A 288,358-nucleotide genomic window follows, 5' to 3' on the forward strand; every position below is an offset into this window, starting at 1 on the left:
CTCAAATAAGAAATGGAAGAATTGGCCAGGCACGGTGGCTCACGCCTGTAATCCTAACCCTTTGGGAGTCTGAGACTGGGGGATCACTTGAGGTCAGGAGTTTGAAACCAGCCCCTGGCCAACATGATGAAACCCCATCTCTACTAAAAATACAAAAAAAAAAAAAAAAAAAAAAAGGCCAGGCGTTGTGGTGGGCGCCTGTAATCCCAGCTACTTGGGAGGCTGAGGCAGGAGAATCGCTTGAACCCGGGAGTCGGAGGTTGCAGTGAGCCGAGATCGCGCCACTACACTCCAGCCTGGGTGACAGAGTGAGACTTCATCTCAAAAATAAAAATAAAAATAAAATAAAAAGGAGATGGTGCCTTCTGGCCTGGGGTTAAAAAAATTAAAAAATTAAATTAAAAAGAGATGGATCTATTTGTAGAACATGGAAAGACCTCTAAGACATATTTTTGCATGAAAAAAGTAAGATTCAGTACCCTAATAAATTATATAAAAATGATATCTATTTCTAGAGTTTTACATACACTATGAAAGGATGGAATTTTACTGACTCGCCCTATGGAAGGATTCTACATCCCCACCCAACATAAGTCAGGCATAGCCATATGATTTGCTTTGGCCAAGGAATTTGAGTGGAAGTGACATGTGAGACATCCAAGCAGAAGCTTTAAGAGGCTCCCCCATTCTCTCTTTTCCTTCTTCCATGAGATCAGCATATTCCAGCTGCTTCGTCCAACTGTGTCCAGAGATACAGCTGAATTCAACCCATCACAAACATGCAATTAAGATATAAATTTTTAGGCTGGGCGCAGTGGCTCACGCCTGTAATCCCAGCACTCTGGGAGGCTGAGGCAGATGGATTGCTTGAGCTGGGGAGTTCGAGACCAGCCTAAGCAACATGGTAAAACCCCATCTCCACAAAAACCACAAAAAATTAGCTGGGCCTTGTGGCACACATCTGTAGTCCCAGCTACTTGGGAGGCTGAGATGGGAGGATCACCTGAACCCAGGAGGTCGAGGCTATGGTGAGCCATGATCATGCCATTGCACTACAGCCTGGGAGACAGAGTGAGACCCTGTCTCAACAAAAAAACAAACAAGCAAAAGACATAAACTTTTATTATTATAAGACACTGAGACTTTGAGGATGTTATTATTGCAGCATAACCTAACCTACCATCACTGATAATACATGTTGCTATATATAACTGATATGTGGTTACTTTTGGGGAGGAGAAATGGCACTGGAAGGTGGTGATCATAGGGAATTTTAGTTTTAAATCTTTAATATTTTAGTTTTCTTACAACAAAAATATATCCATGCATTACTATGTAATAAATATACATTATTTAAAAATGAATACAGCAGGTATTTCCCTACTTAAAATTAAAATGCCAAAAAATATCTTTTTGTTTGTTTGTTTGTTTAGACCGAGTCTCGCTGGAGTGCAATGGCACAATCTCGGCCCACTGCAACCTCCGCCTCCCGGGTTCAAGCCATTCTCCTGCCTCAGCCTCCCGACTAGCTGGGATTACAGGCGCCGGCCACCATGCCCAGCTAATTTTTGTATTTTTAGTAGAGACGGGGTTTCACCATGTTGGCCAGGCTGATCTCAAACTCCTGACCTCAGATGATCCACCCACCTCGGCCTCCCAAAGCGCTGGGATTACAGGCGTGAGCCACTGAGGAGCTCTACTTCTGATTAAACCTATAGACCTCTCTGAGTTAGGATCTCAGCCCTTGTCCCATTAAAATGAAAAGCCAAAATTGGTTGGATGTATAGCAAAGAACTTGAAATATCATAGACTGCCTTGCAATTTCAACTTCCCATTCAAGCCAAACAACAGCCCTCTTTATCTTTGAACTTTACTTTTGAGCAAAATCAAAGTGGCTAGACTCCCTGATCCATTGCCTAGTCCCCAGCTTCATGTGTGTCAGATAGTTACAATGACCAGAGCAAGAGTAGCAGCAGCACCTCTGGCCTCTCAATCACATCTATGGTGACTTTGAAACAAAAGCCTCCTGGACTTCTGCAACTCCTGCTCTTCTCATGAATTTGTAACCACTTAATTCCCTATAGTCAATCCCTTTCTGCCTACGATACCTAGAGTGGTTTCTGTTCCTATCTCCTGCACAGAAGCATGACTTACTACAGGTTGGAAGATAATATTCAGAAAAGAGACACAAAGACAAAAAGATGAAAAATTGGAAAGAAAAAGAAAAAAAAAACAGTAAAATTAGAAAGCCATTCCAAGAGGTCAAACACCTGAAAAATTAGAGTTCTGGAAAGTGAAGATATAGAAAATGGGGAGAGGAAGGAAGAAAATATTCAAAGAAATAATTCATGAAAACTATTCCAGAACTGAAGAAAATATATTTTCAGATTGGGAGAGATCACTGAGGAACAATTAGACGTTATGTGCCTCCTGAGATGACGCCATAGAAAATACAAGTCCTGTCTATAAAATATGATTGCCAAAAACTGAACTGAAATCTAATCAGGCCTCTAGATTGAACTACCAGTTTACAGGACATCGGAGGGATGGTGTCACATTTTAAAACATCATGAAGGGCCGTGCGCGGTGGCTCACGTCTGTAATCCTAGCACTTTGGGAGGCCAAGGCAGGCAGATTATCTGACCTCGGGAGTTCGAGACCAGCCTGGGCAACGTGGCAAAACCCTGTCTCTACTAAAAGTACAAAAATTAGCTGGGTGTGGTGGCACATGCCTATAGTCCCATCTACCCAGGAGGCTGAGGCAGGAGAATCACTTGAGCCCAGGAGGTGGAGGTTGCAGTAAGCTGAGATCGCTGCACTGCACTCCAGCCTAGGCAACAGAGCAAAACTCCATCACAAAAAAAAAAAAAGAAAAAGAAAAAAAGAAAAAGAAAAGAAAAGAAAGAAACGAAATCTAAGCAATAACTTCCCTGAGCTTGAAGGTGGATTCAGCTCCATGACCTCCAGAAAGGAATGCAGCCTAGCTGACACCTTAATTTTTGCTTTGTGAGACTCTAAGTGGAGGATCCCAGCAGACACCCACTATACTCAGTCTTCTTACCTACAGAATTGTGAGATAAGAAGTGGGTTCTGTTTAAGCTACTAGATTTGTAGTAATTTGTTACAGCAGCAATAGAGAGCAATCATTAGCAACGAGAATATAGAAAATGGCAAACAAACAAGAAACAAAAACTTTGTTAATATTAGGGAAAACAAAAAGTTGTATAATAAAGGGAAAGCCATCATGGAATACAGCTGGGCAAGGCTGACAATAGTGTATTTGTGGTCACAAAACTGTAAACACTGAATACAAATTTAACTAAAACTATGATATAATCATTCTGAAATGATGCATGGGGGCCGGGCATGATGCAGCCAGGCACAGTGGCTCACACCTGTAATCCCAGCACTTTGGGAGGCCGAGGTGGGCAGATCACCTGAGGTCAGGAGTTTGAGACCAGTCTGACCAACATGGAGAAACCCCGTCTCTACTAAAAATACAAAATTAGCCAGGCATGATGGCGGGTGCCTGCAATCCCAGCTACTCAGGAGGCTGAGGCAGAAGAATCACTTGAACCCGGGAGACAGAGGTTGCAGTGAGCCAAGATCACGCCATCGCACTCCAGCCTGGGCAACAAGAGCAAAACTCCGTCAGGAAAAAAAAAAAAAAAAGAGAGACTTTTAAAACACACACATATAGCAGGTCTTGAAGAACTATTTTCCTCTATCAACTATTCAACTATGTGCAGGTTTAGTCTTAAGTAAGAATAAAATCTAATTTTAAAGCAATTGTTAACTCCAGGGGAAAAAAATTCCAAGTAATATATAAACAAATTGAAAGAATGCTGTAGTGGTATATGTGTAAAGTGATTTTAGAGAGCAAAATCGATTAGTCCACAGTAGGAAGTCAATAGAAACTTATCAAAAATTGAGAATTTAAGAAGGAATTGTGGTGTTTTTTTTCTTTTTTTTTTTTTTTGAGACAGAGTTTTGCTCTTGTGGCCCAGGCTAGAGTGCCATGGCATGACCTTGGCTCACAGCAACCTCTGCCTCCTGGGTTCAAGCAGTTCTCCTGCCTCAGCCTCCTGTAGTCCCAATTGTCTTTTTTTTTTAAGAAATAAACAAACAAACAGCTGTTTATGTTATTTAGAAATATGGAGACACACAGCAGAAGGAACAGCTAAATGAGTTGAAATCACCACCTCTTGGGAGAGGTTAGCGAAAGGATGATGTGTGGGGGAGTGCCCTTTTTCATAATGAAAACAAAATTATCTGGCTTTTGAAATTATGCATAGTGTTACCTAGACACAAATAAGAATTTACATTGCATTGCTCTGAGACGTTCTTGATTTTATAAGATGTTTTATATATACATATATATATATATAGTTTCATGTATTTCTAAGGATGTGGGTGGGAGGAGGGATGCTGCCAATTAAACCATGACATGCCACTGATGGTAAAACACATGATTCCTGATATGTCAAAATATCAGAATATGCATATCTTTGAATCGGTGAAATACAGTACTTTTTTAAAATAGATTTTTTTTTTTTTTTTGAGGCGAGGTCTTGGTCTGTCACCCAGGCTAGAGTGCAGTGGCATGATCCATAGCCCACTGCAACCTCGAACTCTTGGGCTCAAGTGATCCTCAGAAAATTGAGGTCATAGGGTACACTGCCAGCCTGAAAACCAGACACACAGGAGAATACACAGAATCACAGTTTACCAGGAGCAGAAGCAGCTGGAAACAATAACTGGTGGGAACATTTAAACAGTAATTATGAATTGCTGGAGGATGAGTGTGGACTAGCTTGAGGGTTTAAAAAACCCAGGTGCCCGTTCTTGGGAGTCTAGGGGGCGGAGGTACATTTTTGTGAGTTTGGCCTCCCAGAGTCCCACCAGTTTCTCACAGTGAAGATCCGAACAAAATCCCCTCACATTTCGGACAGGAGTAGGGTAAATAAACCATGTGGAAATAAGCCCAGAGTGCTCTGTTCTCTGTAGCAAAGGCCTGCCCTCAATGGATACTACTTTACCAGCATCTTACTAGCCTAGAGGAAGGGCAATTAGACAACTACAGCCCCCTTTAGCTTTCCCATCTCATGTAGAGGGAGAAAAAAAAACAGCTAAGAAATTCTTTTGGAGGTTATAGCCCAGGGACTCGGGCCCGTTAAAAAAAAAACCAAAAGCCGGGAGTGGTGGCTCACGCCTGTAATCCCAACACTTTGGGAGGACAAGGCAGGCAGATCACAAGGTCAAGAGATCGAGACCATCCTGGCCAACATGGTGAAACGCCGTCTCTACTAAAAATACAAAAATTAGCTGGACATGGTGGTGTGTGCCTATAGTCCCAGCTAGTCGGGAGGCTGAGGCAGGAGAATCACTTGAACCCGGGAGGTGGAAGTTGCAGTGAGCTGAGATTGTGCCACTGCACTCCAGCCTGGCAACAAAGCAAGACTCCGTCTCAAAAAAAAATAAATAAATAAAAATAAATAAATAAAAAACCAAAAATGGAGATTTAATTATTAGATTAAGCTTTCCCCTCACCAATAGCTCACCACCACAGCAACAGAGCTCCATGTAAAAACAGTGGATTACAACTGAAAGAGCTGCAAGACACAAACCGGAATTGCCAAGTTTCCAGAGAAACTGCAAGACAACAAGGGAGACAAAAACAAGAACATTTGAGGAAATTGAAGTCTCTGACACTTACAGCTACAGCAAACAGTAAACACAGTCTAACTCCTAGACAGACAAACAAAAAAACCACTAAAGCCCAATTCACCTCTGTTACTATTACCTGATACATCATGCCTGACTGTCAACAAAATTCATGAAACGTTAACAGCAAGAAAAAACACAGTATGAAGAGACAAAGCCAGTGGCAGAAATTTTGGAATTATTGGATCAGAAATTTAAAATTACTGTGATTAGTGTGCTAAGGTCTCTAATGGAAAAAGTAGACAACAGGCTGGGTGCGGTGGCTCACACCTGTAATCCCAGCACTTTGAGAGGCTGAGGCGTGTGGATCACCTGAAGTCAGGAGTTTGAGACCAGCTTGGCCTACGTGGTGAAACCCCATCTCTACTAAAAATACAAAATTAGCTGGGCGTAGCTCTATTAATTTTAGCCAAAGCGGACTTCAGAATAAGGGAAATGTCAGGGATAAAGATGAGCATTATATAATGATTAAGGGTGAGATCTCCATGAAGACCCAACAATCCTTAATGTGTATGTGCCTTACAACAACAGACCATCAAAATATGTCAGGCAAAACATATAGAAGTGCAAGGAGAAATAGGAAAATCCATTATTATTATTTTTTTTTTTTTGAGACAGAGTCTCGCTCTGTCGCCCAGGCTGGAGTGCAGTGGCGCGAACTTGGCTCACTGCAAGCTCCGCCTCCCCAGGTTCATGCCATTCTCCTGTCTCAGCCTCCAGAGTAGCTGGGACTACAGGTGCCCGCCACCACGCTAATTTTTGTATTTTTGGTAGAGATGGGGTTTCACTGTGTTAGCCAGGATGGTCTCGATCTCCTGACCTTGTGATCCACCGGCCTCGGCCTCCCAAAGTGCCGGGATTACAGGCATGAGCCACTGCACCCGGCCAGGCAAATCCATTATTATAGTTGAAGACTTCAACATACCTCTATCACTAATTGACAAATCTAGTAGGCAGAAAAAATTAGTGAGAATGTAGATGTGCAGTACCATCAATCAACTGGATCTAATTGACATTTATAGACTACTTTATCCCCAAACAGCAGAATACACATTCTTCTCAAGCTCCTATGAAACATTAACCAAGATAGACTACATTTTGGACCATAAAACATGTCTTAACAAATTTAAAAGACTAGCAATCATACAAAGTATAACACCAGAGAATTAAACTAGAAATAAGAGAAAGCTGGAAAATCCTAAAATTTTGGAAATGAAACACTAGTAAATAACACATGGGTCACAGAAGTCTCAAGAGAAGTTAAAAAATGTTTTGAATTAAATGAAAATCAAAATTTGGGGGATGCAAGGAAAGCAGTTCTTAGACGCAAATGTATTGCAATGAATGTGTGTATTAAAAAAGAAGAAAGACCTAATATCATTCATCTAAACTTCCACCTTAGGAACCCAAGAAAGGAGAGCAGTATAAACCTAAAGCAAGCAGAAGAAAAGGAATAAAAATTCAAACAGAAATCAGTGAAATTAAAAACAAGAAAATAATAGGAAAAATTGAGAAGACCACAAGCTGGTTCTTTGAAAGATCAGTGAAGTTGATAAATCTTTGGCCAGGCTAATGAAGAAATAAGGAAAGAAGATATAAATTAATAATATAAATAAAAGAAAGGCCAAGGCTGGGCGCAGTAGCTCATGCCTGTAATCCCAGAACTTTGGGAGGCCGAGGCAGGTGGATCACGAGGTCAGGAGATCAAGACCATCCTGGCCAACATGGTGAAACCACGTCTCTACTAAAAATACAAAAATTAGCCAGGTGTGGTGGTGCATGCTTGTAGTCCCAGCTACTTGGGAGGCTGAGGCAGGAGAATTGCTTGAACCTGGGAGGCGAAGGTTGCAGTGAGCCAAGATTGTGCCACTGCACTCCAGCCTGGCGACAGAGTGAGACTCCATCTAAAAACAAAAAAAAAAAAAAAAAAAAAGCCATCACTACGGATCTCATGAACATTAAGAAGATAAAAAAGAAACAGAAATAATTCTGTGGCCACAAATTTAACACCATGGATAAAATGGATCAATTCCTTGAAAGATACAAATTACCAAAATTCACAAGAGGAGAAAAACATAATCTGAATAGACCTAGACCTATTTAAAAAAGTGAATCAATATGCAATAAACTTTCACAATAGAGAGTGCCAGACCAAGATGGTTTCACTGGGCGAATTATACAAAATTTTTAAGAAATAAATGATACCAATTATCTGAAGATAAAAGCAGAGTGAATATTTTCTATCTCACTTCAGGAAACTAGCATTACTCTGATACCAAATCTATACAAAGACATTACAAGAAAGGAAAATTAGAGACCAGTTTCTCTCATGAACGCAGATACAAAAATCCTCAACAAATTATTGGCAAATCAGATCCAAGAATGTATAAAATAAATTGTGCACCATGATGAAGTGGGATTTGTTCTAGGTATAAAAAGGCTAGTTTAATATTTCAAAATCAACGAGTATAATCTATCACAACAAGATACCCAAGGAAAAAAATCATGTGATCACATCAACAAATGCAGAACAAGCATTTGACAAAATCTAACACCCATAAAAACTCTCAGCAAACTAGGAATAGAAAGATAACTTTTTAAACTTCATAAAGAATATCTACAAAAACACTGCAATGAACAGCATTCTCAATGGTAAGAAATTAGATGCTTTCCCCTAAGATCTAGAACAAGACAAGCCCGTCCCTTTTCACCATTCCAATTCAATATTGTACAAAAGTCCTAGCTAATATAATAAGAAAATAAAATAAAAGGTATACAGATTCAGAAGGAAGAAACAAAACTGTCTTTGTTCACAGACATGATTATCTATATGAAAAATCCCCAAAAATTGGCAAAAACTCCTGGAACTAGTAAGAAATAATTGCAAGGTTGCAGGATAAAAGGTTATTATACAAAGTGAATTGCTTTCCTACATACCAGCAATTAACTTGTGGGATTTGAAATTTAAAACACAATGCCATTTACATTAGCACAAAAATAAGTATAAATCTAACAAAATATGTACAAGTCTATGTGAGCAAAACTATCAAACTCTGGTGGAAGAAACTAAAGAAAACCTAAATAAATGGATAGATATTCCATGTTCATGGATAAAAGACTCAATACTGTTAATATATCAGTTCTTCCCTATTTAATCTATAGATTCAACACGATCCCAATAAAAATCCCTATGAGTAATTTTGTGGATGTCGACACATTTATTCTAAAATTTATACAGAAATGCAAAAGAACCAGAACAACCAACACAATGCTGAGGAAGAACAAAGTTGGAGGACTGACACCACCTCACTTCAAGACTTACAACAAAACTGTAGTAATCAAGGCAGTGTGGTCTCGGCAAAAGAACAGACAAATAAATCAATGGAACAGAATAGAGAATTTAGAAATAGACCCACACAAATAGTGAACTGATCTTTAAAAAGAAGCAAAAGCAATGCAATGGAGAAAGGATAGCCTTTTCAACAAATGGTGGTGGAACAACTGGACGTCCGCACACACAAAAATGAATGTAGATACTTATAACTTTCACAAAATTTAACTCAAAAAGGCAAAACTACAAAACTTCTAAATGATAACATAGAAGAAAATTTAGGTGACCTTGGGTTTGGCAATGAATGTTTAGATATGAGAAAGAAAAGACTCTTTTTATCTGAAGAATGTGAGCCCCTTTATCAGGCCCAGAGAGGCATTGAAATGTGACAGCACTCATGTCTCCTCCCACCTGGAGGTAAGTAACCATTTCAAAGATGCCTGTTAAATGAATTATAGACTGACTATTGCCACCAAGAGCTATGAATTAACCTAAAACACCCCATGCTGAACACCATAATGCACGCTCTATAGTTCAACAATGTATATAGCCAATCACTGATCAATGTTATCTCTGTAAACCAATGACAATTCATTAAAAACAACTTTTGTAATCACCCTCTCTCCCTTTTTTTTTTTTTTTTTTTTTTTTTTTGGAGACAGAGTCTTACTCTGTCGCCCAGGCTGGAGTGCAGTGGCGCGATCTCGGCTCACTGCAACCTCCGCCTCCTGGGTTCAAGTGATTCTCCTGCCTCAGCCTCCCAAGGAGCTGGGATTATAGGTGCACGCCACCACACCCGTCTAATTTTTGTATTTTTAGTAGAGATGGGGTTTCACCATGTTGGCCAGGCTGGTCTCGAACTCCTGACCTCAGGTGATCTGCCCTCCTTGGCCTCCCAAAGTACTGGGATTACAGGCGTGAGCCACTGTGCCTGGCTGCATCATGCTCTCTCCTAATTTGTTCTTTTTTCTTTAAAAACTTGAGCCTCTCTTTTGTTCTGTGGGGCACTTCCTAGTGCTTCCCTGGCTGCAGTCCTCAACTTTGGTCCAAATAAACTCTATATTAATTTTGCCTGAATTTCTTTCTTTAGCTCAACAGATATAAAAAACATGATCCATGAAAGAAAAATTGGTAAGTCAGACTTCATTAAAATTAGTGCAAAGTCACTGTTAAGAGGATAAAAGACAAGCTACAGACAAGAAAAAAAAATCTTTGCAAAGCATATATCACATAAAGGACTAGTATGCAAAATATACAAAGAATTCTTAAAATTCAGTGATAAAAAAGCAAATAATCCAATTAAAATGAGTGAAAAAATCTGAACATACACCTAACCAAGGAAAATATACAGGTGGCAAATAAGCACATGAAAAGATGGTCAACATTGTATGTCATGAGGGAATTGCAAACTAGAACAATGAGATACCATTACACACCTATTCAACTGGTTAAATTCAGAAAAACAAAAACAAAAACAACAAAAAACTCTCACTATATCAGATGCTGGCATGAATATGGAGCGACCAGAGCTGTTGTTGGTGGTGGAAATACGAAATAGTACAGCCCCTTCGGAAAACAATTTGGTAGTTTCTTTATTTTTCATTTATTTATTTATTTATTTATTTATTTATTCATTCATTTATGAGTAGAGTCTCACTCTGTTGCCCAGGCTGGAGTGCAGTGGCACGATCTTGGCTCACTGTAACCTTTGCCTCCCAGGTTCAAGCAATTCTCCTGCCTCAGACTGCCAAATAGCTGGGATTACAGGCACCTGCCACCAAGCCTGGCTAATTTTTGTATTTTTTGGGGTTTTTGTTTGTTTGTTTCTTTGTTTTTTTAGTAGAGACAGGGTTTCATTCACTATGTTGGCCAGGCTTATCTTGAACTCCTGATTTCACTGATCTCGGCCTCCCGAAGTGCTGGGATTACAGGCATGAGCCACTGCACCTGGCCTTTTTTTTTTTTTTTTTTTTTTTCCTGAGATGGAGTCTCACTCTGTCGCCAGGCTGGAGTGCAGTGATGCATTCTCAGCTCACTTCAACCTCTGCCTCCCGGGTTCAAGTCAATTCTCTTGCCTCAGCCCCCCAAGTAGTTGGGACTACAGGCATGTGCCACCACACCCAGCAAATTTTTGTATTTTTAGTAGAGATGGGTTTTCACCATGTTGGCCAGGATGTTCTCCATCTTTTGACCTCGTGATCCACCTGCCTCCGCCTCCCAAAGTGCTGGGATTACAGGCGTGAGCCACTGTGCCCGGCAGCCTATTTTTATTTTTAATGTTTTTTTTAGAGATGGGGTCTTGCTGTGTTGCCCAGGCTGGAGTACAGTGGCTATTCACAGGCACCATCCCACTACTGATCAGCATGGGAGTTTTGACCTGCTCTGTTTCCAATCTTGGCCAGTTTACCCTTCTTAGGCAATCTGGTGGTCCCCTGCTCCCGGGAGGTCATCATATTGATGCTGAACTTAGTGCAGACGCCCAGGCAACATAGTGCACTGCAGCCCAGAACTCCTGGCCTCAAGTGATCCTCCTGCCTCAGCCTCCTGAGTAGCTGGGACTACAGGCATGCGCCACCACACCTGGCCAGTTTACTAGTTTCTAACAAAGCTAAATATTATCTTCACATATAATCTAACAGTCATACCCCTAGGTATTTACTCAAACAAGTTGAAAACTTATGCCTGCACAAAAACCTGCACACAGATGTTTATCATGGTTTTCTTCATAATTGTCAACAGCTGGATCAAGATATCTCTCAGTAGGTCTATTAGTTCCCTAAGCCTGCCATAACAAAGGGCCACAAACTGGGTGGCTTAAAACCACAAAAACATATTCTCTCACAATTCTGGAGACTAGAAGTCAAAATCAGTGTGACAGCAGAGTCATGCTCCCTTTGAGACTCTGGGTAGAATCCTGCCATGCCTCTTCCTGGCTTCTGGTGCTGCCCAGCAATCCTTAGTGTTCCCTGGCTCGCAGCTCATCACTCCAGTCTTGGCCTCCACTGTCATGTGTTGTTCCCCATGTGTGTCCTGTCTTCAGATGGCATTTTCCTCCTTCTTTAGGGCACCAGCCACGTTGGATTAGGACCCACTCGAATGACCTCATTTTAATTGACTATACTGCAAAAGCCCTTTTCCAAATAAGGTCACATACACAGATTCCAAGGGTGAAAGCTCCACATATCTTTCTGGAGGATACAAGTCAATCCTTAAGAATAGGTTAATGGGCCAGGTGTGGTGGCTTACACCTGTAATCCCAGCACTTTGGGAAGCTGAGATGGGCGGATCGCCTAAGGTCAGGAGTTCGAGACCAGCCTGGCCAACATGGCAAAACCCCGTCTCTATTAAAAATACAAAAATTAGCTAGGCATGGTGGCACGCACCTATAATCTCAGCTACTTGAGAGGCTGAGGCAAGACTCGCTTGAACCTGGGAGGCGGAGGTTGCAGTGAGCCGAGATCATGCCACTGCACTCCAGCCTGAGCAACAGAGTGAGACTCTGTCTGGAAAAAAAAAGAATAGGTTCATGGATAAACACACTATGGTAGATTCATACAAGGGGATATTTTTAAGCAATCGAAAGAAATAAGCTATCAAATCATAAAAAGACATGAAGGAAACTTAAATCACATTACTTAATAAAACAATCCAGTCAGAAAAGGCTACATATGGGCTGGGTACAATGTCTCACACTTTATTACCCAGCACTTTGGGAGGCCAAGGCAAGAGGATTGCTTGAGCCTGGTGTTCAAGACCAGCCTGGGCAACATGGCAAAACCCCATCTCTATAAAAAATACAAAAATTAGCTGGGCGTGGTGGCACATGCCTGTAGTCCCAGCTACTAGGGAGGCTGAGGTGGGAGAATCACTTGAACCCAGGAGGTTGAGGCTGCAGTGAGCCGTGATTGCACTACTGCACTCCAGCCTGGGCGACAGAGTGAGACCCTGCCAAAAAAAAAAAAAAAAAAAAAAAAAAAAGAAGGAAGGAAGGAAAGAAAGAAAGAAGGAAAGAAAGAGCAACATATTGTATGATGCAACTATATGACGTTCTAGAAAAGGTAAAACTATAGTGTAAGAGGTCTGTGGTTGCCAAAGGTTGGGGTGAGGGGAGGGAGTGAGGGATGAAGAGTTGAAGCAAAGATTTTTAGGACAGTAAAACTTTTATTTATATACATGACATTATACATGTGTCAAAACCTATAGTACTATGTATGACATAAAGAATGAACCCCAATGTAAACTATTGACTTTAGTTAATAATGATGTATTAATACTGGCTCATCAATTGCAACAAATGTACCATTCTAATACAAGATGTTAATAATAGGGGAAATTGTGTGGAGGAGGGAAAGGGAATGTGGGAACTCTAATATCTGGTCAATTTTTCTGTAAACCTAAAACTGTTCTAAAAAATTAAGTCTATTGGCCAGGCACAGTGGCTCACACCTGTAATCCCAGCACTTTGGGAGGCCATGGCAGGAGGATCACTTGAGGCCAGGAGTTTGAGCCCAGCCTGGGCAACATAATGAGACCCTGTCTCTACAAAAACATTTTTAAAAATTAAGTCTATAATTTGAAAAAAGATTCATTGCAATATATAACGCTCAAGTATCACTTCTTTAAGGAAATCTTTCCTGCTCTTCCATCATAGTCCCAAGATGGGTTAGGTGCTCTTCTCCCAAGCTCCCATAATACCCTGCACATATATTTATTTCTATGGTTGCACCTACCACATTGTATTTTAACATTTCTCTGCATTGCTGTCAGTTCACAGCTGTGGTTTGCTGACCCTTGGCCTACAATGCAGAGATGGTGAAATAAGCTAATCCATGCAACCCTTTAACAGGCACCTAGGAATGCCTGACAAAGGGCACTTCTGTTCCCTCAATGCACTGTTGATGTCATTTGTGACATAATCATTATTCGCCCTCTGGTCCATTAGGCTATTTTCTGGATGATGGCATAAGGCACAGTCACGTGACATTAAAGGTTACTTAGCCTGAGTAGTCTCTAGATTACTGGCCTAGGGTCTGCTAAAGATGATCCTCATGGGGAAGTTTTTGCAGTAACCTCTCCAGGATTCAAATCCAATGGTTTTGACCCAAAACCATGCTGTTTACATTACACAACACGTTCTCAATCTTGTTCAACTTAAAAGGTGGCACAGTACAGGGGTCACTGGCACACATGCCTACATGACAGATAACATAAGTGACGAAAGCAGACTCAGGCCAAGAAGGGTCCCTGGCATTTGGGAAAGTCCATGCCCAGTCTAGAATAGGCAGCCACTCCTTGGCTTCAGCCAATTGTTGCCACACAGAAATGTGGACACAGTGTTACCAGACAAGGCAGAGAGGCAGATTTCTGTTCACACAGAAACTTTTCAGTTTAAAAAAGTGTTGGCAACTAAGTCAAACTGCTTAGAAATACTGGAGATGGCATATTGGGAGGGTAAGGAATCATCCAATTGAATTGGGGTATTTACGATAGGGGAGAAATAGCAGCTAAAGGATAAGGGCAGCTTTTGGAGAACTCTGATTGTCACACTCAAGGAACTTATATATTGTCATCTAGGTCTGAGTGCACACTAAATAATTTAAGCAAGAACAGGACACGATTAGAATGGTATTTTTAAAAGATCATTTGGCAGTTGACAGGCGAGGCTGAGAGCAAAACGGTGAATTAGAAGTCTGTCATTTAGCTAAGTAAGGGTAAAGGCAAGATGGCAAAGGCCTATTTACTTGGCTCTTTCTCCTACCCGACTGCAAACTCCAAGACAGCAGGGCCCCATCTGCCTTGTTCGTTGCTGTGTTTCCAGCACTAAGCAAAAAGCCTGTTCAACATTTGTTGAAAGAATAAATGAACAGGAGAGAGGGAAGGCGAGAGGCATTTTGAAGGACTCAGTTTAAAAATCAACTACCTTGAAGCTGGGCGAGGTGGCTCATGTCTGTAATCCCAGCACTTTGGGAGGCTGAGGTGGGTGGATCACCTGAGATCAGGAGTTTGAGACCAGCCTGGCCAATATGGCGAAGCCCCGTGTCCACTAAAAATACAAAAACTAGCCGGGAGTGGTGGCATGCACCTGTTATCCCAGCTACTCAGGAGGCTGAGGCAGGAGAATTGCTTGAACCTGGGAGGCAGATTGCAGTGAGCCAAGATTGTGACACTGCCTGGGCGACAGAGAGAGACTCAGTCTCTCAAAAACAGAAAACAAAACAAAACAAAATCAACTACCCTGAGAGGAGTAGAATGTTGGTAATTGTGAGTCATGGAGGGGAGGGGAGCCATGGAGGCCTGTTTCCTTCCCTGAACTTCCTCAAGGAGGGGGCATCTTAAAGAAGAAATCATGTACACAGATTTTTGTGGGTTTTTTTTGGAGACAGGGTCTCACTCTGTCTCCCAGGTTGGAGTGCAGTGGCATGACCATAGTTCAGTGCAGCCTACAACTCCTGGTCTCAAGCAATCCTCTCACCTCAGCTTCCCAAAGTGCTGAGATTACAGGCGCGAACCACCGCACTCGGCCCTACACAGGTTTTTAAAAAAGACGTTTGTGCGTTGGATTCCTGGCACTTCACGTGGCCTCTTCAGTCTACCAAAGAAGGAAAAAGTAAGTACCCTGAAAGACTGAAAAGATTAAGTGAACATTGAGGGATGAGCAATTTCTGTTCTTCCCTGGCTCCAGTATTCCCAAAGCACACACCAAGAGGACTGACATCGGCCTCCGACCCAGTGAGGATTACTTTCGGGGTGGAGGGAGAACTGGTAAACCTCGAGTCTCCGGGCCTGGCCCTGGCGCGTTTCCAGTCTCAGCAGAAAGGGCAAACCCCATCCAGACCACACTCCTACTCCTCCCCAGCTCCGCCCTCTCTCCGCCCACCTCCTTTTCACGCTCCCCCGCCCCATTTCCTTCTTCTCCGCCCACCTCCTCCTTGGTCCCTCCCCCGGCCATCCGCCCTGCCCCGGCCCCTGCAACCCTGCCCTTCGCCCTTCTTCCTCCTCCCTTCCGTCTGCGCCCCTCCCGTGGGGCCGCGGCAACCCCGTGCCTCGCTTGCCCAATGAGAACACGGTTTGGGGCGGGGCGCGGCCAGGACCGGAGCGGAAGTGGTGATCGGAGCGGAAGTGGAGCTGCCGCCACCGCCGCCGCCGATTCCGGAGCCGGGGTAGCCGCCGCCGCCGCCGCCGCTGCAGCCACTGCAGGCACCGCTGCCGCCGCCTGAGGAGTGGGCTTGGGAAGGAAGAGGTCATCTCGCTCGGAGCTTCGCTCGGAAGGGTCTTTGTTCCCTGCAGCCCTCCCACGGTGAGTGCGGCGCGGGGTCCGACCGGGGCCCCCGGGGGCCCAAACTCGAAGCCCCTCTCTGGCTGCTGTGACGACGGCGGCCCAGCGGGTGGGCCCCGGGGGGTAGCGGCGTGCTGCCTCTTTCGCTCCGCGCGGTCGCCGGCGGCGAGGCCAGACCTCGCAGCGGCCCCTCCCTGTTTCCGGGGCCGGGCCCTTTACCTCTTGGAGAGGCCGGGGCCGCCTGAGGTCCTGCCGGCCGGGCGGGGTGCAAGTCTGTACTGCGCCGTAAGGGACAGCGGAGCCGGGGATCCCGGACCCTCCCTCACTATCTGCTTCGGTCCCCACGCGACCCCTCCCTGCGTCTTGGTCGGCAAGAACTGTCCCCTTCAGCCCTGTCACCTCTGCTCCGTGCTTTCTGGTTTCCAGAAATTAAAATTTAATCAAACGCGGGTGAGTTTTCTAGCCCCAATCTCCGCGTTTGACTCCTCTTGGATGAGTAAGGGGTTTAACCTTGGCAGACAGCAGTGGGGGAACCCCCTCCCATTTTGCAGTAAAACCATTTCATCATCCTTCACTGGTTATGGAGCCTGGCAGGACCCAAGATTCCCTAGGAAGGGAATTGGGTTTGAATCAAGAAAATGTGTTTGTTGGAGCCGGTTACTGAGTCAGGCGGGATCCCCAGGAAAAAATATCAGGGGATGACAATCGGAGTATTTTCCCACAGTATTTACCGTCATTTAATGCCAGATTCTTTTGTGTCTTTACCCCAAGTTCCCCCATATTGTGTGTTAGCACGTTTTTCGGTGTGAAATTTGCCCGGTGGCTTCCTGGTCGGGGGGTGGGGAGTGGAGGGAAGAAGAGGTGGGAAGGTGAGTGCATCTTTGCCGCAAATGGAGAACTCCCATATAATGGGGTTTTCAGAGGTGGCAGCCTTGGTAAGCAATTTGCCAACCTTTCTGTAAAATACATGTTTCTTGTCGTTGCCTTCATTGCATTTCTCTCTGGTAAGGCTAGATAGCATCAGGTCCTGATTTTGCTTGCCCTGTGTGGGAGATGGAATTTGGCAAGATGATGCTATGAACATAAAATCAGCCTCCCTGGGAACCAAAAGAGAAAGGTGAAGCACTTATAGGAATATGAAAATTGTCTGCATTTCTCGTTCTGTCAGTTGATGTGAAGCCAGACACAGATGCAGTTTGTAGACCTGAACACTGCAGCTTTTGCATTTTCATGTTGGAAATGTATATAAGTATTTGTTCTTAGTGAATTTCTTCTTGACTGCTTCCAGTGTACCCTATTTCTTACTTAGGGATATCTCATTTGTTTGAGCCCTCATTTTTCTTGGATCCCTGTCCTTGGCAACACACAGTATGTGAGTGTAAAACCTGTCAATCTTATTGGACCTAAGTTAGAAATTTAAGTGTGGCTTTCAAAATGGAAGGCTAATAATCCTGTAGCAACTGCAGAATTATTTTCCTGGCCTGTCCGTCCAATGAGATAAGAAACCATTCACCTGTCTTGCAGATGAAGTCTTTATGAGAACTGAGGTGATTTGGCCTAGACTGTACACCTAGTTTTTTTCAAATTGAATATCCTCATTCATCAGTAGCAAATATTTATGGATTGCCAGCCCCTGGAGTATGACTCCTACCCTGTAATCTTTTGTACATTTCACATCTTGCAGTGCTTGTTATATTGAAGCCATTTTAGAATTGGAGCGCTTTAGATCAGGGAGGCAGCCTCTATAAAACCAGGCTGAGCAAATTCCCATGATGCTGGTTCTCTAGGCAGAGTCTCCAGAGATTTGGGCCGCTACAAAAAGTGCATTTTGCCCATTTGGCTGTGGATAGAGAAGCAGGAAGAGCACTGGACTTGGAGTCAGGTAAATTTGATTGAAATCTTGCCTGCAATATTTTCTAGCTTTCTGAATCTTCAGCATGTTAATCTCTGGTTCTTGGTTTTCTTATTTCCAGGGTTATCATTAAGCCTTTTTTATAAACTGTGAATTGTTAAATATAAGCTTTTGGTTTGTTTTTTAATCAGAGTTCACTATTAATGGCTTTTTCTCTCCAGTTAACATCCGATGACACTGAACCCTGCTTTGTACACATGTTGCTTTCAAAAAATGGTATGTTATTATAGGACTTTATTTTGCATATAGGCAAATCCAGTCTTTCTGAATCATTTTCTCGTCTATATAGCACAAATGGTAATGCAGCTTTTGATATATTTTTGTTGTGACAAGCTCAATAATGAAAATAAGCATCTGGGATATAGTTGGGGTTCAATAGATGTTATTTGACCATCTGCATGCATATACACGTGTATAGATTAGACATAGCATATATGCTATTCAAGGATATTTATATAGAATCCATCCATTTATGATTTATTCACCAACTGATGAGGTGGTATCAGACAATTAGTCTGTAATAATAGTTACCACTTCTAGTTCTTACTGTGTGCTAAGCTTTCTTTTAAGCACTTTAACCATATTAGTTCAGTCTTCATAACAACCAATGAAAGGTAAGATTGTTAGCCCCATTTGACAGATGAGGAAACTAAGGCACTGAGAAGAAGAATTTTCCCGAGGTCTCAGAGGCAGCGCAAGGTAAGTGCCAGAAGCAGGAATGAAACCAGGTGATCTGGTTCTGAGGAATGATACTATAGATTTCTACATGTAGAGACAGCACATGTATATGTTTTATGTGAACACCATTTAGTCCTTAATTTTTCTTTACACCAGTCCTAATAAAGTAAACGTTTGAATGGGAATATTAGCTATTTTTGAAGATAGATACAGGACAATTTATTGTGGAGCATATACGCATTCTGGCCTGTAGGGATGATAATTGCTAGCATGCATCAGGAAGCAAGCTTGTGAACAATCCAGTTTTTCTAGTACTTGCTTCGTACTAGGGAGAAAGTCATCAGTTACTTTGGCATAGAATTTTAGGTTCTTCATCTAATAGAATTTGATTGTGACCATTAATTTTTGTTTATCTTACTACTTCATCAGTAGATGTTCAGATTTTTCTCATTTTGTTGGCAGGGAGGAAATGAGGAACTATATCTACGTAAATAGAGAGAAACTTCTAAATTAAAACATCCTGTTGTGCTACCTGCTCTTTTGGTGTCAACAAACTGAGTTTTCCTTTAAATGCTGGTACCTTAGAGAATGAACTAAAATTTCCTTGTAAAGATACTTTTAAGTTCCTTGTTTCTACATTTTTCTAGGGAAAGACGACAATTCACTAGTTAAGGGGCAAGAAATTATGGTTATATAATAGCAACCTTTAAGCTTTAGAATCCTTTTGATCTCTGTGAATATGATCTTAGCAGTCATCTGTATGTCATGATGGAGAAACTAACGGTTGGAGCTGGATTCTGAGGGAATTTTTCTAAGGGGAATACTTGAGGAAACAGACTAAAAATGCTTTCTGTCTCATGATATGTGTGCTTGAAGGCCAATCATCTTACTGCTTTCTCTACTAAAAGATTTTCTAATAGAGGTATGGTTATATGTATCTAATACTCGTAATGAGATGTAAATGATCAGTGGCCTCAAGTCATTCCTAGCAGATTGTAGGTTAGTTGACTTTTTTTTTTTTTTTAATTCTGGCCAGTTCTTTATTATGTAAGTTTTTCACCTACCGGTTAGTTTATTTTATTGTTTTCCCTAAGAGAATCAACAGGAAGTTATTTCCGAATGGCCTTGACCAGGACAAGAAGATTGAAGGCTACAATAAAGTAGATATGAGTCCTGTCTATTATTATTATTTGCCCTCAGCTAAGAGCTTTCCTTTAAAATTTGTTTGACATTTTGGTGAGTCTTTGGCATGTTTTTATGCTGTTTTTAACTCCTTGATTTTGTTTGTATTTTTAAAGCTAGATACATTAGCTCAATAGGCCAGTTTTAAAATTTCACTGTAACAACTTTGTATAGTTCTTTTAAAAATGGACAGTTCTCTCTTTTCCTTAAGTGAGCATTGGAGATCATAATTGATCTTTAGGAGATAGGGTTACATAAAGGAAAGAGCATTAATTTTAAAATTAATGTTGGTTTAGATCCCAGATTTGCCATATATAGCTGTGTGAGCCTGAATAAGTTAACTCTTTGCATTTATAAAAGGGGACAGTGTCACCTGCCTCATAGGATACTTAGGATCAAATGCGTTTCTAGGAATCCCTGAGTGCTTTGCAGGCCATAAATGATGGATGGATATTTTTGTTATTTACTAAACGAGTTAGCTGGTTTGGGTTTTTGTATAGTGAACTTTTTGTATAGCAAACTGATTGGACTTCTGAATGGAGGAGATGGACAGAAAGTAATCCAAAGGCTTGTTGAAAGTCAGTTTGAATCTATAAATACAATGCTTGGTAGCTGAAAAATATTAGTCAAAATGTATAGTGTTGCCTCCTGATGAGAGCTGGCTGGCTTTTTTCAAAAAGTAGTCTAAGACTATAAAAACAGTCTGTATTTTATAGGTCAGATGTGTGCTACCTTCCTCTGTCCACGTAGGAAATAATTGCTTTTTCACTTTTTAAGAATGCATCAGTTGATCAAGTAGTCACTCAGTGTGCTAGGCCTTGTGCTCCACATTGGGTGTCCAAAGATACAAGTCTGGATTCCTACCTTTTTTTTTTTTTTTTGTGAGATGGAGTCTCACTCTGTCGCCCAGGCTGGAGTGCAGTGGCATGATCTTGGCTCACTGCAACCTCTGAAGCCCGGGTTCAAGCAATTCTCCTGCCTCAGCCTCCTGAGTAGCTGGGATTACAGGCGCCTGCCACTGCACCCAGCTAATTTTTGTATTTTTAGTAGAGACAGGGTTTCACCATCTTGGCCAGGCTGGATTTGAACTCCTGACCTTGTGATCCACCTGCTTCGGCCTCCCAAAGTGCTGGGATTACAGACGTGAGCCACCACGCCTGGCCGGATTCCTACCTTAAGCTCACAATCCGTTGTGGGAGCCAGCAGAGACACTTGCATTGCAGTAAACTGTGATAAGGGCCATTTTAGAAATAAGCATAGGGAAATTGTTATGTGCCTTTCTTTTAAAAGTCTTTAAAGAAAGCAGAGTATGTGTAAAATAAATGAGGTACATAGTAAGTTTCCCTACACTGGCTGACCATTTGTTTTTTAAGTTTTGTGTGGAATGTACTGTGGTTGCCATTTATTTGAGTGCTTATTGTTTTGCATCATAAACAGGTTTACTCCTTACAGGAACCCTAGTAAGTAGATTTGCCTGTCTTTTTTTTTTTTTCTTCACAGTCTTGCTCTCTCGCCTAGGCTGGAGTGCAGTGGCGTGATCTCAGCTCACTGCAGCCTCCGCCTTCAGGCTGCCTCAGCCTCCCAAGTAGCTGGGATTACAGGCGCCTGCCACTATACCTGGCTAATTTTTTTTATGTTTTTAGTAGAGACGGGGTTTCACCATGTTGGCCAGGCTGGTCTTGAACTCCTGACCTCAAGTGATCACCCTCCTCGGCCTCCCAGAGTGCTGGGATTACAGGTGTGAGCCACCACTCCCAGCCCAGATTTGCCTGTATTATGGATGAGAAAACAAATTCATGGAGGTCACATAGCCTGTGGACTCGGTGTGCGGTACTGGTAAATCAGACTGATTGGCTTCATTATGTCAGTGGGCCCCAAACTGTAGAAATTATTCATAAGGTCAACCAATTGGGCTGTCTTTATGGATCAGAATTAACATAGTGTCTTTTGGATTGATTACTTAAAGCCAAGAAGTCAATTTATTGTCATATCTACCATTAAGTCACATGTGTAACCTTGCGCCTGTCACTTAACACCCTCAGTAAGTTTAATCATGGCTAATTGGACATAATTAGCAATGATATGCAACAACTGATGTGAAAGAGGGAAGAGATTTTGAAATAATAGAAATGCAGTTTCTCTCCAAATTCAGTGTTCACTGGACATGGTGCTAATGACTTTGTATTACAGATATGCTGTGTTTTGTTTCCTAACAAAGAACCTGCAAATGTTTGAATGGAATTAAATTTATTACAGGACTCTAAATTTTATATGTAGAATGGCACACAGACAGTTTTATAGTGGGTGTTTTTTAGTGAGTAGTTTTCTCTGAGAGCCAAGAGTGTTTAACTTTTTCTGGGTAACACCCACTAACCACCTGGTCCCACTGACTTTCTCAGTCCCTCCTGCAGTAGCTTGGCATCTGATTTTTCTTCAGCAGAGAGACTCTAGAACTAAAACTTCTGCTTTACAGTGCTGTGGATGCTCTATCTGGAATGGTACATCTGTGAATGCTGTTCAGAATATGTGATCAGTTCCTTACCTCATTGAAACATTTGAGCCTAGATTTTTCAGATTTTCTTGTCAGTTTTCTTCCTTGTTCTCATTTCTTTATCTGCTTTGGCTTTTGATTTTTATTTCATCTAGAAAAACATACATGCACTTTATTAATAACATCTCTTTTTAAGTCACGACCTGGCTACCTTTAAACCTGTTTCCTCTAATTCTATCTGGTTGGTTTTCTAAGGAGAGGCATTGTAACCCTTAAACATGTGCTGTGTTTTTTTTTTTTAATTGATGTGTAATAGATATACATGTGCTCTTGTCTTGTGTTTCTACCAGTAGAGTTTAAGCTCTCTAAGGGGAGGACTACACTGCTTTCTTTTAAATTCCTCTCAATGAATAATCCAAAGAGTTCTTAGAAATTTGGTAGTTTTTCATTTTGTAGTTATTTCAACACACATTGGATTATATGTGTTATATTTTTGTGAGGTAGCTTAAGAATAAAAAATAAGAATGGCTTATGAGCCTTTACTCTAACCAGCACTATATGGGCATTTTATGTTCATTATCTTATTTAATAGCTATTAATGTCTCCTTTTAACACTGAGAAAACAGATTCAGATAAGTTGTAATGTGGAAATGTAGAAAAATCACCTACTTTCTCTTTAGAAGCTCAGATGTGTATGTAAGGCTTGCTAAAAGCAGACCCCACCATATATTTCGTATGTATAGAGCTTGGGTAATTCCTGACATATAATAATGGAGTCCTCATCTGAAATTTCTAACAAATTATTAAACTCAAAGCTTATTATTTTAGAATCGAGCATGTTCTTTTCCTTGAAAACAAAACATAGCTGAAAGCCAGTGCTTCTAAAGGCCACAACTGTCATTTTCAACTCTGTCTTTGCACTGCCTTTATTTAAAAAAAAAAAAAAAAAATGGATTAGCAATAGGTAGTCTTCTTTTTCTTTTCTTTCTTTCTTTTTTGATTCTTATCCTAGGATATCTGCTCTAGCCACTGGGAAATAACTTCTCAGTCTTTTGACCCTGACTAGAAAGATGTCCCTTGGGGAAGGAATTGAGATGGGGGACTAGGCTGTTTCCTAGATCCTCTATTTTCAGCATTTATTATCTGATTTAGAATTTTGTTTCTTTGAAGAAAATCCTATTTTGTGAGTACCTTTAGAATTATTTTTCATAGCTGTTTATCTGCACTAGTGGTTTCTCTTTAAACAGAAAAACACTTTTTTTCTTAAAAAAAGAAATAGAACCCAATTTTTAAAAAAGTAATACATACTTGAAGAAAATTTAAAAAGATAAGAAAATGAGGATATAATAATGTTATTACCCAGAGACAGAACCAGTGTTAACCACTTGGTGTAACCTTTCTGTTCCGGTTTGTTTGTTCTTTAGGGGATATTTTACAGAAATAAAATATTGTGCAGCTTCCTTCCCCCAGCCCCCATTGCTCTTAAATAAATGTTTTCATGACATTAAATCTCTTCTTTTGATGGCCACGTAATCTTATACCATCTATCTCCTTCCCTCCCCTGCCCTTTTTTTTTTTTGAGACGGAGTTTCGCTCTTGTCGCCCAGGCTGGAGTGTAGTGGCGCAATCTCGGCTCACTGCAAACTCCACCTCCTGGGTTCAAGTGATTCTCCTGCCTCAGCCTCTCGAGTAGCTGGGATTACAGTCATACACCACCCCGGCTAATTTTTTTTGTATTTTTAAGTAGAGACGGGGTTTCGCCACATTGGCCGGGCTGGTCTCGAACTCCTGTCTTCAGGTGATCTGCCTGCCTTGGCCTTCCAAAGTGCTGGGATTACACGCGTAAGCCGGTGCACCTGGCCAGTCTCCTTATTTTTTAAACCATTCCCATATTGCTGGATATTTAGATTTGCTTCCATTTTTTCACTAAGCAATCTCTGTGTTTATCAACAAATGCTTCCCAGTCCTGACTTGTTGCGTCCAGTGGCTTAGAACAGATTGACAGCCATCATCATCATATAGGTGTGCTGGAGAGCTCCTGTTCTCAAGCATGTCAGTCTCTTCCTGAAATATGCCCAGCACAAGGAAAATCTCTTGGCTTACTGCAGGGTTGGGCCCTTTGTGGCCTCTAATGAGTTTGCCTGCGCCACTATCTTGATGCTTCTGCAGTGGTGCCAGGCCTGATGATGAGACTATAGTCTTTCAAAAACTTTTTAGGAGACAAATAAAGAGTATCTTGCTGACTTTTTTTTAGAGGGAACCTCATTCAAAGTCTTGGAACAACAGTAGGTCTTGATTAAAAACCATCATGGCGTATCACTAGAAAATTCAATTAGAAACTAATGGATAAACTTCAGTTACATTTAACATATGTGTCCATTTTAACATATTAACTATCTGTACAAGATTAATCTAGACTTTTGCTTTTCCTTCTCACAAAATTGTATATTTGAAAAGAAAATTCAAGCTTATGGTTTTATGGGCTACTACAGTGTAATAGTCGTGGAGAAGAATAATAGTACTTCAGTTTGATTTTGCACTATGCATTTTTCAAGGAAGATTTCCGCATTTAGTATTCGTTAATTCCCTGCCCCTCATCTTCACAGCAACTCTCCTGAGGTAGATACCATCTTCATTTTCTGGATTGGAAGGCTGAGATTTAACATGCTCACATGGCAGTATAGTGGCACATGCGCTGTGACACACAGTCCTGCTGCCTTCTGACTATACTACATATAGGTACTGTGTGTTCCTTGTGCTCTCCCAATAATGATTTGTAGAAAAACTTGATATTCATTTGCATATGAGTTTTGTGCTTAGCACAGTTATAAGCATTAAATGTGAAACAAACGTGAAGCTTTCCTTTGAGGGCACACACGTGAAGCTGTAAATGGTACAGTACTCATCTGTATCACAGAATGGCATAAAGAAGTCCTGGACCATGTAATAGGCCACAATAGATTTAGAGTCATAGGCAAGGTAAATCAGTGAGGGCTAGGGCAGTCAGGGAAGGGTTTGTAGCCCTAGAATGGATGAGGTTCAGATAGGCAGGCAGTAAATGGGAGAGCACTCTAGATGAAGGGAACTACAAAAGCAGTTTCAGACACGTTTGAGCATGGTGTTTATAGGGCATGCGGTGCTGGCCAGCCTGAGAGAAAGGTACATGTTGGAGAACAGTGGATGAGAAAGCCAAACAAGTAAAGAGGAGACAATTTATCAGGAATTTGAAAGCCAGGTAGAGCTTAAATTTGATGGAGTAGCCAAAAGGGAGTCATTGGCTACTTTGTAAGTAGCCAGTTGTCCTTACTGAGTAAGGACAAAGGCAAGACTAGAGGTAATTTAGGAAGAGTAATTTTTTGTTTGTTTTGAGACAGGGTGTCTGTCACCCAGGCTGGAGTGCAGTGATGCAGTCATGGCTCACTGCATCCCTGGCCTCCTAGCCTCAAGCGATCCTCCCATCTCAGCCTCCCAAGTAGCTGGGACAGCAGGCATGAGCCACCACACCTGGCTAGTATTTTATTTTTTGTAAAGACAAGGTCTTACTATGTTGCCCAGGCTGGTCTTGAACTCCTGGTCTCAAGCGATGCTCCAGCTTTGGCCTCCAAAAGCACTGGGATTATAGATTGATCCGCCATGCCTGACTGGAAGAGTAAATTACTCTTTGAATTTCAGAGGGCACAGAAATCCAAGAAACTAGGTACAAATGTAATGAAGATTTAATATGCTTGTGAGGCTAATAGGTGCTTTGAATTATTTGAGAAAAGGGAGAACTCTACCAACTCTGCAGTTTTATGCTCACATTTCAGGATCAGTTTGTTCACTCAGCAGATATTTGTTCCTACCAATTATGTACAGGATGCTGTGGGAGATATGCCCAAAGGAGCTTATGGTGTAGGAAGGGAAATAGGAGATACTATGTAAGTAATTTTAGTACTGAAGAAACGTGATAAGACATTGACAGGTATCAGCGAAATGCTTTGTGAGAATATATTCATCTTAGAGCAATGCTGTCCCGTAGGAATAGAATGTAAGCCACATGTAATTTAAATTTTTCTGGTAGCTGCATTTAAAAATTTTTTTAAAGTGAAATTGATTCTATTTGTTTTTACTTAACCCATTATGAACAAAATATGATTTCAATATGTGGCAGTAGCCACATTTTAAGTGAATAGCCACATGTGGCTATGGCTATGGCTTAAACAGCTTAAGAAAGGCTTCATGGAAGGGATGATATCTGAGCCACGCTGTGAAGAATCCTGTATGCAGAGTAAATTTGGGAAAAGCCATTCCAGGTAGAGGGAGTGGCTTAGTGAGCAAAGATAGAAAAGCATACTTTGTATGTAAGAAAACCATTTTGGCAGAAGCACATATGATGTGGAAGGCATGATGTGGGGGTCTGGAAGATAGGTTGGCAAGCTTTCACTGATAGGGGAGGAAATCTGACTCTACTTTTGGCATCAGGGAACTTTAAAGAATTTTGAGCAGGAAGTGACTTGATCAGAGTTATAGGAAAATGGGTCTTACAGCAAAGGCATGGAGGGGGCTGTAGATAATGAGTGACTGAAAGCAGTGCCACTAGGGCAAGATTTTGGATGGGAGATTTATTGTAGATGTAGAAATAGGAACAATTTCATTTCTCCTTTGTTTGCTGCCTTCCTCCAAACTGCTGGGTGTTGTGTAACCCATTTCCTGTTGAAATTGGTCTAGTTGCTTCAAAATCCATGTTATATAAGTCAAAAGTTGTGTAAGCAGTAGCCATCAGGACCTTTAGCTATGGATTTTGTTTGTTGTAAGTTCTTTCTGTATGTGTATAATTAAAAATATTTAAAACAGATAAATGGATACAGATTTTAAAAAGGTGTGCATTCAGTCTTTATCTTGCCATGATGGTTCTCAATCTCTAAGAAATCTTGCAGTAATTTCAGAGAAGCTTAAAATAGCTGACCCCAAAAAGAAGGGGTACATTTTATTTTGGGAAATAGGAAAGGCATATTTGGGAGGTCCCATTGAATAGTCCAGATTCTTTAGAGTAGTATGATTTAACTTTTAATCCTTGAGAAGAAGAGAAGTAAAAGGGGGGTAGCTTAATTTTGGGGCCTAGTAGAGCTGAAGAGGTTGATGGCATTATTTAGCAATGGCAATCCTTTATTACTCCATTATGATACCACATGGGATGGCTTAGCTCTGAATTGGCTTTTGGCCAGTACTTTATGATTTGGAGTCATCCACGGGTAGAGTTGCGTAGGTACTGTTCTATGAACTTTGAAGTGGGCCTCTAAGTGACTTCTAACTTTGAATTAGTCTACAGACTGGAAATTTTCTAAAGGTTGTTGGGTCATTGAAAGTTGGCTTCTTTCTGGTGTACCTGGCACTTTTAGGAACCATGAAGTAGGGTTATTTAATGATGAAGATATTTATTGTCCTGATCTCAAAGACCTTATGGTCAAGAAAGTTAGACATATTAAGACAGTGGTCATCCTTTGGTATCCAGGGGGGTGTTGGTTCCAAGACACCTGGGGATACCAAAATCTGAAGATACTTGTTTATTTTGTGTTTTTTTCCTTCTTTATTTTCCACCACGGTTGGTTGAATCTGTGTATCTGGAACCTGCAGATATGGAGGGCCGACTATATGTAATTTTAAGATGGTAGAGTATTTTTGATGTACTTGTATTAGAGTAGAACAGGTTATCTTGTGGTAACCAACAGCTCCAGCATCTCAATGTTTTAACCCAGCAAAAGTTTCTTTTGTTTTCACCCTGTGTGTCCAATGAAGGTCTGCAGGAGTCTTGCACTATACAGTCACCCGGGGACTCAGGCTGACAAAAACTCTACAGTTGCATGACGGTACCACCTAGAATACATGGCCTTCTCAGTGGCTGCTGTGAGGGAAGAGAGCCTGGGGAGCCACACGTAGGATATTCACAGTGTTAACCTGGAAGTAGCATCATTTCTACTTATCTTTCATTGGACAGAACTACCACGTGGCCTCTTCTAACTGCTGTGGGGGTTCTGGGAAATAGAAGGGAACAAATGGAATGTTTCTTGAGGATTACTCTCTGCCTTAGTTTTATTCTAGTGTTGTGAGTGAAGATGTCAGATGGATCAAAGTGAGACTTGCCTCACTGAGTGTAAGCTTACAATTAGTGAGCCTTATATAAGACACAGCTCTGCATGTGATTTAGATAATAAGCAGTAGGAAGAAAAATTATAGTTATGAACTGGAGAATCAATTCTTTCTGAATCACCTAGATTTTGAGTGTATCTTGTTGTGCTCCCTAAAACATTTTTAGGTGATAAGGCCCTGTGTGTAGAATTTCTCTCTTGAAAATACAGAAATGACTTTTGAGGCAAAACCATTTTGTGAGTGGAGGTCATACTTTCTTGTTTTTTTTTTCCTCTTTTTTTTTTTTTTTTTTTTTTTGAGATGGAATCTTGCTCTGTTGCCCAGGCTGAAGTGCAGTGGCACGATCTCTGCTCACTGCAACCTCCATCTTCCGGGTTCAAGCGATTCTCTTGCCTCAGCCTCCCCAGTAGCTGGGACTATAGGCACGTGCCACCGTGCCCAGCTGATTTTTTGTTTTTTTAGTAGAGATGGGGTTTCACCGTGTTAGCCAGGATGGTCTCAATCTTCTGACCTCGTGATTCACCTGCCTCGGCCTCCCAAAGTGCTGGGATTACAGGCGTGAGCCACTGCACCCAGCAGAAAATGATTAATTTAAAAATAGCAAAGAGGCCAGGCACGGTGGCTCACATCTGTAATCCCAGCACTTTGGGAGGCCGAGGCAGGTAGATCACCTGAGGTCAGGCGTTCAACATAGTGAACGACATAGTGAAACCCCACGTCTACTAAAAATACAAAATCAGCCGAGTGTGGTGGCGCATGCCTGCAGTCCCAGCTACTCAGGTGGCTGAGGAGAATCACTTGAACCCAGGAGGCGGAGGTTGCAGTGAGCTGAGGTTGCGTCACTGCACTCCAGCCTGGGTGACAGAATGAGACTGTCTCCAAACAAATAATCATTTTCAGAGCTTTAAATTGTGATACCATGTATGTAGTAATGAAAGAATTTTTTTAAAAGACACTGACATTGGCTAGGCACAGTGGGTCACACGTGTAAGTCCCAGCACTTTGGGAGGCCAAGGCGGGCAGATCACCTGAGGTTAGGAGTTCAAGACCAGCCTGGCCAAAAATGGTGAAATCCCATCTCTACTAAAAATACAAAAGTTAGCTGTGCATGGTGGCACGCACCTGTAATCCCAGCTACCCGGGAGGCTAAGGCAGGAGAATCACTTGAACCCTGGAGGTGGAGGTTGCAGTGAACTGAGATTGCACCACTGTACTTCAGCCTGGGTGACAGAGTGAGACTCTCTCAAACAAACAAACAAACAAACAAAGCACACAAAAAAAACCTGACACTACTACTGTTTAAAGTAGCATTTCATGTTTTTATAGCTCAAGATATTAGCGTATTTTTATACTGTGTGGCACAGATTGATATATCAATATTTAAACCAACAGTACGTAAAATTAACTCTTCTTGTCTAGTAAATAACTTTTCAATTATTTTATCCAAAAATTACTTATTAAAATTACCGCACTCAGTAAATGGTGATTATTGCAGTGGGGAATTGACTGTGGTGAGTTGATAAGAGGTATTCACTGATTGGCGTATGGATTTGATAAATTGATAAACTGAAGTCACTAGGTTTTTTGTCTATTTCAGAAAAACTTTAAATGAACTCAGTTATGGTTCAGATGAATTCAGTTACGGTTTCAAGTTATGTTGCTGTACATCTTGTTATACAACCCTTTCTCTTGCAACCTATACCATATACAAAATTAGTGCCTGATATTTTTATATAATGCTTTATACTTTTTAAGGTGCCTTCACATGTATCAGGTCTTTTGTTCCTCATAACAGGCCCACTAAAAGAGTTGGTAGTGTTCTTTCTTTTTTTTTAGAGACAGGGGTCTCACTTGGTTGCCCAGGCTGGAGTGTAATGGCACAGTCACGGCTCACTGCATCCTGGAACTCTGGGCTCAAGGGATCCTCCCACCTCAGCCTCCTGAGTAGCTGGGACTACAGGTGCACACCACCACACCAGCCAATTTTTTCTTCTTTTGTAGAGATGAGGTCTTACTATGTTAGAGACTGATTTGCCAGGATAATCTTGAACTCTTGGGATCCCAGGCGTGAGTCACCACATCCAGCCCTGGGTAGTGTTCTTATTGCCCAGTAAAGAAACTGAAGCTCTCAGGTTAAGTGATTTAACCAAGGTCATGCCACTTGTAACTAAGTAGCAGAGCTAGTGCTAGATAGAGCCCAAGTCTGACTGCCCTTAGTTTATGTTCTTCCTGTGCAGTGTGTCCTAGTAACAAAGTTAGCAGATTACAGAAGATACGATAATAATCTTTCCCATCTTTCAGGTATCTATTGCTTGATGGGTGCACCCAAATAGATCATTTAAAATCATATCTTTTGCTTCAGGATTGGTTGAAACAATCATCATACTTACTCTTTCCTGTACTATGGAAAAAACAGGTTTAGTCAAAACCAGAGTTTCTTACAGGATAGTGAAGAGAGGACTTCCTGTATTACAAAATACAGTTGGATTAAGGTCATTAAAACAAACAAACCAGACAATTACTGAGAGAAGTCAAGGACATATATAGAGTAAGCATAAACTTTTTTTTTGAGGTGGAGTCTCACTCTGTCGCCCAGGCTGGAGTCCAGTGGTGTGATCTCGGCCCACTGCAACCTCTGCCTTCTGGTTTCAAGTGATCCTCCTGCCTCAGCCTCCCAAGTAGCTGGGATTACAGATGCCTGCCACCACGCCTGGCTAATTTTTGTATTTTTGGTAGAGATGGGGTTTTACCGTATTGGTCAGGCTGGTCTCGAACTTCTAACCTTGTGATTTGCCCGCCTCAGCCTCCCAGAGTGCTGGGATTACAGGTGTTAGCTACTGCACCCGGCTAGTAAGCATAAACTTCTAAAGAAATAGTTATTAAGCAGTCTCTACGTGCCAGGCAGGTGAATTAGGCTAATGGAAGAAAACAAAAGCTCTAGAGCCAGTTAGAGGTGAGCTGGAGTTCTGGCTCTCTACCATCTATTTGCATGTTGCTCTGGGCATATCACTTGCCTTCCCTGACCCTCCATTTCTTCACCCATATGAAGGGGAAAGAAGTTGTTATGAACATACCTACTCTGGGACTGTTGGGAAGATTACTTGACCAAAATAATATAAAGGCCTTAGCAAAGTACTTAACCCTAGAGGTGTTTGATATATGATCAGTATTGTTGATGGCATTTGGAATGAGATGTTTCACATTTAGTATGCTGCTTTCTAGATGGGTTGGAAGAAGATTCACACACATGTTTCCTAGGCCCCAAAACCTGACATTTGCTCTTTCTTTTTCTCTTGCTCTTGTTCTAGGGAATGACAATGGATAAAAGTGAGCTGGTACAGAAAGCCAAACTCGCTGAGCAGGCTGAGCGCTATGATGATATGGCTGCAGCCATGAAGGCAGTCACAGAACAGGGGCATGAACTTTCCAATGAAGAGAGAAATCTGCTCTCTGTTGCCTACAAGAATGTGGTAGGCGCCCGCCGCTCTTCCTGGCGTGTCATCTCCAGCATTGAGCAGAAAACAGAGAGGAACGAGAAGAAGCAGCAGATGGGCAAAGAGTACCGTGAGAAGATAGAGGCAGAACTGCAGGACATCTGCAATGACGTTCTGGTAAGAGGCCAGTGCTTCTGTTTTGAACAGTGGTTTCTAAATAGTATTAATTTAATGTATAAATGCAGACTCTCAAAACAGCTTATGAGAGAGAGGTGTCTGAATATACTGGAAAGCTGCCAGCCATTTACAACTAATATTTAAGCATATGATATAATTTGTGTCACCTATTGCCTGATCAGAGGTTGTACATCACTTCTGAGATATTTTCCTCTCCTATCAAAAAGACCTGTGAAAAACAGTGACATTTATTCAGCCTCTGTCCATCTTTTAAAATTGAGGCCAGATAGACAGGATTTTAATAGATAACAGCTACAGATAGGCTATTGTGTATATTAGTCAGAGTAGTGATGTCATCGCCAGTAGGGGAGGGAGATGAAAAAGCTGAGCTGCCTTTCAGCCTCTCCCCAGTCATGCCTTCACACTGTAAAGTCCTGCTTTGGTCTGAAAGTTAGGCACATCCATCAAGTTCGGCATGCATTCCAGAGCCAAATTCAAAGTGTTTTGGGCATTCTCCTCTCCTTCCTGTATTTTACGTAAGCCCTTAGTCAGATGATTGATTCCCTCTGGCTGCCACTTGGGATTGAATGGGAGGGGTATGTACTCTAAAACAAATCATCATCATATTGTCTTTCCCCCACATCCTGAGCCCATTGGGAACTTTCTTTTTCTTCCAGGTGAAATCAGGTAAAAATGAACTCAGTGAGGGCTGCTTTGAAGGGAAAAGGAATTCACACTTGGGGACCTACCACCTTCCCTGCTGGCTGCCTTTCCGAATTACTGCCTATGACTCCTTTCTTTTGAAAACCAGTACAAAGCTTGTCAGCCATCAGGCAGCACCCCTTATCCCTAACCCATTAGGAGTTACACACTGACTGTCTACAAAGAATATTAAAACGACTACCACCCCCTGCATCTTCTCATTTTGGTTGATTAAATCCCCTTATAACTAAGCTTTGCATTGAGCTTCTCTTTTTATTAGACTCATGGCGTAAGAGTGTCATGACTAAATTTGTTGCCTGTTGGTAATTTGGGGGTTTGTTAATGGTGCACTAATTCCTGAATGTTAGGTACATCTGGTATTCAGATGAAGTATGTCATGCATTCCAAAGGCAAGAAAGTTCCATAATTCATGAAATGTAGACCAACTTTTAAGAGCATCTGAAAGAATGTGAAGAAGAGCTTGGTACTTACTGCCTCTTAACCAGTTTTTCAGGATGCCACATTCTAAAACAACTCTTCGAAAATATTGCTCTGTATACGAAGCTTGGACTCCTTCAGAACTACTTTTGTTGTAAGCATAAATGTTTAAAGGAATTTATTATTAATAGTATTAGCTACTCTTTGAGTGCTTACTACGTGCCAGGCAACGTGTTAAGCGCTTTATGTATGTCAACTTATTTATCATTATAACTACCCTAGAAGATGGCTATACCCTAGAAGATGACCCTTCGTATAGCTGAGGAAACTGAGGCTCAAAGTGATTAGGTAATTTGTCCAGAGTCATACAGATACAGATAATAAGTGGCAGAAGAGGGATTTCTACCCAGGTCAGATTGACTTTAAACTTAGTTCTTGGCAGTTTTGCTCTATTATCGCCTTTTTCCTCCTAAGGAAAGATGTTTTTTTCCCCTTTAATTATAGAAGTAATACCAGTTTGTGGGTTTAAAAAGGGTGGGGGGAACAAGTCAGAAGAATATAAATAAGAAAGTAAAAATCACTTCTAATCTTACCACCCAGAGAACCATTATTAACATACTCCTTCCAGGCTTTTCCGTTATGTATTTGTGAGCATGTACACATATGTATCTTAATGTTAAAATAGGATTCTTGTGGTATTTATAATCTGCTTTTTTTCACCCAGATTTCTTTTGAGAGCCTTTCCATTATCTGTGTAGCTCTGCATCATTTTAAAGGCCTACAAAGCATTTCATTGTATGGCTATACTTTAATTATCCCCTATGGATGGTCAAAGTGATTTTTAACAGAAGCATACAGGCATCTGCTGTTATGACCTGGGCTAAACAACATTTAGTAGCTTGGATGAAAAATTGGTGTTTTTTTAATCTTCCAAAAAATTATTTAGAAGCAGTAGTGTATATCTTGAATCTCAAACATAGTTTTAGCATCTTGTGAATAATTCTAAATTCTTAACAATGTTCATTTTTTAGGAGCTGTTGGACAAATATCTTATTCCCAATGCTACACAACCAGAAAGTAAGGTGTTCTACTTGAAAATGAAAGGAGATTATTTTAGGTATCTTTCTGAAGTGGCATCTGGAGACAACAAACAAAGTAAGTAATATCTGTAAAAAGAAATTTGACCAGTAATGCAGCCAGTCTTCTTTCACAGGGACTTTTAACGATTTTTGCTTTGTCTGTTTGCCATAGACACCAACGTCACAGTACTAAGAATTTAAAAGACCACAGCATTGTGATGAACGGGGTCATGGGTGGGCAAATAAAAATTTATCTGACAGGGAAATATAGAGGGCATTAAAAATCTGGTGCGCAGTATATTTAAAAAGATCTTTATCTTGAGTATTATTTGTTAGCTCTCTTTTTATTGGTGAACTTTTTATACTTGGTGGTATGAAACTACCCTAGTGATGCATTGCTTTTATCACATGTATTACTGTGATGGTGATAATCTTAACCACACTTTATTAAGTGCCTATGTGCCAAGTACTTCCGAGTCTCACTTACTCTTCACACAACCCTACGAGTTAGGTGGCAGGCTGCCCATTTTTCAGATAAACTGAGGTTTATGGAGGTTTCTACTTGCCCCAAGCCGCAGACCTAGGGAGTAAGAGTTGGGAATTAAAGTTTGGATCTATCAACTCTAAAGCCTGTGATCTTTGCACTAGAACCTATGGTTTTTCACATTCTGTATTGTTAAAGGTTATAGCTGTATTTAACTGCTTTAGTAGACTTTGTCATAATTATTTTCCCCCAAAGTATTTAATGTACAACTTGGTTTAGAATAAATATCTAACAAATGTATAATTGAATGGCAGAGACACTGACACCTCATTTGATAGGTCATTGCTCCTGCCCAATTTGGGACTGAGAAAATAATTTGATAGTTGGTCCAGTGTGTGATACCTATGAAAGATATGAGCCTTTAATATTTTCATCTTTATGTTACAGCCACTGTGTCGAACTCCCAGCAGGCTTACCAGGAAGCATTTGAAATTAGTAAGAAAGAAATGCAACCTACACACCCAATTCGACTTGGTCTGGCACTTAATTTCTCAGTCTTTTACTATGAGATTCTAAACTCTCCTGAAAAGGCCTGTAGCCTGGCAAAAACGGTGAGAAAGACCCTTTGTGATATCTAACCATAGCAAAACAGTGCTTGTGTTATTAACTTCTTTTTATTCCTGAACATACTCATTGTCTTGGACTTTTTTTGAAAGATTTTCTGGGGGCGGGAGTGTATCTTTTATGAGATAAATACAGATCTGTTACTTTTTTAATTCATTCTCAATACCTTCTGCTGACTTTGTTTGATTACTGTTTTTTGTGGGTTGGTTGTAGAAAGTTCCAGGTGAATGTAGTTAGTTGTTTCTTACCAAGCTTTGAGCCTTGGTTATACATTGTCATTCTCGTGCCAAGATTTGAGGTTATAGTTGTATAAAAGAAATATACAGCACATTGTTGTTGTGTGTTGGATTACCTTCCATATTCTTCCTTTGGCCTTTTCTACGTATTTTTTGTAGTCCCTCAACCTGCACACAACTTTTTAAAAAAAATTTTATTCGGGAAAGGTGCCTTAGAGTTCCATCACTTAAATCAGATTTAGTGATGTGAGTTTCACTTTATCACTTGTATCCAGACCTTTTGAGTTTTAGTTTAAATAAATAAATAAATAAATAAATAAATAATTTTAAACAGAAGATTGCTAGAAATGTCTTTGGTAATTAAAAAGTCCCACGCGTTTGCCCAGAATGACTGTGCTAGGGTTAGCTTAGTTATTAGGTACAGCAAAGTTCTTATCTCGGAGTTTCTGTCATTGTTGGTTGGTGCTTTGTAAATATGCCTTATACTTCTGCTGGAAACAGCTAACAGACAGGGTAATAATAGCCTAGGTTCCCCCAAAGTACTGTACAAGAAGATAAATTATATTCACTTAGCAGAAAAAAAAGTGGGCTAAACTAGCTCCAGAGAACTTGTGAATTCTTTGCTAAAGGCTCTTTGTTTTAGGCATTTGATGAAGCAATTGCTGAATTGGATACACTGAATGAAGAGTCTTATAAAGACAGCACTCTGATCATGCAGTTACTTAGGGACAATCTCACTGTAAGTACTAATTCCACAGGGTTTATACTCTCTTTCCTATTCACCTACTTAATAATTCACTGTTATCTTCAAGAGGGGATTTGTACCCTGTTAAATGTAGTTACAGTTTTAAGTTGTTAAATTTGTTAGAAATGACTGCTGAAGTTTTGACCTTTGCAGTCATCCCTGTCTGCAGTGACACAGGAATAATTTTAAACTGTTGAGTGAGATAAGATTATACATACTGGGCCACCTACCTAGGGAACTTTTAGTAGCCTTGCTTTAATTATACTTTCTTTCTCTTGCAGCTGTGGACATCGGAAAACCAGGGAGACGAAGGAGACGCTGGGGAGGGAGAGAACTAATGTTTCTCGTGCTTTGTGATCTGTTCAGTGTCACTCTGTACCCTCCACATATATCCCTTGTGCGATAAAAAAAAAAAAAAAAAAAAAAAAAAGTACGTCGACTTTCAATTTTTCACAGCCTCAGCCTAGGAAAAATGGTTCATGGGATAAACAGCTGGTAGTTGTATCTAAAACTCAGATTGGTCACATAAATGCCACGGCGTTCCGAAGTTTTGATTTTGATTAACATTGACAGGATTACTGTGTGTTTAATTTTTTAAAAACTGAACACTGTGATTATGGGGTTTTGTAATTTAGCAGAACTCTTACTGGTAGAAAAAATAGACCTGAATTATGTGTAACTTTTTGGAAAGTTTAATCAGATATCAAAATAATCATTGAAATACAATTCCATTGTAAAGTTGTACAGAAAGTTATAGAGATTATATTGTGATGCTGGAACTTGGAGTGAGACACACATCATTTGACATTTGAGTTTAATGGTAATTCACAGTAATGCTGCCGTTGTTCGGGACTTAAAGACACTTGACCTGTTTGGGCTGTTGCCACTTAAAAGTTCATGACCACAAATGTCCACAGTATCTTCCTCTGAGGAAACTCGAATCCTGAAATGGAAATTCTTTGTGGCAGATAACTGGCTTATGACACCTTGAAAAGTTCAAGTGCTCATATAACACACCAGACTGAACCCCCTTTCCTTCAGCAATATGTTCACTATGTTACCAATTTGCAGCTTGTGCTTCAATAGTGGAATCTATTTTCATTGTTAACACTGAGCTAAAGAAAAAAGCCGTGTGTTTTATGAATGACCTTATCTGTTTCCTGGATAATACCTTTAAGAATAATGTCCTGAGTCAGGCGTGGTGGTGCGTGCATCTAGTCCCAACTATTTGGGAGGCTGAGGCAGGAGGATCGCTTGAGCCCAGGAGTTTTAAGGCTGTAGTGCCCTATGGTTGCACCTGTGAATAACTGCACTCCAGCCTGGGCAACATAGCGAGACCTCGTCTCCAAAAAAGGAAACAGAAAACAAAAAAAGGAATGATGTTCTGTAGAGATGGCCTTTCAGTTGAGGAGTACTCAGTTTTCAGGTTCTTCCTAGCTCGGGGCTTTTAAATTTTGAAATATAAACATTCTTTCCCACCATCCTTTTTTGACTGTTGACCTTGGTTTTCTCTTCTAAGTTTCTGTCCCTCTGCTTCCTTTTTTTCCTTTTTGAATTCTATCTTTATCTGTCTTTTGTTCACTTTTTAATGCTATATATGGGCAGGGGTGAGAGACATTACTGAGCACCTTGGTGAGCAAGCCTGGCTTTAAAGAGTTGAGAAGAGCTTCTGGCACCAGAAAGAACCCTGTCTTCCTCCAGTTCTCAACATGGTGTTGCTCTTCAGTCATACCAGGATCTGAATCAAAAAAGTATTTTTAAATATCCATGATTTCTCCCTGTATTGAGGCTAGCCCTGATCATGCTTTTTGTGCCTGTCACCAGGTCTCCCAAGTGCACTCATCCAGCTCAGCGCTCAGATGTGTTTAAGGAGACCCTATATTCAGGGAAGTTGCGTGGACACTGCAGTGGAGAGAATTGAGAATAGTCAGGCCTATCAGTCTCACAGAATCACCCCTCTACCTTTAATATTCCTCTTAGCTGTAGAGTCCATCTGTTTGTCCATCTGCTGAAATGAGAAAAGAAAAATTTATGCACTGATTTAAAACAAACCAAAAAAAAAGAAAAAAACAAAAAAAAAAATCCCTCCTTTCTAGCTGAACAAAAATGTGCAGTTAATACTTGGCGCTTGAAAATGCAGTAGTGAATGTGGAACCAAGCCTGTCTGTATATCTGGTAGCTCTTTTCTTGCTTTGTTTTTTCTTACCAGTATTCTGCCTAATGTTTGCTTCTGTGATGGTTATATTGCCTAGCAAGCACACCCGTGGTTGTGAAAATAGTATAGCAAAAAAAGAAAAATCCCCGGTTATTGATGTACTAGATTTGTGTATGTCTTTTAAACAGTTCTAGTTTCACCTTACATGGAATAATCAGGAAAAGTGTAAAAATTCAAAAGTGAAATAAAAATTTTATCAGTTAGTTGCCTGTGAATTGATGTGTCACCACCATCTCTGTTGCTACCAGTCCTAGCTAACTATTCTGATCACACTTATTTTTAACTCTGTTTTCTTTAAAAATAGGCAAACAGTTTTATTTCATTATTTAGGACCAGAAGTCAAGGTGTTATCCAGGGGAAGAAATTACCATTAATTAAACAGCCTCTTTCCACCCGTTACTTGATACCTCTCTACCTTCCACAACAAACCATGCAGGTATTAGGTCCTCTTTAGTGACTTCTAAGATTTGGTATGGACAGTTATTTTGCATTGTATTCAAGCCCCCCATCCCTTCCCCATTTTTTAACCCTGAGATACAACCAAGCCAGTGAAACAGGTAACCTATGGTTGCGTAAGGCTTGGTCATCACCAAGCTGGCTTCTCACCTGTCCTCACACTGTATGGTGGCCTGCAGAGCTGGTTCCTCACAGGATTTGCCCCTTCTGAAAACATCCACATTACCACAAGAAGAGAAAAAAATCAGGATAGAGGGGTCTTTTTTAGCCCAAGATTAGAATTAGTGCTTCCTTGCTACTCTGAGGCTGGACAGCCAGATGAGCACCTTCTGTCCCTAGTTTGGGAGCTGTTTCACCTGTTGAAGCCACACTCAACCAAAAGTCAGTGGGGGCGTACCTGCTCTGTTGGATCAGTGAGACCAGGAAAGTCCTATCAGAGGAAAAGTGAAGTATTGGTGCTCAGTGGAGTAGTAGTTTTGTTTTTGTGTTGTTTTTAATGTCCCTATACCACAGATAGATTGACGCTGCAAGCTCAGATTGACAGTCTTGCTCTGTTTAGGTCTTGCTCTGCTATTAGTTCCCAACTGTCCGCATTTAGGCTGAGCCACAAGTAACTCAGTGAACCTCGCTGGTGTAATGGATGTGTAATGGCTTAGCAGAGGGACAGGGAATATCCCAGGAAAAGGGGTCTTGGTAATATGAGCCAGTACCAAGAAAGGCCTTAGTGGTCTCCAGTTCTCACGTCTCAAAGCCATTTCCATCCTTGGTGCGAAACGGTGGGACTGGATCAGGCTCTCTGGAGGAAGACGTCTTCAGTGGAGCAGGGTAAAATTCTCTACACAAGCTTTGAAACAGTGGCCTGTTCGGAATTCCGCTTGTGTGTGAAACGCAAAAAGCGCGGTCTGGGTCTCCTTTCATTCTTGTCAAGAGGGAGTCATTACCATTTTACAGAGAAGGGAAACGGATTCAGAAAGATGATGATCTATTCTGTCCCAGTCCTCGGCCCTTTCAAAAGAGCTGGGGGTTTTGAGAGCACTCAAGTCCCCGCAGCCCTGCTCAAGGCCAGGTTGAAGGCTTTTTCCGCCTCCCAGGGCGGGGTCAGAGGTGTCCCCACCTGTAGCTTTTAGATCCCCCAAGTGCTCGCAGGTGGGGTGTGGGCCCAGGAGGGATCCCGGGGAGGGGCGTCCGAGCGCGCCCACGATTGGTGCGCAGGGACCCGGGGGCGGTAAAGGGAAGGGGCGGGCCCGCGCCCAGGAAGGAGAGCTCTCGCCCGGGTGAGCGCGGGGCCGCTGGGTGACCCGGCTCCTGCTTGCCCCGCAGCCCCGGCCCCCTGCCCACCATGAACGCCAGCGGCTCTGGCTACCCGCTTGCCTCGCTTTACGTGGGCGATCTGCACCCCGACGTGACCGAGGCCATGCTCTATGAGAAGTTCTCTCCCGCCGGCCCCATCCTGTCCATCCGCGTGTGCCGCGATGTGGCCACCCGGCGCTCGCTGGGCTATGCCTACATCAACTTCCAGCAGCCCGCGGACGGTGAGCCCCGGGGATGGGGCGGGAGGGGAAGGACCGACGGACAAGCAGGCGGACAGCCAGAAGCCGGAACTGGGCCGCTTGCGCTTTCATCTTACACTTTGCAGCCGGGGAAACTGAGGCTCAAAGATAACAGGGCGTGGGCAGAGGCCTGGCCCCTGAGACGGGAATTGGTAATTAGTGTGGTTTACTGCTATTCCTCTACAGAGGAGAGAGATTAGGGTCGAGTGAAAACAGATATAGGCTTTGTGGCGGGGCGGGGGGCGGGGGTGGGGGTCAGGCGGACCAGGGATAGAAGCCCAGCAGCTGTGTGACTCTGGGCAAGTTACTCGACCATTCTGAGCTTCAGATGCCTGTCTGGAAAATGGGGGTCCTAGCTGCCTTATAGAGTGCTTGTGAGGATGAGAGATTCAAAGCACCTGGTGAGGAAGATGCCCAAGGCGACACAGCTGGTGAGCGGGGAGGCAGGAGAACCCAGGCTTGGGCTCAGGCCTTTCCCAGCGCGACGTGAGATCCACACTGGGCACCTCTACCTGCACAGGCTCTGAAAAACCGCTGCCTCCAGGCCGCAAGGCCGCTTTCTCAGAGCTGATAGCATTGATTAGAGTTTGTCCGATGAGTTTGCCTGCACTTCTGTTGATAGTGGAGAGGATGAAGATAAGAGCACCGGGTTTCAAGGGCGTTCTGCCACTAGGGTGTGAGCTTGGGCAAGCCTTCACCCTCTGCACCTTTTCATCTGCAAAATGGGGCTAAGGCTTATTCTCCGATAGCATAAAGAATGGAGAACTGGTGTCTATGATGAAGTTCTCTCTTGTATCACTTGTTACCTCGTAAACGCTCTTAAGTGATAACCTAAAATAAATAAATAAATAAGGCCGGGCGCGGTGGCTCACGCCTGTAATCCCAGCACCTTAGGAGGCCGAGGTGGGCAGATCACTTGAGGTCAGGAGTTCGAGACCAGCCTGGCCAACACAGCGAAACCCTGTCTCTACTAAAAATACAAAAAATAGCTGGGCATGATGGCGGACGCCTGTAATCCCAACTGCTGGGGAGGCTGAGGCACGAGAATCGCTTGAATCCGGGAGACAGAGGTTGCAGTGAGCCGAGACTGCGCCATTGCACTCCAGCCCGGGCGACAGAGCGAGGCTCCATCTCAAAAAAAAAAAAAAAACCAAACAACAACAAAAATAGTGGCTTTAACATTCTGACGTAAGACTCCAGAAACTCACTCAAAAAATGCTCGGGATCCACTAGAGGGATCCCTTGCGCCAGGTCGCCTGGGTGGACCGGGTGGTTCCCTAAGTGGGTGGTTTGCTAGGGAAGGGGTTGTTCCGCGGGGCCTGTTCCCCGCCCCTTACTGAGCTGGATTCCTGGGCACTTTTCTCTTTGTTCTGCTTTGCTCCACCTCCTGCTTCTTCCCGTCTTCCTCCAAGCCCTGTGAACGAAGTGGGACTCGGCCTTTTTGCCCCACCTCATAGATGGAAACCGTGCTGCAGAGAGAAGGGTTTTGCCCCAGGTATTTATGGTAAGACTAGGTGGAGAAGCCCGGCTTCCTGAAACTTGCTCCACTGTGTTGTTCCCCACAGCCCCCTTCCTTGTCTGCACTAGCAGACTCCCTGAAACAGGTCACATGTATGACCTGGGAGGGACACAGGCTGCAGCAGTGGCGGGAGGCTGGGCATGGGCTGCTGTTTTGAGACATTATTTTGTGTCAGGCACAAAGTTACAAACAAGGCCCCTTGCATACCTTCTTTGTTTTTCAGTCCCTCCAACAACCTGGTAGTTGGTAGTATCTCCCTTTGTTAGGTGTGGAAAAGTAGGTAATATTATCATCATTCCCCCTTTACAGGTGAGGAACAGGCTCAGAGAGGTAATGTCCGCTTTCCCCAGAGCCCGACTGCTTGAGATCTAACCTCAGCTCTGCCCTGCAGCACCTCTGAGTTTTAATTTCCTCAAAGTGCTGCCACCCCTTGTCATATGGACATTCTTTTCCACTCAGTGTACTTTAGAAGCCAGAATAGACCTGACACTGCCACAGACCTTTCATGTTTCTTAGTCTCAGTTTTCCCACCTGTAAAATGGGGGGCAGGAATCCATGCTCATGTGGCTGCAGGGAGTTGAATGAGATCATAACTGGAAGGTTGGGGGAGCACCATACACACTAATTCTTAGCTTATCCTTCCTGAGCCTTTGGGCTTTTATCTCGGTTATTTGGGCTCTTATCTTGGCTTATTGTCTGGGACCCAGACAATGACTTTCTGTTTATTGGCTCCCAGTTAAGCACCTCGAGGGGTGGGTGATCAAGGTAAGAAAATTCCCTTAACTTGCTAATTTCTCTCCTCTTCCTTCTGTCCAGCGGAGCGGGCACTGGACACAATGAACTTTGAGATGCTCAAAGGCCAGCCTATTCGCATCATGTGGTCCCAGCGAGACCCAGGACTTCGCAAGTCAGGTGTGGGCAACATCTTCATCAAGAACCTGGAGGACTCCATTGACAACAAGGCTTTATATGATACCTTCTCCACCTTTGGGAACATCCTCTCTTGCAAGGTAGAGGATGAAGGGTATACGTCTTTGGGTGGATCGGTGTCAACTACCTGCCTGGTAGAGGGATGACAAGCAACACCTCTCTTTACAGTTTACAAGGTCCTTTCAGTCAAGTTTCAGGTACAGCAAGCACCTGAATGATAGCCGTTCTTTCAGTTTCATCTTCCATGAATGATCAGACATTACCTGTGTATCAGTCAGCTCTTGCTGTGTAACCACCTTCAAATTTAGTGGCTATCAACAACATTTATTTAGCTCATAATGCCACAGTTGGCAATGGGCAAAGTTCAGCTGGGCAGTTCTTCTGGTCTTGGCTGGGTTCCCTTCTATGCCCACTGAAAGCTGAGTGGGAGCTCTTGCTGGGTGTATGAGGGGGTGATTGGCTGTCAGCTGGAACATCTCGGCTTTCCTCCCTATGGCCTTTTGTCCTCCAGTAGGCTAGTCCAGGCTATTCTCATGGTATTCTCATGGCAATGGCAGGGGCTCAGAAGACAAGAGTGGAAGCACACCGGGCCTCTTGAGAACTAAATGCAGAACTGGAACCATCACTTCCACTACATTTTTTTTTTAATTGAGATGCAGTCTCACTCTGTTGCCTAAGCTGGAGTACAGTGGCGTGATCTCAGTTTACTGCAGCCTCCTGGGTTCAAGCCTCCTGAGTTCAAACGATTCTCCTGCCTCAGCCTCCCGAGTAGCTGGGATTACAGGTGCGAGCCACCATGCCCAGATAATTTTTGTATTTTTAGTGGAGACAGGGTGGGTTTCACCCTGTTGGCCAGGCTGGTCTCGAACTCCTGACCTCCCAAAGTGCTGGGATTACAGCCATGAGCCACTACACCTGGCCACTTTCACTACATTCTATTGACCAAAGCAAGTCACAAGACCAGCCCACATTCAGAGTGAGAGCGGAGTAGAAATTATAGGATGAAGGGTGTGGCTATAGGAAGGCCATTAATTGGGGCCATCAAGGCAATTAAGTTATTAAATCTTGTTTTTAAGATTGTCTTACATTAGATGTAAGTTCTATCAGTGATCTTGTTCTTAGTCATTATTGTATCCTAATACTTAGAATAAGATGTGACACATATTAGGTGCTCAATAAATATCTGTTGAGCCAATGGATGTATATCATTTGAGAAGGATTCTGATTATTTCTCTGACTTTCTATATGAGGATGTTGAGGATCAGCGGCCATATAGCAGGTCAGTATGTCCGGAACAGAGTGCTTAAACCTGGGTGTTCTGCCTCTAGATTTTATGAGGATGGTTCATCGGCTACCCTGTAGCCTTTGGAGTGTCTGCTATTCTAGGGAGGATGGGGACAGTTTTTGTAGCCTATGTGTCAGAACTTTTTTTTTTTTTTTTTTTTTTTTTGAGATGGAGTCTCTGTCACCCAGGCTGGAGTGCAGTGGCGCGATCTCGGCTCACTGCAACCTCCTCCTCCCAGGTTCACGCCATTCTCCTGCCTCAGCCTCCTGAGTAGCTGGGACTACATGTGCCCGCCACCACTCCCAGCTAATTTTTTTGTATTTTTAGTAGAGATGGGGTTTCACCATGTTAGCCAGGATGGTCTCGATCTCCTTACCTTGTGATCCGCCCACCTCAGCCTCCCGAAGTGCTGGGATTACAGGAGTGAGCCACCGCACCTGGCACGTCAGAACTTTTATCAAGTGCTACTGTGTGCCAAGCATAATCCTTAAATTCTCAATGAGGGCTCTCAAATTCCCGGTCAATAAGAGGCTATCCCTGTGGCTCAGAGGAGCAGGTAGACTTGAGGAGATGTAGTAATGCACTAAGGGTTATCTGTGACAGAGAGATGGGGCTGTTTCCTGCCTTTGAGGATCAAAGGAAGAAAGAGACTCTTAACTGTGTATTAAGTTCTTCACAATAATAATGGCAGATTTATCACGTATTTTCTGTGTGTTAGGTTTTCTGCATACATGTATACTCCTTAAAAGGGTACCTGGCACACTGTTAAGCTTCTAAGTGATAACTGTAACAATCAAAGAATTACTTCTGTTGGCTGACCTTGGACAAGTCATTTATTCTCATTTTCCCTCTGGGGCTCAGAGGTTAAGAAATGCCTGGAAGGATTCTCGTGGCATAGATAACAAGGGAAGTATGTAATGCCCTTCGCAGGTTCTTGATCCACAGTGGGGACCCAGTCAATGTGGTTAAATCCGAATGGCCGAGCTGAGGCTTGAGTTGAAAGTGGAAGGACCCTGTTTTAGGATGAGAGGTGGAGGGGTATGCGCAAGGCATGGGTTTGGAAGCAAGATCTGTTATGCAGCACCCATTGGGGAGCCTCAAATGCCAAGCTGATATAGTACTGTGGATAGAAGCTACTAGAGATTGAAGGGATGTGGTCAGAATTACATTTTAGAAAGAGCATCCCAGTGGTAGTGTGCAAGCTAGGCTGGGAGGCGGTGCTTGTCATCCAGGCAGACAGTGCCACTAGCTGAGCTGAGCCCAGGATGAGTGGAGTCACAGTCGCCTTGAAGTGGGAGTTAGTGGTCTTTCTGCGAGTGCAACAAGAGGGTGGGGACTATGTGAACTAGAAGGTCTTTCCCTGTTCTCAAGTTCTGTCCTGCTGGCCTGAGTCAGGAGGGTTACAGAATGGGAATAGGATATTGTGCATCTTTAAAAAAAATTGAGGCTGGGTGCAGTGGCTCATGCTCCTAATCCCAGCACTTTGGGAGGCCAAGGTGGGTGGATCACCTGAGGTCAGGAGTCCAGGACCAGCCTAACCAACATGGTGAAACTCCATCTCTACTAAAAATACAAAAAACTAGCCAGGCATGGTGACATGCACCTGTATTCTCAGCTACTCGGGAGGCTGAGGCAGGAGAATCGCTTGAACTGGGGAGGCAGGGGTTGCATGGAGCCAAGATTGCGCCATTGCACTCCAGCCTGGGCAACAAGAGTGAAACTCCATCTCAAAAAAAAAAAAAAAATTGAAATGAGTTTGTTGTTGCAGTAATTCATGAATTGGCAAAGTTTAAACAATGTGGAAGGGAAGAAAGTGAAAAAGAAGGCTCCATTTCTTTCAGCCCTAGTCCCCAAAAGTAATATGAAAACAACTTATGTGTCTTTTTCAAAATTTCCAATGTGTAGATGCCTGCTTTAGCCTGAATGGATTTTTTTTTCACTTAACAAGACTGTCAGCCATGTAGCCTACCACATTCTCTTCAACTGTGCACATACAGTAGACTGGTGTACCATCGAGGCTCCCCCTTGATGAATATCCAGGTTGTTTCTAGTTTGTTGATAGAAACAAGGATGCAGATATGGGGGTTTGAATCTAACCCTTTTGCCCATTGCCTTAGGAAGAAAATTAAAAGCCAGTATGCAGTATAGATGAAACCTGTGTTCATTTCGTTCTCCCTCTTAAATCTGTTTTTTCTTTTCTGTTTTTATTTTTTTGACACAGAGCCTCACTCTATCACCCAGGATGGAGTTCAGTGGTGCAATATCAGCTCACTGCAACCTCCACCTCCTGGGTTCAAGCAATTCCCCTGCCTCAGCCTCCTGAGTAGCTGGGATTACAGGCACCCGCCACCACATCCGGCTAATTTTTTGTATTTTTAATAGAGACAGGGTTTCACCATGTTGTCCAGGCTGGTCTCGAACTCCTGACCTCAAGTGATATGCCCACCTCGGCCTCCCAAAGTGCTGGGATTACAGGCATGAGCCACTGCAGCCAGCCTTCCTTAATCCGTTAACTTGAGTGGTGGCACTCTCTGAGCTTCCATATCCCATCCCTAACATGCAGGATTGCCTTTTCCATGCACACAGCAGGCATGCAGAGACTGGTCATGATCACCTTTGCCATTCCTTTCTACCTGAACCCTCTGTCAGTACTCTTCCTGTCCTTCCTCCCTGCGGCCCAGGTGGCGTGTGACGAGCATGGCTCCCGGGGTTTCGGCTTTGTCCATTTTGAGACCCATGAGGCCGCACAGCAGGCCATCAACACCATGAATGGGATGCTGCTGAATGACCGCAAAGTGTGAGTGGCTGGGCCCGAGGGAGGGGCGGAGGCTGCAGGGACAGAAGCATGGCACCACCGACTAGCAATCGATGCTACCCTCAAGCTGCTAATGGGCACCAGGCACTTGAGCGGCAGGCAGCCCTCCTAGAAGTGTGACCTCGGAGCAGCTGCTCAACATCTCAGGGACTCTTTCCTCACATAAAGATGGAGCTGATGATCTGCATTAGAGTATGGTAAAGGAAGTGGTGATTTTAAAACTCTAGAGGGACTGGCTAATGGTCATATCATCAATGGACTCAGTGTTTTCATCTGTTTTCCAGCCTTCTCAGTATGGGGTGTATGTACGTGTGATAGGGTCTTGCTATGTAGCCCAGGCTGGAGTGCAGTGGCACGAACACAGCTCACTGCAGCCTTGACCTCCTTGGCTCAAGTAATCCTTCTGTCTCAGCCTCCTTTGTAGCTGGGACCACAGGTGACCACATGCCACCATACCTGGCTAATTTTTTGATTTTTTTTTTTTTTCTGTAGAGATGGGGTCTCACTTTGTTGCCCAGGCTGGTCTTGAACTCTTGGGTTCAAGTGATCATCCTGCCTCAGCCTCCTAAAGTGTTAAAATGCTGGGATTACAGGCATGAGCTACCACGTCTGGCTTTTTCTTTAAACCTTTTGTGTTTCATGAGATTTTGGCAGAAAGAAAAGTAGGAATATGCTTAGCCTGCCCTCATCATACTGTTAACTTTGATATCATCCCCACTACACAGATGGGAAAACTGAGAGGCAGATAATAGAGAGAATCTGCCTCTAGCTGTTCCCTGCCCAGAATTTTGATTTTGCTCATCTGAGGGGCCAACCCCCATGGTGAGGGCCATGGAGAGAAGGTGGCTTTGAGCTGGGGGATGCACTGAGAGTCATTTTGTCCAGGGTTACTCAGGGGAGGGTCCAGTCCACCTGTCAAACAAATCTTAGTGGGCTTTTCCCAGTTCTCAGAAGAATGCTCTTCGTTAGCTCCAATTTACTCAAGTTCACCTTTGCCACTCAGTTTTCTTCAAATTTTGATGCCTGGTACAACTTTGTTTGTGCTAAACGTGCTATAGATACCATCAGAATTTATTTTTATTTTTAAAATCTGGGGTACTTTCCTAGATGTGTTTACATGAACTTGGAAATGAACTTTTAAAATTAATCTTGTGACTGGGTGTGGTGGCTCACACCTGTAACCCCAGCGCTTTGGGAGGCAGAGGTGGGCGAATCACCTGAGGTCAGGAGTTCGAGACTAGCCTGGCCAACATGGTGAAACTCCATCTCTACCAAAAATACAAAAATTAGCCATGTGTGGTGGCACATGCCTGTAATCCCAGCTACTTGGGAGGCTGAGTGAGGCAGGAGAATCACTTGAACCCAGGAGGCGGAGCTTGCAGTGAGCTGAGATCGCACCACTGCACTCCAGCCTGGGCGATAGAGCGAAACTGAGTGTCAAAAACATAATAAATAAAAATAAAATTAATCTTGTATTTAAGTGATTTTAGTCAATGCCCCCCATAGCAACACTAGCATTGACTGCGTCTAATTCACTTACCCCTGCTTCCCCAGTGCACCCAATACATGTTAATAAGCAAAGCCCCATGATGAGAATTTGAGTCCCAATTTTACAACAATGAACTCTGAGGCTCAGAGAGGTTAAGTAGCTTGCCCAGGGTCACACAGCTAGGCACCTGCAGAGCGAGGATTCAAGCCCTTGTCTGTCTGACTCCCAGGCTCATTCTTCTGTGCTCTCAGCTGCCTGGTATATAATAGTAGTTATGTGTGCATTTGTCGCAAGAATGAAATCTTCTTAACCTTCTGCTGGGGACAAGCTCTGGAACATAATATAATATCTTGGCTGTTGGAGGTAGCCAACAATACTAAGGAGTATTGTCCTGCCCAGTTTCCTGATGAGGGATATGTAAGCCTGGAGAAGGGCAGCAGTTGAGCGGGAGTTGGCCTGGGAGTGGCTGATGGCTGGTAGCTGTCCACAGCCATCAGCCAGTGTGGTGTGTCTACAGCTTTGTGGGCCACTTCAAGTCTCGACGGGAGCGGGAGGCGGAGATGGGGGCGCGGGCCCTGGAGTTCACCAACATCTACGTGAAGAACCTCCCGGTGGATGTGGACGAGCAAGGCCTGCAGGACCTCTTCTCCCAGTTTGGTGGGTGTGTCCCCAAGGGAGCGGGGGTATCGCTGTTTTTCCTCTTCCCTTCCAAAGTCTGGTAGGGAGGAGGGGCTCTCCTGGGGTTTCCTGAGGACTTCCCAGACTCCCCTTTAAGCCAGGTTGGTCCTTTGCAGGGAAAATGCTGAGTGTGAAGGTGATGAGGGACAACAGCGGCCACTCGCGGTGCTTTGGCTTTGTCAACTTTGAGAAGCATGAGGAAGCCCAGAAGGTAGGAGCCTCCCCATGGCTCTGTTCCGCAGCAGGCGGACCAAGCTGGGACTAAGAAGAGGGTCCCAGCTGCCTGTGGAGGGGAAGAAAATCCCCCCCCGGCCTAAGCCAAAAGGGTGGGAGAGTCCTGTGTGCAGACAGAGCCCTACCTTCCTGTGGTCAAAGGCCAAGGGCTTCATTCTTTGGTCACTTCTAAGCCCTGATGGCTGCAGAACTGAATATTTAGGTAGGGATGCAAAAGTCATTATTATATAAAAATATTTACTCATGAACTGACCACTTAAATCAGTTTCCACCAGGTGTGGTGGTGTGCACCTGTAGTCTCAGCCTACATGGGAGGCTGAGGCAGGAGGACCTCTTGAGCCCAGTGGTTTGAGTCCAGCCTGGGCAACATAGCAAGACCCTGTCTCTAATTTTTTAAAAACCCTCCAGATGTGATGGCTCATGCTTGTAATCCCAGCACTTGGGGAGGCTGGGTGGGAAGACTGCTTGAGTTCAGGAGTTCGAGACCAGCGGGGCAAAACAGCGAGATGCCATTTTCACACACAAAAAGCCTCTCACAGTTAGCAAAGAGGATTATTTTGTGCCGTGAAATCCAACTCAAAGTAAGGATGTTGATGATGCTGTCATGCCATTATGAGAGAATTATGCTTGCTACTTTGTTCAAATTATCCATGTGTAGTTGCAGTTAGAACCTAAATTTTTTTAAGTTCTTTTTTTTAAGTTCTTTTTTTGGTGTAGTTTTAGGTTCAGAGCAATGTTTAGTGGAAGGTATGGAGGTTTTCTGTATACCCCATTCCCCGACACAAGAACAGCCTCTGCCATTGTCAATGTCCTGCTCCCAAGGGTTACATCTGTTACAGGTGATTCACTTACTTTGACACATCATTAATACACACAGTCCCAAGTTTACATTAGGATTTACTTTTGGTGTAGAGTCTAGGGGTTTGGACAAATGCATAATGACATGTATCCACTATTATGGTATCATGCAGGCTACTTTCAGTGCCCTAAACATCCCCTGGGCTCCATCTGTTCATTCCTCTATGCCCCTTAACCCCTGGCAACCAATGATCTTTTTACTGGCTCCATAGTTTTGCCTTTTCTGGGACAGAGACTATGTCACCTAGACTGGCTTCTTTCACTTAGTAATACAAATTTAAAATATGGGAATATATAAATATTTACATTTTATTTTATTTTTATCTATTTATTTTTGAGACGGAGTCTCACTCTGTCACCCAGGATGGAAGGCAGTGACGTGATCTCGGCTCATTGCAACCTCTGACTCCTGGGTTCAAGTGATTCTCCTGCCTCAGCCTCCCGAGTAGCTGGGACTACAGGCGCCCGCCACCATGCCCGGCTAATTTTTGTGTTTTTAGTAGAGAAGGGGTTTCACCATGTTGGCCAGGCTGGTATCGAACTCCTGACCTCAAGTGATCCACCCGCCTCGGCCTCCCAAAGTGCTAGGATTACAGGCGTGAGCCATCGTGCCCGGCCATATTTACATTTTAAATATGGGAAACTTTGCAAATCTCAATTTTATTTTTATTTTATTAAGATGGAGTCTCACTCTGTCACCCAGGCTGTAGTGCAGTGGCATGATCTCAGCTCACTGCAACCTCCACCTCCCAGTTTCAAGGGATTCTCCCACCTCAGCCTCCTAAGTAGCTGGGATTACAGGCACCTGCCACCATGCCTGGCTAATTTTTGTATTTTTAGTAGAGACGGGGTTTCTCCATGTTGGTCAGGCTGGTCTCGAACTCCTGACCTCAGATGATGCGTCCCCCTCGGCCTCCCAAAGTGCTGGGATTACAGGCGTGAGCCAAAGTGGGTATACTTAAATGGCCTTTGTCCTGGTACTGATTATTCTCGGCTAGTGTGGCCAGCTTTGTTTGCAAGTGGCCCCTCTAGATCCAGAAGATGAGCCTGGGCCAGGGCCACATCTGAGTGATTACCAAGCATGTTCCCTCCTCCTCTCCCCAGGCTGTGGTCCATATGAACGGGAAGGAGGTGAGCGGGCGGCTGCTGTACGCAGGCCGGGCCCAAAAGCGCGTGGAGCGGCAGAATGAACTGAAGCGCAGGTTTGAGCAGATGAAGCAGGACCGGCTGAGGCGTTACCAGGTGAGGTCAGGCTTCCTGGTGGCAGCCACTTCTGTGTGAGAGCAGCTGTGTGTCAGGGGCCCTGAGTGGTGACTGTTTGCTCTAGTTAACCTACTTCTGGGCACTTGGCTCAAGACGGGAATCGAATGAGCATGGGATGGCCCCCGCTGCCTGATGTATAACAGTGAGAAACTGCGCACAACCCAACTGTCCAACCATGATAGGGGTTAGTAGGGGTGCTGGGGACCTTTTGGTTAGAATAATCCTTCACGTGGGACTGGTTAGCATCCCACCCAGCCCACTCAATCCCAGTTGCATCCTCTAGTCTCAGACAACCAAAGTATCCCACATATTGCCAGATGCCCCTAGAGGAAATCCTACTCCTGGTTGAGAATAATCAGGCCAAATCTGTGACATCCAAAAGTTAGAATGTTGGACAGCCTTTGAATTATATGGAGTTAATAATTAAAGTGAATATTGTAGGCTGGGCATGGTGGCTCACGCCTGTAATCCCAACACTTTGGGAGGCTGAGACGAGCGGATCACCAGGTCAGGAGATCGAGACCATCCTGGCTAACACAGTGAAACCCTGTCTCTACTAAAAATACAAAAAATTAGCCGGGCATGGTGGTGGGCGCCTGTAGTCCCAGCTACTTGGGAGGCTGAGGCAGGAGAATGGCGTGAACCCAGGAGGTGGAGCTTGCAGTGAGCCGAGATAGCACCACTGTACTCCAGCCTGGGCGACTGAGCAAGACTCTGTCTCCAAAAAAAAAAAAAGTGAATATTGTAAATATATTGTAGATCAGTGCAATTTAAAACTTCATTGGGAAGTGAACCCGTCTAAGGTTTTTTTTTTTTGAGACAGAGTATTGCTCTTGTCACCCAGGCTGGAGTGTAGTGGCACGATCTTGGTTCACTGCAACCTCTGACTCCTGGGTTCAAGAAAGTCTCCTGTCTCAGCCTCCCAAGTAGCTGGGATTACAGGTGCGTGCCACCATGCCTGGCTAATTTTTATATTTTTAGTAGAGATGGGGTTTCACCATGTTGCCCAGGCTGGTCTCGAACTCCTGACCTTGTGATCCGCCCGCCTCAGCCTCCCAAAGTGCTGGGATTACAGGTGTGAGCCACCGTGCCTGGCCTCATTTTTGTATTTTTAATAGAGATGGAGTTCATCATGTTGGCCAGGCTGGTCTCAAACTCCTGACCTCAGATGATCTGCCCGCTTCGGCCTCCCAAAGTTCTGGGATTACAGGCATGAGCCACCGTGCCTGGCCCCCCTCTAAGATTTTTCACAATAGTTCTAGATCCTTCATGGAGAGGGGCATATAAATATATACATCCACACAAAAACACGAACACATACTCAGTAGTTCTCAGTGAGGAGCAGTTTTTCCTCCTGGGGGACATTTGGCAATGTCTAGAATTTTCATTGTCATGTGGGTGGTGGGGTGCTACTGTCATCCATGGGGTAGAGGCCAGGGATGCTGGCAGACATCCTACAGTGCCCAGGACAATGCCACAGCAAGGAACTATCTGGCACAAAATGTCACTAGGTCTGAGGCTGAGAAACACATACATCCTCTTATGTACATACAGCTGAGAAACACATACATCCTCTTATGTACATACAGCGTGTCCAGGGGCTTTCAGACCCGCAGAACAAAATACACGTCACGTAATCTGCGAGAGCAGGATGCTATGCTGTACAATTGTGTGGTCTCTGTTCTCTTGTATGTTCATACACTTTTGTGTTTGGGAGGTCTGGAAGGAGAAAAGTCAAGGTGCTAGAGGCAGCTGTCACTCAATAGTGAGGTGCACAGACTCTGAAGTTAGTCTGCCTGGGTTGTCCTGTCTCTGCCACTTAGCTACTGTATGATCTGGGGCAACTTATTTAGCCTCTTTGTGTTTCCGTTTTGTCTGTAAAATAAGGGTAAAAGTTTCCTTCACGCAGGGTTGTTGTGAAGATTAAAAATCAAAATGTGGCCTGGCGTGGTGGCTCGCGCCTGTAATCCCAGCACTTTGGGAGGCCGAGGCGGGCAGATCACCTGAGGTCAGGAGTTCTAGACTGGCCTGACCAACATGGAGAAAGGAGAAACCCATCTCTACTAAAAAATACAAAATTAGCTGGGCCTGGTTGCACATGCCTGTAATCCCAGCTACTTGGGAGGCTGAGGCAGGAGAATCACTTGAACCCAGGAGGCAGAGGTTGCACTGAGCCAAGATTGCACCATTGCACTCCAGCCTACGCAACAAGAGCAAAAATCCATCTCAAAAAAAAAAAAAAAAGTCTTAAAAAAAAATCAAAATGTATGGGAAAGCTTAGAGTGGCACCTGACACCAACATGAGTAAGTGCCCGAGGTTCCTGGGCTGGCAGGGGATGGAGGGGCAGCTCGCCTGTGTTAGGGTTCTGGTCATGGGCCGGCCTGCAAGGAGCTCTGCTTCCTGCTGCCCGACGTCCACCATCTGGAGAGCTTGGCTTGGGCATGCTCTGTACCTCAGCCTGCCATGGGACCTGGGACATCCTCATGGGCCCCATCTGTGAAATGGGGAATAGCTGTGGTGAGGCTGGGACCAGTGCAGATGTGTGAGAACTGCAGGGGAATTCGGGATGTAGGTGCTACAGCTTGCATGTGACAGGCACACTGAGGGATGGGGGTACCTGGGTGCTGAGGGAGACGGGGAGCAGGAGGCTGGGCTGGTGGGGCTCCCCATGCCCCTTGTGCCTGTGTCAGCCCCCTGCTCTCCCCAAGGCAGTTGGGGCTTGGAGGGGAAGGAGCCATCCAGCAGTTTCTCTTCCCTCCCAGGGTGTGAACTTGTACGTGAAGAACCTGGATGACTCCATTGATGACGACAAACTGAGGAAGGAGTTCTCTCCCTATGGAGTAATTACCAGTGCGAAGGTGAGGACTGGGGGCACCTCCAGGGGACAGCGTTCCCCTCCATCCTCTCACCACCATCCCCCCACAACCCCACCCCTCTGTCCTCTCACCCAGCAGCCTCCAGGGGGTTGGTGCGGGCTACCCCTTCTGGGGCTCTGCTGACCCCGTTGGAGCTTGTAGCCCATCTGCAGCCTTGTCTGGGCTGGAGGGGAAGACGGTAGAAATATAGTCCCAGTCGCACAGCTGGACTTGGGGCTCACTGTAACCTTGGCATTTATTGAGTGCCTACTGTATGCCAGATTCCAGAAATTCACATCTTAGTATTTCCATTGACTTTTGTTGTCTGGCCTCTGCCAGTGACATCACCCTCCTGGGCCTCCGTTTTCCCATCTGGAAAGTGAGAGGGCTGGACTTCGTCATTCTTCATTTGTTCTTCCCTATTTCTGGAGCACCAATTGTGTGCCCAACCCTGTTAGGCCCCTGAGATGTGGCAACTGGCCCATCAGCAGCTCTATGAGCTTTAGCAGATGTTGCCTTATAGATAAGGACACTGGGCTCACTGGATGGCTTTCCGACCCTGGCTTCTCATTTCAACCCCCTCGGCAATTCTTAAATACACACACCTGAGTCAGACATAGACTGTGGATCCCCGGGGTGTAGGGCCTGGGCTTTTTATTTTTTTTAAAAAGCTCCCAGAGGCTGGGCGATGTGGCTCATGCCTGTAATCCCAGCACTTTGGGAGGCCGAGGCAGGCGAATCACGAGGTCAGGAGATCAAGACCATCCTGGCTAACACGGTGAAACTCCGTCTCTACTAAAAATACAAAAAATTAGCCGGGCATGGTGGCAGGCGCCTGTAGTCCCAGCTATTCCGGAGGCTGAGGCAGAAGAATGGCGTGAACCCAGGAGCCAGAGCTTGCAGTGAGCCGAGATCGCGCCACTGCACTCTAGCCTGGGCGACAGCGAGACTCTGTCTCAAAAAAAAAAAAAAAAAAAGCGCCCAGATGGTTTTTAAGATGATCCAGTGTTTATTCATTCTATACTTAAATACCTGCTGTTTTACCAGCCTCTGTGGGAAACAGGAGCAAATCAGATGTGATCCTTGCTTTCAAGTAGCTTGTAGTCTAGTGAGGAAGTCAGCCCATCACTAACTCAAGTGGATTATAAGATGGGGGACAGTATGGGAGGCAGAGCTACAGGAGCTCAGTGGAACAGAAGGGAAGGCTGCCTGGAAGAAGTGGCAGTAGCAGTAGTGTTTGACTTGGCTGTGAGGAGGTAGGGAGCTGGAGTGGGAATGAGGAATTTTCCAAAGAGATCAGTGTGAGTAACAGGATGGGGGGACCCGCCTGAATGATGTGATGTTGGGTTCTGAGGAAGTGGTCTAGAAGTTCTCTTTTGGCTATTGAGTCCAATTGTAAACATACTTCAGGAAGCCTTGTGTTTGGAGGAAAAAAGGGTGTCTTTTAGGTTAAGATCCTTTTGAAAAATGCGAGAGAAGGCTGTGGCACATGTAAATTAGACATCAGTAAATTTGATTACACATCATAAAAAGCTATAGGTCCTTCTTTCCAAGCAAATGCATACACATTTGATGTGGTAACATGGTTGAAAGCTAGAATTTTAAAGTTAATCAGGTTTAAATGTAAACCCCAGTCCTACCATTACCTAGCTGTAGAATCTGAGGCAAGTGGCTTTGCTTTTCGGACCTTGTTTACTCTTATAAAGTGGGAGCAACATTTCTCACCTCTCCAGGTATCCTGAGAACTACTAAAGAGGCTGCATGTACAGTGTCTGTGTTTGATAAGTAGTGAAATAGTGATTGTTGTAATTATTCATTATACACCTTGCATACAGCTTCAGGAGATGGACCTTCTTGAGGACTCCTAGAACAAAGGAAATGTATAAATTTGGATTGCTTAGAGTTAAGGCACACCTGGGGTGACCATCTTTTTAACAGGACAAACGGTATAAAATGGGGATTATAAATATATATATATTTTTTTTTTCTTTTTTTTTTTTTGTGATGGAGTCTAGCTCTGTCGCCCAGGCTAGAGTGCAGTGGCGCCATCTCGGCTCATTACAACCTCCACCTCCCGGTTTCAAGCGATTCTTCTGCCTCAGCCTCCTGAGTAGCTGGGATTACAGGCACCTGCCACCACGCCCAGCTAATTTTTGTATTTTTAGTAGAGACGGGGTTTCACTGTGTTGGCCAGGCTGGTCTCAAACTCCTGACCTTGTGATCTGCCCGCTTCAGCCTCCCAAAGTGCTGGGATTACAAGCGTGAGCCACCACACCCAGCCTACATATATATATATATATATATCTTATACAATTATTTATTTATTTATTTTTTTGAGGTAGAGTTTCCTTCTTGTCGCCCAGGCTGGAGTGCAATGGCGCGATCTTGGCTCACTGCGACTTCTGCCTCCCAGGTTCAAGCAATTCTCCTGCCTCAGGCTTCTGAGTAGCTGAGATTACAGGCGCCCGCCATCAAGCCCTACTAATGTTTGTATTTTTAGTAAAGACGAGGTTTCACCATGTTAGCCAGGCTGGTCTTGAACTCTTGACCTCAGGTGATCTGCTCGCCTTGGCCTCCCAAAGTGCTGAGATTATAGGCGTGAACCACCGCGTCTGGCCTATCTTATGCAATTTTATATATTTTGGTTTATTATTATTTTTTATTAGAGACAGGTTCTTATTTTGTTGCCCAGGCTGGAGGACTGTGATGTGATCATGGCACGCTGCAGCCTCAACCTCCTGGGCTCAAGTGATCCTCCCACCTGAGCCTCCTAAGTAGCCGGAACCACAGGCATGTGCCACCGTGCCCAGCTGATTTTTTAAAAAAAATTTTTGGTAGAAATGGAGAGTCTTGCTGTGTTGTCCAGGCTTGTCTTGAACTTCTGGGCTCAAGCAGTCCTCCTACCTCAGCCTCCCAAAGTGCTGGGATTATAGGCATGAGCCACTGCATCTGGCCTATATTTTGTTTTATATACAAATAATTATGAAAATTAAAGGAATTAATGGATATAAATACTTATACCACTATCAAGTTCATGGTAAAGGCTGCATAAGTGTTAGCTTTGCTAAATTTTATCATTATTAACTACTGACTGACAGAAGTTCTTAACTATATATATATATATATTTTGAGATGGAGTTTTGCTCTTGTTGCCCAGGCTGGAGTGCAATGGTGCAATCTTAGCTCACTGTAACCTTCACCTCCTGGGTTCAAGTGATTCTCCTGCTTCAGCCTCCTGAGTAGCTGGGATTATAGGCACCTGCCACTATGCCTAGCTAATTTTTCGTATTTTTAGTAGAGACGGGGTTTCACTATTTTGGCCAGGCTGGTCTCAAACTCCTGACCTCAGGTGATCCACCTGCCTCAGCCTCCCAAACTGCTTGGATTACAGGCGTGAGCCACTGCGTCCAGCCCTTTGGCTATCTGATGAAGCCTGTGGACCCCTTCTAAGAATATTTTTTAAAAACTTTTTTGAGACAGAGTCTCGCTTTATCGCCCAGGCTGGAATGCAGTGGTGCCATCACAGCTCACTGCAGCCTCCAACTCCTGGCCTCAAGTGATCCCCTGTCTCAGCCTCCCAAGTAGCTGAGACTATAGGAGCACCACTATGCCTGGCTAATTATTTTTTGTATTGCCCAGGCTGGTCTCAAACCCCTGGGCTCAAGCAATTCTTCCGCCTCAGCTTCCCAAAAATAGGCGTGAGCCACCAAACCTGGCCCTAAGAATATTTTTAAATGCATAAAATAAGATTCTTAGGTGTACAAAAAAATTATATTGAAAAAATATAATGGCCAAAATACTGAAGTAAGAGCAGTATGTGCTTCTTTTATTATTTTTATTTTTATTTTTTTGAGACGAAGTCCCACTCTGTCGCCCAGACTGGAGTACAGTGGCATGATCTCGGCTCACTACAACCTCTGCCTCTCAGGTTCAAGAACCTGGGTTCTGCCTCAACCTCCTGGGAAGCTGAGATTACAGGCACCCACCACCATAACCAGCTGATTTTTGTATATTTTTAGTAGAGATGGGGTTTCACCATGTTGGCCAGGCTGGTCTCGAACTCCTGACCTCAGGCAATCTGCCCACCTTGGCCTCCCAAAGTGCTGGGATTACAGGCATAAGCCATTGCGTTCGGCCGAGATTAGCAATAATTAATGTGATATGAAAATATTTTCTTTTTCTTCATGACAAATTCATGGCTAATACTGCCAGGGTTTTTTTGTTGTTGCCCATATTCATAATAGAAGGAAACGCTAATGTGAAAATAAAGATGTCACTTTTTCCCCAATCCAGATTCACAGACTCCCTAAACTGTATCCATGAGCTCCCTGAGGGGGATCCATGGACTGTCAGGTTAAGGTTAAGACCCCTATACTGAAGGGTAGCAGAGTACAGTTTCAACAATTACTGATTAAGAGCATGGGCTCTCCAGGAGTTCAAGCCCAGCCTGGGCAACAGGATGAAACCTCATCTTTATAGAAAATGAACAAAATTAGGCATGGTGGTGCTTGCCTGCAGTCCCAGCTGCTTGGGAGACTGAGGTGAGAGGATCACTTGAGTCTGGGAGGTTGAGGCTGCAGTTGAGCTGAGATTGCACCGTCACACTCCAGCCTGAGTGGCAGAGTGAGATCCTGACTCAAAAAAAGAAGATTTCAAAAATAACTCTAGTCCTTCTGGGATGTGTGAGCCAGGCCAGTGTCTTGACCCTAAAAATGGTTGAAAACCCAGGGCCAGGTGTGGTGGCTCCTGCCTGTAATCCCTGCACCTTGGGAGACCTAGGCAGGAGAATCTCTTGAGACCAGCCTGGGCAACATAGTGATTGCCGATCTCTACAAACTTTAAAAAAAAAAAAATTAGCTGGGTGTGGTGGCATGTACCTATAGCCCTAACTACTTGGGAGGCTGAGGCAGGAGGACCCCTGGAGCCCAGGAGTTTGAGGCTGCAGTGAGCTATGATCATACCACTGTACTCCAGCCTGGATGACAGAGTGAGACCCCATCTCTTTAAAAAAAAAAAAAAAGATATATAGCAACCCTCTGTACTATTTTTGTAACTTTTTCTGTAAATCTAAAGTTACTCCAAAGTAAAAAGGTTATTTTAACAAAAAGGCTAAGAACCTCTTTCCCAAATTCCTAAAGAACTTGGCTTGGTACTTAGCAGAGGCAATAGAAGCTTACCAGAACTGTTGGGTTGAGTCCTGGCTAACATGAACCACTGGCTGAGTGACCCCAGACAAGTCACTCTTTCAAGTCTCTCTTATCCCAGCTGTAAAGTGGAAGCCTCGATGCCTCCCGCATTGGGAGGTTGTACATGTGAGGTGTGAAGACATGTAAAGTATCTGGCATGCAGCAGGCCTCATAGATGGGGTGTGCATCCCTCAAACAGCTCAGTAAATGGGGTGCATGCTACATCCCTCCATCACTCCTCAGTAAATGGGGGTGCATGCTACATCCCTCAATCACAGCTCAGTAAATGGGGGTACACGCTACATCCCTCCATCACAGCTCAGTAAATGGGGGTACACGCTATATCCCTCCATCACAGCTCAGTAAACGGGGGTACATGCTACATCCCTCCATCACAGCTCAGTAAATGGGGGTGCACACTACATCCCTCAAACACAGCTCACTAAACAGGGGTGCACGCTACATCCCTCCATCACAGCTTTCTCGCAGGCCTGCCCAGTGCTGGGCTTGGCCCGTGGGGAGGAGGGAGGCAGCGCAGCCCCAGCAGCCTTCCTTCCCCACCCCAGCAGCTCTTGTCTTGTCTTGCTTTTAGGTGATGACAGAGGGTGGCCACAGCAAGGGGTTTGGCTTTGTGTGTTTTTCCTCCCCAGAAGAGGCGACAAAGGCCGTGACAGAGATGAACGGGCGCATCGTGGGCACCAAGCCACTCTACGTGGCACTGGCCCAGCGCAAAGAGGAGCGGAAGGCCATTTTGACCAACCAGTACATGCAGCGCCTCTCCACCATGCGGACCTTGAGCAACCCCCTCCTGGGCTCCTTTCAGCAGCCCTCCAGCTACTTCCTGCCTGCCGTGCCCCAGGTGACGGCCTGCCCACAACTCCCACCACAGCCTTCCCCCCTGCCCCAGCCAGGCAGAGCATGAAGACTAGAGTTCTAGGGAAATGGAGGTTTCTAACTTGCTTCTGCTGAGGACTCATTAGGAAGTCTTTGTTTCCCTCTCTATAAAAGGGAGAGATAGTGTTAGTCAAATGACATTTCCCAGTGAGAGAAGCTCGTGAATATTGTGCTGAGAAAGGCTCTCAATGATCCAGCAAGTTTGGGAAATGTTGCGTTAAGCAAAATAAACCTACATTTTTCCTTCCTTCCTTCCTTCCTTCCTTCCTTCCTTCCTTCCTTCCTTCCCTCCCTCCCTCCCTCCCTCCCTCCCTCCCCCCTCCCTCCCTCCCTCCCTCCCTCCCTCCCTTCCTTCGCGGGGTCTCCGTGTCACCCAGGCTGGAGAGCAATGGCGTGATTATGGCTCACTGCAGCCTTGAATTCCTGGGCTTGAGTGATCCTCCCACTGTAGCCTCCTGAGTAGGTGGGACTACAGGTGCGTGCCACCATGCCCAGCTAATTTTTTTGTTTATTTTAAAGAAGGGGTCTCGCCATGTTGCCCAGGCTGGTCTCAAACTCCTGGGCTCAAGCAATCTTCCTGCCTTGGCCTCCCAAAGTGCTGGCATTACAGGAGTGAGCCACCGTCCCCCGCCCTACATTTTTAAAAAAATTAAATTAAATTTTTTTTTTTTTTGGAGACAGAGTCTTGCTCTGTTGCCCAGAATGGAGTGCAGTGACACCATCTCGGCTCGCCGCAAACTCTGCCTCCTGGGTTCAAGCGATTCTTGTGCCTCAGCCTCCCAGGTAGCTGGGATTACAGGTGCGTGCCACCACACTCGGCTAATTTTTTGTGTTTTTAGCAGAGACGGGGTTTCACCATGTTGGCCAGGGTGGTCTTGAACTCCTGACCTCAAGTGATCTGCTCTCCTTGACCTCCCAAAGTGCTGGGATTACAGGCATGAGCCACCATGATCGGCCCTAAATTTCTTTACTGTCTACACTCTTCTACCCTAAGATGCTAATATCTACTGAGACTCTCCAAAACAGGCACAGATTATCCAGCATTTCCCCAGCTTAGATGGTCATTTTTTGTGGGATGCCTGTTAACATCTCCACTGGATGTTAATGTTCTGAGGAGCATGGTTTGGGAAAGGACCTCGTGGGACTTAGAGGAAGTAGAAAGATGTCACCCATTAAAGGCCACCAGGGTGAGAACATTCCTCTCCTTTTAGCAGTTGCTTAAGCTGGCACAAGTTGGAGTAAGATGTCACCCTTTTTATCCAGGTCATTGGGCTAGCTGACAAGGAGCCAAGAGTGAAATCTAAGATCTTTGCCCTGGAGGATTCAGGGCTAATGGACATCCTGAGATGGGAGGAAGGAGCTTTCATTTCAGCCTTGTGGGTCTTGACTCACCAGTCCCTGCAGAAGCCAGTGGAGTTCCTGCCATGGTGTCCCTGAGGAGGTGTAGCTTGTCACCTACCCTACCGCCAAGCCCCTCAGTCTGGGTCTTCTTTTCCCATGCAGCCTCCAGCCCAGGCTGCATACTATGGCTGTGGCCCAGTGACACCCACCCAGCCTGCCCCCAGGTGGACGTCCCAGCCACCTAGACCTTCCTGTGAGTGACCCAGCCCCTTCCACTCTCAGACTGGCCTACTGGTGTGGGCCCCGTGAGGCAGTCATAACACAGGGATGAAACCTGACTCTGCCACTTCACAAGGTGGTTGACTTCACTTCTCTGAGCCTCAGTTTCCTCTTCTGAGCATGGGCCTGAATGAGATGTGTGTAAAGTACCAAGTGCAGTGGTGAGCCAATGAAAGACACGCAGCTAGCTACCAGCAGTCATCACCAAAGATGCCTCCGATTTGTGACTCTGAAAATTCTTGCAAAGCTGAGAAGGTGAAATTCCTCTGGCTATATTGTTGACCAAAGGCCCTCCTCTGTAAGAGTGAAATGCATGCTCACTTGAAACTGTCTTGAGGGACTAAGGTGTATGATCCTGGTGCTTATGCAGTTTGGGGCTCTAGGTAGACACGAGCTGGCTTTGAAATTGTAGATTCCTATACTCCCCCTTTCTGGAGTTCTGGGTCTAAGTGAATTGACTCCTATTTCTGTTGTGAATGTTGTAGTTTCACCTCCCATTCTCTTGGCGGCCCTGGAAGCTTCTAGGCACAGTGTGCCACCCTGATTATTCCCACCGCTCCATCCAACTTTTCTCTCTCTGTGGTGTCTGCACCACAAGCTGCTTACCCTCCAGGTGCCTCAGTGGTCCGGCCACCAGTTGTGCCTCGGCGCCCCCCGGCCCACATCAGCAGTGTCAGGCAGGCCTCCACCCAGGTGCCACACACGGTGCCTCATACCCAGAGAGTAGGTGAGTGTGGGTAGGGCCAAGGGGAATGGGGGTGGGGCAAAGTTGGCACTAGGAGTCAGGACCAGACTCCATGGGGACCTTGCCACATGCCCTCTCAGTGAGCAAAGCCGACTTTGGAGACTGTAGTGTGGTAGTTAGCTTGGCCTCCAGTTCCTGGGACCAACTGACTCTGAGGCCCTTGCTGACTACTATATCTGATCACCTAATCTTTAAAATGGGGACAAAAATAGTACCCCCATTTTATTGTAGAGAATTTAAATTTTTTTTTTTTTTCTTTTTGAGGCAGTTTCATTCTTGTTGCCCAGGCTGGAGTGCAATGGCATGATCTCTGCTCACTGCAACCTCCGCCTCCCAGGTTCAAGTGATTCTCCTGACTCAGCTTCCCAAGTAGCTGGGATTGTAGGCATGTGCTACCATGCCTGGGTAATTTTGTGTTTTTAGTAGAGACAGGGTTTCTCCATGTTGGTCAGGTTGGTCTTGAACTCCCGATCTCAGGTGATCCGCCCACCTCAGCCTCCCAAAGTGCTGGGATTATAGGCATGAGCCACTGTGCCCAGCCTTAATTTTTTTTTTTTTTTTTTTTTTTTGAGATCGAGTCTCACTCTGTCGCCCAGGCTGGAGTGTAATGGTGTGATCTCGGCTCACTGCAACCTCTGCCTCCTGGATTCTAAGCGATTCTCCTGCCTCAGCCTCCCGAGTAGCTGGGATTACAGGCATGCGCCACCATACTTGGCTAATTTTTGTATTTTTAGTAGAGACAGGGTTTCACCATGATGGCCAGGCTGGTCTCGAACTCCTGACCTTAGGTGATCCACCAGCCTCGGCCTCCCAAAGTGCTGGGATTACAGGCATGAGCCACCATGCCCGGCTTGTTGTTGACGATCAATGAGATCATGCATGAAAGGGCTTAGCACTGGGCCTAAAGCCTGGTAAGTATTGCAGTGACTATAAACAAGGGTGTAGATTTTGGCTGTACAGCAAGCGCATCTGTTCTTTCGTTCTGCAAATGTTCTTACATCCACAGTGTGCTGGGGCCCCAAGCTCAGCACTGGAGGTTCTGCATGAACGAGGCATACTCAGTCCCTGGCCTTAGGTTGCTGCCAGGCCCTGACACCCCTGCTTATTCCTTTTTATTGTGGTAAAATACACATAACAAAATTTACCACTTAACTATTTTTCAGTGTACAGATCAATGGCATGAAGCATATTCACACTGTTGTGCACTATCACCACCATCCACTCTCCAGAACTCTGTTCATCTTGCAGAGCTGAAATTCTGTACCCATCAAAACATAACTTCTCGTTCCTCCTCCCCCTAGCCCTTGGCAACTGCCATTCTACTTTGTCTCTGTGAATTTGACTGTTCTTGGTACCTCATATAAGTAGAATCATAGAGTATTTGTCTTTTTGTGGCTAGTTTTTTTACTTTACATGTCTCAAGATGTATCTATGTTGTAGCGTGTGTCAGAATCTCCTTATTAAGGCTAAATAATATTCCATTGTATGTATAGACCTCATTTTTACTTATTCATTCATCTATCAATGGATGCTTTTCTACCCTTTGGGTATTGTGAATAATGCTGCTGTGAAAATGGTTGTACAGGCTGGGCGTGGTGGCTCACGCCAATCCCAGCACTTTGGGAGGCCGAGGCGGCTGGGTCATGAGGTCAGGAGTTCGAAACCAGCCTGACCAACATGGTGAAACCCTGTCTCTACTAAAAATACAAAAATTAGCCGGACGTAGTGGCATGTGCTTGTAATCCCAGCTACTTGGCAGGCTGAGACAAGAGAACTGATTGAACCCAGGATGGGGAGGTTGCAGTGAGCCGAGATCACACCACTGCACTATAGCCTGGGTGACAGAGCAAGACTCCGTCTCAGAAAAAAAAAAAAAAGAAAACATTTGTACAAACAGCTCTTTGAAACCCTGCTTTCAATTCTTTTGGGTGTATACCCAGAGGTAAAATTGCTGGATGATATGGTGATTCTGTTTAACTTTTGAGGAAGCCCTATACTGTTTTTCTGTAGTGGCTACATCATTTTACATTCCTACCAACAGTGCACAGTGTTCTAGTTTCTTTACATTCTTGTCAACGCTGGTTATTTTCTGTTTTGGTTTTGTTTTGTTTTGTTTTTGGATAGCAGCTATTTGAACTCTACTTTTTTCGTTTTGTTTTGTTTTGTTTTGTTTTGCAGCCAACATTGGTACTCAGACCACAGGACCCAGTGGGGTAGGATGCTGTACACCAGGCCGGCCTCTCCTGCCGTACAAATGTTCCTCAGCAGCACATAGCACCTATCGGGTAAGGCCAGCCCAGCTGCCTGCTCTTAGCCTGGGCTCCTGGCCGCCTGGCTCAGAACCTTAGCTAAGGTGTTGGGCCTTGGCTTTTTTTCTTTTCTTGACTTGTAAAGTTTCTTTTATTAATGTGTACAATCAATGAGAGATCACCCTTACTGCGAGAAGGGGAAAGAGGGCCAGCATTACGTTTTATTTACAATTTGTTTTGCCTCGGTTATTACCAAAATTAATTTGGATGTCCTTAGTATTTGTGATGAACACCAAGGAAAGGTATTCTGAGAATATGCTGATTATTGAAGGGATGTACTTAATCTTCAAAACAGAAAATACCTACTGTAATCAAAGACTGTGTGTTTATCTCCCTCCCCTAAAAAAAGGTCTAAAATTCAGCATTATCATATCCTGTGTAGAATTTCAATGTGTCTTTTTTGAACTATTTCTTGCAAAATGAACGAGAATAGTCTTTAAACAGCAAAAATGTCTTTTTTTTTTTTTTGGACAGGGTCTTTTTTTTTTTTGACAGCACCCAGATTAGAGTGCGGTGGTGTGATCACAGCTCACTGCAGCCTTGAACTCCTAGACTCAAGTGATCCTCCCACCTCAGCCTCCAAGTACGGGCATGTGACACCATGCCTGGCTAATTTTGTGTATTTTTTGTAGAGACAGGAGTCTCATTATGTTGCCAAGGCTGATCTTAAACTCTTGGCCTCAAGCGATCCTCCCACTTTGGCTTTCCAAAGTTCTAGGATTATAGGTGTGAACCACCACACCTGGCCAAAAATGTTTTAAAATTACCAAGATGTGAAAGGGTGAGAGGTGTGCTGGGGTCGTGTCCATAAATCTGCTTGATAAAAAGTGCTTTATTTGGCACAAAGTTATTGGTAACACAGGGCTTTCCTTTATCAATGTTCATCAGGGACCTTTATAAGTTCATAGCACTACAAGAAACGTCTAAGCTAGAAGCATGACTTCGTCTTCTAATCCACTTTGCCCTCGTTGGGGACTCTCCACCCGACCTGATCATCCAGACCTTGCCCTCTGTTCCCCTCCTCCAGTGCCTCCCTGGCCTTCTGTTCACTTGCCAGGGTAAGTGTTTTGAGGACATGCCTGTCCATGGTGATTGAGGGATGTGTCCCCGGCACCATGCAGGTCCAGGAGCCGGCTGTGCACATCCCTGGACAGGAGCCCCTGACCGCGTCCATGCTGGCTGCGGCACCCCTGCATGAGCAAAAGCAGATGATTGGTGAGTGGCTGGTTCTCCTACTCTGGAGCAAGAAGAGGAGGGCTGCGAGCTGGCTAGCCTGCTGGGAAACACCCTGAGTGGTGGTCCAACGTGAGGTCAAAGTCCAGCTTTGTCACCGACCCCCCTACTGGGTGACCGTGGCCAAGCTGGCTCTATTCTCTAGGCACCTATTCTCTTGTCTTAAAACCCTGGTCAGACTGGATGGTCCTGAGGTTTCTTCCACTGCTGCTGTCCTATGACTTTGAGGTTGGGAGACACTCCAGATGTGGGGAGATCAGGGGACAAAGGGAGGAGTAGGGGTACGGTCTTGGGTTTCTGCCGAGAAATGGCCTGTAGGTGGGGGTTAAAGTTCCTCACACCTCTCCTGAACGGGAGGAAGCTGCTGTTCACCAGTTTCCAGTGCTCAATGCAGGCCGGTGGGGAATCTGTGTGTTTGGTAAATACATGATGTTTCCCATAGATTCTGGATTCCTTGTGCAATTCATCTCCACCCCTAGTGTCCATGGCAGGTCCTGATAAAAATTCCACTATGTGAACACAAGCTTGTTCCTGGTTGGCAGGTTCTTTACTGCATGGCCACCAAGACCTCCAGACCCTTCACTGAAGGCCCCCATTACCACTGCCCCATTGTTTCCTCAGCTTACTTAGGGTTTTGCCACATTACCCCTTCCCCTCACCCCGAAATTTTTTTTTTTTTCCTGAGATGGAATCTTGCTCTGCTGCCCAGGCTGGAGTGCAGTGGCACGATTTCGGCTCACTGCAACCTCCACCTCCCGGATTCAAGTGATTTTCCTGCCTCAGCCTTCTGAGTAGCTGGGTTTACAGGCACATGCCACCATGACCAGCTAAGTTTTGTATTTTTAGTAGAGATGGGGTTTTACCATGTTGGCCAGGCTGGTCTCAAACTCCTGATCTCAGGTGATCCGCCCACCTCAGCCTCCCAAAGTACTGTGATTACAGGTGTGAGCCACCATGCTTGGCCTCACCCAGAAACATTTTAAATGAGCTTAATGGAAGTAGAAGGCTTTGTTAGTAGTTCTCTGTAAACATCTTCACTTTCTTCATGGGAAGACCCTTTCCGCCCCCACTTAAGGCACCCAGTCCTGGGTGGGCCCTGGACACATTGCTGAGATGGGCTGACCACCAATACCAGGCCCGGTCATTAAAAGTACCTGATGTTAGAAGATCAAGTGTTAAATGTCATAGCCTAGAAGGAGCAGTTCTGGGAGAAGAACCCAGATGTCCTCAGTGCTCCACTCCATATGAGCCCTGGGATGCTGGGGTGTGAGCTAGGCAGTGCACAAGCCATTAGAGGGTGTTCCACACAGGGGAGCGTCTCTACCCCCTTATCCATGATGTCCACACCCAGCTGGCCGGCAAGATCACGGGCATGCTGCTGGAGATTGACAACTCGGAGCTGTTGCTCATGCTGGAGTCTCCAGAATCACTCCATGCCAAGGTAAGCAGGAGCCTGGGCAGCAGGGAGGCCGAGGGGGCGGGAGGAGAGCTAACGACAAGGGCTGTCCTAGTGGAGCCAATGGGCAGCTGTTTGGCCAGATAAAGTGTTTCTTCTTGCTGATACCTGAAGGCCTGTTGAATCTTAGAGTGGAAGCGGCCTTAGGTAAGGGTTTGCTACTTCAGCCCTTCCATAGACTAATTCTGTGTTGTTCTGTAGGTAGGTCTTTTGGTACAAGGAAGTGTGTTGTGACTCAGTGTAAGGGTTAAGATTTTTCCAGCTGTCCAGCAATGTACCTCTGTGTCAAAGGTGACAGACAGGGCCATGGGATCTTGCAAGCAGTGGTGGATGGGAGGGTTCCACAGAAACCCTGTGGATGGAGGAGGATCCTGTATCCAGGATGCTGAGCCAGGGGGAGGTCAAGGCTCTTCTGTGACCTGCTAAGACAGCTGCACTAAGCCCCCATCACCACTCATGTCTCACAGATAGACGAGGCAGTGGCCGTGCTGCAGGCACACCAGGCTATGGAGCAGCCGAAGGCGTACGTGCACTGAAACCAGGTGGGTGGAATGGTGACAGGAGCAGCTGAGCCTGGGAGAAGCTGTAAGGAAATAAGCAGGGACTGACTTTCACAAACACTGAGAATTGTGCTGTGTCCCTGGCTTTCTCTGAAGCACCAGGGAGTTTGGAGGAAGTCGTGAGAATCAGAGGAGATGATTAACTGTGATCGGAATGGGGGGTGGTGGAGTGAAGGAGGTGCCCTCTTGCCAGCTGCCCTGCCTGGCTTCATGCAGAATAGTTTGGGCTTTCCCGGGGCCCTGCCTGGCTCCATTCTGCCTGCCTGAAGACCTGGCCAGGATGTAACCACCTTCTTTATTGAAGACTGGGTGTCCGCCATACTTTAAAAACACTTATTTTTACCTTTTTATCCTCAGAAAAGGAAATCCTTGCTTCCATGGCTGCCAAAAGGACAGTGTTTCTGGCTCTCAGCCCTAAGGCCCTGCAAACTCTAACTTATTTCCCCATTAGTCTGTATCTATACTTGGGCTCTGTGTGTGAATGAAGGTTGGTCACCCATCCAGCCTATTACCTTTTGCTTTGTGTATTAAAAGTGCTGCAAAATCTGCCTTGCCTCCCAGGAGGCCCTTTTGTGTCTGAGGGAGGTGGGGACAGAGCAAAGGGTAGACATGACTGGGGTGGGGCTCAGGGTCTAAGAAACAGAAACCCTAAAGGAGTGCTGAAGTACACAGAGGGCATATACACAAGAGCAGAAGAAGTGTCAGGAACTGACCCATCAACAGTACAGTGGATGATGACACGGATATCACACAATGGACCAGAGCTACAGGGGCCCCCATCTGATGTGCATGCAGCCCCTGGCTTGGGCACCCTGCAGGGCAAACACCCAGCTGCTTCTCGGCTGGCTGAGGGGTTGTGTGACATAATCAACCCTTGTAGGAACGCTTTAGGGTACCTTCCCAGGTCAGGATTGTCCTCCCCTGCAGGGAATGGGGAAGTCTCTCGAAAAGCTTCTTTGTGTCAGTTAGGGCTCACCTCCCATCAGGGACGTACAGTCCAGGTCTTTGCCCTCTCCTGTACCCGAGCGGCCAAATGAAAGTGGCTACTATGACCCAAGCAGACTGGGTTCTGCTAAAAATTCACCAGCAACAAATCTGACTGAGTCCTCAAGGCTGCTCTGCCACTCTCAGCTCCTCACTCTTCCTGTTCTCCACTCCACAGACCTCCAACGTGTCTTCGCCATGCCCTGCCCACTTCTCTGGCTGCTTTTAATCTGTTCCCTGTGCAGCTCCATCGTCTTCTCCCCAAATCCTGACTGCTGGCATTTCTTTAATCTCAGTCCTGGGCTCTCTCCTTTTCTCATGCCATGTTCTCCTGAGCTATCTAATTTACAAGCACATCTTCAATTTGTACCCAGTCTAGGATGACTCCGTTTTTTTCTTCAGCCCAGTCAACTCTTAAGAGCACCTGAGTCACCTCTCTCACATTCCACCGCCTACCTGCCATCAGCTCCTGGTTATCTTGGTAATACTCATGTCTAAAATCAAGCTTATGATTTAACTAAGTTCTCTTTCTTTTTCATTCCTTGATTCTTTTTTTTTTTCTCTGAGACGCAGTCTCACTCTGTCACCCAGGCTGGAGTGCAGTGACGTGATCTCTGCTCACTGCAACCTCCACCTCCTGGGTTCAAGCAATTCTTCTGCCTCAGCCTCCAGAGTAGCTGGGACTACAGGTGCCCACCACACCCAGCTAATTTTTGTATTTTTAGTAGAGATGAGGTTTCACCATATTGGTCAGGCTGATCTCGAACTCCTGACCTCAGCTGATCCACCCGCCTCGAGTGGGGTTTACAGGCATAAGCCACCATGCCCGGCCTTATTTCTGATTCTCTCTTCCAGTGTTCTGTCTCCATAAATGGCCCCACCATTCTGTTGCAAAAGCGAAAATCAGAGGGTTTCCCCAGCCCTGCTGCCACACCACTTTCTCTCCTCCCATCTTCCAGAGAAAATCCACCAACATGACCTCCTACCAGATCCAAATCCACTACCACTACCTAGTGGAATAAATCCACTAATTTGAGCTAAGCTCAACCGCTGCACTCACTGCCTTCTGCCAGTTAACTGCGTCTACCCTGGCCCTCCGGCGGTCTGTCCTCCACCATGCAGTCCTAAGGCTTCTTTCAAAATGCCTCTCTAATGCCTCATCCTTGCATAAATCCTGCGGTAGCTTCCCATCATTAGAATAAGGACGAGACCCTACATGATCTGCTCTCTGCCCTGTCATTCCCACGTAACGGTGTTTTACCTTCTCTGGGAGTCGGCGTAGAATTCCATCACGACCATTAAGACAGTCACATTGATAGCTGTGTGTCCCTCTCCTAGAAACATTAACCTATGGGAAGCAGAAGTTTTATTCCTCAAAGCATCTCTGGAAAAGACTGAATGATGTTAAGTTTCAAAGATGAGTGATGGGGATGAGGAAGCTTATGTCGTGTTCTTCAGACATTTTTGAAGTACAAAATGAGTAGTCTCTTCGGGTTGTGCCGGCCCCACCCTCTATGTCTTCACTAGCAAATCAAGTTGCTTGCCTTCTAGAGCTCAGAATGATGTAAATCAGTTGTGACTGGATGTCACGAAACCTGCCTCACATCAGTCCTGCCTGCTTATGAGGCAATAAAAGGGATACGGTGCCCCACTTTGAAACTGTCCCTTGACTGTGCCGATGGGGTTTGTCTGACTCTCACTCTGCTTCAGCCTGGATGTCTGTGACAGCTCAGACAACAGACTCATCCTTAAGAGAGCTCAGAGGTGGTGTGCTTAACGCCGAGTGCTGCTTAGCACTATGTGATGGGACCCAAGGGATGCTCAGACCACTTTGTCTACTCTGCTCTGTGGAATCCTAAAACTCTACTTCCATAAGGTGAAAACCAGCCCAGGAAAGGGAGGCAGCCCTTGATTCTAGCTAGATCCTAGAGCACTCTCCAGCCTCACCCCATACCATGTTTTGTGAATTTCATCAGCCCTTTTAAGTCCCTGTACTCACCGGCCGTGCTCCCAGTGAGGGCCTTACACACGCTGTTCTGTCCACGGTGCTTTCCCTCCCCTCTTCACTAGTTAACCTCCCCGTTTGGAACTCAATTCAAGCTTTACTTACTCAGGGACCCCCTTCCCTCCACTGCATCAAATTTCCCCTTTTGGGCAGGGAAATCACTGACGACTGCTTCACAACACTCAGGCAAGCTGCAATTTTACATGTGTGTGGTTGTCTGATTAACTTCTTGCCTTCCCACTGGACTACCAGCCCTCTGAGAGCAGGGGCTGTGTCTATTCACTGCTAGCTCCCTAGCACTATTCACAGTGCCTGGCCCATGCAGACATGTCAATAAATTTGTTCAACAAATGAATGAATGCCCAATAAGCAAAAACTTTTATTATTACCACAGAGTTCCAGGTGCAAAGCTGAAAAGGCATAAATGAAAGCACAGCAGATACTGATGTAGAAGAAAGCTTTTTAATGCAACAGCTTAAACACACAGTTCAACAAAATCAGTTCAAATTAACTTCAACATATTACAAAGAACTATGAAGCCCGGAGAAGGCCACTGTTGGAACAAAAAGCCAAGTCCCTGCCCAGAAAGCATGGACACTGACCAAGGCCTCTCGCCCCCTCCCACCTCTAGGAGGAGCGGCCACAATCACTGGGCTCTTTAAATAGCTTAGGTGCCTCTCTGCAGAAGGCAGCAGCACAGAGTCAAGGACAGCCATCCAAGGGTCAGGGCTCTGCCTTCCCACCAAAGGAGGGCCCGAACAGAAGGCACTGGGGCTCAGACACAGGAGACTGTGCAAGGACAGGACAGGACAGGGCAGGGCAGGGACAGCAGCTGTACACCTGGAGAGACTGCAGCACTGGAGAACCAGCTCAACAGGCTGCTTTGGATCAGGGCCTTAGGTTTATCCCCCTCCTTCCACCCCTGCCCAGGAGCTCAGGTTGTTCAGATGAACTGCAGTGAGGTGGGGTCTGGGGAAACTACAAGGGCAGCACTCAGTCTGCGGCACACTTGGGCAGGACAAAGCCAAATGCTTTGCTGATGACGATCTGTTGGTGTGATCAGCTAGCTGGGCCAGGGGGAATAGGGACAGAGCTTCAGCTTCACGCTTAGCTCTAGTGGGGACCTTTCTGGTACAACAACCACGTCTGTGTTTGACTACGCTGAGCTTAATATGAACAAGCAAAGCCTCTTACAGGGTGGGAGGCCATCAAGGGGCTGAGGAGGGGGCTTCAGAGCTCACTTGGGGCATGCTGGGTTTCAGGAGCGGGCTCTGAGCAGGTGGCCCATGGCTTCTCTGGGTAAGGTCAGGCAGGGGTTCCAGCTGCCCTGTTAGGTTTTTAGTGTAGGTTCTGCTTCACTTCCTGCCGCAACTTCTGTGCAGGACCATTCCTAGGCTCGATCTGTAGGAGGTTGCTGATGTCTGCAAAGCTGGATTTATAGTCCTAATAGAAGAAAAGACAGGAGTTTTGGGGAAGGTTTCCCAGACTGGGGTAGGGATAGCTGCTGAGGCAGCAAAGTGTTTTCAAACCCCAGCCCACAGGCCTGCTCTGAGTTATCCTGGGCCCAGGATGAGAAGGAAAAGCTGCAGATATTGTCTCAGTTTGGCTACACCCTGTAAATGGTGACACTGGCATAAATCTCTAGCTATGTTGGGACCTTTTGGCCAGGATTTTTTTTTTTTTTACCTTGAGTGCTTTGTGGGCTTGAGCCCGTCTGTAGAACGCCTTCACGTTCTTTCCATCCAGCTTGAGGGCTTCTGTGCAGTCCTTCACTGCTTCTGTGTACTGCTTCAGGACCAAATAGCAGAGCGCTCTGAAGGGGAAAGACCATTTCAGAGGTTTCAGTCACTTCTTATGGGCCACCCACATGCCACGCAGTAGTTTGAGAAGTGATCTCCAATTTGCTGAACACCTACTCTGTGCTGGCTACTTTATGTCTTCTTAAATCCTCACAACAATCCTAGCCCTTTTCATGGATGAAACGTGCTGGCCCAGAACGGTAAAGGAACTTGGGCCAGGTACCGCCAGTACTGAGGGGCAGACCCAGGATTCAAATAGGCGGGGGGTTCATTCGTCAGACTCCAGATCCTGATCTCATCTAGTTCTATCATGCTGTACTGCACTCTCCTATACTGAGCTCTTTCAAGCAAAGAAAAGTTTTCCTGAAACCTTTCCCTTGACAGATTAAAAAATTATCTACTTTAAGGGGGAAAAAAAAAACAACAACTACTCAACTCTAATAATATAATGCTGACATGGGGTGAAATGTAAAGATGTTTGCAATTTACTTTGAAGTGCATCAAAGACAATAATATAGACCAACAGATGGCTAAATAGTGATAAGGCAATGTAATAATACTAATTGTAGAATTTAGATGGTAGGTATATGGGTGTTCAATGTACAAATCTTTCAACTTTCCTATATTTTGAACATTTTCATAATAAAATGTTGGAAAAAAGTCATGTGCATCCACACAATATATTCTGCATCTGCGGGTTCAAAAAAGTGCATGTGTGTATATATCTTCCTCATTCAGATCTAGTCCTTCTCTCCAAGGACAGTCACTAAAAACAAAACAGTCAGATGTCTGGGCGCTCATTACATAAGTTCATCCATTCCACCTCACTGTTTTCAGTGGGTGCAGGGTATTCACTAAGTTGGATGTAGCATAATTTATTTTACCAATTTCCTATCGAGGGGTATTTTTCATTGTTTCCAGTTTGTAAATAAGTGATGCCATGATGAACATCCTTGTGCAAGGGACTGCTGTATCCAAAGATACATACTTTTTTTATTATTATTATTATTATTATTATTATTATACTTTAGGCTCTATGGTACATGTGTGCAACGTGCAGGTAAGTTACATATGTATACATGTGCCATGCTGGTGCGCTGCACCCACCAACTCGTCATCTAGCATTAGGTATATCTCCCAATGCTATCCCTCCCCCCTCCCCCCACCCCACAACAGTCCCCGAAGTGTGATGTTCCCCTTCCTGTGTCCATGTGTTCTCATTGTTCAATTCCCACCTATGAGTGAGAATATGCGGTGTTTGGTTTTTTGTTCTTGCGATAGTTTACTGAGAATGATGATTTCCAGTTTCATCCATGTCCCTACAAAGGACGTGAAGTCATCATTTTTTATGGCTGCATAGTATTCCATGGTGTATATGTGCCACATTTTCTTAATCCAGTCTATCATTGTTGGACATTTGGGTTGGTTCCAAGTCTTTGCTATTGTGAATAATGCCGCAATAAACATACGTGTGCATGTGTCTTTATAGCAGCATGATTTATACTCCTTTGGGTATATACCCAGTAATGGGATGGCTGGGTCAAATGGAATTTCTAGTTCTAGATCCCTGAGGAATCGCCACACTGACTTCCACAAGGGTTGAACTAGTTTACAGTCCCACCAACAGTGTAAAAGTGTTCCTATTTCTCCACATCCTCTCCAGCACCTGTTGTTTCCTGACTTTTTAATGATTGCCATTCTAACTGGTGTGAGATGGTATCTCATTGTGGTTTTGATTTGCATTTCTCTGATGGCCAGTGATGATGAGCATTTTTTCATGTGTTTTTTGGCTGCATAAATGTCTTCTTTTGAGAAGTGTCTGTTCATGTCCTTCGCCCACTTTTTGATGGGGTTGTTTGTTTTTTTCTTGTAAATTTGTTGGAGTTCATTGTAGATTCTGGATATTAGCCCTTTGTCAGATGAGTAGGTTGCAAAAATTTTCTCCCATTTTGTAGGTTGCCTGTTCACTCTGATGGTAGTTTCCTTTGCTGTGCAGAAGCTCTTGAGTTTAATTAGATCCCATTTGTCAATTTTGGCTTTTGTTGCCATTGCTTTTGGAGTTTTAGACATGAAGTCCTTGCCCATGCCTATGTCCTGAATGGTATTGCCTAGGTTTTCTTCTAGGGTTTTTATGGTTTTAGGTCTAACATGTAAGTCTTTAATCCATCTTGAATTAATTTTTGTATAAGGTGTAAGGAAGGGATCCAGTTTCAGCTTTCTACATATGGCTAGCCAGTTTTCCCAGCACCATTTATTAAATAGGGAATCCTTTCCCCATTTCTTGTTTTTGTCAGGTTTGTCAAAGATCAGATAGTTGTAGATATGTGGCGTTATTTCTGAGGGCTCTGTTCTGTTCCATTGATCTATATCTCTGTTTTGGTACCAGTACCATGCTGTTTTGGTTACTGTAGCCTTGTAGTATAGTTTGAAGTCAGGTAGCGTGATGCCTCCAGCTTTGTTCTTTTGGCTTAGGATTGACTTGGTGATGCGGGCTCTTTTTTGGTTCCATATGAACTTTAAAGTAGTTTTTTCCAATTCTGTGAAGAAAGTCATTGGTAACTTGATGGGGATGGCATTGAATCTGTAAATTACCTTGGGAAGGATGGCCATTTTCATGATATTGATTCTTCCTACCCAGGAGCATGGAATGTTCTTCCATTTGTTTGTATCCTCTTTTATTTCCTTGAGCAGTAGTTTGTAGTTCTCCTTGAAGAGGTCCTTCACATCCCTTGTAAGTTGGATTCCTAGGTATTTTATTCTCTTTGAAGCAATTGTGAATGGGAGTTCACTCATGATTTGGCTCTCTGTTTGTCTGTTATTGATGTATAAGAATGCTTGTGATTTCTGTACATTGATTTTGTATCCTGAGACTTTGCTGAAGTTGCTTATCAGCTTAAGGAGATTTTGGGCTGAGACAATGGGGTTTTCTAGATATACTATCATGTCATCTGCAAACAGGGACAATTTGACTTCCTCTTTTCCTAATTGAATACCCTTGATTTCCTTCTCTTGCCTAATTGCCCTGGCCAGAACTTCCAACACTGTTGAATAGAAGTGGTGAGAGAGGGCATCCCTGTCTTGTGCCAGTAGATACATGCATTTTAAAACCTGATTGGCCAGGTGCAGTGGCTCCTGCTTATAATCCCAGCACTTTGGGAGGCCAAGGTGGGAAGGTCACTTGAGCTCAGGAGTTTGAGACCAGCCTGGGCAATATAGGGAGACCCCATCTCTTAAACAAAACAAAAAAGGAAATAAAATCTGATTGTTACTGCCAAAATGCTTTCCAAAAAAGCTGAATAGTTATTGACAGAGCCTATTCTCCTACAACTGTACCAACTTTGGGTCTTAAATTTTAATGTATGCCAATATGGAAGAAAACAGTATCTCACTGTCTTAGTTGCTTAGTTGTGGGTAAAGCTGAACATCTTTAATAAGGGTTTTTAATCTTTTGAAATCAAACTTCTCTAACTTTTCCTTTAACGACTTCTGTAACATTTTTTTCCCTTCACATAAGAATACCTTCCCCACTGCAAGATAGTTAATCCATGTGTTCTTCTAGAACTTTCGCTTTTTACATTCCTGTGATCCACTTAGAACTTACTTTAAAATAAGAAGGTAGGATTCAAGTTTAACTCTAACGTGGCCAACCTAACACCTCTTATTAAATAATCTCTCTTTGCCCCAGACTTTATTATATACCAGATTCTTTCATGTCATTGTTCTCATTTTTTTCTAACAAACTTACCATGAATTTAAAGAAGAAAATTCTACTAGTCCTTTGTGATTGCATGGAATTCATAAATTAACGGAGAAAAACCTTCTCCTTGTAACAACTTAAAAGACAGGCACAAATTCTTTGGCAATCCTCCCACTGAGAGGAGGTGTATCTGCTCTCTCTCTTTGAATTCAGGCAGGCTCTGTGACTGCTCTGACCAACAGAGGACAGGGGAAGGGACACGATGTGACTTCCAAGGTTAGGTCATAATAGGCCTTGCAGCTTCTACCTTGGTCTCTGGAAACACTCGCTCTTGGAGCCTTGAACTGACAGAGAAGAAGCCAACTACTCTGAGGCCACCACGCTCTCAGGAAGCTCACGCCAGCACACATGAAAAGGCTGCTAAGAAAGTGGAAAGAGGTGCCAGCTTGCTCTAGCAGTTCCATTGCCCAGTCATTTGAGTCAGGCAGCCCGGCAGCCAGACATTCGAGGAAGAAGGCTTTAGAGGATTCCAGCCCCAGCTACCATCTTGCTGACCCTGCATGAGAGACCCCAAATGAGAACTGCCTTTCCCTAATTCCTGACTCACAAATTACAAGCAAAATAAAATGGTTGTTGTAAACCACCAAGTTTTAGAATAGTAGCCCCTGTTTTAAACTTTGAACACAGAAGAATTCCTTTTTTTTTTTTTTGGAGACAGGGTCTCACTCTGTTGCCCAGGCTGGAGTGCAGTGGCATGATCACAGTTCACTGCAACCTCCGCCTCCTGGGTTCAAGCGATTCTCCCACTTCAGCCTCCCGAGTAGCTGGGATTACAGGTGCATGCCACCATGCCCAGCTAACTTTTGTATTTTTTGGTAGAGACGGGGTTTCACCATGTTGACCAGCCTGGTCTCAAACTCCCGACCTCAAGCAATCTGCCCACCTCGGCTTCCCAAAGTGCTGGGATTACAGGCATGAGCCACCGTGCCTGGCCTGAACATAGAGGAATTCTAAGGAAACTAAAGTTTCCTCCCAATGGGCTTGGCAATTTAAAGAAATAGCCAAGTGTCTGGGAAGTAGAGGAATCACAGTGTATCGTGACTTCAGAATAGAAATGTGGTGATTAATAGGGTCATGTGACACTTCTAAAGACTATATTTAAGATGAACAAAATGCATAACTTCAGGCAATAAAATAAACCCCCTTGACTTCTGGTAAATGAACTGACTCTATATCCAGTCAGAAGGGTTTTAATTACAAAGGGGTTGGGAAATAACACAAGTGAGTGAAAGGGAAATAAGCTTTGGAGTTACAAAGATCTGGCTTAAATCTCAGCCACCATGTACTAGTTGTTTAACTTTATGGTCATTAATTCATCTTTCTGAGCCTGATTAGGTAACACAGGACAATGACTTAAGCTGAAGAACTGTTGTGAGTACAAATGAGATTCTTATGACAGCTGTTTCAGGGCTGGCAAGTTGTAGGTGCTATGCACTCAGATGTCACCTGCACAAAGGGAGCCAAAGTAAGCCAAAGCCTGGGCACTGTGTCATTCAGATGGGCGTACATGAGGTGGAGCATTAGACTATGTCCAAGATGTTCCAGGACATGGTAAAATGTTAGCCACAATGGCTAAAAATTCAGTTTTGTCATTAGTCCTCTAGATTAAATTATAAATCCAATGCAATCACAACCAAAAGCTGTCCAACAAGACATTTTTTGGAGTTTGCCAAAATGAACCAAAGGTTTAGCTAGAAGAACAAACATGGGAAAATACTAGGAATGCTCTGATTAAGAAGAATGAAGAAAACACCAGCCCTATAAGATATTATAAAGCAAAAGTAATTAAAACAGTGTGGCACAGACACCTTCATGAAGAACAGTATCTAAACAAGACAAAACACAGCTCCAAATGTGGTAATGATCCAGAAAAATGAGTTAATGGAGGTGTCCAGCAGCATAAGGTAAGCAAGGTGAAAGAGGGCCCAGAGATAGAGGAGTTAGAAGATGCCGCACAAATATGGAACAAATAGGCTGCAGGCTTCTTTTTCAAATTAGTCTGGCAGATTGAGGCCCCTCTGGTCCAATCAGCAATAAAACCACATAAAACCACAGGTGCAAAATTCCAAAATATAAGCTTTAAAACTACAAGTTCTCTTTCCAACTCATTGGGCAGCAAAACCCGATCTGAACTGACATGAAGCTATTTAGTTTCTCTATTCCACCCCATGTGAACATGGAATTTTCAAGTTTCACTGGCAGAAATACTAATAATTAACTTCTGCAAGCTGCCCCAGACGCTGCTGGGGTGTTACATAATTCAGACCATATTACCTAACTAAAATGGGAAACACTTCTTTTTTTTTGTGACAGAGTCTCGCTCTGTCACCCAGACTGGAGTGCAGTGGCACAATCTTGGCTCACTGTAACCTCTGCCTCCTGGGTTCAAGTGATTCTCCTGCCTCAGCCTCCTGAGTAGCTGGGATCACAGGCATGTGCCACGGCGCCCAGCTGATTTTTTGTATTTTTAGTAGAGATGGGGTTTTGCCGTGTTGGCCAGGCTGGTCTCAAACTTCTGACCTCAAGTGATCCTCCCGGAGCCTCAGCCTCCCGAAGTGTTGGGATTACAGGCATTGAGCCACCGTGGCTGGAAAACACATTTTATCTCAAGAGTTTGGAATAAGGAACAATGTGTCTATATTAGATCCAAGATTTTTAAACTAGAGAGTGATATGTGTATGCTGGTAGGGAAGGATAAACAGATTTCTAACATTTTATAATAAATGTTTTATACTAAGCATTTGGTTTTGATGTGGTCTCTTGCTGAATGTTTCAAGCTTCTGAGAGTAAAAGTAACAGGAAGATCTTGTTGAAGTCAGATTCCAATTCTGGTGCCAACATTTACTGGCTGGCTGAGTTTAAGGCAAAACCCTTCCTTCTCTGAGCCTCAATTTTCTCAACACTAAAACAGAAAGACCACCTATAACTCCGAGCATTGTTGCAGAACAATCACTCCTACACAGTGAAGGGACCGCACCCTGGCTCCCAGGTTCTCAGTCAGTGGTCACTGACGGCAGCTCCTGGTGCAGGGCTTTCTACAGGCCCACAAGTCTAACCTTTCAGGCTAGAATGTACCCGTCCTTCCTGCTCTCATGCCAGGCAATGGTTACTTCACACTTTGGCTTCTGGGCCAGTGCTCTCAGACAGAAATGGTGCCAAAATTTATAACAGGAGGGTCTTGGAGAAGGGTAGGGAGCAGCGTGGTGGGGTGGACAGGCTAAGAGACTTGTGTTAGGGTTGTGTTTGCAGAGCAGGCACACTGCTTTTAGTTACATTGTATGCTTATGAAAATTCTGGGGACAGGGGCCAACAAAGCCCAGGCTACCATTTAGCATCCCTCAGTTTCTACCCTTTTGAGAGAATGAATGCCACTGGCCATGTCTAGCTCACAACATGGATGCATGTTTTCAGCCATAACATACTTGACTAAATGCTAGGGATGAAGGGCCCATTGCAGTCCAAGAGAAGACTATGGAACAAATGTCCTGAAATGCCCCAGGCCAGCAGCTGTATAGGAGATACCTGTTGCTGTACGTGGCAGATTCCAGGTTACTACACAAGAGGCTTTCACTGTACTTCTCAATAGCTTTCTTATGGTTTCCCTTCTTTACAAGCTCATTGCCTTCTTCCTTCAGAACTTTGGCTTTCTCCACATCCCCAGCAGAAGGCACTAGATACAAATTCAGAAGAGGAAAAAAACCATGGAGCAGCACCCAACTGAGATCAGTGAGGTCTCTTCAGCATCGTCCCTTCCAAACTGACTACAATCCTCTCCCCCAGAGATTTCCTCCCCTGTTGTAAATCATCCTTCCTGATTAATGGCTTCCCCCAATTAATAACTTCTGGGCAATTCAACAGTTTTTCGTCTAGAAGTTGGGGACTCCTGATATAAAAACATTTTTGCATGCACATAAAAATATATAAATGATAAAAAGCAACTCAGGTTCTAGCCTTGGCACTGCCTCTTGGTAGGTGGAAGATCTTGTGTGACCTACCTAACTTTTGGACCTCAATTTCCTCACCAATAAAATAGGGCAATACTAATTCCACAGATGGCTATTTTCAGGGTCAAATCTGAGAGTATGTAAGAAAGTACAGAACACACTATAAACTTAAAGCAGGACAATAAGTAAATAAATATTAATAAATAAACATCTGGTAAAGAAAAGGTATAGCTTCTGGGCTATGAGGAAAGGGGAGAAGAGCCCGCTATTCCTCATTTCTGGTTTGGGCTGAGCCTGTGAGTATCCTCCCTCATCTAACACATGCAGCTCTGCTCCAGCCTTCAAGGAGAGGAAGCAGAGAGAACAAGGTGAAATCCAAGCTGCTCAACTTGGTGTTCAGGCCCTTCACTGCTTGGCCCCAATTAATTATTCAAGCCTCGGCTCCATATCATCTGCTTTTCAAATTTTTTAAAACTATCTTTATAAAATACTAAATATTTATGACCAGGGTAAGATGATAGGTTTACACCATGAATTCATCGCCCGGTTTAAGAAAAAGAACATAACTAGAACCTTTGAAGTCCTGGGGGACCTTCCTCAATTCAATCCTCGAAACTATTATCCCCAGTTCTGTGCTTCTTCCCCACCTTTTTAAACAGTATAACTATATACAACAGTACCCACAGACCATTTGCTGTTTACTTTGTTTTTGAACTTCATACAGAAGAATAAGTCTGTGTATTCTTTTATGACTTGGTTTTTCTTTTTCCCCTTAATGTTATATTTCTGAGATTCATCTGTGTTGATGCACAGACCTGCAGCTCCTTCATTTTCATTGCTGCCATACCAAAGCTGAATTGTCCATTCTCCCATTTATGGAGATCTGGGTTATCTCCAGTTGTTTTTGCTATTACAGTCTTCTACGAACATTTGTGTGTACGTCTCCCTGTGCACGTGCACACAGGTTTCTCTCGAAGTAGGGCTTCAGCTTCACTGGCACCCTGCAACACACCACTCTGCAGTCATCCTTACTCCTACTGTTCCCCCCATGCACTTTCATTCTCCAGCTCTCTCCACTGTCTCTGCCAAGAATTCTCCTTCCTTCCCATCTGATGACCTTCTTCAAGGTCCAGCTCAAGGCTCCACCTCCACTGCCACCCCTTCTGAGTCTCTCCCCGACTCCCTCACGCACTTAAGTCAGTTTCTATCCTGAAATCCTCAAACACTAAGACTCTAAAAGCACATGTTCCTCCTCCTTGTGTTTTAAGACACTGTTTACATGTCTCAGTCCCTCAACTGAGGGAGAGGTCCCTGAGGGCCAAGACTACCTGTCGTCTGTGTCACACTGCTTAGCATACACATGGCTTGGAACACATGGCTCAGTGACCCTGAAAGAATGAAATCAATGGTAGGTGCACTGATTGAAAGAATGAAATCAATGGTAGGTGCACTGATGCCATCAGGTTCATTAGCACCCCACATTTTCATCCTAGAGAAGAGTGGGGAACACTTACCAGGCTCCCACAAACCAGAGTGAATGCTACCCATGACCAGAGAGGCGTTCTTCTGTAGAAGGTGAGTAACTCTTGTCCTCCCCTAACACCTAAAGGTCACTTACACATGGCAGGGCTCCATCTCTGATCCCTTCTGCACCTCTAGCCTGAATCCTTAGCTTGCTGGGCTGGGACCATTCCCCTGGAACATTAAAAGAGCTTCCTAGTGCCTGACAAATGGCTTCTTCATTTCATATAGTTGAGGTGAGGAGTCTCCTGTTTTTGGCTGCCCAGCTTGGATCTCCTTTCTCTTCTTCATGCTTCTCCAGGGATTCACACAGTGTACATGCTCCTGGGAAGCATCACCCTCTAGCTCTGGAGGTGGGGCAGGTGCCTCAGGGGTGACCTAATCACAAAATCTCATCCCCCGGTTATGGTGTGTACTTCAGGGAATGGCCTGTGACCATGAAGACCAGAATCGATTGAGAAAATATGTGAGCTAGAGTTTTTAGGGGAAAAAAAATCCTATCTTTTCCTAGTGAGCTATCAGAGGAAGACTTTCTTTCTCTGGGTCATGAGGCATGGGCTATGGATGTGAGGCCGGGAACTGCTATAGCTATTTTGCTACTAGGAGGGAAGCTTGCCAAAGACAAAGCTGACACACAACAGAAAATAAAGTTGAGATAAGTACAGAAAAATGGAGTTAGTCTGTTAATACACTGAGCTGCTGGAGCAAACTTTGCCTGAATTCTCTCTGGATTTTTCAGTTTTATGAGCCAATAAATTCCCTATACTATTTTTACCATGTTGAGCTTTCTGTTTTTGCAACCAAAAACATCCTAAGTACTACATCCCAAGTGCTACCAGAGGAAAGAGAAGGGAACTCACACTGCATGCCTATGTGCCAGGCTGGGAGTTTTATGTGTCTTATGTCATTCAGTCCCCATGGTTGTGAGGAAGACTTTATCATCACCCTCACTATACAGCTGAGAAAACAATCTCTAAGAGGTGAAGACTTCTATTTTGTTTTATACTTTGTTCCTAAGATTATTTTTATAACTCAGCTAAACAATGCCAATTTTTGCAGGACTACTCTAAAGAAAAGAGATAGCGGGAGATTGCGAGACTCTGGGCAGTGAGTCACAGCTTACCTCTGTTCTTTGTAGCTGTGGTTTCTTTGGATTTGCTTTTAGCCATCTCTTTGTGGTTCTCCGAAGGCAAGGAATTCCACCTCTTCTGAGCTGAAACAGGCACCAAAGGGATAGAGGGCAGCTTCAGGCGCCACTCAGGCCCAAGCGAGTCCATGAGAGCTCTGGTCATTCTGGAAAAGAAGGCAGGATTGCAGGGAGGATTCCAGCTGGGTCAAGAAGATACTTCTCCTTTCACACACCCGTGGGAGGTAGGCCTTTTCAGAAGAGCCAGAGCTGCCACCCTCCCCCTGGTCGGAACCACCTCTTTAGCTCCTCCAACATGTGCAATACAGGAGCAGGAGTCTGCCACCCATAAACGCCATCTCAGATCAGTCCCCATGACATTCCTTGAGCTTGGTCAAACTATGTTATCTTTAAAGTGGTGATCTGTTGCTTGTTAAGGATACTTAAACCATGATCAAAAAAACTATAGTTTCTCCAAGAAAGAATTGTACGTTTTGTTTCATATTTTATCAATGAATCAAGTACACAACCATGCAAGCACCTGACATTTGTTTAATGCTCAGGCTTTTTAAAAAACACAAAGCTTACATCATTCTCAGATCTTACAACTCCTCAGGGGTTCCCAATTCCCTAGGCTAATGTGGCATGTGAGATCTGGTCCCCACCCTTTCTTGTCCCCCCTTCACTGTGAGCCACATTCCCTTCTGATCCTTCTGTTCAAGACTTTGCACATGCTTTTTCCTCTACCCAGAACAACCATTTCCATTTTGGAAAAAGATTGCCACCTTCCAGGCCCGGCTAACTCCAACTTATTCTTTAGATTTCAGCTTAAAATGCCACCCAGGGACCAAGTTCATTCTGTCAACTGATCTCCAGCACCTGGTATGTCACCTAGCAACCACCAAGGCCCAATCAGTTATGTGTTGAATGAGTGAATAATGCTAACTGTATACTTTTTCTGCTCCTACAACCATGTTTCCTATATTACAAGAATAAAAACCACAGACTATATCACTACAAATTCCAAGATGTCTCTGGCTAGGCTGTTTTCCTGGCAGCCAAGCTATTTCAAACCTCTGCTCTCCTCAAACCTGTTCCCTGGCCCTTCCCCTTTTTTAGAGCAAACTTCCTCATACCCCAAATACAAACCTATCTGCCTGGGTGCCCAATCCTTCCTATTTCTCTCCTGTCACAACAGAAGAGACAATGGGACCAATCCACTCACTTAAGCTCTGGATCCCATCTCCTCTTGCCTCTTTCAGGGACCACACCCAGGCAGCACCTCCCTCTCCCACATCTTCATCCTTCCTCTCTACTAACTCCAACCATTAGCATTTAAATCCCTTTAACTCTTTCCTCACCTAATAAAACCATACTGGACACCCCTTGCCATCACAGGTATACTCCCCGGCTTCCCTTCAAGCCTGACTTTCTGAAAGCATTGCCCTCTGGCTCCCGATCCCACTGACCAGCTTCCATCAGAGCCACCCGTGACTTCATTGCTAAACCTTTAATGTAAGCTCCTTGGAACACCTGACACTAATGATGTCTCCATCCTTCTTGAAATACTCCTTCCCTTGGGACATAAATGCCCTGTTTCCTCCCACCTCTCCAGCTGCTGTTCCTCTGTAAGTCCCTCAAATGCTGGAGTTTCTCAAAGCTCCATCCTCTTCACACTTGCTGTGATGTTCTTTTTCTCTCTCACAGCCCTAATCCACCTCTACGCTGATGACCCTCAAATCCGTATGTCTGGCCTGTATTTTCTTCCTTTGCTCCATGTAAATACCCAACCGTCTTACTTAGAATCTCTAGTCTTATGTCCCACAGTCACCTCCGACTGAATGTCAACAATCTGAGTGTCTTCTTCTATTCCTCCCTTCTCACTACCCCGCAACCACTAAAGCTTGTTGATATACTTCCTACATGTCCCCTGACTGGTCCCATTGTTTTCTCTCCACCCTCTCCCCTGGATTGCTGCATGGCTCCTTTCTAACCTGTTGACCTTCACATCATCCCTCAACATGGCAGCAAAGAGCTTTTCTCTAAAATACGTATCTGCTCATGTTGCTCCACTGCTAAAGACCTTTTCATAAAGCCTGACTTGCTCAGGATTAAATCCAAGCCCTGAACACCGAGTCTCGTGTGACTTGGCCTCACCAATCTGTCCCAAGCTGAGCTCCTGCCTGCAGCACCATGTGAAACCGACTTCTTACAATTCCTGTGATCTGTCACACTTGCTCACCCTTGCACACACTGCTCTGTCTTCTGGCTAACCCCCTACCCCATATCTCTCAGTCTTAGCTCACCTCCTCTGAAAAGCTCTCTCTGGCCTCCCCCTCTCCCTCTCAGCTAGCTAGGTGGCTCCTTTCTGGCCTCAGAGCCCCCTGTGCTGCCTCCTACCATGGCGCTTATCATGTTGTATTGTGCTTGCCTATTACTGACTGGTGTCCTCCTTGAGACCGGGACCTCTATGAGGGCAGGAAGAGGTATGTCTCAGTCATCAGCCCAGGTCCTAGAGCGAAGTCTGTCACAGAATTGGTAGATTTTGTGGAATCAGATAAAAAGGAGGCAAAGAGAAAACAAAGAATGCTGGCAGACAAGTCAAGCCAGAAATAAAGCACTAAATACATACCATGAAGTCCTGTTAAGGGTTTGCTATTAGTGTAGTGTTTGGCTTTTTAGCCGCACACACAGAGGGGAAACATGATCAGTTATACAAATGACAATATCCATGAGATAAAAGCCAATAACTGCTCAGAGACCAGAAAGGAATTGCACCTGGGGAACCTCTGGAGGGGTCACAGTGCAATATACTGAACCATGTCCACAAACCATATCCTTTTAGGCTTGTCATAGCTGCTTGGGCTTGTGTCTTATTCTTCCAATTAGTGTTAGCGCTTTGAAGGTAAGTGGGGTCTGTATCTCTTTCTCATTTTGGTATCCCCCACTGAACCGGGCACAACACCTTAAACAGTGCACAATAAATATTACTGTGAGGCACATGTAGGCAAGTATCGATCAATCAATCTTAGTAATTATGACTCCCTGAAAACCTGCTAAATACAAAAGCAGATTTTCCTTTCACACCTTCCCCTACATACCCATCGGGAGTTTTCTAAGTGTAGCCAAAGGGATCCCCTCACAAGACAGACAAGGCAATGGCCCGCAGCCAGTCAAGGACAGGGAGTTGCCGTGGAGACCACCTGCTGGGAATGGAGCTCACCTGTTGATGCCTTCTAGGGCTGACGTCACACTATCATCAATCTGCAGCACAGTCTTATAGTCAACATAGGCCATAGGGTACTTCTCCAGAGCCTCATAAGCAGATGCTCGTCGCAGCAGGGGCTTAATGCTGAAGGGAACCAAGGCCAGTGCTCTAGAATAGGAGGCAAAAATGTCAACTGGCTGGCTGCTGAGCCACCAGGGTTTCCCTACAGTTTCTTCCAGGCAGGGTTATCTGGGGCACTCAGCATACAGGAAGTAATTTCCAGCTGAGAGACATGGCTAAAAACGCCAAACCTCAGAACAGGGATTTTTCAACTTAGAGTGAAGTGAGGAGGGGAAAGAGGGCGGAGAAACATGAATTTTGTTAAATGTGTGTGCACATGCATCAATTTTCATAGTTTCAGTTCCCCCAAAATCAAGAACAAAAGCCTCATGGTTTTCATGCTACTATGTTTTTTTACAGTTGTGGTCTAGTGGGAATAACAAATAAGCTTTGGAGTCAGATGGGGTGGTGTCTGAATTCCACCTCTGCTGCTAACTATGTGACCCAAGTAAATCACTTTACTGCCCCAACCCTCAGCAACTAAGTTCTGGCCTGGGACACATGGTAACCGTACCCCGCAGATTGGTTGTGAACACTCAAAGAGGGAAATCTAGCACAGGGCATGGCACAAATTAATTCAGCACAGGCTCTGTGAGTATGCTCACACCCCTCCTGCTCTCCTGGCTATCACCAGGGCATGAATCTAAAGCAATGTCAGAGGACATCAGATCTGAGAACACATTTCAGGTAAATGTGAGAGTTTAATGATGATAAAAGAATATTAGACTGCTTGAAGAAAAAGAGGTATGAAACATTGTTCAGTGTCCTCTAAAACTGGTCATTCATGAATACCATTTTTTTCCTTTCTCCTTCTGAGACAATCTATTAACCTCTATCCTCCTTCCTTCCTTCACTCCCTTCCCCTCACATACTCCCATCCCAGAAAAACACCTGGGCAAGCCAGTTACTGGTCTGCCACTCCACCTCATTCCCAGGTTTCAAATTGCACAAAGACTTTAAGGCCTGCTTCTAACTGCCCATCCCACTCCTTTTTCGGCAGCAGAGCCAAGACTCCAAAGATGCAAGTCAGGGGCCGTAAGGACCAAATAGAGTCTCCCATTCTCAGTGACCTGGTGAAACTCAGTGACACTTTCTTAATATCTGTCCCAGATGTAATTGATGGGATCCTTCCAAAGAAGAAACAAGCCAGATTAGCCTAGCCTCCTCTTCTGAGACCCTCAAGCATCCCAAAATTACCCTTGGCCACTTACGAAGTGCAATCTTTGATGCAGTCTCTGCAGTTTCCATCCTTCAAGTGACATGCTGCTCGGTTGGAGTAGAGAACACTTTCTTCTTCTGGGTCTGAAGAACCTACCCAGGTAGAGTGGGAAGATGATCAGTTTGGGAAATGGATGCCTCAGGGCATTAGGATACATTTCATACTCAGAGCTCTTTGGGCTTTGTGTTAAGGCAGTAGAGATAACCATAACCTGTTCAGGCTTGTTGGTCTGCTAGGCTGGCGTGTTTGTCATTCTTATGTGACAGCAAGGACATTGAGCTTTCTGCCATTCAAAGGGAACCAAGTATTTCCTCATTCACTCATTCCAGCACTGAACTTGATAACAGACAAAAGATAAACATGAAATAGCTAGCTTCTGCCTCAAAGAAATCCATGCTGTAACTACTTGGGTTTGGGTGGGTAGGTGGATGGATAGGTGTGTATTTTATTACAAAAAGCATTTAAATCCAAGAAAGAAAGAAAAAAAAGAAAAGAAAGGAAGGGAGGGAGGGAACAAGATGATAAACGCATGATAAATGGATTGACCAAAAGTTGCAGGGGCACAAAAGACCCATGAAAGACATGAGACTAGTTTTACCTGGTCAAACCAGAGAGGACTTTGTCAGGGAAATGATAATTGAGCTGGGTGTGATGGGAGTACAGAGAACTTAATCAGGAAAAAGCCTTAAGCTACCCCATGGGGAGAATTATTAGACATTTTTCTAAGGCAGTCCTTACCCTCAGGAATCGCAGAGGCTCAAGTCCTTCACTGTGGCCACAATGATCTTTATTTATGTATTTTTTTTTTTGAGACAGAGTCCTGCTCTGTTGCCCAGGCTGGAGTGCAGTGGAGCGATCTCCGCTCACTGCAACTCCACCTCCTGGGTTCAAGCAACTCTCCTGCCTCAGCCTCCTGAGTAGCTGGGATTACAGGCACTCGCCACCACGCCTGGTAGAGACAGGGTTTCACCATGTTGGCCAAGCTGGTCTTGAACTCCTGACCTCAGGCAATCTGCCTGCCTCGGCCTCCCAAAGTACTGGGATTACAGACGTGAGCTACCGTGGCCAACCAACAATGATTTTTATTTTTAAAGATAATTTTCAACCACTTCATACCCACTAGTGTGGGCCATAATTTTAAAAAGAATTGAAAACAGGGTCTCTTTTTGAAAATTTTGAAACATACAGAAAACCATTATCTCAGAATCCACCCCTAGATTTAGCACGTTATATTAGTTCCCAACTTTTTTAATTTTGAGAGACAGGGTCTCCCTCTGTTGCCCAGGCTGGAGTGTAGTGGCACAATCATAGCTCACTGCAGCCTCGAACTCTTGGGCTCAAGTGATCTTCCCAGCTCAGCCTACCAAGCAGATAGGACTACAGGTGTGTATCACCATGCCCAGTTAATTTTTAAAGTTTTTGTAGAGGCAGAGTCCCGCTGTGTTGCCCAGGTTGGTCTTGAATGCCTAGTCTCAAGTGATCCTTCTGCTTTGGCCTCCCAAAGTGTTGGGATTATAGGCATAAGCCATGGCACCCAGCCCTTAAAAATTTTTTTGATAAGCTAAAACTCCAGCCATCCCTATCCTTATCCCTGTGCTCCCTCCCCAGACTCACAGAGGCCAGTACAATCCTGAAGTTGGTATGTAACATTTTCAAGCATGTTCTACATTTATATATGTGTGTGTGTGTGTGTGTGTGTGTGTGTGTTAACAGGTAAGATACCATTTTATGTCTATTAAAGCATTTCCTAAGAGGCATCATATTGCCTATCCTTCTGCAACTTACTTTTTCCACTAAGTATCCTGTTGCCATGTTAATATTTGATATCTTTCATTCAATACCAACAATAACAAGCGTTTTCCCCTCTTGTTTTGCCAGGCCCAGAGACGGAAAGTACAAAGACTAGTAAAATACATCCTTGCCCTTAAGGAGCTAAGTATAAGTACCCAAAACCTGTAATCCATCTTGAGTCACCAGAGTACGGTTGCTCAGAAACAGCAGTGGTGCGGTGGAAAGGGCATCAACCCTGCAATCCTGACAAGTCACTCCATCCCTCTGATCATGCGTGCCCACCTACCACATGAGGATACCACTTCATAGACTTGCTGGAAGGGTTCATTGTGTTAGCCTGTTCCCTGAGCTCTCTTCGTGATCAAGACGACTGATCAGAGAAATCAAGAGACTTGCCCAAAATTACCTAGGAAATCTGTAGCAGCAGCAGAACCAAACTCTGGTCCTTGCTAAATCTAGATACCAGGCTAGCTTTTCTATGGACCCAGAATTAACCCATACAAACGTACAAGCGTTTCCAGACCAGCTGGGGTGAGATGAATGAAAATGGCAGCAACATCAATACCTCAGCTTCCTCAGCAACTTCATCAAGGCTGACATGAGGAAGTGGGCCTAAAGGAGAGTTTTCTAGAAAAAAGAAGGGGGCAAAGGACTGGCTTGAAACTGCAAAAAGTGCAGACAAAAAAAAAAAAAAAAAAGAATGAAATCTGGAGAGGATGTGAGGAGAGGTCTAGCAAAATGATTAAAAATTTGGACTTAGCATCAAAATCAAACAGATCCATATTCAAATCGTGGCTCTTCCATGTCTTCACTGTGTAACCCCAAGGGAGCCAATTTAACTCTCTTGGACTCCTCCTTTCTAAGCATTTTATCCACAGATCCATAATAAAGATCAAAGGAGATCGTGTCTAAAATGTCTAGCACACGGTAAAGCACTCAACAGATGCTAGCCAAGAAAAGGAAAAAAAGGAAGGCGGCAAAGGGAAATAGGTACTGAACGGTGACTCACAGAAACCAGGATCCAAGGCTTCTTTCAAAAGTCAAGGCTTTAACCAATGAGGGTTTCTGATTAAGTCACTCCGGAGAAGGGGCTTTGGGCAAAGGTCTGCGGTATGCTGACGAAAGCTGGACGCTGGGAGAACTGGTAAGAATATGCTATTCTCCTGTTTCAAACTCTCCAGTAGCTTCCCATCCAGTAGCTTTCATGCCAAGCTTCCAGTTTGGCATGAAATCCAAACTCCTTAGCACGGTTTAAAACACCTCCACAATAAATAAGGGTCTGCCTTCCTAACTGACCTCATGTCTTCCTATTCCCTGCCCTGGCTCACTATGCTTTGACCCCTGAAACACACCATGTCTATATTGTCTGGGGGGCCTTTCTCATTGCAGTTCCCTTCAGGACCGAAAACCTTGTGCGCTTGGCTTCTCATCATTTAGACATCACCTCAAATATCACCTCTTTAGAGATGTTGCCCTTGATCTCCCACTCCAGTCAACTCTATCACATCACCCTATTTGTCTTCTTCCTAACCCTGATTTTCCCACAGGTCTCGTTTACTTACTGACTCGCTTAAGACTCACGCCCTCCCCACCGCCCCCACAAGAATGCGCTGTCCTTGAGAGAAGCGACTTTTTGTGTCTTGTTACACAGGCGGTATATAACAGCTACTCAACAAATACTAACTGAAAAATGAATTGCTGCGGGGGAGGAGGGTTTAGCTTTCTTCCCAGGGCTCAGAATGAGGCCTAAATAACTTAGGATGGGGGCCAACAGGGCAGTTAACAAGCAGGTGGAAAGAAAGGGCCGAGGAAGTTTCTGGTAGGATGCCGGAGTCAGAAGGGGCTGGAAGGGTGGGAGGGCCGGGCAGGACTGCTGGCCGCTGCGCGAGGCTCGGGCGGTGGTTGCGGGGGTTGGAGGAGCAGGCCCGGAGGTGAGATGGGGGCCGGGGTCGTACCTTGCGCCTGTAGCACCCGCAGCGCGCGACCGTAGAGCGCGGAGGCCTCGGCGTACTGGCCGTTGCGGAAACTCTCATTGCCGGCGGCGCGGAGCTCCTCCACACAGTCTGGGAATTTGGGGGCCATCCCGTGGCCAGGCCAGCGAGTTGGGGGCGCCTTCTGTCCTCCCCCGTGTGGTGCGGAACACCGTCCGGAAGCAAGCGCTGGCGGCGAATATCTCCGCCCCACAGCGAACCCTCGGCGAGGGGGCGGGCCGGGGGCGGGGCCTGCGAGACCTGGAGGCCCGGAGCGTCCCGCCCTCTGCGCGTGCTCTGTTTGGAATTTAGGCTCCCTTGCACGTGGGGCGGCTGCATGCTCTGGGCTCCCTGCGTTGCTAGAACGCCGTGGATGACGCAGGGAAGGAGGCTGGCCCCGCTATCAGGGAGATTATGTCCCAGTGGGGTCCCTACAGGCAATTAACTGATAAGCAAACGAAGACTCTAATTTCATGTGATTAGTGCTGTAAGGAAAACAAAACAGGATAATGCAATGGAAAGTGACCACGTGTGGGCTACTTTAAATAAGGGGATGAAGGAAGGCCTTTCTCAGGGGATAATAATTGAGCTGAGACCAGACAAGATTTAGGGAATGCTGTTACAGCCAGAGGGATGGTAAGTGCAAAGGTTCCAAGGCTAAAGTACCGGGTACCTAGTGCTCTATAGATATTTATTTAATAAATTAATGCACAGGTGGATTGATGGTGTCAAAGTCAACATATAGAGATGAATCTCTAAAGTTTAAATACTTTATTTGGGAATCAAGAATTGCAATTCAGGGCTTACACACAGACCAGGTTGTCTTTGGTATGTCAGAAGAACAAAGAGAAGGTTTGGAGATTTTATAAAACAGAAATGTTACATATTGCTCTTCAAGGAAGTTTACTGGCACAAGTAAAGTGGGAGTTTATCAGCTTTTTGGGGGGCTGGCAAGCTTTGATTGGTAAGTGATAGTGGTGGATAAAACTCAGAATTGTAGCAGGCTGTTTCAGTAGCTATTCGATAAAACTGGTTTTAGGTTACAGCAGGCGGTTTTAGCAGCCAGGCTTGCAAAAAATTACTTTTTTGGAGCCATGTTATATGCCCTGAGTACTTGTTGCCCTGGCTTTTCAGTTCTGTCTTAGTTGAATATGACAAGAATGACCCAATTCGTATGATCAGCTTTCAGAATGGATGAAGATCTTTCACGGAGCGTGACTTCAATTTATCTCCAGCCTCATCTGATGACTCTATGTCCCACGCATTGCTATCTACACACACTAAGTTCTTGCTTCCTAGCCTTTCCTCGTTATCTCCTTCTCCTGGATTTTTTTTTTTCTAAATACTTTTTCTCCTGCCTAATCCTGAATTAACTTATAACATTCCATTTAAACATCATCTTCTCTGAAAGCCTTTCCTGATTCCAGCCCCCTCCCCACCCCCCACTATGCTCCCTTTGCTCCCTATTGGTCTCTAGCTTTATCCCTAACTTTGCATTAGTCACCCTATGATTGCCAGTTTGTAGTTTTCCTTAAACACTGCGAGGTCTTTAATGGCAGGAAGTGAGTCCCTTTTATCTTTGTTATCCAAGACCCTAATAGGGTCTGGCATCCAATAAAAGTCATTGATTGATAAAGATCTAGTCTCTACCTTCAGGAATTCGGTTATAATGATCTGCATACACTTAACTCCACCAGACTATAAGCCTTCTGAGGGCTGGATGGCTGTTCCATCTGAAATGCTTCCCCTTGCCCCCCTGCCCCCACCAAGGATGAACACTGACTGTGGTGGGAAAACCAGATGAGGCCCATGCTGCTGGCTGGCTACTCAGTGACTTCCATCTTTGCTTCCAGGAGCCTGAATTTTGCCTGAGACTCTCCCAGGCTGGGGAAGTGAATCAGGATTGCTCTAAGCCAATTAGAAAAATGTCATTTTCTCTTGCCAGTGATTCATCAAGGGATGCACATGTGATGCTGATCTGGACAATGAGATAAAAGGGAGTCTGAGGCTGGGCACGGTGGCTCACATCCGTAGTCCCAGCATTTTGGGAGGCCGAGGCAGGTGGATCACGAGGCAGGAGATCGAGACCATCCTGGCTAACACAGTGAAACCCCGTCTCTACTAATAATACAAAAATTAGCTGGGGTGGTGGCACGCACCTGTAGTCCCAGCTACTCAGGAGGCTGAGGCAGGAGAATAGCTTGAACCCGGGAGGCGGAGGTTGCAGTGAGCTGAGATTGCACTGCTGCACTCCAGCCTTGGCGACAGAGCAACACTCCATCTCAAAAAAAAAAAAAAAAAAAAAAAGTGAGTCTGCTGGGTGTTTATGGGAAAGGTTTCCCTCCCCATAACAGAGAGGTACTGGGTCAAGTAGCCATTCTTGTTCTTTTTCTGCTTTGGGTAGCGCAGGGTTAAGGATATGATACCTGGAGGTGTGGCAGCCATTTTGCAACTGTGAGGCAATAAACACAAGTATGAAAAGCCAACATGCTGAGTAGGATGGGAGGGGAAAAATGAAATAGATATTGCTGAGTCATTGAATCAACTGCTGACTTATTGGCTTATTAATAAACAATAAAGGCAAGGTGTGGTGGCTCACACCTGTAATCCCAGCTCTTTGGGAGGCCGAGGCAGGTGGATCACTTGAAGTCAGGAGTTCGAGACCAACCTGGTCAACATGGTGAAACCCCATCGCTACTAAAAATACAAACAGTAGCTGGGTGTGGTGGCACGTGCCTGTAATCCCAGCTACTCAGGAGGCTGAGGCAGGAGAATTGCTTGAATCCAGTGAGCCCAGATCATTGGCTGCTGCACTCTATCCTGGGCAATACAGCGAGACTCTGTCTCAAAACAAACAAACAAACAAACAGTAAATGCCATGGTGCTTTAAGCCAACATTTAGATGTTTTCACTTGCTTGCAGCTGAATATTTCCTGAGTGGTTTATTGGATAAGTGTAGCTGTGGCAAATTTTATTTTCCAAAAATGGCCCCAATAATATTTCTGGTTCCCCAAGCTCTTCCAGACCCTTGCCACTGCCGTATGAGGAGGTGGAGTCTACGTCCCTTCTCCTTGAAACTGGGTGGGCCTTTGTGGCCCCCCTCCACAGTGGTTAATGACATTAAGTATCTTCCACTAAAAGGCACTGCAGCGTCCCACTTGGCTCTCCCTCGGGAACATGCTTTAGAACCCAGGCTTTATTTTGTGAGGAAGCTCAAGAAAAGTGGAGACGCCCCTAGCCTTCAGACCCAAGTGAGCTTCCAGCCAACAGCTAGCATCAACCTGTCAGCTGTGTGAAATGCCTTTTGGACAGGGCTGATTGATCCTGATTGACACCATAAGCACAGATGAGCCTTCCTGCTGAGCCATGCTCAAATTGTAGATTTCTGAGAAGAAAAGAAGACTGTTGTTCTATGCCTATAAACTTTGGGGTGGTTTCTTACACAGCAGTCAATACCTGGAAATCCCTTCCTGCAGTGCTTCCTATAAATGCCAGGACTGATAAAAACAGTACTGAAATAATTTGAAGGAGGGACAGATGAGAGGGTCAGGAGAGGGACAAGGGAACAGAGAAGTCTTCTGGGAAGAGGTGTCTTTTTTTGTAAAATAACTTTATTGAGATATAACTCACATATTGAAAGTGTACAATTCAATGCCTTTTAGTATATTCAGAGTTGTATAACCATTACCACAACCAATTTTAGAACATTTTCATCACCCCAAAATGAAATCTCACACCTTTTAATCGTCCCCTCCAATTCACCTATGCTCCCTTCCACCAGGGCCTTAGACAACCACAAATCCACCACAGGCTCTATAGATTTGCCTATTCTGAACATCTCCAAACCTGCCAAAGCTATGCCATTAAAAGGCACTACGGCAAAGAGCATCATGCAACTTGCATCACGCTGGGGGCCTGGCACAGAAGTGGTGGTGGTGGCACCAGGCAGGGCCTGATCCACGGGGTCCAGGGTGACCATGTGGGTCATGCAAATGGCATTACACAAATATGCCATGCTTGGCTAAGTTTTTTGTAGAAAAGGGGTTTCACCATATTTCCCAGGCTGGTCTTGAACTCCTGTTCTGCCTTGGCCTCCAAAAGTGCTGGGATTACAGGTGCAAGCCATCATACCCAGTCCCTTGAATACTGTTATGCAATTGTTCCCCATTTTCCGCCAGGTATTGGTTCCAGGATCTATTAGGATACTAAAATGTGAGTATACTCATGTACTATAGTTGACCCTGCAGAACCTATGGAAATGAAAAGTCAGCCCACCCTATACGCAGGTTTCACATCCCATACCGTATTTTCCAACCATGTTTCATCGTGGATGTGGAACCCTCTGATAGGGAAGGCTGACTGTATTTATTGAAAACAAAACAAAACAAAACAAGGGTTGTATTAGTGGACCCATGCAGTTCAAACCCTTGTTGTTCATGGGTCAACTGTATATCCAGAGCTTATAGGAAAATACCTCTCCCAGTAACCCTGCTCACCATTTCTCTCTTAAGCTATTATTATGATTAGCCACGGTTTGCTATCTAAATTTAAATTTAAATAAAAAGTTGGCCTTTCAGTTATGCTAGCCACATTTAAAGTGCTCAATAGCCATATGTGGCTAATGGTTACTATTTCGGACAGCACATATTTAGAACATTCCCATCATTTCAGAAATTTTCATTGGGAACATTCTGTGGAAAAAAGGGGCCATCATAATGTGAGTCCATCTTCTGGAAAAAATCCTGGGAACGGGACAAAGGAGGGATGTTCGGCATTGTGTAATGGTAATTTGGTATTTAATTTTCAAAAATGTGTACCCAATTCCTATTCATCAGCCAGGTGTGGTGGCTCTTGCCTGTAATCCCAGCACTTTGAGAGGCTGAGGTGGGAAGACTGCTGGAGCCCAGGAGTTTGAGACCAGCCTGGGTAATAATAGGGAGATCCTATTTCTACAAAACACCAAAAACAAAACAACAACTTTGATGCTGTGGAGTCAGGATAGTCCTGGGTTAAAACCTTTGCTCTCCTTAGCTATGTAAACCGTGGGTCTCAGCTTTCTTATCTGTTAACGGTAGGTACTTCTTCCTAGGGCTGTTTTGAGGATTAAGTGAAAGTCCAAGATTGTGTCTGGCACACAGTGGCTTCTCAGCGAATGTTTTCCTCCTATGTCAGGGAATGGCTCCTTTATCCCGTTTTGGGCCTATGGGTGGCCCTGAAGGGTGGGTGCTCAGGTGTTAAGTTCTGTAGATGGCATATCCTTGGGAAAAGCAAGGCAATTAAAAACAGTGAGAGGTTGCTCTGGTTAAGTTTTCTCCCATAACTTTCCCCATGGGTCAATTGGGTAGAATCTGCCATTTTCCTAATACTCACTGATGGTAGTGGCATTCTGAAGCACAATAGCTGAAGCCGGAGCTCTGAGTGGAGAGAAAGGTCTGTCTCTCAGGCCCAAAAAGAGGTTACACATCCATGGCTGTCCAGTTTCGTGGTGCAGGCCCTGAAATCAGACCAACCTGGATTTAAATCACCAAACCTATACTCTAAGCTATGTGACCTTGGGCTAGATACTTCACCTCTCTGGCCTTATGAAGTAGGAATAATAATAATACCGTCTAGGTTGTTAGGAGTATTAAATGAGGTAAAGCACTGAAAACGTGTAGGGACTGTGTTAAACCATTAAATAAATAAAAACAGGGATGATCTTATCGGCTTGACATAGGGGATTAAACGAGATAATATATGAAGACAAGTACACGGCAAATGCTTAATTAATGTTGCTTATTTTTATGTCTGCAAACTGACTTAAGGGGGAGGCCTTTAAGAAAGACAGTGGGGCAATTTGCGCGTTGATGCTCTGTAACATCCTAGGAGAAAATGTGCAGGGGGCCCAGTGGGACCAGAGTTCAACCAGCTAAGCGGCAGAAAACCACAAATACCTCCAGGCGTTCCTGGGGTAGCGCCGCCTCACCAAAATCATGCAAAACTTGGTTTGTTAAGAATCGTCAGCTCTTCTAAAGGAGGCGCTTCACGCATCTCAGTCTGTGAAATGGGGCCCAGGACCCAGGTAGAGGTGCGTTCTCGGTCTGGGGACCAAGTATTTTGTGCGCTCCGGTATCGCAGGAAGACAGCGCCGCTGACACCCTACAGACCAGCGGGCACCACCTGGAGGCGCCTTCACCACTTGGCGGTTCCGGGTCCGCGCCCCACCGCGCCACAAGACTCACGCCCGAACCACGTGATCAGGACCGTGGCTCCGCCCCGCTCCCGCGCCGCGCTCGGCTTCCGGTAGGGGCGGAAAGCGGAAGTGTGGGAGGGTCTGCGGGGCGGGCTTAGGAGGTCCGCGGGAGGATGGAGCAGTGAGCGGGTCTGGGCGGCTGCCGGCAGCGCCATGGAGACGGTACAGCTGAGGAACCCGCCGCGCCGGTGAGGGGCCACTGGCTAAGAGGACGGGCATGGGGTCAGAGGAAGAAAAGGCGGGAACTGGTTGAGGGGAGACACCTGTGTGGGAGTCCCCGGAGCGAAGCGACCCAGCAGATGGGGCACCTGCTGAGTGAAGGGGGGGACTTCTGGTGGGTGAGGGTCCGGCTGAGGGGAGCATATGGTAAGGAGGTTAGACTTGGGACCGGTTAGAGGGAGCACTCACTGTAGTGCGACTCTGCTGAGGAACGTGGGGACAAGTTAGGGAGAGTACCTGCTGAGGCCGGGCCACTCGGGGGCACGCTATCCAAGCAGGGACTCACGGAGGTGGGGGCGAATGCTGAAGCAGGGTGAGAATCTGTGAGGGATCTCTTTAAGGGGGTGGATCGAGAACTGGCCAAGAGGAAGGCCGGGTGGACTTTCTAAGGGTCTGAAGTCCCACTTGAGGGGTGCGGTGTGGGGATCTGTGGGGGGGAAAAGCTTTGCGCCTAAGGCTGAAAGCATGCGAGGAAAGGTTGAGGGTCTGTAAGGGAGGGGATGGTGGAGAGTAGCATTTCAGAGGATGCTGTTGGTGGTGTCCCCACTGTAGGATGGCATCTTTTATTACTGATGTTCAGAGTGTCTTCCTAATGGTCTTCACATCCTCCTCAGCTCTTCAGAACCTGACATTGGGAGGTAGGTAAGGAAATAAGAGGATATTTTCGAGATGGGGAGACTGAGGTCCAGAGTAGTTGGGAAACGTGTTTCCTTCTTTACTCCGGGTCACTGAACCCTGCCAGACTGTGCCCTTTTCAGGCCTCAGTTGTTTTGTGAATATCAGCACCAGATCCTAGTGGTACATGGAATTGCTTTAGGTCAATATCAGGATGGTGGCTGATCCTAGAAAATCTCAACTCCTGGATTTCCCTTGTGGACATCCTGGGTCTTTTGCCACTCTGCCACATCTGGAGAAAAGTAGGGACTAGAGACCGAAGGAGTCATGCTTCTCTGAGGTTCAGTGTGGTTACTTGTATTTCACAGAGACGTCTGACTTCCTGCAGCAGAATGAGCTCTAAAGAAGGAAGTGTTCAGGGTGTGGAAGTGCAGGGCAACCGAGAGGTGAAGAGAAGGGATTGACTGCCTGGGCAGCACTCTTAGGGGTTGTTTGAGCTTGGGGGTGTTTGAGGTGCACAAACATTGCAGAAGGCAAATAGGTGGTTGGGATGGGCTTTGGATTCACCCTAGCGTAGTGTGCTGAGACTGTAATAGTAATGATTATTACACTCATATTGCACTTACCGGGTGCCAGGCACTGTTCTAAGTGCTTTCCATGTCTCCTGCTGAAGCATATGTGAAATTGCTGATATTTGACCATCTTTGAACCATAAAAACAGTAACTTCATATGGTTCAGTTTATTGACTCATTTGAACCTCACAACAATCCTGTGTGGTAGATATCCCTATATGTCTGTTTTACAGATGATAAAACTGAGATACAGACAGGGTAGTGATTTGCTGGGAGAAGTCATAGCAAGTAAGAGACAGAGCTAGGATTTTAATATCCATGGGGTCTGGTCCAAAGTCCATGCTCTTTTTTTTTTTTTTTTTTTTTGAGACGGAGTCTCACTCTGTCGCCCAGTCTGAAGTGCAGTGGCGCAATCTCGGCTCACTGCTACCTCCGCCTTCTAGGTTCAAGCGATTCTCCTGCCTCAGCCTCCCGCATGACTGGGACCACAGGTGCGTGCCACCACACCTGGCTAACTTTTTGTAGTTTTAGAAGAGACGGGGTTTCACCGTGTTAGCCAGGATGGTCTCTATCTCCTGACCTCGTGATCCGCCCACCTCGGCCTCCCAAAGTGCTGGGATTACAGGCGTGAGCCACTGCGCCCGGCCATGCTCTTAACTGCCTCACTCTGATGCCTCTCTAAAAGTACCCCTGTTTCACAGATCTCTGTGTATGTTAGCAGATATTTGCTATAGTACCATAGTGATCCAATTATGAATGCACACTAGTTACGTTTCTTTCTGAACTATGTTCGTTCTTTCTTCTTGGTTTCTTTCTCTGAGGCCTTGGTTTAATTGAAAAGAGGATTAGGAATCTGAGTTTTGTTTCCCCCTTTGCCTTGTGTTACATAATCTTGGGCAAAGGACTAAAGTTTCTTGGCATGCTCATTCCTGTACCTTTTGGGTTTTAAAAAATGTATTAAAAGCACAAGAGAAGAGCATTGCAGGACTGGGTTCTTAAGTGGCTGGTGATTCCCTGCTCATTGTAACTAGTAGATTGCCTAATTTGAAGCAGATCAATTTTATTATCACTTGTATCAGTTTATTAGGACATGACAAAGTGTCATGGAGTGGGTGGTTTAAGCAACATAAATTTATTCTCTCATCGTTCTGAAGGCTAGAGATCTGAAATCAAGGCATTGTCAGAATTGTTTCTTTTGACTCCTTTGCTTGGCTCGTAGATGGCCATCTCCCTGTGTCTCCATGTTCTTCCCTCTGTACCTGTCTGTGTCCTGATCTCCTCTTATAAGGACACCAGTCATACTGGATTAGGGCATGCCCATATGACCTCATTTTATCTTAATTACCTCTTTAAAGGCCTTGTCTCCAAATACAGTCACATTCTTAGGTGGTGGGTATTAGGACTTCAACATATGAATTGGGGTAAGCTGGGGACACAGTTTTATCATGTAAGATTTTGTCCGTTTGTCATGTGTAGTTGTTGTAATCCATATCAAATTCTGTGTGGAAAAAGAAATAGTTACACATAAAATGAACTTTATGGGAGTTCTGAAATGGGAGAAAGCTTTGAGAATTAGCCAAACCTGTAAGTGACTACTTCGTAGACAGCATTACTTGTGTTTGGAAAGATACAGGTGTCTTTTCAGAAATTCAGATGGCATGTGTTTCCAATAACCCCAGTGCAGGAAATGCCCTTTGTGTTCATGAGTTTGACATTTGTGTGTGTGTGATTAAGTGAATGATGACAGACTGGTGTCTCGTATAGGAGTTAATAATTTTAAAAAATGAGTTGCCATTAGATTAATGGTTTAGTGGAAGGTGTAGAGTGCATTCCTGGGATGCTGGCCATCCACATGGCCATCTGACTTAGGAGAGGAGCATCCACCAGTATTTGGTCCATGGATGCTCTGTTGACCAGGCTTGTTCATTTATGAGCAAGTGCTGAAACTGTCTGGAACCTGGGGAAGTCCCAGATAAGAGAACTGCATTATCAGAGTCAGGCTGTTTTGGTAATAGTGTTTTTTTCTGTGAAGAGTCATGGTATAAAATATTATTATGAGTCACTTATCAAAATATTTTTATAGAAATGTTGATAATTCAGTAATACTTTTTAGGTGAAATTCTGTTTTATTGTGATAATTCAAAGATTGCTGATGAAATTCGTGGTTCTCATCATTACATTTGTGAATCCATTTCGCAAATATATTTTGACCACCTCTTGGTTATCAGGCACCAGAGATGTAATAGCGCCTTAAGTCAAGTTGTTTTTAATAGCCCCAGATCAAAAACAAACAAAAAAGCACTTAGATTGTTTCAAAGAAGTATCCGAGCCGTCATATAAAGTTTGTCTGTCAAAGTATTATCAGAGGTTTGCAGCTGTCTCTCTCAAGGCACTGGCAATTTCCTTTGTTATGCTGTGGTCCCTGAAGTAGTTGAAATAGTGACTTTTGCATTTTGTAAACCACAGAGAGTCAACACTTCAAAGAAACATACTTGATCTTCCTTTGTATAAGCTGTTTATACAACTTTGATTATACTTGAGAAATGAGGTATTGTCCAATGTTTATACAATTACAATTCAGGACTTTACCAAAAAAACCCCTCGCATATGAGATGTTCGTTCTGACTTCTGAGTTTATAGAAGTTTCAGTTCTGAAGTTTAAGAGGAGTTTCACTTCATCCCTTTTCATTTTGAAGGTAGGAGTTTTTATGATGTCATTGGTATTTAATTTTTAGGACCTTTTGATTTTCAAAGGTCACTGTGATCATTTTGTTCTGTTGATATCAAGTTAAGGCAGTTTGACTTGGAGCAGTTCTCCATTTCTCTAGTATATAGTCCTTGATATTCATAAACTTCTGTAAGATTGTCCTTTTGAGATCAGTGTTTATTGGTAGATACACTTGATGTGGTCAGGGTTTTTGTTGGTTTGTTTTATTTTTTATCTTCTGATTTTAATCCGTTTTATTTGGGAAGATACACATTTGTGTGTGTGTGTGTGTGTGTGTGTGTGTTTGTGTATGTGTGTGTATTTAAGTCTTTTCTTGTAATAATTGATATTATCCAGCTAGTCTAAACCTTTTTTTTTTTCTACAAAGAAGTCTCCAGTGTGACTACTTCCATATATCCGCATTTCCTCAGCTCTCTATTCTTTGTTGTTCTTTGTAGTTTCAGGAAGCCATTGTGTAGACTACACACACATACACACACACACACACACACACACACACACACATATTCCTTGGCAAGTTCCTTCTTTAAGCTCATTAGTAATTTTCAGAGATCTCAGTTTTAAAAACATGTTAATTTACAACCTCCCATGTTTGTTATGATTGTCTAGCATAGTCAGAAATCCGAATTATCTGGAAATTGTGAGCAGCCAAGTACCTTTGATTTTTGGGACTAGTCAAAGGTATGTATCTACTCATAGGAAGGTCTTTGTGAGAATATCTGAAACTCTCAGCTGCCTAGTGATTTTTCACTTTTGATCATGTCTAAACGTACACTTTCCACTTTCTGTTTCTGTGATACCTATAGAATTTATGTGTTTTGACAAATTTACAAAAGACTTGCTAATGGAAGAGCAAAGGTTTCCTGTGTCTTCCTTAGTCTGCAGTCCAATTCATAGTTATGTTTCAATTCATAGTTACCTTACATTAAACACCTTTTCTGAAGAGATAATTACATCATTTTAATTCATGAAATCTCAAGATTTAAATAGATTTTGAAGGATACATCGAATGCTTGAATCTACGGCATTTCAGCCACATGACTTTTTTTTTTTTTGAGACAGTCTCTCTCTGTCACCCAAGCTTGAGTGTAGTGGCGCAATTTTGGCTCACTGCAAACTCAGCCTCCTGGGTTCACGGCATTCTTATGCTTCAGCGTCCTGAGTAGCTGGGATTATAGGCATGTGTCACCACGCCCAGCTAATTTTTTTGTATTTTTAGTAGAGATGGGGTTTCACCATGTTAGCCAGGATGGTCTTGATCTCCTGATCTCGTGATCCGCCTGCCTTGGCCTCCCAAGAAACCCTGTTTCTTAAAACAGTCTTAACTAGTGAAGACTGTATAGAGAAGTTCCTGAGATGCTAATTATAAAATAAATGATATATTTTATGTTTTAGTTGCTAGCAAATAAAATGTATTTTGTGTTTATATTTCCTTTTTCATAGGCAGCTGAAAAAGTTGGATGAAGATAGTTTAACCAAACAACCAGAAGAAGTATTTGATGTCTTAGAGAAACTTGGAGAAGGGTGAGTGTAAAGAAACTATGGGTAGACCATTGGGTCCCAGTCTTTTTCCTGCCCCAGAAGAAGCAGAAGGATATGAACCTTTCAGCATTGCTCTAGGTGGGGTGGAAGGTAAATTTACAGCTTGTGATGTCCTTCTTCGCTTTACTCCAATCACTATTATAGACAGATTTAGTGATTCCCGGTCTTTTTAACACGAAGAATATCTATTGTTTTCTCTTTTGTAGAATCTGTTTGATTTTATCTACTTAACAGATAGCACTAATTAGATTATAATTCTATAAGAAATTTTTTAATTTGCTGTTCATAATTTCTGATTGGTATGCAATAACTGTTTCAATGAAAATCAATGTAATTTACTATTTTAATATTTGCACCTTTGTGAAATATAGTAAATAAATCAAGCACTATCACCAGCTTCGCAGCTACTTAGGAGATCCACAATCCTGGGTTGGGAGCCAGTGGATTTCCTGAAACACAGATTTGTTAATGCGTTTATAAAATACTGATTAAATGATATTAGTAATGTGCAGTGACCATCATTGACTTTCATGATACAATTACATAATTTTTATACTTTTAAATATCATTTTAATTCAATCCTGTGTATTTATTCCTTCTTCTGTAATGACCAGGAAATTAAAATGTTAATAACACCATTTCTTAAGTTTTTCTTGTTAATTTTTGAATAGGTGATACAATCATATGATTCAAAATTTAAAAAAATATTAAGACGCATACAATTAAAAAAAAAAAAACTGCCTCCTACCTCTCTCTGTCTCTTAGCCACCCAGAATCACCGAGGGTAGTGGCTTGTGTGTCTTTCAGAGACAGGCTATGTGTGCACGGGTGCGCACACATGTGTGTGTGTGTGTCTGTGTGTCTGTGTGTCTGTGTGTGTCTGTATTTTTAATCCCTTGGGAGTATTTCTGGTTCAAGGGAAGACCTGACATACTAACTTGTAAAAACAACTACTGACTGATGACTATATGCTCTTTAAAATTATTTCCTTTATGTCATTAGATTATTTTTTGGGTTTAGTATTTTTTATGTTAGGAGACAGATTTACAATGTTAAACCCAATCCTGGATTACATGAAATGGTTTTTTTATGATTTACCTCCTTGTAAAAAACATTAGTCATCGTCTTTTTGTAAGTTGGAAAAATACCCTTTGGAATCCAGCAAGAAATCAAGCAGAGAAGGGAAGTAAAAATGACACACCAGCTGTGCTGTGAAAAGACAAGTCCAAGATGAATCTGAAGACTGCCAGTTGACTGGCATCATTAAAGGTATGGGGAAATGACAGTCCCTCTACATCTGTTGCCTGCCATTTTCAGCTTCAGCCTGCCATTCTTGCAATTTTCCCTAAGGTAGCAAGGCCATGTCCTTTAATCTAACAATGCTCATAAGTTATACTTAGAATAAGGTCAAGACTGATAGGCATAATTGACTATGTAACTTATTTCTCTCATTTCTAATACAGTTTGCTCTTACTACTATAACTTGAGGCAGACCTGGGTTAAAATCCTTGCTCTACTGTTTATTGGTCATAATAGACAACTGGGCTTAAGCAAATTGCTTACTATTTTGGAGGCTCACAATCCTCATCTGTAAAGTTGGGATAATAATATATCAATTCATAGAGTTATGTTATTACCTGAGGTAATTGGGGTAAAGTATAGTGCTTATCACAATAATAAATGTTCAGTAAGTGGCAACTATTGCTATTCTATTTTAAATGTATCAACTGAAGCATTTTCAAGACCTCATCATGTCAAGTCTTAAAGTATTTTTAGGTGTTCTTATAGGTAGCTCTGTTTGAGCTGATTGAGTTTGTGGAATGTCAAAGGAAGACTATAGACAGAGAATATATCAGGAATATAATGTAGACAAAAAATAAGTGAATTATGATTTTTTAAATTGTATTTTATTTATTTGTTTATTTATTTATTTTTGTAGAGACGAGGTCTCACTGTGTTGCCCAGGCTGGTCTCGAACTCTTGGCTTTAAGTGATCCTCCTGCCTCAGCCTCCCAAAGTGCTAGGATTAGAGATGTGAGCCACTGCACCTGGACAAATTGCGTTTTAGATCTATGGATGTCTTCTGCAAGGAATGTGGAAATTTCCCTATGAAGATATCACCAGGGAGAAAACAAAGCTTCAGATCTTTCTTCCCATACTATCACCTCATTGTTCTTCTAAATAATACCAGATTTCTGGTATTTCTTGGATTTCTGTTATTCTGACTGAATGAACCTAAGCAAGCCTCATTTAACTAGGAATATTTTGAAGGAAGACCTTCACTGCACTTCTTTTCCAAACATGTGACACAGTGCTATTCTTTTTTTTGAGATTAAGTCTTGCTCTGTCACCAGGCTGGAGTGCAATGTCACAATCTCAGCTCACTGCAACCTCCGCCTCCCAGGTTCAAGCGATTCCCCTGCTTCAGCCTTCTGAGTAGCTGGGACTATAGGCATGCACCACCATGCCCGGCTTATTTTTTGTATTTTAGTAGAGATGGGGTTTCACCATGTTGGCCAGGATGGTCTTGATCTCCTGATGTTGTGATCTGCCTGCCTCAGCCTCCCAAAGTGCTGGAATTACAGATGTGAGCCACCACGCCTGGCCAATGCTATTCTTAAATTGTTCCGGAGGATGAATGATTTGTGAACTCTCACTGACTTGTATCTTGTGAAATGAGCTCTGGCTAAAAAAACCATTGGATTCTGGAGGCTGCGATCATTCTGTGTTATGAGGATCATATGGATCTGTGGCAGATTAGAGCCAAAGCTCCAGACCAGGATGAGTGGAGAGCACTTGGGAAGTGTTTTCAAGTGGAGCCTAGCACCTTTTTTCTTCTACTTAAAGTTGTACACATTGACTCATTTAAACTTTTATCATAGAATGATAACAAAAGCATCTTGCCCATGGTTTCATAAAAAATGAGTGCTATTGTTAAGATTTGTATCTGGTTAATTTGGCTTCAGATACTGTAGTATTTCCATTTTTCTACATAGATCCTTGCCTTGCATGGCTTATGTAAAACACCTACTTCTCCATTCTCTGCTGTCAGTTGTAATTCATTGAATCATCTCATTTTGTTGTAGGGAATCAAGTTTTAAGGGACTTGCTTGTGAGTATGATTGCTGAAATCTTCTAACCCCCCCCCAATCCCCGCCTTCAGATTACTGTAAATGCAGTATATGGAATCAAGAATCTTAATTTCATATGAGCTATCGGAGTTTTCCTTGCTATCAGGATGCATAGGGAGGTATGAAGAGTGTTCTGGTCAAGATTGCTGAGTGTGAGTGTATGCGGAGAACTTTCTAATATATAAGAATAATGGGTGAAAATTATTTTAAATATAAGGATATATAGACAGCTATGGACAAGGGATAGGAAAGAAATCTAAATAATCAGCGGAGACTAAAGCATGCCTTATCCTTGTCATGAGATTGCATTTGAGCTTCCTGCATGAAGTTGGGGGCTGGAACTCGGCTCTCCATCTGTGAACTAAAGCTGAAATAAATTTGCCTGACCACAACCAGAAAGTGTCATTTGCCTGTGGCCTAGGGAAAAAATGGATATACTGGTTCGATAATAGGAACTGAGCTTGGATTGTATGGTATCTTGAAGGGCAAAAACCCCAAACTCTGAATATAAGACCTGGTTTAAGTTGTATATCCCAGACGACTGTACTGAGAAAACCATGAAATCATTTGACAGTGAGTGTGGTATAGAGGAAAATCATTCAAGAGAAAATGAAATCCATGCAGGGAAATCTACTGCCATGAGATAATCAGCAGAATGGGAGAATTCACACTGAAGGAAAAAGAAATAATGGAGCAATCTCAAAAAGAATTTAATATGATCACAATTTTAAAAAGATCAAGGAGGAAATAACATTTTTAAAAGAACATCAGATTACTAACATGATTATTAACACATTTGCCCAAAGGCAGATAAAAAGTTGGGAATCTTGACAATGAAAACTACAACAATTGAAGTTTTAAAAGCCCAATAAATTGGATAAACAGTAAACTAGACAAACTGAAAGTGAGAATTTGTGAATTGAAAGATAGAAATGAGACTGATCACAACATGCAGAAATACAGTGTTGGAAACCAGGAAGACAACATAGATTGAGGAGGTCTAATACAGTTTCGGTAGGAATTCTAGAAGAAGATCCTAGAAGTGATAGAGGAAATAATCACATCATAATCCTGAGAGTTTTTCAGTCTTGAGGAAAGACAAGAGCTCTCAGATTGAAGAAGTTTATGAAGTGCCAGATCAACTCCTAGTTATATTACAGTAGAATAGTAGACTGTTAAGGACAAAGGAAACCTTAAAAACTATGGGGAGATTACCCATGGAAAATGATAATCTGATGAAAGCTGACTTCTCAACCACAATCGATGTTGGAGCACTGCAACAACAGTGCTGAGGGAAAGCTGTTGTCAATCCGGTATCCAACCAAACTATCATTCTAGAGTGGAGGTGAAATAAAGACAGTTTCAGACACACAGGAGCTAATTTATCAAGAATGCCTTCGGATGGAAGTAACAATACCCAACAAACAGTGGCTAACCAATAAAGACATTAAGAACTAAATAATACATCTGGGGGTGTGAGATTCAAGAAGCGGTTAATTGGCTTGACAATGGTTTGACATCTGGGTAATTCTCGTAGTCTCAAATGGCTGCATTAGTTTCAAGCATCATCCCTCACATGGCAGTAACCAAAGTAAGAAGGGAAGTGGCAGGTGGAAATGGGCCTTCTTGTGTGCTTGTCTCCTACCAGGGAAGAAAGTCTTTCCCAGAAACCTTTCAGCAGAATTATCTTCAAATTTCAGTGGCCAGAACTGGGTGACATGTTTGCCACTAGTTCAGTCACTGGCAGAAGGGAATAGGAATTCTGTGAGTGGCTTGGACTACCATGGTATATCTCCTGGGACCAAGCACATCACCACTGTAACAAATTAAGAGGTTATTTTAGCAAGGAAGAAGGGACACATGCTCAGCAGTTGGCTGTCTCTGGCAAAAAGTATTTGGTGTAATATTTAAGGATCATTATGCTAGTTTTGCAAGTATGACAGCTTCTAATGGAATGGAAATTTTTTTATGTGCTCTGCATAGACTTAAAAAGTTTTATGTTACTTTCACATTGAAACAGTTCATGAGCATCTATTTGGCAGTTAGAGTATTCTACTTTGACATAGTAGGTGGCACTGTTATTTTGATTTTTTTTTTCACCAAGACAGTGTGAAGATACAGGTGTGTTGGGAAATATGAAAGTTTACTCAGTATTATTTCACTGACAGCTGCCCAGGATTCCAATGAAAATGTTATCTGTATAAAGTGATGATGGTATTTCATTTGACCATCACAAATGAGATACCATCACGTCTTGTAAGGTAGTTTGTATTATTGTCATTTTACAGATGAGAAAATTCAGGTACAACAAGGTTAATAAGGTGTAAATGATAGCTAAATGTAGTGTTGGTAGGACTCAAATCCAGCTTCTTTACTTTCAAAATCTAGTGGACTTGTAGCCTCCAAATTGACTAGATACATAAACTTTATTTTGATATTAAGCTGTTGAGGGAAGATGGAGTAGGAAGCAAAGAGTGTGTGTGCTGTGTTTACCTGATACTAATATTAAACAGGCTTAGATTTTAATTAGTTTCCATAATATTTTAAGTATTTATTGTAAGTAAGAGGAGCAAGGACAGAAAGATCTTGTGGTACTAGAGTGAATGCAATAAAACAAAGACTACCACTTCCATATTGTACCCCAGTTTAGATGTGGAGACAACGTAAGCTTTGTTTTCAGACACACCTGGGTTCAGATCCTGGACTGATAACACAACTGGTTTCAAATCCTGGACTGATAACTTATGTGACCTTGGGCAAATCATAAACCCCTTTGAACCTTTTTACATTTACCTGTAAAATAGGGATAATTATCTCATCTTCATTTTTTGTAGGAATGAATTGAGATGGTGTACAGTCTGTAGCAGATAGCAGGCATGCAGTGCATAGCAGCTACTATATTACCATCTCATAATAATACATTCATTACAGTTTTGAATGTGAAGCTTTCAAGATGCCATTTTGTTGTAGTTCTCTTGACAGTTTTTTCCCCAAAAGTATTTTAGCTATCTTAGTTTTGCAAGTGTATATGTATTAGGCACTTAGGGATATATGTTGGAACTATCAGTTGCTTGTGTTTTACCACTTCTTATATCTTGGCTTGCTTTGACTTTATAAATGTTCTTCTTCTCCCAAATTTATAGGTCCTATGGCAGTGTATACAAAGCTATTCATAAAGAGACCGGTCAGATTGTTGCTATTAAGCAAGTTCCTGTGGAATCAGACCTCCAGGAGATAATCAAAGAAATCTCTATAATGCAGCAATGTGACAGGTAAAGGCATGTGGACTTCCTTTGGGGAGAATGTGGTTTTGAATTAGCTATGATTGTGTAGAGTTTGATACCTAGAGACACATTTACTTAGATATTTTGCAGAAGGGAGAATTCGATGGAATCACTGTGCATTTTCTTTTCAGAAAAAAATATGATGATAATGGTTGTTTTTGTAGCTAAACCTCCATAATTTTTATGCATGGTGTTTTTTTGTTTTTTTTTGTTTTTCTCAATTTTTCTTTTTTTTCTGAGACAAAGTCTCGCTCTGTCACCCAGGCTGGGGTGCAGTGGTGCAATCTCAGCTCATTGCAACCTCCACCTCCCAGGTTCAAGCGATTCTTGTGCCTCAGCCTCCCGAGTAGCTGGGACTACAGCAAGTGCCACTACGCCCAGCTAATATTTTTGTATTTTTAGCAGAGATGGAGTTTCACCATATTGGTCAGGCTGGTCTCAAAATTCCTGACTGTAAATGATCTGCCTGCCTCGGCCAAATCCCAAAGTACTGGGATTACAGGAGTGAGCCACCATGCCTGGCTGCTTTCTTTTCTTCAGTGAGCCCTTTTAGAAACTAGGAAGAAGAGGCAGAAGGTGGTGCTTGCTTTTTTTTTTTTTTGTGATAATGATCTTTTTTACTTCCTATTGAGAAAACATTTCTACAGAGATAGCTAAGAACAGATAATTCAAATGTTTTTTAGTTCTAGAAACCTTAGAATATCAGGTAAATCTATAAAAAAAGAGTAGTTATGTATATACTACTGTTTGTTCCTTCACATTAAAAAAAATTATCCTAGCTGAGAGTACTTAAGTATTTATTTTTGAGGAACTAAGATTTGTCAAATGTTGTAAGCAGGAAGTCAGACCAAAAGACAACCACAGAAAACCACGTGGTTTGCTCTGAAATTCCATGACAACATGGGTTGGTCACTGATAGAGCAGGCTTCCCCAGCACTATTTAGATTAGAGACAAACACAAAGTTAGGGGCAATGCCAGCTCTAGGGAGTTGAAGATGGGTGAGAAATTCTCTCAGTTGAAGCTGCATTCATTCTTCTGAAGGCTTTTTGGTCAACAGATCAACTTAGTACCTGCTGTTTGCAAAACTTCTACATTAGGGTTTAGGTGGGGCTACCTACCAAAAAATTAGTCCAGAAGCCTTTCAGTCTCACAGACTTGGGAATATAGTCCTTTCTTTTTTCTCTCCCTCCCTTTTTTTTCCCTTCTATTTTTGTGATTACTATCTACTAGATAAAATCCCTATTTTTCTTGATTGGATTGACCAGATGAAGGTGGCAGTTTTCCATTTGCTCCTTTTTCAGATACATGTTGGAAGTTCTTTCCATTTGGCAAATTGGGACTTTGTCACTTTCGATAGACTGTGCAGGAGCTGTGTTCCAAACAGAGTATGGAAATGTCTTTAATTAAAGAAGAGATATTTTCAAGAGTCTCCTCTGTGCTAAGCACTGTAAGGAATACAGTGAAATACAGAGCAGAGTCCTTGTGCTCTGGGAGTTTATAGACTAACTGGACAGGCTAAGTATATATATATATATATATATATATATATATATATATATATATGTAGAGGAGAATCTAGCCAACAATGCAAGTCTATAGAGAACATATTCTGGTAGTAAATACTTGATAGTAATGGCCTACAGTATTTAACTCCTGTCAGTACTGTATTACAGGGAGAGTAAATGTGTTGATATTTACCTTAGACACTTTTTTCATTAATATTTAATGTGTGTGTGTGTTTTGCTGTCCTTGTCACTGGCATGTTTCCCAAGGTTTGAAGAGGAAATTCTAAGAGTTCTGAGTTAATGAAGCCAATTTGGTTTTAGCATCAGTTGTTATGAAACTTTATTTGGCCATGATAACAATCTAGCCAGTTAAAGCTGGCAATTCTCAGAGGGCACATTATTTTATTTTAATAGGATATTTGATTTTTCTCTGAAATTTCTTGTTTGGTGTCTCTCTTCCAGCTTGAGACCTAAAATTCCAGGTTTGATCCTGAGCATTTTTTCTTTATAATAGATTTTAGTGTGTGTATGTTTTTATTACAAAGTACATATGACTTCTTAGAAAAATTCAAATGAAAGAAAAGAAAATCACTTTTCCCTTTGGAGAAATCATCATTTTTTTTTTTTTTTGAAACGGAGTCTCCTCGCCCTGTTGCCCAGGCTGGAGTGCAGTGGCGTGATCTCAGCTCACTGCAAGCTCCGGCTCCTGGGTTCATGCCATTCTCCTGCCTCAGCCTCCTGAGTAGTTGGGACTACAGGCGCCCACCACCACGCCAGGCTAATTTTTTGTATTTTTAGTAGAGACAGGGTTTCACCATGTTAGCCAGGATGGTGTCGATCTCCTGACCTCGGGATCCGCTCTCCTTGGCCTCCCAAAGTGCTGGGATTACAGATGTGAGCCACTGCGCCCGGCTGAAATCATCATTCTTAAATACTGCTTATACACATATTCTTCCAAATCACTTTGGAGTTTTACAATAATTACTGTTTTGTAGCCTGCTTTTTTGTGTGTTTGTTTGTTTTTGTAAACACAATATCTTCTCATGTTATCACATACTCCTCTGTAACATTTTTCATGGATTCATGATATTTTATTATATGGCTATAGCATTCTTGGTTTTTTTTTGAGATGGAGTCTTGCTCTGTCGCCCAGGCTGGAGTGCAGTGGCACGATCTTGGCTCACTGCAACCTCCACCTCCTGGGTTCAAACGATTTTCCTGCCTCAGCCTCCCGAGTAGCAGGGACTACAGGTGCACACTGCCACGCCTGGCTAATTTTTTGTATTTTAGTAGAGACAGGGTTTCACCATCTTGTCCAGGCTGGTCGCGAATGCCTGAGCTCAGGCAATCCGCCCGCATCGGCCTCCCAAAGTGTTGGGATTACAGGCATGAGCCACCGCACCTGGCCCTGTATCATTATTTCTTAAATAAACTACCTAATGTTGGATGGACATTTAGATGATATCTAAATTTCCGCTTTTGTCAATAGTGCTATGATGGTAACTGTTACTTTTTGAACATTTATAATTCTTTTTTGAGGATAAATCGTAGACATAGAAATGCTGGTTAAAGGACCCACCAAGTTTTTTATACTTTTGTGATTTATTACCCTCCAGAAAAGCTATACCATTTTGCATTCTTATCAGGAGGTTGCCCATTTTGTCCTTAACTATGAATAATTGATCTTTCCAGATGAGGAATTAATTTGTTATACTTAATAGCATGAATTAAGAGATGTTTGAAGGCCATTTTATTAATTTGTGTTGTCTCTCTCTCTCTAGCCCTCATGTAGTCAAATATTATGGCAGTTATTTTAAGAACACAGACTTATGGATCGTTATGGAGTACTGTGGGGCTGGTTCTGTATCTGATATCATTCGATTACGAAATAAAACGGTAGGTTTACCTTCTAGAACAATGCAACTGTGCTAGTTTCTTATGCCATCTTCTTTTCTCTGCCTCTTTTTCAGGGCATTCTCCTACTAGAGAGACGACTGTCAGATTTCCCCTTTTCCATGGTTATTTTCCGTCTTTATTCTTTTATGTCTCCTAAGTGTGACAGCTTTTTTTTTTTTTTTTTCTTTTTTTTAAGAGACGAGAGTCCCCTGTCACCCAGGCTGGAGTGTAATGGCACAGTCATAGCTCACTACAGTCATAGCTCTACCTCCTGGGCTCCAGTGATCCTCTCACTTCAGGCTACTGAGTAGCTGGGACTACAGGCGTGTACCACCATGCCCAGCTAATGTTTTGTTTTGTTTTTTAATTTTTTTTTTTGTGGAGATGGGATCTCACTATGTTGCCCAGGCTGGTTTCGAACTCCTGGCCTCAAGCAATTTTCCCACCTCGGCCTCCCAAAGTGCTGGGAATACAGGTGTGACCCCCCCATGCCTGGCAATGTGGCAGTTTTGACACCAATTTAGTCCAGTGATTTTTTAGCATGCTTTGGTTATTTCTTACTGGGAAAAAAAATGACTGTTAAATCTTGGTTATAGAATGAATTTTAAATGTTTAAATTTGGATTTGGATTTGGGTTTCTGCTTCTACCTAGCATGTTCACAGATTAACTTCCTCTATTTCCTGTTAATCAGAGAATAATCCCCTTATGAAAGATTATTTGCTGATACTGTGGTTGCCAGTATAAGACCTAGGAGTCATGGGTTCTAGTTCTGGTTTAGTTACTTAATCTCTTTATGTATTCATTCAGTAAATATTTCTTGAACACTGTTTTAGGCCTGAAGGATCTAATAGTAAATAAAACAGATGACAACTCTGCTGTCATGGTAGTGTACTTTGGAATAGGGCAACAAAAGCAAGTTAATGGTAACTATTAACAGAAAAGATATAATAATGATATATACTATGAGGAAAATGAATGAGGATGAAGTGATGTTAAAGTTGTGGAGACTGGTGGGCTATTTTAGAGTAGATAGTTGAGGAAGGTCACTCAGAAGTGGTGATGTTTACAGGAAGACTCAAATGACAAAAAGGAGGTAAGAGTCCTGAAGGAACATTGTAGGTGGGCAGTAACCAATGCAAAGACCTTGAGGCTGGAATGAGTTTGGCATGTCTGAGTGTTAGAAGGGCTACCATGACTAGAAGGGAATAGGCAAAGGAGAAGCTGTAGGAGATGAGGTTTGACAGGTGGGCAGGGCTAGATTGTATTGGATATTGTAGGTCATGGGAATGAGTTTGAATTTTATCCCAGGTACGATAGGAAACCATTGCTGGATTCTAAGCAAGTGAGCGAGCCATCTGATGTATGTTTTAGAAAGATAACTCTGGGACTGGGTGTGGTACCTCATGCCTGTAATCCCAGCACTTGGGGAGGCTGAGGTGGAGGATTGTTCAAGGTCAGCCTGGGCAACATAGTGAGACCTCGTCTCTACAAAAGAAAAAAGAAAAACAAAATTAGTCAAGTGTGGTGTCATGCGCCTGTAGTCCCAGCTAACTTTTGGGGTGTGATGGGGGTTGAAGTGGGAGGATTGCTTGAGCCCAGGAGGTTAAGGCTGCTGTGAGCTGTGATTGCACCACTGCACTGCAGCCTGGGCAGCAGAGCAAGACTCTTTCAAAAAATAAAAAAGATAACTCTGACTTCTGGGTAGATTGTGGGTGGATAAGAGGAGAAGCAGGGAAAATCTTAGCCTGTAGTTTTTTTGTCTTAATAAGAAAAATAAGAATAATAATATCTGTATTACATATTTGCAAAGTTGGGAAAATTAATTTAAATATGTAAAAGTACTTTGTAAATTGTGAGGTGCTACACAAATTATAAGGTGAGGGTGTTTTAAACCTGAGTTATAACTTTTGTATTATTCATATACTATCTTCTTAATTTACATTATTCAGAATTAGTGTGTTTGCTTAATCAAATAGCAAGTTCTTTAGGAATAATATCCCAACATAAGATATATGTAAAGAAGTTCCAAAACTGGAATAATTTATTGAATTAAACATCGGATTTCAGGGCTTCTTATATGCAGCATTAAGTCAATTTATTTCAGGTATTTTAAACTGGTCCAAAATTAATTTTGATGGCAATTTTGGTTTTTTTTTTTTGCCATTGTAATAGTAGGTTATTATATTTATGTAAAATTTTAACTTAATTACTAAGTGCTGGTTTTTTTTTTTTTTTTTTTTTGAGACAGAGTCTCCTCACTCTGTTGCCCAGGCTGGAGTGCAGTGGTATGATCTCGGCTCAATGCAAGCTCCGCCTCCCAGGTTCATGCCATTCTCCTGCCTCAGCCTCCCTAGTAGCTGTAGTCCCTAGTACAGGCGCCTGCCACCACGCCTGGCTAATTTTTTTTGTATTTTTAGTAGAGACGGGTTTTCACCATGTTAGCCAGGATGGTCTCGATTTCCTGACCTCGTGATCTGCCTGCCTCGGCCTCCCAAAGTGCTAGGATTACAGGCGTGAGCCACCGTTCCCGGCCTAAGTGCTGATTTTTAATTACTACGCGTTATTTTGCCAAATGTTATAACTCTGCCCTGTCCACCATGATATCCACTAGCCACATGTGGTTATTAAGGACTTAAAATGTGGCTAGTCTGAACTGAGATATGCTGTAAATATAAATTATACACCAGAGTTTGAAGAATTATTGCCAAAAAAATTGTAAACAAAAATCTTTGATTTTTTCATATTGATGACATGGTGGAGTGATAATATTTTGGATAAATATGGTTAAGTAAAGCAGATTATCAAAATTAATTCTTTCTTTCTTTTTTTTTTTTTTTTTTTTTTTAAAGATAGAATCTTGCTTTGTTGCCCAGGCTAGAGTGCAGTGGTGTGATCATAGGTCACTGTATGTTGGAACTGCTGGGCTCAAGTGATCCTCCTGCCTCAGCCTCCTGAGTAGCTGGGATTACAGCACCAGCCACTGTGTCTGCTTGTTTCCTTTTTCAATGTGGCTACTAGAAAATTAAAAATTATATTTGTGGTTCCCATTATATTTCTATTAGGCAGTGCTACTTCAACTGATTAACTTAACTGGCTAGCATAAAGAGGTGGCAAGTCAAGTCATGAGCTTTGTTCTCTTCCACTGTAGAAGGTACCCCAGACTCTAGCCTACTACCTTGCCAATAGTGTTTGCCTGGACTTTAGTGAAAGCTTTATCATTTCTCTCTGACCTTTGGCATAAATGACTTAACTTGTCTGTGCCTCAGCTTCATTATATATAAAATGATGATGATAATAATAGTTCCTCTACCTCATTTAGTTGTTATAAGGATGAAATGAGATTACAAACATAGTGCTTAGCATAGATTAAACACTTAGTAATGGTTAGCCTTTATTTATTTATTTATTTATTTTTGAGACAGTCTGGCTGTGTCACTCAGGTTGGAGTGCACACGATCTCAGCTCACTGCAACCTCCGCCTCCCAGGTTCAAGTGATTCTCCTGCTTCAGCCTCCTGAGTAGCTGGATTACAGGCACCTGCCACCACGCCCCGCTAATTTTTGTATTTTTAGTAGAGACAGGGTTTTGCCATGTTGGCCAGGCTGGTCTTGAACTCCTGGCCTCAAGTCATCTGTCCGCCTTGGCCTCCCAAAGTGCTGAGATTACAGGCATGTGCCACTGTGCTTGACTTTTTTTCATATTATTAGCATAGTACCTGGTGCATATTAAATATTGATTGATAATATCAAAGGTGTTAAATTATGACATCTTATATTAATTGATTTTCATGACACTCTTAAAGAAAAGTTGTATTCCTATTTTATAGATTGGGAAACAGGCTAAGAGAAGGTCAGTAACTTGCTTAAGTCACATGAAAGTAGAGCCAAGAGTAAAAGCTACATCTTCCTAGTCCCAAATCCTACAGTTTTTGCACCAGAGCACACTCCATTTCACATCTGAGTTGTTTGTCAGAAGGGGAACTGTGTAACAGTTTGTTGATAGATTGAGTTTGTTTAGGACTGGTGTTGGGTCTGCAGAAAGTCTATATTGGACAGATCAGATATTCTACACTAGTTTCTAGCATTCTCACTTTCATTTATTTATCATCGTTCAACAGATATTTTTTTCAGTGCCTACTGTGTGCCAGGTGGCTTTATTGGTATTAGGGAAACAAAAGTAAACAAATCAGACATTTTTAGGAGCTTGTGTTTCTAACAGGGATGATATCACATACATAGATAAATAATGGGTAATATGTCAGATGGTAGTATACTGCAGTGACAAGGTAATTTAAGGGAATAGAGTATGAGCTAGAAATGGAGTAAGAAAGCCCTCTCCATTTTCTGAGGAGGTGATATTTGGGCAGATTACAAACTGAGGAAGCAAACTGGATAGACATCAGGATGAAGAGAATAGGCAGTTGAAAAGTCCCAGAAAGGGGAGTGTGCTTAGAGTGTTTGAGGAACAGCAAGGAAGCAAGCCCTTGCTGAAACAGATTGAGCAAGGTAGAAAGTGGTAGAAGATGAAGTTAAAGAGGTAGCTGGGAGCCAGATCATGTAAAGCCTTGGTAAGGACTGACTTTTATTTTAAGTGAGTTAGGAAGACATTGGTAGGTTTTGACTCTGGCTTACATTTTAATTATAGCTTCTGTGTGGAAAATACATTGTAGAGTGTCAAGAGCAGAAGCAAAGAAGCCAGTCAGGAGATTATGAGAATAGTGCGAGCAGGACACGATGGTGACTTGGACCATGGTGATTACAGAGGGTGTATTTGGATATACAGTATTTTGAAGATAGAGAAAAGTCAAGGATGACTTCAAGGTTTTTGACCAGAGCAACTGAAAGAATAAAGTTTCTTTTTACTGAGAGAGGGAGGACTGTGGGAGAAGCAGAGTAGGTTGGATGGATCAGAGGGAGAGGGGTAAGGTGATAGACATGGAGTTTGATTTTGACATGTTATGCTTATGATGCTGGCTAGGTATTCTAGTTGGAGATACATAAATCTGATTGAGGGGAGATCTGGTATGGAAATATAGCCTTGGGAGTGGTCAGTGTATCTATGGTATAAGCAGTCAAATGCTGTTCACAGGTTGAATAAGATCTGTTTATATTAAAGAAAGGTGTTTGGATCTGATTTTTTCTCCTTTGTCTAATGTGCTGATGTAAACTGATAAAATTTGAACTTCTTATTCTTTTTTCAGTTAACAGAAGATGAAATAGCTACAATATTACAATCAACTCTTAAGGGACTTGAATACCTTCATTTTATGAGAAAAATACACCGAGATATCAAAGCAGGAAATATTTTGCTAAATACAGAAGGACATGCAAAACTTGCAGATTTTGGGGTAGCAGGTCAACTTACAGTAAGTAAAAATATTACTTGTATTGATAATTTTCAGTTCTGTCCTGAGAAGCAGTTCCTTTTATTTACCTATTTTTAAAATATAATACTTGACTTAACTGTATTAGTAAAAAAATCACAGAATCTGCCAATAGGTTACGAAAGAGCTGGTCAGTGGGTTATTTTAGATCTTTTCCTGGGGTTCAGGTCACATAGCTTAACTTTGTTTAACTTTTATAAAGATGAAAAGTAAAACAAGAAATGATAGATTACTCTAGTGCACTACATCAACATATTTATAAAAGGAAGAAAAATTAAGTCCAAACTACCTTCCTTGACTAAGACATAACATCATCTCATTCAACTTCCAGGTAGTACTTGGCAGTTACTGTACTGAAAACACTCTCTTCGTTTGAGTCCAGGATACAGTCTCTTGATTCTTCTCCTGCCTAACTAGTGCATGGAAGTGAAAAAAGAAAAAAAAAAAAAACGTGTTTTCAAAATAGGAAGTCTAGAATTATTTGATTCTATAAAATACATAAGTATATATGAAAGTATATATAGAAAAATAGAAACAGTTCTAGGCAGGTATACTCTAAAATTTGCAAAAATATTACATATCAAGTGGTTTTCTTGGGTTGTAGAATGAATATGTATAGTGTGTGTTTAGAACTGGTGTTATGTACAGTTTTTATTTATTTATTTATTTTTATTATAAGTCTGCCTGGGACATGTTAGGGAGCCTCAGGTATTGTAACAACACAGAAATTGCTTTGATGTTTAAAATAAATCAGAACCTTATTCAGTATTATGATTTGTGGGCTCTCCAAAAGGTTTCGTTGTTAACACACAAGTAAACAGTACCAGACGATATTACTTAAACCACAGTCTTAGTCAGGAAACCAAACTGAAAAAACACACCCTCTGATGGTCTATAAAATAATATAATATTGGCCGGGTGCAGTGGCTCATGCCTGTAATCCCAGCACTTTGGGAGGCTAAGGTGGGAGGATGATTTGAGGTTAGGAGTTCGAGACCAGCCTGGCCAACATGGTGAAACCCCGTCTTCACTAAAAATACAAATATTAACCGGACCTGGTAGCTCACGCCTGTAATCTCAGCTACTTGGGAGGCTGAACCTGGGAGATTGCGCCATTGCACTCTGCACTCCAGCCTGGGCAACAGAGTGAGACTCCATCTCAAAAAAAAAAAAATGTGTATGTATGTATGTGTGTGTATATATATATATATATATATATATATATATATATATATATGAGTATCCATTCCATTTAGTAATAATTTTAGTAATTGATTGATCACCCAATAATGACTTACAGTGTTCTTATTGCTGTAATGCCTGCCTTGGCAGAATTTTTCTCCCCTTTTAATGTGTACAATTCAGTGTTTAATATATTCACAAAATTGTGCAACTATTACCAATGTCTAATTCCAGAACATTTTCATCATCCTCAAAATAAACTGTACCCTTTAGCTGTTAGTCCCCATTCTCCTCCCAGCCCTTGACAACCACTAATCTACTTTCTGTCACTATAGATTCGCCTATTCTGAATATTTCATATAAATAGAATCATACACAATGTGCCCTTTTGTTTCTGGCTTCTTTTGTTTAACATGTTTTCGAGTTCATCCGTTTGTAACACGCATCAATTCTTCATTCCTTTTTATTGCTCAGTAATATTCCATCGTGACTGTAACACATTTTGTTTACTTATTCATTGGTTGAATATTTAGATAATTTCTGCTTTTTGGCTGTTAGGAATAATGCTACTGTGAAATTTGTGTACAGGTGAACTTTTGTTTTCATATGATACACAGAGTTGTTGGGTCGCATGGTAACTCTGTGTTTAATTTTTTAAGGAACTGCCAAACTGTTTTCCAAAGTGGCTCACCATTTTGTGTTCCCTGCTGATGTATGAGAATTCCAACTTCTCTGCATCCTCGCCAACATTTTCTTTTTTGTGTTTTTGATTATAACCATCCTAGTGAGTATGAGGTAGTATCTGTTTGTGGTCTTGATTTGCATTTTACTAATGACTAGTGATGTTGACTGTCATTTTTTCTGCTTACTGGACATTTGTGTGTCTTTGGGAAAATGTCTTTTTAAATCTTTTGCACATTTTTAATTGGGTTATTTACCTTGTTATTGTTGAATTGTAAGAGTTCTTTATATATTTTAGATATAAGTCTCTTATGTACATGATTTGCAAATATTTTCTCTCATTCTGTGGGTTGTCTTGAAGGTGTCCTTTGATATACAAAATTTTTAAATTTTGGTCGTGTCTAGTTTCTTTTTTCTTTTCTTGCTTGTGCTTCTGGTGTCACATCTAAGAAATCATTAGCTAAGGCAGGGTCATAGAGATTTACTCCTATGATTTCTTTGAAGTGTTTAATAGTTCTAGCTCTTATATTTAGACCTGTAATCTGTTTTGAGTTAGTTTTCATGGTGTGAGATAGGCATCCAATTTCATTCTTTTACATGTTGATATGTAGTTGTTCCAACATTTGTTGAAAAGACTGTTTTTTCTTGAAATGTATGAATTTATTTCTGTGCCTTCGGTTCATACAGTTGAAATGTGTGAGTTTATTTCTATGCCTTCAATTCTATTCCATTGACCTACATGTCTGTCCTTGCACCAGTTCTATGCTGTCTTGATTACTGTAAGTTTGAAGGAAGTTTTGAAATTGGTTAAGTGTGAGTGTTCCAACTTTGTCTTTCTATTTCAAGATTGTTTTGGCTATTCTGGGTCCCTTGTATTTCCACATAAATTTTAGAATCAGCTTGTCAATTTCTGCAGAAAAGGCCATTGGGATTTTGGTAGACATTATTTTGAATCTTAAATCAGCTTGAAAATACTGCCATTTTGGCAATATTGTCTTCCGATCTATGAACATAAGCTGTCTTTCCACTTATTTAGATTTTCTTTAATTCTTTTAGCAATGTTTTATAATTTGCAGTGTACAAGTTTTGCATGTATTTGGTTAAATTCATTCCTAAGTAGTTTGTACTTTTTGATGCTATTTTAAATGGATTTGCCTTATTTTCAGATTGTTCATTGCTAGTGTAACATACAATTGATTTTTTATATTATCTTGTGTCCTGGCGCCTTGCTGGACTTGTTTTTTTTGGTTTTTTTTTTTAATTAACTGTGACCATGTATGTTGTTTTGTTAAAAAAAAAAAATGAGATTTTTTTTCCTTCACTAAAATAAACTGAAACTGTAGTATAAGATGATCTGACTCGGCTGTTTGGTTGTGAAACCTCCAGTACTACTAAGTTTAGGCCCCTCTCCAGTCTCTTGTCTAGAGGCTGTAGGCCTTGTTGGCAGCCTTCTGAGAAGTGGTGGCGGTGGTAGCAGTGGGGATTGTTAGCATGTTAATGCTCATTTAATGTTCCTGATTCACAGCACCACCCACACTCTCTATAGTCTAGAGATCCTTGATTTCACTCCCCAGAGAGTACACCTCCAGTCTAATGCCAGGGTGGGGCGAGGGAAGCCTACTAGTTGCTTGATGGGAGAGGAGGGTTTAGGGTGCTTAGCTGCTTCTTAACTCTTTCAACCCAGGCTTCCTATTTGGATGTCCATTTTCGCCCCTCTTTTCTCTACCTGATGCCACCAATTTCTAAGCCTTTTGGAAGGGTTGGTGTTAAAATCAGGTTGTTTCCTAGTTTTCCTGGTGACTGACTGAGGATTCCATCTTATAGTCTGTTCAGTTAGTTACTATTGGGCCATCTGCTCTCCAGCTTTTAAAATTTTGTGGCTGTGGTTGTTTTCCCCTTTGTTTTTTTATTCTTGTAGATTTATTCTTAAAAAAACAATCCTTTTATTATCTTTTTGAGTGAGTTTTGAGAGATAGTGAAAGTAAAATGTATTTGCTCAAACTGTCATCTTTGCTCAAGACTCTGTAATATTATTTCTGGTGGCAACATGGGTATTTCATTGTATGGATATAACATGATTTATTTAACTCTTTCCCTACAGTTGGATGTTGGGTGCCCATTAAGGTTGCTTAGAGTTTTCCCACCACTGTAAACATAAACTCTGTGATTAACATTCTTGCAACTAAATTTTTCAGCATTTCCTTGAGTAAATCCTTAGGATAATTTATTTACATTGGAATCTGGGTCAGAAAATATGTGAATGTATATTGGCAAAGCACTTTTGATGCATAGTGCTGAATTTCTTCTAGAAGTGAACAATTTCAGTTTCCAACTTCAGTATATAAATGTGCTCTTTTCCCCTCATATTTGCTAATGCTGAATGGGCAGTAACTTGTATCTTCCCTGCTATTTCTCAAAGCAGTTCACATATTTTTGCATTTGATTATTGGCCATTTATAACAATTCGTTTGTAAATGTTCATTTTTGTGTGTGTCAGTTTTCCTAATTGAATGTTGTACCTTTTTTTTTTTTGGGAGACAGGGTCTTGCTCTGTCACCCAGCCTGGAATGTAGTGGCACAATCATGGCTCACTGCAGCCTCAACCACCAGGCTCAGGTGATCCCCCCACCTTGGCCTCCTGGGTAGCTGGGACTACAGACGCACACCACCACCCCCAGCTAATTTTTAGTAGTTTTTGTAGAGACATAGTTTCACCATGTTGCCCAGGCTGGTCTCAAACTCCTGAGCTCAAGCAATCTGCCCCGCTTGGCGTGCCAAAGTGCTGGGATTACAGGTTTGAGCCATTGTGCCTGGCTGAGTGTTCCATCTTTTAAATAAATCTGTTAAAAAAGATAAACTAAAAAAATTTATGTTAAAATTGTTACTCCTTTTTTGTATATGCTGAAATATCTTCTAGTTTACTAGTTGTCTTTTAATTTTGATTATGGCTTTTTAAAAAAATACTACATAAGTTTCCAAATTTTATATAGAGAAATCCATCTACCTTTTATCTTATGGTTTCTGCCTTTAATGTCATGCTTAAAAAACCCTTTTCTCCTTAACATTATAGAATGGTTAATCTGTGTTTCTTTATTTTTTATTATTTTATTTTATTTGAGACAAGGTCTTGCCCTGGCACCCAGGCTGGAGTACAGTGGCATGATCATGGCTCATTGTGGTCTCAAACTCCTGGGCTCAAGCAATCCTTTTGCTTCAGGCTCCCAAGTAGCTAGGACTACAGGTGTGTTCCACTTCGCCTAGTTAAAGTTTTAACATTTTTTGTAGAGATAGGCTCTCACTATTTTACCCAGGCTGGTCTGGAACTCCTGCCTCTGCCTCCCAAAGTATTGGGATTAGAGGTATAAGCCAGCACACCTGCTCTGTTGCTCAGGCTGGAGTGCAGTGGCATGATCATAGCTCACTGTAATCTTGAACTTCTGGGCTCAAGTGATCCTCCCACCTTAGCCTCCCAAGTAGCTTGGACTACAGGCGTGTGCCACTATGCCTGGGCTAATGTACTTTTTTTTTTTTTTTTTTTTGAGACAGTCTCGCTCTGTCACCCAGGCTAGAGGACAGTAGCACAGTCTTGGCTCACTGTAACCTTCGCCTCCCGGGTTCAAGTGATTCTCGTGCTTCAGCCTCCCGAGTAGCTGGGATTACAGGTGCCTACTACCACACCCGGCTGATTTTTTGTACTTTTAGTAGAGATGGGATTTCGCTATGTTTCCCAGGCTGGTTTCGAACTCCTGAGCTCAGGCAATCTGCCCACCTCTGCCTCCCAAAGTGCTGGGATTATAGGCATGAGCCACCGTGCCTGGCTGTCTAATGTACTTTTTAAAAGTATTCTTTGGGCTTTGTTTTTTATGTTTAAAATTTCAACTTATTTGAACTTATTTTGGTGAAAGTATAAGGTAGGCATTTAAGTGTAGAGTTCTACAAATGACTAACTAGATTCCCAGTGCTTTTTTTTTTCATAATCTATTCTTTGCTTGCTGATTTTAAATGACATTTTAATCATAAATCATATATATGTGGTATATATAACAGGTTATTATATATATACATGATATATATGTACACACACACACATACATATACACATATGCCATAGTCAACTTCTGGACTTTATATTTTTTATTGCTATGCTATTGTACTAATATAACTTTATAATACAAATCTAAGTGGGGTTAGTGTACACTCATTGCTCTTATTAATTTTCAAAAACTTTCTGGCTATCCAAGTAACCATTTCTAATTGAAAGAATCCAGTGAAAACAATTTTGACTAGCACCATTTGAAAACACCCTTGCAAATTTGAAGTTTCAGAGCTAAGGAAATGACTAAGCAGCAAGTTAGTTCCTGTGTTAGTTTTTTACGTAGGACTGACAATGAGATTGATTTAAATGACCTGTCATTTGCTTCTGACTGGCATAACCTAAATCACAGGCATTTCAGAAGGAATATCAGTGATGATGATCGGAAGTCCTTTTTCGTATTTAGTTCTGTTTAAAAATTCTTCATTTGTTGGGCATTGTGGCTTATGCCTGTAATCCCAGCACTTTGGGAGATCGAGGCAGGTGGATCACCTGAGGTCAGGAGTTCGAGACCAGCCTGGCCAATGTGGCAAGACCTTGTCTCTACTAAAAATACAAAAATTAGTCGGGCATGGTGGTGGGCGCCTGTAATCACAGCTACTTGGGAGGCTGAGTCAGGAGAGTCGCTTGAACCCTGGGGGCAGAGGTTGCAGTGAGCCGAGATTGTGCCTCTTCCAGCCTGGGCAGAAGATCAAAACTCTTTCTCAAAAAAAAAAAAAAAATCCTTCTTTTGCTAAAGCATAGGAACTGTAAGGAGGTTCTCTTTTAGTAGTGCCATGCCATCTTGAGAAAGTATGCAAGTGGTTATTTGCCGTAATGTGTACTCTATCCACATAGTCTTCTTTAGGTCACAAACTAAGATATTTTGTATATTATTTTTTATATATCAAGTTTTAAATTTTTTTATTGCACATGTATGCTCATATAAACCTTCAGAATGTTACAGATGTATACAGGATAGACAGTAAAAATCTTTAGTGGTTCTGCCTACTAGATATAATTAATAGTTTGGTGTGTATTACTCCAGATTTTTTTGTGCTATGATATAACAACATTTCTTATTATTGGTTATTGTTTTATTATTGTTATGATTATTATTATATGTATTTTCCTTTTACAAAAACAGAGCTATATTATATTTACTTGTACAACTTTTTTTTGCTTTGTAATATATGTTGTGCATTTTTTTCATGCTAGGAAAAGGTGTATATCTTCATTTTTTTTCTTTTTAATGTGGTGTTTCAGTATATGGTTATTTATTATATTTAACTTACTATCTTTTGATGATTATTTGAGTTGTTTCCTTTTCCTCTTCATCTCCCCCATTACAGACATTTCTACAATCTTTGTGCATATAGTTTAAGACACTTAAACATAAGATAGATTTCAAGAAAAGATTTGGATCAAAGGATATGAATATTTAAAAGTTGAATAAATATTGCCAACTTATGTATTAAAATGTACCAATTTATACTACAGTAGCATTTTATTTCAGTGCCTGATTTTCTATGCTATTATCAGCATTAATTATTAATTTAAAATTTTTTGTCAATCTTAGTTTGTGTTTTAATAAATGATTGAGAATCTTTTTGTGTTTCTTTGTCATTTGAATTTCTTCTGTGCCTGCTTGATCATGCTCAGAGTATGGTTTTTATATGTATTTCAAGTACAAGGCATTTTTTTATTGTTGGAAAAGCCTCTTTTTTTCAGTAGTTTTTTTTTTCTTCTTTTTTTTTCTATAGACTTCCTCTGTAGACATCTCAGTAGTTGTAAGCTTAGTGTCAGTCTCTCTCCCTTTCTATTTTAGGATACCATGGCCAAGCGGAATACAGTGATAGGAACACCATTTTGGATGGCTCCAGAAGTGATTCAGGAAATTGGATACAACTGTGTAGCAGATATCTGGTCCCTGGGAATAACTGCCATAGAAATGGCTGAAGGAAAGCCCCCTTATGCCGATATCCATCCAATGAGGGTAAGGAAGTGGACAGAAAGCCAGTGGGGTAGTTAGTTACTGATCATCATTAAAAAGTTAAGTTCAAGCCGGGTGTTGTGACTCACACCTGTAATCCCAGCACTTTGGGAGGCTGAGGTGGATGGATCACCAGAGGTCAGGAGTTTGAGACCGGCCTGGCCAACATGGCGAAACCCTATCTCTACTAAAAATACAAAAATTAGCTGGGCATGGTGGCGCGTGCCTGTGATCCCAGCTGCTTGGGAGGCTGAGGCATGAGAATTGCTTGAACTCCAGAGGCAGAGGTTGCAGTGAGCCGAGATCGTGACACTGTACTCTAGCCTAGGAGAGAGAGTGAGACTCCGTCTCAAAAAAAAAAAAAAAAAAGTTTGTTCAATGGCTTACTTGATTAGGTTGCAAAGAATAAATGAATTATGTGTAATTCGTAAGTGTCACTACAGATGATACACCTCTACTGACTCTAGTTGTAGTCATTAATTAATTTAAGTGTGTTCCACACCTCTCCATTCCAGAGGTTGTGTATTGATAGCCCTCTGGCAGGACATAGGCCATAGAAATGTTTAGTTTGATTTGTGCTACTCTCTGTCTCTCTCACATACTCACTTTGAATAGTTTAGACAACCACATTTAAACATGTCAACATTCACTAGAGCTGAGTAGTGGTTGTCTCCTTTATACAGAGTATGAACTTTCTACTTTATCAGTCTCCATGATTCCCTGTTGTGTCACCAAGTATTAGCTGCCACTTATTACAGTATTTCTCTAATGTTTTTCTTATAATAGTGTTAAGAAGAAAGCAAACTGTATTTTTGAACTCATGTCACTGAAACCCAGCCTTGTTCATTTTTTGTCTTTCTTCTGCCTGGCTCCTATAGGTGTTTGAATTTGTAAGTTTTGGTTTGTAGATCCCCACATCCTCTTCATCTGGAGGCCGTGTACTCTCCAGCCTCTATCTCCTTTTAGAATGTTAAGGGCCCATAGAATGCATCTCCAGTGAAGCTCTTCCAGTGCTCACACCCTAAGCAGTTCCCAGGCTTAACTGTCCCAGAACCCTTCATCACAGCACTGTTGTAATACACCCCCCCGCCAACCCTGCCTTCCTCAGGGGCTCTGTGGTCCTCTCCATCCTTCCTTACCCCAGCTCTTCCTTTTCTCTGATTAATTAATTCTCCTATTAAAAGACTTATAAAAATTCATGTTCCCAAGGTAAGTCCTCCCTCTTTTTTGGGAGAAGGAGTGAGGAGATTTACTAGTTACAATTATAGATTTAAAGAATATAATTTAAGCTGCTTATTTGTATAGTGTTTTACTTTTCAAAAAACATGGCTTTTTAAAAATTGGAAATTTAATAAATAATAGTCTTATTTTTGGACATAGTAGAATGTAACTGCAACATAGTGGGCCAATTTTTAATTTTTCCCCCTCACACATACGTTGATTTAGCTTAGTTTGGAAGTTAATGACCCCATTGTGATTTTTGGGACTTCTGGTTGATGACCTTATTGTGTAGTTGCTGCTGACCATTTGGGGGTGGTAATAAGTTTTAAGAGGCAGGGAAACTTAACTGTGGGGCCAAGGTTATCTTTAGGATGTAGGTACTCTTAGGTCTCGCCTTTCTACTTTGAAAGGCAATGTACTGTGGTTACCAAAATAATAATAATAAAAAAGCTTGATTGATGTTGTGAGGTTTAGGGAACAAGACCCATATATGAGAGAGGGAAAAGGAGAGAGGGAGATATATCAGGCCCTTTAACCATCAGATGCTTAGACTTTTGTTGGAATTTGGGTGAGCTTCTCAGTGGATAAGTGAAAAATCATTTACTAAGCTTCAAATGTAATTCCAGATGTATTTTTTATTGGAGCATTACTTTTATTTTACCAGATCTTTTTGTTTGTTTGTTTGTTCTCACCAGGCAATCTTCATGATTCCTACAAATCCTCCTCCCACATTCCGAAAACCAGAGCTATGGTCAGATAACTTTACAGATTTTGTGAAACAGTGTCTTGTAAAGAGCCCTGAGCAGAGAGCCACAGCCACTCAGCTCCTGCAGGTATGAATCACCCTGTGATGCCATCTCGCTCCATTTTATTTACATGCTGATCAAAAGATGCCATGAGGTCACCTACGTGGAGATAGTAAAGAAGTATAAGGCAGGCTGGGTGCAGTGGCTCACGCCTGTAATCTTAGCACTTCGGGAGGCTGAGGCAGGTATATTGCTTGAGCCCAGGAGTTTGAGGCCAGCCAGCATGGTGAAACCATGTCGCTACAAAAAGAATGCAAAAAATTAGCCAGGTGTGGTGGCGCGTGCCTGTAGTTCCAGCTACCTGGAAGGCTGAGGTGGGAGGTGGGAGGATCTCTTGATCCCAGGAGGTTGAGGCCGCAGTGAGGCATGATTGCGCTGCTGCATTCCAGCCTGAGCAACAGAGTGAGACGCTATCTCAAAAAACAAAGTAAAAGAAGTTTAAGACATTCTCCACCTCTAGGGAGGTTTGAATCTATTTGAGTAGAAAAGAATGTTAAATCATCGAACAAGACAATAATGCAAAAAAATACAGGGCAGTATGGGATTAGAGAAAGGGAACTGACATTTAGTGAGTACCTGCTGTGAGCCACATACTTTGCACATGTGCCATTTAATCATCACATAGACCCTGTGAAGGGTGGGTATTATTTCAGTTTTATAGATGAAAAAATGGAAGCTTAGGGAGGTTTACTCATTTCGGGTCACTCAGCTGGTAAATAGCACAGTCAGTATTAGAACTTGAGTCTTTTTTATTCCAAAGCAGGGGTACCATCAAGTCTACCTGAGTCTGACAAAGAATTAAGATCAGTGGTGGGTACTGTTGTAGTTCAGGGTGGGAGAAGGCCTCTTTGGACTGGAGATGCAAAAAGTGTTTTCCTGGAGGATGTAGCTTCTAGGCCTGGTCCTTGAAGGACAGGTGGCATGTGGCAGGCAGTATGCTTAGTGGTAAGGAGCTTGGATCCTGATCAGATTGCCCAGGTTTGAATCCAGGCTCCCAATTTACTAGCTTTGTGATCTTGGGCAAGTAACTTAACCTCTCTGTTCTTTCAGTTTTGTGATCTATGAAATGGATACAGTACCTGCCTCATGTGTTGTGATGATTAAATGATATAATGTGTGTTACTTTGAACAATGTTCACATGTATTGAAGACAGTATGGTATGAATGTGATAAATATCAGCTATTAGAATTGGGCTAGGCAACCATTTACAGCCATTTCAGACCCAGTGCCCCCTTTTTATAACCAATGTATATATTTAAAAACTCTCATTACTTTTCTGGTATGAAACTCACATATAATAAAACCTTTTTATGCCCATAATTTAAAAAGAATCAATATTGTCTATGATGTGATGGAGAAAAATAAAGATAATTTATAATGAAATAATATGGCTTTCAACGTGCAGATACTTCAGCCTGACCCAGTTTGCAGACATAATGAAATAGATACCTGTGCCTGGCATCATGAATGAGTTTAGATTTAAGAGCTGTAAGAAAATCAGAAACTAGCCAGGCGCAGTGGCTCATGCCTGTAATCCCAGCACTTTGGGAGGCTGAGGCAGGCGGATCACTTGAGGTCAGGAGTTCGAGACCAGCCTGGCCAACATGGTGAATCCCCATCTCTACTAAAACAATACAAAAATTAGCTGGGCGTGGTGGTGCATGCCTGTAATCCCAGCAGGAGGCTGAGACAGGAGAAGCACTTGAACCTGGGAGGCAGAGGTTACAGTGAGCTGAGATTGTGCCACTGCACTCCAGCCTGGGCAACAGAGCAAGACTCCATCTCAAAAAAAACAAAGAAAAAAAAAAAAGAAAAGAAAATCAGAAACTACGCCATTTAAGAAATACAGTAAAAAGAATGAGTGGACACTAGCATGAAACTGATGTTAAATAATAACAGGCCAGATTTATTTGTCTCTTATTACAGAAGGTGGGATATGATCTTATAGATTTTCTAGGTGGAAAGAACAAGGCAATATGATATTATTGCAAATGAGCTGGGTCTTATTTCTGAGTGGATTGCCAAATTCTTTTTCTACCTGGATGGGGTAGTGACAAAATGTTGTGGAAATGTATCTCCTGTGTTGCCATCTGACCACATTTTGAGGTATACTCTCCATCTCTGGAGTTCTTACTTGGAACTTGTATCCTTTGATGGGTGATGGAGAACAGAGAATGGATTGCCAAGAAACAATGGGGACAATATTGGAGTAAGTTTGGAAGACAACAGGCAATTCCCCAAAAAGAATTTCCATATGTAACTTTCACAGCATAGATTTCTTACCACGTGCTACAAATACAAACAATAAAAACATATGATGGTATTAGTATTAAAAACTTATAAAGCAATTTTTATTAATGAAATGCAGCAATACTCCTTTGTTTCAAGTATCTTTGGTGATTGAATAATATTTGGGTTAAAATCTGTTACATATATATGATCAGTTTTAGTATGTTTGCAGCAACTGCATTTTTGCACTAAAATCCTTTTTACCTAAATGTGTAGTTGGAAATGCTACCATAGAAAAAACAAGTCAGATGAGTAGATTTTTCAGTGATTTCTAAAGAATTTCTTTATTCCATTAAGCTCCCCTCTCTAAAATCACCTCCCAAATCACTGGCCTTTTTGCATATCTCTTGAAAACATTGTTTTAGTATTATCTACTAAAGTGTTTACACACCCTGAGACATTTGAAAAATGTGCAGAATCTGCCACAGTTCATGGTCGTACAGGACAGTTCTGTACTTTGCAAAATTGCTAGTGTCCCATGCCATTGGTGCTCACCAAACATTGTGACAGCTATAACATGTTCCCAACATGTTTACACAACTTCCTCCAGGAGATGATACTCCCTGTTGAGAATTGCTAGATTTGACAGAGAGAAATGGCATAGGCATTTCAGCCAGGCTGAAAAAGATAGGCAAAGACTGAATTTGCTCTGCTCAGAGTTATAAAGGGAGTGTGATTTAGCTGTTGTCCAAAGCACAAAGACAAAGATCAGATTCACTGATTGATTCAACACATGTTATCCAGTACCTACTGTGTTCCAGGTACTGTCTTGGCACTGTCACCATATAAACTGTCTCCAGTATTTTCTACTTTGTTCTTTAAGCACCCATTTGTCAAGAGTGCCAAAGGAGTGTCAATACTGCGAGACTTAATTAATGAAGCCATGGATGTGAAACTGAAACGCCAGGAATCCCAGCAGCGGGAAGTGGACCAGGACGATGAAGAAAACTCAGTGAGTGGCAGCCATTGCTGTGGGCCTCAGACACTGATGCTTGTTATTTTATGATTGTCAAACCAGGTAAGATGAGTAGGAGGTATTGGATCAACTTGGAGCTGGAGATGCTTCCAGCATAACTATGTCCTAACCTGGACCAACGCATGCTAGAGGGTTGTTGTATCTGTGCTTATTCTTCTCCCAGTGCTTCCTAAAACACTTTTAAATTTTACTCTTTGCCCCCCTATCTTTTACTCAATTTAACTTTTTATTTTAGAGAAAGAATGCTCAGGTGTGGGACTTGGCTTTTCATATCCTTTTGGGGAATCTGGGATCCATACTTAACATGTAGCTTTTACATTTATAGACTTCCTCACAACCCTGAGATTCCAAAGATGTTCACATGAGTTTCTTAGATCTATGTCGCAAAACTCTATTAAGCAGAGTGGAGGAAGAATTCTTTTAGGGTTAGATACACTGCTTATTATCACGTGGATAAATTTGTCTTCTTTGCTTAAATAACAGCGCTTTCATTTCTGGAAGGTGAGTTTAGGACCTGAATAAACGTTAAATCTTGAAATATTTTCACTAAGATAAGTAGTAGTTATTCAGAAAACTCAAAGACTTTTGTCAAATTAGCCCCAATTTGAGATTGTATCCTTTTACAGGAAGAGGATGAAATGGATTCTGGCACGATGGTTCGAGCAGTGGGTGAAGAGATGGGCACTGTCCGAGTAGCCAGCACCATGACTGATGGAGCCAATACTATGATTGAGCATGATGACACGTTGCCATCACAGCTGGGCACCATGGTGATCAATGCAGAGGATGAGGAAGAGGAAGGAACTATGAAAAGTAAGGCTCTGAGTAAATTCACTGACTTCTTAGACCAAGCATACATATTTCAGAGAAGACAGATTCTCATGGTTCATGCAGGCTTAGCTTTGAGTTCTTTCTTTTGTCACAACCAAAGGAGTAGAAAACTTGGAGGTTTGCGATGGGGGCAGGAGGTTTGGGGAGGGGGAAAGCTGGCCTGTGGAGTCAAAGTCAAGAAAGCATCAACAGTGAGAAAGAATTTTGCTTTTGAACCAGAACAGCCATTTTCTCATTGAATGTTGTCATTATTTTCCTTCCTTACCTTGATCTTTGGAGGCAAGCCCATGCATTGTTTTATGCATAATTCCTGTCAAGGTGTAACGACATTCTGAGTTATTTACTGTACCTACATCTTCAGTTTATTTTCATGACAGTTTGGGTCTAACCCAAGTTTACCAACACTGTCAGTCAATGAAAGATGACTGTACAAGTTGAAAAGTTCTATCCAGTTTCTTCTAGTTTAAACTCTTCTCTGCTTCTCTCCATATCTGGCTGATCCTTTTTTGCCTGTGACTAGGCCTAACATCTTGTGTTCAGCTCCTATCTTAAAGTGAAATTCTTGTGTCATTCAGTGCTCGTGGTGCTTTGTGTTTCATCCCCTAAACTCAAGATTAAGGCACTCTAGAAATCCCATGTTTGATGATATACAAATTATCAACTAAATGCCATGTACTAGATTGCCCTTCTCCTCCCCTCCTGTTTTAAAAGTAGCCAGTATGATTTATTAGTGATGTTCATTTTGCAGTAATGAGCTACTGACCTCTAGTTCTTTTCATTGACTCTGAGTACTAAATCGTCTACTTGTCTTAAGGGGTTTAATTATGTAGATGATTATAATCACTGTGTAATACAACTAGGCCAACCTGTTAGCATGTGTTGTACATGCACGTGTTAGGGAAATTGTGCCCATTTTTATTTAAAGAATTAATTTTTTCCCAAATGTGATTTTCATAATTCAAATGCTAATTCAATGAGTTGTTTATTCTTTTCAGTTTCTGAACTTGGATAGTTTTAGCATTTCTAACGAGAAACATGCATCTTTTATTATACTCATGAAGAGAACTGTTTAAAAACCTAAGCAGTCACAGTCTGAGTAACATTAAATACAATTTGTTCACAGGCAGTCTGTTGCAGGTTTTGTAATTCTCCCTTTTGGATTACAGATTTGACAGATTTGCCACTTATTTTGAGATTTTTAAAAATTCCTTATTGTTTTAGGAGTTACTTAAATTTATCATTATGGAAAATTAAAACATACATACAATTACACAGAATAATATAATGACCCCTATAGACCTATATCACTCAGCTTCAGCAATGATCAACTCACTGCCCATCTTATTTCAGCCCCACCTCACCAAAAAGCAAATAGTAAACACTTTGTAAAAGTATTCATTTTTAAGGCCATAAAAAGCAGTGAGAGGAGTAAGGGGAAAAAAAGATTCTTAGGGTAATGCAGGCTTCAAAGTCCTGATTTATAGGACATGCTATGACATCAGTGGTATTTTGGGCAAGATTTTTTTTTTTCTGATAATAACTCTAGAAACTAGTAAAATGAATTAATTCAAAGTAAATCTCAGTCATCATACCATTTCTTTATAATTGATTTTAAGTATTTATTTATTTATTTATTTTTAACAGATAGGGTATTGTTCTTGCCCAGGTTAGCGTACAGTAGGTATGATCGGCTCACTGTAACCTTGATTTCCTGGGCTCAAGCTATCCTCCCACCTCAGTCTCCCAAGTAGCTGGGAGTATGTATAGGTGTGCCCAGCTAATTTTTAAATTTTTTGTAGAGACAGGGTCTTGCTGTGATGCCCAGGCTGGTTTTGGACTCCTGGTCTTAAGTGATCATCCTGCCTTGGCCTTCCAAAGTGCTGGAATTAGAGGTGTGAGCCACCTCTCCTGGCCTGATTTAATATTTAATATTGGACCAGGTACAAGCCTGGGCGCAGATACTGATCTATGTGGTGTTAGATAATTCACTTTCCTCCTATGGGTCTCAGTGCCCTAATCAGTAAAATTAAATAATTACTAACCTTGTTTATTTTCATTGTCCCTTATTCCTCTAATAGTCAACACATTTATAAAAATTGTGTAATTCATGACTTACAGAACTGAAATTTCTAGAGGTTAAAATTTGTGAAAATAGATAGACTTTCATTTAGTTCCTTATTTGAACCTCTATGAAATGTTTGTCCTTGGAAATTAAAATTATAAATGTTAAGGGAGGCTATGCATGTGTGGCAGGGAGTATATGGGATATGGGAACTCTCCTTACCTTCCTCTCAGTTTTGCTGTGAACCTAAAACGTCTCTAAAATTTTTTTTTTTTTGGAGACGGAATCTCACTCTGTAGCCCAGGCTTGGAGTGCAGTGGTGCGATCTTGGCTCACAGCAACGTCCACCTCCTGGGTTCAAGTGATTCTCCTGTCTCAGCCTCCCGAGTAGCTGCAACTACAGGCATGTGCTGCCACACCTGGCTAATTTTTTTGTATTTTTAGTAGAGATGGGGTTTCACCATGTTGGCCAGGCTGGTCTCAAACTCCTGACCTCACATGATCTGCCCACCTCAGCCTCCCAAAGTGTTGGGATTACAGGTTGAGTCACTGTTCCCGGCCTCTAAAAATGTCATTAAAAAAATGATAACTGTTGGTTAGTCCGAGTGCAGTGGTTTACAACTAATTGATCACAACCAGTTTTTTCTTTTTTCTTTTTTTTTTTTGAGACGGAGTCTTCCTCTTTCGCCCAGGCTGGAGTGCAGTGGTGTGATCTTGGCTCACTGCAACCTCTGCCTCCTGAGTTCAAGTGATTCTCCTGCCTCAGCTTCCTGTGTAGCTGGGATTACAGGCGTGTGCCACCATGCCTGGCTAATTTTTGTATTTTTAGTAGAGATGGGGTTTCACCATGTTGGCCAGGCTGGTCTTGAACTCTTGACCTCAAGTGATTCCCCCATCTTGGCCTCCCCAAGTGCTGGGATTAAAAGTCATGAGCCACTGTACCCGGCCACAACCAATTTTTTCTTTGTTTTTCTCCACTCCCACTGTTTCACTTGACTAGCCTTAAAAATAAAAATAAAAAAAAATTAATCTTTTAAGAAATGCCTGTTCATGTCCTTTGCCCAATTTTTCATGGGTTTTTTTTTTCTTGTAAATTTGTTTAAGTTCCTTGTAGATTCTGGATATTAGACCTTTGTCAGATGGGTAGATTGCAAAAGTTTTCTCCCATTATGTAGGTTGTCTGTTCACTCTGATGATAGTTTCTTTCGCTGTGCAGAGACTCTTTAGTTTAATTAGATTCCATTTGTCAATTTTTGCTTTTGTTGCAATTGCTTTTGATATTTTTGTCATGAAATCCTTTTTTTCTCCTTTCTGTTTTTTTCTTTTTTTTTTTGAGACGGAGTCTTGCCCGGTCGCCCAGGCTGGAATGCAGTGGTGCGATCTTGGCTCACTGCAACCTCCGCCTCCCGGGTTCAAGCGATTCTCCTGCCCCAGCCTCCCAAGTAGCTGGGATTACAGGTGCACGCCACTACATCCGGCTAATTTTTTTTGTATTTCTAGTAGAGATGGGGTTTCACTATGTTGGTCAGGCTAGTCTCGAACTCTTGACCTCGTGATCTGCCCGCCTTGGCCTCCCAAAGTGCTGGGATTACAGGCGTGAGCCACCGCGCCCAGCCTCCTTTCTTTCCTTCTGTTGGATTGATTGAGTCCTCACCACCATCACTTCCTTTCCCTTACCTTGATCCCCTCTCCCAGCTCTCTTCTACCAACTGGCAAAGTGTTTGCATAAGTGTATGCTTACTTAAATTTCTACTTTCCTAATAAATTTCAAAGTTAATCGGTATCTCTCTCCTCTTCCTAAATAAGAAAAAGGATTTAAGACACTTTGCCTTTTTTTCAAACTGCCTCTCTCATATTTTGTTATTGTTGTCTATTGCTTTGGTTCACCAGGTTTTTAGAAAACATTAGCAGCTGGGCGCTGTGGCTCACGCCTGTAATCCCAGCACTTTGGGAGGCCGAGGCAGGCGGATCACGAGGTCAGGAGATCGAGACCATCCTGGCTAACACGGTGAAACCCCATCTCCACTAAACAAAATACAAAAAATTAGCCGGGCATGGGGGCGGGCACCTGTAGCCCCAGCTACTCGGGAGGCTGAGGCAGGAGAATGGCGTGAACCTGGGAGGCGGAGGTTGCAGTGAACCGAGATCGCACCACTGCACTCCAGCCTGGGTGACAGAGCAAGACTCCGTCTCAAAAAAAAAAACAAAAAACAAACGTTAGCTACTATAATCATTATTTAGAGTCAATACAATTTATGAACATAGTGAGCTACTAATATGTTTGCTTACCTTTGCTTCTTTAAGCTTATACTTTATCTTATGGGCTCATTTTTCTTCTCCTTTCAGTAGGGTATAATGGGTAGCAAACTTTTATAATTTGTATGGTTAATGAAAGTCTTAATTTTTTTCCTCTTTTTTGAATATAGTTTACTGAGGCATGGATTTCTAAGTTGACTCTTATTTTCTCTTTGTACTTTGAAGAGATCATTTTGATATTTTCTGATATCTGTTGATGGTGATGGAAATTCTGTTGTCAATATTGTTCTTTTGTAGATGATTTACTTTTTTCTCTTTTTTTCATTTTCCTGAATATTTTCTGTTTTAACTTATTGTCTCTATGTTGGATTTTTTTCCCCTTCTAATTCTGCTTCTTCTGGCTCTGTACTTTTCAATCTAAGGACCCAGGACTTTATTCAGTTTTGGAAAATTCTCTTTGGTTTCTCTATTATTATTATTTTTTCTAGGATTTCCTTTTCTCTTTTTTTATTTTATTTTTGTTTCATTTTGTTTCAGATGTATTTATTTATTTATTTATTCCCAGAAATGTGGTCTTGCTATGTTGCCCAGGCAGGTCTTAAACTCCTGGGCTCGTCATCCTCCTACCTCAGTCTCCCAAGCAGCTGGGACTACAGGTGCATACCACTGCTCCGGGCTTGTCTTACAGATTTTTTCTGTTTATCTCTTTGAACGTTTCAATTTCCCTTTAAAAAAAAACTTTCAGATCATGCTATTATTTTGTGTTTTTTGGGTCTGATTTTTCTGTTTATTGTGTTTGTTGTCTCTCATATTGTTACATTTCTTCTTACACTTTGTAAATTTTGTTTTCGAGCTTATGTTTGGTGAGAATTATCTTGCTTGGAGGTCATTTGTATTCCTTGGGTTGTACAGGCATCCCTAGGGCCCTATGGGATATTTCTTTCTAGAGCAGTCTTTAGATTATTTCTCAGTTTCACATTGTACTTGTGGTACAGCCAAGGGAATTGTATTTCTAGAAGTTGATTTTTTCCACCTCTTACCTACCTAAGCAGAAGCCATTTCTAAGTCATCTTCTTAAGCTTCTGGGCAGTATTGTCCTGGCTCCTATCTTTATGCTGGGAATTGAGTTCTGGCTTCCCCCTTTACAGGTATGTCTTGCCTTCTGCCTTATCCTGATTGCTATTTGCACATCAGCCTTAAAGCTAAAGTCCTTGTGATTTGGTTTTCCCAGTAGGCCACTCGGCTCAGTGCTGTGGGTTTCTTTCCTGCTTTTGGCATCTGGAAGTTTTTGTTTTCTGGTTCTGAGCACTATGGGTTGTTTTTTGTTTGTTTGTTTGTTTTTTAAGTCTTGAGTTTCTGTGTGTTTATAACAGGAGGGGAGACCTTAGCACTTCAGCTCATTCCGCTATCTTAACTGTCTACAGAGATGATGTTTCTCCACTTTCTTTATAAAGGAACAGGTTCAGAGATTGTTACTTGTTCATGGTCACATGGCTAGTAAGTGGTGGAGCTGGAAATTGAAAGCACTTCAGAGTTGACCGGGCACAGTAGTTCACGCCTGTAATCCCAGCACTTTGGGAGGCCATGGCGGGTGGATCACAAGGTCAGAAGATCGAGACCAGCCTGGCCAATATGGTGAAACCCCATCTCTACTAAAAATACAAAAATTAGCCGGGCACGGTGGTGGGCGCCTGTAGTCCCAGCTACTCGGAAGGCTGAGGCAGGAGAATAGCTTGAACCCAGGAGGTGGAGGTTGCAGTGAGCTGAAATCGCGCCACTGCACTCCAGCCTGGGTGACAGAGCGAGACTCCGTCCGTCTCAGACAAACAAACAAAAAAAAGAAAGCACTTCAGAGTCTATGCTGTCTTCATTCCACAGAGCTTCTGATTTGTTTTGGTTGCCTATTATATTCATAGGCGTTAGATCCATAATAGAAAACTCATCATAGTTATGGTGATTCTGGTGCTGTCTTTCACTGAGAATCCAGGGATGGCTTTTGTTTGTTCGAAACAATTATTTATTCATTTATTTATTTTAAAAATTTCAACTTTTATTTTACATACGAGGGTACATGTGCAGGCTTGATGCATAAATATATTATACCCAGGTAATGAGTATAGCACCCAGTAGCTAGTTTTTCGACCCATGGTCCCCTTTCTCCCTCTCACCTCTAGTAGTCTGCAGTGTCTGTTATTGTCATGTTTATATCCATGTGTGCTCAGTGTTTAGCTCCCACTAAGTGAACACATGTGGTATTTGGTTTTCTGTTTTTGTGTTAGTTCGCTTGGAATTATGGCCTCCAGCTCCATCCATGTTGCTGCAAAGGACATAATTGCATTTCTTTAACAGAGTCTTGCGCTGTCGCCCAGGCTAGAGTGCGTTGGCGCGACCTCGGCTCACTGCAACCTCTGCCTCCCAGGTTCAAGCAATTCTCCTGTCTCAGCCTCCTGAGTAGCTGGGATTACAGGCGTGTACCACCACACCTGGCTAATTTTTGTATTTTTAGTAGAGACAGGGTTTCACCATGTCGTCCAGGCTGGTCTCAAACTCCTGACCTCAAAGGATCCACCCGCCATGGCCTCCCAAATTGCTGGGATTACAGGCGTTAGCCACTGCGCCTGGCCTAATTGCATTCTTTTTTTATGGCTGCTTACGTGGATGGTTGTGTAGTATTCCATGGCATATATGTATCATATTTTCTTTATCCAGTCCACTATTGATGGGCACCTAGGTTGATTCCATATCTTTGCTATTGTGAATAGTGTGATAGTAAGCTCATCGTATGAGTGCATGTGAATTTTTGGTAGAATGATTTATTTTCTTTTGGGTATATAGCCAGTAATGGGATCGCTGGGTCAAATGGGATTGCTGTTTTAAGTTCTTTGAGAAATTAGCAAACTGCTTTTCACAGTGGCTGAACTAACTTACATTCCTACCAACAGTATATAACCATTCCCATTTCTCCATAGCCTCACAAGCATCTGTTGTTTTCTGACCTTTTTTTTAGTAATAGCCATTCTTACTGGTATAAGATATCTATCTCATTGTGGTTTGGATTTGGATTTCTCTGATGATTAGTGATGCTGAACATTTTTTCATATATTTGTTGGCCGCTTGTATGTCTTCTTTTGAGAAGTGTCTGTTTATGTCCTTTGCCCATTTTTTAGTGGAATTGTTTTTTGCTTGTTGATTTGTGTAAGTTTTTTTTTTTTTTTTTATAGATTCTGGATATTAGACCTTTGTTGAATGTATAGTTTGTGAATATTTTCTCCCTTTCTGTAGGTTGTTTACACGGTTGACAGTTTCTTTTGCTGTTGTGCAGAAGCTCTTTAGTTTAGGTCCCACTTCTCAATTTTTGCTTTTGTTGCAATTGCTTTTGAGGACTTGGCCAAAAACTTTTTGCCAAGGCCAATGTTGTGAAGGGTATCGCCTAGGTTTTCTTTTTGGATTTTTATAGCTTGAGGTCTTACATTTAAATCTTTAATCCATCTTCACTTAATTTTTATATATGGTGAAAGGTAAGGATCCACTTTCAATCTTCTTAATATGGCTAGTCAGTTATCCCAGTACCATTTATTAAACAGGATGTCCTTTACCCATTGCTTGTTTTTGTTGGCCTTGTCGAATATCAGATGGTTGTAGGTGTGCAGCTTTATTTCTGAGTTTCCTATTCTGTTCCATTGGTCTGTGTGTCTGTTGTTGTACCAGTACCAGAACAGCATTCTGGTTACTATAGTCTTATAGTTTGAAGTCGGGTAGTGCACTGCCTCTGGCTTTGTTCTTTTTGCTTAGGATTGCTTTGGCTATTTGGGCTCTTTTTGGTTCCATATAAATTTTAGAATAGTTTTTTCTAGTTCCGTGAAGAATGTCATTGGCAATTTTAAGGAATAGTACGGAATCTGTAAATTGCTTCAGACAGTATACACATTTTAATTATATTGATTCTTCCTATCCATGAGCATACAACGTTTTTCCATTTATTTGTGCTGTCTCTGATTTCTTTCAGCAGTGTTTTGTAGTTCTCGTAGAGATCCTTCGCTTCCTTGGTTACCTGTATTCTTAGGTATTTCATTTTCTTTGTGGCTGTTGTAAGTAGGATTGCGTTCTTGATTTCACTCTCAGCCTGGCCATTGTTTGTGTAGAGAAATGCTACTGATTTTTGTACATTTTTTTATCCTGAAACTTTACTAAAGGTGCTTATCAATTCTAGTAGCCTTTTGACAGAGTCTTTAGGATTTTCTAGGTATAGAATCATATTGTCAGTAAAGAGAGATAGTTTGACTTCTTTTCCTATTTGAGTGCATTTTATTTCTTTCTTTTGCCTGGTTGCGCTGGCTAGGACTTCCCAATTATTTATTTGTTTATTTATTTTTTTCTGAGATGGAGTCTTGCTCTGTTGCCCAGGCTGGAGTGCAGTGGTGCGATCTCAGCTTAGTGCAACCTGTGCCTCCCGGGTTCAAGCGATTCTGCTGCCTCAGCCTCCTGAGGTTGGGATTACAGGTGCATGCCACCACACCCGGCTAATTTTTATGTTTTTAGTAGAGATGGGGTTTCACCATATTGGGCAGGCTGGTCTCGAAATCCTGACCTCGTGATCCGCCTGCCTCTGCCTCCCAAAGTGCTGGGATTACAGGCGTGAGCCACCACGCCCAGCCTCCCAATTATTTATTATATGTAACTTATGTGTTATACTCAATAGGATAGATGTTATAACTGCTAATAATAATTATTAGTGATTAGGCACTTAATATATACCACACACTATGATTTATCCTTTAAGCATTTCACATATTTTGATCATTACAACCTTGCTGTGTGGTAAATGGAACCACTCCCTGTTTAATAGCAGTTGAAACCCAATTGCAGAGATTAAGTAACATGCTTGTGATTGTATAATGAGTAATAGAAAAGCCAAGATTTGAACCCAGATATGTTTGATTTCAGAGGTTATGTTCTGAATCATTAGATTATACTACTTCTAGCAGAGCCCTTTTATCAAGTGTTGGGAGCTGGGACTAAGGCTTATGTTACAGATCATATGTTGGTAAGTCTCAGCTTGTAGTAATGTACTTCTCCTTGCTGGTTGTTTTGATAACCAGTTACTCTACATATGTCCTCAGGATTTCCAGAAGGAAAGGACAGATGGTTTTCAAAGGGGGCATGCCTCTGATAAACTAATGATATTGTTACCTCTGAGGGAATTTGTTTTGGATGTATATATCTGAATCTATAGGAAGGAGTCATCTTGCAGTTGGAGGGAAGGGATTAAGGTGGGATTTGATTGCTTTTAAGTGGCCTCAAGCATACATGTGAGAACGAAAGAGGCAAACCATGGTCCATGTTACTTTGAAAACCTCTGTCTGGATAAAATATTAGATTGGGGATTTTGGAAGGTTTCTTCTATTTGTCTAGATATGTTCTTGTTTTTGTTGTTGTTTTTGTTTTTGAATAAGGGCTCTAGAATAACCTTGTTTACCTCCCCAAACAGCAGGATACATTATTGAGGTGACATGAGAGGGTCTGTCAGTGTTAGGATCATTGTGCATTCTCTGGGCCAGCAGAGGGAGCTCTGTATTAAGTTAATGGGTTATAATTGTGTTCCCATTTGAGTTCACAAATCCCCTTTATATAAAGGTAGGCTTCATGCTAGAACAAGACCACTATTTATTCATTCTTAAGTGTATTTTAAGTAACCACAGTGACACTAGGACAATGTCTTTATTTTATTTAGTTGGGAGACTGGATACCTCATACTTGGCAAAGTTCAAATAAGTCAGCCAAAACATCTCAAAATGGTCACTTTTTCTCTCCCTTCCCAGATTTCTCAGTGGACTTGACACAATTGGTGTTCTTTTTCTGTAGCGTGGTACCATGCATATGGTTTTTAAACTGTAATCAGCTAAAATGGCCTTACTTGAATAACTGAATAAATTTTTTAAAAAACCTAATATTTCTTGTGTAGGACTGACTTGAAAGTTCTTGTGTAGAACATACATATATATATATATTTTTTAAGTCAAGTTGTTGGGAGCCAGGACTAAGGCTTACGTTACAGTAAATTACAGTAAAAGTATATATATTCCTGATATAGATCAGGAATTTGTTTTTGTTTACAATATGGGCTCTAGTAATCTGTTTTATTTTTCCATCTGAAAGACTTGCTTCCTCCCTCTATCCAGGTCTTTGATCCTGTCACCTTCTCAGTCCTTCTTTGACCATTTGTCTACAATAGATTTCCCATCCCCTTATTTTTCTTTTCATCACAGATTACTTCTTGAAATTTATATCACTATTCTCCGACATAATTTTTTTTTTTTTTTTTGAGATGGAGTCTTGCTCTGTCACCAGGCTAGAGTGCAGTGGCACGATCTCAGCTCACTGCAACCTCTGCCCCCTGGGTTCAAGCAATTCCCCTGTCTCAGCTTCCCAAGTAGCTGGGACTACAGGCGCGCACCACCACTCCCGGCTAATGTTTTGTATTTTAGTAGAGATAGGGTTTCACCGTGTTGGCCAGGATAGTCTCGATCTCCTGACCTCGTGATCCGTCTACCTCGGCCTCCCAAAGTGCTGGGATTACAGGCATGAGCCACTGCACCCGGCCTCTCCCATATAAATTTTAGGATCAGTGTATCAAATTTTATAAAATACTACTGGAATTTTGACTTAATTGCATTGGATACACATTAATTAGGCAGAATTGCCATCTCTACGTTAATTCTTTCTATGCATGAACATGGTTTATTTATCTTTCAATCTGTTTGGTCTATCTTTTATATTCTTAGATAATTTTATAATTGTACCCACAAAGATGTTTTAGAGCTTTTTGTTAAATCTATTTTTAGATACTTATTTGTTGCTACAAATGGCATAGTTTAAAAAACTTTTGTTTCTAACATTTTTCTTCTATAGACAACTACTGTAGATATTTATGGACTGTTTTATTCATTGTAACAGGGTTTCTGGAGATTGCCTTTTTAAAAAAATGGAGACAGTCTTATTGTCTATGAATTATGATTATAGTTTTTCCTTTTGATCTTTACATATAATTTTCTTCTTCTTTTTTTTTTTTTTTGAGGCACTGTCTCACTCTGGAATGCAGTGGCACGATCCTAGCTCACTGCAGCCTTGAATTCCTGGGGCCAAGCAATCCTCCTGCCTCAGCCACCTGAGTAGCTGGGACCACAGGCATGTGCCGCCACACCTGTGATTTTTTTTTTTTTTTTGTAGAGATGGGATCTCCCTGTGTTGCCCAGGCTGGTCTGGAACTCTGGGTGCAGCTAATCCTCCTTCCTCAACCTCCCAAAGTAGTGGGATTACAGGTGTGAACCACCAAGCCTGGCCAAGGTTTTTTTTTCTTATTAAGACCTCCAATACAGTGTTGCATAGTAGAGCTGGTAGTGGACATTCTTGTCTTGTTGCTCACTTTAAAGAAAATTCTTGGGATTTTTTACCATTGAGTCTGATTTTGCAGCAGAATTTGGTCAATACCCCTTAACAGGCTAAATAAGTTTTGATCTATTTTTAGTTTAAGAGATTTTATTAAAAAAAATTCTTTAATTGATGTTGTTTTTGTCTTTTTTAGTTAGCGTTTTAATTTTCTTGCTTACTAATACATTTAATCAACATTGTAACTTTTTCTCTTAGTTCTGTTTTAGCTGTATTCCATACATTTTCATGTGTGGTATATTGTAAATATTTTTTTCCAGTGCGTAGTGCTTGTGCTGTACACATTTATTTTTTAACCCATGAGTTATTCAGAAGTGTTTTTTAATAGCAAATGTATGATTTTTAAAAACTGCTTATTTAAAATTTTTAATTTATAGAATTGCAGTTGAAGAGTGTGGCCTGTGTTATATCAATTCTTTGTTATTTTTTGAGACATTGTGGCCTAACGTTATTAATTTTCATTAAATGTGCTTTGTGTGTCTTAAAAATAATGTATTTTCTAATTGTTTGGTGCAGGAATCTATGTAATTAGCAATCAGTTGCTAATTGTCTTTCATTTGTCTATTCTTTACCAATTTTTGATACTTGATCTTCTAAGCTTCTGAAGGAGATTTGTTAAAATTGTTAAATTGTTAAGATTGTCACTGTGTGGTTGTGGGTTTTGTTAATTTTGGTATTACTCACATATGTCATCCAAAGTAATATATTGGTGGCACTGAATACAATTGGTAGTACGTGAAAATGATGGAATTTTTTACATATTTTCTCTGTTTTATATTAAATTATGTATTTTCTCTTTCTTTTATCTTAATATGCAGAAAAATAGTTTCACCATTATCCGTTTTCAAGCAACCATTTTTTTAAAGGAGAGGAATTTCTTCTGTTTTATTTGATCATTATGAAATACGGTGTTAATATTTAGAGCTAAAATGAAAACGGTCCAGGATGTGGTGGCTCATGCCTGTAATCTCAGCACTTTGGGAGACCGAGGTGGGTGGATCACTTGAGGTCAGGAGCTCGAGACCAGCCTGACCAGCATGGCGAAACCCCATCTCTACTAAAAATACAAAAAATCAGTTGGGCGTAGTGGGGCGTGCCTGTAATCCCAGCTACTAAGGAAGCTGAGGCAGGAGAATTTCTTGAACCCGGTAGGCGGAGATTGCAGTGGGCCAAGATCGTACCACTATACACCAGCCTGGGTGGCAGAGCAAGACTCTGTCTCAAAATAAAATAAAATAAAGTAAAATGGAAAGGATTAATTTTATACTTGACGTAGAAAGAATCCAAGCTTTCACAACATTATTAAATATTTAAAAAGTAAATTATACGTTTGAAAGCAAAAAAAATTTTTTTTTTAGAGGCAGAGATAACAAAAACACTTTGGAGCAACTGAAGTAGCTTAATTTGCACAGATTTGTAGTTTAGCAGTTAAATGCTTTTGCCCCTCATGAGGAAATGACAAGCCGAAGGATGGCCACTTGTAATAACATGTACTCATCCACTAAAGATTTGACATGCGACGGTTCTTCCTCTCAGGATTTATTGGCGATAATGTCATGGTTTTCTTGTCCTTACCACGTTCCCAAGAGATGCATAGCCCTGGTCACCCCTCCTCATCTCCAGGCTTAATAGGTCAATGGGAGGCAGAATTTGGACTACTAATTGAAAGAATGTTTCCCCTGACCAAGCCTTCAAATTAGATTCAGTGAGTTGAAGGGAGTGAGATGATGATTCCTCTTTAAAACTTGTACTTAGTGCATAAGATTCTAATTTTTCTCCCAGAGCAACAGCCACATTAATCTCTTTGAAATAGAATTTTAGAGCATAATGACGTAATTAAGTTAGGGCAACTAAGAGACATGTTTTAGTTAAATTACTGAGATAGTATTTTGTGGTAAAAACATTATGTGTTTATAGTTCCTCAGAAAGTCCTAAGTTTCACGAAGGCACCTATTGTTGCTGTGAGTTTCCTCATGTTGAAATCAGGTGAAAGGCTATGCTGTTGTCAAAATGATTTTACTTCCACACCGTCCATCAGATACTGATTTCAGAGCTGCATAAGATAGGAATTCTTGACTCAGAGCCTATTTTCTTTCCATCTGCAGTTTGAAAGGGGTTGTTAGAACATTGTCTCCCTTGTGTGTTATCTGTCTTATTCTCTCTGACTCAGATTATGGCATTTGCAAGTACAGTAATTAGGACATAAAGTACTGCAAGTATTTTAACACTTCTTTTACCACAGTAGCCTTACCGTTCAATTTCTGATCCCTTCAGGATTTAAACATCTATCATCAGAGTATTGTGTTGGTGTATGCTTGCCACTCACAGTCAGCATCATATGAGAGTTTCAGACAGCGTTAGTGCAGTTATGCACCCCAAAACTAAAGCTGAAAACATTTGATTTTGTTGGGACCCTATCTCTGAGTAAGGGCAAGAGAAGGACAAAGGAGTAGTGGAGTGAACATTGATTTTTAGCTTCAGAGTCTTTGGCTTGAAACTTCGCTCAGGGTCTTACAGACTACGTCACCTTGGTCAAGTTCTTTCTTTTTTGAACCTCAGTTTCCTGGTCTGAAAAAATGGGGCACCAAAGTTCCTATTTTGTAGTTTTGTCAAGATGATATGAGATTGTATGTGTAAAATATTTAATGTGTAAATGCTCAAAAATGGAAGGTATTATAATAAGTCTTTTAATGTATGAGAGTGTTTTTTTCATTGGACCTAAACATTTCTTCAACAGTGCTACTTTTCTTCTTCCTAATTCCATTTCTCTTGATGCTAACTTTTTATTAACTTTTAGTTTTTACTCTTGGTATTAATGGTGTTTTGTAAGTGCCACCCCAAGAATGCCTGAGTGCTGGCATGAACATGGTTGAGCTAAGGGATGGTCACTTGTTAGTTTCAGTAACATTTTACCATTGTGCTGAGAAGAGAGAGGGAGGCTCTGTGTGGTGTGTGTCTGTGTGTGTCTGTGTTTTAAATTCCTTGGCAATAAGATGATACATGTTTTGAGAATCTGTTAAATAGCTCAGAATACAAGATGACAGATTTTTAAGAGGGCCAGACTTTAGATACACATGGGCCTTCTTTTGTAAAGTTTCAGCCTCTTATCTTAATACAGTGGAATTTATTACCGACTGGATTTTTTTCCACCCCCGAAAGATAACCCCTGTGGTTCACTGTGCATTTTATCAGTAGCTCCCTCATGGGTGAGATTTACAATAGAAGAGCAGACATCTTGGTACTTAGGTTTTTCTCACAGTTTCAAAAATAATTCAAGATTGTCCTGCCAGAGTGCAGACTAAATCCTAATTGTTTGTGCAGTTTTTCTTATTGTATCCAGATGCTGGGCCCCCTTTTATCTTTGGAAACCATTAGCATTCTTGATTCTTTTGGAATGAGCCAAAAAGCACAGACTCCTGGTGCCTGAAAATTCATTCAGAACACGCTGCCAGACCACATTTTAGGATATGAAAGTACCAGATCTCAGTGTAACTTGGGTGAAGGGCTCAAGGCCTATATATTTTGAAAGATAGCTGCTCCAGTATAGTTATATTGGTAAAAGGAGTGCCAAGAACAGCCATGGGGGAAATACATTTTTCAAGAGAGGGCAGTAGCATAATGGTAATGAAGAACATAGGAAAGTGAATCACAAAAGATATACTTTGGTCCTTAAGCCTAAGAGGCAGATAAATCTTTCTTCATCAGTTAGTGGAATATATTATTTCTCTTTTGTTCTAAGCTTGCTGTTCTGACCTTCTTTTGTTCAGCAAGAAAATGGAGATACATTTTTAAATATCAATTTAAGTGGATCTATAAAGAAAAAGCAGATGATTCTTTTCAAATGTTTGTGCTCTAGAAATATCAATTTGGAATCAGTATTTGTTTATAATGAATATTTAATACCAACCAAGAAGCATTTATTAGATAGTCACTATGTGTCATTAACATGTAGAGTATGAAAACCAAATGAGGCATTCGCTGCTTTCAGTAACTTATATATTAAAAGGGGAAGATGACATTTGTCACTATCATTATCTAATACTTATGGCATGTGTACTGTTCTAATTGTTCTGATTCCTTATGTGTATAGAGCATTACTCTAGGCGCTTCAAATAATAGTATTTGATAATGATGCAACGTAGGAGAAAGGACCTCTACATATGAAGGTAATGATAACTAAGACAAATGCTAGGTAAGTGGTACAGGAAAGCGTTAAAGGATTTGTGAAAAGGAAGGCAATGACTCATATATGCAGGAAGGCTGGGGAAGGATGTTACAGGCAGGTGCAAAGTCAGAAAGGTAGAAGTGTGTTTTCATTATTCAGATTGGCTGAAGCAGATGTGGGTGTTGACTGGATTTTGGAAGACTTTGAATTCGAAAGTAAGGAGTTTGAACCTGATTCTCCTGTTAATAGGGTATCTGAAGACACTTTGACTAGGAAAGTGATAAAATGGAGTGTCAAAAGACTGTAAAAGGTGAGACCAATTAGGAAATTATTGCAAGAACCAAGATGTGGACCATTCTCACCTGTGAACATTTTTTATCTTTTTAGATGTGCTGCCACTATTGCTCTAGTTAGTAACCCTTTGAATTTTGGATTTAGATTCTTTGAATTGATATATTTCAGTTCACCAGAATTAAAACAGCTAGAGCACCATTGCCCAGAAATTAAGTCCATTCATATAGAGGCAATTACTGAAACTGCTTAACTGGAAGAGTTATTCTGGGCTCCAGGGAACCTTATAACTTATGATTCCAGCAATTCTTAGTGGTTTCAAAGGACATTCAAAGGAATATTTATGGCCGTACACAGCTACTTGGATAGTAACCAGTGTAATTAAATGAGCTGATACATGTAAAGCACTTAGGTGCCTGGTAACAAAAACAAAACCCAAAACCACACACTCATAACAAATGTTAGAAAAGAACAAACCCTGTGATAAGAATTGCACAGTAAGGCATATTATTCCAAGCCAGAGGAAAACATTAGCAGGATTACCAGAGTTGTTTTTTTTTTTTTTTTCCTGCAAACATTCATGCATGAAACAGAGAAAAAAAGGCAGACTCTGCCCAGTTCTCTGGTTTGCACAGAATTAATTACGATTTAAGTAGAAAAGAGTCATTGTAGGAATTAAGGAAATAGTAGGTTGACCATTGTGGTTTACTTAGTGACAGTCTGGAAAATGAAGGTGTGAAATTGAAGGTCATGAAGTTTAAGGTCTAGTAGATGGTCATTCCAATGGAACAGTGGGCTTCAGTCTTTGGTCAAGGTCCTTCCCAGTTATGACTACCCAGGCATTATGTTGTAGTTCATATGAATCCAGAAATAAGAGCAAATAGTAAAGGAAAGGTGTCTTGCTGCTTAAAAAAAATTGAGTTACTGACATATAATTTACACACCATACAATTTATTCATTTAAAGTGTACAGTTTAATGGTTTTTAGTTTATTCACAGAGTTGTGCAACCATCACCACAATCTAATTTTTAAAATTCTATCTAATTTTTAAAGTTTCACTTTTTTTTTTTTTTTTTTTTTGTAATTTGGAGACAGGATCTTGGTCTGTTGCCCAGGCTGAAGTGCAGTGGCATGATCATAGCTTACTGCAGTCTTGAGCTGGGCTAAAGTGATCCTTCTGCCTTAGCCTCCTGAGTAGTTGGGACTACAGGTGTGCACCACTATGCCCGGCTAATTTAAAAAAAAATTTTTTTGTAGAGACAGGGTCTCACTATGTTGCTCAGTCTAGTCTCGAACTCGTGGCCTCAAGCCATCCTCCTGCCTTGGCCACCTGAAGTGCTGGGATTACAGGCATGAGCCGCCATGCCTGGCCACTGTTTTTAAATTGAGATATAATTTATATGTCATAAAATTTGCCATTTTAAAGCGTGGAATTCAGTGGTTTTTTAGGATATTAACAAGGTGTTGCAACTTTAAGCACTATTGAATTCAAGACATTTTTATCATCCCCTCAAAAAACTCTAATCCTGTTAGCAGTCACTTCTCATTTGCCTCTCACCCCCAGGCAACCATTAATCTACTTTCTGTCTCTATAGATTTGCCTATTTTGGACATTTTGTGTAAATGGAATCATATAACATGTGGCCTTTTGAGAATGGTGTCTTTCATTTTGCATAATGTTTTTGAGGTTTATCCATGTTATAGCATGTATCACTATTTCTTTTTGTTGCTGAATAATATTCCGCTGTATGAATACACTGCATTTTGTTTATCTGTTCATCAGCTGATAGACATTTGGGTTGTTGCTTCCTTCTGCTTTTACGTAGCATTTTTCAAAGAAAAATAAATGAAAGATACAGTTGCTTATGAATTCATTGCTTTGTCTGTAGGCTTAGACAGATTGTTCATTTAGCTTGACAAATGCTGCTTACAAAGAAAAATAGGCCAGTCTTAGTATAGGAATTCATGCATTTCCGGCATCAGATAAAAGAATCAGAGCAAGATGTGGTATTTTCAAGGCTTGATTTCTCTCTTCAGTCCATTCTTTCTACGGCTTTAGGTTTCTTGTATTATCATTCAGCTGAACATCTTTATTTCTTGGGATATATCTGAAAAAATACACTAGCTCAAGTTAAAACAAAAAACCCACCAGCTAGCTGAAGCCCTGGGGGACAGCATGGCCTTTAATCAGCTTGGAATGATTCTCTTATGCTTTTCAACCTGACAGGCTGCTGTCCAGCACACTTGATCATCTATCTAGCTAACGGGTGCTGAAAGAAAAGTTCAAAGATAAGGTTACTGGGAAAATTACATTTCCCCGCTCTTTCCGCACTTAGTTTAATGGCAGTCCTAACATGTCAAGAATCTTTATTTTGATTTCAGAGACTGTACAATATGAGATGTAGCTCACTAAACTTAAAACCTGACATTTGGCATTCAAGTCCCATCCTTGTTGGTTACTAGCTTAGAAATCTGCAAATTTCTCACTTGTAAAAGGGGCATAATGACACATATCTCAAAAGACTCTTTGAAGATTAAGTGATATAGTACATTTTCTGGCACTTGATAGATGCCTATTAAGTGTAAGGCTTTTCCCCCTCTACTTTATATGGTGGTCATGCAGTTTGGATGTGCAGTTTGGATGAGACCATTATGTGAAAGCACCTAGTAGAAAGCCTGAAATGTAGAAGGTATTTAGTGAATGTTAGTTGAATTTGAACCTAAGTTTCCAAAGAATAGAACTCTTTTTCGAGATTTAGGGGTGTATGTTTATGCGTGTGTGTGTGTATGTTTATGTTTATGTGAGATGGAGATACTGAAACTGTATCAGTTAGCTTTTGCTGCATTATAAACCACCCTAAAATTTAGTGGTTTAAAATAGCCATTTTATTTAACTTGATTCATGATTCCGTAAGTGGGCAGTTAGGTTGGACTCATGTAGGCAGGCAATTCTGGTCTGAGCTGGTTAGCTGTGCTCTGTGGTCAGCTGGTGCAATAACTGCTGGGGATGGCTGATTTATTTGTTGAGACATTTGTTGACTTGGGCCTCTCCATATAGTATTTCACCATCCAGCAGGCTCAATCAGGTTTATTTATATTATAGTAAAATATACAAGACTTTTTTTTTTTTTTTTTTTTTTTTGAAACAGGGTCTTGTTCTGTTACCCAGGCTGGAGTGCAGTTGTGCGATCATAGCTCACTGCAGCCTTGACCTCCTGAGCTCAGGTGATACTCCTGCCTCAGCCTCCCAAATATTTGAGACCACAGGTGCGTGCCACCACACCCAGCTAATTTTTTAAAAAAATTGTTATTTGTAGAGACCGGGTCTTGCTATGTTGCCCAGGCTGGTCTCGAACTCCTGGGCTCAAGCAGTCCTCCCACCTTGGCCTCCAAAGTGGTGGGAATACAAGCATGAGCCACCATGCCCAGCCTACACAAGAATTTTTAAGTCTCTTCTTGCTGTACATTTGCTATTGTCTCAATGACCAAAGCAGGTTAGATAGCCAGGCCCAGAGCCATTGTAAGAGGGAGTAAGGTAAGGATGAAGATACCAAGAGGAAATTGTTGTGACCATTTTTAAAAACAATTTATCTTAGATACTAATTGTGATAGGAATGCAAATCTGTTTACTGAGAATTATTATCAGTCTATAAAATCAGACTTAGAACAGGTGCTGCAATGTAATGACAGTGTTATTCACAATAGGAATGCTGTCTTCTTCATATAAACTTAACATGTCAGTAAAGCACTCTCACACATAAAGAAAGAACCATTATGGTAGAGGCATTTAATTTCTGGAATCACTAAATGCAAGGATCAGCTAATTATTTTTGAGTGTCTGCTGTTTCTTGCCGGTTAAGGTAGCTTCCCTTATCAGTCAGTTCATTCAATTTTTCACTTTAGTTCCATAAAATATTTCATCTGCATCTCTAGACGATATCTTTATTACAGTTTGAGTCACCTCTTCCATCTGTTAAACCACCAACAACAAAAAATCCAAAGAATCAGAGATACTCTTGTCACTAAAATATTTCTTGAGTCTTAACTATTTTTCACTTTGGTCTTTGCTTTATGCCCGTACACATCTAGTTGTAGCATGTTTTAGATTAGAGGCATCCAGTATCATAATCCTACTAGAGATAAGAACTTCTTCTTTTGAATAGTTATTAATAACTGAGCATAAATATGTTTTCATATGCTACTGCCAAGTCATAAAATCACGGAATTTTTCAAAGCTGCAGGGAACATTAGATATAATCCGGCCCTGTGTCTTCTTTTTGCAGATTGGGAAGCTGTGGTTTTACCAAGATCATATAGTCAGAACCAGAATCTAAATCTTTCCACTGCAGGATAGGGATTTACTTTCCATTTTTTTAAATTATGGTAAAATATACATAACATAAAATTTGAGGAGAGGAATTTTTCCATGCTTCTGTCTCTAAAATCAAGTTTAGCTTTTTGGCAATCTGATAAATGTAACATTTTAACTAATCATTTTGCTATAATTAAATTTCTAATACATATGTGCATTTTACTTGCAGCTTATATCTGAATATGTGGTTAGATAAAAAAACTTCTCTTTTTATTTCACTTTAGTTTTTGGAACTTTGAATTCTAATAAATGTCAGGTATAATCAGGTCCCCGGTATTGATATCAGAAGGTAAAAGCAAATACATTTTAGATAGACTTTCTTATTTGTGGATTTTCATTGTTGAAAGAGACAAAGAACAGTTGGTGTTTTAACTCCAAAAATTAGAAATTTTTAAGTGGGTTGATAAGAAAGAAGAACTCAAATATGAGGCAAGCAGATGTTCTCACTTTTTCATCTGAACAGTGACAGAAATTAGACAAATAATTATATTCTCACTTAACAGACATTTCTTTGATTTTTATGACATGGTTTAGAATTAGACCACAGAAATGTTATCTTTAGTGTTTCATCATCCTTGGTTTAAAGATTCAATTTCTTAAGTCCACCTGTATTGCAACTGAAAGTAATTAATGAAGAACCATAGAAATATATTGTTTTGTTGTTGGATATAATAAATTTTACAAAAGAATGACGCCCTTATGGTTTTTGTAAATTCCATTGGAGAAAAAGTTTTAAATTACCTGTTATTTCTGTCCAGAAGTCACCATTTTTATTGATGAACTCAATTTAGTCATTTATCTGTGCATATATAAAGATGAATGGATGGATGGATAAACAGACATGAATGACAGAAATAATGAGATGAGAGAGGTTGGTGCGTGATATATGCAGCGTACTCTCAAATTTTAAGTGTGTATTTCCTGAGAAAGAAGATACCCTCTTTTGTTTGTATTTCCTACAAAGGAGTTGCTCTTTTTTGTTACCACAATAAAGTGGTCAAAGAGTGATTTTTCCTTTTTATTTCTTGAGACCGTGTCTCACTCTGTCTCCCAGGCTGGAGTGCAGTTGCATAATCATGGCTCTAACATCATACCTAGAGCACACAAAACAAAACACCATATACTTGCTGATTGGTCCTAGCAAATAATGTATTTAATTCTTAATTAGTGAGGAGAAAACAGTGTAGTAGGAAACCATTGGCAGTGTGTGGATATGGGCAGATATAGGATTGGCTGCTGTTGATCTTAGCAATGGTGATAGTGAGAAAAATGACAAACGTTCTGAGAGGTAGAGCGGCTGGCCTGAAGGACTAGGAAGTGTCATGAAATAAGTAAGATTGCATAGACCAAGGGTGCCTGGAGAGAAACACTTGCTGTTCTTTATCTTCTAGATACCTTCTCATCTACTTCTTAAGGTGCTGAACCTTCTGGTTGTTTTTCCTGATTACTATGGGAAAGGGCCGTATAAACCCCTATGTTCATGGAAAGCAATGAAAAGTACTTCCTATATTTCCCTATATTAGAATACTAATCACAGGCACAAAGATACTTCAACCTTTGAAACAGGTACATTCAGCTAGCTTGATTTTTAAATCATGCCAGGTAAAATTATTCTTTCTGCTCTTGTTACTAATAACCAATAGCTGCTGTATTCTGCTGTCTTAACGGTTACTGCTGCTATGTAACTGCTGATGCTTTTCTCCAGGATGGTTTGAGGCATCATCTAAGTCCCCTTTTACCAGTCTTCCCTGACCACACAGCATGCAAGAACTGGGCACATATAATTCTTTTAATCAATTCTATTTATTTAATACCTGTTCAATACTAACTTCTTTTTTTTTTTTTTTTTTTTTTTTAGACAGAGTCTCGCTCTGTCACCCAGGCTGGAGTGCAGTGGCGCAATCTCAGCTCACTGCAAGCTCTGCCTCCTGCGTTCACGCCTCAGCCTCCCAAGTAGTTGGGACTACAGGCGCCCGCCACCATGCCGGGCTAATTTTTTGTATTTTTAGTAGAGATGGGGTTTCATCGTATTAGCCAGGATGGTCTCGATCTCCTGGCCTCGTGATCTGCCCACCTCGGCCTCCCAAAGTGCTAGGATTACAGGCGTGAGCCACCGCGCCTGACCCAATACTAACTTCTTTAAAAAATGTTCATGAGAAGTAAATAAAATCACCAATAGTCCTACTACCAGAGATAAACCCTGTTAACATTTTGGGTATTTTCCCCTAGTTTTTTTTTTTTCTCCTATATGTATGATTTTATAGAGTCAAAATCATACTGTATATATAATACTGTATCCTATTTTTTTGTAAGTTTATTGGAAGCCATATGTAGATAGTATTTTTAAAGTTACATAATATTTCATAGAGTGGATGAATTGTGATTTATTTATGTTTTCTTTTTCATGTATATTTTTCTCATTATTCCAGTTAGATGATGAGATTATCAAAGAAAGTCACCCTACTGTATCATCCCCTCTTCCTACTTAAATGCCTGTAGAGAATATTGTATATGATAGATGCTAAATATTTTTGCTTGCTTCTGTTTCATTCTAAATATTACAGGAGCTATTTGCTATAGGAGACTCCAAATGTATTATTTGCAGATTATCAGAATCATTGCATCACCCAAATCTTTCCATTTAGAAAAAGGGACCCCAGGGAAATTTCTGAATGTATTTTAGGGGAAATCTTAACTCCTCTGGAATTCCATGAGAATTTTTTGGGCAAGCATTTGTGCATTTTTTGTAGTTTCACTAGATTCTTGAAGAGTCCTTTGTCTAACAGAAATATCCACTGATCCAGAGATTGTAGCCCATCTGGAGATATGTCTATTTATTAAACTTATCTAAAATTTAGAGTGTTTCTTTTCATTTTTCATTTTTATTGGTTTTCAGGAAGGGATGAGACCATGCAACCTGCAAAACCATCTTTTCTTGAATATTTTGAACAAAAAGAAAAGGAAAACCAGATCAACAGCTTTGGCAAGAGTGTACCTGCTCCACTGAAAAATTCTTCAGATTGGAAAATACCACAGGATGGAGACTACGAGTTTGTAAGTAGTGTTGGAAATAAATGGTTATGTCTTCATGGGAAGTTATTTGAAATGTCACACATTAGTGCCCAAGCATTTTCTTGTGCATTTTGAGTCTCCTAAACCATCCCTGACAGTGTCTACTGAGCTGAAGGACAGTATTTTGATTGATGTTTGAGCAGTTCTCTGGTCCCTGATTAGTGGCATCTTTTTCACTTTCAAAATCTATATTCACTTTTTGTTTTTGTCCAATTTGAAATTGTTCATGGTGAGAGAAGTATTCAATCATCAAATGAAATTGCAACTGTCTTTAATAGTTTATTTGGGGTTTTGATTTTATATTTAAGAATTAGATTGGAGGGCAATTGACACTGTTTTGTGGTGTCCTTGTTGTTTTGCTAACTATTCTCCTAATTTTAACCCTGCTGAAAGGATTATTCTCAATATTTTCAGAGGATGAATGTATAATTTTTCCAGTTTCATATGAAAAACTGGATGTGTTTTCCTTTCTCTACTGTGGAACATTTTCCCTCAACCATAGACACTTATTAATGTTCATAGGCATTTAAGGAGTGGAGCAATAAAAATTTTGGGAAAAAGTAAGCTAAGGAGTCTGCATTTTCTTCTTGACTATTACTAGAAAAGATTTTTCTCTTCAGGAGCTTTTTATTTTTACATTCTAAAATTCTGAAGTTTGATCCTCCATCTGTCATAATTCTGTTGTTTATAAAAAAGCTTAGATTGGGCATTGGGCTTGAACTCTGGTAGGCCTGTCTAGTTCTGGCTTTCCACTATACTACTGACTGGCCTGGGGAAATGATGCCATTCTTCCATAACTTAATTTCTACTTTTATAAAATGGCAGGAATATCATAGTTTATACAACTAATGGTAGAGATCCTTTAAGGACCAGAATAACTCGTCTGAGGTAAATTAACTGATGAGTCACTGAACCCATGATAGAACCCAGGTTCATTTGTTTTATTACCTGTTTGTTCATTTGCTTACTTATCCAGTGTTTTTTTTTTTTTTTTTTGAATGTCATGTGTTTGACACTATTCTAGGGATGGGGTCATTAACAGAACAGCCAAAAACCCATCCCTCATGGAGGTTTCATTCTAGGTGAAGGAAAATAAGTATTTAGTGTGTTAAATGGTAGCAAGTATTGTAAAAAATATAAAGCAAAAGGGAGGTTAGGAGACAAAAAGAGTGTGTGTGTGTGTGTGTGTGTAGTTTTTTAAAAATAGAGTAGTCAAGGAAGTTCTCATTAGTAAGAAGATGAGGATGTGAACTATGTGAATATCCAGAGGAGAGATTTTTAGGCAGTGGGAATAGCAGATGCAAAGATCCTGAGGCAGGGACTTGGCTGGTGTGTTTACAGAACAACGAAGAAACAGTATGTTTTGGAATGGCATCAATAAGATGTGCAGCAGGAAATGATATCAGAGATATAATGGAGAGCGAGATAATGCAGGGCTTTTTGTGTAATAAAGGACTTTAGCTTTTACTCTTGAGTGGAATGAAAGACCATTGGAAGAGATGACTTGACCTTATTTATATTTAAAAGGTATTATTCTAGTTGCTATATTAATACATTATAGGAGAACTGTAGCGTTTCTGAACACAGGTGCAGTGTTTTTATTTACTGTTCAAAGGTGGCAAATTATGGGGCACATCTGCTACTATTCTCCTCTTCTAGGCCTTTGGCACTCATCTGTTCCACTGAATCAGGGTTCAGCTTCAGAATCCTTCTTAACACAGCACACCAGGCTGCCACTGCTAATCAGAGTAGACTTAAGAAATTTGAATTATTGTGCGTCTATTCTATGTTGCCTGTATAGTTGTCTTCAACATGTGTATAAGGACTGATTTCTCAGTTTAGCCAGTCTTCAGGCAAAGATGTTTAACTACTGGGTACCAAATCACATCATTATTGTGATAGAATGCTTGAGAATCCTCAAATCTGTAGTACTTCTAAGCCTAGTTTCCTTGTTTTTAAATGTTTTAGAAGTTAGCGATTTTGGCCAGGCGCGGTGGCTCACGCCTGTAATCCCAGCACTTTGGGAGGCCGAGGCGGGTTGATCACCTTAGGTCAGGAGTTCGAGGCTAGCCTGACCAACACAGAGAAACCCCGTCTCTACTAATAATACAAAAAAATCAGCCAGGTGTGGTGGTGCATGCCTGTAATCCCAGCTACTCGGGAGGCTGAGGCAGGAGAATCGCTTGAACCCAGGAGGTGGAGGTTGTGGTGAGCCGAGATCATGCCATTGCACTCCAGCCTGGGCAACAAGAGTGAAACTCCGTCTCAAAAAAAAAAAAAAAGAAGTTAGCGATTTTGAAAACCCAGTCACTTTAATCCTTTTTAATTTTAAAAATTATTGTTTATGATATTTTTAGGATACATGTAATATTTTAGTACCTGTTCATAATGTGTAGTGATCAAATCAGAGTAATTGGAATATCTATTACCTCAAACTTTTTCTTTGTGTTGGGAACATTATAAATCTTCAGCCATTTTGAAGTATACAATAAATTATTAACTATAATTTTCCTACCATACTATTGAATATTAGAACTTATTCCTTCTCTCTGACTATATTTTTGTACCCCTTAACCAACTTCTCTTCATCCCTTTTTCACCTCTTTCCCAGCCACTGCTAACCGTCATTCTACAGTCTGTCTCCATAGGATCCATTTTTTTAGCTCCCACATGAGTGAGAACATGTGATATTTGTCTTTCTGTCTCTGTCTTATTGTAGATAACATAATGACCTCCAGTAATATCCATGTTGCAATAAAAGAAGCGACAACATTTCTTTCTCTTTTCTGGCGGATAATATTCCATTGTGTGTATACCACATCTTCTTTATTCATTTATCCATTGATGGACACTTAGGTTGATTCCATATCTTGGCTATTGTGAATAGTGTTGCAATAAATAGGAGAGTTTAGATATCTTGTTGATATATTGATTTCCTTTCTTTTGGATATATGCCCAGCAGTGGGATTGCTGGATCATATAGTAGACCTATTTTAATTTTTTAAGGAACCTCTATACTGTTTTTTATAATCGTTTTATTACTTTACATTCCTACCAATGGCGTATGAACATTCCCCTTTCTCCACATCTTCACCAGCATTAGTTATTTCCTGTCTTATTGATAATAGCCATTCTAACTAGGGTGAGATGATATCTTTCTCTCTCTCTTTTTTTTTTTTGTTTAAGAGACAGGGTCTTGCTTATTCTCCCAGGCTGGATGCAGTGGTCCGATCATAGCTCACTACAGCTTCAAACTCCTGGCCTGTAATAATCTTCCCACCTCAGCCTTCTGAGTACCTAGGACTACAGGTATGGACCAACACGCCTGGCTAATTTTTAATTTTTTCTGAAGATGAGGTCTGGAAATGTTGCCCCAGCTCATCTGGAACACCTGGCCTCAAATAATCCTCCTGCCCGGGCCTCCCAGAATGCTAGGTTTACAGATATGAGCCACTGTACCGGCTCTTTGTGGTTTCAATTTGCATTTTCCTAATGATTAGTGATATTGAGCATTTTTTCATATGCCTGTTGCCCATTTGTATGTCTTTTGAGAAATGTCTATTCAGGCCTTTTCCCAACTTTAATTCTAATCATTATTCTTGGATCAGTAGTTTCAATGTGTAAAGAATTTATTTCTCTTTGCCACAGTTTTCTCATACTAAGATCATTGGCAGGAAACTTGTTTTGGTGGGCAAGCTACTTATACAGAGGAGTTTTAGGAGGTCTTTAGAGAGAGTAATTTTTTATTTTAGAAGTAGATGACTTCTAGGGGGAGTGAGCCCGTGGTGCACAGTGACCAGGTTAGCACATTGCATGACTTGTATTACTCCTGAGACTTTCTTCTAAATCTGAGGTCATAAACTGGCAGCAGCCAGCTCACAGACCTTTCTGTGTGTCCTATACGGTGTTTAAATTTTTAATTTTTTAAAATTAGTTGCTTATGTTAAAAACTTAGGAGATTTTACACAAAATGTTGGATCTCCAGCTTATTTTGAAAATGTGAAAGATCTGGCTACAGTAGACCTACATTATTGGTTAATGGTTGTCTGGAGCTGATTGGCAGCTGCCTTCTTTATGTATGACCTCTCTAATTCTTCACACTATTTGACCTACTTCACTCATTTGTATTAACTGTCTGACCTGTCTGACACTTAGAGGCATTTGATATTGGGACTCTTGCATTAAATTGTTTGGATTTATATATGCTTGAGCCAGCCTATTCTGATATATGACATTCTACTCTATTTGTACCTTCAGAATGTTAAGATAATTTACTTAATGAAAATCTCTTACAAAAAAATTTCAAACTAAGCAATAAAAGAAAATAGATATGAGAGATACATGAGCTGCTCTCCCAACAAAGGTCAAATGAAAACTGTCTTTATAGTTGATATTCTTGTTACATAGCTTTTACCTTGATCCTAAAGCAAGCATTTGAAATAATAGTCTAGAACAGTGGTTCTCAAAGTGGTCCCAGAGCAGCAGTGTTAGCATCACCTAGAGACTGTTAGATAGGCAGTTATTCAGGCCTTACCCCAGGCGGACTGAATAGGAATATCTGGGGACAGCACCCATTGGTGTTTTAACCTGTCCTCCTGGGTGACTGTAACCCACTAAAATTGTTCTAAAAGGTTTTTAGAGTAGTATATCTTTATATACATTTCTTGTTTTCTTTTCTATTAGGTACTATAGAAATTCAGAGATAAGGATGTATTTCTATTTTGTTAACATTGTATGATTTTTAAATTTCCTTATTATTCCCCCTTTGGGTCTCTTATACTCTTACCGGAGGTACCAAAGAAGCACATAAAATATGGAAAATGTATGTTTGTAAGTGACATCTGGCAAATAAAGAGCTAGTCCTTTGAGTGAAGAAAGTTCTGAATAATCTCCTGAAAGCTTAAGGAAGGATATGTGTTAGACTTGCTAACATGTTTCTCTCACAATTGCTTTTTTTTTTTTTGAGATGGGGTCTTGCTCTGTTACCCAGGCTGGAGTGCAGTGGCGACATGATCTCAGCTCACTGCAACCTCTGCCTCCCGGGTTCAAGCACTTCTCTGCTTCAGCCTCCTGAGTAGCTGGGATTACAGGTGCCTGCCACCACACCCAGCTGATTTTTGTATTTTTAGTAGAGACAGGGTTTCACCATCTTGGCCAGGCTGATCTTGAACACCTGACCTTGTGATCCACTTGCTTCGGCCTCCCAAAGTGCTGGGATTACAGGCGTGAGCCACCGGGCCCAGCCTCCCTCACAATCTCTTACAGACTTTCTGATTTCTAGGCAGATAGTATTTAATTATGAAAAAAGATAATTCTGTTTCCTCCTATGAAGAGAATTGCTGCTTTCCAATGACCTTTTTGCCCAAAATGGCAAATAGGAAGTAATTTAATCAGGAGTAGCTGAATTTTATACTGACAAAAACTTCATATTTTCATCTGAAACTGAATATTTGTCCCATTTCTAAAAGTGAATTGCCTGTTTGCCAAGTTGAGAAACCCCCCCAAAAATTTCTAATAATGTTTAAGATACATAGTGATTAAAATATAAAAGGTGCTTAAAAATGCAATAGTCTCTAAAATTGATATTTCATATCCTATTAGCAGATCACATTGTTGGAAAAAAATGTAAGATTTTATGAGAATTCAGACCTTCCCATTTTGCCATTCATAAAGCCACAAACAGCTGTAAACTTAAATCCATTTTGGCTCATGAATCTTCCAAAAACACACTGTAATATTTTAGTTTAAGATGACCCGGGCTGGGTGCAATGGCTCATACCTGTAATCCCAGCACTTTGGGAGGCCAAGGTGGAAGTTCGAGGTGGAGTTCGAGACCAGCCTGGCACATAGTGAGACCCCATCTGTATTACAAAAATAAAAAAAAATGGCCCGAGTGCCAACAGTGGTGAACAAAACAGACCAGGCCCATTTTCTCATGGAGTTTACAGTGAAGGAAATAGACATTAAGCCAGTACCCTAGTAGGTATCAGTTCAGGTAATTATAGCGAGTTTTTTTTTTTTTTAAAGCACAGTTAAGAGATATTGTGAGAAAAGGCCTGTGGAGAGACAGGACATTGAGCTGAGACATCAGTGAAGAGGGGAAGCAAGTCACAGGAAGATAGGGGAAACAAGTACAGAGACTGTGAGACAAGACATAGATTGTGTGTAAGGAAGGAAAGGAGTCCATTGTGGCTGGAGCCGAGTGACACGTGGGATAGCAGTTTAAATGTAAATGCATCAGTAATCACAGTAAATGTGACTGCACTAAAATCTCCTATTAGAAGAGAAAGAGTCTGGATAAAAATAACAGTCAAATTCTGGCTAAATGCTGTTTATAAGAGATGCAACGAAAAGAAAATACAACCGAAAAGTTTAAAACAGAGGAATGGAAAAAGATACAGTAGGCAAATACTCACTAAAAGAAAGTAGGTGAAACAATATTGATGTCAAATGAGGCCTAGCATGGTGGCTCATGCCTGTAATCCCAGCACTTTGGGAGGCCAAGGCAGGTGGACCACGTGAGGTCAGGAGTTTGAGACCAGCCTGGTCAACATGGTGAAACCCCATCTCTACTAAAAGTACAAAAAATTAGTTGGACGTGGTGGCAGATGCACCTGTAGTCCCAGCTACTCAGGATGCTGAGGCAGAAGAATTGCTTGAACCCAGGAGGCGGAGGTTGCAGTGAGCCGAGATCGTGCCACTGCACTCCAGCCTGGGTGACAGAGCGAGACTTCATCTCAAAAAAAAAAAAAAAAAAAAATCAGATGAAATAGAATTTAAGACAAAAGAATGTTACCTGGGAAGGATCTGTTTTATACTGTTAAAAGGTATACTTTATCTAGAAGATGTAAGTCATGCACCTATATAAAACATACATATTTATCCCAAACTGATAGAAATACAAGGAGCAATGAGAATACTGCAATTATAGTTTCAACAAGTTAATCAAGAAGACTTAAATATTCTTCTCCCCAAAATTGACATTTCAGTTAGACGAAAAACTAACACAATTAACAACATTGATAAAACAGAAAATGGACAAAATTTCTAATATATATGAAACTTTAAAAACATGGAATATTCATAAAACAACTATGTTTTATTCTTTTTTTACCTTTATTTCAGGTTCAGGGGCACATGTGCAGGTTTGTTACACAGGTGAATTGTGTGTCATGGGGGTTTGGTGTACAGATTATTTCATCACCCATGTAATAAGCATAGTACCCCATAGGTAGTTTTTCGATCCTCACCCTGCTCCCACCCTCTGCCCTCAAGGAAGCCCTGATTTCTGTTGTTCTGTTCTTTGTGTCCATGTGTACTCAGTGTTGAGCTCCTACTTACAAGTGTTGAGCTCCTACTTACAAGTGAGAACGTGCTGTATTTCGTTTTTGTCCTTGTGTTAGTTTGCTTGGGATAATGGCCTCCAGCTCATCCATGTTGCTGCAAAGGACGTGATCTTGCTCATTTCTGTGGCTGTGTAGTATACCATGTCAACATGTACCACATTTTCTTTATCCAGTCTGTCATTGATGGGCATTTAGGTTAATTTCATGTTTTTGCTATTGCGAATAGTGCTGCAGTGAACACAACACATGCATGTGTCTTTATGGTAGAACAATTTCTGTGCCTTTGGGTATATACTCAATAATGGGACTGCTAGGTTGAATGGTAATTCTCTTTTAAGTTCTTTGAGAAATTGACACACTGCTTTCCACCGTGATTGAACTAATTTACATTCCCATCAGCAGTGTATAAGTAATCCCATTTCTCTGCAACCTTGCCAGCATCTGTTATTTTTTGATTTTCTAATAATAGCCATTCTGACTGGTATGAGATAGTATCTCATTGTGGTTTTGATTTGCATTTTTCTAATGGTTAGTGATGTTGAGTATTTTTTTCACATGCTTATTGACCATGTGTATGTCTTCTTTTGAGAAGTGTCTGTTCATGTCCTTTGCCCCATTTTTAATGAGGTTGTTTGCTTTTTACTTGTTAATTTGTTTAAGTTCCTTACAGATTCTGAATATTAGATCTTTCTTGGATGCATAGTTTGCAGAAATTGTCTCCTATTTTGTTGGTTGTCTGTTCACTCTGTTGAAAGTTTATTGTGCTGTTCAGAAGCTCTTTAGTTTAATTAGAACCTATTTGCCAATTTTAATTTCTGTTACAATTGCTTTTGTTGTCTTCATCATGAAATCTTCGCCAGGTCCTATATCCAGAATGGTGTTTTCTAGGTTATCTTCTAGGGTTTTTATAGTTTTAGGTTTTACATTTAAGTCTTCAATTCATCTTGAGTTGATTTTTGTATACGGTTTAAGGAGGGGGGTCCAGTTTCAGTCTTTTGCCTATGGCTAGCCAGTTATCTCAGGATCATTTATTGAATAAGGAGTCCTTTCCGCATTGCTTGTGTTTGTCAACTTTGAGTTACTATGTTTTTTTGTTTTTTGTTTTGAGACAGAGTCTTGCTCTGTTGTCCAGGCTGGAGTAATGCAGTGGCGTGATCTCAACTCACTGCAACCTCTGCCTCCTGGGTTCAAGTGATTCTCCTGCCTCAGCCTTCTGAATAGCTGAGATTACAGGCACCTGCTGCTACGCCTGGCTAATTTTTGTATTTTTAGTAGAGATGGGGTTTCACCATGTTGGCCAGGCTGGTCTCGATCTCCTGACTTTGGGTGATCTACCCGCCTCGGCCTTTCAAAGTGCTGGGATTACAGGTGTGAGCCACCATGCCCAGCCAATGTTTGAAAGGGTTAAAAAAGAAATCAGGCCACATTACCTGACTATAATGCAATGAAATTAGAAATTAACATTAATAAAGTAGTCAAAGCCACTTTATCCCACCTGGAGATATAAAAATATATTCCTAAATCTTACTTTAAAGATAAAATAAAATATAAATTATAAACAATTTAGAAATGAATAATAAGAATTATACCAAATTCAAATCCCTGTAATTCAGAACCTGTGGGAGGCAGTAAACAATGGCACTTAGAAGATTTATAGCCTTAAATGAATTTTGTTTTTAGAATACAAGAAAGATTATAAATAAGTTAAAAATAGGATAAAGATAACAGCAGAATTTAATGAAAATAGAAAACAAACCAAAAAGTTGATTGGTAAAAACCAACAGCAGGATATTTGAAAGGACCTGATATTTGGTAGATTTGATCAAGTTAAAAAGGAAGAGTGTACCAATAAACTGCAGTAGGGGAAAGGCGAGAGACAGTTACTAGAAACAGAATATGGCAGTGTGATCAGAGATTATTATTTATAATTTTATATTATTAAATTTGAAAACTTAGATAAATAGATGTTTAAACGTTATGCCATATTTACTTCCCATGTGGAAATGTAAATGCATAAAAATATGCAAGATACTTTTGAACAAGAAGAACAAGGTTGATCTTATTCTTTCAGAGACCAAAACATACCACAAAACCACAATAATGAAAGCACTGTGATATTGGCATAAGAATAGAACATAGGCCAGGTGTGGTGGTTCACCCTGTAATCCCAGCAGTTTGGGAGGCTAAGGCGGGAGGATCACTTGAACCCAGGAATTTGAGATCAGCTTAAGTATCATAGTGAGATCCCCATCTCTACAAAAAAAAAAAAAAAAAGAAAAAATAATTAGCTCGGCTTGGTGGTACATGCCTATAATCTCAGCTACTTGAGAGGTTGAGGTGGGAGGATCTCTTGAGCCCAGGAGTTCGAGGCTGCAGTGAGCTAGGATTGCACGACTGTATACTACCCTGAGTGACAGAGTGAGACCCCATGTCTTAAAACAACAACAACAACAACAACAAAAGATCAATGTTACAGAGTAGGACTGAGAAACATACCTATGTATGTATATGTGTGTGTGTGTACATAATATAGATAAATTTTTAAAAATATATACACCTTTGTTGGATGCATAGTTTGCATTATATATGAGTGTATTATATAATGATAAAACACAAAATAATGCAAACTGTAAAATTTGTGTAAATTTAATAAAACACAGATCATGCTACCATTTCTATGTATATGCACACATACAGCTGCATAGATAACAAAAGACAGGATCTAAAAATAACTTGAAAGTCATTACCTGTGGACAGAACTTTAGTTTTAGCTGTCTTTACACAGAGAGAGAATATATTACTATATTAATATATTACTTGCTTAGCTTAAAAGAAATAAATAGAGCAAGATACATTTTTAAACTTTCTATTGAGATTTTTACTGGTTTTAGTCTAAATAAAGTTAACCAGGTTATATATATACAGATTAAGAGAACCACAGTACTTTTCAGTCAGTTATCAGCTTTGCAAGTATTGTTGATTATTAGCTTTCAGTATCCTTAGGTTTTAGAGTAAATTTCCTATTTATTCAAATGAAGTTGCTTTCAGATTTCTTATGACTTCTTCTATAAAAAGAGTTGGTAGTAACTGGCCCTCACATATTAATTCAATCTATATTTATTGAGGTTCTCTGTGTGTACTATGTGTGAATAGATAAGACTGTGAGATCTTTTACAGCCTTCACTTTATCTTCCCGTCTTTGTATTCCTAACGCCTAGCAATTGCCCAGCTTAGAGTTAGCACACCATTTCAAATTAAACTCAGACATAGTCTCTGAATTCATTCATTATTTTATTCAACTACTAGTTGAATTAAACTCAAATATAGTCACTACACTTAGAGAGTTTATGATGTAGCAGAAAATAATCAAATGATTTTGATACATTATACTAATGATAGCTTACATTTATTGAAAATTTACTATGTGCCAGGCATTACATATGTTACCTCACTCTCAGAACCATCCCATGAGGTAGGAATGTTGTGATTGCCACTTTAGGGGTAAAAAAACTGAGGCTTAATAGGAAGAATAAGTTCAAGAGATCTATTGTACAACATGGTAACTAGTTAATAAACAATGTATTGTATTTTGAAAATCACTGAGAGTAGATTTTAAGTGTTCTCACCACAAAGAAATTGTAAGTATGTGAGGTAGCGCACATGTAAATTAGCTCGATTGAGCCATTTCACAATGTATGTACATACAGTATATCCTTATGAGGTTCATTTTATGAGGTTTCAGTTACCCACTGCAGTCTGAAAATATTAAATGGAAACTTCTAGAAATAAACAGTTTCTAAGTTTTAAGTAGCATGCCATTCTGAGTAACACGATGAAATCTTGTTCCATTGAGCATCATCCCGCCTGGGACATGATTCATCCCTTTGTCCAGCATATCTGTGCAGTACACGGTACCCACTCCTAGTCACTTAGGAGCCAATTTGGTTATCAGATCACCTTTTGGGGTATAACAGTGCTTGTGTTCAGGGAACCCTTATTTTGCTTAATAATGTCCCCAGAGTGCAAGAGTAGCGATGCTGGCAATTCCAGCTTGCCAAAGAGAAGATGTAAAGTGCTTCTTTTAAGAGAAAAGGTGAAAGTTCTTGACCAAAAATAAGGGGGGAAAAACCATATGCTGAGGTTGCTAAGATCTATGGTAAGAACGAATCATCCATCCATGAAATTGTGAACGAATGTGAATCTTCCATCCGTGAATTGTTGTTGTAATTGTTCTATTTTATTATTAGTTATTGATAAATTCTTAGCTGTAACAACTTTATAAATTAAACTTCATTATAGGTATTTACGCATGGGAAAAAGCTGAATATATAGGGTTCATTACCATCCACAGTTTCAGGCATCCACTAGGGTTTTCAGAATGTATCCCCTGTGGATAAGGGAGAGACTGCTGTATTTCAAAACATCATGTTGTATACAATAAATATGTACAATCTGTATTTGTCAATTAAAAGAAAACCCTGAGACTAAAAGGGAGGTGGTTGACTACAGTAATACAGACAGTTAGTGGCACAATGAGGATTTTAACCAAAGCAGTTTGGCTCCAGAGCCCATCCTCTTAACTATCTGTAATGCGTGGCATTTTTCTAGGCTATTCTGGTAAGTTCTATCCATAAAGTACATAAAGAAGGGGCTGTAGGAGCCCAAAAGAGAAAGCAAGAACCCCAGGGAAGGCACCAATAAGTGTCATTGGAAGTGTGTTTTGAAAGATGAAGTGTGTCTGTGGTGATACTAAGGAGTGTGGCATGGGTCCAGGAAGTACTGAGTAATTGAGCTGGAGCATTAGCAGTGTGGATGTGTGTAAAAGGGGAGGAAGGGAGCGAAGGAGAGAACTTCAGGTGAAGTAAATTAATGCCCAATGTACCCTTTTTTGCTGGAAATATTTAGTACTCTTTTAGATTTTTTCCTTGGTATATCAGAGAAATTAAAAATAGAGTCCTAATGCAGCACAGAGAGCTAATATCCATCTGAAGTTGTGTGATAATGGGTCCATCAGGATATAAAACCACCGAACTGTTAATTCAAAATTAATTTGATAAAAGTAACAAAACCTGAACAAAATTGATTGTTTGGATTCCCTGGATAGTTATAAGCCATTCAGATGGCTTTTTGTGGTAGGGAAGGATAAATTTTAGCCCTGAGTTTTTCCCAGGAGACCGATAACAACCTATGATTCCACGAAACTTTATCTTAACCATTCTCTCCTAGATCAGGGCTCCAAATCTGATTGTAAGTTGAGATTTCTTTGGGTTTTTACAAAGAAGCTTTACTGAATTGTCAGAACATAGTCAGTTACTCATTTATTATTAGGTTGTACTTTTTGCTTTTGGCTGCACATGTTAGAAATCAGACACTTGCTGGGAGGCAAGAATTATTACTACCTTATTTATAATTAGAAATCATGATTGATATGGTAGAAGAGATGCTTTATTTGCCTACGCTTAAGTCAATACTGTCAAGAATGCATCTTGATGTTTCCTGGGAACTCAGTTATCTACAATTTGAAACTTTATCTGTCATTTCATAGAGACAAAAATAACTCTCCCAAAACATTTTGTGAAATTATTGTTCATTTATTTCAAAGTGAGTCTAAAAGTGCATATTCTTAAATTTACCAGCCTTTAATGGTAAGGTAAAATTTAACGTCCCATTACTCAGTTACAACAATCATCAAGTCAACTATTCTTGTTTTATTTAATCCTTCACCTTCACTATTCACCCACACTGCTTGTTTTGAAGCAAATCCCAGGCATATCTCATTTCTAAATATTTCATATGTATTTATAAAATATTAATGACCTTTTAAAAAATATAATACCTTTATCATACTTTTACAAATTAGGAGTAATAAATTTCCTTAATGCCAAAAAAATGCCTTGTTACTGCTTAGTCTCCTGGATTTATATATATTTTTTAGCTTGTTTGAATTAGGATCCAAATGCGATTTATAGGAAGTTGGTTGATATGTCTCTTAAGCCACTTTTAACTTAAAGCCCTTCGTTTCTGCTACCCCTGCTCATGTACTTTGAGATACTGTTGGAGAAACCCAGTTGTTATCCCATATAGTTTCCCTCATTCGGGATATTGCTGATTGCATCTAAGTGGTCTTATTTAATATGTTCCCTGAGTTTCTTATAAATTGGTAGTTTTGTCTAGAACAGAGGTCCTCAGGACCGCTTCATACTTATAAACATTATTGAGGACCCCAGAGGGCTTTCGTTTACGCTAATATTTACTGAATTAGAATTAAAACTCAAAAATTTTTAAAGAATTTATTTACTTAAAAAAAAGCTAATTATACATTAATGTAGTTTTTTTCAATGAAAAATGACCATTTTCCCAAAACAAAAACAAATGAGTAAGAAAAATAACATTGTTTACATTTTTCAAATTTTTTGGCTTGGACAGATAGATGATCCTGTCTGTTTTGCATTCAGTCTGTTGTAATACATTGTTTTGTTTGAAGTATAGGAAGAAAGTCTGGCCTAGCAAAAAGAGGTGTAGTTGAAAAAGACAGAACTATTGGAATAGCTGTTTAAGATAACTGTGGATAGTCTTCTTTGACCCTGTACCAAAACTCAACAAGTAGTGGTTTCTTATAGGTTAGTTGCAATGTAGAATATAAAACTAAATTCATGAAATTTTCTTACTCCGTATATTAAAATTCATTGATGTTTTAAAATTTTGAGTGGAACTTTTACTCACACGTGATTTTGTAACATCACGCATTGGGCATTTGGAAGATGTTGGTTCATTCAGTTACATGGATCTTCTAAATGTTGAAACATTTCATTAAACAATATAAAAAAAAAAACCACATTCCCTGAAGTTATGACCAGTCTCATCAGCAGAGTAGCTAAGTGTAGAGAAGTTGTCAGGCTCACAGTGGTAGATTCAAGTTTTCCAGAATACTAATTTTCATTTGAAGGTTTGAATTTTATCATCAGCTACAACACTCTTAGTTGTTTTCCTTTGAGTGACAGACTCACTTTTTTCATTTCTGAGAAAATGTCTGCCAGATACCCAAGTCCGAATACTCACAATTTGTCATTTTTCATGTAAAATGGTGCTCTGTGGAAAAAGCAGCTGGTTGAGCTTGCAGCTCAATTGCACAAGTGCTTTGCTTCAAAATGACCATTATATTTCAGTTACAACAGAAGTGCTATATGCGGACTTCCCATTTCATCATAGATACTATTAAAAAGACATGAATTTTTTTACTACTTCATCAAGGACATTCTTAAGGGTTTTTAAAAAACTGTAGCCAGTGACTGTAAAGAATGCAATAACTGCTGACACTATTTGGTGCCACTTTTTGATTTATACTGAGGCTAACAGTTTTAGCCCCCACTGCTTTTGTGTAATCAGTACAGATGTCAACACAGTAGAAAAGTCAAAAAGTGTCTTAAGATTAATATGAAAATAGTTTGGTCTTACAGAGTCCCCTAAGAGTGTGTCAGGGATCTTCCAGGAGTCTGCAGGCCAGACTTTGAGAATTGCTGATCTAGAAACTTGATCAGAATCAGGTTCAATTTTTTTTTTTGGCAAGGGTATTTCATAGGTGGTATGTATACTTTCATCAGAAGGTTCATAATATCTGGATATATGGTCATCTCTCTTTTTCTGTTGTTAGAAACCAATGAAGGTCATTGTCTGGATGCCATTTCATTAGAGATTACAAAGTGGTGACATTTGATCATTTCTTCTCCATTTACCAATTGAAGTAAAGAAGCATTTCATTATTTAGATAATCTCAGGTACAATGTATATAGAAAAGACAGACTATGCACTTGATTTTTTAATTTTTATTATAATTTTCAAAATAATGTATTGGTTCCCTAGCATTCTCCAAAGATATAACCAGTGATTTTTTTTTGTATCATAAATTCTTGGATTTAAAAATATTTGATCTGTTTCAATCCTTTCAACTATTTCTTATGTTCAAATGGTTCCATCTTGATATAACCCCAGTAGTTACTTTTAAATGTTTTATTAAATGCTTTATATACTCCCTGGTAGTTTGTGAGAGCATCCTTGCTTTCTAGTATGATGAGATGTGAGATGTTCCAGGCTCATCTTGTCCATGTCTTGCTCCAAACCTGGAAACAGACATTTTTTTTTTAAAGGAACTCAGGTTTTTCAAATGGGAAATGGTAATTAGAGACCACAGTCTGGGTGCAAGTTGTGCTCATTGCAGTTAGGTCATTTTTTTCTAAGCCTTTTCAATGTATGAATCCAGGAAATGTGTTTATTACAAACTCATGCATTCTTATGCTATTTCCAGTGTAGATTGAATACTACTAGTTTTTTTCTTAACCACTTTCATCCCACATCTGTAATCCTTTCCCCCATGCCAAATATCTTCCCAGCAATTCTAATATAATTACTCATTTGTTTTTCAATTCACAATAAATGTCAGCCTCAGAATAATAATACCAGTACTTCTGACAACAATACTGAAAACAGTTAAAGATTTGTGTTGCAGCTTGTTGTCCTTAGGGACATCCCATATAGATGTACAATCAAATTATTATGTGTTAAAGCTACTGGGAATAATTTCTGTGTGGTTATGCCACAAACTCAATTGGCTGATAGGTTTTTTTGTTTCATTTTGTTTTTTGTTTGAGGTATTGCTTTTTATTGTTTTGCTTTATAATTATATAAACTATATGGTTCCAAGGGGCAAGTCTACAAAACAAAGTTGTTCAGATTTAGTTTCTATTCCTATCTCCTCTGTTTCCTCCTTTTTTTATGTTTGGGAGATATACACAAGACACATGCGTGCACAGACAAATACGTGTGTGTTTGTACTACCATTCTGAGATAACAGTAGTGTCCTATCCATACTTTTCTCTGTTTTTTGTTAATTATATATCCTAGAAATTACTCCATAGCCGTACATAGAGACAGTCCTCATTCTTTTTTCCTATGCTTAGTATTCTATTGTGAGGATGTATTGTAGTTTATTCAGCCAGTCCTCTGTTGATACACATTTAGGTTGTTTGCAACAGTTTTTAAGTTGATTGCTTCATAAACCTATTCATAAATAGGGAATGCAATTTTTTATGATTGTTTTGGTTTTTTAGGTTCATGCTTTGTCAGTTTTGAGAAGCAAGTTACATGTTTTAAGCGTGTTTAGCTTTTTTTTTTTTTTTAAAACAGCAAGGGGTGGATTTATTCAGAGGTCTCCCTCTGCCACATTTTAGTGCTGTTTGTATAAAGCAGCCCCTAAGACTCTAGTCATAACATCACGTGTCACAGGAAGAGTGAGTAATCAATCTCCTGGCAAACATTGTTTTTTAGCCTGCCCCAGGTATTAAAATGTTGCCAGGTGTTAACAACCTGGAGGCCTGGAATTCCTAATTGCTGTAGTCAGAACCTGAAATTTTTAAAGTTTGAATCTCATTACAACCAAAGCCAGATTTGGTTCAGTTACTTTAATTTTTCTATAATTTGAAGTCAGAAAAGAAGAAGAAAGACAACTGTAACTTCAGTGTTGTTTATTATTCATCAAGAAGGTTTCAATGGCTGAAATTTAAAATGTAAATTAGCTATTACTCTAGAAAGCACAGTTTTTTTTTCAGCTGAGATGAATGTATTTTTCTTATTCCTGGATCTATAGCCACACCTTTGAATTATGATCTCATTCACTTAGACACATATTTTTCACTCTTCTTCTTTTGAGCTGTTAAAGATATTTTCTTCAGTCTTTCTTTTCAGCTTTACCTCCTGTTTTTTTCTCACACGAACTCTTGACAATTCAGTAATCCTTATTCCTGGGACATGAAATGTTGAGAAGACAAAGGAGATTTATGCAAGTTTTCCCACTCCATCCAAAGAAAGGGTTTCTATTAGAGCTCTTGAAAGTGATATTTGCTTATGTAGCCCAGTGCCTCTGAAAGAAAAAACATGATGCAGAACTTTTCTCATTATCTAAGGTGTGTTCCTGGTGTCATTTCCCTCTCTCAACAGGACCACTTTTACCTAATACAAATCTGGATCCTCCACTACTCAAATGAAATACAACGCAATTAGCATCTTTTGTCTTTGATAACACACCTACTCCAAGCACCAGTAATGCTGGAATGGAAATCATGTTTCATTTCCTTTCTTCATTTCTCTGTTGGAGTTTGATGCTGATATTACTGAGATTTCTAATGGACAGTGTAGGGAGGAGAAGTCTGATTGATGGTAATTTATTGTACTGCTACTGAGAAAAAAACACAACTCAGGATATTGGGTGTTCTATACATCCAGATTTTTTGACTGAAAATGTTAGATTTTACTTTTTCTTTTTAAAAAATGTCCAGCTTTTAAGTTCAGGGGCACATGTGCAGGATGCGCAGGTTTGTTACAGAGGTAAATGTGTGCCATGGTGGTTTATGACACAGATCATGCCATCACTTAGGTATTAAGCCCAGCATCCATTAGCTATTCTTCCTGATGCTCTCCCTCCTCCCAAGCCCCCACCCTCTGACAGGCCCCAGTGTGTGTTGTTCCCCACCATGTGTCCATGTGTTCTTATCATTCAGCTCCCACTTGTAAGTGAGAACATGCAGCGTTTGGTTTTCTGTTCCATGTTAGTTTGCTAAGGATAATCGCCTCCAGCTCCATCCATATCCCTGCAAAGGACATGATCTCATTTCTTTTTATGGCTGCATAGTATTCCATGGTGTTCATATACCGCATGTTCTTTATCCAGTCTATCATTGATGAGCATTTAGGTTGTTGATTACAGCACTATTCACAATAGCAAAGATTTTACATTTGTTTAGAAGGCTTGATAAAGTTGCAGTTGTGTACCAAAGTGTACCAAGTGTACCAAAGTGACTGTTCTTTTAGTGAAGAAGCAGTAGGTTTGGTAGTTAAGATCATTGCAATCAGGCTTTCAGGGTTCAAGTCCTGACTTCACCATTTGCTGAGTAGCTGTGGGCCACTTACCTCTCCTCTCTGAGCATCATTGTCCTCTTCTGTAAAATGAAGTAATACTAGAACCCATAGGATACATTTTGAACCTATATGAGAGTTAAATAGAGTAATGCATATCAAGTGCCTGCAATATAATACAGATTGAGTATTCCAAATCTGGAATCCTGAAATGCTCTAAAATTTGAAACTTTTGAACAGTCAAAGAAAGTGCTCATTGGAGCATTTCAAATTTCATATTTTTGGATTAGAGATGGTCAACAGGTAAGTATAATGCAAATATTTCAAAATCCTCCAAAATCCAAAGTTTAAAACACTTCTGGTCCCAAACATTTTGGTTAAGGGATACTTCACCTGTAGTCACTTCATAAATGTCAGCTTCTCCTCCCTCCTTCCACTTTCCCCTCCTTTCTTGAAACATTGTCCATGGAGTAAATTTCATTACCTAAACTTTTCCCCCAGTGATCTGCCATTGCCTTCTGTCATAAAACCAGAGATACATTCCCAAAGAATACTTGCTCCCAGAGGGACTGATCTAAAACTACTTTAAAACAAAGGAATTAAAACTATTACTGCTTGGAAATTGATTACCAAAGTGATCATAGGTATCAGTTTTAGAACTTCGTAATGCTTTCTTCCTTTCTTTTCCTTACATCTCTATACAATAACACAGTGTTTCTTTCTACCCACCTCTCAAATCATGAACTGTTGAGGTTAACAGAAATTTTCAAATCTTGAAGCTCTGAAACTACTTCCCTTACAGTAACATACTTCTACCAATAGATGCCGCCCTTTCACTTCTTGAGTGCACAATCGCCTGTGTGGCATTTGCTTAAGGCAGAGCTTGCTGGCTATGTAAAATGAATGATAAAATTATTGAACCAGGCTGGGTGAATGATAAAATTACCGAACCAGTGGCTCATGCCTATAATCCCAGCTTTTTAGGAGGTTGAAGTCGCAGGATTGCTTGAGCCCAGGAGTTCAAGGCCAGTCTGGGCAACATAGTGAGACCCCATCTCTACAAAAAATAAAAGCACATTTTAAAAAGTTAGCCAAGCAGGGTGGCATGTGCCTGTGGTCCCAGCTACTCAGGTGGTTGAGGTGGGAGGCTTACTTGAACCCGGGAGTATATGGTTTTCAGTGAGCCATGATTGTGCCACTGCACTCCAGTCTGGGCAACAGAGCAAGATCGTGTCTCAAAAAAAAGAAAAAAGAAAAAAGTTACTGAATCACTTTAGAAATTTGACATTGTGTGAAGTGAGTTTCTTTGAAAATAGGGAAAACTTGTAACACAGACCAGTAGAATGAATATTACATTACATCAGAAGAAGGGTGAATGGCCCAGGCTTTAGCTGGGACCTTGGGTGAGTCACCCTCCTCTTTGAATTTTAGTTTGTGGTCTGTAAAAATTAAACATAGTAGTACCTATCCTGCTTTTCCCACAGAGTTGGAGAAAGGATCAAATGAAATATACATTGGGTTATTTGAACTAAGTTTACTTTCAAAACTTTGGTAGAATTTTATTAGCCAAGAATTATAAGGCCGTTGATGTTTATTTTTAGTTCATTGTGTATTAAGTATTATCACTTATTTTTATTTCACGTTTTATTTTACTATTATAAAAAAATTAGCTCTTTGAATGATGACAAATAATTCAGAAGTGAGGAAGACAAAGAAGCAGTTAAGCCTGGATTTCTGGTATGACTCTGTTTGCTGATGATAGTAACATTATCACTTTAGATCTAGGTAGCATTTAATATAGTTAAAGATGCATTCATAGTTTGTTCTTTTGTTTGGCAATGCTTCCAGTATTTCTGTGAGGTAGCAGGGTGGGGTTCTTATCCTCTTATCGTTTGAGGAACTGGAGCCCAGAGACATTTTACAAAGGCATCTTTCCTACTTAGTGCCAGAATCAGGTCTGGAACCCAAACCCCTAAGTGGCTTCCTGTCTGCATTAATTCGTAAGTATGTGTGTTTTCTCACATGAAAACAAAAACAAAAACTATGCTTACATATTAAATACCCAATATTATAAACCAGGAAAAAGAATCTTTCAAATAACATGTGATAGGGACTATAGTAACCAGGAAGAATGATTTCAGGTTTATTGCATCTTCCTGGGAATTTCGTGACATTAGAGGACTATTTATTATTAACTCACAGTGTTTTTTTCATGCTTATTGAGAACACAATGCAGATTGACAAGCTTTGTATTTCATTAATTGTTTATGCAAACAATTCTTATTGGAGCAATTTAATTTGTACTTTCTTTTGCTGTTATTTCTTATTTACTTTCTAATTATGGGTTGTACAGTAATTTTGCTGTTGTCAGAAAATGTCTTTTTGTTTGTTTGTTTGTTTGTTTGTGAAGGAGTCTCGCTCTGTCGCCCAGGCTGGAGTGTAGTGGCCCAATCTCGGCTCACTGCAACCTCCACCTACCAGGTTCAAATGATTCTCCTGCCTCAGCCTCCCTCATGAGTAGCTGAGATTACAGGTGCATGCCACCATGCCTGGCTAATTTTTGTATTTTTAGTAGAGATGGGGTTTCACCATGTTGGCCAGGCCGGTCACGAACTCCTGACCTCAGGTGATCCGCCTGCCTCGGCCTCCCAAAGTGCTGGGATTATAGGTGTGAGCCACTGCACCTAGCCAGAAAATGTCATTCTAACTAAAAAGGCATTATTATTTTAAGAACATTTTTGGTTTTTGCTGGGTGCAATCCCAGCCCTTTGGGAGGCCAAGGCAGGAGGATTGCTTGAGGTCAGGAGTTCATGACCAGCTTGGGCTACATAGCAATACCCTGTATCTACAAAAAAAAAAAAAAAAAAATTGGCTAAGTGTGGTGGTGCGTACCTGTAGTCCCAGCTACTCAGGAGGCTGAGGCAGAAGGATCGTTTGAGCCCAGGAAGTCGAGGCTGCAGCAAGCCATGATTGTGGCACTGCACTGTAGCCTGGGTAACAGAATGAGACCCTATCTCAAAACTAAAAGGAAAAAAAAAAAAAAAAAAAGCAAATATAACCTCTGAAAACAAAGGTATCTATTGTGGAGGAATCTTAATGGATACAGGAAATATTTGATATATTTTCTGGTTATATCTCTGTCACAGTGTGCTTGTCAGTCTCATTCAGGCACTTGTTCCTGAACTTTTCTTCTCTTCTACTGTGTTATCTGTTGTCTAATCAGTATGGACTTTTCTGCTAATTTTCTTTTCTTTTTTTTTTTTTTTTCCCGAGACGAAGCCTTGCTCTGTCACCCAGGCTGGAGTGCAGTGGCATGATCTCGACTCACTGCAACCTCCGCCTCCTGGGTTCAAGCAATTCTCCTGCCTCAGCCTCCCGAGTAGCTGGGATTACAGGCACCCACCACCACATCCGGCTAATTTTTGTATTTTTAGTAGAGACAGGGTTTCACCGTGTTGGCCAGGCTGGTCTTGAACTCCTGACCTCGTGATCTGCCCGCCTCGGCCTCCCAAAGTGCTGGGATTACAGGCATGAGCCACCACGCCCGGCCTAATTTGCTTTTCTTACTCCAGTCTTAGATAATGAATATTTTTAGTAATCTTCACATTGGTTGCTCATTATCTTGTCTAATTTTAAATTTTATTGGCAGAGACACTTGGTCTCTTAAGACTAACTACATTGTGGAATTTGACAAGGAACTGATGAAAATAGCAGTTATTTAATGCTCATTGTGTGTTAGGTCCCTGTAAGTGTTTTATCCCACCTTCTTTTCATAATATCCTCACATGGTAGATCTTATAGATCTTATTCCCACTCATTTGACAGAGAGGCTTTGAGGCACTAGGTGACAAAAGATGCTAGGTGACCTGTCCCACCCTTGGTGCATGATTAATAAATGATAGACCATTATTTTTCTCAGAATAACACACGTTTGTTTGCGTGAGAATGGTTATATATGTGCCGATGGTGAACATTCATCTAATTCAGATGCTGCATCTTTTCTTTCTCTAACGTGTGCAGCCCTTAGCAAATTGCCATAGCATGCCGGTGCTCAGAATGTGTTATTTGATTATGTTATTTGAGCCCATTGTGTACTCTTTGGAAAACTTTTTAAATTTCTTCAGATTTTCTTTTTGTAATATCCATTCATCTATGTGTATAGGAATATGTTAATTGGACTATAATTTCATAGATGTGGAATTTAGATTTCTTCCCTGCTTCTTTGGTAAAACTGTAGTAAAAAACATTGATTGGAAATACAGTGTTGGGAATTCCCTTGATCGAACTGGATAAAGCATAAAGCATTTAGCAAAGTGCCTGGCATTCCTACTCTGTTATTAATATGTGGGTTCCTTTTAGAGTGATGGCTTATTTATAGTGAAGGAGAGCAGTGGATTGGGAATCAGGTCTCAGCTCTGACTGTAACTAGCTTTGTGTCCTTAAGTAAGCCACCTAACCTTTCTGGGACCCTGTTTCTTTGCTAGAGGTAAGATTAAGCCTTCAAGAGCCCTCAAACTCTCTTGATCTTTGTTTGCCAATTTAAAAAATGCAGCTAATGCATCTCTCTCATAGGGATCATATGAGCCTAAAATAAAGAGCTTGTGTAAAGTGTGTAAAAGATGCTCAGTATATATAAGGTTCTTTTCCTGTTCTTTTAAAAGCAGAGAAATGCTTAGGACACCCAGGATGCCAACATGAGCATAGAAGGCAGTCTAATATACCAACCAAGAGCGGATAGACTTGGATCCATTGCTGGTTTCATTATTTATGGGACCAGTAACTCTAGGCTGGTCACCCAACCTAGAATGAATATACTAATCATATTTACTTCTGAGTTATTGAAAAGATTAATTTAAAAATGCTTTTAAAGTGCTTAGCAGAGTATTTGACATAGAGTAGGCATTCAGTAAATTTTATTTACATGTATAACACTTAGGGTGGGAGACATGGATGAACTACCAGAAAAGGGAGAGATACTGAGGTAGGCTGCCCCAAAAAAGGAAGGTAAGAGGAAGACCGACACTTATTTCACACTTTTGTTGCAGGTCCTGCTAGTTCACACATTGTTTGCTTTGTGATTTTTTTTTTTTGAGATGGAGTCTTGCTCTGTTGCCCAGGCTGGAGTGCAGTGGCGTGGTCTTGGCTCACTGCAACCTCTGCCTCCTGCATTCAAGTGATTCTCCTGCCTCAGCCTCTCGCCACCATGCCCGGCTAATTTTTGTATTTTTAGTAGAGATGGGGTTTCGCCATGTTGGCCAGGCTGGCCTCGAACTCCTGACCTCAGGTGATGCATCCGCCTCGGCCTCCCAAAGTGCTGGAATTACAGGCGTGAGCCACCGTGCCCAGCCGTGATATTTATTTTATACCTAAGATGAGCTTAATTCTGTTATGACTTTCTTGTTCCTAGGGTGAGATTAATTCTGTTATGACTTTCTTGTTCCTAGGGTTTAAATATCAAGGATACTCACTAAAACACTAATAGACCTTTTGTGTTTTCTCTGATTTCTTCCCTTCTGTGCCTGCCTGGAGGCTATAAGTCCTGGACAGTTCCCACATTGATGTGTTTTTTTTCAAAACAGTTTTATCCTGATGGTGCATTTGTTAATGTAAAACAGCTCAAGTAAATGTATGTGCGTATGTATGAAAGAGACAGAGAGAGACAGCGAGAGCTGTATGGGATCCATCAGCTGCCGAGTGTACCCTTTCATCTAGCAGAGTTCACATTGCAGAGCATTGGATCAGAGGGTGGCCAGCAGCTGGAGGGAGAGCAAACTTGAATCTACTTTATAGACCCACTAGTCACTTCAATTTGCCCTTTACTTAGGAGAAAATACACAGCAAAAACTGTTCTTTAGATATGGATGCATCTAGTTTAATAAATCTTAATGTAGTGCTATTAAAAATGAGGTAAAGTCAGGAAATTTTCTACCCCCTCCCAAGTGCTCTTATTCCTAGATATGCAGGACCAAGCATAAAGTTATTTTCACACATTGGGAAGAAATGTTCCATTCCAATTTCAAGTGGAGGTTTTCCACTTTTGGAAGTGCTGCTGAGACTGCAATTACAAACTACAACTATTCTTTTAAAACAGTTCCTGGGATGAATTGAGATCTTGCAGTAAAAATACCATATACAATCTGTCACATTATCTGTGGAACTCTTCTCTATGCCAGCTTGGTCAGTGAGGGTAACAGCTGCCCAGAGTTCATTGCTAAACGGATGTTTAACAATGGTACTATGAATTCAGCACTTCATATTAGAATAATGCTTGAGTTCCTGGTATTCGGTTAATAGAGTTTTACATACAGTGATATAGAAAATATGTGATGCACAGGATTTCAGCTTTTTAAGAATTCTCACCACTTCTCCTCCCATCTCAATTTTGTTGTTGTGGAAAATGAAAATCCCACAGGAAAGCCAAGTGTAGTCCTCATTCCCTGACTTCTGGCTTTGTACTCCATCACTTTCCACTTCCTTCCCCTCCCCTTTCTACACTGTTCACCTGGGCCTAAACGTTGAATGACTCCAGCCTCAAGGAAAGCTTCAAGTTAGACTAGATGACCTTTAAGGTTTTGTTAATCCTGAGAATCCGTTTGGCCACATCAATGAGCTCTTTTGTATCTACTCAAATGTGATAGAACAGACGAGCATTCAGAGTAAGGGGATCTTCCTAGGCTGGCTGCAGAGAGAACAGTCAGCAGTGCTCGTCCCATGGCTATAGATTACACATCTCACTCTGGGGGTGTGTGGGGACTGGGGAAGGGGGAGCCAGTTTGGCCTGTGGCACATGTAATTTTTATACTTTGAACTACTGAAATGGGTCTGAGTTCTCCAGCTCTTCAGTGATCCCACCACTTGCTGTTTTTGTTTTATGACCAGACTGTTGAATTTATTTCTGTTGTCTTTGCCAGCCTCTCAAAACATTTGTGTTTGTGATCTCTGATTTAACCAGTCTCCAGTTGATGGTCATTTAGGTAGCCTTCAGCTTTTTAATATTAATAAATATTGCTTTAATAACATCTTTGCATGGTATGCCCTTAGAATTAATTCCTGCAGTAGAATTATTGGGTCAAACTGTTCATGAATTTGAAATTTTGATACATATTGTTAAATTTCCCTATCGTTTTTGGTATGTGAATTGTCACTTTATGTTATTTACTGAATTTTCCATGTAATTCTTATTTTCTTTATTGATTTTAAAGACTTCTTCAGCTATCAAGTCAGGTTATGAACCTTTTAACATATGTGGTAAAGATATTCTCCTAGAATATCTTTTAAAGCTTTGTATATGGTATCTAACTTCAGACATTTAAATTTTTATATATTTTGATTTATTAGCTTTTTCTTGTGGTTTCTGGAATTTTCTGTCATGTTTGGAAAAGTTTTTCACATTCTAAGATTACAAAAATATTAACCCTTACTTTGTTTTAGAATGTTTTATTATTTTTTCTTTCTCAGTATTTAATCTATCATGTATTTGTCTTGGTGTTAAGAGTAAGGTAGCAATCGAGCTTTATATTTTTCTTAACAACCAAGGATTTAAAAAAATACATAATTCATTTAGAATTACCAAATCTTAATAGCTTATAGTACCTAAAAGTGGCTTGTTTTTACAGATAGAAAGTTTCCACTTCAAACTCTGAGTTTTAATGTTTTTCGGCTTTTAAAACCTCTAGAAAGAAACTGTGAACAGAACACCATATTGGTTTTGGCATTAATACCTTAATGCGTCTCGAATAGGCTGATTCTACAGAATTTGATCCAAAGTACTTCTATGTCTTGATCTTTTTTTGCCAAGCAAAATTGATTGTTTCTAACCAAAAGGCCTTTAGTGCCACACTGAAAGAAAAGGGGGTCCTCCTGTGCTGGCTGTATTTTATATAATTTGGCATCAAGTACAATGCTTTTTATTTTTCTCTTTAGTTTCTTTCTTTTCTCTAGCCTCTGATGGTCCAGGCCTCTTGTTGCTGGGGGGTTTTTTGGGAGACAAATTCAAATCCTTTCTGTCTAGCTCATTGTTATTGTATCTTTTAGTGCGTTCCTTTTTTCATGGTAGTTAAATAAGTGGTTACCAGGGGTCTTTCTTTGACAGTTATTACTAGCTTCTCTTGTATAGTAGGATTTAGCTGTGGGTTGATTTGTTGTGCTGGTATGTTTTCAGCTGCAGTGATGCATTGCTCTATCACATAGATTCTTTTTATAGCTTCATTAGAGGTGTTTTAGTTCCTCTTTTGAATATTTATCTGAATATCTTAGTACCTTGGCAGTCACACTATCCTAAATTATTATAGTGCCTTTTAAAGTAGATTTTGTCATTGAGGCTTATGTTTAGGTCAGGCTTGCAGGCAGGGAGACAGATTATGCCATTGTGGTTGAGAGGCATATAGTGGTTAAAACCACTGGAGTTATTCTGTTAGGGCTCATAGCCTATCTTCTCCACCTATTATGTCACCTGTCTAACCCTTGTCTTATCTGTCAAACATGGTAAAGTCATACCTCTTTCATAGGGCTGTTGTGAGTATCAAATGAGATACAGGTTGCATAATCCCAAATCCGAAAATCCAAAATCCAAAACACTTCTGGTCCCAGGCATCTTGGATAAGGGATACTAAACCTGTAATGCATGTAAACCACCTTAGGACAATGGTCCTTATTGCTGGCCTGCAATAAGTACTTAATAGATGTTATTATTTTCTTCTTTTTTGGTGTTGGTTTGCTCTTCTATAATGTTACAATGCTATTTTTTTAAGCTTCTAGTTGTAAAAACACACTCATTATAGAAAGTTTAGAGACTGAAGAAAAGCTTAAAGAAGAAAATGTCTTACAACTCTTCCACCCCCCCATCAATAATAATTACATTTTAACATTTCCTTCCAGTTTTTTAATACTTAGATATTATTTTACACAGCTGAGATCATTCTGCATGCATAATAAATCTTGATTTTTTTCACTTAACATATCTTAAACATTTTCTCATATCATTAAAAATACTTGTGAAATCATTTTTAAGGGTCACATAGTAGCCTATCACATTATATTCTTTTGATTGATTTAATCATCCTCTTTTTACGTGGCATTTAACATTTGGGGCTTTTTTGGTTGGAGTTGGGTTGTTTTCAGGCCATTCTAATATATTAAGCCAGGCTTTTTTCTTGTCAACGGGAGGTTTGGGGATTGAGTCTTTGGGATTGTTTTTGTTGTTGCATTTTTTTGCCTGTTGAGTGTGTGAATTAAGCTGGGGTTTTAACCATCAGCACCTGCGCTCTCAGACTCTTGCCACCACCTTTCTGGACAATCTCCATGCTCTGCTTTTTAAGCTTTTTCTGATGAGTTTCTTTTCTTCTGTGCTAGAAGAAAGATGAATGGAGACTATGATTGGTGTTTAGGTTTCTGACCCGGCAGTGCCATGTGAATGCCCAGTAGCCAGCCAAGGTCAGCACCACTGCCTGTTAATGGCCTTTTACTGAAGTAGTCCTGCCGAGCAGTTTCTGGTGAGAAGACTATCCTAAATTGCTCTTGACGGGGTACACTATTTTTGTTTCAACTTCTTATTTTTCCTGTAAAGCTTGGTTTAAAGTATGTTGAGACTGAATTTATTTGTGCTTTGGAATATAATGAGATTTTGTGCTCTTTTCTTTCAGAAAACTAGCCAAGAACAGCAGTCTGGAAAAGACATATGTATCCAAAATTGCCAGGGAAACCTGCTGTGTAGATACGCTTTCTGAGAAACCACATGGTAAATGAATGTCATCTTTGTCCAGGCTACCACAGTAGCTTGATTCTACTGGTGGATCATGCTAGCTGATTTGAGCTTGGTTTTTAACTCAGTTATTGAAATGGCTTTGAGAGCAGGACTTAAATGTCTGTGGTTTTTGACCTCAAGAGGTTGCTTAAAACAGTATCAGCCTGTGTGAGCCTGAGACCGTTTTTCATTTCCTTTGTTTGGTTCGGAGACTGCTTGATCCATGGCTGCTTGGCAGGCTTCTTCTTTAGCGTTCATTCTTGTGGCCATTTATTCTCTGATATTAAACTACGGGATGATTTTAATCTCAACTACATGGTGAGAAAAAGAGCTGAGTCCAGACTGGCTCAGAAATGGAGCCTAAGAACTGCAGTAAGTATCATAGCACCTTAGGCCCTAGGAAGGGCTGTTCCATGGTTACTTCTGTGTGGCTTCACTGTAAGCACAGGTGACAGATGGGCATGTCTTGAATTCCTAGAAGCCATTGTCTCTCTCAATCATCTGTTCCAGCACTGTATCAGAGAATGACAAACTTTCAGGATTGAAAAGGGTCTTAAAGGACATATTTTCCAGCTCTTGCTATATTTCCAACAAGAGGCATCATCTCACATTTGCTTGACTACCTGCAGTCATTTCTGAGAAGAGGGAATTCCACAAGTTGGAAGTAGTTCAAATCATTGCTCAAAGCTGTGTGTAAATATAGTAGTTTTTGGGTTTTTTTTTTTTTTTCAGCCAAAATTTGTCCCCAGGGAACTTCTATCCATGAAATTTTGATTACTTCCACGGGAACTTTAGCAAAAGTTGGTTGGGATTATCTGGATTTTCCGTTTTGCAGATAGAGAAAGCCACCATCTCTTTCCCCTAACTACTTAGTACTATGGTAGCTTGGGTTGAGGAAAATTTGCCAGTTCATTGTTACCAAGGCAAGTAACTAAATCATGGGTTCTCTGTATGCTAATGCTGCCCAGCATATAGGCTTTACTGCTGTCTGTGCTTCATTCTCTCTCTCTGTTTAGCTGAGAAAATGAGTGTGAAAGCACTTAGCCAATAGTAGTAGATGTTGGGTGACATTTCATTAAAAGTGCAGACTCCTGGCCAGGTGCGGGGCTCATACCTGTAATCCTAGCACTTTGAGAGGCCAAAGCGGGAGGATCCCTCGAGCCCAGGAGTTCGAGACCAGCCTGAGCAACATAGCTAGACCTTGTCTCTACAAAAAATTAAAAAATTAGCCAGGCATGGTGGTGCCCACCTGTAGTCCTAGCTACTCAAGAAGCTGAGGCAGGAGGATCACTTGAGCCCAGGAGTTTGAGGCTGTGATAAGCTGTGATTGCACCACTGCACTCTAGCCTGGGCAACAGAGGGAGACCCTATCTTTTTTTTAAAAAAAAAAAAAAAAAGGAAAAATACAGACCCCAGAGTCAGACGGAACCTGATTCAATTTTGATTTCAACCACTTGTGGGCTGTGTTAACCTCAATGGATTATATAATTCTTCAAACCTCAAATTCCCCATCTGTAGCACTGGGTTAATAATTATAGCTGTAAGATTTAATGAAGAGCAAATGAGATTAATACATATAAAATACTTAATGTATGGCTGCTAATAATGAATAGTTAATGCTTAAAAAATTCTGGCTTTTATTATTGCTATTGTTACTATTCCTGTAATCACTGTACAGGGTCCCTGAATCCTGCCCTCTCATCAAGGCAATACAGGCAGAGCTTAACCTTCTGTCCCACCTGTCCTTGTGATTTCTTCTCTCCATAGGACTACCCTTGGTATTCATTTTCACCTGATTTACCAAGAATAGCAATATAAGCATCAAAAGAAGGGGTGGGGATGGGCATGTACACAATTACTCTGGCCCCTGGATATCCCTGCTTGTCTTACATGGGGAGGTTTCAGGAGTGATCTCGGTACTCTGCCGTGTTGTCAGAACTGGAGGTTGGGCGTTAACTTTTTTTTTTCTTATTTTCCTGCCTTTAGGGAAAACACGTATATTCAGAAATATCATGGTTGTCTCTATTTTCAGAGATGGTTTCATCCTCTGTGGCTCTGTCATTTGAGTATGTGTTTTTAACAATCTACTCATTCTACTTTGTCCTTGTGGTCTAGATTTCTTAGTGGGCAGTTTTGTTTGGTTTCATTCCAGATGTAGGTCTCTGCCACTTCCCAGGACATCTTAATTTCATGCACATTTAAAAATTTATTGGCATCAACTTTCAGATTTTAAAATTTGCAGTATCTGTATTTATAGCTTGCTTTTCATTCCTGTTATTTGTTTCTTCTTTTTTTGGGGGGGGCGGTGGGGAACAATCTTACCAAAGTGTAATTTTTTTTAAGCCCAAACCAGCTTTTGGTTTTGTTGATCCTTGCTACTGCACATTAACTTTTGAATTCATTAATTTATGTTCTTACATCATTTTCTTCTTTCTGCTTTCTATGGGTTTATTTTTCTTTTCTTCACTTGGACAATTTAGCTTACTAATTTTTAATTATCTTTCTTTTTCTTTCATTCTTTCTTTTTTTTTTCTTTTCCTTTTCCCTGAGACGGAGTCTTGCACTGTTGCCCAGGCTGGAGTGCAGTGGCTTGATCTTGGCTCACTGCAACCTCTGCCTCCCAGGTTCAAGCGATTCTCCTGTCTCAGCCTCCCGAGTAGCTGGGACTAGAGATGCGCACCACCATGCCTGGCTAATTTTTGTATTTTTAGGAGAGACAGGGTTTCATCATGTTAGCCAGGCTGGTCTGGAACTCCTGACCTCATGATCTGCCTGCCTCGGCTTCCTAAAGTGTTGGGATTACAGGCGTGAGCCACCGCGCCCGGCCTAATTATCTTTCTTTTCTAACATACGTTTAAGGCTGTAAAATTTCCTTTAAATATTATTTCAACTACCTGCCACAATTTTTGATATGTAATATTTTTGTAAAGTCAGATTTGTTGAGGTTTAATTTATATGCTATAAAACATGCTCCTTTTAAGTGTACAGTTGGATGAGTTTTAATAGAAATATACAGTTGTATAAATACCACCATAATCAAGCTATAGAACATTTCTAATATCCCATCAAGTTCCCTTATGCCCTGTTTTTTGTCCCTAAAGTTTTGTCTTTTCTAGGATGTCAGATGAATGGAATTGTGCAGTATATAGCCTTTTGTGTTTGGCGTCATTCACTTAGCATACTGTTTTGAGATTTGTTCATTTGTTGCATATGTCTGGAGTTTGTTCCTTTTTATTGCTGAGTAGTTTCCATTGTATGGATATTACCAGAATTTATCTGTTCACTACTACTTTATTTTCAGTGGGAGAAAATGAGAGTATTTTAATTCTGCATTTGGACTGTAAATATCATCCAGACTCTTCTGGATTGGAAAGTGTCTTGGCATTTTTCAAATACAAATATTTATTTAGGTTTTATCATTTTGAAAGTTCTTCCATTAGTGGGCAAACATGAGCTCATGGGTATTCACTTGCACCCTTCCTCCCTGTAGCAGTCTGGGTTCAGAGAGGAGATAGAAACCACACAGTAGGTTAAAGAGGGGAAGTTTAATGTAATAAGTATTACCTATGATAAAAGAGTAACTATCAGATATGAAGAAACTCTGTAGGGTTCCCTAAGGCTGAGGGCGTATATCCAAGGGGCAGAGAGCAGGCTATCCAGTGGGTAGCGGGGTGTGGGCCCTGGCTGGGCCAGGAGGCCTTCAGAACACAAGAGCCATGTGGAGGCTTTGGTGTCCATGTCAGCTGAGCTCCCAAAACGTTAGGGTAGGCTGAGCCTGCAAGGTCACAGAAAGACCACGTTCTGGGCTGTAGCTGGGCCACAGTGTCGATGGTCCTTACACCCACATTGCCAACTTCCATGCTGGACACTTAGGACAGCCTCTTCCTCCCAGTGCTCTACTGAGAAAACTTCACAGCACACGTTCTTCAGAGAAATGCTTATCACAGAGTGCATCTAGAAGGGTGCACTTGGATCTTAGAGGTAACACACTGTCCCTATTCTTTTAAAAAGAAGTGCTATCAAGTCAAGAGCAGTAATAACTATATGCTTGTGCTATTAACAATCAGACCCTTCATGAGGGGAAAAGAGTTTATGAAAATTAGAACTTACGTAGTTTTAAGTAACAAAGATATGTTTATAGACAAATAGAACTATACCTTCCCATGGGACCTGTGTTATATACTAATCATGATATTGTCACTATTCTCTCCTCTCTCAATCATCGAAATCATAGATTCCAAGTTGTAAGTCAGACCCCAGATTGGAAGCACTTTATTTCTTCAAGATGTTTGCTCATTATAGAAAACATTTAGGAAGCACATTTTAAAGAACGGTTTTATACCAGAGAAGCTAAGTGTTTTTATCTCTGAGCCTAGACGAGCTTACTGCTAGGAATATGGTGTTTAAACCTTTCAAAATGAAAAACTAGGACACATGGTCTTTACAAAATTTTTTTTCTGGTTTAGGAATTTATACACATTTGAGAAGTATTACCATGGCATAAATTAATTCACATTTGATTATACCAATTAAACAGTTGCCGAAAAGAATAAAGGACTATGCTAAAATATTTAGGCTATATACATACTAATCCTTTTACAGAATAAGGATTAAACCTATCTTTTTTAGAGTCTTCAACCAGAAAAATGAACAAATGATAAAAACATATTTAGCAGTTTGAAGGTCACACGCACACACACACACACACACACGCGCACACACACACACCCTTACCCCTATCTAGACCTAGTTTATGTTTTTGACACTGTAGAGAGTTCAAGTCCTAAGACTTTATGGCCATTATAAAAAGATTCTGACATGCTTTGCGGACTTCTTGTCTGCTTTTGTTGCAGATTTTTTTTTTTCTTTCAAAGGATTGCTTGAGAGGATATTTCTTTTTTGGGTATTTAGGTTGTGAATCTGTCACCCTTCATTACATGGGAGTACCCAGCAGTAAGGCTTACAGAGTGTTGTATACTTTCCAGAAACTGAGTGCTATGTACTTGCAATCTTTTCCACGCTAAGAAATCCCCAATTTTAAAACTTCGACCTGCAAAGTAGCTTACTTAGGGAATTTCTATTTGTATTCTTGACAAGTTTTCTGTAAGCATTCTTTTTTCTTTCATGTGTTTAAAATTGGATCCTATTTAGTCTGAAGATGCCTTTTAAGACTACATCTATTAAATAAAGTGAGATCAATTTGCATTTTAGCTTTCAAATTTTGCTTGGGATTCTTTGGGCTTTTTTTATTTGGCAGGAAGAGAGAGCAGCAGCTTGGCCTTTTTGCTATCTTGGAAATTTCCAGCCCAAGAAAGCATACAGAGGCATAGCTTGCAGGGTTTCTTATGTGATTAGCTAGCTCTTTTCCTGAATTATTAAGCTGCATTAAAACAGTAGCTCGGTGCAGTTGGTGTTTTAGGTTTTCATACCTTCTGAAAGATTAATATTCCTACAAGAATGAGGTTACTTTTGATGCCTCCCTTTAGTGCTTTCAAACATCAAGAGCCTCGCATTCTTGTACTCTACTTCTATAGACATTTACAATTATTCTAGGAGGTGTAATGGGTGTTTACTAACTTCCTGAAAGTGTTTCTCTCACAGACTGTCTTCCTTAAGTGTGAAATTTATACACCAATTTAAAACTACAGTGTCCCCCTTGTCAATGGGGGAATATGTTCCAAGACCTCCACTGGACACCTGAAACCGTAGATAGTGCTGAACCCCATTGCCGTCAGTCAGAATGTTTCTGTTCGTGTCTTTCACCCACAAATTTAATCCCTTTTCTGTCTTAACCAAGTGCTTATCACACAACTGTGGTTGAAACTTTTGCTCCTTGAGGTATGACAGCAAAACTAGCATGTATTTCTTTTTCCTTCTTCACAGTATCATGGGTAGAAGATTCATTCTTACTGTAATCTTAGCAGCCTTAGTGTATGATTTTTTGTTGTTAGCCAACAATGTTCATCTTTTCACTTAAAGGAAGCACATCATGGTTTCTCTTCGGCATATGTGAATTGCCAGCATCACTACTCTTGCATTTTGGGTCTATTATTAAGTGAAATAGGGGTTCCCTGAACACAAATACTGTGATACCAATTCTGCAACAGTCCATTTGATAACCAGGGTGACTACTGAGTGACTGAGGGGTGGATAGTGTGTATAGCATGGTTATGCTGGACAAAGGGATGATTCACATCGCAAGCGGGATAGAGCAGGACAGCGCAGGATTTCATCATGCGTCTCAGAATGGCACACAGTTAAAACTTAGGAATTGATTATTTCTGGAAGTTTCCATTTAATATTTTCAGACTTTGGTTGACTGTGGGTAACTGAAACTACAGATAAGGGGGAATATAATATACTCTTAAAATAGAATTTTTCTTAAAGAGCAATCATAAGCAACCAGGACTACAGAATTTTTTTCATTTTTTTCCTTGTAATTTTATTGCAATTAGGATACTGAATTAGTTGCTTATTTTGATTTTGGTATGCATGGGTCAATTTTGAGTAATTGATACAACTTTATTTAATGAGCTTAAATTATCCTCTTAGGCTTATGTATTGATTACATATTTTCAATGCTGAAAAGCCTAGTGTCTTACTGGTGCTTGAGAGAACCCAGTAAAAAGTCAGTATCATTTTCAGATAAAGGCTTAAAGATTAAGGATCTATTTCTTTATTAAATATTTATTAAGAATTATTTTTTGCTGGCCTGCTCTGTGAAAATATATTAGATATAGTCTTTACTCTCAAATAGGTCCTACTTTAGTAAAAGAAAAAGATACAGGATTGAGAGAGGAATTGGAGTTTGTGCTGAGCTGGAAGGTTGAATGGGCAGCCCCCTAAGCAGAAGACAGAATTAGATCCAGCAGAAGCTTGGAGGTGTAAAAAAGCATGGCACCTGAAGGAATTGGGAGTTGTTGTTAGTATTTCTGACTAATGAGCTCATAAGTCTTTTCGTTTATTTAACGTAATTTTATTAGTTCTCTGTATCTCAAATGTGTTACTTGATATAACCAAACTTGCATTTCATTTTTAAAAGTTAAAATTCAGACCTTTCCCTGATTTAGAATGACCCCCTCTTCTCTGCACTATAAATGTGTGACGAGATAAAGTTTTTTTTCCCATAGACTCTGACCACAGGGATTCTTCCATCTGTCAATTCCTATAGCACATGTTGCCCTGACACACAATTGGCCAGGCTTTACAGTCAGACACGCTAAGGTTCCTATCCTAATTCAACCACTTACAACCTCTGGGACCAGAGGCAAATGCCTATATCTCTCCAAGCCTCCAGTGTCTGCGTCTGTAAGATGAGGGGTAAGAGTACTTATTTCTTGGACTGTTGTGAGGATTACTTGAGCTAATGCATGTAAGGTGCTGAGCACAATGTCCAGCACATAGAACTCAATTAAAAGTATCTCTAATTAATGTTAGTGATCATTAGCCCTCATTAATACCCCAGACTGTAGCTTGTTTTCGTGACTTCCCTACCTCTTTTCTCTCCACAACTAGCGTGAAGGGAGCATGCCATATACTTTTTTTGTCCCATACCCACTCTTACCCATACTCCTCTATCCTTACATGGGTTCTGACACAGAGTGGGTACTGGCTACATTTTAAAAAAGATGTAATGCTAGATATCAGCAAGTAAACCTTGGGGGATAGAAAAGTTTCTGATGGGTTCTTGCTGTAGAGAGTCAAGGTAAAATGACAGGGAAAAAAAATCTGTGTTTGGTCAAAACTATATTACCTTTGGTCGAAGGCTGTTATAAAACTCATAGAACAAAAACAAAACAAAACAAAACAGGTGCCTTGTGAATTCCAGAGCAAGTTGTAAAAGCTCATGCCAGAATAGAGTTGGAATAAATTCTAAGCATGCAAAATACTACTTTAAGAATTTTGTCCTGTAAATTTAAGAAGTTTTTCAATTACGGTAGCTCCCAAACCTTAACTATGGTTTTGCTTTCCATGGCTTCAGTTACCCACAACCACTGAATATTAAATAGAAAATTCCAGAAATAAACAATTCATGAGTTTTAAATTATGCGTCATCCTGAGTGGTGTGATGAAACCTTGTGCCATCCTGCTCCATCCTGCCTGGGACATGAATCATCGCTCTGTTCAGCATATCCACTCTGTTGCACCCATTAGTCACTTAGTAGGCATCTTGGTTATCATAAAGACGGTTGTGGTATTGGTATTACAGTGCTTGTGTTTAAGTAACCCTTTTGTTTTATTTTAGTATGGAAATTTATTTATTTTTTTTACTTTTAGGTTCAGGGGTACATGTGCAGTTTTTTACATAGGTAAACTGCATGTCTCTGAGGTTTGATGTACAGATTATTTCATCACCAAGTAATTAGCATAGTACCCAATAGGTGATTTGTTGATCTTTTCCTTTCTCCCACTCTCCACCCTCCAGTAATCCTCAGTGTCTATTGTTCCCCTGTATGTACTCATGTTTTTGTTGTTTAGATAAGTGAGAACATGCAGTATTTGTTTTTCTTTTTTCTTCTTCTTTTTTTTTTTTTTTTTTTTGAGATGGAGTCTTGCTCTGTCTGTCGCCCATGCTGGAGTGCAGTGGTGTGATCTCAGCTCACTGCAACCCCCGTCTCTTGAGTTCAAGCAATTCTCCTGCGTCAGCCTCCTAAGTAGCTGGGATTACAGGCATGTGCCACCACACCCAGCTAATTTTTATATTTTTAGTAGAAACAGGGTTTCACCATGTTGGCCACCCTGGTCTCAAATTCCTGACCTCAAATGATCCTCCCACCTTGGCTTCCCAAAGTGCTGGGATTACAGGTGTGAGCCACCATGCCTGGCCTCAGTATTTGTTTTTCTGTTCCTGTGTTAGTTTGCTTAAGATAATGGCCTCCAACTCCATCCCTGTTGCTGCAGAGGACATGATCTTGTTCTTTTTTATGGCTACACAGCATTCCATGGTGTATATGGACCATATTTTCTTTATCCAGTCTACCATTGATGAGCATTTAGGTTAATTCCATGGCTTTGCTATTGTGAATAGTGCTGTGATGAACCTAATTGTGCATATGTCTTCATGATTTATATTCCTTTAGGCATATACCCAGCAATGGAATTGCTGAGCCCAATGGTAATTCTGTTTTAAGTTCTTTGAGGAATCACCACACTACTTTCTGCAATAGCTGAACTAATTTACATTCCCACCAGCAGTGTGTAAGCATTCTCTTTTCTCCACAACCTCACCAGCATCTGTTATTTTTTGACTTTTTAGTAATAGCAAAAAATTCTGACTGATGTGAGATGATAATCTTACTGTGGGTTTTTTTTTTTTTTTTGAGACTGAGTCTCGCTTTGTCGCCCAGGCTGGAGTGCAGTGGCGCGATCTCGGCTCACTGCAAGCTCCGCCTCCTGGGTTCACGCCATTCCCCGGCCTCAGACTCATGAGTAGCTGGGACTACAGGCACCCACCACCATGCCCGGCTAATTTTTTTTTTTTTTTTTTGTATTTTTAGTAGAGACGGGGTTTCACCATGTTAGCCAGGACGGTCTCGATCTCCTGACCTCGTGATCCGCCCGCCTCGGCCTCCCAAAGTGCTGGGATTACAGGCGTGAGCCACCGCACCTGGCCTGTTTTTTTTTTTTTTTTTGGACACAGGGTCTTGCCTGTGTCACTCAGGCTGGAGTGCAGTGGTGTGATCATGGCTCACTGCAGCCTTGACCTCCTGAGCTCAATTGATCCACCCACCTCAGCCTCCTGAGTAGCTGGGACTACAGGAATGTGCCACTACACCTGGCTAATTGTTTTTGTATTTTTTTTATAGAGATGGGGTTTCACCATGTTTCCCAGGCTGGTCTCAAACTACTAGGCTCAAGTGATCTGCCCACCTCAGCCTCCCAAAGTGTGATTACAGGTGTGAGCCACTGCACCTGGCCTCATTGTGGTTTTCATTTGCATTTCTCTAATGATTAATGATGTTGAGCACTTTTGAATATGCTTGTTGGCCACATGTACGTCTTCTTTTGAAAAGTGTCTGTTCATGTCCTCTGCCCACTTTTTAACAGGAAAGTTTGTTTTTTGCTTATAAATTTGTTTAAGTTCCTTGTAGATTCTGGATATTAGATCTTTGTTGGATGCATAGTTTGCAGATATTTCCTCCCATTCTGTAAGTTGTCTGTTTACTCCCTTGATAGTTTCTCTTGCTGTGCAGAAGCTCTTTAGTTTAATTTGGTCTCATTTGTTGATTTTTGTTTTTGTTGCAGTTGCTTTTGGTGTCTTCGTCATGAAATCTTTCCCAGGTCCTATGTCCAGAGTGGTATTTCCTAGATTATCTTCCATAGTTTTTACAGTTTTAGATTTTACTTTTAAGTCTTTAGTTTATCTCGACTTGATTTTTGTGTATGGTATAAGGAAGTGGGGGGGAGTCCAGTATTTTTTTTTTTTTTTTTTTTTTGAGACAGAGTCTGGCTCTGTCACCCAGGCTGGAGTGCAGTGGTGTGATCTCGGCTCACTGCAAGCTCCACCTCCCGGGTTCACGCCATTCTCCTGCCTCAGCCTCCCGAGTAGCTGGGAATACAGGCGCCCGCCACTATGCCCGGCTAATTTTTTGTATTTTTTAGTAGAGACGGGGTTTCACTGTGTTAGCCAGGATGGTCTCGATCTCTTGACCTCGTGATCCGCCCACCTCGGCCTCTCAAAGTGCTGGGATTACAGGCGTGAGCCACCACACCCGGCCAAGTGGGGGGTCCAGTTTTAATCTTCTGCATATGGCTAGCCAGTTATCCCAGAACCATTTATTGAATAGGGATTCCTTTTCCCATTGCTTGTTTTTGTCAGCTTTGTCGACGATCAGTTGGTTGTGGTTGTAGGTATGCAGCCTTATTTCTAGGCTCTCTATTCTGTCCCACTGATCTGTATGTCTGTTTTTGTACCAGTGCCATGCTGATTTGGTTACTGTAGCTTTGTAGTCTAGTTTGAATTTGGTTAAACCAACTTCAAACCTGCAGCTTTGTTTGTTTTGCTTAGTTTTGCCTTGGTTTTTTGGGCTTTTTAAAAATTCTGTATGAATTTTTAAACTGTTTTTTCTAATTCTGTGAAGAATGTCAGTAATTTGATAGGAATAGCATTGAATCTGTAAATTGCTTTGGGCAGTATAGCCATGTTAACAATGATTCTTCCCATCTATGAACATGGAATGTTTTTTCATTTGTTGGTGTCATCTTTGATTTCTTTGAGCACTGTTTTATAATTCTTTAAGTAGAGATCTTTCACTTCCCTGGTTAGCTGTATTCTATTCACATATCTTTCATTTCCCTGGTATTTTATTTTTTTGTGGCTATTGTGAATGGGACTGCGTTATTGATTTGGTTCTCAGTTTGGACGTTGGTGTATAACAGTGCTACTTATTATATTTTTGTACATTAACTTTATATACTGAAACTTTGCTGAAGTGGTTTATCAGATCAAGGAGCTTTTGGGCAGAGTCTATAGGGTTTTCTATGTATAGAATTATATTGTCTGCAGACAGATAGTTTGACTTCCCTTCTTCCTGTTTGGATGTCTTTTATTTCTTTCTCTTGTCTCATTGCTCTGGGAGGACTTCCAGTACTGTTGAATAGGAGTGGTGAGAAAGGGCATCCTTGACTTGTTCTGGTTTTCAGAGGGAATGCTTCCAACTTTTGCCCATTTAGTATGATGTTTGCTGTGGGTTTTTAGTAAATGGGTCTTACTATTTTGAAGTATGTTTCTTCAGTTACTAGTTTGTTGAGGTTTTTTTTTTTTAACATGAAGGGATGTTGAATTGCATCAAAAGCCTTTTCTGCATCTGAGGTAATTATGTGGTTTTTGTTTTTAGTTCTGTTTATGTGATGAATCACATTTATTGATTTGTGTATGTTGAACCAATCTTGCATCTCAGGGATAAAGACTACTTGATAGTGGTGGATTAACCTTTTTATGTGCCGCTGGATTCGATTTGCTAGTATTTTGTTGAGGATTTTCACATCTATGTTCCTCGAGAAAAATGACCTGAAGTTTTTTTGTTTTTGTTTTTGTTTTTTGGTGGTGGTGGTTGTATCTCTGTCAGGTTTTGGTGTCTGGATGATAGACATAGATGGATGCCTCATAGAATAGGTTAGGGAGGAGTCCCTCCTCCTCAATTTTTTGGAATAGTTTCAGTAGGATTGGTACCAACTCTTCCTTATACATCTGAGGAGAATTCAGCTGTGAATCCATCTGGTCCTGGTTCTACATTTTGTAGCTTGTGTGTATAGAGGTGTTCATAATAGGTTCTGGGAGTTTTTTGTATTTCTGTGAGGTCAGTGGTAATGTCCTCTTTGTCATTTCTGATTTTGTTTATTTGGATCTTCCCTCTTTTTTTGATTAGTCTAGCTAGTGGTCCATCTATCTTTTTATTTATTTATTTATTTATTTATTTATTTATTTATTTATTTTTTCAGAAAGCCAACTCCTGGATTCATTGGTCTTTTGCATGTTTTTTCACATCTTAGTTTCCTTCAGTTCAGCTTTGATTTTGGTTATTTATTTTTGTTAACTTTGGGGTTGGTTTGCTCTTCTTTCTCTAGTTCCTCTAGTTTATATGAGTAACCCTTATTTTACTTAAAATGGCCCCAAAGCATAAGAGTTGTGATGCTGGCAATTTGGATTTGCCAGAGAGAAGCTGTAAAATGCTTCCTTGTTTATCTCTTATCGTGCCTAATTTAAAAATTAAACTTTATCATAGGTATATATGTATAGGAAAAAAATTGTGTATGTATATATATATATACACATTATATACATACATATATACACACATTATATACATATATATATATATACACATCATATATCTACACACACACACACACATATAGATATCTAGCTAGATAGTACCAAAATATATACATCTGTGGTTTTGGACATCCACTGGAATGTATCCCCTGTGGATAGGGGGACTACTGTAATCACAAAAAACTAACAGTATGCAAGTACTTCATATTTTAGAAAATGTTATTTAAAGAAGAAAACTTGTTTTTTGTGTTTGCCATTTATTAAATCATATTCTTTATATATACACATGTGTACACACATGATGTACTGAGTCTCCTCTCTAGGCTCTATGGACAAAGTCTTTGGGTTATTTGAATCCAGTCTTCTAAGAGATCCATGTCAGAGGTCTTGTCATTACATCACCATGCCTACTTGAAGCCAGATTTCTTTGATTCACCCAGGCTTATGATCTGCATTTCATTCCAGTCTTCTTGGTAAATATTTTTTATATATGTGGTCAAGTTTTCTTTGTTTGGAATTTTGATAATGAGAACTACAAGTGTTGATTAATTATAAACCTAAAATGGGATTGAGGCAATTGTTAACTCATCATGATTTTGCTGCTTTCCCTCCTTATTGGAGAAGAATTAGGAAGCCTTTATAGGGGACTGATGGAAAAATAATTTGGCATGACCATAATTTGAGTCAGAGAAAGTCTCTTATTAAAATTCCCACAAGGCTTATTTAAGGAGCAAGGTCTTTTGAAACTAATGGTGTGGTACTTACTTAATCCACACAAGTTATGATTTGATTGTCATCTTCTTTGATTTTTCTGCTTGGCTTTCTGTCATCTGATGAGAGATTACTGCATTACCTGAGAATCTCATCTTATTAGAGTCACCTCTACCTAAACTAGAATCCATTCCTAAATTGTAACATATTCACATCAAGAAAGAGTAAGTATCCTCGGTACTAAATTAGTGCTCTAGATGCCTTTTGACTGCCTTTGTACATTTTTTTTGTTGCACTTTTCCAGACTTTCTAGTGGCCAGTGTTGAGGTATGGGATGGTATGATGGCAGCTTCATTCAACTTTTTAGCTTCTATCGAGCTTCCCTGTCATCTTGCTAAATTCCAAAGGTGTGTTGTTTCCTCATCCTTGGTCACAATAAAACATCACCTGAGACGGGATCAGTCTGACTCTCCCATCCAGAAGGGATGATGTGTTTGAGAAATCCTGTTTGTGACACTGGAGGAAGAATTGTGAATGTTCATATATGATACATATGGAATTGAAACTTGTCCTTAAAAGCTCTGGCAGGTCTCTCTTTGATGGTTTTTAGGGACAATAGACTTTTGAGGTGAGAGTTTGTAGTGGCAGAGGAGCAGAACTTTGAAATAGGCCTAAACCCTGTACTTTGGATATGGGCCAGACCCATTTGTGTTCCCTATGGGACTGGTTGACAAGGGAAGAGGAAGCTGTACTATACATTCTCATGTGTTTAGTGTAGCTTGACTCTGCTGATTCAAGATGGGCTAATTGTCAGTGTAATTCCTTTGAATTATCTCTGTGATGAAGTATCAGCTGGAGCTTCCCAGTGGGTCTCTGGGCCAATTATGCAGCCGACTTTGAAAAATGGTATGATTCAGAATTTCGGAGTTGCTAAGGTGATTTACGAAGAAATCAGTTCCCATCAGCCTTCATTATTCATAGTGATGCTGGGAATCAGGACTTTGCCGTGGCCTGGCCCAGAGGAAATAAACCAGGTGGGTATGATTTAGGGTTTCTCACATAGAGTTCAATAGAGGTGCCTCTGTGTATGTGGTATGTGTCCTGTACCATGTTGTGAGCTCATCTTAGAGCAACAGCAGCTATCATTTACATTACATACTTCCTCCATTTCCCAAAAAAGGATATAAGGTGGTAGCCCTCACTTACCCACTTTCTTTCTGGTGGATGCATGACATTATGTTATATACCTTACCAATACCTCCAAACCTCACAACTGCCGTTGTAGAACGAATAACGTCCTCCATTGAAAAATGAGAAAATTGACGCACATATTAGATGATTTATGCAAAGGCATCCAACTACCAAGGGCAGAACTAGTATGGAACCCGGTCCATCTGACTTAACACCAGTGCTCTTGCCCCTGAGCTGCTTCTCTGACAGGTGTATTGCCCTTTATATTCATGTTGCCCAGCAGTGTTCCTGGCCTAGTGTAGCTGCCAATAAAATTGGTTGATTTGATTTGAATCATATTCAGCACCCTGGAGTCACTGCACCTCAGCAGCAGCACCATGTGTGTAGTAGGCACTTGGTATTTTTATGTGAACAAAAGCAGCAAAATAGACAGCATACCCATTTTATAGATGAGAAAATGGAATCTCAAAGAGGACAAGTAACTTGCCTAAAGTCACCCGTTACCACTAGTGGCATTTCTGAATGTGAGGGCCATCTGATGTATCTGATGTCAGCTAAATTCATAATTCTTCCAGTCTTCCACATTTTTCACAAACACACTCCCATTTCCAGAAACCCTTCATGTTTCTTCCAATTGCTTGTTGTCTCTTCTAATTCCTTGTTGTATCACTTAAATTATTTTACCACTCTTATCCTCAGTGACCTCATCTCTAAAAGGAGAATAATGATGATACCTACCTTACAGATGGATTAAATAAAATAGTGCAGATAAAATGCTGAGTTCAGCACTTAACAGATGCAAATGGTGAAGTAATTAACATGCTTCTTCCATATCTATGTGTAGAATCCAACAGTAAGACAGCATTTGTATCCTCCTAACAGAGTGAGGCTGAACTTTAAACTAAAAATATGTCTACTTTAAGATACAACACATTTCCAAAGATCACGTCTTTTAAGAGAAATCTCATCTGCACAAATGTTGTTGCTTTTACTTATTCAGACATCCTTTGGCAGACATCAGACTTCATCACACTGGGTAAAGGCGATGGTGAGGGAAGTCTAGGTGTTAGACAATAGTGAGTGAGTGAGTTCCCATAAGACATTAGTACTGTCAGGCTCGGAGCCCATCCTCTTCCTTTACCCAAGACTGATGTGTTGCTTAGCCTTACTATGGCAAGGAAATTCTAAATAACCATGATTAAGAGGCTTATTTTAGTTTCTCCTTCCACTGTGATCTCTCCCAGAAAGAGACTCAGAAATCTTTATACTTGGTCTGATCTCTTCAGCAAAACCCACCTTCAGTAGCAAGTCTGTGGCTCTAGGGTTGGCCTTTATTTTGTCTTGTCCAGCAGGATCGTGTCTCTTATTCTTTTGATGATCTCATTCTTTCTGAAGTGTATTTCTTATAATAGAAGTTCTTTTTTGTTTGAATAAACAGTTTAAATGGACATGCCTTTAGAGATAACTGAGCCGGGACTGGAGCCTTGCTTCTTATCAGACAGTACAAAACACAGACATTTTCATTAAGTGAACAGAGATTTCCTTTGATTTCAAAAGAATGTTGAGAGGAATTACTTTTAAGTTTAAAAGCTCCTTGAGGGCAGAACTCACTTCTTATTCTACACTGACTCTTCTCAGCACCCATCCAGGACCTTGTTGCATATGATGATGCCCCATGTAAGCTTGCTTCATTGGTTTCAGTGGCTTTTGTTCTTAGTTGACTAGAAATGAAGGATAATTTATTCATTTCTTCAACCAGTATTATGTTTAGCATAGTAAACAAGACAAGGTCAATCCCTTACAGAACTTATATCCTAGTAAGAGAGACAAGTAAAAGAAAATAAATAAAAATAATTACAAGGTACATGATTGTTTTGAAGAAAACAAGAGGCTGAGATAGAGGATAATGGAGAGGAGGCAGCTTTTCTAGATAAGATGGTCAGAAAAGGCTTGCCTGCATCCTCTGAGGAGTTGACATCTAAACTAAAACCTGTAGGATAAGGAAGAACAGGGCATGAACCATGCAGGCAGAAGATTCATTAACTCTGTAGGCCACTGAGGCTGGAAAAAGTAGGGCCTGTTTGAGGATCTGAAATAAAGTGTAGCTGTAGGTTCCTGAGCAAAAGAGAGAGTAATAGATTATGAAGTTGGAGGGGAGGCAGGGGCCAGCCATATGAGGCCCATGTAGCCACTGATGAGTTGGATTTTATTCTCAGTGCAATAGGAAAGAAACCTAAGGGTGATGTGATTGGATTCATTTCTGTATTTTTAATTATGTTTGTTACTGTGAGATGATGATAGCCTGGACCAAGGTAGATGGAGATGGAAAAAAGTGGTTGGGTTTGAGTTATACCAATATTTCAGGGACAAAATTGATAGGACTGCTAAAGGATTGGGTGTTGGCAGGAGGCGGGGGTGAGGGAAAAGGAAGGATCAGGGATGATTTTGAGCAAATGGAAGGATGATGATACCATTCCTGAGATGGGGAAGACTGGGGAGTAAGGAGACAAGATTTGAGGATGAGGAAGGGATGTGGCTCAAGAGTTTTGCTTTGGATGTGTTAAGCTGCAGATTCTATTAGCGCGGTGGCTCACGCCTGTAATCCCGGCACTTTGGGAGGCCGAGGCGGGCGGATCACCTGAGGTCAGGAGTTTGAGACCAGCTGGCCAACATGGCGAAACCCTGTCTCTACTAAAAATACAAAAATTAGCCGGGCGTAGGTGGCAGGCGCCTGTAATCCCAGCTACTTGGGAGGCTGAGGCAGGAGAATCGCTTGAACCCAGGAGGCAGAGGTTGCAGTGAGCTGTGATCTTGCCACTGCACTCGCCTGGGGGACAGAGCCAGACTCCGTCTCAAAAAAAAAAAAACTATCAGATCTCATCAGACTTACTATCATTAGAATAGCATGGGAAAGACCTGACCATGCTATTTAATTACCAAGATTTAATTACCTCCCACTGGATCCCTCCCATAACATGTTGGAATTGTGGGAGCTACAATTCAAGATGAAATTTGGGTGGGGACACAGGCAAACCATATCACAGATTTTCACGAGATAATCAGGGACTGAAATATCCAGTGGGAGCTGATCTGGATGTGCTAGTATGGAGTATGGGTATCACAGAATAGAGAGGATATTCACATCCTATGGGATATATGAGGTACTGAATGGTGATATTTCCCATACCTCATGAAAACAGCTCAAGCTACTTACATGGCTGGATTGAGAATTTGCTGCTTCAAGATTCTGGCTGTAGCAAGACTGTAGAACCACAGTTATTTTACTGCAAGATATCCATTTGAAATGTATTTATGCCACCAAGGACCAGGAAGGTGAAATGCTACACTTGGCGCCATAAAACTATTGTCTGAGCTTGTTTTTCGGAAAAATCCATATCTGGATGATATGACTGAGTCATCAGCAGTGCCTGGCTGGCTGTGTTGTAATAGGTCAGATGTAACTTAAGCCCCAAAGTTCTTAGGACAGCCATAAATTAGTCTGAAGGTGGCTGAGATAAGGCAAGGGTGCTTGTTGCCCCCAGATTAGAATCAAGGGCAACAAAACTGCCTAGAAATTGGAAACCCAGGAGAAGTTTTAGGCTAGAGACAGGCAGCAATACTTTGTGACAATTTTACTAACAGAAAAATAAGGAAGATACAGAATCATGTTTATCAAACTTGAGGATTTATAAGAAATATCTGTATGCTTCTTTAGTTTATTTTTATTATTATTTATGTATTTTTGAGACAAGGTCTCGCTCTGTTGCCCAGGCTGGAGTGCAGTGGCTCAGTCACAGCTGACTGCAGCCTTGGAGTGGGCTCAAGCGATCCTCCCATCTCAGCCTCCTAAGTAGCTGGGACTATAGGTGTGCACCACCACACCTGGCTAATTTTTTTTTCCCCCATAGAGATGGGATCTCACTATTTGCCCAGGCTGGTCTGGAGTTCCTGGGCTCAAGCAATCCTCCCACCTTGGTCTCCCAGAGTGCTGGGGTTCAGGCATGAGCCACCATGCCCAGCGTGAATAGCTTCTTCAAAATGCAAAATCCTGTGCCTCACCTCCCAGGGAGTCTTACTAAGTAGCTTTGGATTGGGGCTCAGGAATCTGTATTTTTAGCAAGTGATTCTGATACAGGTGATCCATAGGTCATACACTGAGAAACATTGAGTCTGGAAAGACTTCTGAGATCATCTAGTCAGCCCTGTCTTACAAATGGGGAAATTAAGGTCCAAGGAGGAGAAGGGGCTTGCCCAAAGTTGCAGAATAAGTTGCAAAGTCAGTGCAGCTCCACTAACTTATATTTCTTCATTTTGCAATTTATTCTTCATCCTAGTGGCTAGATGAAAAGCAAGTCTACCCTCCTAATTCCCGGCTCCCCTTCTTTCACACTATTTTTTATTTTCTTTTTTCCAGAGCACCTTCTAATATAAAAATAATTTACTAATTTACTGTGTTTATTGCTATTTTCCTTGCTTCATTAAAATGTAAGCTTCACAAGGGCACTGATTTTTGTTTGTTTGTTTGTTTGTTTTCACTAAAGTAGCCTATGTGCCTCGAATAGCACCTGAGCCATAGTAGGTGTTCAATGAGTATTTATAAATGGATGGGTGAAAAATATTTTGTTAAACTGTACATAAGTTAACAGGTATTATGTACCAGCCCTTAGGCATTAGCACAAAATAGAGTAGAATATTTTCTTTTTCACATGTTTGATTCTAGCTTGAATTAGAGGTTACAGAAACAGCTTATTTATGGAAGATTAATTAGAGACTTACCAATCATATGTACAATAAGAATAAGAATAGCAACAATAACAACAGTGATAACTTCCATTTATGGAATATTTACTATCTGCCCATCACATACCATATGAAGTTCTGAGCTAAGACCGTCAGACCATTATCTCATGTAAGTCTTAGTACCGCCCCAGGGTGGAGGAACGAAATAGTATTGTCTGTTTTCCAAAGGAGGAAACCGAGGCTCAAGAGGTGAAATTACTGTTTAAGGTTACATAGCCAGTACAGATTTAGGACCTGTGATCCCAAAGATTACATTCTTAACTACCAGTTACATTCAGTAGTAGGCTTGGGGAATTCTCTCTTTGCAGAAGGAATTGAAAATGCCAAAGACTAGGCAAGCATTGCTATTAGGGGTGTCCTTGGGCCAAGAACACCAACCTCTAAGGTAGTATAAAACCACAGGCTGGAAAGATGCATTTTTTTTTTTTCAGCCCGACTTTCCAGCATTTACCCACACTCTCAAGTCTTCCATTCTCACATTACAAAGAACCTTTCGTCTTGAACTATTAGGGTTTTCTCACTTCTCAGACACCCTCCCTGAAGCAGGCCAAGGAAAATTCCTGTGGTGACAGGCCATTTCTAGGGAGGCCACTGTAGCACTTCACACTTGCTCTCACCCCACCCACTCAAGGAAGGGTAGACAGACAGAGGGCCCTTCACCCAGCTCCTATACTACTTTCCTGTGGAGACCTCAGGAAGGGGCCAAGGATCATGATTTTCTAAATGTGGGCACAACAGACCTCTTGTAAGACTCTGAGTTCTTGAAACACTGTACCTATTAAACTGGTTGTGAGCACACAGAATGAAGTATCACCACCCACTGTGGATAATGTCAGCATTCATTCCCACCCCTGACAGCCAAGATTGGCCAGGCTTGGAATCATTGAACACTCCACACATATGGCAGCAGAGCCCCTTGCCCCACAGCTGCAGACACAGGTTGAACACTGGTACACTCCTGGGCTTTTATGAAGAGAGGCTTATAACACCCATCGCCATCTTTACACACACAGTGCAGCAGGTACTGTGCTGAGAACTTTACAGCCGTGATCTCATTTAATTCTTATAATACATGTGATGAGGCACTGCTGTCTGACTTCTGGAGATGGGGAAGGCCTGGAGAGATTGGTAACTTGACAGAGTCTCATGGCATCTGCAACAGGCAGAACCACATTTTAAACAAAGATTGAGTTAGTTCTAAAACCTGTGCTTTGCTAGTCTGCTGTTCTGCAACACTGGTTAAGAGCATAGACTCTAGAGCCACGCTGCCTGGGTTTGAGTCTTGACTCTGCCACTTACTAGTTGGGAGACATCGGGCAGGTTACTTAGCTACCCTCCTCCTTGGGCTGTTCATCTGTAACATAGCGATAATAATGTCCTTGTAGCATGGGTTGCTGTGAGGATTAAAGGAATCCATACATGTAAAGCACTCAGTGTCTGGTGCATAGAAAACACTGAATGCCAGCCATTATTATTAATTTATATATCAACTCATTGTTTTTCTCTGGATGATAGAAATTTGAGGTTTTTCTAACTACCCACCCTTACCCCAACCCCTGCCAAGGGTTGCGTCTGTATTCCCAAGGGGCTTAGAGTGTTACCTGGTATATAGTAGCCTCAAGTAAATGCTGGTGATGATAATAGGGCAGTGCTAAGACATTGGGGGTGTGGGAAGGCAGGGTTAGGGGATGGCATCTGCGCCTCATCAGCATCTATCCTCCATGGTGTCGTATCCTGAAAGTGGGAAAGATGCTGTCCAGATAGATGCTTATCTTGTGGACAGAACAAGAACGGGGAGGCAACCATTATTTCACATACAGCAAGTTACTGTTATTTTAATGCCCTAACAATGAATCTATATTTAATTAATTTAAAAGATAGGGGAGGTAAGAGTATTATTCACTAAGTTCTTGGTCAAGGCACATTAAATCAAAGCGGTTAGCACTTAGATCTCTTCCAGGGATAAATTATCTCAGACAAGCTTCAAGGTATGCCATTCTTTGGAATGAATTGTCACTTTCCAACCACCACCACCCAACCTGTGATCTGACCACAGTGTCTTCCTCCTGTCTCCCTTCCCTCTGGGTGCCTGGGAAGGCTGGGCTTCTCCACTGTTCTGCCACTGACTTAAGCTTTGTCGTGACTATACTTTCCACTTCTCTTCTAGCTTAAGAGTTGGACAGTGGAGGACCTTCAGAAGAGGCTCTTGGCCCTGGACCCCATGATGGAGCAGGAGATTGAAGAGATCCGGCAGAAGTACCAGTCCAAGCGGCAGCCCATCCTGGATGCCATTGAGGCTAAGAAGAGACGGCAACAAAACTTCTGAGCAAGGCCAGGCTGTGAGGGCCCCAGCTCCACCCAGGCTTTGGGTGAATTCTGGATGGCTTGCCTCACGTTTGTTAGCCAGCACTTCTGCTCTGTCGTCTCTCCACAGCACCTTTGTGAACTCAGGAATGTGCGCCAGTGGGAAGGGCTCTCTTGACAGTCAGCGTGCCATCTGGATGTGTGTATGTACATTGGTCAGGTATATTATTTCAAAGGATTTATATTGGCGCTTTTAACTCAGAGTTTTAAACCCCAGGAACAGAGACTCCTAGTTGAGTGATAGCTGGGAAAGTTTTACATTGTCTGTTTTTCTTCTCCCAATAACTTTCAATTGTTCTTTCTGGAAGACTTTTAAAAAATATATAAATATGCATATATATATATATAAATTATAAATAGATTCCCCACGCAGTGTGGTGGCATCTCTGTACAGGTACAGTTTTAAACGGTTTGCCTCTTTTCTGTAAGATTATGGTACTGTGGAACATGAGGGCAGAGGACACCGGGAGGCTGTTAGGGGGTCACTGAATCCCAGGAGCCAACCTCCCCCTTTGCAGGGCTGCATTTAAAAATTAGGTTTGGGACAGTTCTTTAACCATGGTTTCAGCCTTGTGTGGTCATCACTGGCTTCTGGAGCTATTGGTGATGTCCAAGGGAAAGCTTTGAGTGTTTATGTTTACTCTTTGAGTCCCAGGAGAAGCCTGGCACCCTCTTTGCAAATTGGCCTTTGCTCTTTCAATGCCTTTCATCCATCTCCACTCTCTCAACTGCCTAGAGTCACAGCACAGATACTGCCCAGTGCCTTAAGAGGAGACATGATCCACTGAGGGGATAGGTCTACCAGGAACTCTTAGCAAACACGGGGCTGTGTTCAGTCCACAAAGGAAAAGCATTTTCGAAGCTCTCATTGTTCATGTAAAAATCATACACATGGCATTTTGCTCCACATTCCTTACACACAGGGGTAGAGGGGATTGCTTTTGTGACCCACATTCAAATATGTGACTGTTTTCTTTTCTCTTTTACTGCTAAGCAGCCTGGAAAGGATAAATGAATATTAGACTAAGATTTGTTCTCCAGGAGGCTCAATCTGAACACACAGAATGTCAGAGCTGGAAGGGACTATAGAGATCATCTGGTCTGACCCGCTTGTACGGATGATCCGAAAACTGAGGTGTAGAGAGGGGAATGGCCAAAATCACAAAGCAAGTTAGCGTAAGAGCTGGGACTAGAATTCAGGGTCCTCACTCCCAGGCCACCGAACCATGCAGCCCCTTCTTTGGGGGAAGAGACCTGTGTCAGTCTTGGTTAATTGTTCCAGGGAACCTTGCTAACAGAAACTTGCTCTTGCCTTGGCTCTTCAGTAGATGACCTGGCTGTAAAGAGATTCCCTGGACGAGCCAGATCATTCAGTTTCAGCGAGTCCTTGAGCTCCGCAACATCTGCCAGATATAGGAGACAGGCACCCATGGAGGCAGGTTTCGGGCCTGAAGCAGATCAGAGGGCTTTGCAAAAGACAGCATAGAGCCATCTTCCTGCAACTTTACCTCTTTCCCTCAGATGGGGAGCCATGACTGGGTTGTACCTCAGGATACTGTAATTTGATTCCATAATTGCTTTTGCTCCTGAAACCTGGGAATCAATGGAAAGGCAGGGAATGTGCCTCTTCTGTGGCCAGATTCTGTTATTTGCAATTAAAGCAAGTTTTTAAAAAACGCAAGAGGCAGCTGTTAGTCTTCAGGGCTTGGCCACTGAAATAACTATGTGGCAGATATGGAAAACACAGGACAATTTGAGGAGCTTGCTGGAATAATAAATGACAGCTACCATTTGTTGAGCACCTATTATATATCAGGCACTGAGCTGGGTAGGCTCGAAACTTCACAATAACCCTGTGACTTAACTACTTTATCTCCATTTTGTAGTTGAAGAAATAAGTTCAGAGAGAAAGATTCCTTCCCAAGGTCATGCAGCTAGTAAATGATAGAATCAGGATTCATAGCATCACTATAGGGGGTCAGTATTTACACAAAAAAGGAAAGTCACAAGCCTGTTTAAAATGAAGTGACCACCTTTTCTTGCATAGACTAAATAACTCTAACTAGCATTTTTAGGTTGGAAAGACAGCTGAATTAGTAGTTAAGTCTGATAGCCAAGTAAGTTTTAAAAACCAAAGCATCCAGGATGCACACCCCTGCACCATTTGCTGTACGAATTAATAGTTCTGTCTCTCTCTCTCTTTCTTTTTTCTTTTTCTTTTTTGAGACGGATTTTCGCTCTTGTCGCCCAGGCTGGAGTACAATGGCACAATCATGGCTCACTGCAACCTCCGCCTCCCGGGTTCAAGCGATTCTCCTGCTGGGATTACAGCATGTGCCACCATGCCTGGATTATTTTTTTGTATTTGTAGTAGAGACGGGGTTTCACCATGTCAGTCAGGCTGGTCTTGAACTCCTGACCTCAGGTGATCCACCCGCCTCGGCCTCCCACACTGCTGGGATTACAGGCATGAGCCACCGCTCCTGGCCTCTCTTTCTTTTTTAAACAAAGAACTTTGCACTTGGCCAGAGAGGAGGAGAAAGCCCATTTTCTCCCTTCCTAAGCTAGATCCAAATAAAAGAAAGTTCAGTTTTCTCCCATTTTCTCCCATAACTATTCTTGGGTCATGAAGTTTGATCTGGAGTTTGTTTTGTTTCAGGCATGTGTGCACCCAGCTTGCTGGTCCAATAAAGTCTATTGCTTACCAGTCTAGCATGATGGAGCCTTTTGGCCAGAAGTCAATTTGTTTTGGATCAGAGAAATTTCCTGACAAGGTATATTTGTTTTCTAGTGACAGAAAGGCAAAGGAGCGAGTCCTAGTTTTTGTTGTTGTTGTTGAATACTAAATTTAAGATATATCAGCTTGCTTTCAATGAGCCTTGGGCTTCCGTCATTACTTGAGCATTTGCAACTCAAGCTTCCAGAGAAATTTGAGGTCCTCGCTTGTTCTCTGCCTTCAAGAAACAATGACCTGATTCTGTCTTTAAAAAAAAAATCTCAGAATTCTTTTTTTGTTTGTTTTTTTTTTTTGAGACGGAGTCTCACTCTGTCGCCCAGGCTGGAGTACAGTGGCGCCATCTCGGCTCACTGCAACCTCCGCCTCCCAGGTTCAAGCAATTCTCCTGCCTCAGCCTCCCAGGTAGCTGGCACTACAGGCGCTGCACCACCACGCCTGGCTAATTTTTGTATTTTTAGTAGAGACAGGGTTTCACCATATTAGCCAGGCGGGTCTTGAACTCCTGACCTTGTGATCCACCTGCCTCGGCCTCCCAAAGTGCTGGGATTACAGGCGTGAGCCACCTTGCCTGGCCAAAAATCTCAGAATTCTTTAAGACTATTTTAATTGCTCCATCTGTAATTCTGAGGCACATTCCTTTTTTTTTTTTTTTTTTTTTTTTTCCTTTTTTGTCCCTTTCCCCAAGCCACCAATTGGATGGATGAATGTTTGACGGGGAAGAGGAAGGGTGGGAGGATGCATGGATGAGTGGATGAGTGGATCGATAGACGTATTGATAAATAGACAGAACCAGTCATCTGAAGCAACTTAAGAATTGTAACCTTGACTCCTTGAGACTGTAGATTTCAATCCAGGAAACATTTATTTAGCACCTGCCAGATGCCAGAAATTTATACCATTTAAAACTCAGTAAGTCTTTTCAATATCAGGAATGAGAGAAGTGACATCGTGATACATCCTATGGGTATTAAAAAGCCAATAGAATATTATGAATAATTTTATGCTAATAAATTTAACAACTTCAACATCATAAACAAATTCCTTGAAAAATAAAAAGTACCAAAATTCATTCAAGAAGAAATAGATACCAGCCTGAGCAACATGGCAAAATCCCATCTCTACAAAACACCAAAAAAAAAAATTAGTCGGGCATGGTGGTGCACACCTGACCAGGCTGAAGTGGGAGGATCACCTGAGCCCAGGGAGATCAAGGCTGCAGTGAGCCATGGTCTCACCACTGCTCTCTAGCCTGGGTGACAGAATGAGACCCTGTCTCAAACAAAAAAAAAGAAGAAGAAGTAGATAATCTGAATAGCCCTATATCTGTAGAAACTTAATAGTGCTGGGAGATATAGGTATTATTATCCTCATTTTACAGATGTGAAAATTGAGGCTCAGAGAGGTAAAGTCTATTGCTCAAGGTCATGTGGCTAGAATATGGCAGAGCCAGGATTCAGATCCAGGTCTTCTGATTCTTATTCCAGTGTCCTTTCTAGCATACCATGTTGCCTCTAAAGATTGCAGCTCCTTATTTACTAGAAAATTGTTCCTGCCCAATCTACATCTCCACCTCACCCCATATTTTCTTAAGCACTATGTTTGTGTTTTTATCAGTATTATATTCATTGTCTTTGGAATATATGTTCTTGTTTGTGTTTGGAAAAAAAATCTCTTTTACCAGCTTGCACTCGGACCAACTTGGAAAAAAAAAGCTTAAATGCTGTTGCTATGTACAGTTTAAAAATGTGAAGTTTGTAGCTTTAACTTTTTGTAAGAAAATCTAATAACACTGGCTTAAGTGCTGACTTGAAATGCTATTTTGTAAGGTTTGGATGTAAGTAATCAATTGAGGTCAGCAGTTTGTATAAGACATAGCTTCCTCCATTGCCCCCACTCCTTTTCTTTTTTTTTTTTTCAAGTTTGAGATGCTTCCTGTGTTTTTATGTTAGAATTGTTGTTCTTCTTTTCTTCTTCCTATACCTCACCACGTTTGTTTTAAATAAACTGTCCTTTGGACCACAAACCCTTATTAATGAGAACCTCCATATATAGCCTGGATAATGGTGTTGTGAACAATCTTTGTGACATTGACTCTGTGGTGTGTTTATTCTAAGATTCAAAGCTGGGGAGAGGTTGGTAAACTTTTGTTGGGCTTCTATTGTGTGCCAGGGTACTGAGCTAGTTATCAGGAATATAATAAAGATGAACCAGGCACAGTTTTTGCAGGGCATTTGGGGAGTTAGCCAAGCACAAAAACACACAACATTGAACATACCATGGTAGAAGAAGGTACAGGGCCTGTGGATACACAGAAGAGGGAGTGACGGTTCTCCTGGGATGTCCAAGGAAACTCTTCTAGAGGAGATAATATACCTTGAAACTTTAAAAATGAAGAAGAGATGGCTAGATTAATAAAGAGTAGGAAGTGAGGGAGAGAAGACATCCTGGACAGAAGAGCCCGCCTGTATAAAGCCTCTAGTGTGAGATGATCACCTTGGAATCCTTCATCCTCATCTGCTGCTGCATGAAGCCAGGCCAGATGTGGCCCAGCATTCAGAAGTGGAGCAGCACGTTCCTGCCCTGGTGTGGCCCATTCTTATCCAGGAATAGTTCTCCAGCCTGACCCTAGGTTTTTTTTTCAGCCTTAAAAGTTGACCCCACAGCAGAGAGGGAATAGAGTTATATTGAAAAGTAAGTGTAGTTCTCTTGAGTGAAATTGCTCTACAGTATTTAATCGAATAGTTCCACAGTCTGTGTGTATAACTGTCATGTTATTCTGTGGGCCTTTCTTGGAGTGGGGTGATAAGTGTGTTTATTGTTCCCTAACTTACTCACCTCACTCCTTGAAATATTTAGTGTACCTTCCTTCCTGTGGCCAAGGTTGATGACAGATGTTCCTTATTGATCACACTGAGAACCTGTGGCCAGATGAAGGAAAGAAGGAGGGATGAAGTAAGTTTATATTTATTAAGCACTTATTATCTGCCAGGCACATTGCAGAGCCGTTTAGATGACTTCATTTGTTTTCTCACACACACTCTTAGGTATATGACAGTGTACCCTTTCTATAGACATACGGACTTTTACAGTGTGCAGTAGTGCCCACCAGGGGGTGTTTTGGAAATGTATGAGAGTGTTTTTGTGGTAATCGTGATTGAGGAGCCTTACCAGCATTTAATGGGCAGGGGCAGGTTTGCTAGATGTTCTGCAGTGCATTCTGGGACAGTCCTGCATAACAAACATCTGTCCAGTGTCCAACACAACATTCAGATGTTCACTGGTTATTAATTTTGGTGAAAATTTTGTTTATAAACGTGATACTAAACCAAAGTTCATTTACATGTAAACACAAAGTACTTTTTATATGGTTTTACTGTTTTGTTTTTTTTAAGAATGAACTATGAAGAATGGAGAGACACTTGTAGTTTGTTTTTGTTTGGACCTTTACTAAGAGTTGTTCTCCATTTCAGAAAACCACATCATCAATGGCAGCGATGCTTGTGATTTTTGAGTCACTCATTCAAGATTGGTTTAGATCTGTAGCTGTTGTTTTCACAGAAAGTCTATGTAACATGTAAACACGTGGTAATTTCAGAGAATGATGAAGTACAGCAAAAAGAAAAGAACAGGGTAATGGGATTGAGAGTAACGTGTGCATGTGTGTGTGCACATGTGTGTATGTGTAGGGAGAGATGGCTTTATATAGACTGATAAACGATGCTTCTGGAGAAATGATGTTTATAATGAGACCTGCATGACAAGAAGGAACCAGCCAGGCTGAGAGAACAGCAAGAACAAAGACCCTGAGATAAGAACAAAAGTTTGGCTTGTTGGAAGAATGGAAGGATTCTTCCATGGCTGGAACAGTATGTACAAGGTGGGTGAAGGCAAGAATGTTCAGGGCCTTGTGGTCCATGGGAAGGGGTTTGGGTGTTATTCCTGATGAGATGGAGAGCCATCAAAGGGTTTTAAGCAAGGAACTGGCATGATAGATTTGTGCATTTTGAAACTATGCCTTCATGAAATAGTGCTCAACTTTAGTCATCAGGAAAATACAGTCAGCCCTCCGTATCCATAGGTTCTACATCAACCAACCATGAATCAAAAATATTAGAAAAAAAAAATGGCCCAGCACAGTGGCTCACACCTTTGTAATCCCAGCACTTTGGGAGGCCAATAACTCATTTGAGGTCAGGAGTTCAAGGCCAGCTTGGCCAACATGGTGAGACCCTGTCTCTACTAAAAATACAAAAATTAGCCGGGCATGGTGGCGCACCTGTAATCCCAGCTACTCGGGAGGCTGAGGCAGGAGAATCGCTTGAACCCAGGAGGCGGAGGTTGCAGTGAGCCGAGATTGTGCCACTGCACTCCAGCCTGGGTGACAGAGCGAGACTCCATCTCAAAAAAGAAAAGAAAAAAAAATTGTGTCTGTCTTTCTTCCTTAAACAATACAGTATAACAGTAATTTGCATAGCATTTACATTAGGCATTTTGCATAGCATTGTATTAGGTATAAGTAATCTAGAAATGATTTATGCAGGAGGATGTGCATAGGTTATATGCAAATACTAGGACATTTCATATCAAGGACTTGAGCATCTGCATGCAGATTTTGGTATCCATCAGAGTTCCTGGAACCAATTCACGACAGATACCAAGGGATAACTGTACAGATTAAAACCTTAATGCATTACTACCGTGTACCCACCATAATAACTAAAATGGAAGAAATAGAAATGCTAGGTATTGGTGACGATGTGGAGCAACTGGAACTCGAGTACTGGTGAATATACCCATGACCTAGCATTCCTTCCCTAGGTATTTTCTCAACAGAAATGTGTATGCTTTTTTACCACAAGACATGTACTAGAATATTCATAATGGCATTATTTATAATTTTGCCAAACCAGAAACCATCTGGATGCCCAGTGGCAGCATAAATAAATTACATAGATTTGCATAGTGGAATACTATACAACAATGAGAATGAGCTACCTGTAGCTATTGTGGAAATAAGCAAAAGGGTATTGTGAGCTTGCTACAGCAAAGAAGTCAGCCACTGTTACTTGCATTTTGTCAGAGACTCAAAGGCAGGCAAAGGAATGGGAAAGCTCTATAGTAGAAAAAAAAGGAAGGCTTCAGGGATGCCCTGTTGGAAGCTGTTGGCATAGGAAAGCTGTAGGTGGGCTAACTTGAAGCAGTACATCCTATGTGATTGATTTAGGGTGCATATTTGGTTTCTCTGTTTGATCCTAAGTTGGAAGTGGGGACAAAAATTGGGGAAGCTGTCAGTTATTAATCAAGTCCTGACCATTTTGGCCTGATTGTTACAGAAGTTATTGTTTAGCTTCCTGGATTGCCACTGGAGATAGCAATCTGGGGCTTCCTGCAAGTCTGACTTATAGCAGGCTGGCAACCTGGGCTATTTATTGTAGATATGGGGTTGGTTTCCTGGGCAGGTTACTGCAGGTTGTGGGTCAAAGTTCTATTTATATATATATTCTGGGATTGTCCATTTGTACGTTCAGTCTCTTACTACATGCAACAATATGGCTGTATCTCTCAAACATTTAAATGAAGCTAGACACATCCATCGATGGATGAATGAATAAACAAAATAGGGCCTACACATACAATGGAATATTATTCAGCCTTCAGGAGGAGGAAATTCTGACACATGCTGCAACATGGATGAACCTTGAGGACATTATGCTAAGTGAAATAAACCAGTCACAAAAGGACAAATACATGATTGCACTTACATAAGGTACCTAGAGTAGCAAGGTCTCTTCATAGAGATAAAGTAGAATGGTGGTTGGCAGAGGGAGGGAGAGAGGGATGGGGAGTTAGTGTTTAATGGGCACAGAGTTTCAGTTGAGGAAGATGAAAAAGCTCTGGAGACGGATGTTCTTACACAACAATGTGACTGTACTTAATGCCACAGAACTTTACATTTAAAAATGGTTGAAATGGTAAATTCTATATGTCTTTTGCCACAATAAAAAAGCCAGACACAAAGTAGTACATACTGTGCAATTCTTTTTATATACAGTTCAGAACCAAGGAAACCTACTCTATGATGTTAAAAGTCAAGGCAACGTTTGCCTTTGTTGGTTGTGGGGTAGTGACTGGATGTGAGTATAAGGAGGGACTACAGTGCTACTCAGGTTCTAATTCTTTATTTGAGTGCTTGTTACACAAGTGTGTTCATGATGAGAAAATTTATCAATGTGAACTCTTAGGATCTGTGCTTTTTTTCCCCATATGTATTTTATACTTGAATAGACAAGCCTTTTTGCCTTCTACTCCACTGGGCTGTTTTAGAAGCTTCCAAGACCATGGATTGGAAGGCCCCTTGGAAACTACCTAGGCCTCTGCAGATGTAAGGGGTGGTTACTCTTAGCCCATGAGCATTTATCCCAGCCAGCATCTTGTTCTGATGAATGATCCAACAGAGGCCCAAGACTTGGCAGTGTCAAGTCTGGATTTAAACTTAGGCTTCTTGACTCCAGTGTTCACTCCGGGACCCCAACTATGGCCTCAAGTGTGAGTCCAGTTTGTGTTCTCTAGATAAAGCAAACCCCTTCCTTTCCCAGTGCCCTCTGCTTGGAGTTGCTTTGCCCTCCAGAGGAAAACAAGAGCCCTGGTAGAAGCTGCTGAGCTCTATTTCCTTGCTTTGCATTTTTTGGGCTTCTTTAATATTTAACCTTGTGCCAGGCATTTTCATATATATTATCTTACTTGAACTTGACTGTAACACTCTGAGGTGTGGGTGTTATTAAACCAAGATAAGTGAAGAAACAGGCTCAGAGAGACAAAGAAACCCAACCAAGATCACACACCTCGTAAGAAGCAGATTCAAGCCCAACTTTCTGGACTTAACCACATTCTTTCCTCTGCACTGCATGGCATCCCTCATATTCTCCCATTTTATTCAAATATTTTAAATAACTCACCGTCTGAAGCCAACACAGAAACATGGAGCAGAGAGAGAAGCAGGGAAAAATGACATGATGACTTCAGTGGAACCTCTGGATCCACCTGTACTTAAGTCAGTTTGTTGGGTCTCTTTCACTTGTACCTGAAAGATTCCTTATTGATCTAGGTACGTAGGAAAAGATGGCGGGGAGGTGGGGTGGGGGTTGGATACCAGTTGGGGGTTGGTCCTGATATAATACCCCTTAGAGGTCAACAGGTCCAATCTAAGGTCACACAACTAATGAGTGGCAGGGCCAATATTTGAACCTAGATGTGACTTCAAAAACCAAGTTGTGTGCAATTCTTCCTCTTGAATGAATGAATTTCTTGAGGGTTCTGAACTCTGCCCTTCTGAACAAGGTTAAATACCAGTCTACAACTGCCCTTGTCCTTCTCTTCCTTTCTAGCAGACAGGATTCTGAAAGACACTCCCCGCGCCACCCCCTCCCATTCCTTCTCAAAGACTCCTGTCTTATAAGATTATCTTCTCAACTTACTAACTTCCTGGAGAATTCTTTCCACACCGGCAGGGCCGGACTGGCCTGAAGTATGAGGTCTGGTATTGAGGACCATCCCAGCCAGCACCTCAGGGCTGTTTCCAGAGCCTTCAGATAGAAGAAACTCATAGGATGCACACTTCAAAGCCACTTCCTTCAGTGGTGCCTGGGGAGTTAAGTTTACCAGACAAAGTGATAATAGTGGGAAGTGGTGCTGAGTGAGTACAATCTGGTATTAAAAAGCCTGAGTTTGAATCCCTGATCTGCTACTTTTTAACTGTCTGACCATGGATCTTGGTTTTTTCATCTGTTCAGTGGTGATACTACATTTTATTGTTGTTGCTGTTGTCTTGTGGGGTTGTTGTGAGAAGTATATGAGATAATGTATGCGAAACCACTTTGCAAATTACAGTGACAAGGATATGTGGAGGATGACTATTATTTGCTAGGCTATCTTCACTCTTGGGGGCTTCAAAAAGTACTGTATAAGTCAACTGGAGTCTTCCACTCTGATGTCCCAGTGTAAACACCCTGCTTCGCCCTTATTTGAGCTGAACAGCTCTTCTCACTCAAAGGGACTGAGGAATGGGATTTGCTTCTTGTGTGACCTTGGACTTCTGGGTCTCTCTTTTCTGATCTGTAAAATGGGGCTGGAGAGGGGGCAGATCTTCAATCTGATAATCCCTAAGGAATATTATGTCTCACTCACAAGGGAAGTCGCCACCTTGAGGTCACTGCAAAGAGGGGGAAACTATCAGTTCGTTTATCATTAACAACAAGCACATCACATCTCAGAGCCCAGATGTGCTGAGCTGTCCCACGTGCCCCCAGTTGCTCCCTAACATCTCTGGACATTATCCCTCCATTTTACAGAAGTTGAAACTGAAGACCAAGAGAGCAAGACTGCAAGGGATTACTATGAGATCTGTCCTGTACTCCCTCTTCTGGGAACTGCTTGACTCCTACCCCAGTCACAGGTTCACATGATCCAACCCCTTCACCACAGTTGAGTGATCCAGTCACCTCACCCAAGGTGACCAATCTCTGGGCCAATCAGATTTTTCAAACTGGAAATGGGAAGTTCTCTGGTGGAGGTGCTACAAGATACCAAACTGGGAGATGTTGGTAACCCTGTTATCTACCACGTGATGCAGAAACCAATCTCTCCCTCTGTCTGTTTCTCTGTCTCTCTCTCATTCTTGATTTCATTGTTGCTGAAACCAAGCCGCCTGGCTGCCATTCTCACTCAGTGGTATTGTAAAAGATATATGTTGGTTTTGTCTCCCCTGGATCCTTTCCCCTCATTTTAATGAAAGGACCCCCATTTTCCTTCAGGGAGCTACCCCTCTGCCATCTATGTCCTGGTGGGACTGTCTGTGATAGTTCCTCCCATCTCGCCCCGAAATCATGTGATGAGCATATGACCCAAACCAGTCTAGTTAGACTCAATCTTCAGGGAACTTTTTAGCTTGAGCAGAGTGATTTATACAATGGAGGCAGTTGTCACTAAACTATTTTAATTGCAGTGCCCCAAAGAGGTGATTTATGAGTTTTACCTACCTCAATCCCTATGTTGCTCAAATTGCTGGCTTTCTCAAAGCCTCGTTGTTTAATTTGACTTTGATCCTATCCAGTACCTTTCCAATACAGTCCTTTTTTGGCTTAAGTTTTCCAGAGTTGGATTCTGTTGTTTGCAACCAAAAATTCCCAACTGATACAGAAATTGGAACTAGAGTTGATTTGTAGACACCATATCCTCTAGGAAATGTGGGATATTCAAAATTATTGGACTGTGATGGGGCAAAATACAATGAGGTTATTGCTCATGCTCTAGTCTGGGAAGCCAGCAATGGTCTGCCATGGTAAAGACCTATGTCTTACATTACTTCACAGCATCTGACCACTGAGGAGGCTCTCAGAGAAGGGATAACACGTGTCACAGTTAATTTTAAGGAAGTGAGGGATGTTCAGGCTGTGAGCTAGAGCATTTTGTTTCTAACTGCATAGATTAATATAAAGGGAGAATCAACAATGGAAGCCCCAATGCCTTTTTTTTTTAAAAAAAAAACAGAATGAATGGACAGCATTTCTATGACTACAGTAAAAGACTCTCTTATGATTTGCAGTAGGGCCGAGTTCTCCAAATAACCAAAGTTGTCAATTGATGATGCAGGCTGCTGAATTCACAGCCCTGCTGCACTTTGTGAAGTTAGGCATTAATAGGCAGTGGGATTATGACAAGTGGAATGATCATATGACAGGATGTGGGAGAAAACTGAAAGCTCTCTAAACACCGGGTGCAAACAATTCATACCTTTTCTTACAGGAGAAAGCTCACAATTTCCTGCTTGCCCCATCCCTCAAGGCTACTTAGCTGGAAGGTGGGGATCAGTTTGGCGTAGAGCATGACAAGTAGACACGGTAGGTAAAAATCCTGGACCCATACAGAATTGAAGAAACTTGTTAACTGACACCATCAAAAATTTGGGGAAGTATCTGTGGAAATGGATTTTTGTGGTGCTTTATCAAGGAAGGGGGAATGTAATTTTGGCTCAGGCTGATCTTCTTGATATGGATTCACTTGCCAGGGATTATTTGGCATTCTCTGCGGTAGCTCCAGGAGCTGGCAAAGCTCTAACAATGTGATGAGTTGGCTAATGCAAACTTAAAACAAATGCTGGCCCACGTGAAATGGAACTGAAGGGCCCCAAATCCTTTGGCATCATGTAGAGGAAGAGATTCAAAGATTTCTGAAGACAGGAGGCTGGATTGGATCTATTTTGTGCCTCCTTCCCACAAATACCTCTAACTGTAGCCCTCACACTTTACCCTTGCTTTGAGGAAAGTCAAGAATGCTGGGTAGAGGGGCTGCAATTTGAAATAGGTTGCCTGATTCAGAGGGGAAGAAGAATGCAGAGATGTGGGAGGCCAGGCGTTGGCACTTCATCCTCAGAAATGAAGTGGGAGTGATCACTGGAATATTCAGTAGGCTCTGTATGAGGCAAGAACTCATGGTGTAGTGTTACAGGCCGAAATGATGAGGGTCGTGATCAACTCCGTATACTACTGGAGGCTACATGAGTAAGCAGCAAACTGTTTCTCATAAATGCAGAATGTTGACAAACTGACAAACTGCATCTGCCACCCGGCAGGAATGCTGAGGGCAGTCACGTCCCAAGCACAGTGTTTCTTGTGATTAGGTACATCTGAAGCCTGTTAGTAACAATATGAACCTGTGATCAATTAAGCAGCTGACCAATCGTTACCTCCTCCTCCCTGCTCTTGTTACCCAATAAATAGGAAGGACTGTGGAAGCTCGGGGGCTCCCTTTGCTCACTAGAAGCAGGGAGCTCTCTTCTTCTTCCCCTGGCCCCTTCCTTTAAAATAGTTTCTTTTGTCTTAAGTTTTCATTTCTACATTCGTCCCTTCATTCAGTCTTGTAATGACGGTCTCAGGCAGTAACAGTAGTAAGCTGTCGTAATGATGGTCTCAAGTAGTAACAGTAGTAACTGTAGTAGTCATGGTCTCAAGTAGTAACCGTGGCAGACTGCCACAGTGTAGGGCCCTAAAAAGTTAAAGACAACCCACTAAAGTCTTACTTGATTTGTTTAACCAGCAAAACATAAGAAACAAAACAAAGCAAAACGAAAATCGAAAACACCCTCTAGTTCTGGCAAAAAAAAAAAAAAAAGTCACGACTTGAGCCACTGTGATAGTTACAGATCATCACCTAACACTGGGCTTGCGTTTATTGATCTAAAGCCCTTTGATTGAAGGATATGCTACTCGCCTTTGAGGAAGGACTCTGCTATACTACATGAGTGTAATGTGAATATTTCTCTTGCCTTCTCCAAAAGGATCTGTGGCCATTTCCCAAGGTAAATGGATACTGGGGAAAGGGAAATACACCATTCAGGGAACCTTGATGAAGACTTCGAGCTAATACCAGTTTCTTGGGTTCAAGAGTACCACTGTAGGTCCATCTATCATGTGAAAAATAGTGTTTTGGCTTTTGTCCATGCCACTGGAGGCCTAATGGAATTCCAAAACTATTCTATATCAGCAGTTTCGGAGAGATAGTTAGAAAAGATCCCCATATTGGCTCTCTGACCCATGAAGTGAGGGCCATTGTGATATAAAAGGCCAATAGAATCCAACTGAACAACTCTTTCAAAATAGAAAAGTCAACGGTAGTAACATATCTTTAGGGGAGGCTGCAGCGATTAGTGTTTCTACCAAAGACCTTGCAGGCTGATGACTCCAATAAAAACACCATTAATTTCCTCTGGTAGGTGCAAAATTAGATGGGTCTTGGAAAATGACAGTGGATTACTTTAGTCAGATGATAATTCCATTTTTAACTGTTGTGTTAGATATATGCTCATCATTACAGTCCCTGGAGTCATGCATCTACTAGTTTCACTCTCTACTCTGAGGAACAGAAACCACTGGAAGCATTTTGCTATTGCCTAGAAGGGATAAGAGTTTTCATTTACTGTTCTAACTCAGGCATACCTCTGTTCTCCAGCTCTGTACCAGGAAGGCCTTGATTTCCCGAATATCCCTATTCTAAAAGACAGCAAACTAATTTTGACTAAATCACATTAACAGGGCCTGGAGAGCACAAAGGAGCAGACACTTCAGCTCTGTAGGTAAGACACACCTTTTACAAGGTGGGAGATAAATCCAGTGCATCTCAGTGAATTTTCTTAGAGTGTCCAGTAACCTGGACATATGTGTAGTACTTCTATCACCACAGAAGAAGTACAGTGTTAATTTGGATTTTGTTGGTTCTACTGCTATCAGATCCTGGCTTGCTACTGGGCTTTGATGGTGAATGAAGGCCTAACTATGGGATATCAGGTAATCTTATGACCCAACGTGACCAACTACGATATCATCCATCAAGATAGAAAGTCAAGCATGCCTAGTAAGGACTCCATCATCAAGTGTATCCATGGGTACATGGGATTTGGCTCACGTAGACCCTAATGATGTAAGTTGATTGCATGAGAAGTTTGCTTTCAATCAAGTTGCATGTTTTCTGATTAAACCCGATGACCCACTTGCAAATCTATTGCTTCCTATCCCTATGACTCTGAGCTCTGCTGACTTAAGAGATTTTGGTACCCAAGGGAAGAATACTTCTTTGGTACTCAAGGAAGAATACCCTGAATTGGAGACTCAGCCTGTCACCTGGAGTTTCTGAGCTTTTCTTTTCCCTATGTGTGTATGAAGGGAGCTACAGTCTTGATTAGGGTAATCAACCACCCTGTCAAGGGGAAATATGGTTACTGCTACACAAAGCAGGCAGAAAGGAATGCAAGTAACTCCATGGAATTCCTTGGGGAATCTTCACATGCCAGCAGGACTAACAAGTGCTCAGATTCGCTAGGAATAAAGGTTTAGGTTACCCCATCAAACAAAGAATCCCAACCAACTAAAGTGCTGGCCAAAGGCAGGGGGCATGACATGGCTCACAGAGAAGGCATGTTATAAATGCCAGCAGCAGCCTTATGACCATTACAGAAATGAAGAAGTAGCAATGGCCTCTTTTCCTCCTTGCTGTGTTTTTCTTTTCCTTTCCTCTAGTATCATACAGGTATGCTGGTGGCAGTTACATTTACCATTTATTCCTTATATTACAGGATATTGAGACAGAATTAGTGGTACCAGTGGAAGAATGAACTTATAGCTGGATTCATGAACAGGATATGCCCCATAGGGTGTCTTTCCTTTAGGGAGATCGGTATATTTTGGTTATATATAAGAGTTTCCTTATGTTAGAAACATGCATAAATCTGTGTGTATGGGAAAAGGATGGGAGTGTATGGTATGCTATTTTTGCCTATTAATACCTTTTGCCTTTATTTTGGTGACAATAGATGGTCTTTTCTTTGGGTAAGTAACTTTCCTCCAACTGCCACAAATACGAATACGGTACCTTGCCCTCCATCCCTCCCAAGAGAGAGGCATATGACTCAAGTGAAATCAGACTGTCTCCTGGGATTGGAACTGTGAGCAGGATGATACAGGGAAGGAAGGTGACTGGAGGCAGATCATGTGGGTGGCAGTGTCTTAAACAGAAGGTTCATGAGTCTTGCTACTGAGGTCCCTAGAGCTCTCCTCATTCTTGTATTTCCTGAGGCCTCGTCAGTCAGCTCTTCCTTTGGTCGGGTGAATTTCACAGATACCCTTCTGTAGTGCGCCAGATGGTGGCCCCAAAACATATGTCCATATTTTAATATCTGGAACCTGTAACTGTTACCTTATTTGGGAAAGGGTCTTTTTGCAAATGTGGTTAAGTTAAGGATCTTGAGATGAGGTCATCTTGGATTATCCTGGTGGGCCTAAATGTCATCAAAAGTGTCCTTATAAGACAGAGGCATTGGAAGATTTGACATACACAGACAGTGAAGTGAGATCAGAGGCAGAGACTTGAGTGATGCAGCCACAGCCAAGGAAAGCCAAGAATGGTGGCAGCCACCACAAACTAGAAGAGAAAAGGAGAGGGTTTCCCCCTAGAGCCTCCAGAGGGGAGGGTGGCCCTGCTGACATCTTGATTTTGGATTTCTGGCCTCCAGAACTGTCAGAGAATACATTTCTACTGTTTTAAGCCATCAAGTTTGTCTGAATTTGTTACAGCAGCTGCTGGAAACTAATATATCTTCCAATAAATTCATTTTTTGCTTAATGTCAGTTTCTGTTGCTTATACCCCCAAACTCTAATTGTTAACAGTCATTCATCACTTTAATTATTTTATAAATTACCCTTTTTGACCAAGTTTGTTCCAACTGAATTCCTGTCACTTGCAACCTGTTCTGGCTGGCACAACCACAGACAAAGTCTGTGCCAAATCCAGGACTGGAGCCTGAGAAAGTGGCTTCCAAGTCACTCCACATATTGCCCACCCTCTCCAATCACTCAGACAGCATGTCAGGGAGCCATCTCCATACAAGCAGAAACACGTCCTGCGGCCCAGCTCTTTATTTGCATAATGGTTCTCATTGATACATGGGAAGGGGAGCGAGTTGTTGCTTTTCTGCCAGGACCACAAACAGCCTCATGGTGGGCTCAGGCCAGATGATTCTCTCTTGCGCTTTCTCCACACCAGTATTAGGGACCTGTTTGTAGGGTCAGAAAATATGGACGCCATCGGGTTTCTTGCTGTGTTCTGCAAGACCATAAGGGTGGTACATGCAGCCCTTCTGATCTGTCCCTAACCTGGGTTCAGCTGGGCCTAGATGTAAGGAGCAGAGTGTGCAGAAGGGCTGGTATGTGTGTGGTGAATTCAAGGGAGGCCCTTTCCTGCCTAGCTCCATCCTCTTTTCCAATCTGGAGACCCAGAATCCATGCGTATGTAGGGGGCCCACTATGTACTAGGCCCTGTGTATGACACACACCTTCACACATGCCATGCTCTCTGCTTGGAGTACTCCCCACTGGAACCTCATTTGCTTAATTAGCAATTTCTCATTTGGATGGCAGGTTAGATTGTCACTTGCTCAGGAAAGCCTTCTCACTTTCTCAGGCCATGGTCCCTGATACGTTATACACACCTGTACTTAGTAGAGCTCACTATGATCTATTTATGTGATTATTGCGATAGAGTCTATCTTCCCTACTAGTCGGTAAGCTTCATGAGTATAGGGATATATTTTTCCACCACTGTATCTCTTGAGACTAGTAAGCAGTCCACAAGTCAGAAGCCAGTAAATAAGAGTGGCTGGGCATAACACAACAGCATGTGTGTCTGTTTGTGGGTGGCAGCGGGGGAGACGCTATGGGGAACCTGAGAGTGCAAGCCTCACGCAAAGGCATTCAGATTCTTAAAATATAATAAAAATACTGTTGAACTAAGCCAAAACATGACTGCAGGCCACACATGAAGCCCCAGTTTAAGACTCTTCCAATGGGTATTTATTGAGTGAGTGAGTGAAGAACCTACAAGGAATATATTGTAAAAACTTCAAGAACCAAGCAGGGACAGGGCAGGCGGAGCTCAACGGACCTCCTTTTCAGTCTTGTTCACATCTTTTTGAGGGCCAGGTCTCTCTCTGGCTATCTTTTTTTCCCCTCTGAGCTTGGCACCCAGTGGGCTGTAGGAATTGGTTGATCTATTCAACATTTACCACATACCTACTCTGCACCAAGCCCAGAGTTCAAGCAGACAATGTCTTCCATCTTGAGGCTCAGGGTGATGGGACAGAGATAGCCACAGTCAGACAACAACAGCACAGTGCTGGGTGCTGTAGCCTCAGTATGTGGAAAGGGCTAGTGGATCCCCTCCTCTGACTTTCTCAGCAAGTGAAGAGAAGATTCAGCAGGCGGGTATGAGAGATATGCCCCCAGCAAGGATGAGGGGGCTGGAGCTGGCCAGAAGGGAGAGGACTCTCACACATGGGCCTGGATGGGTACTCTAGGTACTGCTGGACAAGGTAGGGCTGGACGTCTGTGTGACGGGCAGAAAGGAACTGCCAAGGTCAGACTGTTGGGGGAGGGTCTGGGAAGCCAGTATTCATATATGTCAGCCCTCTGCCACCATTTCAGAGCTAAGCTGGCTTTAAATTAGAGACCCCTCTGCTCTCCTTGGCTTTCATTGCCCTCTGGGTCACAGATTCTGACCATTTGACAGAGGGGCTGGAATCTGGACTTGGAGGCAGGGATTGGACCACTTTACACGGCAGGTCTTGGCGCAGCTAGGTTGTCTAGATCTCAGGCCAGGGGCCCTTCAGATTTTCTTTCTCTCACATCAGCCCTGGGAGGAATATCGGAAGATTATTGCTTAGCAAATCTTGCATACCAGCTAAAGAGGCAAGTACAATGCTATGGTACTTCCTCCCAGAACTCATCCTCCTTCCCTCCAGGACTCATCTTTGATTGCTGACTCCTGTTGGATGCTCCTAGAAAGGAACCACAGCTGAGATCCAGAGCTCCTATATCCAAATCTCCTGTCTGGACCCTTCCCTGGCTCTGAAAGGGATTTCTTATCTTGTGGATCAACTCTGGGGATCCATGAATCACCAAAAAACGCATGCAAACTTCATGAGGGCAGAAGAAAGATGGAGTTGATAGAGCATTGCTCCAGGCCCACCAACAAGCCCAGATTCCACACCTGACTCTGCCACTTCTAATTGTGACATCTGGGAGAGACATTGCTCATCTCTTAGCCTCGGTTTCCTCATCTGTGAAGTGGAGATAATTATCTTTCTCCAACACAAGGCCAAACATGACCTGGCTCATGTACAGGAGGTGCTCAGGAATCATTAGCATCCTTTCAACTTCCTCCCTCTGGCTCATGCCTGCTTCATGAATGGCTTGGAGGCAGGTTTATAAAGCTTTCTGAGTTGCTTGCAGAATCTCACAGAAGCTAGGGTAGCACTGTCCTGCCCTGGGCCTTTGGAGGAAGGAATGCAGCTTTTGGATCTCATTTCTCAGGACAGCATGAGTGATCCTGGGAGGCTCACTACCATGAAGAACTTTAGCAGGAGAGGAATCTCTACTGTCTCAGCTGACTGTAGGGGCATGGCAGGGGGTCACGGATCCCTGGTTTTAATACATCTGAGGGTGTGGAGGCTCACTGGGGGCCTGGCTCTCTAGATCTGCAGACCGTCCCTCCTGAGAGGTTTCTCGGGATGTCTCCAGAGATGCCTCCGACACCCCATCAACGCTGCTCAGCAAGTCTTCAAACTCCCGGTGGTTGCTGTTGCGCACGGCTGCCTCCAGAGCCTTCTGGCGCCGGTAAAAGTGGGAGAACTTGTTGAAGATGATGGTGATGGGGAGTGCTACCACCAGGATGCCCCCTAGGATGCAGCCTGAGGCTGCCAGCTTGCCAGCCACCGTCACTGGCACCACATCCCCATAGCCCACGGTGGTCATGCTCACTGTGCCCCACCACCAGCAGGCTGGGATGGTGTTAAAGCCCACGTCCTCCTCCTTTTCAGCTGTGTAGGCCACACCAGAGAACACTGACACACCCACGGCCAGGTACAGCAGCAAGATGCCCACCTCACGGTAGCTGTGCTGAAAGAGAATGTAGAAAGCCAAGTCAGAGTGGATGGGCTTACAGTCCTGGTATTAGGCATATGGGGAAACTGAGGCCCAGAGAGTATAAAGGACAGGTCCAAAGTCAGCAAGATAGAGCTGGTGCTAAGGCCCAGGTCCCTTAAACTAAGATCTTTCAACTACAGTTGGCAGCAAAACTCCCTGGTTTTGAGCACAGGCCTAAGTTCTATTGTCCAAGGTATCTGCTAGGCTACAGCTGTTTTTTCTAACTCCGGGGTTACTGGTGGCACCACAGCCAGGGAATGAAGAGCTTGTGATTTTTACACACTGTTGCACAACCAAGAGAACCATAGTTTATATTCCACAATGCAAAGAGTTGGTTTCATGTACTTTTGACTGGTCTGAAAAGTATAAAAATATTTTTTGCTCCTCCAGGAAGCTGAGAGGACATAAGTCCCCTGGACCACCCACAGAATTCACTTTCCTATGGCTGTGTATGTTTGCTTTGTCCCTGAGGCCAAGCTCTAGGGCAGTGATTCTCAAACAGGGTGGTTTTGCCCACCACCTCCCCCCCTCCACCCCGCAAGGGCCATTTGGGAATATCTAGAGACATTTTTGGTTGTTGCAACTGGGACAGGTGTGCTACTGTCCTCTAGTGGGTAAAGGCCACGGATGCTGCTAAACATCCTAAAATGTACAGGGCAGCTCCCACATCAAAGAATTACCTGGTCCCAAATGTCAGTAATGCAAGGCTGAGAACCCCTAGTCTAGAGCAGAGTCTCTCCAACTTTAATGCGTGCAGGAATCATGCAGGGGTCTTGGCAGAACGCAATCGCATAGTCTTGGGTAGAGCCAGAGAATCTACATGTCTAGGAAGCTTCCAAGTGATGAGACAGCTGCTGGTGGTCAGGGGCATCACTTTGAGTAGCAAGGCTCTCATCTGGAGTATATTACACCTGCATCTTAGACCCTGGCAGCCCTGATTAGTAACACTCTTCTCCCCTATTGAAGACAAAACTAGCCGTGTCAGGCCCTGGCTCTCTGCATAGAGGGGACAGGGCAGCGTTCTGGGGCACAGGGATCTTCCCTGGGGAGATGCTGAGCTCAGGGGGTCTGGCAAATGTAATTCGTTATACCTGCCCAGTGCCCTAGGATTCTGCCTAGGTCATCTGCCAGCACCCAGTATCCTGAGGGCATATAAGAGGCTTTACTAAGCACGGGTGGAAGGGATCTTTCTTTTAGCATTGTCTGGGGATTATCAGCAGGGCCGCATGGTACTTTAGGAGAAAGAACATGAGGTGCTGGAGCCAGGCACAGGTGGGTTCTTCTCTGGGCTCTACTGCTTATTGAGGAACCTCCAACAAGCCCTGTCACCTCTTGGAGCCTCAGTTTCCACCTCTGCAAAGCAGTGACCATAACACTTACCTCTGTTTAAACCTCTCACGAGCTCTCCTATATGCTCGGGACCAAGTCCAAAATCATGTGCCAAGACTTCATGACGCTTCGGTGCCCTGCCCCGCTTGCCTCTTCAATCTCATCTCTGGGAATCTCCTTCCGTCCATGTCTTCCTCCCAGCATTCATCCTGTTCTCTCTCCAGGCCTCGGCACACGCCGTTCGCCTTGCCTCCCTCTTCAAACCAGGCTAATTTCACCCCCTTGAGTGCAAGCTTGCCAGGGCAGTGATTCACCCACAATGCAGCACCTGGCACCATGAGGATGCTCAGTAAACTGCAACCAGGCTTTAAAGAGCCAACCCTCCAACCTCAACTTCTTCATCTACGGGAAGAGAATAAATAATAGCATCTTCCTAAGGAAGTTCTCCTAAGGACTAAATTGATAATGGATGTGAAATTGGCACAGATTTAGTGCTCAGTAAGTGTTAGCTCCTGGGGCTATTCCTAGACTTTACCTATTAAGAGTGACCTATGATTATCAGAGCCCCCTGATAGTGCCAGAAGAAAGGCTCTAGCAGAAAGCCATTTAGCATCCTGCTTTGCGCATCTTTGTGATATATACAATTTGATGTTTGATAGACATATCAAAAGTGATCTTTGTCTTTTTTCTTTGTTTTGAAAAAGACAAGCAAAGCTATGCCCCAGTTTTCTCCCCAGGAAAAAGAGATAACGGTAAGCCCTTCTTCACAGGGCTGTTGGGATAGTCACACTGCATGTGAAACATACACCTGGTGTCCAGCCCTGTGCCTGGCACAAAGGATGGCGTCTCAGTTCAACGTAAGCCTGGACTCGGCAGGCTTGTAAGTTAACCTGCTAACCTGCCGGATGGCTACACCCGCCCACCCCCGCTCCAACCTGGCCTCAGAGGCCGTACCTTGAGCGTGGCTCCCAGCGAACGCAGCCCGGTGGAATGGCGCGCCAACTTGAGTACGCGGAAGATGCGCATGAGGCGGAACACCTGCACCACCTTGCCCAGGTGGCCGAACTCCTTGCCGCCCTGATCGCCCAGTGCCACACCAGCCAGCAGCGTGAGATAGAAGGGCAGCACAGACACAATGTCGATGAGGTTGAGCGGGTGGCAGAAGAAGTTGCGCGTACTGGGCGCCAGCAGGAGGCGCGACGACACCTCGAAGCTGAACCAGGCGATGCAGAAGTACTCGAGGCGTCGCAGCACCGGGTCGTCGCGCACGCCTTCCGGGCTGCGGCCCGCGGCCACCGCAGCCACGGCGGCCGCCGCCTCGCGGGCCTGGTACTCGGGCAGGCTGTGGATGCACATGGCGGCGATGGAGGCGAGCACCACGCTGATGGAGACGCAGCTGAAGAGCTTGCTCGGCAGCGAGTAGCCCGGGTTCTCCATGGTCAGCCAAAGGCGGCGGCGCAGGCGGCCACAGCGCGCCGCGCCATAGCGCGCCAGCTCTCGCTGCACGTCGGAGATCTCGTCGGGGCACGGGTCCACGCTGCTCGGCGTGTCGCTGTCCTCGTCCCAGGCGTGCGGCTGGGTCAAACGCCTCTCCAGGTAGCGCGCGCGGCAGCACGCGGCAAGCGCGTTCTCGCCCAGGCCCCAGTAGTCGGCCTCCTGGCCAAAGGCGAAGACGCACAGCTCGTCGAGCACGTGCAGGTGGCCAGTGCGGTAGAAGTGCAGCAGGCCCAGGAAGAAGCCCGGGTGCCGGTCGAAGTAGAATTCGCGCGCCGCCTCGTCGTAGTCGTCGCACAGGCGCCGCGCCTGCTCCTCCGACGCCGCGGCCTGCAGGCGGCCCAACCGCGTGCCCGGGAAGCGCGCCAGGGCGCGCGCGCTCAGCTGCCGCCGCACGCCACCCACGTTCACGCGCAGCGCTTCGTCGCTTCGCCGCCAGCGGATCCCGGTGTCGGGGCCCGGGAACTCGCTCACAAAGGTTTCAGTGCTCCTCCCTGCGGACACCAGAAGGGCGCGCTGAGGAGTTCCCGGGCTTCCCTTCCTGGAAGACCAGGTTAAAATCCTGTCCTCCATCCAACCAGCCAAGGGGTGTTGGAGGCTCTGTGTGAAGCATCTGGTATGCAGGAGGCGCTCAGTAGATGTCAGGTGCCCTCTGGACTCAGAGTCAGGCCTGGCTTTGACTATCCTTCATCCCCATCATTTGACTTTGGCCAAATCACTGACCCACCCCACCCCCATTTCATTTTTCTCCTTTGGAAAGTAAATGCTGAGATCTACCTGGAAGGATATGAAAGCGATGGAATCGCAGGATGTCCTGGCACCTAGTGGGTGCTCACATAGGATGTCTCCTTTTCCAGGACAAACTTGGATTTATTTACACCAAAGGTCTACTGTGGGATCTTGGGCCCGCCAGCCCTCTGAACCTGTTTCTTCTGCAAAATGAGGATAGTAACACTTACCTACTAGGGGTGTTGGGAGCACCACTTTAGGCCGGAGGTTCTCATAGTGTGTTCCCCGGACCAGCAGCATCAGCATCACCTGGGAATTTGTCAAAGATGCAAATTCTCAGCCTGCCATCGATTTACTGAATTGGGAACTCTAAGGGTGGGGTCTAGCAGTTTGTGTTCTAACAAGATTGGAAAGTGATTCGGATACATAGTCAAGTTTGAGAGCTCCTGCTTTAGATTATGTAAAGCATCTGTAGAGTCAGCCAGACCTGACCTTGAACCTTGGCTCTCTTGTGTCACCTTAGGCAAGTAACATCACCTCTCTGAGCCTCTGTGAAATGGAGATAAAAATATTCACCTCAAAGTGTGGTTATGAAGATTAAATGACCTAATGTCTTTCTTGGGCTTGGCTCACAGAAGGAATTTAATAAATTATTCACTGGTGTCACTATCTTCTGGAGTCAGGCAAACCTGGGTTTATCTCCACCCCTGATGCACCTGGGGCCTTGAGGAAGCTATTTGTCCTCCAGGTCTCAATTTCCTGCACAACATAGACAATAGCACCTACCTCCAGGGATGGCTGGAGGATTAAGGTAGATTATAGAAAGTGCTCAGCCTTAGTGGATACTCAGGAAGGATTTAGGTTCTTCCATTACCCACTGACTCCTGACTCTGCTGGAATTGGGGGCTAGTGACACCTCCTCACCACTGGCAATCGCATTTGCACTGTGGGTTCAGTAATGCCTAGACTAGGGATTAAGTGTGTGTAAAGCACCTGGGCTTGGCATTAAATGGATTTGGGGTTCCACCCTTAGCTCTATCACTTGTGTGACCTCAGGCCAGTCTCCTTCCCACTCTGGGCTTTAGCTCTTTTACCTCTAGAATGGGGATAATGTTGCTTAGGATGAATCATTATTGCAGTATATGTTCAAAGCCCTGGGAAAACAGTAGATGCTCGATAAATGTTAATCCTGTGTACTTCTGTGTGGTCAGACCTGAGTCTGCCACTTACTAGCTGCTGACCTTGAGTGCATTCGTTGCCCTCTCTGGGCTTGTTTCCCTGTCTGTGGAACCGGGCAGCATCATACTTTCCAGGAGAGGCTCAGAGAATTAAACGATGCAAGATGTTTATGTGCAGCATGGTCCCTGGCACATAATCAATGCACAATAAACATGTGTGATGTAGCTCCACTCCCACCTCCACTTGGATCTCCACCTGCATTTGGCATCAAAAAATGAAATTTCTAATCCAGTTCCATCACCCATTAGAAGCATAATATTGGGCAAATCCCTTCATCCATCAGAAACTCACTTTCCTGCTCTATGAAACGGGATAATTAATTCAACAAACATTTTCTGACAAGAACCTGAATATCAGTAAGAAAGATCAAGTGACTTGTTCAAAATCATCCAGCTAGTCCATGGCACAGCTAAGGTTGGAGACCAGGTTTTTTTACTTCATTCTCTCTCCACACACTTATTTTGAGCACCTCCTATCTGCTAGTCACTTCTCTGGGCTCCATGCACACCTCACTCGGTTTAATCCCTACACCAACCCTGCCAGGGAGGTTTTCTAATCCCATTTTCCAGATGAGCAAACTGTACCAGCCAGGGTCTCCAAAGCGCGGCCACCCCACACTGCTTCCTCCTTGGCGGGGGGTGGGGGAGTCTCTTAGAGGAGATAAGAGCACCAGGAGCCCCAGGCAGCCCCGCCTCCCACTCTGGCTGCCCGGGACCGTCCCGGAGCCACGTCCCTCCCCAAAGGAGGCCCCTTACCTGTGGTGGCACCTCCCGGGCGCCTCGCGTGTCTGTCCCAAAGGCACCGAGGCTGGGAGCCGCTGGCTATACTCGGTCTCGCCTCTGCCCCGCCGGCCCCGCCGAGCCTCCTGCTGCAGGCGGCCCCGCTGCCCTCTCCTTCCTTCTTTCCTTGCCTAGTCCCCCGCGGTTGAAGGCCGCATCGATCGCTGCCGGAGGAGGGAGTGAGGCCGCTGGCGGCCGGAGGCGGCGGTTTCTATTCCTGACTCGGTTGGGGGGTGGTGGTGTCTGGAGACTGGGCCTACCTGCAGGGGCATCCTCCGGAGTTACGGGGCCGGGAAGGAGGGGTCATTTAGGGCGTGAGGATTCCCCCTAGAGAGGGATTTCAGCAGAAGCTTCTCTGGCAAAGGAACAACAGTAATCATGATTTTCTTAATTGAGTGTTTAGTATGTGCCAGGGTACTTCAGCTGCTGCAAGTTATTGATCTCAGTTATTCCTGGCACACACACTTGACAGGGCCAGGATCTTGTGTCCCCCATTTTAGGGGTGAGCTCCAGTCATTTTCTCAGACCGTGGGCATCTGAGTTAGGGAGCTGTAGAAGGTGGCCTCATCTCCCTTGGAGCCCCAGGTTCTTCCTAGGTGAGTTGTGAAGCTTGAAACGATCATTTTACCCCTGAGGCACAGTGTCCTTACCTGCCCACGGGTTCCTGATTCCCACCTGCCAAGTGGGTTGTGAGGGCAAAGAACATGTGCCAAAGAGCTTTGTAGAGGTTATGAAATCCCCACACATGTACCTGTTGTGTGGCTGCTGTGTGCCTGGTTGGGGAGAGGCCACTGGAGACTAGGGCCTGGGTATGAGCCTTTGCACATATTGTTATTAATAATAATGATAATTACCAACATTTATTGAGTACTTACCTTGGGTCAAGCATAGACCTCAATCTCACTCAAACTGCAAATTTATCTGTGGGGTAAGTGCTACTATTATTCCTATCTCACACATAACAACTGCTTTGAGAGGTGTGGTGACTTGCCGGAGGTCCCATGGCTGACTTCTGAGTCCTCTAGGCCAGCACAGTCCAACACCTATAATGTGAGCCACATATATTATATTATTTTATTTTATTTTTTATTTTTTGAGATAGAGTCTCACTCACTCTGTTGCCAGGCTGGAGTGCAGTGGCACAATCTTGGCTCACTGCACCCTCCGCCTCCTGGGTTCAAGCGATTCTCCTGCCTCAGCCTCCCGAGTAGCTGGGATTACAGGCGTGCACCACCATGCCCAGCTAATTTTTGTATTTTTAGTAGAGAAGGGGTTTCACCATGTTGGCCAGGCTGGTCTTGAACTTCTGGCCTCAAATGATCTACCTGCCTTGGCCTCCCAAAATGCTGAGATTACAGGCATGAGCCACCGCGTCCGGCCCACATATATCCTTTTACATTTCTGATTGCAACATTTTAAAGAAGTAAAAAACAGGCGAAATTACAGTTACTCCTCGAACAGTGGGGGTTAGGGAAACCACTCCTCCATGCCTAGAAAATTAGAATATAACTTTTGACTCCCCTGAAACTTAACTAGTAATAACCTACTGTTCGCCAGAAACCTTACCAATAATATAGACAGTTGATTAACACATAAATAGTATCTACATATATCTTAGGCATTCACAACATATCTAACTTATTCTTAAGGCTTTTGATATTTCTAGTCGACATGGTTCATCTGTAAGTTTTTTCAAATTGTCACAAATCTCCAAAAATTTTCCAATGTATTTATTGGAAAAAAATCTGCATATAAGTGGACACTAGCAGTTCAAACCTGTGTTGTTTCAGGATCAACTGTATTTTTAGTGATATCTTTTATTAAATCTAAAATATTATAATTTCAACATTGGAATCAGTAATTATTGAGATATTTTACATTTTCTTTTTTTTTGTACTAAGTCTCTAAAATCCAGTGTACTAATTTTTCTTATTGCTACATAACAAATTACCACAATTTAGTAGCTTAAAACAATACAAATTTATGATCTCATGGTTTCTGTAGGTCAGAAGTCTGGGCATGGCATGGCTGGACCCTCAGGGTCTCACCAGGTTGAAGCCAAGGTGTCAGCCAGGGTTGAGGTTCTCATGTGAGCTTCAGAGTTTTCTTCCAAGCTCACAGATTGTTGGCAGAATTCATTTCCTTGTGCTTATAGGACTGAGGTCTCTCTTTTCCTGTTAGCTGTCCCCTGGGGATCAATCTCAGATTCTAGAAGCTGACTACAGTTCCTGCCCTTAGGCAGTTCATAGCATGAATGCTTGCTTTCTTTCAGGCACATCAGAGTGCTGAATTCCTCTCCTGTAACCAGCCAGAGAAAAATCTCTGACTTTAAAACTCTCACCTGATTAGTCCAGGCCCACCCAGGGCAATCTCCCTTCTGCCATATAATATACATTCATGGGTTCCACCTACACTTAAAGAGGAGGCGATTATACAGGGATGAGGATCATTGAGGAGGGGGTCATCTGAATTCTGCCTCCCATATATAAATCTAGTGTACTAATTTATTTTATTTTTTATTTTTTGAGAGAGATTTTTTGAGATTTATCTATAGCAAATCTCAGTTTGGACTAGTCACATTTTATGTGCTCAGTAGCCACACATGGCTCATGGCTGCCATATTAGACAGCACAGCCCTAGGCTGTGCCACTTTAGTTTTTCCCTCGAAAGAAGAAGTTAGAGCAGGAAGCTGCTTAGTGAGCATCTTGCCCAATTCCCTCATTTGACCAACAGGGAAACTGAGGCACATTTGCCGAGAAGCAGGTCTTCTGTTTCCTGGCCTAAGAGTTTGACTGCAGCCTTCGCTACCCCTCAGGACTCAGGAGTTTTCCCTGGAGCTGCAGAGACTGTTTCCAAAATTGAGAGAAAAGACAGACCTATTTCCCAAGGGCAGAAGAGAATGAAACCAGGATCTGGTTTCATCCCCAGATGAAACCATAGTGAGACGTAAATGAAGTTTTGGTGGAATTTGTGAGCCACAAGTGTGGGAAGGTGGGCCTTACAGGTGGGAAGGACGGGGCATCCCTGTCCTTCATGTACCATGGATGGCCTGTCCCCCAAATTCTCCCTTAGTCCCTGACCAGGTTTAGTCATTGGAATCCGTGGGGTTTTACCTTCAGAGTAAGCTTGATTTTGCAGAAAATACAGAAAATTCTGGAATTAAGTAGACCTGGATGTGACGGGCATCTTCTAAGATGTCTGCCAGTGATGTCAGCCTCCTGGTGTTCATGCCCTTGTGCAATCCCCTCCCCTTGTGTGTGGACAGGCCTTACTGAGCTGCTTCTAATGAACAGAATATAGCAAAAGTGATGGGATGTCACTTCTCTGATTAGGTTACTTAAGGTTGTGACTTCCAGCTGGCTTTGATGAAGCAAGTTGCCAGGCGGGAAAGGTAAGAAAATGAGGGTGACTTCCAGCCAACAACCAGCCAGGAGCTGTGGTATTCAGTCCATTAGTCCTCAAGGAACTGACATTCTGCCAACAACCCTGTTGTTGAATTTGAAAGTAGATCCTTCTCTAATTGAAGCTCAGATGAGACTCCCACCATGGCCGACCCCTCGAGTGCAGTCTCGTGAAGCAGAGAAACTGAAGCAGAAGACCCAGTTAAACTGTGCCCGGGATCTTGACCCACAGAAACTGTGAGATAATACATGTGTGTTGCTTTAAGCTGCTGCATTTGTGAAACCTTGTTACACAGCAATAGATAATGAATACGCTGGGTTCGAATCCTGCCTTTGCCACTAAACTGCTGTGTGACCTTGGGCCAAGCATTCTCTTGGGCCAAGGATTCTCTTGGCCCAAGATTCTGGCTGTGTGACCTTGGGCCAAGGATTCTCTTGGATCCTTATCTTCCTCATCTGCAAAATGGGAACAGCACCTACCTTTCAGGATTGAGATGAGGACCAGTGCATGCTGTTCCCTCTCCATGAACAACTCCTACTGCCCTTTCTTTACCCTGCAGATCAGTTAGAATTTAATTTAGCTGCAGGAACAAAAACAGAATTACAATGACTTCACTAGAGAAGAGTTGACTTTTTTTTTTGGCAGGCCAGTGTAGGTACAGCTGCTCATGAATAGCCCTGAAGACCCAGGCTCCTTGTCACTTCCTCCTCCACCATTCTTATGTGACTCATTCGTGCCCACAGCTTCTCTGGGATCCTTTACTGCTTTTGTGCACACAGGCTCCTGGTATGTTTTTCCTCCTGACAGCTAATATCTGGGGCTTTCCTGAGGCTGCCAGAGCCTGCTATGGCTCCACACAGCGAGAACCTGAAGTACCTGAGAATGTGTGTGCTCCATCTATGCTTGTTTCTAGAACTGCTCTGTGGGACTTCACTGGATTTCACATCATCACTGGCTTCTTCTCTTCCTGGTGAACTTCTGTACTCCTATAGCCATTTTTCCTGGAAACATTTCCAAAGCATCACCGTCATATGATTCTTCATCTCAAGATTTATTCTGGGGGAACCCAACTAAGACAATCCTCAAGGACACCAGATGGCTGTTCTAGTGTCAGCAGCCATGTTCCAGGAAGGACACAGGGTAAATGGATGACAAACAAAAGGCCAAGTCCACCTCCTTAGTTAGGAAAACTATAGCTTGCCATGTAGCCCCGCCTAGTAGATTTTCCTTACTTCTGATTGGCCAGTCTTGGGTCACATGATCATTGTTTGGTGCAAGGGAGCCTGGAGAGGAAACATATTTTTAAATTTTTAATTTACCTTTAAAATTGAAATATACTGTTCCCATAGTAAAGTGCACAAATATTAAGTTACAGCTGAATGATTTTTTAAAAAAATAAATGTATGTATCCATTGTAACTACCACCCAGGTCAAAATATGGAATGTCACCGGCACTCCAAGAGCCTGGGGGTGGGGCAGGGCAAATATTTCTAACCAGGGACGCTGCTATTGGTAAGGAAGAAGGGGAGAATGGATAATTAGAAGTGTTCTACTTGGCTAGCTCCTGCTAAAACTCAAGGTCTTGACCTGGATATCATCTTCAGGAAGACTTGCCTGGTTTCTAGGCTGAGTTAGGTCTCTCCTGGCCTCCCGTAGCCTCCCAGGCCTCTCCAGTCTGGTATATGTCATGCAACTATCTAGCTAGGGCTTTGTCTCATCCACTAGTGCATGAGTTCTGCGAAGCACAGCCTAGAGCCTATATTAAGTGCTCAGCAAACATTTATTGAATGAGTGAGGGAGGAAAGCAAGGTTAGAGTCTGCAAAAGGAACCAGCCTCCTAGGAGACTTTCCAGAAAGGCAGCGGAGACAGGCAGTAGAGATAGAGCTGACTGGGTTGGAGCTGAACTTGGAGCTGGCACTGCATAGACCAACTCACAGAACTGCTGGAACAGGGAATGAACTAGCCAGGAAGCTGAGCAGGGAATCTAGAATGGGCTGTGTAGATGCTGCTACCTATAGCCAGAGAAGCCATGGTCTGTGACCTGTCACCTCCTGCCATTCCAAGGACCTAGCTCAGAACTCAGAGCTCCAGGATAGTCACAGGGCTCTTGGCAGCCAAGTCTTAACTGGCTTAACTGGGAGCTTCCTGCTGTGACCCCCTAATTTTCCTCCTGATGCCTTTGAGGAAAGAAACCTAGGGCAATAAGCTGTGTATCAACAGGCTTGGGTTCCAGTTGTCTAGAATTAAGTCTGGTCACTTAACGTTCTTGGGTCTTTGTGATCTTCGTTTTTCAGATGTGGACACTGAATCGTCAGATGGGAGGAATCTTAAGTGGGAGGAATCTTCAAAGACTGATTGTAATTAATTAGTGTAATCAATAGGGATGTAAAGTTTATGGTTAGACTGCTCGAGGTTGAATCCCAGCTCTAGTACTTACAAGTTGGATAACTTTGGCCAAATTAACCTCTTTGTGCTTCAGTTTCCTCATGTGTGAAATGGGGAAAATTAATGAAGCCTACCCGATAAGGATACAAGGATTTAATGAGATTATACAAGATTATACATGTAAAGTGATTAAAATGATACCTGGTCCGTGGCACATGATCTGTAATTGTTAGCTGTTGCTGCCTTTATTACTCTCAAGGGAGGAGTAAGGTATGGTTTAATCCTGGCTACATCATTTCTCAGCTGGGGGTCTTGGGCAAGTCACTTATCTCATAGCCACTATTTCTTCACTGCAAATGGGAATAGCCTTTCTCAGGGTTATGGGTTGGATGAATGAAATGATGTTTAAAAGTGGGAGATCTACAGTAGACATTCACTACAGACTAATAACCAGAATCTGAATTAGTCAAGCTCTTACTGTGATAAATCTGTGACAAACAACCCCTGAATCTCTGTGTCTTCTTACCACAAATGTTTATTTCTCTTTGGCAAGTTTGAGGCTTGGCTGGTCTGGCTCAGCTTCAGGCTTGCCCCAGGTGAGTCTCTCCAGCAAGACAAGTGGCTCTGGGCAAGCTCTTCTCATGGCAGAGGGCAGAAGCTCCAAGAAGGGTGGAGGTCAGGTGTGGTGGCTGACACCTGTAATCCCAGCACTTTGGGAGGCTGAGGCGGGCAGATTGCCTGAGGTCAGGAGTTCAAGACCAGCCTGGCCAACATGGTGAAGCCCCATCTCTACTAAAAATATAAAAATTAGCCGGGTGTGGTAGCAGGTGCCTGTAATCCCAGGTACTTGGGAGGCTGAGGCAGGAGGAACACTTGAACTCGGGAGGTGGAGGTTGCAGTGAGCCAAGATCGTGCCATTGCACTCTAGCCTAGACAACAAGAGCGAAACTCTGTCTCAAAAATAAACAGGCTACACTGTCACTGCCACCCACATCCCATTAGCTAAAACAGGTCTCCTCGCCAAGCCCAAGTCACTGGGGCAGGATGTACAATCTCCCTGAGGGAAGCCACTGTAAGCATGGGGTGGGGAGGGGAAAGGGACAATTGTAGGCAAATAATCCAATCTACAATATTATCTGTGTTAACTGTCTGAAGCTATATGTAGATGGGGAAACTGAGGCCCAGAAAGAGAAACAGAAATATCCAAGGTTGCTCGGAGTCAGTGACTCCCAGATAGTTCTCCTTCCCCTCTCCAAGACCTCAGTCTATATCCATGTAGTTAGCATTTGGTACTTTTGAGTCAACCGTTCAAGCATTTGAATCCCATGGGAAGGACAAGGAGGGTGAGGAAGTAGAATCCCTTCCATCTTCCAATGGGGCAAACAGAAGCCCAGAGTGCAGAAGGATGCACCTGTCATCATACTGCAAGGTCAAGAGAACAGGGAAAGAAGACCAAGGATTCCTAAGTTTACCTCCACAGTAGACCGCCCAGTCCCTCAGTCTTGTGCTGGACACAAGAGGCCCAGCAGATAGAGCAGGGAATTTGCCATCTCCTTCCTGGGAGGAAAGTGGGAGAGTCAGGAATCCAGCTGTCTGGGTCCAGGGATGCCCCTTGGGATGACTGTCATTCCCTCATTGACCCCTTCTCCCCGCAAGAAACACTCATTAAACCCTGACTGCATACTGGACCCAGGAGAAACTGAGGTGAGTGAGGTGGAGAGAGACCCACCACAATAATGACATCCCGACGACTTGAGCAACATTTCCCCAAATTTTGGGCAATTTGAAGTGATCTTAGTATGTACCTGGATGCAGTGTCATGCAACATGGACTCCTGGAGGGAGAAAGTCATTCCCTTCTCAAGCCTTCTGATTACCTCAGGGAGAAAGTCTCAGCTTAGACATTTGCATCTTTTTTTTTTTCTCTCTTTTTTTTTTTTTTTGAGACGGAGTCTCACTGTGTCACCCAGGCTGGGGTGCAATGGTGCGATCTCGGCTCACTGCAAGCTCCATCCCCTGGGTTCACAACATTCTCCTGCCTCAGCCTCCGGAGTAGCTGGGACTACAGGCACCCGCCATCACACCCGGTTAATTTTTTGTATTTTTAGTAGAGACGGGGTTTCACCGTGTTAGCCAGCATGGTCTCCATCTCCTGACCTCATGATCTGCCTGCCTCGGCCTCCCAAAGTGCTGGGATTACAGGCATGAGCCACCGTGCCCGGCCAATGTTTGCATCTTTAACCCTTTAAATCTTCATTGATTAAAACAGACTGGCCGTGCGCGGTGGCTCACATATGTAATCCCAGCACTTTGGGAGGCTGAGGCAGGTGGATCACTTGAGGCCAGGAGCTTGAGACCAGCCTGGCCAACATGGTGAAAACCTGTCTCTACTAAAAATACAAAAATTAGCCAGGCATGAAGGTGGGCATCTGTAGTCTCAACTACTCGGGAGGCTGAGGCAGAAGAATCACTTGAACCTGGGAGACGGAGGTTGCAGTGAACCAAGATCGTGCCACTGCACTCCAGCCTGGGCAACAGGACGAGACTCTGTCTCAAAAAACAAAAAAACAAAAAACATAGACTGAGTACAGGCTTCAGGCTCAGTCTTGGCAGGTGGGTGTAGCTAGGTAGAGTTTAATAACACTATTTAATATCATTTAATCTGACATGATTTACTTTAATGGAACTGAGCTGTTTCCATGGCATTTGTTTTCATAATTCCATTTGTGGCAATTGATCTCATTTATCTCATTTATAGTAGTGATATCAATTTTCTTTTGAAATGAATTTGTTTATATACAAAAGTGAGTCATTTAAAGAAAACATTAAGTAAATGGTGGTACAGGCAGCGTGCAACCTATCATGGTGCTATTTTGTAGGTATGGTGAAAATCATGAAAGAGGTGAATGACCGATGTTTGGAAAACTCTGCTGGAATATTCATTCTGGATGGTTGGGCTGCCTGAGGGAGAGGTCAGAGTCTGCCTGAATTGGGCATTTTTGGTGGAGGAAGCAGCATGTACGGACTGGTGTGAACGTGTTAGGAAGGGTGGGAAGCTCGTATGGCAGTGGTGCAGGGTACTGGGGTGATACAGAGGCCTTCCTCTGAGCTCAGGCTATGGACTTTGACTCCCAGGAGGAGAAACCAGGGGTGGATGGGTTGCAGGGAAGTGTCAGCAGGCCAGTGTTTATCAGAAGGCTGGAACCACCGCTGGTAGAGATAGTGCTGTCCAGCGGGCAGGGCCCCAGGCCTCCCATCGTAAACTCTTTCCGTTGGTCCCCAGCTTAGGTGCAGAGCCACGGATCCTAAAACAGAACTAGCCTGAGGAGGGAGAAAGAAAAGGTTAATTCCTTCCCATAATAGGGCTCTGGTTTCTGGCCTTGGTCTCCCATCCATGCCCCACCAGCTCAGCTCTGGTTGCCACCAAGGCAGGATTCCTCCGCCCCCTTCAAAAGGGCAAACTGAAGCCCGGAGCAGTTTAGGGCTGTCGTCCAGGTGCCACAGCAAGCTCAAGAAGAGAACCAAGGACTCCCGGGTCTTCTGTCATCCTAGCAGGACTCCCCCAACCCCTATCCAATTCCCTAATCCTGGCCATGGGAGGCCCTGACTTCTGGGGAGGCATCCTGTCAAGCTTGTAGCAATGAAGAAAATATTAGAGCTGGAGCTCAGAGAGGGAAGGCACCTGCCCTGGGCACCCAGGAACCATACCTCTGGCAGGATCTCGGCAATCCCGGCCGCAGGCGCTGTGGCAGCATCGCTTTTTGCCCGAGCAGTCTGAGTCCTTGTGACAAAGGTGGTTCATGGGGCTGAGGCAGCGCAGTTGGTCCTCTGGGCAGCTGCCCAGCTTCACTGCAACACAGGGAACTGGATGAGCTCTGTCCGTGCCCACTGGCCCTGGAGCTTGGGGCTTGGGTGGTCAGCAAGGTGGAGGGGGGCATTTACCAGAGACCCTGGGGACGCACTGGCGGAAGCAAGCTCTGTAGCAGCACTTCCTGGTCAAGGGACACTGGCTGTCTTCCACGCACTGGTCAGGCACCGATAGGAGGCAGGGCCCATCATCTGGCGGGCAGCCCCCCGATTTCTCTGTAAGAGAATCTCCCAATATTGCAGCTGGAGGAAGCTCACGGTTATGTAATAAGCGCTGAGCTGGGAATGACAAGATCTGAATTCTCCATCCCTTGCTTCTTGCCTGTCTTTTGGCTAGTTGTTGTTTTTTGTTTGTTTGTTTGTTTATAATGACTCCAAGCCTCAGTTTTCTGGCTGTGAAATGGGAAGCTGGGCTAGTTTGAGACTCAGATGGCACAAATGACAGGGGAAAATGAAGCCCAACATCTCCACTGTGGCCAATAAGGCCATGCCTGTTCTGGGCCCTGCCCATCTCTCTAGCCCCATCCTCTACTGCCCTTCCACTCAGTGCCTCCTGATCTGCTCCAAGCCAGCTCTCTTTGCAGGGCTCTTGCTCTGGCTGCATCCTTTGCCTAGTGCACTTCTTCTATACTCCATTTGCCTGGTCAGCTCATTAGGACTCAGCAGAAACATCACATCCTCAGAAGACCCTACTTCTCTGACCCCACATTAACTAGGTCAGCGCCCTCCCACCCCCCCCACACACTCATTTCTTTCCTCCAGCGTTTGTGACGCTGCATCTGTTTGTCTGTGTCTCTCACTTGGCTGGAGGTTATGAGAGTAGACACCCTGCTAGCTTTGCTCACCATTGGTCCATATCACAGCACTTGACACACAGCAGTAGGGGCTCAGTGACTTGGAAAGAAAGGGTTTTGAAGTGAGGCCCAGCATTGCACGTGCATCAGCAGTGGCCAGCCTGGTGCACTGTCACAGCCACAGCTGGCCACGTCTGCACTGTTGTGTTCATCACTGTTGCAAATGGCATGGTTTCGAGGATTGGGCATTAACTCTGTCTCCGAGGTGTTCCTCTGAATGGCTATAGAGTGTTCTGTCCCAGAGCTTACCTAACATTCTTCTTGCTGGGATTTTGGGCCATGTTCAGATTTCATGCACAAAGCTGGAAATCAGTATCTTCCTCCATGTAGAGGAGGAAATCAAGGCCTGAAAGGGGCAGTGACTTGTCCAGACCCACATGGGCTGGGCTTAGGACTCCCAGGGCCCGGCTCCCTCTGACCTCTGTGAGTCTCCACCCTGAGCTGTCTTTGAGCTGTAGGGGTGGAGCAGGTCCCAGGCCTTCAGTTCAATCTGGCATCGGAGAAAATGTTCAAGAGTTCCGAGGGGCAGCTGGATCTGGTGCTGTGACTTTACCTCTGTGTCCGCCCCTCCCCCTCAGCCCCCTACCTGGGTGCTGGCTGTACACATAAATAGGCACCTTGCTCACATCCTACGTGCGCTAAGTCAACTTCGGCAGTCAGATCGGGTTGGTTTAAATTGAATTGCTGCCCCCTGCTGGAGAAAGAGAGGCTTGGCGTGGGGAGGGGGGAATAGTGTGGGTTTGGGGTGGTGGGGGTGGTGGGAGGGCTCCTGGGAAACTGTCTGAGGTCCAAGGTTTAGCCCTGAATTCACAAGTCCAAGTCAAAGGTGCGCAGGCCTCAAAGGGTGAGCCAAATGGAGCTGCCTGCACTCAAAGCCGGTGGAGCCGGGTGGGTCAGGCAGGGAGAGCTTCTGTGGCGAGAGGCCTAGAGCTGGCCTTGGGGAATGGAGAGATAGGGATAGGGCATGACAGCTGGCATTTCCAGTGGAAGAACTGCGATAGCTGCAATGTGGAGGTGGGGATAAAAGCCTGGCGTGTGCAGAGCCGGCGTGAGAGGCTCTGGGTGGTCACACTCACTCTGTTTGCCTGCCTTTCCTAATGTCCCTCCAAACCAGGTTCTCCACTCACAGATGTGTACATCGAGACAGTCACACACACAGATGGTCATCTGGATGCATGCGCCATGGGTGTGTAGACTTAGAGAGCAAAAGAATCGTATCCAAACATGGTTAAATATATACACTTGTACACACAGACAATACACATACATAGTCAAATACACAAGCACACTTAGATCTAGACACACAATTAGCTACAGGCTTAACAATAGGAAACTGCAGATAGTCAACTGTTTTATCTACAAAAGTAGCAATTTTACATGGTTCAACTTAATACACACACATATATATGGACATACATCAGATAGTTATATATATGCAATATATTTATAAACACATATAAATAGGCAGTCATGTATGTACATATGAGGTGGAACATAATCACTGTCATATACACATGCCTACCCACATAGATACATACACACAAATAGACACTCAGACACACACAGTTATGTATATAAATATATAGCATATGTGTGTGAACAGACAGACATACATACGCATACACAGTCATATATACAGAATCATATGCGCAGAGCTACACAGACACATATATCTTCCCAATACCACATAACCACTGACAGCATTTAATTAGGCACTTGCTGTTTATCAGGGACTATGCCAGGCTCTTTGTATCAGAGACACCCAGACGTTTGAGTGAGAAGGGGCGGAATGGGGAGCTCTTATAAACAGAGGCGGCTGGGCTTCCACAGGCAACAAACTGAGACTTCCCTTCCCTTGGCTTTGTCACCTTCCTCCATTGTCTGAAATTCTACCAACAGCTCGGCAATGTCTCACGGGAGAGAAACCAGTGGGGGACAAGGTGTGGTGAACTGGGAGAGAGACAAGTGTGTCACACCTGCCCATGCAGAGTGGCCCTGTGCAGGCTCGGTTTCTGCTGTGCCAGCTCTTTGCCTCTGAGCAGCTGGGCTGAATATTGGGGTGTGCTCCTTGGGAACACAGTGACTTCCCCAGATCACCCACTTATGCTTACTGTGTGCCAGGCCCTTATTCCTCCAGACACCATTTACTCCTGAGAGAGAGGCATGGGACCCCATTTTACAAGGAGTAAGTCTCCAGACCTGTCCTGTTGCCTTCCAGGAGTGCCCTGCCTGGAAGTCCTAATAAACTCATGCACTTGCCAATCTGGTCTTGTCTAAGTCATTCTTTGGTCTCTCAGCTCCTTCCTACGTTGGGGGTGCATTCTCCTGTACAGTCCTGGGTTTTTGCTGTAATAGTTGGTAAGGTGAATCTTTCTGATTTCAAATACTTGCATTCAAATACCACATTTGGCACTAACTCAGAGTCAGTCTTTGACCTTGTTAAGTGGTTCCCCGCTATGCCTCAATTTTCCTCATTTGCAAAATGGGGATTAAAAATAGTCATGTCCTCACAGCATCGCATGGAGGAGTTATGTGGTGATGGTGCATGAATCACAGCCAACACAGGGTCCAGCCTTGGAGCTCACCAATGTACTTCCTTCCTCAGCCTGTCCCGTGTCCCCTTTCTTTAAGGCAGGGCCAGGGTTGCACAGGTGAATGTAGGTTGGAGTGTTCCAGCCCCCGAAGAGGACAGAGGTGGAGGCCTCACCCAGATCAGGAGTCACCTGTCTAGCCACTCAGCAGCCCTCCCTCGCCTGTCAGCAGGCCAGCCCCAGCCTTGTCAGGGGTGGGAATGGGGACAAGAGGTTGGGGGCGATGAGAGTTAGAGACAGAGCTTCCTCCCTACAAAGCCCAGATCCCAGAAGCGATACCCTCTCCTCAATTCCCAAGTCCTTTCCACAGATGAGGTGGTGGACCCACTGACCCAGTCACACCACAGCCCAGCAGGCGCAGACAGGGTCCCTCCCCATACCTGGAGGCACAGAGACACACACGGACAGGCACCAAGCTCAGACACATGCATGCAGCCATTCCTAAGTGTACGAGTGCAGACAGACCTTTGCACAGACAAGCAGGCGCAAAGACACACGTCTACACAGAGACAGGCACATGCATTCCGCGCCCCGCCACCCCCTGACATATAGACAGGCACAGACAAGCAATGAGACACTGGCAGAAAAGACACTTACCGATACCAACACAGGCAGGTGGACAAGCACAAATGTACACAAATAAAAACACAGGCTTCTGAAAGCACTAAGAATCAGGCATCCACACATACGCGCACGCACACACACACACACACACACACACATGCCCCACAGGGCATTACCTGCCTTCCCCCAAACCTTGCTCTCCCTAGAGAAGTAGAGACAATCTGGTCCCCACAGCAGAGGGATTTCCCGCACTCACCTCCCTTCTTCCTGCCAAAGACAGCAGGCAGCTGACTCCCCACAGCCAGGAGGGCCCCCAGGAGGAGGAGGCTCTGGATCCTCATATTTCTGCTGCTGGCTCAGGGCCCAGGGCCCCCCAGATTAATACCTGCAGCCTCAGGGAAGCCAGAGAAACTTAGGAGAGGAAAGAGAGGGGGCGTGGAGTGACACCGTGCCTGCTTCATCTTGGCCCCACCCCCTGAGGGCCCGAGGCCTCAGTGCAAGGGATGCTGTCACAATAGCTGAAGACAGGGTGGCGGCACATCCTGCATGTGGGGGACTCAGATCCAGTCTTGCCTGTATTGGTGACTTGGGCTGTGATCTTGGGCAAGTCTTGTCTCTCTGGGCCTCAGTTTTTTCATCTCTATACAGGGTGAAGGTTGTTGAGTCAGATGCTTGCTTTCCTGGCTCTCAAAGATGTTGAAGCCCCAGCGATGTCTAGGCAGTGGGTAGAGGTCAGCTTTGAATAGCAAAGGAGTGGGGATTTGCAGAGTTCTGGATGCCTAGGAAGGAAGAAGGCATTAGGGTTAGGCCAGAGCTTGCAGCCAAAGAAGGCTGGCCCAGGTTGGCATAATGAGTGAGGCCAGCCCTGGCCTCTCCTCTTGGGTCCTGTGGATGGGAGAAAGACCACCCCGCCTTTGGTGAGATCACCAGTGGCTTCTGGAAGAACTGCCCTCTTCCTGGGGCTGGCTTGGCTGTCGAGGGTGGGGGAGCATGGCTTTTGGCTTGGCTAAGTTTGCTGGTCCCAGCAGATGCATGGCCACTGGAACCTCTTCTCTGGCCCTAAGGGATCCTGAGCAAAAAAATGTCATCTCATCCAGGGACCCCCACCTTAGATTTCGTATCTCTGATGTTGGCTCCTGCATTTGGTAGAAGAGAGGGAGCTGAGACTTGGCATCCTAAGGGACATCCTAAACAGAAACTCCATCGAAGTACATTCTCTCAGCCTTCCCATTTGAAAGACGAGGAAACTGTGAGATAGAGATGAGAGAGGACTGGCCCAAGGACACGCAGCTAATTCCTGACTAAGCTGGGACTTCCCACTGTGGCCTCCCCATCACCCTCATTCAGTTCCTGGGTTTTAAAAGCAGGTCAATACCTCATCTGATCTTGAGAAAGGAGGGTGATATTACAGGGCTTGTCTCACTTACCCATTCCAATCCAGGACAGCCCTGGCAGCAGGAAGTTCTTCCTTGGGTTTAATGTGAATCTCTCGTGCTGTCTTCTAAGCTATAAAGATAGGAGAGGCTCTGTCTTCTATGATCTGATGTTACTTTTGGAATGCTGGCACCTCCTTGGAAGCTTTATTTTGGAGGACAAATATATGAGCCCTTCCTTCCTCCCTCCCTCCCCCCCTCTTCTTTCTTTCTTTCTTTTCTTTCTTTTTTTCTTTCTTTCTTCTTTCTTTCCTTTTTTCTTTATTTCTTTCTTCTTTCTTTCTTTCCTCCTTTCTTTTCTTTCTTTCCTCCTTTCTTTTCTCTTTCTTTTCTTTCTTTTCTTTCCTTCCTTTCTCTCTTTCTCGTTCTTTCTTTCTCTCCTTCTCCTTCTTCTTTCCTCTCTCTTTCTCTTTCTCTTTCTCTCTCTCTCTTTGACAGGATGTCGCTATGTCACCCAGGCTGGAGTGCACAGTGCCATCATGGCTCACTGAACCCTTGACCTCATGGACCCAAGTAGCCCTCCTGCCTCAGCCTCCTGAGTACCTGGGACTATAGGCGTGCACCCCCATATTTGGCTAATTTTTATTTTTTGTAGAGATGGGGGGTCTTCCTATGTTGCCTAGGCTGGTCTCTAACTCTTGGACTCAAGTGATTCTCCCACCTTGGCCTCCCAAAGTGCTGGGATTACAGGGGTGAGCCACTGTGCCCAGCCATGAAATGCTTTTTTTTTTTTTTTTTTTTTTTTTGAGATGGAGTCTTGCTCTGTCATCCAGGCTGGAGTGCAATGGGGCGATCTCTACTCATTGCAACCTCCGTCTCCCGGGTTCTAACAATTCTCTGCCTCAGCCTCCCGAGTAGCTGGGACAACAGGCGCCCGCCACCACGCCTGGCTAATTTTTTGTATTTTTAGTAGAGACGGGGTTTCACCATGTTGGTCAGGCTGGTCTTAAACTCCTGAACTCAGGTGATCCACCCGCCTCGGCCTCCCAAAGTGTTGGGATTACAGGCATGAGCCACCATCCAATGCTTTTTAAATTAAAATTATTTTGTAGACATTTTCCTGTGCTGTGAAATGTTCTCTAAACATCATGTTTTCTGATGGCTACATGCTGTTTTGTTAGATCTATATGTCAAAACATCACTTCAGTAAAGTTTTCAGGGAAAAAAGATATGCCAAAATATACATAATCAGTATCCTATTATGAAACATGGAGGTTTCCAATTTTCCACTTTCATAAATAAAGCTGTGATAACCATATTTTTGTGTACATTTTGGAGTCACATCTCTGACTGTTTTCTTAAAGTAAATTTGTCAAAGTTAGAAATGCTAGGTCAAAAGGCATGGTCATGTTTCCAGGCGTTGGATATATCTGGTCAAATTAAATTTCAGAAAGGAAGTAAGTGAGTGTACAAGAGCCTCCACCTGCCCTGCAATAGACCTCTATTGTTTTGTCTGCCCAGCATCTCTTCCTTTGATGGAACCATTGCCTCCTGACTCCTGTCATTCTGGTTGGTTGCCGATCAGCAGGTACTACTCCTATCAAAGCTGAGGGCACTCGATCCAGGTTACACCCACTGCACTCTTCTCCACCCCTAACTTGCCCACACCTTCATTAGAGTCTTGAACAGAGAAGCCAGTTCTCTAAACAGAACAGTCCAAAGCTCAGATGCTTTTGCTCACAGCCAAAGATCCTTAGTGGATATTCTTACTACATACAGGATATTTAAAAATAAGTAAATAAAATCTTTGCTAATGGAAAACAATATTTCATTTTAATTTGTCTTCCTCTTCCTCTTAATACCCATGATGGTGAGCATTTCTTCATATTCGCATACTGACTGTATCCTTTTTCTGTGAATTGCCTGTTTTTGTATTTTGCTCATTTTTGTATTTTTGTATTTTGCTCATTTGTATTTTGTATTTTGGGGGTCCTTTTATTTTTGAGTTATAAGAGCTGTTTATATATTAAGAATCTATTAACCTGTCATACACAAGGGGCAGTAGTGAACAGATGTATATTGGAGTTAGGCAGACCTAGTTTTGAATCTTGGTGCCATAGGCTCTATCTGTGTGACATTAATTTTGTAAAACCCCTGTTTATTTTTGTATACCAGTAGAGATAGAGATAATCATATATGTTTTATAGGATGGTTCTGAGAACTGAATGAGATAAGCTTGGTAATTGCTTTAATGCTATATTACAAATATTTCTTTCCTCGTTTTTGCTTAGTACCAAAGGATTAAATTTTGGGGTAATCAATTCAATCTTTTCATTCATATTTTCTCCTTTTGTTTTTATGCTAAAAGGGCTTTTTGACTCTGATGCCAGATAAATATTCACTATATTTACTTGTTATTATTTTGTGATTTATTTTTATTTTTATTTTTTACATTTGTGTATGTTCACATATTTACAGTTTTGTTAAAAATGCCTATGTTTGCATATAAAATATTGAAAAGAAAATACATCCAAAAGTTGGGAAAGGTTTTGACTATTTCAGATGTTTTTTCTTTATTATTATTATTATTATTATACCTTAGGTTTTATGGTACATGTGCGCAATGTGCAGGTAAGTTACATATGTATACATGTGCCATGCTGGTGCGCTGCACCCACCAACTCGTCATCTAGCATTAGGTATATCTCCCAATGCTATCCCTCCCCCTTCCCCCCACCCCGCAACAGTCCCCGAAGTGTGATGTTCCCCTTCCTGTGTCCATGTGTTCTCATTGTTCAATTCCCACCTATGAGAGAGAATATGCGGTGTTTGGTTTTTTGTTCTTGCAATAGTTTACTGAGAATGATGATTTCCAATTTCATCCATGTCCCTACAAAGGACATGAACTCATCATTTTTATGGCTGCATAGTATTCCATGATGTATATGTGCCACATTTTCTTAATCCAGTCTATCATTGTTGGACATTTGGGGTGGTTCCAAGTCTTTGCTATTGTGAATAATGCCGCAATAAACATACGTGTGCATGTGTCTTTATAGCAGCATGATTTATAGTCCTTTGGGTATATACCCAGTAATGGGATGGCTGGGTCGAATGGAATTTCTAGTTCTAGATCCCTGAGGAATCGCCACACTGACTTCCACAAGGGTTGAACTAGTTTACAGTCCCACCAACAGTGTAAAAGTGATTTTTGAAAGACATGCTAATTCTTTAATCTAGCTGAAGTTTATCTTGATACAGAGCGTGAAATAGGAAATATCTTTTTTTGTAAGTAGTTAAGCAATTGTCCTATGATCATTTAGTGAATAATTTAAACTTTTGCCATTGATTAAGAATTAAAATTTTATCAATAACTTGTCTTGTATGTAACAGGGGCTGTTTATGGGTTTTCATTTTTTTTCTTTCTTTTTTTTTGAGACGGAGTCTCTCTCTGTTGCCCAGGCTGGAGTGCAGTGGCACCATCTCGGCTCACTGCAACCTCCACCGCTCGGGTTCAAGCAATGCTCCTGCCTCAGCCTCCTGAGTAGCTGGGATTATAGGTGCATGCCACTACACCCAGCTAATTTTTGTATTTTTAGTAGAGTCAGGGTTTCACCATGTTGGTCAAACTCCTCTCGATCTCCTGACTTTGTGATCTGCCCAACTCAGCCTCCCAAAGTGCTGGGATTACAGGTGTGAGCCATCCTGCCTTGCCCGTTCTTTTCTTTTGACTGTTTATTCTTATGCCAGCACAGGCGAGCATGTATTGTGGGTTCATTTCCTGACCACTTAAATAAAGAGAATATTGCAATAATATCTGGCTAGTTTTTATTTTTTGTAGAGGCAGGGGTCTTCCTATGTTGACCAGGCTGGTCTCTAACTCCTGGACTCAAGTGATTCTTCTACCTTGGCCTCCCAAAATGCCAGGATTAAAGTGAGCCATGTGGATTTTTTGGTTTCCCAGTGTATTTAAAAGTTATGTTTGCACTATAGTGTAGTCTATTAAGTGAACAATAGCATTTGTCTAAAATAAGTATATAACTTAATTTAAAAATACTTTATTGCTAAAATATGCTAATAGTCATGTAAGCCTTCAGTGAGTCATCATCTTTCTGCTGGTGGAGGGTCTTACCTTGATGCTGAGGCTGCTGAATGATCAGGGTAGTGGTTTCTGAAGGATAGGTTGACTGTGGCAATTTAAAAAAATAAGACAACTATGAAGTTTGCTGCATCCGTGGACTCTTCCTTTTTTTCAACTTTCATTTTAGAATTAGGGGGTACATGTGCAGGTGTGATACAAAGGTATATTGTGAAAGATTTCTCTGTAGCATGCAATGCTGTTTGATAATATTTTATACACTGTACATCCTCTTTCAAAATCAGAGTCATGGCATGGTGTGGTGGCTCATGCCTATAATCCCAGAGCTTTGGGAAGCCAAGGCAGGAGTATCACTTGAGCCCAAGAGTTTGAGACCAGCCTGGGCAACATAGTGAGGCTCTACCTTTACAAAAAATTAAAAAATTAGCTGGATGGTGGTGCATACCTATAGTCCTACCCCCTCGGAAGGCAGAGGTAAGAGGATTGTTTCAGACCAGGAGTTCAAGGTTACAGTAAGCTATGATCATGCCACTGCACTCCAGTCTGGGCAACAGAGCAAGACCCTGTCTCTGAAAACAACAACAACAACAAGCAGTTGGAATCAATTCTCTCAAACCCTGCTGTGTTATCGACGAAGTTTACGTAATATTTTAAATTCTTGGTTTTGTCATTTCAGCAATGTTCACAGCATCTTTACTAGGAGTAGATTCTATCTCTCAAAACTACTTTCTTTGCCCATCCATAAGAGGCAACACCTCATCCATTCAAGTTTTATCATAAGATTGTAGCAATTCAGTCACATCTTCAGGCTCCACTTCTAATTCTAGTTCTTTTGCTATTTCCACCACATCTGCAGCGATGACTTCCTCAACTAAAGTCTTGAACCCCTCAAAGTCGTTCATGAGGGTTGAAATCAACTTATTCCATACTCCTATTCATGTTATTTTGACCTACTCCCATGAATCATGAATGTTCTTAATAGCAGTTAGACTGTGAGCCCTTTCCAGAAGGTTTTCAGTTTACTTTGCCCAGATCCATCAGAAGAATCACTATCTGTGGCAGCTATAGCCTTATGAGATGTATTTCTTAAATAATAAAACTTGAAAGTTAAAACTACTCCTTGATCTGCAGAATAGATGTTGTGTTAGCGGGGATGAAAATATTAATCGTCTTGTACATCTCTATCAGAGCGCTTGGGCTATTAAATGCATTGTCAATGAGTAGAAATACTACAAAAGGAAAGTAGAAATTGTTTTTTTGTGAGCGGTAGGTCTTAATGGTGGGCTTAAAATATTCAGTAAACTATGCCGTAAATGGATGTGCTGTCATCCGGGCTGTGTTGTTCCACTTATAGAGCACAGGCAGAATAGATTTAGCACAATTCCTAAAGACTCTAGGATTTTTGGAATAGTGAATGAGCATTGGCTTTAACTTAAAGTCACCAACTACACTAGTCCCTAATAAGAGAGTCAGCCTGTCCTTTGAAGCTTTGAAGCCAAGCATTGACTTCTCTCTAGCTATGAAAGTCCTAAATGGCCTCTTCTTCTGATAAGACTGTTTCATCTACATTGAAAATCTGTTGTGTAGCATAGCCACCTTCATCAATTATCTTGCATAGATCTTCTGGAGAACTTGCTGCAGCTTCTCCATCGGCACTTGCTGCTTTACTTTACACTTTTGTGTTATGGAGATGTCTTCTTTCCTTAAATCTTGTGAACCAACCTCTGCTAACTTCAAACTTTTCTTACGCAGCTTCCTTACCTCTCAGCTTTCATAGAGTTGAAAAAAGTTAGGGCCTTGCTCTGGATTAGGCTTTGGCTAAGGGGATGCTGTGGCTGTTTTGATTTTTTTATCCAAACCACTAACATTTTCTCCATGTTAACAATAAGTCTGTTTCACTCACCATTTGTGTGTTCACTGGAGTAGCTGTTTTAATTGCCTTCAATAACTTTTCCTTTGCATTCACAACTTGGCTAACTGGTAAAAGAGGCCTAGCTTTGGACCTTTCTTGGTTTTCAAACATGCCTTCCTCACTAAGGTTAATCATTTCTAGCTTTTTTTGATTTAAAATGAGAGACATGACTCTTCCTTTCACTGGAACACTTAAAGGCCACTGTAAGATGATTAATTGGCCTCATTTCAGCATTGTCGTGTTCCAAGGGAGAGAAACAGAGAATGGCCAGTTGGGGGAGAAATCAGAACATATGCAACATTTATTGATCAAATTCACTGTCTTATGTGGGCACAGTTTATGGCACCCTGAGACAATTAGAATAGCATCATCAAAGATCACTGATCACAGACCAACATAACAGATGTAATAATAATGAAAAAAATTGTAATACTGTGACTATTACCAAAATGTGACACGAAGACACATAGTGAGCCCATGCTGTTGGACACATGCGGCCAATGTACTTGCTTGGTGCAGGGTTGCCACAAACCTTCAATTTGTAAAAAATGCAATGACTGCAAAGCACAATAAAACAAGGTATGCTTGTATTGTGGCTGTAATTGTTGTAGCTCCATAATATGTTTTAGTGACTAGTGGTATCCATTACCCTTCATTAGTCTACATTTTCAATTTTCCAGGTTACAAGTATTTTATTGTTCCATGTGAACCTAATGATCATTTTGTTAAGTTGCAAAAACAAATCATTGTTTTTATCATAAAAAGTTTTCAGAAATGCACAAAAGAACAGCAAATACTTTTATGGAGCCTACATACCCATCATCCAGATTCAACAATGAACCATTTTACAAGAATTCCTTCATGCATATCCCCACCCCTTTTTTGGCTGAAGTATTTTAAAGTAAATCCAACCCATCTTATACTTTACCTTTAAATACTTCAGTGTGCATCTCTAAAAACTAAGGACACTTTCTCACATAATCACAATACTACTGTCACACGTAAGAAAATTAACTGCAGTTTCTTAACATCATCTAATATTCTATTTGCATCTTGTTTTTCTTATTGTCTCAAAAGTGACTGTATGGTTGTTGGTGCACATATTGCATTGTCTGTAATGTATCTGAAGTTTCTTTTAATCTAGAACAATCTCTCCAACTCTTTTTTATTCTCCTTTCCTCCCTCCTTCTTCTTCTTCATGCAATTGATTTGTTGAACAAAACAAATTGTTCTTTAGAATGTCCCATGTTGCTTTCCTGTGATGTCTTTCAACTTCTTTGTCCTTGACGTTTTCCATAGATGAATGCTAGCTGTAGAAGCTTGGTGAGGTTCATACTCAACTGTCTTGGCAGGAGCCCTTCTTGAATGATGCTGTGTGTTTTGTGTTGCATCACCTGAGGGGGAACGGAGGTCTGCTTTACCCATTTTTAGCATTGTGGAGACAGATTAATGTGTTTTAGGTGTGTACCTGAATCCTCACATTGTAAACTTGTGTTTCCCCTCTTACAAACTGTAAATATACCACGGGGTGATGAAATGGCGCCCTGTAAATATTCAGAAGCCATGGATGATCATTGCTGGAATCAATTATTTCATTAGGGTTTGCAAAACCCAATGGGTTTTAATTTTAATTATATTTCAGGTATAAATTATGCTAACCAAGATGAACATTTTGTGGAGGCTTCCTGCTTGAGGAAGAGCATATCTTTTAAAAAACATTTATTTATTTATTTATTCTGTAGAAAAGTTTAGTCTACTTATCCAGATATTTTAAAATGTCATTTAATAAAGTTTTAGGGTTTTTTTTCAGAAAATTTCTGTACATCTCTAGATTTGTTTATTTGTAGGTATTTTATATTTTATTCACTTTGATAATGTTGAATAGGATTTTTTTTTTTTTTTACTATTAGGTTGTCTTAGCTGGTTTGGGCTGCTATAACAAATTACCATAGACTGGGTGGATTATAAACAGCAAATATTTATTTCTTACAGTTCTAGAGGCTGGGAAGTCCAAGATCAAGGCACCAGCAGATTCAGCATCTGATGAGGGCCAGTTTCTCATCTCTGACAGCACCTTCTAGCTGTGAGCACACATTGCAGAAGGGCAAGGCAGCTCTTTGGGGTCTCTTATAAGGGCACTGATTTCATTCATGAGGGGTCCATTCATGAGCATTAGGGAGGAGCACCAGGTAGAGAGGGAAAGTACAGTCCCTGGGGTCTGGACTTTTTGTGACTCTTCCCTCTTTTTGGGGAAAAGGACTTCAAGCTTGAGTTTTCTTTGGTGGGGTTGGGTATTGCTTCTTCCATATTCCAAGTCTCAGGACCCTCAGGGGCAGGTGCCAACTGAGAGTGACCCCCCAGAGGTGGAAAGGACCCAGCATCATTTCTGAGGACACCCGGTAGAGGAGTAGCCTGGAGATTTGGCCTCCCATCCTGGCTCTGGGCATGGCCTTGACGCGTCTTCATCCTTGTTTCCTCCTTTGGACAATGGAGATGTTCATACTAGCTGGTCTCTGAGGGCCCTGCCAGCTTTAGCCATCCCTCCCCACACCAGCTAAAGGGACTAATTCCTCCGAACTTTCATGGGTCAGATAGAGGCAGGGGAAGGGACAGCCCCAGCCCTGGGAGGCAGGTCTCCTTACCTTCTTCCAGTTCCTTCACAGGAATCACGCACTTGAAGCCACAGTGCAGGTAACAACACTTCCTTTCCCCCAGACAGTCCTGGTCTGTGTGACACTGGGGAGGATCGGACTTGAAGCAGCGTACGTTGTCAGCGGGGCAAACCCCTGCTTTCTCTATACCTAGTGGAGGAAGCCACAAGGTGAGATGAGAACTCCAGCCCCAGAGGGCCCCTCAGGACCTCTCCCCAGCCCAGCCCCACCCTGCTCCACCATGTCTGCTCACCCTTTTTAACTCCCTCCACAGCCACCAGGGTCACAAGAGCGAGAGACACCATGAGGACCAAGAAGCTACTGGACCCCATGTTGCCAGGCAGGTGCTTGGCTGGGAGCTGGGCTGAGCCTGACTTTATAGTGTCCCTGCTGGGCGTGCCAGTGGGTGGAGCTGAAGGCTCAAAATGGCAAGGGAGGCTGCACTTCCCAGCTCTATTTGGAAATGGCCCCTTTTGAGGAGGGACTTGGGGCTTTCCCTAAGGCTCCGCACTGGAATAGAAGAAGAAATCCAAGAGCAACTCTCGTTCTTCACACGAGGAGAAGAAATGGACACCTGATTGACCATTAGGCACCACCAGGGCCAAACTGTCTTATGGAAGGAGGAAAAGAAGCACAGAAAGGGCATGAAATTACTCAAGTTCACACACGAGGCAGTGGCAGGGCCAGACTTCCTCAACTCCACCATGTTCTCTATCAGTCCCTCTTCATGCCTGATTCACCTGGGACCAAAATCTTCCCTCCTTCCTGTGCTACCCTGGACTTCTTCTCAGTTCTCACTTCAACCCAAGGAAGAATCTGAATGGCAGTGCCTAAAATGTCTGTCCTGAACATTCACTCTCAGCCTTGCGCTCCAGCACCGTGTGCTCCTGCCCCCCGCCAATCTCATGTGGCCTGGAGGAAAGCAGATTTTGGACCTGTCACCAGCTGTGTGACTTTGAAAGCAGCTTCACCTTTCTAAGCCTCCGTTTCCTCATTCATACAATGAGCACAATAATTATACTGTATCATCTTCATAGGATTTGTTTTCCCTCCTCTGCCCCTGCATCCCCCAAATTCCTGGATTTGGAAGAAGACATGGGTGTGTGTGTGTGTGTGTGTGTGTGTGTGTGTGTGTGTGTGTGTCTGAGACCAGGCTTTTGGAGTCCTTTCTTTGAATGGGTACTGAAGAGAGGAAAATCCTTCCTGTTGGAAAAGTTGCAGATATAAGCCCAGAAACTCCAGAAATTTGGTCCTGGCCCTAGTGAGAGAGAAATTCTGAGAAGATAAATCTAAGATGCTGATAAGAAGGGATGAGAGATGGACAGGGAGTAATTTAGAGGATATCTAGTCCTTCACTAACCTTTTTCCTGAGATCAGCCCCACTCATACTCAGGGTGAGGTTACCACCCAATACATTCACCCTTCTGCCTAAGCTGGTCTGAATTGGTTTTCTGTCATTTACTAACAGGACCCCTGAGTAATGCAAAGATTTGGATTTGGGGTGTTCCACACCCTAAAGTGTGGAAGGGACTGAGTTGGGGTTAAGTGGAGGCAGTTGGCTACCTCCATTCCTGGAAGTGAGCCAACTCCTTATTAGATGGTGAATCTTTGGTTACAATCTCACCAGTCATATCCTTGGACTCAGATAATTTGGATACCAGGGATGGAGTCTGGAAAGTTAATAAACAAATACTATAATGTTGGAATGTATTGGCTATTTTCTCCTCCAGCTTTTTATTATGAACTTTTTAAACATACAGAAAAATTGAAATAACAGAACAATGATACTTGTATACCTACAACTGGATTTAACAATTATTAATATTTTGGGATATTTTAGAATACCTATAGCTACATTTGTTGAAATATTTGAAATGAAATTGAAAACATTATGTTCCTATTTCCTAAATACATCAGCATGCAAATTCTAAGAATAAGGATATTCTTCAATATAATCACAAAGCCATTATCATATCTAAGATAATTAATAGTTTCTGCATGTCATCTCATAGCCAGTTCATATTTGTTTCTCCAGTTCTCCCCAAAATGTCATTTGTAATTGACTGTTGATGATACTTCTTTAAAAAAAGTATTGTAAAATAAATCCTACTTATGAAAGAATGTAATCAACATTCTATACCTTTTGAAAAAGAATAATAAACACCTATGAACCTATCAATTTAGAATAGGACATTACCATCCCTACTTCAGAGGTAACCACTATCTTGAACTTTCTGTTAATCATCCTCATGTTTTCCTTTAAAGTTTTGCTCTCTTGCTATGGCTTGCTTAGTGATACATGTTGTTTAATTTTATGTAAGCATAATTATGGCCTAAGTATTCTTTTGTATTTTTCATGCTTTGCTCAACACTGTTTTTTTTTTAAATTGTAGTAAGAAATATATACTATAAGACATGACCTCTTAATATATTTTTAAGTGCATACTACACTATTGTTAATTGTGGGCACAGTGTCATACATTAGGTCTCTAGAACTTTTTCATCTTGTGTGACTGAAACCCACTGAATAGCAACTCCCCATTTTCCCTCCCCCAGACCCTTGGAACCACCATTCTGTTTTCTGCTTCTATATGTGACTACTTTAGACACCTCATAAAAGTGGAATTATGCAATATTTGTCCTTTTGTGACTAGCTTATTTTGCTTAGCATAATGTCCTTGAGGTTCACCCATGCTGTAGCATGAGATAGAATTTTCTTCTTTTTTATGGCTGAATAATATTCCATGGTATGCATATATATATACATGTATATAATCTTTTTTCCTTCCCCCATTTATCTGTCAATGGATCAATGCACATTTAGGTTTCCATTTCTTAGCTATTGTGAATATTGCAGCAATGAACTTGCAGGTGCAAATATCTCTTTGGGATCCTGATTTAAATTCTTTTGGATGAATACCCAGAAGTGGGATTGCTGGATCGTGTGGTAGTTCTATTTTTAGTTTTTTGAAGAACTTCCATACTGTGTTCCATAGTGGCTATACTCCTTTAAATTCTCACTGACAGTGCACAAGGGTTCCAATTTCTCCACATTCTCACTGGTACTTGTTTTCCTTTTAAAATAAAAGCCATCCTAACAGGTATGAGGTGATCTTATGGTTTTGATTTGCATTTTCCTGATGATTAGACATGTTGAGCATCTTTTCACATACCTGTTGGCCATTTGTATATCTTCTTTGGAGAAATGTCTGTTTAAGTCTTATTCACTGTTAATCGGGTCTTTATATTTATGTGTATATATATATATATATATATGCATATGTACACACACATATATAATGAAAAAGAAAAGAAATATGTATTAGAATGGAAGAAGAGAAAAGCCATTTTTTGCAAATGATACAATAGTCTAATAAAAACACAAAAGAAACTACAGATACATCATGAGTTAGACAATTATTCAAGATTAGCTGACACAAAAATCGATATATAAAAGTCAACTGCATTTCTATACACTAGAAATATTGGTTAGAAAAATGTAATACATTAAAAGCAATAACATGTAAAATACTTAGTAATAAAGGCAACCTGTGAGATGGGAAAAATATTTGCAAACTACATATCAGATAAGGGGTTAATTTTCAAAATATATAAAGAACTGCAACTCAATAGCAAAAATATGTTTACATATATACATATATATATAGCAAAAATATGTTTATATATGTATATATAAAAATACATTTAGGCTTACATTTAGGTTTCCTAGAAACCTAGACTGTCTAGGAAGCAAGCCCCATAAGGAACTTCTCATATTCTTATTATAAGAGATAAAACTGCAGGGGACAATGTTCCTGTTTTGCAGTAGTAAACTACCTTCTCAAAAGGTGGTTATTTTGTCCCCAGGGGACTTTGGCAATGTCTGGAGACATATTTGATTGTCACAACTGGGACAGATGTGCTTCTGACATCCAGTGTCTAGAGGCTGAGGTTGCTGCTAACTATCTAACAATGCACAAGACAGCTTTTCACAACACTGATCTGTCTCCAAGTGCCAATAGTATTGATGTTGAGAAACGCTGCTGTCCTGCCTCACTGACTAATAGCTGTGCATGGCCTCAGAACACCTCAATGTAGGCTGAAGTGAGTAATGATGGGAGTGTCTGCTGGGAGTATCCCATGCTTAGGAGTGCTGATCCTTGGCTCACTGGTTTCACCCAATAAAGGCATTCCTTAGCCCATGCCATGTGACCTTGTGGAATTCATCCCATGTTCTGCTGAATCAGGTTAATAAAGTTCCGTTTTAATTCTAGTTAGCTAAGAGTTTTTCTCATGAAAGGATGTTGAATTTTTATCAAATACCTTTTCTTCATCAATTGAGATAAATATATGGATTGTTTCTTCAATCTGTTATTTTGTGAATTACATTAACCAGATTTCACATTCATTGTCTTTTTTGGGCATCATTTATTTATGTGCTTCAAGAAAGTGGAAAGCCTTGAACCAAAAATGGCTGAGCCTAAAACAGATAGGGAATAAAAGGGAAGATATATTTCTCGTAAACATGGAATATATATTCCTGAAAATCGTTAAGTTACAGAGTTTTGCTCACTACAAATAATAGGTCTTCTGGAAAAAATAGAGTTGAAGTAGAACATTCAAACTTGTGCAGTCTCATAAGTAACACATCAAACAAACAGAAGCCACACCCAATAAAAACATGACCACAGTGTTAAATGTTTATCTTCAATTCCTAATTAAAAAATTCTGTAGTAAATATAGCACTTTACTTTGACAAAAGATGGGGAGTTTGCTTGGTAAGTGGGTATGGTGAAATACTGTTGCTTTTGAGTTATGCACAAAAGGTGGAATGAAGGACATCATCATTCTTGGGACTAAATGGTTGTTACACTGGAGGGTCATTGTCTTCAATCTTTTACTTCTGTACTGGCTTAAAATAGCAATCCGCTTTGTTGATTTGCCAGTTCCTCTCTTTTGTAAGGAAGCTGTATATCTCTAAATGAAACTGGATAACTGCAAAGTTCTATCCTGATGCTCTTGACATTAAAATCTTGATCTTTGGCTGGGCGTGGTGGCTTACACCTGTAGTTCCAGCACTTTGGGAGGCCAAGCCGGGCGGATCACTTGAGGTCAGGAGTTCAAGACAAGCCGGCCAACGTGGTGAAACACTGTCTCCACTGAAAATACAAAAATTAGCTGGGTGTGGTAGTACATGCCTGTAATCCCAGCTACTCGGGAGGCTGAAGCATGAGAATCACTTGAATCCAGGAGGCAGAGGTTGCAGCGAGCTGAGATCACGCCACTGCACTCCAGCCTGGACAACAGAGCAAGACTTTGTCTCAAAAAAACATAAAAACAAACAAACAAACAAAAAAACTTGACCTTTAATCCACTACAATTGTTTATCAATCTCACTTGAAGCTGACAGTAACTGATGTGTTAGGCTCACTAGCGGTCTCATCTCTGATGGAGTGCAACATTTAGCTTATTGCTGTGGCGAATAGCATACGCTCTCATTTATTTAAAAATATTTTATTATTTCAAACTTCTCATTATTTAAGGCATTTCTTTTATTTATTTATTTTTACATTTTTATTCATTTATTTTTTTAGACGGAGTCTCCCTTTGTCGCCCAGGCTGGAGTGCAGTGGTGCAATCTCCGCTCACTGCAACCTCCACTTCCTAGGTTCAAGAGATTCTGCCTCAGGCTCCCAAGTAGCTGGGCCTATAAGCTGGCTAATTTTTGTACTTTTAGTAGAGATGGGGTTTCACTGTCTTGGCCAGGCTGCTCTTAAACTCCTGATCTCAAGTGAGCCGCCCCCATCAGCCTCTCAAAGTGCTGGGAATACAGGCGTGAGCCACCATGCCTGGCCTTGAGGCATTTCTTTTAAAATCATGTTTCAGATTCTTGTTTCCAGGACATTGATCACATATTAAATACTTCTATCAAGAAGAGGATAGAACTCAGGACAACAGCATATTACACACTTGGTAGAGCAATGCTTATAGGAAAACTGAGACAAGAGGGAGGAGATGAAGTGTGTGTATTTTGTGTCACTACAGAGATACCATGCTCAATATTTTTGCATTTGATTGGTATTATATGACAGGACAAGGCACAATCACCTTATGAAAAGCTGTATTAACCCAATTTTACATGTTAGTGATTTAATTCCTTATTTATCTACCATGTATGAACATATTCTGCTTGTTAAAGCACTTGCTTCAACAGGAGAGACTTGTGTGTGTGTGTGTGTGTCTGTGTCTGTGTCTGTGTGTGGGTAACTTTCTGTTAATGGGAGATGACATCACAGTAGTCTTTGCCCTGACAGTGTGCCTGACTGAAAGTATAAGCTGAATTAATGGCCTTGTTAGAAATTGTGGGATCCCAAAATATTTAATGCCTAAAAATCAGGAAACGATCATCCGAACCCCTTCTCCACCTTCCACTGAGCCAGACAAAGGAGCAAACGCTTCCTTAGGAAGATCAACCAGGAAGAAGTTATGCCTATTCTTTAGCTACTTTTTCCCTAGTTTTAAAGATATGAAATTCTATTTAAAGTATTATCACAATAATATATGTACACAGTATAAAATGTAAAGTGTAAAACCAGGTTTACAATGGGAATCTCCTACATTGCTCCTATTTACCTTGATTCCTGATACCCAGAGGTCGTGATACCAGAGGTAACCACTTTTAGCTCTTCTAGCTGTTTCTAATATTTACCTCCATGTTTCTAAATAACATTCTTATATATTATTAATATTCTTACATTTGTGTGCTAAATTATGTATTATGTAATATTCTTAAATTTCTGAAAATTTAAATTTGGATTAAAAAATTATTTTATTGTGGTAAGAACACTTAGCATGAGATCTACCCTCGTAACACCTTTTTAAGTGTATGGTACCATATTAACTCTAGGCACTATGTTGTACAGCAGATCTCTAGAACTTTTTCATCTTGCATAATTGAAACTTTACCCATTGAATAGCAACTCCCCATTTCCCCCTTCCCGAAACCCTTCGAAACCACCATCATACTTTTTGCTTAAATAAGTTTGACTACTTTAGACAACTCACTTAAGATTATAAAAGTGGAACTGTGAAATATTTGTCCTTCTGTGATTGGCTTATTTTGCTTAGCATAGTGCCTTCAAGGTTCATCCACGTTGTAGCATAATGAAAAGATTTCCCTCCTTTTTGGCTGTTTAAATTCCATGATATGTAAATACCACATTTTCTTTACCCCATTCATCTGTCAATAAACTTTTAGTTTGTTTCCACCTCCTGGCCATTGTGAATAATACTGCAGTAAACATGGGAGTGATCAAGGATGATGGTAAACATCCCAGAAGGTACCAGACAGCCTCCCACAGCAAAAAAATTGTCCATCCCCAATGTCGATAGTGCCAAGGTTGGGACTCTCTGTCCTAATCCAAGCTATTGCAGTCTTTCTTATCTGGATCACAGAAATAGCTTGATAACTCGTCTTCCCTCTGACAAACCACACGTTCTCCAGAATGATCACATAAAACACATATTAGTTCTTGAGTGTTTGCTCTTTGACTTTATCATATTCTATTCCATCTCAAGGCTTCTGTAAATACAGGTCCCTTTGCTAGAACATGTCTTCTTCTTCACCTCTTGCTCTTTGACCACAACTTGGCTAAGTTTTTCACGTTCTTCAAGTCTCAGCTTCCACGGTGCTACATCAAAGAAGTCTTTTTCACCCTCCCTTTTAATTTTTCTCAGAGCAGATAGTTTTATGAATAGTTTATTTATATTTGTACTCAAATTTGCCACAGTTTGTAATGACGTATGTATCTGTGATTTTCTTTAGTTGAGAGAAAATTGTCAAAATTATTTTCCATCACTCCTGATACCTTAATGTGTGTTTCCCTCAAAGATATCCTCTGTTGTGACCACAATACAACCATGAACATCAGGAAATTAACACTGATACATTCGCGTCATCTAATAGCCCCAACTCAAGTTTTACCATCATAATGAGAATACTTAAAATCTACTATCTTAGCAGTTTTCAAAAGTACACAATATTGTTATTAACCATATTCATCATGCTGTACAATTGATATCTTGAATTTATTCTTCCTATCTAACTGAAATTTTGTATTCTTTAACCAACATCTCCCCACACTCCCCTTCCCCCCAGCCCCTGCTAATCACAATCTATTCTCTTCTTTTATGAGTTCAACTTTTTAGATTCCACATATAAGTGAGATCATGCAGAATGTGTCTTTCTGTGCCTAGCTTATTTCATTTAACATAACACCATCCAGCTTTATCCATTTGTAACAAATGACAAAGTTTTGTTCTTTTTTAAGGCTAAATAGTATTTCATTGTGTATATATACATTTTCTTGATCTATTCATCCATTTTTGCACACTTAGGTTGATTCCATATTTTAGCTATGGTGAAAAATACTGCAATGAACATGGAAGTGCAGATATCTCTTAAAAATACTGATTTTAATTCCTTTGGATATGTAACTAGTAGTGGGATTGCTGGATTATATTTTAGTTCTATTTTTAATTATTTGAAGAACTTCCATACTATTTTCCATAATGACTGTACAAATTTACATTCCCACCAATAGTATGCAAAGGCTCCCCTTTTCTCCACATCCTTGCCAGCATTTGTCTTTTGTCTTTTATATAGTAGCCATTCTAACAGGTATCAAACAATATCATTGTGGTTTGTTTGCATTCTCTGATGATCAGTGATGTTGATCGTTTTCAAATATACTTATGGGTTATTTGTATGTATTCTATTGAAAATATCTATTCAGATTCTTTGTTCACTCCTTAATTGGGTTATATTTTTTCTATTGAGTTGTCTGAGTTTCTTATATATTTTAGATATTAATCCCTTATTAGATGCATGGTTTGCAAATATTTTCTCCCACTTCATAAGTTCTCTCTTCAATCTGTTGTTTCTTTTTTTGTGCAGAAGCTTGTTAGTTTGATGTAATTCCATTTGTCTATTTTTGCTTTTACTGCCTACATTTTTGGGGCCATATCCAAAATATAATTGCCCAGACCAATGCTGCGGACCTTTCCCACTATATTTTTTTCTAGTAGCTTTACGGTTTCAAGTCTTTAAGTCTTTAACCCACTTTGTTGATTTTTACATGTGGTGTGTGATAAGGGTCCAATTTTAGTCTTCTGCATATGGATATCCAGCTTTGCCAACATTATTACTGAAGAGACTGTCTCTTCCCCATTGTGTATTTTTGGCATCTTTGTCAAAACTCAGTCGACTGTAAACACATGGATTTATTTCTGGGTTGTCTATTTTGTTCTATTGGCCTATGTGTCTATTTTTATGCCAGTACCATCCTATTTTGATTACTATGGCTTTGTAGTGTATTTTGAAATCAGGTAGTGTGATGCCTCCTGACAAAAAAATTTGTCACTTTTGCGCAAGATTGCTTTGTTAAAGCAGTCTTTAACGAAAGGTCTTTTGTGGTTCCCTGTACATTTTAGGGCCTTTTATTTCTAGTTCTATGAAAATATCCTTGGAATTTTGATAGGCATTTCATTGAATCTGTAGATTGCTTTGAGTAGTATGGGCATTTTAACAATATAAATTCTTTAATCCATAAACATAAAATAATAGTTGTATTTACCGTGTCTTCTTCAAGCTGATAACTTAACTTTGATCATGTTAAAACTCTACACTTTGATTCCACCCTGTCCCCGCTTTTTAAAAGATGGGGTCTTGCTACATTGCCCAGGCTGGTCTCAAAGTCCTGGGCTCAAGTGACTTTCCTGCTTCAGTCTCCTGAGTAGCTGGGATTATAGGCATGAGCTACTGTCCCTGGCTCCCACATTAAAAATTTTTAATGTTACAACTTACATCTTTTTATACTGTGTGCTCTTTGACAAGTTACTGTAGCTTTTATTATTTTTAATAGTTTTGTGTTTTAGCCTTCATACTAAAAATATTTGATTTACACGCCACCATTATAGTATTAGAGTATTCTGAATTTGACTATGTACTTACTTTTATTAGTGAGTTTTATACCTTCGTATGTTTTCATCTTACTTATTAAAATCTTTTTCTTTCTGCTTGATGAATTTCCTTTAGCATTTTTTGTAATATTAGTCTCTTGACAATAAAGTCCTCCAGCTTTTGTTTGTCTGGACAATTTTAGTTTCTCTTTCATTCCTGAAGGACAGTTACCTTTTTTCCTTCAGCACTGTAAATATATCATTCCACTTTCCTGGTCTTTAAAGTTTCTGTTGCAAAGTTCACTGTTAGCCTTATTGGAATTCCCTTATGTGAAGTGCTTTTGCTTGCTGCTTTTAGGATCCTCTCTCTGCTTTTGATTTTTGACAGACTGATTGTAATCTATCTTGGTGTAGTGTTGTTTGGTTCAAATTTTATTGAAAGCCTTTGACCTTCCTATACCTGTATATTTATGTCCTTTCCCAGATTTGGAAAGTTTTCTGCTATTATTTATTTAAATAAGCTTTCTACCTCTTTATGTCTCTTCTTCTTAAAATCCCATAACTCGAATATTTGCTCTTTTGATGCTGTCCTAGACATTTCATAATCTTTCTTCACTACTCTTCACTTTTTTTCTTTTTTCTCATTTGAGTGTATATTCTAAAATAACTTTTCTTTGAGTTTACAGGTTCTTTCTTCTGCTTGATCAATTCTGCTGTTGATGCTCTTTATTGAATTTTTAATTTCATTCATTGCATTTTTCAGCTGCAGAATGTCTGTTTCATCTTTTAAAAAATGGCTTTACTCTCTCTATTAAATTTCTCATTTACTCTTTTTCTGATCTCATGAATTATTTCTCTGTACTAGTATTATTTTTTGAAGTTCATCAAGCTTCCTAAGAATAATTAGTTTGAATCCCTTGTCAGACAATATTGTATTTCTCCACTTCTTTGAGGTCAGTTATTAGGAAATTATTGTGTTCTTTTGGTGGCATTATATCTCTTTAATTTTTCATGTTTCTTGTTCCCTTATGTTACTATCTGTGCATCTGAAGAAATAGGGACTTATTCCAGGCTTTTCAGACTGACTTTGTCTGGGAGAGCCCTTCCCCAGTCAGTCTGTCCAGAGATTCTGGGGAGACCATTGAGTGTGGTCTTTGGGCAGGCTTGAGTGGTTGGGCAGCCTAGCCTGGTGCCTGGGTCAGCAGGTGGGTGGATGTGTTACCTGGGTGGGGTTGGGCCTGGAATCTGTATTCATAGGAGCTAGCCTGAAGCCTGGGTCCATGGGGGCTAGCTTGCTGTTGGGGTGGCCCTTGAGCCTGAGTCTGAAGGGGCTGGCCAAGTACTGAGATGAGCCTGAAACGTGGGTCCACTGGAGCAGGCCTGTAGCCTTAGTCCAAGGGGTCGGGCCTGGGTCCTGGGTCCATGGTGTCTGACCTTGAGCCTGGGTCTTCAGGGATGGTACTGGATCCTCAGTGCATGGGGAAGTGGTCTGGTATTTGGGTCTACTGGGATGGGCCTGGATCCTGGGTCTGCTAGAGCAATCGTGGACCCTTTGTCTTCTGGACTCTGAGAACACAGAGCCTGGTCTAGAGTCTGGGTTTGGCCTCATGTTGTGGCAGTTGTAGTGTCCGGGTCTGTGGGGGATTGTCTGGATCCTGGCATTGCAGATGATGGCCAGTTTCCTAGAGACATGTGTGCTGGCTTAGAGCCCTGGTCTGTGGGGACCTGCCTGGAGCCTGAGTTTACTGGGGCTGACCTTGGGGGCTGGGTGTGCGGGTGCTGGCCTGGAGGCTAGGTTCACAAGGGTTGTCCTCGGTCCTAGCCATAGGGGCTAGCCTGGAGCCTGAGTCTCTGGGGGCCAATCTAGTGCTGCGGTCTACTGAGATAAGCTGGACCCTGGGTCTACTAGGGTTTGGGGCCATAGGGAACATTATGACACTGGCTCAGAGACAGCTAGGGACAGTACCTTTGCCTCAGAGACCACTGAAATTATTCAAACTGGCCAATCTTGAGACACTTACCGCCTCACCTGCTCCTTCTTGCAGGAACCACAGAAAAGGTTTGCCCACATTTCTCCCTCACTCCTTCTATCTCTTGACTGAAAAAGGGGCTTCCTATGTGCCCCCTGCTCTACCCTTCCCATGGCAAGGTGTGGCTCTCCTTTGAGATATGTGAGTATAACAAACTCTCTTTTAAAAGGCAGTCATCTCCTGATATGTTGGCCTTGTCATACCTAAATAATATTAAATACCTAAATAATATTAAAACCCAATTTTTTAAAAAGGAGCTTGGAAGGCAAAGGACTAGAAAATCAGTAGCAAGGATGTCTGTGGTAGGGAAAGAGGACCAACATGTGAGCGGACATTTACTGTGTATTACATATTAACACCTGCTGGGAAGCATCTATGATGGATTAGACCCTGACAGCCAAGATGAAAAACTCAACAAGTTGACATTAACCAGCTTTCTTTTTTCTTTTTCTTTTTCTTTCTTTCTTTCTTTTTTCTTTTTCTTTTTCTTTCTTTCTTTCTTTCTTTCTTTTTTTTTTTTTTTTTTTGAGACAGGGTCTAGCTCTGTCGCCCAGGCTGGAATGCAGAGGTGTGGTCTCCCCTTACTGCAACCTCTGCCTTCCAGGCTCAAGCCATCTTCCCACCTCAGCCTTCCAAGTAGCTGGGATAACTAGCCTTCATCACCATACCTGGAGAAGTAACTGTGCAGCACAAGGTAGAGGACAGTGGTGAGCATGGAAATGCACTGCTTAGATCTCCTGCTGCTTCAGGGTGTGCAATTGATGGATGCCCCCAGCTACTGTCCTCTGCATCTGCCACTATGTCTGTGCAGAAGTCATGGATGCTTCCCTCAGGTTACTCCCAGCCAATGACTGAGTGAGGCCCGAACACTAAGGCAGGCTCATTCTGAGACCCGGGTCTCTTCTGATAGGTGACTTCAGTTGAAGCCTTGTCTTTCAGCCTGACTGGCACTTTACCAATGTTGTAATTCATTCTGAGACTGTTCCTCCTTCCTTCTCTCCTCCCTCAGAGCAGGCAGCCCTGCATCATGGTCTCATGCTCTCCTTGCCACTTTGGCTACCTCCATTTGCCCCTCACAGGCATTTTCCCTGACACACACTCTTGATTATCTAATCCTGTCTAGGCATCTGCTTTTCAGAGTGAGTCCTAAACAAACCTACTCACCTATAGTTTTGGTTTGAATAGTTCAGGAAATGATGAAAAAAGGGAGAAGAAGAGGAAGAAGATGGGAAAAAAGAACATGCTTTTTTTTTCCTTAATAGTTATTACTACCAAGTCAAGATGATTAAATTCCATTAGAAACATTAAAAAGATTAAGGTATACTTTTTAAATGAAATGACAATATTCATCATATTCTTAAAAGTTTATTCTTTGTAACTATTATGCAATTATGATAAAAATGTTAGATGTCAACTTAAAGCATGCTAGGGAATAATTGGCTTTTCAAAATTTGTTTATAATAGTTACAAATAAAATTTTGGAAGACTTGTCCAGACTTCTACTACCTTTGTCATCCTTAACTAAATGTGAAATAGTAATCATATCCTTTTTTCAGATCCTAAGGGAAAAGCCATAAAGGATGGAGAGAGAGACAGAGACAGAGAGAGAGAAGATCCAGCAGTCTTACAGATTTTTCTGTGGTTTTAAATATACAATGCTTGATCTCTTTGTCTTCTTGTCATATTAACAAGCATTTAACTCTAAAATGACATCTTGGGCCTGGGAAGATCATGGACAAATTGGAGACCAGTTATCCAAATCTGAGCCTGTAGCACCGGCGTCTCCTCAGGCTTGGCTAAGGAGGTTCCACCTCGAGAGAGAAGAGAGAATCAGGGATGTAGGAAGGTGCAAAGGTTCAGGGAAGGTTCAGCCTGGCTGGTACTTTGTCAATGCCAGGGGACATGGCATTGCAGGAGACATGATTTTGTGTCCCGGGGCACTGTGGCAGAAATCTTGCTAAGTACTCTCCTTCACAGAAAACTGAGATATGCTGCCCCAGAATCAGGGACTGGGGATCAGGGACTCTAGGCAAGCCATCCTAAGGAATAATGAATTTATAATCCCTGACCTTACAATTTAAATATGAAGAGAAAGGTGGTGTGAAAGGTATCGTGAAAAACTAAAATAATAACAATAAAAATTCAATAACCCTTGAGCAACTTAGAGATTATCTTGTCCAAATGTCCCCTTCATACAGAGGAGAAGGGTGATGCCCCTTATGTGAAATGGACAGTGCATATTCTGAGCAAGGAGGTCTATTGAGCCACCCCCTTCACTGTTCAGAGGCAGATCTGTGGGCCAACCCAATTTGAAAGCTCTGATCTCAATGATTTCCAGGGGCATGGGCAGTTCTCAACTCCTTCTAAGATGAATGCTTCTGCAGGAAGGTTTCAGGGGCAGCCGAGAAGGGCAGATCTGGGGCTCCTTACCTCAATCCAAAGTCCACCAGGGCTCTGTACACTGATGTTGACAGTTGAAGAAGCAATACTTCTCGACCCCCATGCAGGCTTTATCGTGCCAGCACACAGGTAAGAGGGTGAAAGGGCAGGATAGAGTAAACTCTGGGCAATATCCAGGTTTCGGTGCAGCTGGAGAAAGATGCCACAGGGTGAGTCGAGGGCAACCATAAGTCACTTCCAGGCATCAGGGCCAGCTCGTTCCACGGATTCCTCAGAGGAAATGTTCCCTAACCCCAACCACACCCAGGATTGTCACGCCTTACTCACACTCTTCAGGATTCCAGGCTGAACCATGCGGAGGCCAAGGAGGACAGTCACAGAGAGTAGAGACAGGCTGCTCAGCTTCATGGTGCAAGAAAAGGGCGTGGGTGCACCTGGAGGCTGGACGAGTCTATGTCAGTTCTGGCGGAGCTCCACCAGCAGGCGGCGCTGTGGCTCTGGGGGCTGGAGGTCAGAGGTGCCTCAACTTGACCCGGAACCATCAGCTGTTTCCTTTCACCTCCAGGAAGAGACAAAGTGAAACAATTTGTGCAGTATCATTTATGAGAGCCCTCGTGGACTGCCTCTCTTCAGGGTGTTGCAGGGCTGCCCTGGCTCTTCCTCATTCTGACTTTATCCAACGGATTTTGAGGCAATAGGAGGGCACTGTCTTTCCCCAGGCTTGCACCAGGTCTGACCAACTCCCCTCTTCCCAGTGTGTATCCAGAACAATTGAAACCCACCCCTCCCAGCGGTGTTCACATATGGGTGCATTTGGGGTACCACATCGACATTGAAACACACACAAAGACAAAGCAAGATATTGTGCTATTAGCAAGATAACTTCTAGATTCATAGAAAATATAAATGCATTATGAACTACAGAGAAATAAGTTTCAGTTGCGTTATTAGTGTTTGCTCCTTTAACTCCTGTCTTTATGTCGCCATGACTCTGCAAAAACTTTATTTGTTGATAAAGTTAAAAGTCTAACTAGGTCATTTTGGAATGTGACCCCTAGGCTAAATAACCGTTCTGCCTCTCTGCACTCCTGTAAAAGTGTGTGATGTACCTACTCACTTGGTGGCTGAGAACATAGCTATCCATAATGGTGAGAAATGGGTTATGAGTGCACACAGGAAAATTGGTACCTGATGTGGAAGGTAGAGAAATACTGAGGAAAAAGCTCTCTGAAGCAGGTGTTCTATCTATCTACCTATCTATCTATCTATCTACCTACCTATCATCTGTCTATCTATCATCAACATCATCATTCTTTCCTCTCTTTCTAGTGCAGTCTTGTGGTTACCTCCTAGCTGTGTGTCTTTTTGCTGTTTTATGACACAAAGCCGGAGAGTTGATATATCCTTGAGGTAGGACAGTAAAGGTATATTGCTGGCCTTGCCAGCTGAAGGCAAATTGCTTCTGGTGGGCCTTATGGACAGGAATGGAGGAAAAGGCATTTGCCAAGTCAATGGCTGTACACCAGGTACCAGGAGATGTGTTAATTTGCTCAAGCAATGAAACCACATCTGGTACAGCAGCTGCAATTGGAGTCACCACTTGGTTAAGCTTATGATAATCCACTGTCAGTCTTTAAGATCCATCTGTCTTCTGCACAGGCCAAATGGGAGAGTTGATTGGGGAGGTAGAGGGAATCACCACTCTTGCGTCTTTCAAGTCCTTGAAAGTGGCGCTAATCTCTGTAATCCCTCCAGGGATGTGATATTGTTTTTAATTTACCATTTTCCTAGGTAGAGGTAGCTCTAATGGCTTCCACTGGCCTTTCCCACCATAATAGCCCTCACCCTACCAGTCAGGAAGCCAATGTAGGGGTTCTGCCAGCTGTTAAGTATGGCTATGCCAATTATGCATTCTGGCACTGGGGAAATGACCACAGGATGAGTCCAGGGGCCCACGGGACCCACTATAAGTTGGGCCTGAGCTAAAACTCCATTAATTACCTGATCTCCATAAGCCCTTACTTTTGGTCCTGGAGGACAACAATGATGTTTTGGGTCCCCTGGAATCAACGTCAGCTCAGGGCCAGTGTCCAGTAGTCCCTGAAATGTCTGATCATTTCCCCTTCCCCAGTGCACAGTTCCCCCAGTAAAAAGCCAGAGGTCTCCTTGGGAAAGGATGAGAGAAAGATTCACTGCATAAATTGGCCGTAGGGTAGTGGGGTCTTTCCTCAAGGGGACCTGGCCTCCCCTTCATTCAAGGGGTTCTGGGTCTGTAAACTGGTTCAAGTCTGGAAATTTATTGAGGGGCCATGATTCTCTGCTTTTATAATTCAAATTAGTCTTTTGTCCATTCGACCTAAAGGTTTTATGTTTGTATAAATTAAATAGGAAGCAGTAGGCCTCCTATCAATTTCACTTTTTAGGAACACTACGATTAATTAGCCAGTGCCAGAGCTCTACATGAGTCAGACTGATTGCTGCTTTGCCTATGCTTTCCATTATGGTAGCTACACCCACCTTGCTTTTGACAGTTGAATGCTGCCACTTGGCTCCTGCCACCTCAGGCTTCAGTTATTCCCATTGTATTTATATTTTGTAGTTAAGTGACTGTTGTTCCCACTGTTAGATCTGACATACAGAAAAGAGCAATTACAGGGCTCTTCAAAGATGCGGGTGCTGACCTCACAAATCGATTTCACAAGGCATTGGTCAAGGGTCTATCTTCTGGACCCTCCTAGCTGGGATGAGTAGGTTTAAAGTGACTAATTCACTCCAGCATCCCAATCTCCCTAAGCCTTTGGATCCCTTCCTCTACATTAAGCCAAGGGAGATCAGGCATTTCCAGCTCACTCACAGTGGGCCATCTTTTAATCCATATTTCAGCTAAACAAGCAAATAAACTATTAGAACCTTTTAAAACTCCCTGAGCTGCAACATTAAATGCAGAGTCCCTACTTAGTGGGCCTAAATAAGAAATTCAGCCTGATCCAACTCTACGTTCCTTCCACCATTATCCCACACCACTAATATCCATGTCCATGCCTGTTCTCCAGATTTCTGCTTATATAAATGAGAAAACTCCTATCCAAGTACTAACCAGGCACAATTAAAAGAACTAGAAAAGCAAGAGCAGACACATTCAAAAGCTAGCAGAAGGCAAGAAATAACTAAAATCAGAGCAGAACTGAAGGAAATAGAGACACAAAAAACCCTTCAAAAAATAAATGAATCCAGGAGCTGGTTTTTTGAAAGGATCAACAAAATTGATAGACTGCTAGCAAGATTAATAAAGAAAAAAAGAGAGAAGAATCAAATAGATGCAATAAAAAATGATAAAGGGGATATCACCACCGATCCCACAGAAATACAAACTACCATCAGAGAATATTACAAACACCTCTATGCAAATAAACTAGAAAATCTAGAAGAAATGGATAAATTCCTCAACACATACACCCTCCCAAGACTAAACCAGGAAGAAGTTGAATCTCTGAATAGACCAATAACAGGAGCTGAAATTGTGGCAATAACAATAGCTTACCAACCAAAAAAAGTCCAGGTCCAGATGGATTCACAGCCGAATTCTACCAGAGGTACAAGGAGGAGCTGGTACCATTCCTTCTGAAACTATTCCAATCAATAGAAAAAGAGGGAATCCTCCCTAACTCATTTTATGAGGCCAGCATCATCCTGATACCAAAGCCTGGCAGAGACACAACAAAAAAAGAGAATTTTAGACCAATATACTTGATGAACATTGATGCAAAAATCCTCAATAAAATACTGGCAAACAGAATCCAGCAGCACATCAAAAAGCTTATCCACCATGATCAAGTGGGCTTCATCCCTGGGATGCAAGGCTGGTTCAATATACGCAAATCAATAAATGTAATCCAGCATATAAACAGAACGAAAGACAAAAACCACATGATTATCTCAATAGATGCAGAAAAGGCCTTTGACAAAATTCAACAACCCTTCATGCTAAAAACTCTCAATAAATTAGGAATTGATGGGACGTATCTCAAAATAATAAGAGCTATTTATGACAAACCCACAGCCAATATCATACTGAATGGGCAAAAACTGGAAGCATTCCCTTTGAAAACTGGCACAAGACAGGGATGCCCTCTCTCACCACTTCTATTCAACATAGTGTTGGAAGTTCTGGCCAGGGCAATTAGGCAGGAGAAGGAAATCAAGGGTATTCAATTAGGAAAAGAGGAAGTCAAATTGTCCCTGTTTGCAGATGACATGATAGTATATCTAGAAAACCCCATTGTCTCAGCCCAAAATCTCCTTAAGCTGATAAGCAACTTCAGCAAAGTCTCAGGATACAAAATCAATGTGCAAAAATCACAAGCATTCTTATACATCAATAACAGACAAACAGAGAGCCAAATCATGAGTGAACTCCCATTCACAATTGCTTCAAAGAGAATAAAATACCTAGGAATCCAACTTACAAGGGATGTGAAAGACCTCTTCAAGGAGAACTACAAACCACTGCTCAAGGAAATAAAAGAGGATACAAACAAATGGAAGAACATTCCATGCTCATGGGTAGGAAGAATCAATATCATGAAAATGGCCATCCTTCCCAAGGTAATTTACAGATTCAATGCCATCCCCATCAAGCTACCAATGACTTTCTTCACAGAATTGGAAAAAACTACTTTAAAGTTCATATGGAACCAAAAAAGAGCCCGCATCGCCAAGTCAATCCTAAGCCAAAAGAACAAAGCTGGAGGCATCACACTACCTGACTTCAAACTATACTACAAGGCTACAGTAACCAAAACAGCATGGTACTGGTACCAAAACAGAGATATAGATCAATGGAACAGAACAGAGCCGTCAGAAATAATGCCACATATCTACAAGTATCTGATCTTTGACAAACCTGACAAAAACAAGAAATGGGGAAAGGATTCCCTATTTAATAAATGGTGCTGGGAAAACTGGCTAGCCATATGTAGAAAGCTGAAACTGGATCCCTTCCTTACACCTTATACAAAAATCAATTCAAGATGGATTAAAGACTTAAATGTTAGACCTAAAACCATAAAAACCCTAGAAGAAAACCTAGGCATTACCATTCAAGACATAGGCATGGGCAAGGACTTCATGTCTAAAACACCAAAAGCAATGGCAACAAAAGCCAAAATTGACAAATGGGATCTAATTAAACTCAAGAGCTTCTGCACAGCAAAAGAAACTACCATCAGAGTGAACAGGCAACCTACAAAATGGGAGAAAATTTTCGCAACCTACTCATCTGACAAAGGGCTAATATCCAGAATCTACAATGAACTCCAACAAATTTACAAGAAAAAAACAAACAACCCCATCAAAAAGTGGGCGAAGGACATGAACAGACACTTCTCAAAAGAAGACATTTATGCAGCCAAAAAACACATGAAAAAATGCTCACCATCACTGGCCATCAGAGAAATGCAAATCAAAACCACAATGAGATACCATCTCACACCAGTTAGAATGGCAATCATTAAAAAGTCAGGAAACAACAGGTGCTGGAGAGGATGTGGAGAAATAGGAACACTTTTCCACTGTTGGTGGGACTGTAAACTAGTTCAACCCTTGTGGAAGTCAGTGTGGCGATTCCTCAGGGATCTAGAACTAGAAATTCCATTCGACCCAGCCATCCCATTACTGGGTATATACCCAAAGGACTATAAATCATGCTGCTATAAAGACACATGCACACGTATGTTTATTGCGGCATTATTCACAATAGCAAAGACTTGGAACCAACCCAAATGTCCAACAATGATAGACTGGATTAAGAAAATGTGGCACATATACACCATGGAATACTATGCAGCCATAAAAAATGATGAGTTCACGTCCTTTGTAGGGACATGGATGAAATTGGAAATCATCATTCTCAGTAAACTATCGCAAGAACAAAAAACCAAACACCGCATATTCTCACTCATAGGTGGGAATTGAACAATGAGAACACATGGACACAGGAAGGGGAACATCACACTCTGGGGACTGTTGTGGGGTGGGGGGAGGGGGGAGGGATAGCATTGGGAGATATACCTAATGCTAGATGACGAGTTGGTGGGTGCAGCGCACCAGCATGGCACATGTATACATATGTAACTTACCTGCACATTGCGCACATGTACCATAAAACCTAAAGTATAATAATAATAATAATAATAATAATAATAATAATAAAAGAAAAATAAATAAATAAATGAGAAAACTCAAGCAATTCTTTTCGAGTGTAGTGCATCTCCTCATGGGTCACACTCTCAACCTCACCTCTAGGGGCCTGCTGGGACTTTAGTCTACTTATAGTTTTAGAAGCAAACAGGGGTGTTGGGGGTGGCTCCTGAGGAGAATCAACATTATCTTGCCTGGCAACTGCCTCAGGGGAGGCCATCACTGTTGCCTCAGGCAGCACAGGGTTCATCTTCCCAGACAAAGGTAGAAAGGCTGATGGCAGCACGGGTCAGGGAGGTGATGTTGCCACTACTGGGGATGAGGAAGCTGTTTCGTCTGGCAAAAAAGTTTCATCAGAATTTACAAACTCAGTGTCCTCAGCTTCATCAGGGTCCTCCTACATGTCCCCATTCCAAGTTGCAGGGTCCCATTCTTTTCCAATCAATGATACCTGGCGAGGCTGTGCATGCACCTTTTGTTGCAGGTCAGCCACTCACATGATAAGAGCTTGTGTCTGTTTTTCCACAATTTCAGCTCTTTCTCTAAAGGAGATAAGACTCTCAGTCAGGGCAATCTTAGCAGGTTTGAGACTCAGTATCTGCTTCTGAAGCTGGGAGATAGAATCCCTGAGTTCATCATTTTCTTTCATCACTTCGTCCGCTGAACTTAGGAGCAACAAACCAGCTTCATTATGTTCCTTGGTTCTCCACATATGGTCAAAGGTATTATGTACAGAGTCACTAAACTCCTTGCCTCTCACAAGCAGTGAATCAGGAGTGTCAAATGTGCTTATTTTGCATAACTCTCTAAACAGTTAATGCCCAGGACTATCAGTATTCTCCATACTACTATTAGAACTAGAGTCCTTAGAATTTTTTGGTCTAATCATATTAAGCAGCAAACTCCAGAAACCCCAAACAAATGAAAGAACTCCATTTTTAATATTCTGTTCCTTTAGAACCACTCTTGGTACCAAAATCTGTGTTAGTCAGGGTTCTCTAGAGGGACATAACTAATAGGAGATATATATATATATATATATGAAGCAACTCACATGATTGCAAGGTCCCACAATAGGCTATCTGCGAGCTAAGGAGCAAGGAGAGCCAGTCCAAGTCTCAAAACTAAAGAACTTGGAGTCTGGTGTTCGAAGGCAGGAAGCATCCAGCATGGGAGAAAGATGTAGGCTGGGAGGCTAGGCCAGTCTAATCTTTTCACATTTTGCTGCCTGCTTTATATTACAGCCACACAGGCAGCTGATTAGTTGGTGCCCACCCAGATTAAGGGTGGGTCTGCCTTTCCTAGCCCACTGACTCAAATGTTAATCAAATGTTAATCTCCTTTGGCAACACCCTCAAAGACACACCCAGGATCAATACTTTGCATCCTTCAATCCAATCAAGTTGACACTATGTATTAACCATCACAGTAGTTTCATAGAAATAGCATTGAATCTGTAAATTGCTTTGGGCATTATGGCCATTTTAACAATATTTATTCTTTCTATCCATGAGTATGAAATGTTTTTCCATCTGTTTGTGTAAACTCTGATTTTGTTCAGCAGTGTTTCGTCATAACTGTAGTAGAGATGTTTTACCTTTCTGGTTGTATTCCTAGGTATTTTATTTTATTTTTGTGGCAATTGTGAATGGGATTGCATTCTTAGTTTGGCACTCAGGTTGGACATTGTTGGCGTACAGAAATGCTACTTAATTTTGTACGTTGATTTTGTATATCATACAGGTGCTAGGGCCTGCCACAGGGGCCTCACAATTCTGCCTGGTGCCCTATACTACTGTGGCTGAGCTGGCATCCAAGTTGCAAGACAAAGTCCTCTTAACTCCTTGGTTCTCGTCCCTCTCCTCTTGTCAAGCAGGAGAAAGGGGTCTCTTTCAGAGCTGTGTGCTGCACTGCCTGGGGTTGAGGGAGGGTGATGCAAGCACTCCTTCAGCTGCCCAGGCTGGTGTCTCACTAGGTCGCATGGACCCCATGTCCACTGGCCTCTGAGCCCAGCACAGCACTAGGATTTGTCCAGGAGTTGTAGTCCTTGTGGCCTAGACGGCCTTTCAAGTGTATTTAGTAGCCCATAGCACTTTAGCCTGCAGTGGCGAGGCTTGCCAAAACTCAAGTTCCAACTGCTGGAATGGGTGATTGTCCCCTGGCTAAGGGTCATCTAAATGCGCCCTCCGTGGGCATCGGCTGAGTTATTTCTGGTGTTGACAGCACTGAGTTCCAATGCAGAGTCCCACAATCACTGAGCTCTCCCTCTCCCAGTGCACGTATTTTCTCTCTCTGCCATGCAGCCTCTGCCGGGGGATGGGGAGGGGGGTGGCGTTAGCAATTCAAGACTCTTTCATGCCCTCTTCAGTGTCTCTTTCAGCGATATGAAGTTACATCCAGGTATTGAGATTACTCACCTGATTTTCTGCTTTTTATGAAGGTATTCTTTTTGTGTAAGTAGTTGTTATATTTGGTGTTCCTATAGGGGGGATGATCCATGGAGGCTTCTATTTGGCCGCCTTTCTCTGTCTCCAACCTTCTGTTTGTTTTCGTTTTTTAAAACATATAAACAGTTTGTGCTCAATTATAAATTTTCCCCCTGATCCATGGAATGTATTCACTTAATTATTTGTTTGGGTATGTGAAACTTCCAACGTGGTTCCAGAGTCAGGTCTATGCGTAAAGGTATATTCAGAGAAGAATCAGGTATCCATCTCCTTTCTCTCTCTGCTTTCTACACCATTCCTGCCAACACCCTGTAGGTGATCACTCTCATGGTCTCTTGGTTTTTTCCTTTGTGTGTTTCTTTTTTTCTGCATTGAGTAGATAACTCAATATATTCTTCTTTTGCTTTGTTTATTAAAGACACTTTCACTTCATAATGTATCTGGAAATCATACCTCAGTTTATAGCCATCTTCACCATTCCTCTGAACAGCTGCATAATACTTTGTTGTATAGATGTACTATTAACATCATTTACTCAACAACTCTCCACTGTATAGGCATGTGGGCTGTTTTCAATACTTTGCAGTTACAAACAATGCTGCAATTAATACATTTACTTTAATTTTCCCCATTGGGGCTTGGATTGTCTTATTGGTCTGGCATTCCTACTGTAACTCTTTCAACCAGGGACAACCTAAGCTGATCGATGAATATCTTTTGTGAAGACATCTGTATCCTCCTGTCTTGGTCAACAACCTGTGAAAAGAAAAATGATTTGAAATCATCACAGATCTTTTCAATTCCAAGCTCTGTTCTGGACTCCAAAATAATTTTCCCATGTGCATGAGGAGGGCAGTTTTCTAGGATATGTCAGCAGGGATTTCACTCTAAATTCAATGGGAGGTTGTGGCTCAGGGCATCTGTTACAAGCTGGAAAGAACCTGGAGCCTATCCTGGCCTCTAGGCACTCTGCAATCCTGGGGTAAGACACACATGGCTGGCTAGAACAGAGTCTGCAAGTGGCTCCAGTGTGCCTGAGGTCATCAGTGATGCTCACTGTTCTACCCCTGAAATGTACCCAGAGCCTGAAGAGATGCTATCTGGGCTCCTTATCACAGAAAAACTTTGTAGTGCTGAGGTCTCTAGGTCTCCAGCGGAGGAGGGTGGTGTCAGTTGAGTTGTGCCTAAAACCACATTTTCTGACTTCTCTACTTACAAGTCACACTGAACATCGCAGCTGCATTTCTGGGTAATTTCTACCATTTTTTTTAAAAAATGGAAACCTTTATCTTTGTTTCCTTTTTTTTTTTTTTTTTTTTTTTTTTTTGCCCCACTGAATATTAGGTTTTATTATAAAAGTACAATTATTAAGACAATAGGTGCTGGCATAAGAAAAGAAAAAAAGCTGAAAATGATATAACTGCCTCTCAGTTCCTCCATCCTCCTCTCCTATGATGACTATATCTTCCTAGCTCAGTCATTCTCTCCCACTGTCCTGCTTACAGTCTATATACCTTGTCATAGCCAGTACTAAGCATCACACCCTTGGACCACCATGCCTATATTTCCTCTAGTGCTCTCACTCCAACAGTTCCTTATTTCACCAAGATCTAAAATTCATGAATCAAATACATCTTGTACTGCCCCTCACCTTCCTGTCCTCACTTCCCTACTTGCCCTTCTTAAATTCAGTAGCCCATCATTATAGCCCTCACTCACTTATAGCCCCTCTCTTATACTTCTCTCCCATTCCTCTCTCACTTCATCACATTTAATTGGCAAGATCTCAAACTCCAGAAAAACTGATAATAGTCATATTTTTGCCTATGCCATGTCTGTTCCCAGGTACTTAATGTAAGCTGGAGAAACATAAAACAATGCTGACTCCCTTCACTATAAGCTATCTAATAGAAATGGTAAAACAAGACTTGCAGGTGACAGGTTAGGAAACAGTAAGCAAGTAATTTGCCCTTAGTGCAGACCAATTATCCTTCTATGTTTTACTAGTTCGCTGAATTTTGAAGCCTCTTAAAAAACTATGTCCCTCCTCTAATCTCCAATATCTTTTCCCCCATCCTCACTCTCAGCTGCAGAATGTATTTCCATTTCAGAAAATAACAAAAGAATTTCCAGTGGTGCCCACACTGCATTTATTCACAAACTGGCATCTGCACCCACATAGTCTGCCTTCCCACCAATTACTTCAGATGGATTGTACCTGCTCCTGTCTAAAGGCAATCCCTCTTGTGCACTAAATCCCATTGTCTCTCACCTACACAAACACATCAGTTAAGCTTTTTTTCATTTCTCCCCCACAAAGAAGCCAAGGTTGCCCAAATGGAGCCATCAGTCTCCATACAATCAAGAAGTAACATAGTCAGGATTACTCAGAGGGTCCCAAGAATCTCAAATCCCTTATTTTTCTGTTAGTTTTTTTTTTCCCAGAAGGTAATTTCAGCTTCAGAAATGGACAGAGACTGTCTAAAATCCTATATCAGGTTGGTAGCACAGATGGGGCTACCACAAAATCTGTGGAAGGAAAACACAAAGTTTTTCTTTCCCTGGGACGAAGATGCAATGAAGGTGGCTATTGTAAACAAGTTTCATTCTTGGCTTCTAAGTGTAATAATTTCATTCCTATTTTGGGGAAATTAACCACCATATAAGCCCTGGAAGCCAGAGGCTGTGCCACTTTTTATAACAGAGCGGGAAAATCTGGATGCTTGTTTTCTCTGCCTTCACTGAGAGACAACCTCATATGAGCACATGCCGGGTTAATGTCATATGATGCACAAACTCTAAACTGGACTTGGGAGCTAGTGATAATAGGATGTGAACATTTATTCCTAGGACATTTATAGCAATGGCAGCTGTATTTGACTTTTCAGAAGAGAAATGGAAATGATGGTAGAGACATGGGCTGTGAGACATGTAACCTCCACTGCTTTCAGGCATCACCAGTGAGCTCCACTAAGGCCAGTATCTGGCTGATTTTGACTGTGATTCTGCATTCATAGCCTTGCTTGCTTTTTCCTTTTCTTATAACTTGGGTTTATAGGTTCTCTAATGGTTTTGTGATCCATTTAATTTTAACTGAGCCAAGACTGACTTCTTTGTAATTAAGAAGTGAATGACTGGGTGACTCTTGTTAGGGAATAGATGTGTGGAGAGCTCCATGAATTACTCTAAACCAACAATCACAGCTGGTGAAAGTTATTTAAAAAATTTTTTAAGATTTTATTTTTATTGTACACATTTAAGGTATACAGCATGATGTTTTGATATACATATACATAGTTAATTACTATAGTTAAGCCAATTAACATATTCATCATCCCACATAGTTTTCTTGTTTTGGGAAGACCACATAAAATCTACTCTCTTACTGAATTTCCAGTAGACAATACTAATAATCCAGTAACCCAGTGACTTCTGCTCTGCAATAGTAGTGTGAGGAGCTCTGTGGAGATACTCTTTAACCAAACAACCATCTGGGAATTGTCCTACATGCATACATTTATTTTTAAAACTCTACTAAACCTTGAAAGAACACAGAGTGTCCATGCCATTTGAGCCATAACCCATTATGTACTTTCTACCTCCCAGCTCAGCATGAGGGAAGCTGCACTTGGGGCATCTATAGCCAAGAACAGGGAAAATCCCTTTTCTGCCACCTCTCTGTCAAGGATTATGATGTCTCTCTAAGAAGAAAAGGCTGCAAGCATCTCTTAACCTCCCTCCCAGGTGATATTGTAGAGGTTGTATTGCAGGTGTGTGTGACCAAGAGGTACGAGGCTCCATTCTTCCACCCAACACCACTTGAATTGTGGAGGGTGTACCCCAGGGATTGGAGGTAAAGAATATTGTGACCCCATACCCCCTGGCACAGCTAATTAGTAGGGTAGAGTTTTCAAGTTAGGGAATGCATGCCAACAACATCAGAGGCTACTGCTTATGCCCAGAACCATGTTGGTAAAACAAGGCTGCCACCCTTAGAGAAGTGGGCCACTATTTCCAAAAAAGCTCCACAGAAAAAGCTCACTGATTTTCAATGGTGAAACCTAAGCTATAAGAACAGAGGGCTCCAAAGTCCTCCCAAAGAAACTGACTATTATCTTGGAACAGAGTGTGAGGAATGTCTAGATTAATGGTGCTCTTGAAAACAATGGGAATTTTAGTGGTAAACCATGAAGAGGAGGTTGGCAGCTCCATGGCAGAAAATCTAATGATTAAGGAAACTGAACATATCACCTGATAAAGTAGCATTTGAGAATTTCCAGAAATATATTGAGGGTAAATTGTCATGAAAAAGGGAGTTACCCATGACATATTTTAATGCTACCAATTTTGTCATAATAACATGTCAACGTAATTAGAACATATGGTATTAATGAAGGAAATACACACACATATCAATGGAAAAAAAAGAAACTTGATGCCTTCGAAAATCTAGCAAACAATAAAGGCAGAATCCTACATTACCCAAGAAATGTTAGATAAGTCAGTAAATGATATTAAGACAGATTACCAGCAATTCATGGGAAATACTGGATTTGTATCTTACACATTATCTCAAAGTATGTTTCAGATGGTCAAGAATTTAAATATAAAGATTGAACTATAAAAGTATTTAAAGAACATATGAGTAGAGTTTTGTAGAATATTGATATGGGAATGACTTTCTGGAGCAAATTGATATTGTTAACCATATGCAAATAAAAAAATTTTTGTTGGGAAAAATCTAACATATTGTAATATAAGCAATTAGAAATTCAAAAATATGAGTACAATCATGTGACGGGAATAAATATATTCTATATTATATTGAAAGAACTTTTATAACATAAAAGATAACAGAAGATCCAATAGAAAAATGAGCATGAACCACGTATATATGATTTATGGAAAAAGTAATGTAAGTAGTTAATAGATGTATGAAAATAAATACAATTTCAACCAAAATTAAATAAATGCTATTTAAAACAAACACACAAGTCATTTTTTTGTTCCTATGGGATGGTCTTGTTACTACTGATTTTGGGCAAATTTCATTTGCCAGTAGTCTGTGTCTCAGTTATTGTGAAATGAATAACTTGATCTCTTAAGACCTTTCTTACTATGAGAAAGATTTCAGGGATCTAAGCTAAGGTCTCTGCCAGGTGAAGAGTGAATTTGCAATAGAGGAGCAGAAAATTTGTGCAGTGGAATCACTGTAAGTGAGGATGCCAAGGTGATGCAGAAGACGTTGATGCTGGCAGACTTGACATTTTGTGGCATGTCACTTTATTTTTTATTTTTATTTTTACCTTTTTTGAGACAGAGTCTCACTCTGTTGCTCAGGCTGGAGTGCAGTGGCATGATCTCAGCTCACTGCAACCTCCACCTCCCGGGTTCAAGCAATTCTCCTGTCTCAGCATCCCAAGTAGCTCGGACTACATGCACATACCACCATGTCCGGCTAATTTTTGTATTTTTAGTAGAGACAGGGTTTCACCATATTGGTTAGGCTGGTCTCAAACTCCTGACCTCAGGTGATCCACCTGCCTCGGTCCCCCAAAGTGCTGGGATTACAGGCATGAGCCACCGCACCCAGCCAGCATGTCACTTTATAATCACATTCCTTTCATCTTCATGGTGTCCCCAAATCTATGTTTTTCTCTGATTGCACACCTTGTCTCAGTCATCCCATTACTCTGATTCCTGCTATTACTTTGCTTTCTGTCTTGGCAAAATGAGTTCATCACAAGTCTTTCTTGAAAGGCTACCAAATCTTCCTTCCTTGGTCAACATCCTAGCAAAGAGAAATGACATATTAAGACAGGTAGTTCCCAGCCCCAACTCTGCTCCTGACTTCTAGAGTAAGCTTGATGGCTCTCCTGGACTCCAGTTTTCCCATCTTCATGATGAGGGTGTTTATCTAGATTATTTCAAAGAGGACTTCCACCTTCAAATTCAACAGAAGGTTGTGGCTCAGGGATCTATTATAAGCCAAGAAGCACATGATGCTTGTGCATGATCCTTGTGATTATGGACTCCAGGAGACAAACACACATGGCTGGCTAGAACCGAGTCTCTCCATCCCAGCATGTACTGGACAAGGAGATCCTAAGAAGACTGTCCCAAAATTGTCATTAGTGATTCTCTCTACTCAACCCCTGTGGAGCACACAGAGCCTGCAAATAAGATAACAGAGTTTTTAGTCTCAGCAAAAACTCCTTTGCTAGCAAAACTGTTTCTAGGAGGAGCATGGTTGCAGGAGGCTGTCCCTGAATAACCATGTGTTTTCTGTCTGCAATGCAAATTCCTAGTAGTGAATTACCATACTAGCACCTCTGGGTAACTTCAGTATTATCATGCAGCCCCAAACTTCTCATCTTTCCCATCGTTTTTGATCTCACCTCACCATTACACTCAGAGATACTACAAGGCAGTAGGTAGTTTAGAGAATCCAGCCAAAAAGCCCTAGAGAGTCTAATGTCTCCAATCTCCACTTCGCTTTTACAGTTGGGTAAAATGTAGGCCACAAGCTGGGGCTAGAACACAGAGTGGAGGAGAGCAGGGAACAGTAGCTGCTCTGGTGCTCACAATGAGATGAGAACGGTCATGTGGACAACTTCATGTCTTGGTTTCTAAGCATACGAGCACCATTCCCAGAAGTTGCAAAGTCCACATGCCTACTTCCCTGCCTTCTTGGAAGCCTCCACATGTGCACTGGTTCATACAGTCAGAGGAACACGCTCTGTGATGGACTGAGGACTGGGATAGAGAAAGAAGCAGACATGGAGATGGCAGGAAGTGTTTACTCTGGTAGCAGTGGCATCAGTGGCTGGGTATCTACTTCCAGGAAGACAAGTGGAAGAGGTGTCCAATTTGGCAATGTTGGTGGGCAGATGCGGTGTCACCATGCCTGGAGGCAGCAGTGGTGTGCTCTGTTGTGATTGGAGAGAAAAAGGCTGTGGGACTGGTATTGTTGAGGAATGTGTGCCCATAAAATCACTAAGCACTAGGCTGGGAGGAGAAAGTATTATCTATTGTGGAGAAGCTGAGGATGCTGCCTGTGATTAAACTATGGATAGAAAAACAGGTCAGGCTGATTAAAGGTGGTCTTGTGAAATAAATTATTGCTGGTGGAGAAACTCATAAAGGGGTATCTCGCTGTCTAGCTGAATAAGAGAAAACACATTTTAGGGATGTTTTCAAGGTGATTGTAGAGTGTAGCCTTCTACATCCAGAGGTGGCAACATTTTTGCTGTTTCTGTTGCACCTGCTAATGTAAGGAGTGCCTGGAGTTTGATGGGGAGTTTGGAACCCTATGAAAATCCACAGTGAAAGAGAAATTTGTATGCTTTTGACTGCTCACAGTGTGGCAGTCCTTTGTTATATTGTGGCACCTCCCTTTTTGCACCATATTTGAGACTTGGTGAGTGACAGAACTGGCCTCTTGTTGCAGGAATGAAACAGACCAGAGGGTCACTTTTCTTTGCCCATTAGACCTAGGGCTGTGCTGATATACTCAGCAAATGATGCTTCTACCTGGAGCATCGAGAACTAAAAGACTAAAAGCAGCAACGATAAAGGGGCATTCTTTCTTAGCACAAGGTAGTTTGGTTGTTCACAGTGACAACTGATTTCAGGGTCATGGGTGGCAGTGATGAGTGTCCAGGACTGCAGCAGTAGGGTCCATGTCACACAATTGTTGAGGGGTGGTTCTGGCTGTGATCATGCTGCCTGGATACTCTTACTTCTTACATTACCTCTGAGTCTGAATCTTCCGTCTTCTCAAAATTCTGTAAGCCACGTTTACAGATTGGGTTATCCAGAAAGCAGGAGCTGAGACAGAGCTAAGAGGGCAAGTTGCCCTGTGGGGTCACACCTGTTACAGTAAAGGAAAGGAAGAAGGACTGGCAGAGGATGCCATTGCCAACCTGACCTGACAACATCTCTGGCAACCCATCAGGGAGCTCTGGAGCAAGAATTTTCCATTAGAGGAGTCCAACATTGAGCAGAAAAGGTAGACCTGTGTACCACAGCCTCATTCTACCTTTAGCTGGGGCCCCTGGTTCTATGTGATCTGAGCTCAAACACTGAGGGTTACTTCCTGTTCTAAATTGGATGGAAGGCTGTGTGATCAAGGGACATACTAAGAAGTGATAAACAGTGGGTTCCTGTTTTTACCTCCTAGTGCTGGCACCTGCTTACCCTGAGAGGGTTGGCTCATATGACTGGATGAAAGAGAGTCTCTCTGTCCCAGTTCCAGACAAGGCATAAGAAGTGGCTTGAGTTTTCCTTAAGCTGTCCAGTAGCCGCTCTATTATTCCTCCTCAAGGATGATCATGGAACCTCAAGGATTAGCATGGGCTCCCAGGCTCAGAAGGAAATCAGGGTCCTGGTGGATGTTGCATTGTTGGATCTAGGTGGTGGGAGCAAGAGGAGTAGGACAGAGAATATGTATCTCCTCCTGTAACTGAAAACTTGACATTTGCTGTACTCATGAAGCCACTGTTAGTGGCTTGAATGGTGTTTTAGGCAACCTAAATGTGCAAGGCAGACCCCAAATCCAGTCATTTTCCCCCTTCTTCTAACTTCCTACCCACATATTCAGATGTGCTCTCAGAAACCTCTAGGTAGTTTGGAGGCTCTGTTAGAGGGGCTCAGAAACCTCCACATGCCCAGCACTTCACTTTTCCAGATGGTGCTACTGGGATTAGTGAGAACAAGGAATTTGTTGATGTCTGTTAGGAGTAGGACTTAGGTCTGGAAGATGGCACAGTACTGTCAGTTCCTGAATTCCAGAAAGGATTCAGAGAAGAAATGGTGCCTAGAAGGAGGATGAAGCTGGATAAGTGAATGTGGGTAAACAGACTCTCTTCTCTACCCAATTACACAGTCTTCTAGGT

The 288,358-nt window shown here is 42.0% G+C and overlaps 7 protein-coding genes and 1 long non-coding RNA gene across 22 annotated transcripts; 3 read left to right on the plus strand and 5 right to left on the minus strand.

The window, feature by feature from the left end:
* Positions 1-16,145: 16,145 nt before the first annotated feature.
* Positions 16,146-39,057, plus strand: YWHAB (tyrosine 3-monooxygenase/tryptophan 5-monooxygenase activation protein beta). Of its 2 annotated transcripts, XM_054467621.1 has the most exons (7): positions 16,224-16,352; positions 18,119-18,213; positions 32,029-32,331; positions 34,503-34,626; positions 35,482-35,645; positions 36,538-36,633; positions 36,921-39,057. In XM_054467621.1, exons 3-7 carry the CDS (start codon positions 32,032-32,034, stop codon positions 36,975-36,977), a joined length of 741 nt encoding a protein of 246 aa, XP_054323596.1. In that variant the 5' UTR covers positions 16,224-16,352; positions 18,119-18,213; positions 32,029-32,031; the 3' UTR covers positions 36,978-39,057. The 2 variants fall into 2 exon arrangements, with proteins under 2 accessions (XP_054323595.1, XP_054323596.1); XM_054467620.2 differs by lacking the exon at positions 18,119-18,213 and having other exon boundaries at positions 16,146-16,352.
* Positions 39,058-40,592: 1,535 nt separating this feature from the next.
* On the plus strand, positions 40,593-69,258 carry PABPC1L (poly(A) binding protein cytoplasmic 1 like). Of its 5 annotated transcripts, XM_063659028.1 has the most exons (14): positions 40,593-40,842; positions 43,196-43,389; positions 47,276-47,391; positions 49,416-49,555; positions 49,693-49,787; positions 51,773-51,910; positions 54,695-54,790; positions 60,566-60,832; positions 62,371-62,461; positions 63,086-63,214; positions 65,411-65,517; positions 66,663-66,756; positions 68,085-68,215; positions 68,698-69,258. In XM_063659028.1, the coding sequence occupies exons 1-14, from the start codon at positions 40,650-40,652 to the stop codon at positions 68,764-68,766; spliced, it is 1,860 nt and encodes a 619-aa protein (XP_063515098.1). In that variant the 5' UTR covers positions 40,593-40,649; the 3' UTR covers positions 68,767-69,258. The 5 variants fall into 5 exon arrangements, 3 of the variants coding, with proteins under 3 accessions (XP_063515098.1, XP_054322767.1, XP_063515097.1); XR_010125120.1 differs by lacking the exons at positions 62,371-62,461; positions 63,086-63,214 and having other exon boundaries at positions 68,126-68,215; positions 68,698-68,712; XR_008496061.2 differs by lacking the exons at positions 62,371-62,461; positions 63,086-63,214; positions 68,698-69,258 and having other exon boundaries at positions 66,663-68,212.
* A 2,969-nt stretch (positions 69,259-72,227) lies between these two features.
* TOMM34 (translocase of outer mitochondrial membrane 34) lies at positions 72,228-92,596 on the minus strand. The gene is made up of 7 exons (XM_054466794.2): positions 92,220-92,596; positions 88,466-88,565; positions 87,150-87,302; positions 83,924-84,093; positions 80,858-81,005; positions 73,466-73,592; positions 72,228-73,222 (listed from the first exon to the last, which is right to left on the minus strand). Exons 1-7 carry the CDS (start codon positions 92,344-92,346, stop codon positions 73,118-73,120), a joined length of 930 nt encoding a protein of 309 aa, XP_054322769.1. The 5' UTR covers positions 92,347-92,596; the 3' UTR covers positions 72,228-73,117.
* Positions 92,597-95,827: 3,231 nt separating this feature from the next.
* On the minus strand, positions 95,828-98,523 carry LOC129021431 (uncharacterized). The gene is made up of 3 exons (XR_008496062.1): positions 98,168-98,523; positions 97,605-97,728; positions 95,828-97,491 (listed from the first exon to the last, which is right to left on the minus strand). It is a non-coding gene; the product is annotated as an uncharacterized LOC129021431 (long non-coding RNA).
* Positions 98,498-211,719, plus strand: STK4 (serine/threonine kinase 4). 7 transcript variants are annotated; one of them, XM_063659029.1, is made up of 13 exons: positions 98,640-98,654; positions 104,045-104,125; positions 105,262-105,412; positions 106,083-107,393; positions 110,418-110,546; positions 113,846-113,960; positions 119,162-119,326; positions 127,108-127,275; positions 129,189-129,326; positions 132,413-132,541; positions 133,192-133,378; positions 156,886-157,043; positions 206,699-211,719. In XM_063659029.1, exons 4-13 carry the CDS (start codon positions 107,317-107,319, stop codon positions 206,855-206,857), a joined length of 1,425 nt encoding a protein of 474 aa, XP_063515099.1. In that variant the 5' UTR covers positions 98,640-98,654; positions 104,045-104,125; positions 105,262-105,412; positions 106,083-107,316; the 3' UTR covers positions 206,858-211,719. The 7 variants fall into 7 exon arrangements, with proteins under 7 accessions (XP_054322770.1, XP_054322775.1, XP_063515099.1 ...); XM_054466800.2 differs by lacking the exons at positions 105,262-105,412; positions 106,083-107,393 and adding an exon at positions 184,954-185,048 and having other exon boundaries at positions 98,538-98,654; positions 206,699-206,823; XM_063659031.1 differs by lacking the exon at positions 98,640-98,654 and having other exon boundaries at positions 105,280-105,412.
* A 12,344-nt stretch (positions 211,720-224,063) lies between these two features.
* On the minus strand, positions 224,064-232,931 carry KCNS1 (potassium voltage-gated channel modifier subfamily S member 1). Its single transcript, XM_054468193.2, has 4 exons — positions 232,705-232,931; positions 230,941-231,019; positions 229,442-230,475; positions 224,064-227,131 (listed from the first exon to the last, which is right to left on the minus strand). Exons 2-4 carry the CDS (start codon positions 231,014-231,016, stop codon positions 226,661-226,663), a joined length of 1,581 nt encoding a protein of 526 aa, XP_054324168.1. The 5' UTR covers positions 231,017-231,019; positions 232,705-232,931; the 3' UTR covers positions 224,064-226,660.
* An 8,246-nt stretch (positions 232,932-241,177) lies between these two features.
* WFDC5 (WAP four-disulfide core domain 5) lies at positions 241,178-247,964 on the minus strand. 3 transcript variants are annotated; one of them, XM_054467602.1, is made up of 6 exons: positions 247,819-247,964; positions 246,965-247,170; positions 246,648-246,776; positions 242,458-242,598; positions 242,224-242,364; positions 241,178-241,836 (listed from the first exon to the last, which is right to left on the minus strand). In XM_054467602.1, the coding sequence occupies exons 3-6, from the start codon at positions 246,730-246,732 to the stop codon at positions 241,832-241,834; spliced, it is 372 nt and encodes a 123-aa protein (XP_054323577.1). In that variant the 5' UTR covers positions 246,733-246,776; positions 246,965-247,170; positions 247,819-247,964; the 3' UTR covers positions 241,178-241,831. The 3 variants fall into 3 exon arrangements, with proteins under 3 accessions (XP_054323577.1, XP_054323578.1, XP_054323579.1); XM_054467603.1 differs by lacking the exons at positions 246,965-247,170; positions 247,819-247,964 and having other exon boundaries at positions 242,478-242,598; positions 246,648-246,815; XM_054467604.1 differs by lacking the exons at positions 246,965-247,170; positions 247,819-247,964 and having other exon boundaries at positions 242,198-242,364; positions 246,648-246,815.
* Positions 247,965-255,733: 7,769 nt separating this feature from the next.
* On the minus strand, positions 255,734-256,776 carry WFDC12 (WAP four-disulfide core domain 12). 2 transcript variants are annotated; one of them, XM_054467881.1, is made up of 3 exons: positions 256,680-256,776; positions 256,418-256,576; positions 255,734-256,253 (listed from the first exon to the last, which is right to left on the minus strand). In XM_054467881.1, exons 1-3 carry the CDS (start codon positions 256,756-256,758, stop codon positions 256,156-256,158), a joined length of 336 nt encoding a protein of 111 aa, XP_054323856.1. In that variant the 5' UTR covers positions 256,759-256,776; the 3' UTR covers positions 255,734-256,155. The 2 variants fall into 2 exon arrangements, with proteins under 2 accessions (XP_054323856.1, XP_054323857.1); XM_054467882.1 differs by having other exon boundaries at positions 255,753-256,253; positions 256,418-256,570; positions 256,680-256,738.
* Positions 256,777-288,358: the final 31,582 nt, after the last annotated feature.

Source organism: Pongo pygmaeus, chromosome 21 (assembly GCF_028885625.2).
Source record: "Pongo pygmaeus isolate AG05252 chromosome 21, NHGRI_mPonPyg2-v2.0_pri, whole genome shotgun sequence".
Classification (NCBI taxonomy): domain Eukaryota; kingdom Metazoa; phylum Chordata; class Mammalia; order Primates; family Hominidae; genus Pongo; species Pongo pygmaeus.

What these genes read in the sequence shown, in the direction of transcription:
- YWHAB (XM_054467620.2), top strand. Translation starts at nt 32,032, where the DNA reads ATGACAATGGATAAAAGTGAGCTGGTACAGAAAGCCAAACTCGCTGAG. An exon ending in ACATCTGCAATGACGTTCTG is followed by an intron (nt 32,332 to 34,502) that starts GTAAGAGGCCAG and finishes TTCATTTTTTAG; the next exon opens with GAGCTGTTGGACAAATATCT. An exon ending in ATCTGGAGACAACAAACAAA is followed by an intron (nt 34,627 to 35,481) that starts GTAAGTAATATC and finishes TTTATGTTACAG; the next exon opens with CCACTGTGTCGAACTCCCAG.
- PABPC1L (XM_063659028.1), top strand. Translation starts at nt 40,650, where the DNA reads ATGAACGCCAGCGGCTCTGGCTACCCGCTTGCCTCGCTTTACGTGGGC. An exon ending in CTGCTGAATGACCGCAAAGT is followed by an intron (nt 47,392 to 49,415) that starts GTGAGTGGCTGG and finishes GTGTGTCTACAG; the next exon opens with CTTTGTGGGCCACTTCAAGT. An exon ending in CAGAATCACTCCATGCCAAG is followed by an intron (nt 68,216 to 68,697) that starts GTAAGCAGGAGC and finishes CATGTCTCACAG; the next exon opens with ATAGACGAGGCAGTGGCCGT.
- TOMM34 (XM_054466794.2), bottom strand. Translation starts at nt 92,346, where the DNA reads ATGGCCCCCAAATTCCCAGACTGTGTGGAGGAGCTCCGCGCCGCCGGC. An exon ending in GCGGGTGCTACAGGCGCAAG is followed by an intron (nt 88,566 to 92,219) that starts GTACGACCCCGG and finishes CTACCTGGGTAG; the next exon opens with GTTCTTCAGACCCAGAAGAA. An exon ending in CACAGCTACAAAGAACAGAG is followed by an intron (nt 81,006 to 83,923) that starts GTAAGCTGTGAC and finishes ATTTGTATCTAG; the next exon opens with TGCCTTCTGCTGGGGATGTG.
- STK4 (XM_054466795.2), top strand. Translation starts at nt 98,620, where the DNA reads ATGGAGACGGTACAGCTGAGGAACCCGCCGCGCCG. An exon ending in GGGTAGCAGGTCAACTTACA is followed by an intron (nt 119,327 to 127,107) that starts GTAAGTAAAAAT and finishes TTTCTATTTTAG; the next exon opens with GATACCATGGCCAAGCGGAA. An exon ending in AGGACGATGAAGAAAACTCA is followed by an intron (nt 132,542 to 133,191) that starts GTGAGTGGCAGC and finishes ATCCTTTTACAG; the next exon opens with GAAGAGGATGAAATGGATTC.
- KCNS1 (XM_054468193.2), bottom strand. Translation starts at nt 231,016, where the DNA reads ATGCTGATGCTGCTGGTCCGGGGAACACACTATGAGAACCTCCGGCCT. An exon ending in GCTCCCAACACCCCTAGTAG is followed by an intron (nt 230,476 to 230,940) that starts GTAAGTGTTACT and finishes TGGTGTCCGCAG; the next exon opens with GGAGGAGCACTGAAACCTTT. An exon ending in CGCTGGGAGCCACGCTCAAG is followed by an intron (nt 227,132 to 229,441) that starts GTACGGCCTCTG and finishes ATTCTCTTTCAG; the next exon opens with CACAGCTACCGTGAGGTGGG.
- WFDC5 (XM_054467604.1), bottom strand. Translation starts at nt 246,732, where the DNA reads ATGAGGATCCAGAGCCTCCTCCTCCTGGGGGCCCTCCTGGCTGTGGGG. An exon ending in GTGCGTCCCCAGGGTCTCTG is followed by an intron (nt 242,365 to 242,457) that starts GTAAATGCCCCC and finishes CCTGTGTTGCAG; the next exon opens with TGAAGCTGGGCAGCTGCCCA. An exon ending in TTCCTGGGTGCCCAGGGCAG is followed by an intron (nt 241,837 to 242,197) that starts GTGCCTTCCCTC and finishes CTCCCTCCTCAG; the next exon opens with GCTAGTTCTGTTTTAGGATC.
- WFDC12 (XM_054467881.1), bottom strand. Translation starts at nt 256,758, where the DNA reads ATGGGGTCCAGTAGCTTCTTGGTCCTCATGGTGTCTCTCGCTCTTGTG. An exon ending in TGTGGAGGGAGTTAAAAAGG is followed by an intron (nt 256,577 to 256,679) that starts GTGAGCAGACAT and finishes TTCCTCCACTAG; the next exon opens with GTATAGAGAAAGCAGGGGTT. An exon ending in TGTGAAGGAACTGGAAGAAG is followed by an intron (nt 256,254 to 256,417) that starts GTAAGGAGACCT and finishes CATTGTCCAAAG; the next exon opens with GAGGAAACAAGGATGAAGAC.